This window comes from Schistocerca piceifrons, chromosome 8 (assembly GCF_021461385.2).
Source record: "Schistocerca piceifrons isolate TAMUIC-IGC-003096 chromosome 8, iqSchPice1.1, whole genome shotgun sequence".
Taxonomy (NCBI): Eukaryota; Metazoa; Arthropoda; class Insecta; order Orthoptera; family Acrididae; genus Schistocerca; species Schistocerca piceifrons.
In genome coordinates, this window is record NC_060145.1 from 261,589,401 (window position 1) to 261,877,758 (window position 288,358).

Below are 288,358 nucleotides of genomic sequence, written 5' to 3' on the forward strand. Positions count from 1 at the left end.
TGTCTCTGCACTGTGGTTGGTGATCGTGTCTCATGGTACCACAGGACACACTGTGCCTTCTCCTGATTGGTGAACATGGCTTCTTGGGCACTGCACCTCATCCACTACTTACGTACTGCGAGCCTAAAACAGAAAAAAACTTTGATAGCTGTAAACAATTCGACACAAGTTTCATATTTGTATCTTACTTCTAGCCTGAGTTATCAATTTATGTAATCAGGGAAAGTCTTTTCGGGCACCCTGTATACCGAGCTGGTACCGTACCTAGGCCATGGCGAGATGGGCCTCCGCCGAGGGCGCAGGCACAGAGGGAGGGCAGAAAGTGACCGACAACAAAAGACGGTTTCAGAATTAACCGGGACAAGTACGTGAGTTCTCCTGCCACACGTGTTGCTATGTTCTGCCTTCGAGAAGAAGCCTTTCTCTCAGCCTGCGGCTAAAAACATACGGTGTTGGCTCAAATGGCTCTGAGCACTATGGGACTTAACTTCTGAGGTCATCAGTCACCTAGAACTTAGAACTACTTAAACCTAACTAACCTAAGGACATCACACACATCCATGCCCGAGGCAGGATTCGAACCTGCGACCGTAGCGGTCGCGCGGTTCCAGACTGTAGCGCCTAGAACCACTCGGCCACTCCGGCCGGCTCATACGGTGTTGTCACAGTGTCATTTCGTCCAAATAGCATCGTAAAAAATTGACTACTATCGAGCAGGCGCCACTTTTGTTACGCGTCGACAATCAGGCCCGATGAGAGGGGGAGGGCCGAAGACTCTCAACGGTTTGGATCCCCCGGTGTGCAAGTTAGTAAAAATCAGACTGCTATTGTAAAATAATTTTTGTATCACGTAATAAATAAATGAACATTACCTAGCACCAGCATAACCAAACTAGCTCTTCCTTTTCACTTCAGTTTTATGAGTCATACAGGCCAATTTTACACAGTTCTATTTCGTGTTTAATCTTGAATACACAATATGTTCTTTAGACGTTGTGCACTAAAACCACTTTGTGATGGATTCTAAAACGCATTTTCTTTAGATGTTGTTGGAAATCCTACCAAAACATTCCCCCAATAATTGTACACGGCAGCAGCTGTGAAATGTCGTTATAATTTGGTAGGTCTGCCAATAAAATTCAAAGATAAAGCACTTCTGATTACATCACAAGGTGGTTTTACACGAACAACGAGTGTACGGAAAATATTTTGCATTCAAGAGTAAATACAACACAAGACATTTCCGTTTGTATACAGCTGTCCTGGAAGAACAGTAAAAGTGAAGAAATGAAATGTTGTGGAAGATGTACATTGGCCATGCTGATTCTCCTTTTGTTCATGCGTACACAATACCAACTTACATGGGTACTCTCGTGTGATTTGATGTTACATTATTTCTTGGTCAAGAAACTTGGCTTTCAGACTTTCAGTTTAAAAAGATGGAGATCCAAATAACTAAATTTTCCCCGGAATATTAGAGCTATTGAGTCACTATGATCCAGTCCTTGCAAAAAAAAAACTGAGCAAGGTCAGAGATCGACAAGGATCTGAAAATACAAGTGCTTTGATTGTGAAGTCATATTCAGAATGAATTTATTTCTAATTGTGCCCATCATGTCAGAAGTGCCATCCTGGATCCGAGAAAAAATGAGAAGTATTATTCAATTATTGTTGATCAAACTTATGATTCAAATCATACTGAACAAACGACATTCATCCTGCGCTATACTTACTTCAAGCAGGAAATTCATAGACATCAAATTAATGAAGGGTTTTTGAAATTCATTAACTGTAATCAGAAAACTAGAGTTACTATTGCGCATTTAATTCCATCACCCCTCGTGAAACACTTAATTGCTAACAGTGAATGTCGCAGACAATTTTATAATAACCGAAGTAGTACTGGAGGGTCTTATAAAGGAGCTCAGACACATTTTCTTCAGTGAAATCCGCTTGCAAAATTTTCTGTGTGTTTGTTATAGCCAAATGTAGAGTACTACAATCCAGATAGTTCTGGCTGTAATAGAACATTATACAAGGTGTGTTATAATAGCTGTTACTAGTTTGTCATCTCGTTGAAATCGGGTGATCTGCCGCCGGTCCACGTCTTCCCAACATGATATTTTGACTCTTTAAATCGACGTCTACATCAGACGTTGCCTGGGATTCAGGCTTTGAGCTACGGCGTCGAAATATTGTGTTGGGAAGACGCGGGCAACTGGCAGAACACCCGATCTCGACAGATGACAACGAGTCGGTGGCAATGTCTCAAAAATTGTATTACTAGTTTTCTGAAATAATAGAGGGCATGAAATTAAATATTTTCCTTGACGTACCTTTTTAAACTTGCACTGGGATGAAGGAAACCGTATGTTGTAATAAGTGCTGGAACAACTTCGTTGCAAAACGAGTGTGAATTTAAAGCGTCATCATAGAAAGGGGACATCACGCAGGTGTAATACTAGCTGCTTTCTTTCTATGATTTTTTTTTATTTGCAAATTGACCACTTAGGATCATGCTACAATTTCATTTCTTCTTTGTCTGAATTTTCCTCTTTCTCCAGTACTCCTTCATATGGACGCTGTGCTGTCGCTTCTGTTCATCCGTCCAGCCTCTTCCAGTCTTCTTAGTTCTTTCGAAATCCTTCCAAATTTTGAATCAAGGTCCGAAATGTATCCCTATTTAACATATGAACTCCTTGAATGTTGAACCTTTCCAGATCTTTACGAGCTTCCTTAATCCATGTCGATGTTGTTTTCTTTTTCCACAGGTAGTCGAATATCCTTTTGCTTCGTCTGATTTTGTCCATTCTGTACGGGTATCCTAAAAAGATAATCTTCTCTTTTGCATGGTCTCCGAGATTTTATCCATCTTTTTGTAGATTTCATAGTTGCTCCAAAGTTTCCAGGTGGTTTCAACTTGGGGTGGACCCATGATATTCCATAATATTCTTCTGTCTAGGATCTACAGAAAAGTAGTATCACACGAAAGTTGTGAACAAATGAAGGAGGATTTACAGAAAATAAATGCGTGGTGTAATGACCGGTAGTTATCTCTCAGTGTTAGTAAGTGTAGCCTACTGCGTATAACAAGCCGAAAATTCCCATTAATGTACGACTACAAAATAAATGCCCAGTCTTTGGAAGCGGTAACATCCGTCAACTACCTGGATGTGACTAATTGCGGTTTATTGGTAGAATCCTGAAGCGATGCAGTCCTTCGACAAAGGAAATAGCTTACAATACGTTAGTTTGTCCAGTCTTAGAGTATTGTTCGTCTGCATGGGACCCTTACCAGTTGGGTCTGATTCAAGAGATTGAGAAGGTCCAAAGAAGAGCGGCAAGATTCGTGACTGGTACATTCAGCCATCGCAAAAGCGTTACAAATCTCATAGAAAGTTTGAAGTGGGACACACTTGCAGATAGACGGCGCGTTAAGCGGAAGGGGCTGCTCACTAAATTCCGAAATCCGATCTTCGCCGAGGATGTAGAGCATATATTATTACCACCAACTTTCAGATATCTCAATGATCACCATTCAAAGATAAGGGAAATTAGAGCTCGTATTGAGGCGTTCAGACAGTCGTTTTTCCCTAGCGCGATCCGCGAGTGGAACAGACGGGGGGAAATATGAATTTGGCGCGAATTGTGCCCTCCACCACACACCGCTTGGTGGCTAGCTGAGTATAAATGTAAATGTAGATGTTATCTTGCTTTTACAAACTTTATCGTCACTACTGGAAAAGTACAAGTCCCGCTATAGATACTAATCTGGATGCAATGTATTGTCATAGCCTGTGACCCGCTCTGTGAAGATGCTGACAGACACCCAACTGAAAGAGTGCATCATTGAGCTCCTCCGGTCAGCAGCGGCGGGCTAAATACGTGCTGTCGAGAGGACGTTGGTGGCATGTTCCTTGTCAGTCTCTCTTTGGCATCTCTCCTGATAGGCGCACTTGCTCCAGCGCCTACTATCGATCTGCGAGCTACATATCTGCTGGTCGGTATGCTGACATCAACTTACGCCAGGACTGAAAGTTACTCTGATACACCTGTGTATAAACTTTCTGCTCTGTATTGGAAGACTTCGCGCTCTTTCTTCGTGGGCATCCGTTTTCTAAACCCAATGCAATGACATATCACAGTCTGTATAATTTCCTCGAATGTACACATGCTCTGTGTTGCAGGATAACCCAACATCTAACAGAAGTTAATGCTGTTAGCAGTGGCTCGATGATGCACTTGTGTATACTATTTCCCACTCTGATTCATCCTATTGCACCATGAACAACTGTTAATTCGATCGAATCCCGCCGGCAGTATTTCGTGCAGCGTATAATACAATAGTATAAACCAGCGGAAAAATGCCCCTGTCGGAGCATAAAAAGGCGAATATATTCCTCTTGAAAAGACCATGACAAGAAAGTGGGGAACCAGCTATCTCAGTCGTCATTCTGCCTTCCTCACCAAAAATTTCGGCTTGCAAATAAATTCGCGGTCTTTTAATACAGAAGACTCTAAATCCTGTTACCCAGTATCTCTTTGTAGATAAGCATTCAGTCCCAGCAACTACCTCTCACTGCTACTGCCTACACTCCTGGAAATGGAAAAAAGAACACATTGACACCGGTGTGTCAGACCCACCATACTTGCTCCGGACACTGCGAGAGGGCTGTGCAAGCAATGATCACACGCACGGCACAGCGGACACACCAGGAACCGCGGTGTTGGCCGTCGAATGGCGCTAGCTGCGCAGCATTTGTGCACCGCCGCCGTCAGTGTCAGCCAGTTTGCCGTGGCATACGGAGCTCCATCGCAGTCTTTAACACTGGTAGCATGCCGCGACAGCGTGGACGTGAACCGTATGTGCAGTTGACGGACTCTGAGCGAGGGTGTATAGTGGGCATGCGGGACGCCGGGTGGACGTACCGCCGAATTGCTCAACACGTGGGGCGTGAGGTCTCCACAGTACATCGATGTTGTCGCCAGTGGTCGGCGGAAGGTGCACGTGCCCGTCGACCAGGGACCGGACCACAGCGACGCACGGATGCACGCCAAGACCGTAGGATCCTACGCAGTGCCGTAGGGGACCGCACCGCCACTTCCCAGCAAATTAGGGTCACTGTTGCTCCTGGGGTATCGGCGAGGACCATTCGCAACCGTCTCCATGAAGCTGGGCTACGGTCCCGCACACCGTTAGGCCGTCTTCCGCTCACGCCCCAACATCGTGCAGCCCGCCTCCAATGGTGTCGCGACAGGCGTGAATGGAGGGACGAATGGAGACGTGTCGTCTTCAGCGATGAGAGTCGCTTCTGCCTTGGTGCCAATGATGGTCGTATGCGTGTTTGGCGCCGTGCAGGTGAGCGCCACAATCAGGACTGCATACGACCGAGGCACACAGGGCCAACACCCGGCATCATGGTGTGGGGAGCGATCTCCTACACTGGCCGTACACCACTGGTGATCGTCGAGGGGACACTGAATAGTGCACGGTACATCCAAACCGTCATCGAACCCATCGTTCTACCATTCCTAGACCGGCAAGGGAACTTGCTGTTCCAACAGGACAATGCACGTCCGCATGTATCCCGTGCCACCCAACGTGCTCTAGAAGGTGTAAGTCAACTACCCTGGCCAGCAAGATCTCCGGATCTGTCCCCCATTGAGCATGTTTGGGACTGGATGAAGCGTCGTCTCACGCGGTCTGCACATCCAGCACGAACGCTGGTCCAACTGAGGCGCCAGGTGGAAATGGCATGGCAAGCCGTTCCACAGGACTACATCCAGCATCTCTACGATCGTCTCCATGGGAGAATAGCAGCCTGCATTGCTGCGAAAGGTGGATATACACTGTACTAGTGCCGACATTGTGCATGCTCTGTTGCCTGTATCTATGTGCCTGTGGTTCTGTCAGTGTGATCATGTGATGTATCTGACCCCAAGAATGTGTCAATAAAGTTTCCCCTTCCTGGGATAATGAATTCACGGTGTTCTTATTTCAATTTCCAGGAGTGTATTTGTGTTCCTCCCCCACTCCCTCATTTTCCTCCCATTGACTTCCAGTATTTCCCACCGCCATTGTCTCCTCTCTCACTTACACTGCCCCTTTCTGTTTTTCTTTGCCAATGCCACCGTCTCCACCACACCAGCGCAAAAATTCTGGGCGCAGGTTGTTGAGAGGGGTGGGGGAGGAGGGGGGGGGACGCTGGGCTCCCACTGGTCTTTTCCCCTATACCCACGTGCTCAAAATTTCGATCCAAAGTGCACCCTCCCCTATAGCTAAGTGTTAAATTTCATCGGTCTAGGAGGATCCCTTCCGCCCCCCCCCCTCCCCACTTGTCATCAATGTCTCCTCCTCTCTCTGTCGGTCATTGCTATTGTCTTCGGCCATCTTTCTCTGCCACTGCCACTTTGTCTCTCCCGCCATTATTGTCTCCGCTCTCTTTCTTTCCCATACCATCGCCTCTCTCTTGCCCTTTTCCACTCATCCCTCTTTTTCATTTCTGTCCTCTCCTCTTTCTTTTTCCTTACACTCCTTCTATCTCCATGCATATCTCTTTCTCTCTTACTGTTGCTGTCTTTCACTGACCATCAATATCTCCTCCTCTCTCTGTCGGCCATTGCTATTGTCTTCGGCCATCTTTCTCTGCCACTACCACTTTGTCTCTCCCTCCATTATTGTCTCCGCACTCTTTCTTTCCCGTACCATCGCCTCTCTCTTCTAGTGTCACTGTCTCTCTACTACAGTCTTTTAGCTCAAAAAATAGCAAATATATTCGCATACCCAAATTTTTGATGAGGAAGGCAGAATGAGAAATTCGTCCCACTTTTCTGTCAGGGTCTTTTAAAGGGGAACATATTTGCCCTTTTCTGCTGTGGCAGGAACATTTTTCCACTTGTTCCCCTCTTTTCACTGCTACAGCAACTTACGAAGCTCATATAAAATGTATTCTTTAGTTCAGAAAAGTTTTGACTGTTTCTTTATATAGTGTGATGCGTTTGTATATTTTTACACATATAAACAACAAATAAGTGCACATAATAAAAGGCTCACACAGAATCATTTGCTTTGCGTTTTTCTCAGTACTTTGGTCATCGATTGCAGTTTATCGTAAATGTCCTACTTATTATTTGGGTAAAAAATGTTATTAGAAATATTTCACTGAATTTGCAGTATTTCCAGTTATACATAATTTTTGGCAGTCATTTTAAGTTCTTTTTAGGCATATTAAGACTCTATTTAGCCCTTTCTTTGTTACTGCAGAGCCACTTTAGGCATATCTGTATGCCATGAAGTGCCCATTATGCAGAGACAGTGCATCGTAAAGTTTTATTGATGAAAAAATACTGACGAAGGACATAGTTTCATAACTTCTGGACTCCTGCTATGACTTTAGAACCCTTCCTATGTGTCCACAACCTCAGTTAAAACAACATTTACTTCTCAGACCTTGCATGTTTTATCGGACAAGTACGACAAATTTGGGCCTCTGGATCTTCGTAACGGATAGTAATATCGAAAAAAGTTTCAAAGTTTCCAGAGAATATTATCTTATGGTAAAATTTTCGACGATCTGCCATGAACAGAAAATACAGAAGTGGCCGTCTCTACATCTATACTTTTCGCATCCGAAAATCGTGGTTTTTTGCGGGTTTTCGGGAATCGCCCATTAACAAATGGTAATTTTTTGAACCACCATACAGCTAACCAATTTCCTCACTTTGCCTGGGCTGGGGAAAGTGTGTAATGTTTAAATTGTAACTTTGAACTATAGGATAATTACAGTATGCCAATTCTTCCGATAGATCTACAAATGGTCACGAGATCGAGAGCTATCCAAAATCTTTGACCCGTTATCTATATGATCAATAGGAACCGAAATACGACCCCCTGAAAAGCTGTATTTCGCATACGGCTTTTTAGAACATATTGGTTCCAATTCCATTTGTGAGCATGTGCTTAGCGTTTGACAAGAAATTACACTGAAGAGCCAAAGAAATTGTTGCACCTGCCTAATATCGTGAAGGGCCCCCGCGAGCACGCAGAACTGCTGCAACACGACGTTGCATGGACTCGACTAATGTTTGAAGTAGTGCTGGAAGGAATTGAAATCATGAATCTTACAGGAGTGTCCATAAATCCTTAAGAGTACGAGGGGGTGGAGGGCTCTTCTGAACAGCAAGTTGCAAGGCATCCAAGATACGCTTAGTAATGTTCATGTCTGGGGAGTTTGGTGGGCAACAGAAGTGTTTAAATTCAGAAGAGTGTGGAGCCACTCTGTAGAAATTCTGGACGTGTGGGATGTCACATTTCCCTACTGAAATTTCCCAAGTCCGTCGGAATGCACAATGGACATGAATAGATGCAAGTGATCAGACAGGATGCTTACGTTCATGTCACATGTCAGAGACACACATATCTAGACGTATCAGGGGTCACATATCAGTCCAACTATACACACCCCACACCATTACAGAGCCTCCACCAATTTAAACATTCCTCTGCTGACATGCAGGGTCCATGGAGTCATGAGCTTGTCTCCATACCCACACACGTCCATCCGCTCGGAACAATTTGAAACGAGATTCGTCCGACCAGGCAACATGTTTCCAGTCATCAACAGTCCAATGTCAATGTTGACGGGCCCAGGTGAGGCGTAAAGCATTGTGTCGTGCAATCATCAAGGGCACACAAGTGGACCTTCGGCTCCAAAAGCCCATATCGATGATGTTTCGCTGACTGGTTCACACGCTGACACTTATTGATGGTCTAGCATTGAAATCTGCAGCAATTTGCGGTAGGGCTGCACTTCTGTCACGTTGAACGATTGTCTCCAGTCGTCGTTGGTCCCGTTATTGCAGGATCTTTTGCCAGCCGCAGTGATGTCGGAGATTTGATGTTTCACCAGATTCCTGATATTCACGGTAGTGAAACGGTCGTATGGGAAAATCTCCACTTCATCGCTACTTCGGAGACGATGTGTCCCATCAATCGTGCGCCGATTATTGCACCACGTTCAAACTCACTTAAATCTTGGTAAGCTGCCATTGTAGCACCAGTAACTGATCTAACAACTGCGCCAGACACTTGTCTTAAATAGGCGTTGCCGACCGCAGCGCTGTATTCCGCCAATTTACATAACTCTGTATTTGAATGAACATGCGTATTTCAGTTTCTTTGGCGCTTCAGTGTATACGTGTTCTATATTTGATCCCAACGAGTATTTTCGTGCGTCTCTAATACCCCAGACTTTGCATGACCTTCTGTAAAATAACAACAAATTGTTTTGCCATTTTTGGAGATAGGGCCCAATCACAGATCTTGCCCGAGCCCAGTCCTGGCTGTCAGCGGCCCTGTCAACACTGTGCTTGGTTGATACAGCTGCCTCCTACACAGTTAGATCATGTTCAGTAAGGAAGTATTTGCAGCTACTTCAGCAGGCATTGTAGCATATGAAGGGTTGGCGAGCGGGACTGAAGCAGATATGCTATTTGATGAAAGACTTCGATTTTTTTGCTATTTCTAGCAACTGAGGAATGCATTGAAACCTGTTTCAGCCAGAGTACTTCAAAGTATTTCATAAACTAGTAAATGAAATGGGACATAGGTCTCAAATACAATACATTTCAGTACATTTTGGTTATAAATATAGCAGAAATATCGATGCAGCTGATGTACATAACGCAATAGCGGCTTTAAAATTCCAGAAGAAAGAGCTCACGAAGCATAGCGCACACGCAGCTCGACATATTCACATTTTAAAGGATTTTTTTTTTTTGAGTATGTGGTACGAGGTAATTATCCCAACATCGAAATAGCTTTGAGGATATATCGGCAATTCAAGCAGAGTCTTGTCAACTAAGTTTCAGCAAATTAACTACTTGAGGTCAAATACAGGTGAAGTAGACGGTGAAATTCAGTTATATTATTGACAGAATACGACACAACTGCTAAATTTGACTTCAGCGCCATAATCACTGTGTTTACTTTGCTAAAGCAACGAATTGGAAAGTTAAATTATATTAAAAGGAAAGGAATGTGTTCTTAATTATGGCCCTTGTTTCTTATATTTCGAATAGATTTTTTTTAATTTTATAAAATTTGTAATTTATGAAAGACAAGTTGTAATTTATATACTACAATAATAGATAATATGTTATGTGTAATATTTTTCATTTATATAGCTCACTCAAATGATATTTTTCAGTAACACTTTATTTTTATTAGATCTATCTCGCAAATTACAAAATATTCTAAATTAATTTAGGAAAAAATTGCACAAAAGTGTTGCTGAGAGGGGTGGGGGGTGCGGGGCGCAGCTTTGATGATTCTGCCAAGGCCACAGGATCACTTTGGTACGGCTCTGTTTGCACTTCCCGCCTCATACATACAACATGCAAACATTTAGAAAACGGTCTCACACCTGAACATAGGCAGATTGGGTACACAAATTCCGTCCCAAAGGGAATGGGTGACGTCAGAAATGGCATTCGGTGACCCACTGCAACTAACATAGATTGAATTCACACAACAACCCAGGCCGCGTAATCGAAAGGGACAAGATAAGGCTGAAGTAGAACAAGAGGAAAAATATTGTCTATGCAGTTGAGGTCGGGTCATTTATTTAGCAACTCAAACTGTGATAGGATTCCTGAATGTTCGTCAAATCATGAAGGTATCTATGCAACCCTATGAACAAGGCAGTTGTCATTTTGGAAGATGGGAGTGACCACAGCAGACTCAGTATGAAGTTGTAAAACAGGGGGCAACGCTCGGTCACAGAGAAGAGTGAATTGAACATTCTCGTTCAAGTTCACGGTAACGTCAAAACATGGGCCAAAGTCATGGTACGAAAAACACCAAAAACTATCACAGAACCACCTCTGCTGATCTGAATTGCAATCTCCACATACCGTGGGTTAAGCACCTCATAGAACCTCACAGATTCGTAGTCTTTCACCCCTGCTGTTCAATCTATACATCGAAGAAGAAATAATGGAAATGAAAGAAAGGTGGAATTAAAATTGAAGTGAAAGGATATCAATCAGAAGCTTTGCTCATGACATTGCTGTCCTCAGTGAAAGTGAAGAAGTATTGGATCTGGTCAATGGAATGTAGTGTCCAATGAGTACAGAATATGAACTAAGTGTTAATAGAAGAAAGACGAAATGAATAAGAAGCAGCAGAAATGAGATCATCAATAAACTTAACAAAAAGGGCCTTCCTGACCAAGAAAAGTCTTCTAATATAAAACATAGGCCTTCATTTGAGTAAGAAATTTTGAGAATGTACGTTTGGAGTACAGTATTCCATGACAGTGAAACGTGGACAGTGGCAAAACCGGAAAAGAAGATAATGGAAGCACTGGAGATGTCGTTCTACAGAAAAATGTTGAAAATTAGGTGGACTGGTAAGGTACGGAATGAGGAAGTTCTCTACAAAATCGGTAAGAAAAGGAATATATGGAAAACACTGGCAAGAAGATGGGACAGGATGGTGGGACATTTGTTAAGACATCGTGGAACAACTTCCATGATTCCAGAGGGAGCTACCGTCCTAGTGTTTGAAAGAGTTTATCTGTAGTTGGAGTTCTTCCATCGTCGCAGACGAGTACGAGAACCATCACTTCGACGCACCGGACGCAGTACATACGGTGATATCGCAAATTGCTTCGGCTTGTTAGGGCTGTAAAGCTGAACAGCTGTGATCAGGTTAGTTTATTTCCACTGAGGTTCCACACCACCGAAGATCATCTTTGAAAGTAGTGTCTTCTAGTGTTTGGTACTTAGATGATGTCAGTCATTTCGCGTTATTGGTATTAGATCGCACAGTCATAATAAGCGGTGTTGTTGTTGTTGTTGTTGTCTTCAGTCCTGAGACTGGTTTGATGCAGCTCTCCATGCTACTCTATCCTGTGCAAGCTTCTTCATCTCCCATTACTTACTGCAACATACATCCTTCTGAATCTGCTTAGTGTATTCATCTCTTGGTCTCCCTCTATGATTTTTACCCTCCACGCTGCCCTCCAATGTTAAATTTGTGATCCCTTCATGCCTCAGAACATGTCCTACCAACCGGTCCCCTCTTCTTGTCAAGTTGTGCCACAAACTCCTCTTCTCCCCAATTCTAGCCAATACCTCCTCATTAGTTATGTGATCTATCCATCTAATCTTCAGCATTCTTCTGTAGCACCACATTTCGAAAGCTTCTATTCTCTTCTTGTCCAAACTATTTATCGTCCATGTTTCACTTCCATACATGGCTACACTCCATACAAATACTTTCAGAAACGACTCCCTGACACTTAAATCTATACTCGATGTTAACAAATTTCTCTTCTTCAGAAACGCTTTCCTTGCCATTGCCAGTCTACGTTTTATATCCTCTCTACTTCGACCATCATGTTATTTTGCTCCCCGAATAGCAAAACTCCTTTACTACTTTAAGTGTCTCATTTCCTAATCTAATTCCCTCAGCATCACTCGACTTAATTTGACTACATTCCATTATCCTCGTTTTGCTTTTGTTGATGTTCATCTTATATCCTCCTTTCAAGACACTGTCCATTCCGTTCAACTGCTCTTCCAAGTCTTTTGCTGTCTCTGACAGAATTACAATGTCATCGGCGAACCTCAACGTTTTTATTTCTTCTCCATGGACTTTAATACCTACTCCGAATTTTTCTTTTGTTTCCTTTATTGCTTAATCAATATACAGATTGAATAACATCGGGGAGAGGCTACAACCCTGTCTCACTCCCTTCCCAACCACTGCTTCCCTTTTGTGTCCCTCGACTCTTATAACTGCCATCTGGTTTCTGTACAATTTGTAAATGGCCTTTCGCACCCTGTATTTTACCCCTGCCAGCTTTAGAATTTGGAAGGGAGTATTCCAGTCAACATTGTCAAAAGCTTTCTCTAAGTCTACAAATGCTAGAAATGTAGGTTTGCCTTTCCTTAATCTATTTTCTAAGATACGTCGTAGGGTCAGCATTGCCTCACGTGTTCCAACATTTCTGCGGAGTCCAAACTGATCTTCGCCGAGGTCGGCTTCTACCAGTTTTTCCATTCGTCTGTAAAGAATTCGCGTTAGTATTTTGCAGCTGTGACTTATTAAACTGATAGTTCAGTAATTTTCACATCTGTCAACACCTGCTTTCTTTGGGATTGGAATTATTGTATTCTTCTTGAAGTCTGAGAGTATTTCACCTGTCTCATACATCTTGCTCACCAGATGGTAGTTTTGTCAGGACTGGCTCTCCCAAGGCCGTCAGTAGTTCCAATGGAATGTTGTCTACTCCTGGGGCCTTGTGTCGACTTAGGTCTTTCACTGCTCTGGCAAACTCTTCACGCAGTATCGTATCTACCATTTCATCTTCATCTACATCCTCTTCCATTTCCATAATATTGTCCTCAAGTACATCGCCCTTGTATAGACCCTCTATATACTCCTTCCACCTTTCTGCTTTCCCACTTTGCTTAGAACTGGGTTTCTATCTGAGCTCTTGATATTCATGCAAGTGGTTCTCTTTTCTCCAAAGGTCTCTTTAATTTTCCTGTAGGCTGTATCTATCTTACCTCTAGTGATATATACCTCTGCATCCTTACATTTGTCCTCTAGCCATCCCTGCATAGCCATTTTGCACTTCCTGTCGATCTCATTTTTCAGATGTTTGTATACCTTTTTGTCTGCTTCATTTACTGCATTTTTACATTTCCTCCTTTTTTGTCAATTCAATATATCTTCTGTTACCCAAGGTTTTCTACTAGCCCTTGTCTTTTTACCTACTTGATCCTCTGCTGCCTTAACTATTTCATCTCTCAAAGCTACGCATTCTTCTTCTACTGTATTTCTTGCCCTCATTCTTGTCAATCGTTCCCTAATGCTCTCTCTGAAACTCTCTACAACCTCTGGTTCTGTCAGTTTATCCAGGTCCCATGTCCTTAAATTCCCACCTTTTTGCAGTTTCTTCGGTTTTAATCTGCAGTTCATGACCAATAGATTGTGGTCAGAGTCCACATCTGCCCCTGGAAATGTCTTACAATTTTAAACCTGATTCCTAAATCTCTGTCTTTCCATTATATAATCTATCTGAAACCTTCCAGTATCTCCAGGCCTCTTCCATGTATACAACTTTCTTTCTTGAACCAAGTGTTTGCTATGATTAAGTGCAAAATTCTACCAGGCGGCTTCCTCTTTCATTTCTTACCCCCATTCCATATTCACCTACTACGTTTTCTTCTCTTCTTTTTTCTACAACCGAATTCCAGTCACCCATGACTATTAAATTTTCGTCTCCCTTCACTATCTGAATAATTTCTTTCATCTCATCATACATTTCTTCAATTTCTTCATCATCTGCAGAGCTAGTTGACATATAAACTTGTACTACTGTAGTAGGCGTGGGCTTCGTGTCTATCTTGGCCACAATAATGCGTTCACTATGCTGTTTGTAGTAGCTTACCCGCACTCCTATTATTTTATTCATTATTAAACCTACTCCTGCATTACCTCTATTTGATTTTGTATTTATAACCCTGTATTCACCTGACCAAAAGTCTTGTTCCTCCTGCCACTGAACTTCACTAATTCCCACTATATCTAACTTCAACCTATCCATTTCCCTTTTCAAATTTTCTAACCTACCTGCCCGAATAAGGGATCTGACATTCCACGCTCCGATCCGTAGAACGCCAGTTTTCTTTCTCCTGATAACGACGTCCTCCTGAGTAGTCCCCGCCCGAAGATCCGAATGGGGGACTATTTTACCTCCGGAATATTTTACCCAAGAGGATGCCATCATCATTAAACCATACAGTAAAGCTGCATGCCCTCGGAAAAAATTACGGCTGTAGTTTCCCCTTGCTTTCAGCCGTTCGCAGTACCAGAACAGCAAGGCCGTTTTGGTTAGTGTTGCAAGGCCAGATCAGTCAATCATCCAGACTGTTGCCCCTGCAACTACTGAAAAGGCTGCTGCCCCTCTTCAGGAACCACACGTTAGTCTGGCCTCTCAACAGATACCCCTCCGTTGTGGTTGCACCTACGGTACGGCCATCTGTATCGCTGAGGCACACAAGCCTCCCCAACAACGGCAAGGTCCATGGTTCATGTGGGTGGAATAAGGGGTAGGGTTTGGCAATTGATTAGTAGGAGTAGGGTTTGGCAATTGATTAGTAATTTTACTTAGGAGATGTAAAATTTGTAATATAATTTTTTTTTAAATCTACAATGAATATATAAGCAGTAACAACGTTTAACATATAGTAGTATTAGTTGCCTTAATCATTCATTTATGTTTAGGTTGTAATTTATATGTTAAAGTCCATTAAGTGATCCTAAGATTTGCTTCAGGAGGTAGTCAGGCAGGGCCAAATCATTTTAGCGTTAATTATTATCCGTTGTGCACATTCATTTTACACTCGCCAGGAGTAGCATCTTGGACATGACGTCCGTGGGTGAACACCACATACTACTCTCACTGCTCACTTTTGTGCAATCAGTACTTTCTTTCTAACTGGTGAGTTAACCCAGAAAATTATTTTTAAACAGTTTATTAGTTTTCACTTTTTTATTAGCAGGGCCTTGGTTGCTTGTCACGTGTATGCCGTTATATTTTACCTTTTTTCCATTGTTACCTTTTAGCCATATATTTACAGTCTAATCTTTATTTTATTGTTCTACGTTCAGAGTGACAATTATACAACTATATGAAATAAAATAACCGTAAGTTCTGAACGGTTTGCGCTAGGATGTTCAAACTGTGCGGCTGGCCGCGGTGCATGATCGGAATTAATATGCGTTGTGTGGTTCCATTTAGCTACGAAGCGGCCGGCCGATGTGACCGAGCGGTTCTAGGCGCTTCAGTCTGGAACCACCCGACCACTACTGTCGCAAATTTGAATCCTGCCTCGGGCATGAATGTGTGTGACGTCCTTAGGTTAGTTAGGTTTAAGTAGTTCTAAGTTCTAGGAGACTGATGACCTCAGATGTTAAGTCCCATAGTGCTCAGAGCCATTTTTGGGCTACGAAGCCCACTTTCATTTGGTTGGGTCGGTAAATAAGCAAATTTGGCGCATTTTGGGAACTGAGAACCCCCGCATTTCACGATCGAGAAATGTCATGACCCTCAACCGGTGACTGTGTGGTGTGCAGTGTCCAGTCACGGAATAATCGGTGCGATATTCCTTGATGGCACGGTGACCACCGAACGGTACGTGAAGGTTTTGGAAGATGATTTCGTCCCCATTATCCAGAGTGACCCCGATTTCGACAAGATGTGGTTCATTCAAGGCGGAGCTTGACCCCACCGAAGCAGGAAAGTGTTTAATGTCCTGGAGGAGTACTTTGGGGACCGCATTCTGGCTCTGGGGTACCCATGGCACCATATTCTCGGTGCATGTGAGATATATTAAAGGCAAGGTGCACAGCAATAACCCCAAAACTACTGCTGAGCTGAAAACAGCCATTCATATCATCGACAGCATCGATTTTCCGACACTTTAGCGGGTCACGCAGAATTTCGCTATTCGTCTGTGCCACATCATCGCGAATGATGGCAAGCATATCGAACATGTCATAACCTAAATCGGAATATCTGTCGTGGCGTTTACATTTTGAATAAAGTGTGTACACCCCGTAGTTCATAACAAACTTACATTTCTTGTCATATTGTTCAATAATTGTCACCCTGTATTTTATTTCATTATTCTTTTACACTGCATTTGAGCATAGGGGGTTTCCTATGTTTCTGTGCGTAGCTTTCCCTCTGGCATGATCTGCATTGTGTGTATTCCCATACGCTCTGTTATGTTTCATTTATTTCTTAATTTATTCATTACTATTTGAATTTTACGTCGTTGTCACACTGTACACCCGACAGCAGCGCCGCATAGCGACTGTCATTACTACTAGCCCAATATTTTGCATGAGTTCCTATCAATCACATGTATGTACTGTGTAAATACGGACGGGCCTCTGGAGCCGCTATAGTGTACGGCTGTTTACAGTTTGCGCGCGAGGTCGTGTTCTACGCTGTCATCGCCTCCATGAGGAATTACGTATTTTTCGGTTCCTCCTTCGCTCTATTCATGCCTGATCTCGGTGGTCCGCAGCTCGTGGTCTCGCGGTCGCGTTTTCGCTTCCCGAGCACGGGTCTCGGGTTCGATTCCCGGCAGGGTCAGGCTTTTCACCTGCCTCGAGATGACTGGGTGTTTGTGTTGTCCTCATTCTTTCGTCATCATTCATGGAAAGTGGCGAGATTGGACTGAGCAAAGGTTGGGAATTTGTACGGGTGCTGATACCCGCGCAGTTGAGCGCCCCACAAACAAAACATCATGGTCCCGGTGATTTAATTTCACTAATTTTCAACACTTCTTTCCTTACAGATCGCCATTTAGTACGTTTTATGCAGTATAATGCCTTCTTGACACATGCATTTTGGCCGAACGTTTCTGGTTTTTTAAGGTAAGTTACGTTACGTTTCTCTATATAATTTTATTCTAACAGGTTTCAAGCGTATTTTGCTTCCATAGTAGGCCAGGATAGGAATACGCCGGATTTATTGTAATGTCGTCGTCCCCTTATATTTTCAGATAACCTGATGAGCTTTATCCATGCGAAACTTGTCTTCCTTAAATCAGAATAGAACATTCTACAACCTACGACTGTCCGTTAAATAGCAGTCCTCAGGAATTGCAGATAAGACGTCTATGGCATTGGAATAGAATCTGGAGCCGGGCTGTGAAAGCAATGTAGGAGGGTCACCAATCTCCATGGTCTGACCATAAGGGACAGATGTACACTGAAGCGCCAAAGAAACTGAAGTAGGCTTGCGTATTCAAATACAGAGATATGTAAATTGGCAGAATACAGCGCTGCGGTCGGCAACGCCTATACAAGACAAGTGTCTGGAGCAGTTGTTAGATTGGTTACTGTTGCTACAATGGCAGGTTATCAAGATTTAAGTGAGTTGGAACGTGGTGTTATAGTCGGCGCACAATCGATAGGACACAACTTCTCCGAGGTAGCGAAGAAGTGAGGATTTTCCCGTACGACCATTTCGAGAGTGTACTGTGAATATCAGGAATCCGGTAAAGCATCAAATCGACATCACTGCGGCCGAAAAAAGATCCTGCAAGAACGGGACCAACAAAGACTTAAGAGAACCGCTCAACGTGACGTAAGTGCAACACTTTAGCAAACTGCTGCAGATTTCAATGTGTCAGCGTGCCAACCATTCAACGAAACATCATCTATATGGGCTTTCGGAGCCGAAGACCCTCTCGTGTACCCTTGATTACTGCACGGCACAAAGTTTTATGCCTCGGCCGGCCTTGGGGGCCGAGCGGTTCTAGGCGCTACAGTCTGGAACCGCTCGACCGCTACGGTAGCAGGTTCGAATCCTGCCTCGGGCATGGATGTGTGTGATGTCGTTAGGTTAGTTAGGTTGAAGTAATTCTAAGTTCTAGGGGACTGATGACCTCAGTCCCATAGTGCTCAAAGCCATTATTCAAAAATATATAGTCAAAAATTTATGCCTCGCCAGGGCCCGTCAACACAGACATTGGACTGTTGATGGCTGGAAAGATGTTGCCTGGCCGGACGAATCTCGTTTCAAATTGTATCGAGCGGTTGCACGTGTACGGGTATGGAGACAACCTCATGAATCCATGAACCCTGCATGTCAGCAGGGGACTGTTCAAGGTGGAAGGGACCCTGTAATGGTGTGGGGCGTGTGCAGTAGGAGTGATATGGGACCCATGATACGTCTAGATACGACTCTGACGCGTGACACGTACGTAAGCATCCTGTATGATCACCTGCATCCATTCATGCCCATTGTGCATATCGACGGACTTACGCAGTTCCAGAAGGACAATTCAACACCACACATTCAGAACTGCTACAGAGTAGCTCCAGGAACATTCTTCTGAGTTTAAAAACTTCCGCTGGCCGCCAAACTCCTCAGACATGAACATTATTGAGCATATCTGAGATGCCTTGCAACGTGCTGTTCAGAAGAGATCTCCACCCTCGTACTCTTACGGATTTGTGGACATCCCTGCAGGATTCACGGTGTTAATTCCATCTGACATTGCTTCAGAAATTAGTCGAAACCATTCCAAGTCGTATTGTGGCACTTCTGCATGCTCGCGGGAGTCCTACACCGTTATTAGGCAGATGTACCAGTTTCTTTGACTCTTCAGTGTACAATCAGCATGTGTATCGATTCGCCATAGTGACTCAGATAATATAGGAAATAGAGGCACTTTTTTGAAGACAGAGCTGACAAATGGGGATGACTACCAGACGTGGAACTTGCAAGTAATTGAAAAAAGGAACTCGCAATAACGAAGGAATACTTTCAGAGAAGAAGCATTCTTCTGTGAGTGGGAAAAAAGGGCACCGCACGTCAGCTACGAAAGTTGATGATAAATAATTGTATTGGCAAGAAGAAGAAACTGAGCTGAGCAGTCAGATGTACCTACACGCCCATGGTAAACTTTGTAGCTGTGGTCGTCAAACTCGTTTGCTCAAGAGCCAATACTGACATTCTGGAGCAGCACCTCGGGCCGCATATGTACCGATCTACTATTAATTGGTAATTACAGTAATTAGTATGTATGGGCCCGCAATACGCTAGCTATAGTAAGGTCGCGATAAGTTAGCCGCCATCTGCCAGATACTGATTCTGGAAAATTGGCACAATTCAAACACTTCGTGTCGGCTGTTCTCTGTTTCAGATTACCGCCACGATTAGCAACTCCAAAGCTGTGACACTGGAGTTGCCTAACGAAGTCTTGTTGTGTTGTCTTTGTGAGCCGATGAGTACCTGATTAATAACAGTAATTTATTGTGCTTCTATTTAAATGCGTTTTGCATTATGAAACACGATCGCAAATAATTACAAAATGTTTTAATACCATTTCTTCTTTTGTTCTTTGCGTTGCATTGCAATAGCCTTAATTTAATTACATATTCCTTGCCACAAACGTGTACCGCATTTAAAGATGATCGTCTCTGTAACATGTACACTCCTGGAAATGGAAAAAAGAACACATTGACACCGGTGTGTCAGACCCACCATACTTGCTCCGAACACTGCGAGAGGGCTGTACAAGCAATGATCACACGCACGGCACAGCGGACACACCAGGAACCGCGTTGTTGGCCGTCGAATGGCGTTGGCTGCGCAGCATTTGTGCACCGCCGCCGTCAGTGTCAGCCAGTTTGCCGTGGCATACGGAGCTCCATCGCAGTCTTTAACACTGGTAGCATGCCGCGACAGCGTGGACGTGAACCGTATGTGCAGTTGACGGACTTTGAGCGAGGGCGTATAGGGGGCATGCGGGAGGCCGGGTGGACGTACCGCCGAATTGCTCAACACGTGGGCCGTGAGGTCTCCACAATACATCGATGTTGTCGCCAGTGGTCGGCGGAAGGTGCACGTGCCCGTCGACCTGGGACCGGACCGCAGCGACGCACGGATGCGCGCCAAGACCGTAGGATCCTACGCAGTGCCGTAGGGGACCGCACCGGCACTTCCCAGCAAATTAGGGACACTGTTGCTCCTGGGGTATCGGCGAGGACCATTCGCAACCGTCTCCATGAAGCTGGGCTACGGTCCCGCACACCGTTACGCCGTCTTCCGCTCACGCCCCAACATCGTGCAGCCCGCCTCCAGTGGTGTCGCGACAGGCGTGAATGGAGGGACGAATGGAGACGTGTCGTCTTCAGCGATGAGAGTCGCTTCTGCCTTGGTGCCAATGATGGTCGTATGCGTGTTTGGCGCCATGCAGGTGAGCGCCACAATCAGGACTGCATACGACCGAGGCACACAGGGCCAACACCCGGCATCATGGTGTGGGGAGCGATCTCCTACACTGGCCGTACACCACTGGTGATCGTCGAGGGGACACTGAATAGTGCACGGTACATCCAAACCGTCATCGATCCCATCGTTCTACCATTCCTAGACCGGCAAGGGAACTTGCTGTTCCAACAGGACAATGCACGTCCGCATGTATCCCGTGCCACCCAACGTGCTCTAGAAGGTGTAAGTCAACTACCCTGGCCAGCAAGATCTCCGGATCTGTCCCCCATTGAGCATGTTTGGGACTGGATGAAGCGTCGTCTCACGCGGTCTGCACGTCCAGCACGAACGCTGGTCCAACTGAGGCGCCAGGTGGAAATGGCATGGCAAGCCGTTCCACAGGACTACATCCAGCATCTCTACGATCGTCTCCATGGGAGAATAGCAGCCTGCATTGCTGCGAAAGGTGGATATACACTGTACTAGTGCCGACATTGTGCATGCTCTGTTGCCTGTGTCTATGTGCCTGTGGTTCTGTCAGTGTGATCATGTGATGTATCTGACCCCAGGAATGTGTCAATAAAGTTTCCCCTTCCTGGGACAATGAATTCACGGTGTTCTTATTTGAATTTCCAGGAGTGTATTTACGAAATGTTTCTACTTCGTTTCGAAATTTGTATTATAGCAGCTGATCAGTACGAGTCGTGTACGCCCGTTGAGTTAGAAGGAAAACAACAAAATATTTCTCCTATCACATCCTCTAACGTCGCAGTGGCCGCCATAATTACCCCTCTCTCACTGAGGTAAGCGACCAACCTTTAGATAGCTAGTGGCCGAATTCACCAATCTAAATTAAAGTTAAGCATGCCGTAAAATAGCATTGCCCCTGAACTTTGTTTCTTCTTGAGGGGAAAATACAGCCTTAAGGAGATTCTTACGTTAGTCAACGTTTTTGGATTCAGCTGTTAGTTGCTAGATAGATATTATTATTATATACGGCTGAAAACCGCCGGCAATACTGATTCGGATCGCGCGAGGCTCGCCAGCCGCAGTTTGAAGACCATCGCTTTACAGAATACTGTAGGAGAGGTAGTCCTACTGTGGAACTGTATGTGGACTGTGACTCAAGCCTTCGCTATAGCTCGAAAGTCACGCAGTACTTTGGTTTCGAGCGGAATGGTCGTCTCTGGCTCCTAAACGTTTGCTTTCATTCAACTCCGTTACGACACTGCATCTCGGAGATGATGGTGATCAACTCTCTCTGACAGACTGGTCGCCAGCCGCTAAACGACGTTCACTTATGAGCTGCCATTACAGTCTGACTGTCAGTGTTCCATTTGTTATCTGAGTAGCGGTAACTGAACCTAGAAAGTGGGCCTGAGAGATTTCATTAACGCGCCGGCAAGTGTGACCGAGCGGTTCAAGGCGCTTCAGTCTGGAACTGCGCGATCGCGACGGTCGCAGGTTCGAATCCTGTCTCGGGAATGGATGTGTGTGATGTCCTCAGATTAGTTAGGTTTATGTACTAAGTTCTAGGGGACTGATGACCTCAAACGTTAAGTCCCATAGTGCTCAGAGCCATTTCATTAACATAAGGGGTACAGTACGGTAGTGTGGTGAAGATAGTATTTTGGAACTGCAGAACTTGTATATTGTAGTAAGGTTCCTGAGGACAGATGAAAGAACTTATATCTTCTTTCTTTTCTCCTTTTCTTTTTTCTCCTTTTCCCTTGAGACTGTTTACTTTCTCCTATGTCTTTCTCCGCTATTTCAGTTCCCCTCAAATCTGTCCCAACTTCTATGCACGTCACTGATGTTTTTCGCTTTGTCTAAAAAGTTAAAAATTGTTTTTGTTATTCTTTTATAGTCTATCTTTTCTGTGTGTACATAAAATACATTCCTCTCTGCCTCATAGTGTTTAATCGTCTATAGAGTCGGCTAAGATGGCAAGTTAGTCTGCAGAAGCCAATCAATCAATGATTTTTTTTTAAATTCCTTCTGCTCGTGTTGTTTTACTCTCTTCCACAATCACCTTTCTAGTACTCAATTGAACAGCAATGGGGACAATCCATCTCCTTGTCTGACACCAGTTTTGGAAAAGCCTTGGAGGTTTCAGCTAAGTGAAGGCTTTGATATTCATACAATGGCGTATCACATAGTAGGTGATAGTGGAAAAGTGAAAACCATATTTTGAACATAACAACGGCCGATATCCGCTGGTTTTCGACTCTGTAAGCGCAGAACAGGGAATTAAGTGATCATAAGGCCGTTGCAGCATCCCTGAATATGGAAGTAAATAGGAATATAAAAAAAGGTTCAAATAAATGGCTCTGAGCACTATGGGACTCAACGTCTGAGGTCATTAGTCCCCTAGAACTTAGAACTAGTTAAACCTAACTAACCTAAGGACATCACACACATCCATGCCCGAGGCAGGATTCGAACCTGCGATCGTAGCGGTCTCGCGGTTCCGGACTGCAGCGCCTAGAACCGCACGGCCACTCCGGCCGGCTATAAAAAAAGGGAGGAAGGTTTAGCTGTTTAGAAAGAGTAATAGAAGGCATATTTCAGACTACCTAACAGATAAAAACGAAAATTTCTGTTCCGGCACTGACAATGTTGAGTGTTTATGGAAAAAGTTCAAGGTAATCGTAAAATGCGTTTTAGACAGGTACATGCCGAGTAAAACTGTGAGGGACGGGAAAAACCCACCGTGGTTCAACAACAAAGTTAGGAAACTACTGCGAAAGCAAAGAGAGCTTCACTGCAAGTTTAAAAGCAGCCAAAACCTCTCAGACAAACAGAAGCTAAACGATGTCAAAGTTAGCGTAGGGAGGGCTATGCGTGAAGCGTTCAGTGAATTCGAAAGTACAGTTCTATGTACCGGCTTGACAGAAAATCCTAGAAAGTTCTGGTCTTACGTTAAATCAGTAAGTAGATCGAAACAGCATATCCAGACACTCCGTGATGATGATGGCATTGAAACAGAGGATGACATGCGTAAAGCTGAAATACTAAACACCTTTTTCCAAAGCTGTTTCACAGAGGAAGACCGCACTGCACGTCCTTCTCTAAATCATCGCACAAACGAAAAAATGGCTGACATCGAAATAAGTGTCCAACGAATAGAAAAGTAACTGGAATCACTCAACAGAGGAAAGTCCACTGGACCTGACGGGATTCCGATTCGATTCTACACAGAGTATGCTGCAACTTCTCTGTATACTAAAGCATCATCCACGAAAAGACGCATGGAACTTCCGACACTATCTACTAGGTCATTTATATACATTGTGAAACTGATAAACAAAGTAAGAGCCTACGGAATATCAGACCAGCTTTGTGGCTGGATTGAAGAGTTTTTAGCAAAAGAACACCCTTCTAACAGTCGTGTACCGCAAATCTCTAGAGGAACGGAAGGTTCCAAATGATTGGAAAAGAGCACAGGTAGTCCCAGTCTTCAAGAAGGGTCGTCGAGCAGATGCGCAAAACTATAGACCTATATCTCTGACGACGATCTGTGTAGAATTTTCGAACATGTTTTTTGCTCGCGTATCATGTCGTTTCTGGAAACCCAGAACGTACTCTGTAGGAATCAACATGGATTCCGGAAAAAGCGATCGTGTGAGACCCAACTCGCTTTATTTGTTCATGAGACCCAGAAAATATTAGATACAGGCTCCCAGGTAGATGCTATTTATCTTGTCTTCCGGAAGGCGTTCGATACAGTTCCGAACTGTCGCCTGATAAACAAAGTAAGAGCCTACGGAATATCAGACCAGCTTTGCGGCTGGATTGAAGAGTTTTTAGCAAAAGAACACAGCATGTTGTTATCAATGGAGAGACGTCTACAGACGTTAAAGTAACCTCTGGCGTGCCACAGGGGAGTGTTATGGGACCATTGCTTTTCACAATGTATATAAATGACCTAGTAGATAGTGTCGGAAGTTCCATGCGTCTTTTCGTGGATGATGCTTTAGTATACAGAGAAGTTGCAGCATTAGAAAATTGTAGCGAAATGCAGGAAGATCTGCAGTGGATAGGCACTTGGTGCAGGGAGTGGCAACTGACCCTTAACATAGATAAGTGTAATGTATTGCGAATACATAGAAAGAAGGATCCTTTATTGTATGATTATATGATAGCGGAACAAACACTGGTAGCAGTTACTTCTGTAAAATATCTGGGAGTATGCGTGCGGAACGATTTGAAGTGGAATGATCGCATAAAATTAATTGTTGGTAAGGCGGGTACCAGGTTGAGATTCATTGGGAGAGTCCTTAGAAAATGTAGTCCATCAACAAAGGAGGTGGCTTACAAAACACTCGTTCGACCTATACTTGAGTATTGCTCATCAGTGTGGGATCCGTACCAGATCGGGTTGACGGAGGAGATAGAGAAGATCCAAAGAAGAGCGGCGCGTTTCGTCGCAGGGTTATTTGGTAACCGTGATAGCGTTACGGAGATGTTTAGCAAACTCAAGTGGCAGACTCTGCACGAGAGGCGCTCTGCATCGCGGTGTAGCTTTCTCGCCAGGTTTCGAGAGGGTGCGTTTCTGGATGAGGTATCGAATATATTGCTTTCCCCTACTTATACCTCCCGAGGAGATCACGAATGTAAAATTAGAGGGATTCGAGGGCGCACGGAGGCTTTCCGACAGTCGTTCTTTCCGCGAACCAATCGCGACTGGAACTGGAAAGGGAGGTAACGACAGTGGCACGTAAAGTGCCCTCGACCACACACCGTTGGGTGGCTTGGGGAGTATAAATGTAGATGTAGATGTAGTAGTTCCGCGACTGCTCACACCCACTGAAAACGCTCGCCGTATCAAGACAGCAGCGGAAAGCTCCAAGTGTGTCAGGGCTGTTCACATGACTTCCTCAGTCGCCTAATCACCAATGACGAGTGCCGGGTGTTTCACCACGAACGTGAGAAAAGAAGCAGAAACAAGTGCATTTACCAGGGCTGAGAAAGGCTAAGACCCAGCCATCATCGGGTTAAGTTTCTGAGTGTTTTTTGGTCTGCCATTCTGTTTTTTGCTAAGAGATTATGCTCGTAAGGGGAAAACCAACATAGTAAAATGTGTTCAAATGTGTGTGAATTCCTAAGGAAACAAACTGCTGAGGTCGTCGGTTCCTAGAGTTACACACTACTGAAACTTATGCTAAGAACAACACACACACCCATGCCCGATGGAGGATTCGAGCCCCCGGCGAGAGGGGCCGCGCAATCCGTGTCATGGTGCCTCAAACCGCGCTTCCACACCGCGCGGTCCGACGTAGTAGCATTTGCATCCGCGCCAGTAGATATCGAGGTGGATGCAGATGAGCTGGCGTGGATATCGCAGCGGAATGGTACAGAACGCTGTCACGGATAGCTCACACAAGGTTTTGCATGGGCAGAGCCACTGATGTGTTTACCTGTCGGCGGCGATCAGCCTCGCCCCGTAGCTCTGACGCTGATTTCAAATGTCTCGGGCTAGTCCCTCGCCTCACACCGAGCTGTTTCCACGTGCTAGTGGTAGTGGTTCGCGTTTGCGTTTATCTCTGTGCTCGTCTCTACGCTCTGCTCCTCAGTAGATTAACCCGCGTTTCTTTCCCTCTTCCGCGGTTCAGCTTCCTGCTTTGCTGTCGAGTCACGGCCGGCTAGTATAGTTTACATTTGTGCCAACAGTAACGGCTCGCGGCGATGTCACGCCTTGTGTGGATATAAAAGAGCGTGCTACCAAAATCTCCCCCTCCGTTATGGGAGGCTGCCAAAATGAAGCGTCGCGCGTATCTGTCCAAGGGGCTGTATTTGTTCCACGATGATGCCTCAGCTCAGTCGCCATACGACTTAATCAAGCATGCTGTTTCTTTGGGCTATCAAATTTTGTTTCCCTCACACTTCCCTTATCCCCTTACATGGCACCCAGTGACTTCTTCCTCTTTCCTCTAATAGAGGTACCATTGCATGGCAGGAATTCCCAGAATGACGAAGAGGTAATTTTCAGGATGGAACATTTCCTAGACAGCCAAAATGCATACTTCTGCTTCAAATGGTTCAAATGGCTCTAATCACTATGGGACTTAACATCTGAGGTCATCAGTCCCCTGACTGGATGTTGTGTGCTGTCCTTAGGTTAGTTAGGTTTAAGTAGTTCTAAGTTCTAGGGGACTGATGACCATAGATGTTAAGTCCCATAGTGCTCAGAGCCATTTGAACCATCATCAGTCCCTTAGAGTTAGAACTACTTAAACTTAAGGACATCACACACATCCATGCCAGAGGCAGCATTCGAACCTGCGACCGTAGCAGCAGCGCAGTTCCGGACTGAAGCGCCTAGAACCGCTCGGCCACAGCAGCCGGCCATACTTCTGCGGCCAAGGTCTTCGCCAGGTCATCCATCGTTGGGAGACATATGTCGCATTCAAGGGTTAATAATCAGAGAGGGACTAATAGGATCATCAAAGTTTCATGTATGCAGCTTGATTTTTCCGGGATGAAATTAAAATTTATGACTGCCCACGTAAATCATTCCGATAGTCCAAATTTGTGTCAGCTATGACGACAAAGTTAGATGGAAGTGCTTGTTCATATATAGAAAGGAAGATCACAGAAATTTCGAATTCTTAAAGGTTCGAAAAGATATTGTCAGAGAGTTAAAATATTTCCGGGAATAAACTTATAGAAAGCTTCAGCGAAAGAAGGAACCAGCGAAAGAAATGATAAATAATGTTCTACGTGATTATAAAGAAGAAGTAAATACAGTAAATGGAATTGACAGTATAAAAGAGAGTAGAAGACACTAACAGAAAAGTGAGAGTGAAGCAGGAGATAATCAACAATGCAAGTCAAACCATTGAGACCTCCCTAGAGATACATGAGATTAAGCTGTCAAGAGAGCTGCAACAGGAGATTCTGCCACAAGAGATAGCTTTGCAGCTGAAATCAGGAATTGCCCTGGTTATAGACACACTCTTCTAGGCGTGCCACCAATTGTCATTCAGTTGCCAAGATACAGTCGTTCCTCGGACACCTCGTATCGAATTTAGAGAGTGGCTCCATCAAGCATCAGACAGCGAGGAAGGTACTTGGCCGGCCGCTGTGGCCGAGCAGTTCTAGGCGCTTGAGTCTGGAACCGCGCAACCGCTACGGTCGCAGGTTCGAATCCTGCCTCGGGCATGGATGTGTGTGATGTCCTTAGGTTAGTTAGGTTTAATTAGTTCTAAGTTCTATGGGACTGATGACCTCATATGTTAAGTCCCATAGTGCTCAAAGCCATTTGAACCATTTGAAGGTGCTTGCTGCTAGGCTTGCCTGCAGAGCGGACAAAATAACAAGATCTTAGGGAAAGTTCGTAGGAATTATTGTAGCATCTCAGCACAGACAGCAGTGAAACTTCCGTGAACAGTTTGCTGCACGTTCAAGGGATGTGGTGGTTTAGCTCTTTACAAGGTACAATGCTGGCCACCGTAAATGCAACACCCTGAAGGAAGCATCCGATTCAAGTGAATTTTACACCATGGGTTTGCAGCGATGAGATATGCAACTGATTAGAATTTCAGCGCAGACGCACATCACGCGCGCCTGTGGCGCCACCTCATAGCGCCATTTAAGGCTTGGCGATTTCGACGAGTGTACGTTCGGCACGTGTGTTTACCTTGTGGTTGTTTCACAAGACGATCAGTTATGCCTCGTAGACAACAGCGAACATCTTTTGATCAAGTATCTGAGTTCGACAGAGGAAGGATAGTGGCTTACCGAGATTGTGGATTATCATACAGAGAAATCGCTAGTCGTGTTGGGCGAAACCAAATAACTGTAATGCGGATATGTGACCGTTGGATGCAGGAGGGTACGACGGACCGACGTGGTCGATCGCATTCACCTCGGTGCACCACTGCGCGTGCTGATAGGCAAATTGTGCGCATGGCAGTGATGAATCGCTCAGTGACATCCCGAACCATAGCACAGCACATTGCGTCTCTAACGCATCATCCAGTGTCTGCGCGTACCATTCGACGCCGTTTACAGCAGAGTGGTCTGTCCGCAAGACGTCCATTGCTTCGTCTACCATTGGCGCAGAACCACAGACGTCTCCGTCGCCAATGGTGTGATGACAGACGGATGTGGACGGCAGAATGGAATGACGTTGTCTTTACTGACGAGGCAGGCTTCTGTCTGCAGCACCACGATGGTCGGATTCGAGTGTGCAGACACCGTGGAGAGAGGATGCTGGACAGCTGCATTATGCACCGCCACACTGGTCTTGCACCGGGTATTATGGTATGGGGCGGTATTGGATATTACTCTCGCACGCCTCTAGTACGCATTGCCGGTACTTTAAATAGCCGGCGCTACATATCCGAGGTGCTGGAGCCAGTTGTCCTTCCTTACCTTCAGGGCTCGGCCACAGCCATATTTTTACAGGATAATGCGCGACCACACGTGGCACGCATTGTCCAAAGGTTCTTCGTCAATAACCAGATTGAAGTGCTTCCCTGGCCGGCTCGCTCTCCGGATCTTTCGCCGATAGAAAACATGTGATCCATGGTTGCTCAACGAGTGACCCAGATTACATCCCCAGCTGCCACACCAGATGATCTTTGGCAACGTGTGGAAGCTGCTTGTGCTGCTGTACCCCAGGAACACATCCAACATCTCTTTGACTCAATGCCGAGACGTGTGGCAGCGGTGACCTCCAACAATGGCGGCTACTCTGGCTACTGATTCTGGCAGGAACCACATGTCACAGACGTCTGTAAACGTAATCATTTGATACTTGGTCAACATGTTATCTACAAAATAAATCTTGTTGTGCTACCTCTTGTCTTTCTTGGTGTTGCATTTACGGTGGCCAGCAGTGTATATTGAAAATTATTGAAGACAGTAATTTAGACATCCAAGCAAATGTATTATGATAAACAGTCACATCAGGTAACAAAGTAAAGGCTATGTAAGATACAGTGAAGAAGGAGGCTGACAGAACCAGAGCTGGGAAAGTGCAGTTAGCTTTAACAGTAAATGATATGATGGTAACAAGTGTGTGTAATGTTGCAAAGTTTGTAACAAGCATTTTATAACTGTCACTGAAAAGATGAGGTTCAAGTTGAATAGGTCCTGTCATGCACTATCTTAAACAATCCAGTACAAATACCTTGAGTAACATAAATAGCATTACTTCTATACCAGAAGAAGTCATGCCCACCATAAAATATTTGAAGATCAAAGAAATTACAAAATGTAAAAAATATCAACAAACTTAATTACAGTGAGATCTTTTGAGTTTAAAGAAATACTAAATTGTTTGTGTGACCAGTCATTTATCACTGAACATTTCAAGACTGGCTAAAATCGGCTGCAAAAAAAAAGAAGACATACTATTATAGTTCCTCCAGTTTCACTTTTGCTACCAGTCTCGAAAATTTTAGAAAAGGTAATCTTAACCATCTCGTCACAAACAACACACTGTCAAATTCACAGTTACAATATCTAAAGGCACCCGATAGTGAGAAAGCTACACTATGTGATCAAAAGTATCCGGAATCCGCCAAAAACATACGTTGTTCGTATTAGTTGCATTGTGGTGCCACCTATTACCAGGTACTCCATATCAGCGGCCTCAGTAGTCATAATGCATCGTGACAGAGCAGAATGGGGCGCTCCGCCGTACACACGGACCACGAATGTGGTCAGATGATTGGGTGTCACTTGTGTCATACGTCTGTACGCGAGATTTCCACACTCCTAAACATCCCTAGGTCCACTGTTTCCGATGTGATAGTGAAGTGCAAACTGGAAGGGACGCGTACAGCACAAAAGCGTACAAGCCGACCTCGTCTGTTGACTGACAGACACCACCGACAGTTGAAGAGGATCCTAATGTGTAATAGGCAGACATCTATCCAGACCATCACACAGGAATTCCCAACTGCGTCAGGATCCACTGCAGGTACTATGACAGTTAGATGGGAAGTGAGAAATCTTTGGATTTCATGGTCGAGCGGCTGCTCATGAGCCACTCATCACGCCGGTAAATGCCAAACGACGCCTCACTTGGTGTAAGAAGCGTAAACATTGGACGATTGAACAGTGGAAAAACTTTGTGTGGAGTGACGAATCACGGTACACAATTTGGCGATCCGATGGCAGGGTGTGGATAGGGCGAATGCGCGATGAAGGTCATCTGCCAGCGTGTGTAGTCCCAACAGTAAAATTTGTCGGCGGTGGTGTTATGGTGTGGTCGTGTTTTTCATGGAGGGGGATTGCAACCGTTGTTGTATTGCCTGCACGGTCACAGCACAGGCCTACATTGATATTTTAAGCACCTTCTTGCTTTCCACTGTTGAAGAGCAATTCAGGAAGGGCGATTGCGTTTTTCCACGATCGAGCACTTGTTCATAATGCACAGCCTGTGACAGAGTGGTTACAGGACAATAACATCCCTGTAATGGACTGGCCTGCACAGAGTCCTGACCTGAATCCTACAGAACACCTTTGGAATGTTTTGGAACGTCGACTTAGTGCCAGGCCTCACTGATCGATGTCAATACCTCTCCTCTGTGCTGCAAGCTGTGAAGAATGGGCTGCCATTCCCAAAAAAACCTTCCAGCACCTGATTGAACGTATGCCTGCGAGAGTGGAAGCTGTCAAAGCTAAGGGTGGGCCAACACCGTATTGAATTCCAGCATTACTGATGGAGGCCGCCACGAACTTGTAACTCATTTTCAGCCAGGTGTCTGCATACTTTTGATCACATAGTGTATTTACACATACGATGGGAATATAAATTTGAGCCTGCTGATATATTTTGTGTTATGTCACCGGTGTTTCTCAGGTAAATTACAATATCCTAATAAGAACGTTAGTATTTTATGGTATAACATAAAATTCTGCAAAATCGCTCAGACTGTATGTCTTTGTCAGGAAAAAGGGTTGTAAATAGTAAATAGCGCTGCATCAATCTATCAGTTATCATCAAAGTTGTAACTAATTGCTGTGGTCTCTCGCAGCGGTCGTTACTCTTCTTGTGTGTATGAATAACCTTTCATCATTAACATTACCAGATAACGAGATTATTTTGTTTGCAGATCGTACAAATATTGCAATTAATATCAAATCAAGTGTAGTTTTAGAAAGATAGATCAATGAAATTTTCATGGACGTTAGCAAATGAATTTAGCCAATTCTTTGTCATTAAACTTTGAAAAGAAGTACTAGACGCAGTTCAGAACTTATAACCGGTTTTCTTCCATATATGTCTAATGTACGACGACAAGCAGATAGAAGAAGTTGGCAGGTTTAAATTGTTGGGATTAAACTTCCACAATAAATTTAGTTCAGAGGAGAAAACCACAGAACTGCTGAAGTGCCTAAGAAAACCTTTATTAAATGCGGACGTTACAGTCCATAGGTAATAAACAAATAGGGAACCTAGCACACTTCGCTTACTTTCATTCTACAATCACGTACGGCGGTCACTTTTGGGGGTAACTCATGAAGCTATCCTACAGCTTTCCGAATCCAAATACGTGAAACATAAACTACTTGTGAACTCTGGAACGTCCTGTAGAGGCCCTTTCGAGGAATAATCATTTCATCTAATGTGACAGCGATTTTGGATATTTTTGTTGCTGAAATAAAGAGAGGAATATCAAAAAAATTCGCGCAAGAAATATAAAATCAGTTCCAGTATTTGGAGCCAAGAATAGAAGGTCGAGTTTGTGAGCTTTGATTAGATGGAGTTTAGTGATTGCTATATATGTGTCGCAGCATGAATGTTATGTATTCTTGCTGTGACGCAATATTATAAATGGTGGGGAGGAGGTAAAAATTGCGGAGGGAGTCCTAGCAGGCAGAAATGAATGCAGATAGCAGTAGTTAGAGATGAAGAGATGTGCTCGGGATAGGCCAGCGTGGAATGCTGCATCAAGTAGGTTTTTCGGACTGAAGACCGATTTCATAAAAGTAGACCGTCATAAAGCAAAACTAAGTAATGGGAAAATGTCGTCACTTTACAATGTCATACACATCATGGACCACAGTTCTAAGACGATACGAAATGCCATCAGAATTGATATTTCCTTTTACTGTCTTAATAAGTGACGAAGAGCTGTCTCATTTCACATTTTATGCCGAACCATATTCACTTCTTCTCTTCCTTTTCCATTTTGAATAAGAAAAAAAGGTTCAAATGGCTCTGAGTACTATGGGACTTAACATCTGAGGTCATCAGTCCCCTAGAACTTAGACCTACTTAAACCTAACTAACCTAAGGACATCACACACATCCATGCTCGAGGCAGGGTTCGAACCTGCGACCGTAGCGGTCGAGCGGTTCAAGGCTGTAGCGCCTAGAACCACGCGGCCACTCCAGCAGCTTGAATAAGAAATTCGACTTCAATTACCATCCTGTGGTATCTCATATTTCGTATTTTACTCATTAGTATGAACACCACTTACGTTCGACGTCAACGCGCGATAACCTCTCACAGACGGCAGATAGCAGCACTAGTTGTGGATGGTATATAAAGCGTGTCCGAGGGACGCGGAAAACGGTGTAGTCGTTACCGTAATTTGGAAACTGGGCACTCTATCTGACTTCCAAGAGGGCATGATCATTGGTTTTTAGTCCAAGTGTGGAAGGATTTCCGAAACGGCTAAATTTGTAAACTGTTCAGCTACCGCTGCGGTTAAAGTATACCGTGCGTGGCAAAATGGCTCTATCCAAAACCGGCACCGAGGCAACAGTGTTGCTCCATGGGCCATGGATGACGTATGCAGACGAATACATGTGCAACTGTTGAGCAACTGACCGTGCAGATGAACCAAGGGGTTACCAGTAGTGTCTCCTCAACGAATTTTCAGCGAACGTTTCCGAGTTTGGGCCTCTGCAGCAGGCGCGTGGTTCATTCACCCTTGCTGACTGCACTTCATTGACGATGAAGGTTGCAGTTTGCACGCCAGTGCCGCAACTTGACGTCCACTGGTGGCGAGAGGTGGCCATTTCAGATGAATCACATTTTATGCTCAATCAGCACGAAACAAGCAAACACCCTTCAACAATCGTCGGAAGTCTCGAGGGTAGAAGAGAGAGCGTTATGGTCTGGGGAATGTTTTCGTGTCTTTTCCTGGATGACCTTGTCATTTTGGAAGACACAGCGTATCGACACAATTAGGCATCTATCGTTGGGGACCATGACCTCCCCTATATGCAGTTTGCTTCTAGTCGGCAAAATGGTATCTAGCAACAGGACAGTGCATGTGTCTGACACAGCTCACAGTTCAAATGGTTCAAATGGCTTTGAGCACTATGGGACTTAACATCTGAGGTAATCAGTCCCCTAGAACTTAGAACTACTTAAACCTAACTAACCTAAGGACATCACACACATCCATGCCCGAGGCAGGATTCGAACCTGCGACCGTAGCGGTCGCGCGGTTCCAGACTGGATCGCCTAGAAACGCTCGGCCACACCACAGCTCACAGTGTACGTGTGTGGTTCGAAGAGCACCACAATGAGGTTACCGTACTCTCCCGACCACCAGACACCTCGGATTTAAACCTAATCTAGAATCTGTGGGACCATCTTGATCGGACTGTTCGCGCCATGGATTCTCAACTGAGAAACCTATAGCAGCTGGCCAAGGCAATGAAACTACTGTTTCCATGACCCTGTCGCTGTCTTCCGGAACCTCAGTCTCTTCCTGCGCGCATCGCAAGTGGTCCGCGTTGAAGAAGCTAGTTATTCACGCTTTTCACAGGTGATCACAATAATGTGACTGGGCAGTGTATTAATACTTTATCTCCTGAACCAGTTATTGCTTAAATAATGCCAACTGCAGACTGTTTGGTTAGGCTGCGTAGTCTTTGAAGCTTACGGTAAGTCACGTGTTTGGAGCACGGTTCAGTGAGCCAATTACATCGCTGCCCGCCGAGCGAGGAACACTGGGTTGACGTTCGAGTACAGGGGTGGACAAAAAGACGGAAAAACAGCGAGAAACGCGTGCCTGAACGTAACTGCAGGTGTTACGCAAGCCTGCAGATTGCGCTGTTGTATTTGGTGGTGGTGGTTAGTGTTTAACGTCCCGTCGACAACGAGGTCATTAGAGACGGAGCGCAAGCTCGGGTTAGGGAAGGATTGGGAAGGAAATCGGCCGTGGCCTTTCAAAGGAACCATCCCGGCATTTGCCTGAAACGATTTAGGGAAATCACGTAAAACCCAAATCAGGATGGCTGGAGACGGGATTGAACCGTCGTCCTCCCGAATGCGAGTCCAGTGTGCTAACCACTGCGCCACCTCGCTCGGTTGTTGTATTTGACTTGCTCAATTTGTGAAGCTCTTTCTCTCAAATAACTCATCCAATTTGTCTGAAATTGTGATCATTTGTTCATCTGTACATGTAAATCACATATACTGATTTCTGTCCCATTTGGGTATTTCCTTTGTGGTGTGTCTTTTCTTTATATTAGAGTGTGTTATGGCGTAACACAAAATGCCGGAAAGTGGTTCAAACCGTGTGCCGTCAACACAAAACAAAGACTGTCAATAGGAAACAGTTATGTTTTAGACTATCAGTCATCACACACTCGACAACTAATTACGTGCGGTGTCCCTCAAGGTTCCATCTTAGGGTCCTTGCCTTTTCTTGTGTGTAATAATGATCTTTCATTATTAACGTTATAAGATCTCGAGTTCGTTTTGTTTGTAGGTGGTACAAACAATGCATTAAATATTAAAGCAATTACATTTTTAGAAATGTCGATTAACGAAGTTTTCATGGACATCACTAAACGGTACCAACCAATTCTTTGCCATTAAACTTTGAAAAGACGCACTATTTGTAGTTCATAACCTGTAAGCGGTTTCCTCCCAATATACTTCTAAAATAGAGCGACAAACAGATAGAAGGGGTGGGCAGTTTTAAATGTTTGGGAATTCACACTTGGTATTTAACTCTGATAATAGTTCAGTTGAGAGGAGTATATCACAGAATTGCTGAAGTGGAGTTTGGTATTTAACTCTGATAATAGTTCAGTTGAGAGGAGTATATCTCAGAATTGCTGAAGTGCCTAAACGAATCTTTATTTGCAATGTTGATGTTGTCATACATAAGTTATATAGAAATAAAAAAGTTTGGTATTTAATTCTGATAATAGTTCAGTTGAGAGGAGACTATCACAGAATTGCTGAAGTGCCTAAACGAATCTTTACTTGCAATGTGGATGTTGTCATACATACGTTATATAGAAATAAAAAAGTTAGCATAGTTCTTTTAATTTCATTCTACACTCTCATACAGAATCATTTTTGGGGGAAACTCATCAAGCCAAACTGAAGTTTTCCGAAATCAAAAGCCTGTAACACAAATTATTGGTAATGTGAAATCTACAACTTCCTGCAGAGGCCCTTTCGAGAACCAGTCATTTGATCTAAAGCGAAAGCGTATCGAATGGTTTTTTTCTCCAAGATTAAAGAGAAATATCAAAAAACGAGAATATCACACAAATTCGCGCAAGAGGTATTAATTTAGTTCCTGGACTTACAGCCAAGAACAGAAGATTGAGCCTGCAAGCTTCGATCAGATGGAGTTGATGCTTCGTCTCTAATGACCTCTATGTCATCGTGACGTTAAATCCTAATCCACCCTCCTTTTTTTCAAGCTGTCTCATGACAGATTTTATGCAAGTTTCGATTAGACGGAGTTAATTCTTCGTCTGTAATAACTTCAATCAACGTGACGTTAAATCCTAATCTTCCCTCCTTTTGTTCGAGCTGTCTCGCGTCAGATTTTATGCAGGTCGACGTTTTCTCTTCTGAATAAGATATCTGAGCTTAAATTATCATCCTGTCATATCTCGTATTCCATGCTTTACTCACAGTAGTAATATTTCAAAATCCAACTACATTCTTTTCTCTTCCTTTTCTCCACTATTAACTTTATAATGATAACAGTAAACCGGCGTAATTCTTCATGGACACTTTTTCTGTTATCGCTTTCTGCACTTAACTTACAAAGTGACGCCGAGGGCCATTTTTGGCTCGAAGTACGTGTACCGTGCCATCTGACCAGAACTTAATAATCTACCTACAATGTTTCCACACTTGAATTTATTGAGTAATGTCTGAGAACTGCAGCTAGTGTATCTGTGTCGGGAGTTCTCAGTAAAGACTGCAACAGCGAAACGAACTGCTAACAAAGGCTGGCATTTTGCGTTGTCCTACTGTGAAATGTTACGTCTCGCGGAAGCGTTGAGCAGCTTAATTACGTTCTGCAGCGGTATCATCACACCATCTTGCTCCCAAGTGAAAAGATGTTCTCCAGTGCGATGAAAAAGGAGAACTCTGGGCGTCTTGTGACAGGCAGAATATACTGCATAACACGTATATATAGTTAGGTAGGTAGCTTACTACTACAGCTCATTGTTCTTATCCGAGGCCCATATTACTCGCTAACAATATCATGTTCCAGTTGGAGGTTGCTATCTAACGGCAGCTGGGAACAACAAATATTTGATTTTCAGTATTCTGTTTCATGTAATTATTGACCTAAATTAAAAATTTAAAGTTCTCTTACATCTACTCATTTATGGTCATAATTTTACATTAAAGACTTGACACAATTAAGTCAAGTATTACATTTAGAAACTATGTAAATATCTTGAGTCCACTTATCTCACAGTACGGAAATTACTCAGAATATAATCATCCAGTATTTGAGAATGAAAAAACTTAGCGACTTCCACATTTTACAGATAATTTCAAATATTTTCGAAACTTCTTCTCGCTGACACCATCCATGAAATAACGAAAGTAAAAATGTTAATCCGGAATGAAATTGTCACGCTGCAGTGGAGTGTGCGGTGCTATGAAACTTCCTAGCAGATTAAAACTGTGTGCCGGACCGAGACTCGAACTCGGGACCTCTGCCTTTCGCCGGCAAGTGCTCTATCGACCTTCTTATTTATCTCATTTTGTTCATTCTGTTTGTTCAGGGTGGACGTCCCATGACGCTTGTTCAAGTTCATCGTTGATACATTAACTCAGGCTTTTTTTTTTTTTTTTTTTTTTACTACAGAGCGGAGTGAAACATCTGTCGAACACGCTGAGCTATCGTCCCTGACGGACTGAGCTACCCTACCACGACTGACGATCCGTCCTCACAGCTTCACTTGTCCGCGAAAGGCAAAGGTTCCGGGTTCGAGTCTTGGTCCGGCTCACAGTTTTAATATGCTAGGAAGTTTGAAAAAGTTTATCGTTTACTGCATAATCGCTGTCCATAAAGTAAAACTTCAGCATCAACTATGACGTACTAATTTATTACTTCTTTACCATTAATTCTATTCATAACATATTTTGCGAACATTACGTACAGTGAGGTGACAGGAAGTCATGGGATAGCGATAGCCACATATACAGACAGCCGTAGAATCGCGTACACATGGTATTAAAGAGAGTGGCGATAATACGAAATTTCAGGCATTACTACGGACAACGCAGTGGCCGACGGCCTTAAACGACCGAGAGCAGCGGCGTTTGCATAGAGTTGTCGGTACTAACAGACAAGCAACACTGCTTGAACTAACCGCAGATATCGCTGTGGGACGTACGATGAACGTATCCGTTACTACAATGTGGTGAAATTTGGCGTTAATGGACTATGGCAGCAGACAACCGACACGAGTGCCTTCACCAACAGTACGACATCGCATGCAGCACCTCTCCTGGGCTCGTAACCATATCGGTTGGAACTTAGACGCCTCGAAAACTATGGCCTAGTCAGATGAGACCCGATATCATTTGGTAACAGCTGTTGGTAGGATTAGAGTGCGAGCAGACCGCACGAAACCGTTGACCAAAGTTGTCAACAAGGCACTGTGCAAGCTGGTGGTGGCTATGTTGACATGGAATGGACTGGGTCCTCTAGTCCAGCTGAACCAATCATTGACTGAAATGCTTATGTTCGGCCACTTGGAGACCCTTTGCAGCCATTCGTTGACTTCATGTTCCCAAATAACAATGGAATTTTTGTGGACGGCAATGCGCCGTGTAACCGGGCCACAATTGCTCACCATTGGTTTGAAGAACATTCTGGACAATTCGAGAGAATGATTTGGCCGACATGAATCCCGTCGATCATTTATGAGACGTAATCGAGAGGTCAGTTCGTGCCAAAATCCTGCAACGGAAACTCTTTCGCAATTAGGGATGGCTATCGAGGCCACATGTCCCAGTATTTCTGCAGGGTATTTCCAGCGACTTGTTGAGTCCATGCTACGTCGAGTTGCTCCACTACGCCGGGCAATTAGAGATCGGCCACGATATTAGGAGGTAGCCCATGGCTTTTGTAATCTCAGTGTATACCACTCACTGTACCTGCAAAATTACAGCATTGTACGACACGTTGTTCAAGAGATTGACATTATAATCAATGAGACGCGTGAAAACTTACTTGTAAAATAATCAGACGTTTGAAGCTGTTTCATATTTGAGAATTCTATTCTTTAAAGAATAGGGGGTACGAGGTGGGGAGCTGGAGGGGGAGGTGTTACTCGTACAACCTAAGCCAATAGACGTCTTCTTCGAGGGTCATCGTTGTGCTATCCAAGGGTAGAATGTAACAGCGCCACGCTTCTGTAGCATGAACGTGCACCATGCAATTCTCACACATTTCTCAAAGGTTCATGACCTAGCAAATCAGTATTCCTGCATGTGGTTCTTACATGATTCTCTGCGACTTTTCAAGCAAATGTTTCTGGTGACAACTTCTCTATACGATCTTTCGCAAGCTCTTTAAGACTGTAGAGAGCGACACCCGGGTTAGTGTCAACGCCCGCGACTTTCAAAGAATCTTGTACAGGCTTCTGCACTGTCAACTAGCTAGCAAAAGACATGCTGACAGAACATGCCGGAACGGAACGGTTGAGCAAATAATCTGTAAACTTACTATTGAACAGAGCCATTGAGTTTAAAAAGCCAGTATCAAAAGTAGTAGCCAGCAAGCACTGAGAAGGTATTGAAACTTTAATACCTGCCCCCCCCCCCCCCGGCTACGGATACAATCACCCTTCTTAAGTGTTAATGTTTAAGAGCACAACTTTTTAATGCGATACCGATGCATACCAATGACTGTGTGACAATTTGAAAATGATTGTTTTCATCACATTTATTACAATTTTTCGCGATACATTACAAAAGAACACAATTCTGTTACAGTGTTTCTTCTGGCCGTAACCACAAGCGCCGGAACGAAGATGAGGAACGGAAGAGAAGAGAAGGCGGTGAAACGACGCTGGCCAATGGTGTTCTGATTAGGACCGCACCACGAGAGGAGCGTCCTCTACAAGAGGAGGATATAAGCGCAGCTCCTGCCAGCCTCGACCGCTTACTATTCGTTCAGTATTAAGACAGTAATCGCAGAGTATTAGCGAGCCCTAGCGGAGAACACCACAATAGCAGTTATTAGTGATCCACAAACTATGTGTCAAACTTGTATGAACATTGTATACATCAAAGGACTCGCATTTATGTTGCATGTCGCCCGTCGCTTGCGGCACTTGTAAGGACAAAGTATAGTCAACCTGCTTTACTGAAATCTATGAGAAAGTGTCTGCCCTACGGGGCACTGTCCATGGGCTACGCCACATTGGGACTACACATCCACGCCGCTGGCATCGCCATCCTGTTCCGCTGACCATCCTCGAGGAATCGGCTTCCCAACAGGAGTAGCGCTGGGCCTGGCACGCCCACCACGACTGCCTCCTCTGCCAGGACCAGCCCTCCATTCCACGTCCACTACTTTCCAATCCTACCTGCCCATGTCGGACTAAGTTTTTATGCCGGACAGAAGAGTACTGTCACCGTTGAAGGTTGGTATGGGAGTCCAAGCCCCACCGCCACACCTCCAAAGTGTATTGCAGTGACGCAGTGTCACTGCCCTATCGTTTATACTTACTGGCTCACCAACACAGACCGCAGAAGGCTGGTGATGCTGTAGCGTACCGTGTCACACAATTAAAAAAAATATTGAAATAAAACTATTAATTTTATTTGCTTGAATTGCATAGCATTCCGAGAACGCAGCATCCTTTAGGCACTTTAAACATAATGAGTGGGCAGGACACCACAATGATCTGTGTCATTAAAAAACTTAATTCCAAGTACACTCATCACAATGCTCCAGCATAAGTTATTTCTAATACGAGCTCGTATAAGCATAAAGTTATCACGAATCCTGCGAGTGGTAGCAAGTGCGTACTGTAGAGCACGCCTAAACTCGAGTCATTTTTGTAGTCTCTTCGAGAACTATCGTACTTCTAAAAAAATCCAGGCGTCTGAACATCTCCTTATAAACTGACTGATAGGACAATAAAATAAAATCAGTGTGGGATATCGATTAATGAAAGACAGAAAAAGAAGCTACAGAAGGTGGTATTATTATTGTTAATGAGATTGGGAGAATATTAAAGGACAGTTGATGTGCATCAAATATCATTAATAATGACTTTTTAAAAGCAGATGAGGAAATTGGAGTGATTAGTTCAGTGGAGGATGCAAACAGCAGGCTACACTACAAAGGACATTTGTTGAAACAAAACTTAATCTCACATCCCCACACGAATGAGGAAAACCATCACTACTCTAAAACGAAAAAGGTCACACGAAGTGAGTAATATCAATGTTACTAAACGGCTAAAATGGTCAACCAGTCCCAGTTGCAGTTTGCCTGTCTAATGGCTTCCAAGGGCAACAACATTCTTGATGATTACTATTGAGACGTGTGTGTTGTGATATAAACAGTTAACTGCTCCCAGAACCGACAATAGTTAAGCCCTGAACTCTTAAGCTATACAACAGGTGCATTTCGTATACACCAGAATACAATTTGGAAGCGCAATCTAACTCGTAAAGCTTAATAAATCAGTCTCACGCACACACTCATAATCCAGTGCAACTGAACAATGGACTTGTGTGGCAACTACCTGAATACTAAGCAATGAGTAATGATTCAGAGAGAATGTGATTAAGAACTGAAGGAGTGCTAGGTGTGCTAATGAGGATGTATACTCATTTTAGTTGTTGTTTAAGTTCAGAGGAATAACAAACCCATCGGAACCAGCATATAACTTACCAACATAATTGCCGCCTAATATCACAACAATATACGTGATCACCTCGTAGCACATTTAGCAAGCAGCGAACTTCGAATCAGCGTTCGTCGACCTACCTTGTATGTATCTGTAATCTGACAGCATGCAAAGAGAAGCTATTTATTAGAAATGTTTTCCAACTGGAACTCAATATGTGGTTTCCGATGTATGAGATTTATCATGGGCTATGAGTCGAATGCACAATACACACCACGTTGGCGGCCCTGCATTGTGGTACTAATCGTAGATAAGTAACAAACACTAATTCAGGAATAGGCATGGCAGTCTTTTGCCAAAACACAAAAGAAAATACACGACGCATATTTCATACAGGCAAAAATAAAAAAATAAATATTCTCAATGACCAAAAGAGCAACAAAAGAAGATCGATATCAAATTAATTCACAGCCTATCAAGACAAAATATTTAAAAAATTAAAATATATAAATAAATAAAATACACACACACACACACACACACAGTGCCCCACCACCCATCCTTCCTCCATCGCCACCCTAACACCCCACTCCACTCTCCCAGTAACCCTGAGTCAGTTTCCATGATCCCTCAGTCAGCTCCCATGGTGCCTCCATAATATGCGACCAAGAGCAGTGCAAGCATGTGCAGTTTTCTACACTATAGGTTACATGCAAAGAAGAATTTATTGAAAGAAGCCTATACCTTGTGCATTTAGTGCACATACAAGGGGTTCGGAAATTCCCGTCGCAAATCTCTAGAACTTGTAGAGGGCAGTGAGTACATACTATCTTGAATATGAAGCCATGCGCGAAATCTTAACGTTTCCGTTTTACAACGGTTTCAGTTCAAATATTTAACTCATTCACTTCTGCTTGAGGAATTCAGAACACAGTCCCTAGTGAACTTACATTCATCTGTGAAAACAGCTCTATGTGGAAACAGGGGTGTGCAGGAAACACGTGCAGTAGGCAACGCGTTGTAGAAAATCGGCTGGACGCACAACGTGTGCCTATTGTGATACAGATGTACAGGGGATAGGGAAGATAATATGAACACCTGTACTTACTTGGGAATGGTTTATTAATAAGCAGTTGGGCCCCCATTTTCTCATTTGCTCGTAATACAGCTGAGATTCTTCTGGGAATACAGGCATATAATGATTGTATAGTCTCCAGTGGAATGTTATGCCACTCTTCCATCAGAACCTCTTCTAACTCCTCTAGGGGCGAGGGAGGCGGAAACGTACTCCGGAGTCTGTGCTCTAAAACCACCCACAAGAGTTCGATAATGTTCAAGTCCGGGGACTGTGCTGGCCAGGGAACACGCTGCAGTTCAGCTGCAAGCTCCTCATACCACGATTGTACTGTCCTGGCTGTGTGAATGGGTGCATTATCGTCCTGAAACATGGCATCATTGCTGGGGAACGACATCTGAATCTTGGGGTGCACCTGATCACCTAAAATGTTCACGTAATCGTTGGCTGTAGCGCGGCCTTTGAGGGTAATGATGGGACCATGATCTGGCTGCCCACACCATAACACTTTCACCTCCATGCTTAACCGCTGTAACTGTTGGAATCAAGCAATCAGGATTGTAGGCTTCTTTTGGCGTTCTCCAGGCGTAAACCTGACCCAGTTGACGTTGACTCGTCGGACCATATGACATGTTTCCACTGATCAGCCGTCTAGGATTTATGCTCCTGACACCATGTTTTACGCTTCCTTGCGTTGGTTGTCATCACTAATGGTTTCGGTAGAAGAGCTCGTCCATGAATATTCGCTTTATGGAGTTCTCGGCGGACAGTGGCGATAGATACGGGGTCTCAAAAATGGCTATTGAGCTCTGCAGTCAATTTAGCCGCCGTAGGTTTGTGTTGTTTTGACACAATTCATGTTAGCGTGCGACAATCTCTGTCATTTAGTTTTGATTTGCACCCACTATTACGTTTACACGATTATGCTTTTTCCATGTTTTGTAGACGCTGTCATGACTGTTGAAACAGTTGCTCTTGAATCATACAATAAGTTTGCTGTCTTGATTACTGATGTTCCAGCTAATCCAGCCCCCACAATCTGCCCTCTTTGGATCTCTGTTAGGTCTTACATTGCACGTCGATCTCTGCCTCTGGCTGCAAATACGAAGTATGCACTGCTCGTAAACAACCTGCACTGATGCCTAGTCCGTACTGAACACGAACAGTCCAGCGCGACACGTGCCTTACCTGCGTTGTTGACCGTCAAACACAACCATCCCATTACTACCACTATCCTCATTATTTTGCCTATACACTGTAATTGTTGCTCAAGCAGAGCGTCTCAGACAATACTGTGACTAACACTCATTCCCAGCGCAATTGTTTTAGTACTCGTTGACGGGTTCTCTACGACGTGACGCAGTACATCGTCAAATTCGGGCGTGCGGCGTTGCAATGGAGCACCACAATCCCGCCTCCTCACGGTGAAGATACCTGTTTCTCGGAGCAGCTGCGTAAACTTGGGCAAAAAGTTTGTGCGGTGGCGTGCTACGCTGGGGAAAACGTTCGTGATATAGCCGACTAGCAGCTCCCCCGTTACCTCGAGCCTCGCCATACACAAGCATCGTGTCTGTGCATTCCGGTAAGGTGTAGCGTACCATGTTTACTGTGTCGGAGACGCACAGGCATTGAATAGGTGTCCCGGCAAAACCGGCCGCTGTGAGCGAGCGGTTCTAGGGCTTCAGTCCGGAACCGCGCTGCTGCTACGGTCGCAGGTTCGAATCCTGCCTCGGGCATGCATGTGTGTGATGTCCTTAGGTTAGTTAGGTTTAAGTAGTTCTAAGTCTAGGTGACTGATGACCTCAGATGTTAAGTCCTATAGTGCTTAGAGCCATTTGAACCATTTGAACTATCTCCGGACAAGGCAGCCATTAAGTGACATCAGGTGACCGTCTGACGTACTACGTATCATCCTGTTTATCCTACTGCATATCAGTACAAGCAACTCAGCGACTTTTGCCTTTCCCTCAGCAGACGTGGATGCGTTACACATCTGAATTAAATCCGTCGTAGAACGGAAACGGTACTTTTCCGGACATGGGTTCCTATCCACAGTATTATGTACTCACTCCCCTCTACAAGTCCTACAAGTTTGTAACGGGAATTTCCGAACACTCTCTAGAACAACAAATAGCGGGATGAACATGACACAATAATGGATGTCAGTAAAAAAACACAAATATATAACTGTAAATAGAAATGGACTTGCACCCTGTATACCCAAGGTGCTATACAGACACGTCGATGATACCTTCGTCGTGTAGAGCCATGGTGAAGAACAACTCGGTGACTTCCTGAGACACTTGAACAGTCTCCATGCCAACATAAAATTTACCACCGAAGAACAAAAGGATAAAAAACTACCATATCTAGACGTGCTGGTCATAAGGGATGGTGAAAGCCTGGGACACAGCGTGTATAGAAAACCGACACACAGGTACCGATACCTACACAAACTTTCGAATCATCACCCGAGCCAGAAAAGAGGCAAGATTAATAAGGTCGTATCGCGAGCAAGACGAATATGTGAGCCGCATCACCTCAGACGCGAAATACAACACTTGGAAAGTGTTCTGAGGAGCAACGGGTAATTCACAAGTTATATTAGAAGTATAAGAGAGCCAATCACTTGGCGAAATGACAAATCGGAAAAAGAAATGTCGGCTCCGGCCTTTCTACCATACATTCTCCGAGTGATGGACAGAATCGGCCGTATATTGCGCAAATATGGCTTAAAGACTATTTACAAAAATTTGGAAATTTGTGGTAAGGTCTTATGGAACCAAACTGCTGAGGTCATCAGTTCCTGAGTTTACGCACAACTTAATCTAACTTAAACTAACTTACGCTAAGGACAACATTAACACCCATGCCCGAGGGAGGATCCGAACCTCCGACAGGGGAAGCCACCCGGGTCATGAATGACGTCCTAGACCACGCGGCTACCGCGCGCGATCGACTATTTACAAACGGACAAATAAGATTAAAGAGTGTCTCAGAACGGCAAAGAAGAAAAGGGACCCACTTACAATGTCGTGAATACCTGTATACCGCATATCAAATGGCTCTGAGCACTATGCGACTTAAATTCTGAGGTCATCAGTCGCCTAGAACTTATAACTGTAGCGCCTAGAACCGCACGGCCGCTCAGGCCGGAAACCGCATATCATGGAAAAGTTTATTATGGAATGATTGGACGATCATTCAACACCAGGATCGAAGAACATAAGCGACATTGAAGGCTGGGGCAGATGGAGAAATAGGCTGTGGCAGAGCACGCGCTGTATGAAACGGACCACGTAGTAAAATTCGCCGACACGTAAGTTCTGACTGTGGAGAAGAACTATCACACCTGCTTCTTCAGAGAAGCTATAGAAATAGATAAACACGAGAATAGCTTCAAGAAGAAAGAAAAAGCCTCAAAGTGAATGGATCCTGACTTCCTGTGCTGCAGCGAACGACCGTCGCACGTAGCAAGACAACCGCACTGGAAATAACCGCGGAGGGGCCCTTGGACGTTGGCGCGCCAGGTACAGTCGTACTCAAAAGTATCCGAACGACCTGAATTGCATTTCGCCTGATTCGTATGCAACCCACATAACGCAGCTGTCTAGCAGGTCCTCTAATCGCTCCATGGTAAAGTCGTTTGACTATTGGAAATGGTTCCAACAAGTCACAACTAGAAAACACTGCTCTGTATCGCAATAACTCAAGATGTAAAGTAATACTACGATACTACAAATATCAGGGACCACCTTATCACAGGTAAGACTGTCCTTAAGGCTTGTAAGGTCACATTTATTACAATAAATGACATACCTGAAATGTTACAACTCTCATTATTACGTCAGATAGGTAATGCACGTAGTAAGTTCGTCGTATTCATGATTTCCTCTTCAAAGTAACATACCATACTTATTATTTAACACAAAATGACATTACAAATTTAAGTTATTCACGAGCAGCTAGATGAGAATATGTATGGACTTCAAATGACACGACGAACCGTCTCGTTCTGCATATGGATTCAAAACCAGTTCATGCATGCTAAGCAAAGATTTCGTGACTGACGGAAACTAACAGTCATTCCTGATTAGGCATACAGAGAGTGATATACCTCGATTTTAGACAGTATCAGTTAGCAAATACCAACTTTAAATTACGTAACGCAAACATTTTTAACGGACGCGAATTCCTACCCAGCACCCATTGTCCCTCTTAACGAACTACGAGAGATGTTAAATATTGCTTCTTAACAAGTAACTTACTTGAAATTCCGTGAGGTAAAGCTTTGTGTTGGACAGGGATTCGAACCCAGAACCTAATCGGATAGATATCGAATCACAATCAAGTGTGACATATCGGATTTTCTCGGCAGTAGCTACATGTTTTAACTGAAATAACGAGACGAAACATTAATTTTTTCCTTCCCAGGACTCCAACCCGCTTCCTATCGCTGTTATAATCTAGAGAAAACGAACGTTAAATATGGGTTTGTTGCACCAGCAGCGACATGTGAGCATCTTTGACCTAGAAATAATATGACAAAGAGTTCAGTGCTGACTGGGATTAGAGCTCCACACATATCGTTGTTGACTACACACAGAGAGACGTCAGCTACCGAATTTTCCTCCACCAGCAGCTCGGAATAACATCTTGAACTTACAGTGATCTCGCAAATAGTTCTGTGTCTCACTGGGAGTCAAAAACGTCAAATATCGTTAGTGTTGACAACGAATGAATATACATTAAAAATCGAAATTATTATCCACCAGCAGACAGGTGTTCTCATGCTAGAACTTGTCAATACATAATGAAATCTTTGGTGCCGGGCCAGGATTCAAACCTAATCACGCACAGTACGTGGAGATGTTGAGGAATCTGCAGTTTTGAAAAAACAACAAATTGTAACCGAGCTGTATTGTCACTAAGGGATCAAAGTGCGCTTTAAGGACGCTCTGAGTTGCATTCCCAGTTCAAAACCAATTTTATCGACATACAGTAGATAAAAGATGGAATAAGTGTCCTGTGAGCCTACATAACGTTTATTCCGTCACTAGAAATAAATAACTAGTATAAGAAAGGTTACTGGTGATAGAGTTTCTACATGTCGCCACTCCAGATTTTATAGTGGCTCAACGTAACGTCTGCTTGGTAGAGAAGGAATTTCATTTTTAATGTGAATTTCAGACCACAATGCCGTTATATCTTCTTCACTTGGTGTAGCCAGAAGAGAATGGAATCTGTCTCTCCCTATCTAAAATCATTGACCGAAGCTGGAATCGATCGCATACCATAGATATACGACCCTATCATCATCCCAACAGACCACCAAATCCTATTCTCTGTGACGCATTTTTCTATCCAACGCCGTTGTGCCACACTACCTTAGAATTCTGACACACAGACTCCCTGTATCAATTTGCAGCATGTTCAGTAAATTCATTTTCTTGGTTGACCGAATCACCATGAACTAGCTGCCTTGGCTACCCAGTGCATACATTCAACTTTATTTTGTCATCACCAAAATAAAATCACGTAACTGCCACCAACACAGAACTGCCAAAACTGTAGGATGCAGACATTTAAATAAGAAGTATTCCTTTCCACTTGAGCTACTCTATTGCGCTATCTGTTTGTTGAAAACGTCGTGCAGTGCAAAAGAAAAGGTATAACTGTTTGTCTCTCATAAGTATTCACCTGGCCATATGCATTATCCCTCAACGCTGTGGAATGTGGAAGGTCTCGAGGAATTGTTGTTGACTTCTGGAGCTGTTGTAGCTATGTGTCAGCTAGTAGCGTAACGAAAAGTATCGCGCACGGTAGATTAGATGACGCGAGTTCGAGTACATTCAGTGCTATATTTATTTAAAACGCAATACTGCTGTCTGCTAAAGTTATCAGTCTAATGGAACTTGTAACATAATTTCCTTCACTTCTCAACCCAAAACAGTCGCATGTGGGGAAAGGGCTAACTTCTGCGACATTTTTGATTAAGTATTTTGTTATATCATCGCGAGTCTCACGGAACTCTTCTGAACTCTACATGTCATGTGTGGTCTGGCGTCTCCTTACCAGCAACAGGTCCCAGGTTCAAACTAGTCAATTCCCTGAAAAAAACACGCTTAGAGCGTCGTTGCGCAAAAGTGGTAGGGAGACACGACATAGAACAACAGACACCACGCAGAATGTTAGACAGTGCTATATTTTTTAAAACGCAATTTTGCTGTCTGCTAAAGTTATCAATCTAATGGAGCTTGTAACATAATTTCCTTCACTGCTCAACCCAAAATAGTCGCATGTGGGGAAAGGGCTAACTTCTGTGACATTTTGTTCATTTCAGGTTTAATAGACAGCCAGAGAGTAGATGCATCTCGAAAGTTTTGTATTATGTATGGGTAGAGCGCATCGTACCAAATTACGTCGGAAAAGTATTTTCTACATTAGCTGTCGTCTGGTAGTGGCATTTTATTCTTCTTCAAACCTTGTTTGACAACTTTAATTCAGAACAAGTTTTCTTCATGCATGTAATCAATAAACCGCATGTGAATTTTCAGACTGTGGTAGATAACATCAGAGAATTCGCATATATCGTTGATGATTAATTTCTCTCTCATGTTTACTATTGTTTTAACAAGATTAAAGGAAACCTTACGAAAATTGTGAACTGTATTATAAAAAGTGAAATAAAACTACCCACGATAACCTTACGACGAAAGTCTGTATTAACAAAACTGAGTATCTCTACACAAGCATGCCTCTATCGTCACGAATTAGTAAAATACTACTCACTCAAGTTTTAATTGGGTCAGTGTCTAATTGGTACGCTGTGTCATACTCAAGAGGAATGCAAATGTGGCATTTTATAAATAAAGTTATGTATTCCTAGAAACCCAAAATTTGCTTGTCAGCAGCGGAAAGAGGCGTTACCTGTTGTGCAGTATTGTAAGTTTTTCACCATTGCACTATGAGATGAAAGTATTTTCTTGCCCTTTCATTATAGATGTTTGATCTGACTGTTTGTAGCTCTTTCACAGAAGGGATAAAACCGCTACACTCAGTGAGACTGGAACTGCGAAACATAACAGACGCTTTTTCACAGGTCACCACTTTACCACAGAACTGGTGAAGAATTATGTGTCTTAGCTTCCTCTTACGAGACCAATAGTGGCTAGAACTCGTAAACCGCTATTTGAAGGACGAGATTAGATGCGATTTCCACGTGTAATGACTTTCCTGGGCTGAAAACCGTAAATTTACAATCTTTTGTTACACCTCAAGCGATAATAACTCAGATTATTGAATGAAAATGACAGGTAAAATCAAGTGAATTTTGAGGCTTAATTCCGTGCACTCCAGGAAGTAACTCGTCGATCACAGAGTTGCCAAACATACCTTGCCTTGTTGCCAAATCTCAGTTACAATACCAGCAGGAAGAAGACGAACCGATGTGATCCTACAGCAGGCTGGGAAGTGACCATAGCAGGTGTCTCCAAGTCACAGTTACTGCTACCTGGAATACGTAATGCGTCTGATTAGCATTTCTGTAACTAGGTTTAGGGACTGGAGCGTAGTTACTAATAATACTCAGAACTGACTGCAAACTAACCATCATGAATCAGTAACTCTCATAGTTTTTTTATATTTCTTTCGTAAGTGTACTCAAAACTAAGAAACTCATTCAAAGACGTTTTCGTGCCTCGCCGATAGTCGAGCACAACAAACAAATAAAAATAAAAAAGGAATGTGTGTGTGTGTGTGTGTGTGTGTGTGTGTGTGTGTGTGTGTGTGTGTGTGACAGAGAGAGAGAGATAGATAAAAATCAAAAAGAATGATAGAGAGAGAGAGAGAGAGAGAAAAAAATTGTAATGAAATTGAATCATGGTATGTAAAGAAATCTTTCATTAAAATGACACATTCCACATCATTAAGAAATATCGTATTCATGATCTATGAAACAAGAATTAATCTAAAGTAATCTAATCATATCATATTGATGACTAGCCATGAATAGTCATGAATTACCGAAATTGTTGCCAATACCAGTAACCAAATCTAAACTTGAAAATAAAAGTCAACAATTTTTGTAATAAAACGGGACTTCTGTCAAGACCCTTTCGTCGCTGTTAATTAACCACGAAAGATGTCTGATATACCTCTATTCTGAAGTAACAAAGTGTGCATTCATTTAAAGATGAAGTGCATGATGTAAAGTTCTGTGACGGAGATACGAACCCAACACGGTTCTTTCCATGTCTACGGAATCCTTTTAATGTTAATATCAAACATCAGCAATTACTCGTAGATTGCGTTAAAACTAAAGCAATTGATGAAGACGTTACTTGATAACGAAAACGCACTGCCTTTCTTCATTTACTTGCGCCTAGATATGGCTATCGAGTACTGCCAAAGCAAAAGGCAAGAGATCTTACTGCCTTGCGATATACGTCGCTGTCAGATCTTCCATATGATTTGGTCGACATGACCTGTTTCAAGTTGTGTATGACAGACAATGTTTTCGAAAATCAATTGTTTTCCTTTGCAAATAAACAGAAAGATTTTCATTCTAAGCTGTCGAAGTACAAAATTTTCGCAATATTAGTTCAAATTTAATATTCGCTTCTATAATGTAGGAAAATATTTCACAGTTGCAAAACTCGCATCCGACTCATTGACCTTACACTTAGTCGCTGACCATAAATTCTAGCTCAGAGTGACACCATATTAAGTAACCTAATGTGGCGAAGACAGTCTGCCAGTGCTCTTTCTCACTGGAAAATACGCAGTTCACTCATTTGACTCCATAAGTACACTGTAACAGTAATTTCTGTGTGTATGCAATGCATACGGATTAGAATTTAGTGGTGCTCTCTCTTCCACTTCTGTAAGCAATATGCCTGAGCTAAACGGGCCCTTTATCATTACAGGCCCTGGGCAGTGCAACATCATACTGACAACAGTGTAGTGCTTATACTGACAGCCTTAATGTGCGTTTTACCTCATTTTGTAATCATTTAAATAAAACAACATGACCTTCCAGTGGGAGACATTTCGTCCCTCTTTTCCTTCTGTGAAATTTGTCAGTAAGCTTTTTGCCTTCCAGCCAGCGAAATGCTGCTGAGTAATACCAGTAAACGATGATTTGCCACGATTTGGTGCCGTTAAGACGATTTCTTTAAACATTGTCTTAGCTGAAGGAGTTTAGTTTCGTCTTAAATCGCCTCAAACAGCAACGTTCATAGACATCTCAAATAGGAAAAAGCTCATTATCCAGGTAGGAAGATTGTAAAACAAACTTTCCACAGTTTGTGTCAGGTTGATCTTTTCGTCTGATAGCACTGCGTAAGTATTTTGTCTATGAAGTGTCACAAATAGTGTTCCTGTAGCTGTGGGAATCATTGGTTGAAAACGTGTTTAACACCAATGGGTACAGTAATGCTAAGTATTCAAAATGATTATCAACCTAAGTCTGAGTTCATCCGCAAACTGAGGCGAATTTATAATATTGAAGCTAGACTGTGTATCCTTGTCTTCCTTGAGTGGGCATTGGAAGGCGTTTACACACACGTACACATTACTATGAATACTTCGAACGCAATAGTTAACTTTGCTTTTATAAACTACTTTTGTTTTTTTTAATTCTTGTGGGTCTTCAGCGTGCAATATGTGTTGTAGATACAGTCTTAGAGCAAAAAATTGACCGCCGAGTCGTTCACGTAAGATGGGCAATACAGTCGTGCTCCTCTCAGAATCCTATGTCCGGCAATATGCTCGATCTGGCATCATTGTAGACTGTGACACTTCCCAGAGGAAGTTTTGACTTCAGTCTTAGTACATTATTCTTGACCACGACCGTAGTCTCGAGGTAAAACGCGAGACTAGCTAGTTCGACGTCTAGTAACTAAAAGCACACGTCGACAAAGTTTTTATCGCCCCTTTGCTTTCGGTGCTGAAGCTATGAGTGTAATTCAAGCGAATCTACAATAGATTTCGCTTTCTGTCACACTGGTAATAATAGTGTGGTCTAACAATGTTTTGGCGAAAGATTTCTTTGCCGACCATCTGCCTCTGAACACCGCATGCGTCTGAGTTCTCTGGGACCCGTTTACTGCCTACCGGCGGGGGCTGACGCACTGCATTGTCTCGCCTTCTGCCGACAACGTCTGCTCCACTCCGCACTCTCGACCATGTAAATACATCAATGTGGCACAGAATTAATTTCATTGTTTCGGATCCAGTGCACTACAATTAAAGCGTCACATTCTGTTCTTTTTCCTTTCACGGGAGGTTCTTCAAATAATTTTTTATTGTCATGGATTCATATGTGTTAGTCAAGGTACAGAGAGCAAATGCAATGTAATGTATTTGGTTTCTTTCTTTGATTCTCTATGGTAAATGGATGCAAAAGATTGTGTCAATACCGACCAGAACCTGCTCTATAGCTACTCAGGCAAATTGCTTGTTTTGAGGTCTATACCTTAATTAATGGAGAAGTTGTAAGTAGGCTGTTTAAGTTTTATGTTGGTAACGCCACGTAGCGCTCTGTATGTGCTGTGTGCAGTCTGTGGCTGGTTTGCATTGTTGTTGGAATATCTGCCATTGTAGTGTTGGGCAGCTGGATGTTAACAGCGCGTAGCGTTGCGCAGTTGGAGGTGAGCCGCCAGCAGTGGTGGATGTGGGGAGAGAAATGGCGGAGTTTTGAAATTTGTAAGACTGGATGTCATGAACTGCTATATATATTATGACTATTAAGGTAAATACATTGTTTGTTCTCTATTAAAATCTTTCATTTGCTATCTATGCCTGTCAGTAGTTAGTGCCTTCCGTAGTTTGAATCTTTTATTTTGCTGGCAGTAGTGGCGCTCGCTGTATTGCAGTAGTTCGAGTAATGAAGATTTTTGTGAGGTAAGTGATTTGTGAAAGGTATAGGTTAATGTTAGTCAGGGTCATTCTTTTGTAGGGATTATTGAAAGTCAGACTGCGTTGCGCTAAAAAAAGTATTGTGTGTCAGTTTAAGCACAGTCATGTATAATTGTTCAAAGGGAACGTTCCAAAGTGAACGCTGTTCACAAGTCATATTTAAAATATTCAATTGGATTTAAGGCAACAAAATTGCCCATATTTAAAGCTACCCAGAGAAAAAGTAAGTTGCTAGAGCCACTGTTAGCAAATGTCTGCAGGGAGTTCCTAATTGCTACTGTGGAAATTTAGCATAGAGGCCCTATAGTAATCAAGAGGTTCATTTATTTCATACTTATCACCATGGCATGTGAGTCTTAAGTGAAGAACAATATTGAAATTCGTATTGCTGATGGTCGATTCGAATTTCTTCAGAAACGCTGGTTTTGCGAAGCAGCTTGGCAGTCAGAAAGCCAAGATCTATGACCACTAACACAACTTACTGAGTCGAGCTACCAAGGGGATTTGATGGTTTTCTTCCGATTTCGATATAGTTTTTTTCTGGAAATTCGCAGCTCCTTAAAATATACCAGAAAAAAAAGCTCGCACACGCTGGCTCCTACCACGGTTAGAACTGACGACTGATTGAGCCGTTCTGAAACGAGACACGAGTGGTACCACCGGGCTACGGACACACTGCTGCCTGTACGCCACTCTAATCATGGTATTGGTCGCTCAGCCGCATAACGCATCGTGAAAGATAATAAAAGTTGTCACTTATGTGAAGAATAGTATTTCTTTAGCCAAAAAATTGAATTTTCTGTCTCAGTGTCTTAGTTTACAAGAGGATTATATAGCACAAGTCATTCAAATGGAAAGGGAATATCAAGTGAATCTAGGGAGTCAATTCACTACCACACGCGGAAGTGATTGCACTGTCACAGTGTTGCCTAATGTTTGTGACGATGCTGCCAGTTCTCAGCTGTGCTAGGAAGAGATCTGTAGCGGTATGCGAGGAGAATCCCGTGCTCGTGTCACAGGAGGATCTGGAGAGGAGGCGCGGGATTTTGTTAATATGCAGCGTTTTCTCCTACCAGTTGCATCAAACATTCAGGTGTATAATCTTCCATCAAGATTACAGTTTCCTACAAAAAATATACGAATACAACACTTCCCTTGTTACTTTGTGACAAAAGATTATTTCAGTACAATAAAAAGTCTTTGGAAATCTCTTATGCCCACCTGTCACAAAAGTAAGATAACAAACACTATGCACCTCGAAATCGATTGCACCTATATTCAGTCTTGTGACGTTTAAATAAATCGTCTTAACGGCACTAAATCGTGGTTTGTGAATCATTTACCGGCTGTACTCTACCGCATTTCACTGGTTGGAAGGCAAAAAGCTTACTGACAAATTTCACAGAAGGAAAAGAGGGACGAAATGTCTCCCACTGGAAAGTCATGTTGTTTTATTTAAATGATTACAAAATCAGGTAAAACGCACATTCAGGCTGTCAGTATAAGCACTATACTGTTGTCAGTATGATGTTGCACTACCCAGGGCCTGTAATGATAAAGGGCCCGTTTAGGTCAGGCATATGGCTTACAGAAGTGGAAGAGAGAGCACCACTAAATTCTAATCCGTATGCATTGCATACACACAGAAATTACTGTTACAGTGTACTTATGGAGTCAAATGAGTGAACTGCGTATTTTCCAGTGAGAAAGAGCACTGGCAGACTGTCTTCGCCACATTAGGTTACTTAATATGGTGTCACTCTGAGCTAGAATTTATGGTCAGCGACTAAGTGTAAGGTCAATGAGTCGGATGCGAGTTTTGCAACTGTGAAATATTTTCCTACATTATAGAAGCGAATATTAAATTTGAACTAATATTGCGAAAATTTTGTACTTCGACAGCTTAGAATGAAAATCTTTCTGTTTATTTGCAAAGGAAAACAATTGATTTTCGAAAACATTGTCTGCCATACACAACTTGAAACAGGTCATGTCGACCAAATCATATGGAAGATCTGACAGCGACGTATATCGCAAGGCAGTAAGATCTCTTGCCTTTTGCTTTGGCAGTACTCGATAGCCATATCTAGGCGCAAGTAAATGAAGAAAGGCAGTGCGTTTTCGTTATCAAGTAACGTCTTCATCAATTGCTTTAGTTTTAACGCAATCTACGAGTAATTGCTGATGTTTGATATTAACATTAAAAGGATTCCGTAGACATGGAAAGAACCGTGTTGGGTTCGTATCTCCGTCACAGAACTTTACATCATGCACTTCATCTTTAAATGAATGCACACTTTGTTACTTCAGAATAGAGGTATATCAGACATCTTTCGTGGTTAATTAACAGCGACGAAAGGGTCTTGACAGAAGTCCCGTTTTATTACAAAAATTGTTGACTTTTATTTTCAAGTTTAGATTTGGTTACTGGTATTGGCAACAATTTCGGTAATTCATGACTATTCATGGCTAGTCATCAATATGATATGATTAGATTACTTTAGATTAATTCTTGTTTCATAGATCATGAATACGATATTTCTTAATGATGTGGAATGTGTCATTTTAATGAAAGATTTCTTTACATACCATGATTCAATTTCATTACAATTTTTTTCTCTCTCTCTCTCTCTCTCTATCATTCTTTTTGATTTTCATCTATCTCTCTCTCTCTGTCACACACACACACACACACACACACACACATTCCTTTTTTATTTTTATTTGTTTGTTGTGCTCGACTATCGGCGAGGCACGAAAACGTCTTTGAATGAGTTTCTTAGTTTTGAGTACACTTACGAAAGAAATATAAAAAAAACTATGAGAGTTACCGATTCATGATGGTTAGTTTGCAGTCAGTTCTGAGTATTATTAGTAACTACGCTCCAGTCCCTAAACCTAGTTACAGAAATGCTAATCAGACGCATTACGTATTCCAGGTAGCAGTAACCGTGACTTGGAGACACCTGCTATGGTCACTTCCCAGCCTGCTGTAGGATCACATCGGTTCGTCTTCTTCCTGCTGGTATTGTAACTGAGATTTGGCAACAAGGCAAGGTATGTTTGGCAACTCTGTGGTCGACGAGTTACTTCCTGGAGTGCACGGAATTAAGCCTCAAAATTCACTTGATTTTACCTGTCATTTTCATTCAATAATCTGAGTTATTATCGCTTGAGGTGTAACAAAAGATTGTAAATTTACGGTTTTCAGCCCAGGAAAGTCATTACACGTGGAAATCGCATCTAATCTCGTCCTTCAAATAGCGGTTTACGAGTTCTAGCCACTATTGGTCTCGTAAGAGGAAGCTAAGACACATAATTCTTCACCAGTTCTGTGGTAAAGTGGTGACCTGTGAAAAAGCGTCTGTTATGTTTCGCAGTTCCAGTCTCACTGAGTGTAGCGGTTTTATCCCTTCTGTGAAAGAGCTACAAACAGTCAGATCAAACATCTATAATGAAAGGGCAAGAAAATACTTTCATCTCATAGTGCAATGGTGAAAAACTTACAATACTGCACAACAGGTAACGCCTCTTTCCGCTGCTGACAAGCAAATTTTGGGTTTCTAGGAATACATAACTTTATTTATAAAATGCCACATTTGCATTCCTCTTGAGTATGACACAGCGTACCAATTAGACACTGACCCAATTAAAACTTGAGTGAGTAGTATTTTACTAATTCGTGACGATAGAGGCATGCTTGTGTAGAGATACTCAGTTTTGTTAATACAGACTTTCGTCGTAAGGTTATCGTGGGTAGTTTTATTTCACTTTTTATAATACAGTTCACAATTTTCGTAAGGTTTCCTTTAATCTTGTTAAAACAATAGTAAACATGAGAGAGAAATTAATCATCAACGATATATGCGAATTCTCTGATGTTATCTACCACAGTCTGAAAATTCACATGCAGTTTATTGATTACATGCATGAAGAAAACTTGTTCTGAATTAAAGTTGTCAAACAAGGTTTGAAGAAGAATAAAATGCCACTACCAGACGACAGCTAATGTAGAAAATACTTTTCCGACGTAATTTGGTACGATGCGCTCTACCCATACATAATACAAAACTTTCGAGATGCATCTACTCTCTGGCTGTCTATTAAACCTGAAATGAACAAAATGTCACAGAAGTTAGCCCTTTCCCCACATGTGACTATTTTGGGTTGAGCGGTGAAGGAAATTATGTTACAAGCTCCATTAGATTGATAACTTTAGCAGACAGCAAAATTGCGTTTTAAAAAATATAGCACTGTCTAACATTCTGCGTGGTGTCTGTTGTTCTATGTCGTGTCTCCCTACCACTTTTGCGCAACGACGCTCTAAGCGTGTTTTTTTCAGGGAATTGACTAGTTTGAACCTGGGACCTGTTGCTGGTAAGGAGACGCCAGACCACACATGACATGTAGAGTTCAGAAGAGTTCCGTGAGACTAGCGATGATATAACAAAATACTTAATCATTTCAGCATCAGATCCACTGCACTCTCTGCAAAAGAATCTTAATACTAACTAAATTTAGTGGAAGGGGTTCAAATCTTTACTATTTTTAGTTAGCTGGTAAAATAACGTCGAAAAAGCAGTTGGTTTACCATTGGAAATTTTATTCTACTCACAAAACATTGTTTATAAATTGCATCTTACAACTGAATGTACTCGAACTCGCGACATCTTATCTACCGTGCGCGATACTTAACATTACGCTACTAGCTGACACATAGCTACAACAGCTCCAGAAGTCAACCACAATTCCTCCAGAGCATCTGCATTCCACAGCGCTGTGGGATAATGCAAATAGCCAGGTGAATACTTATGAGAGACAAACAGTTATACCTTTTCTTTTGCACTGCACGACGTTTTCAACAAACAGATAGCGCAGTAGAGTAGCTCAAGTGGAAAGGAACACTTCCTATTTAAATGTCTGCATCCTACAGTTTTGGCAGTTCTGTGTTGGTGGCAATTACGTGATTTTATTTTGGTGATGACAAAATTAAGTTGAATGTATGCACTCGGTAGCCGAGGCAGCTAGTTCATGGTGATTCGGTCAACCAAGTAAATGAATTTACTGAACATGCTGCAAATTGATACAGGGGAGTCTGTGTGTCAGAATTCTAAGCCAGTGTGGCACAACGGTGTTAGATAGAAAAATGAGTCACTGAAAACAGGATTTGGTGGTCTGTTGGGATGATGATAGGTTCATATATCTATGGTTCAAATGGTTCAAATGGCTCTGAGCACTATGGGACTTAACATCTGTGGTCATCAGCCCCCTAGAACTTAGAACCTCTTAAACCTAACTAACCTAAGGACATCACACAACACCCAGTCATCACGAGGCAGAGAAAATCCTTGACCCGCCGGGAATCGAACCCGGGAACCCGGGCACGGGAAGCGAGAACGCTACCACATGACCACGAGCTGCGGAGGCAGAAACCATCACCAGTAACCTTTCTTATACTAGTTATTTATTTCTAGTGACGGAACAAACGCTATGTAGGCTCACAGGACACTTATTCCATCTTTTATCTTGTGCTACTGTATGTCGATAAAATTGGTTCTGAACTGGGAATGCAACTCAGACTGCCCTTAACGCGCAATTTGATCCCTTAGAGACAATACAGCTCGGCCACAATTTGTTGGTTTTTGAAAACTGCAGAGTCCTCAACATCTCCACATACTGTGCGTGATTAGATTTGAATCCTGGCCCGGCACTAAAGAGTTCATTATGTATTGTCAAGCTATAGCATGAGAACACCTATCTGCTGGTGGATAATAATTTCGATTTTTAATGTATTTTCATTCGTTGTCAACACTAACGATATTTGACGTTTTTGACTCCCAGTGAGACACAGAACTATTTGCGAGATCACTGTAAGTTCAAGATGTTATTCCGAGCTGCTGGTGGAGAAAAATTCGGTAGCTGACGTCTCTTTGTGAGTAGTCAACAACGATATGTGTGGAGCTCTATTCCCAGTCAGCACTGAACTCCTCGTCATATTATTTCTAGTTCAAACATGCTCACATGTCGCTGCTGGTGCAACAAACCCATATTTAACGTTCGTTTTCTCTAGATTATAACAGCGATAGGAACCGGGTTGGAGTCCTGGGAAGGAAAAAATTAATGTTTCGTCTCGTTATTTCAGATAAAACATGTAGCTACTGCCGAGAAAATCCGATATGTCACACTTGATTGTGATTCGATATCTATCCGATTAGGTTCTGGGTTCGAATCCCTGTCCAACACAAAGCTTTACCTCACGGAATTTCAAGTAAGTTACTTGTTAAGAAGCAATATTTAACATCTCTCGTAGTTCGTTAACAGGGAAAATGGGTGCTGGGTAGGAATTCGCGTCCGTTAAAAATATTTACGTTATCTACTTTAAAGTTGATATTTGCTAACTGATACTGTCTAAATCGAGGTATATCACTCTCTGTGTGCCTAATCAGGAATGACTGTTAGTTTCCGTCAGTCACGAAATCTCTGCTTAGTCTGCATGACCTGGGTTTGAATCAATATGCAGAACGAGACGGTTCGTCGTGTCATTTGAAGTTCATACATATTCTTAACTACCTGCTCGTGAATAATTTAAATTTGTAATGTCATTTTGTGTTAAATAATAAGTTTGGTATGTTACTTTGAGGAAGAAATTATGAATACGACGAACTTACTACGTGCATTACCTATCTGACGTAATAATGAGAGTTGTAACATTTCATTTATTGTAATAAATGTGACCTTACAAGCCTTAAGGACAGTCTTACCTGTGGTAAGGTGTTCCCTGATATTTGTAGAATCGTAGTATTACTTTACATCATGAGTTATTGCCATACAGAGCAGTGTTTTCTAGTTGTGACTTGTTGGAACCATTTTCAATAGTCAAGCGACTGTACCAAGGGGCGATTAGAGGACCTGCTAGACAGGTGCGTTATGTGGGTTGCATGCGAATCGGGAGAAATGCAATTCAGGTCGTTCTGATACTTTTGAGCACGACTGTACATATACACAGATCAAAAAAGTTTTTCATCACCTCGGTTCCGAGAGTTCTGGAACCTGTACAGAAAATTGGAATAGAGATCAACATAAACATTATTTACGCCCTTTTTATTGTTCATGAAAACCACACATTGCATGCTGCACCACCATACAGCGAGACCTTCAGAGATGCCAAAAGGCAGTTTGTCAACAAGTGGCCATGAAAGTCTTAGACCACGAAAGCCTTAACAGTTTTGTTAATAGAAATAGTTAGATCTAAACAGGCTCACACTAAAATATGGATAATTAAACAATTTTATATGTATTATGCAGCACTGAAGATGTCTAATATGATTAAACGAAAAACGTCTGGCACTCAACAATACATTTCGGTTACAAAAGACGGAAAATTTCTTATCTTTACGATAAAAGAAAGAAGTTTGTTGCTATCAAAGAAAAGTAATTAATTTACAGGCCTACATAAGTTCTCAAGGTAAATGACATAAATTTCAGGTTCACAATGAACGATCTAAATATACGCCTCTCATACACAACTTTAAACAAGCCAATAACTCTTTCATAATTTTGGAGAGAATTATAACTTTAAATCTTGAGCACGGCGCCTCGAAAAGATAATATACGTCGCTATAAACAGCTTCCACTCAATCAAGCTTAAGCGACCTACGAGTTTCAATTTTACCATGCGAAAGGATACTGCCGCATCTCTAATCGTGTAGTAATCGTGAGCAAGCAGTGCTGAAATAACATAATCAGTTCACGTAAGCTTCACCACGGCAGTGAGGTGAAATGATCTGACATGGATCTTTCATCGGTGAAGCTAAATTTTTAAATTAGGTCAGTAATTATATGAAAGACTGATATTTGCCTATTTATCCGACAGTCTCCTTTCCTCCCATTATATTTTGCTTTCAGTAGATTGCGACATTTAACTTTTCTACCCGTTGTCTGTCGAATTTCTGTGATTGCCATGTTTAGATGTCTACTCGTCTCCAGCTGAAGTGCCTACCGCGGTATTCGTTATCTCAGTATCTACAGTCTCATGGAAAATCAAACGCACATCAAATTTCCTCAGTACTACTGTGCTGCACTTCTTAGTCTATCTGTGTTTCTTTTAAGGTAAAAAATTACTAAATGCTTTTAAACTTAAGGTTCAGCGCGAACTATATATCACAAACTTGCACTACTTTATTACTTCCGAAAGTAATACAGTCACGGAAGATACACTGCAAACAATGGATAAAATTAAGTAATAGTTTATTATCGGAAAATCTATTTCAATTAAACCCTTTCAAATTAAGAAAAGAATGAACATTAACAGCAACACCTTCTTCTCAATGATATTAAATTATGAGGTTTGCGCAGAAAGTAATGCACCGCATTTTTTTTTCCTTCAATAATTCTTTATTGAACATAATGAGAATTACACACACGAAAGAATGGTGTTTTCTACATAATCTCCATCCCGTTGTATGGTCTGCCTCCAGCACGAAACAAGGGCGTGTATGCCGCGTCGGTACCAACCCTTGTTCACTGTGTGAATCAGCTACTCATCATCCTCAAAATGTCTTCCACGAATGTCGTAACGCGTCTGTCCTCGCGAATGACATCAGTTCGCTGCAACATGTCAGGTGTGACAGCCGTGGATGGTGTCCCCGACCGCTGCAAATCGTGGAGCTCCGTCGAAATGCCTTCTGATGACTTCAGTCTCCGTGCCAGCGGCTAACTTTATAGTTTTGATGTAGAAACGCCTTCATTAACGGTTTCTGAAAAACTGTGGTGTCTCTGTTACGATTTCAGGGAAGACTTTCTCAAACTCATGTGCGATTTTTCACTGTAAGTACAAGATACGTTTGTACTAAGCACAGCTATGGTCTGTCAGCTTAAATACAGTGTATCTTAGACATTACCTCGCATACGGCCAAAATTCTTCTTATTCGCAACCAAAAAGTAGCAACAACTCATTTATCATGTAGTGATACCTGAACCTTTAACAATACTCCACACAAGAATACAGATACGAGTCCACAATCACAAATTAGCAAATCATCGTAATCATTAACACTTGTTCCTTGTGGCCCTCAAGCATACTATTATAACAATAAATAATAACTTGGGACCATTAAACATTACCTCATTACAGAAGCTCTCCCTTTACCAACACGAATCGTTAGGTGAATCCTAACTCTGTTAACGTCGAAAGTAGAAACCTATTCCTTCAAAACTTATGTTTGAACGATGTTTGAAGCGATGAATGCCGTCGGTATTTTCTTCCTGTTGTGCACGCTGCCGGCAATAACCTTTGCCAAGACTATCTCTGTTCAAAATGGAAGTTTGTGGTAAGGACTACGGGACCAAACTGCTGAGGTCGTCGGTCCCAGCCTTACGCACTACTTATTCTAACGTAAACTAACTTACGCAAAGGACATGGCACACACCCATGCCCGAGAGAGGACTCGAACCCCCCACGGGGTAGCCGCGCGAACCGTGACAAGACGCCTTTAGACCGCACGGTCACCCCTTGCAACTATCTCCGTCCATAACTCGAACGGACTACTAGTTCTGCTGAAACGTTATTGCCTGTCCGAACGGTGCTGGCAAGGGGAGGCCGCCAATTGTGAAATTCAGATTCGATTCATACTGCGCATAATAAAAGCTCATGGCCAGAGGTGTAATGTGGCAAAGCACCAAGATGCACTTCTCAGCCGTTGTCGAGAAAATCGACAGTTAAAATAAACCGTTGCGGTGAAATACTCTCTACGATTAATGATATTGTACAGCGTCGTGGCGCAGCGGTAAGTGCTGGGGTTCGTAATTCGAAGGTCGCCGGATCGAATCTCGCGCCATGCAACATTTTTTTATTATTAGTTTTTTGTAATTCAAATATATATATATATATATATATATATATATAAGCTATTAATGAATTGCTTATGCATGTTGGTGAAGGCCGGTCGCTCTCCAATTGTACCGCCTCCATTTTTCCGTTTGTTTAACACGGTGTACCAAAGCTCTCACGTCCGCACTGATTTTCGACGATGTTATAAGTTGCGCTAGGGACCGCATCTACCTTCTTTCGAAGTTAGCAGGCAACTACGCTGTTAAGCGGCGGCTCGTTTCGGCCCATTCAACATCTGTCCTTCAGTGTAACGAGCGAGTAACGGAGATTATGTTTCATACCTGCCACAGCAAATTTGTGTTCGTGGGGTTTCTATTCTAATTCGAACGTTTGACTTACACTATACGTATTCGTTTCGGAATATCGTTTCTACGTCTTCCGTTAATTATACGAGGTTAACATTATGAAGACAATTAATAACATTTGTGAAACACAACTTTTTTTGCAGAAAACATAATGATGTTCGAAGTCGCCAGTTTTTCCACGACAAACGACTTTCAACAACTTGTTACATTGTTACATGCATAGTTGTTGCAACAATTGATTGCCGAGAAATATATATATATATATATATATATATATATATATATATATATATATGTGTGTGTGTGTGTGTGTGTGTGTGTGTGTATACACACACTTGAATTACAAAAAACAAATACTAAAAAAAAAAAAAAAAAAAAAGTTGCATGGCGCGAGATTCGATGCGGCGACCTTCGGATTACGAACTCCAGCGCTTACCGCTGCGCCACGACGCTGTAGAAAATTTGTAATCGTAGAGAGTATTTCACAGCAACGGTTTATTTTAACTGTCGATTTTCTCGACAACGGCTGAGAAGTGCATCTTGGTGTTTTGCCACATTACACCTCTGGCCATGAGCTTTTATTATGCGCAGTATGCATCGAATCCGAATTTCACAATTGGCGGCCTCCCCTTGTGAAACTGATTGGAACAATTAATTTGGATAACTGTACAGCGCCACTATTCCTCTTAATAATTTTAATATTGCTGATGACGGCCGTCGGCTGCATTCTCATCGCCCAGCTCTTGATGGTAGGCTGTAAACAGACGTATGAGAAACTTCTACAAACATTTTTACATTTTCTTGGATACGAAACATGTTTCCACATACTGCATCAGTAAGTAAAGACGACACAAAAGAGTGTGACTTGAAACAGCACAACCTCCATTAAGATGTGATCCCGATAGTTGGTTGCTACAGGTTGACCGTGCATGCAAGTGCTGTAGTGGTAAGAGGACAACATTAGACACTTCTAGCAATAATTCTATTTTCTCCTGGCAGCATATAGAGATAATAGATTTCGATGTCCCCTTCACTGCAGAATGTAATCTCCGGTCATTGCTTCGTTCACGATGTGGCGAAGCTAATTTAAAATCGTCGGAAAATAAAGACCTACTTTGCAATAAAGTGTACTTTGGTGTTATTTAAGGGATGCTGTAAGAATTGCCGCACAAGTTGGATGTCTTATACCAGTCGCGCGAAGATCCTGGTATCAGTGGTCACGTGAACTTTCTCACACCTGCAGATGTGGTTCTGAACGTCTACGCAGCACAGACCCCCCCCCGCCCCAGGGTCATCGAACTCTAAAGGCAGCAGTGGCAGATCGTATAGCTACCACAGCACAGATGGCAAGACGTGTCATGACGAACTATTGCTAACCAGTTATTAGCAGTGGAACTATGGGCTTACACACCTCTAGGCTTCCTTCCACTCACGCCGCAGTATCGAAGTGCGTGGCTCGACTGGTGTCAAAGGACCACTCGGAAGATGAAACAGCGCCAGGGATCTTCAGCTATAAAAGCGGATTCTGCCTGCATGCAAGTGATTGTAATTTGTGCGTACGATGTAGACCTTGAGCACTGTCTCGTAGAATGTATTCGTCCATGAGATACTTTCCTACCATTGGCCTTATGGTCCGGGGTGCAATAAGCTACAATCTCACTCATCATTGGTGTTTAAGCAGGGGACGAAAACCAGCACTCAGTAAGTGCAGAATTTTTTTAGACCCATTCTCTTTCCATTCTGGTAACAGGAAGTTGATGTGTTCCTCCAACTGGATAATGCCCCCCCCCCCCCCCCCACACACACACACATATATGTAGTGGCCATGATACTCTAGCCAGCATGATGTCTGGACTTGTCTCCAATCGAGCACGTGTGTTATATGACAGGATGAGAAGTGACTTGTGCAACTCGACAACGAACAACTTTTACAGAGCTACGTGAACAGGTCGAGAAGGCGTGCCATAACGAATCCAGAAAAATATTCCCCATCTGCATGATCGACTGGATGCCACAGTGAGCGCTTGCATTGTCACCCATGCACGGTACGCCACGTACTAGCATGGGGGTTTCAGCAAGGCTCGATAGTAAATCTAACAACAGGCGTGGAACATGGCTCACCGATTTGGCTCGAAATATGCAAGTAGGAGAAGGTAGATGCCCCTATCAAATTTCTAGAATATTCCGGCTGGTTGGGCCACAGGAAAAGTAAAACGCTCTCTAAAGATTCACACAAAAAGTATGAGGGAATTCTGAGCAGCAGTTCGTGTATTGGGACACCAGCCCAGTGGTCAAGGGTAGCATTCGGCAATTCGTTGGCTCGGTTCGATTTCCGCTACTACATTTTTTTTTTAAATTTTATGTCATTCCTCGAAATGTTAAATGATTAACTACAAAATTTAAATACATTTAAATAGTTCAATTGATATAAGTATAACTAACATATTAGATTTAGTTACAGTAATACCCTCATAAAACAAAGGGCTGTTGGCCACCACAGTGTAGAAAATTGGAGTTTATGCCTTAATCCTCAGATGCGTTTTGAGGCCATAACTTGCCACCAGGACACCATTACCTTGTATAAGGCTTCCGAAACAGTAGGGCTTGCTACCTGTTGCACAATATTGTACTTGGATCGAAGATAAGTTGCCATAAATGTTACATATCGCCCCCACATTCTTTTTTCAAAATGATAAATTCACACTGACAGTAAAAATTTTGAAAAGTAACAAGCCAGGAACACTGTTGCAAACTCCTTCATTCGAACTCATGATGTTTTTCCTCATTTAATAATGACATTAAAAATTAGTGTTGACCTTATACCTTCATTCTGAGGTCTTGTACTTCATTCTGTTAACTATTTAATCATGCTCATGTATTGTGTCTGATAAAGGTGCTTGTTCATTTAGCTTTAGAGTTTGTCTCTATACTCATCATAATGCTTACCACAATAGGTCGGTATTTTTTTCACAATGAGTGAAGATATTTGCCAATGACTCAGTATCCGTACTATCTACTCTGTAAATTGTTCCAAAGATTGCCTGGTGATATATAAAACGGGTAACGCGGGATGTTGAAGTCATCAGCTACGTCTTTTATAAAATACAATCTCCCTGAGGTTTTATTGTGGACTACTACAATCTGTTTTGAAGTCGATAATGTTGTAAATACCTTCGCTTTGATTTATTCTAGTTGTTACACCCACTCGCATTAAGGCGAGCAATACCAATGGCTTTATAGGCTCCTTCATATATCTCGTAGAACTTTTGATCTTAGAGAATTAGTGTCTAATCTTAACCAACATCTAAGTTGAACGGTACCTGTCTATTTTCTTTGTGGTTCATTACCTTTCTTTATTCTGCCTTTTCTTTCTTCTTTCTAATGGCAGACTTTTTTTTCCTCATTAATTATAAGATCCCGATATGGGGGGGGGGGGGGAGGAGATAGGGATCTGTAATTAAATTAGTTGGTTTTTTTCCCATTAATACTTCCACAGCAGACATTCATGTATTTGAATGGGGTAACTCATCCATCATCTCCTCAGAGTCTTTAATATACCCATGCCAGCTGTTCGGGCAATATGTTCTGCGCAGTCTCTTTGGTCCTCTCACAGTTCCTTTGGAAGGATTCAAGGAGAGATAATAGAAATATACATGGGTTTTAGTCCTAAATCCTCCAATGCAGATTTTCAACTTGTGGAATGCAACTGTTTCATTATCACTTATAATACGTACCTGCTATCTATAAACAGTCACTTTTTATCTTACTTACATACGCCTTCCCTGAGCTTTTCCTCGAAGGGTACAGTTTCACAAATTTGGAACGAATACCTAAAACTGATTATTTTTCTTTCTTATCCTATAATCTGAAACAATATTGCACCAACCCCTCATTCAGATTCACCTGCCTCTAACCAAAACTCTGTGTTGGATTAGAATGTGACGGTGTGATTATGCTACCTGATTAATCCTTAATTTCCTCAAATATTTTCCTGCATTCATTTGTCAACACCAAAACCACATTGTGCTTACTTAAGTCCAACTATTGACTCAAATCTGCAATAAAATCCACAGAGACCAAGAAGCCCTTTTATTTGCCTCAGGCTCAGGATAGTTCCTAATAGCTTCAATTTCCTCGGGATTTGGTCTTATTCCAGAAGCTGACATAATATTTCCTAGTAATTTAATTTCTTTTCTCCCAAACTCTGATTTTTTCCAAGTTTACTGCAGCCCCTTGTCTGCAAATGCCAACAAGATTTCTTCCATTATCTAACAGTGCTCAAGCCAACCTTTTGTGGCTATTAGTATTCATCTACGTAGACAGTTACCTTTCCCAGTAAATCGTCACCTATCGCAGTTTCCAGCATGCAAATAGATACTGTGGTCGTCATTTTCAGATCGAATGGTAGTACCTTCAATTGGTATCTTCGTCCCCCATACACAATAGCTACCGAGCGGGGTGGCGCAGTGGTTAGACACTGGACTCGCATTCGGGAGGACGACGGTTCAATCCTGCGTCCGGCCATCCTGATTTAGGTTTTCCGTGATTTCCCTAAATCACTCCAGGCAAATGCCGGGATGGTTCCTCTGAAAGGGCACGGCCGATTTCCTTCCCAATCCTTCCCTAATCCGATGAGACCGATGACCACGCTGTCTGGTCTCCTTCCCCAAATCAACCAACCAACCACAATAGCTGTGCATTTCCTGATTCCTCAGCTAAAATTAATTGGCAAAAACTAGCTGTTAAATCTATACTGGACATTACTTTCGCCGGCCGCTTTGGCCGAGCGGTTTCAGGCGCTTCAGTCCGGAACCGCACTGCTGCTACGGTCGCAGGTTCGAATCCTGCCTCGGGCATGGATACGTGTGATGTCCTTAGGCTAGTTAGGTTTAGGTAGTTCTAAGTCTATGGGACTGATGACCTCAGATGTTAAGTCCCATAGTGCTTAGAGCCATTTGAACCATTTGAAAATTACTTTCGTTTCATCAAATTTCTGTAGAAGTTCCTCTGGAACTTCTTGTCTATGTATTTGCGCGCTGTAATCTCGTTAATTGTTTTTGAATCTAATGTAATTTTTACTGATCTGTCTTTTTTCAGAACCGTCGCAATTAAACTGGAATAGTTAGTTTGAGGCCGTTCAGCAATTCCCACTCTATCCTCTCTTTTAGAGATAGGGATAGGATGCAGTCTTAAATTACCAAAAGGCAGTCTTAAAGTATCAAGAGGCACGACCTTAAATTTATACACATAGTTTTTCATCAAACCTGATTCTGGAAAATACCTTACCGTATGTACATTAAATATCTTTCACGCCTTTGCCACTGTAGCATTCAATTCTTCTATTTCTACAAATACTTGATGTATCTGGTTGTAATCTCTGCACATCTCCCGTTATCATATGTTAGTGTTCAATCATAGATTCGGGTTGTTTTTCTTGTTTCCACAAGAAACGTTCCCTCACATGTAACGTTTTTTTTTAAATAACAACTTTTTGGATACTTATTAAAATTATTCAGCTTTGTATGGTCCGCCTGCCCAGCTGAGTGGTTATGTGCTTGCCTCCCATGCAGCGGGCGCGGGTTCGATTCCCGGCCAGGTTGGTCATTTTCTCCGCTCGTGGAATGGGTGCTGTGTTGTCCCCATTATCATTTTATCCTCGTCACTGGCACGCGAGTAGCTCAATGTGGCGTCGGCGGAAATAAGACTCGCACTCGGCGGCCGAATTTCCCCCGATGGGGCCTCCCAGCCGGCAATGCCATACGATCATTTCATTTTTTGCCTTGTACGGAAGACATTGAATGATGGCGAGTGAATACAAAACTGGATACCATAATTCGAATTATTGTGAATGTGTTGTAAGTGCAAGTGATGTGCCTACTCAGGGCTATTGTTAACAAAAACTTTATATGTACAGTTTGGACAAATAAACTCCCAATATCAAGAAAGAAATACAGTCACTGCAAAATACATTCAGCCTCTTAGGTACTGAATCCTTTGGCCCTGTTCCAAACTGATAACTTTGGTCCCTGTGCATTTAAGAAATAAATTGCATTGTCTTACCTCTAATGCAGCAATGTTGGGACGCGATATATTCTGGTCTCTCATAAGAAAATAAAGTATGCCAGCTACAGGCTTAGCGGTGTGCAGTGCTGGCTGTACTACTTTGAAATGCACATGAAATTGTTTTGGCTAATAAATGAAACCATTTATGAAAAACCCAACTCATTTAAAAAATATATGGCCTGGACCGGGAGGTGGTACTGATTATGGTGATTTACCAACACTGAGATTTTTTTAGCAAAATTATATAGCTAGTTAAGTTTGGCTCTTCAAAAAAACATTTGGCAATTAAAGTGGGTCACAAAAATACATCATATTTACTAAATGATTCACGAACAATGGGACTTATACAGCAAATATTACCTAACCTCACTAAACCAGCATAAATGTAAATCATCAGATTACATATAGCTCTGTTAACAAATCTTAGAGACATCACGAAAGTGAAATACCTCACCAGCCTTTTTGTCAAATCAGTTTACGTACATTCTGGTGTTACTCAACAGTTACAAATTATCAGCCAACTCATCTATACCAATGCACTGACGCCGGCCGCTGTGGCCGAGCGGTTCTAGGCGCTGCAGTCCGGAACCGCGCCACAGGTTCGAATCCTGCCTCGGGCATGGATGTGTGTGATGTCCTTAGGTTAGTTAGGTTTAAGTAGTTCTAAGTTCTAGGGGACTGATGACCTCAGATGTAAAGTCCCATAGTGATCAGAGCCATTTGAACCAATGCACTGACAAAACGAAAATCATAATTATTTAACATCATTACCTTGCTTGCGTGAAGTCTTCTGCTTCCATGTTCAACAATACTGACATACCTACATTAACCTAACACTTGATGGCTTCACACAGCACACTACAAAAACTGTCTACTCCATCGTCTTTCGCTCACAGACAGCTACCTACAATTATGCGCCCAGCGCTAACTCCAACACTACAGTCTCCGACCTAAAACAGTATCTTCGGCTCTGCTGTCGTGCCAGTCAGCGATCCGCTTTTTGAAGCCTATCGGAGACATACGTCGTTTATAAAATCATGTTTTCAGTTTAGTTTACATTAATATTCTTATTATATTCGGGTGCCACATACAAGTGTGTCCCAGTAGACTCCTTTCAATTATTGTTTCTCTTATATGTGTTTTCCTTACCGAACGGATTTGACATCCTTTCAGTGTACCTACTAGTTCTTTCATGTTTACATTTTTTTTACCAGTACCAAAGTCTGTTTTAACTCGATTATTAATTAATTACTTCATACTAAGAGTTATCTCTGCACTCAGTCCTAGTGCCGCCATCATATAACTATATGTTTTATCTCATTTACCTGAAGTCTAACAGAAACCATCTTTTTAGTTTACTTTCAGCCCCTTAACCTGTGACTATTCTTACTCTTTCTACATCTACATACATACATCGCAAGCTTCTGTACGGCGTGTGGCGGAGGAAACAACGTACCACTACTAATCATTCGCTTTCCTGTCCCACTCGCAAATAGAGCTAGGGACAAGCGACTGTCTGTATACCTCCGTACGACCCCTAATTTCTCGTATCTTATCGTCATGGTCCTTAAGTAAAACGTATGTTGCTGGCACTGGCAGTAGCATCGTGCTGTAGTCAACTTCAAATGCTGGTTTTCTCATTTTTCTCAATAGTGTTTCTCGAAAAGAACGTCGCCTTCCCTCCAGGGATTCCCATTTGAGTTCTTGAAGCACGTCCGTAACACTTGTGTGTTGTTCAAACTTACCGGTAACAAATCTAGCAGCCCGCCACTGAATTGCTTCGACGTCTTCCTTTCATCCCAAACACTCGAGCAGTACTTAATAACAGGTCGCACTAAAGCATCTTATATGTGGTCTTCCTAACAGATGCACCAAACTTTCCCAAAATTCCTCCAATAAACAGAAGGTGGCCATTGCCTTCCCTACCACAATCTACACATGCTCATATTGCTTTGCAACATTTCGGCCAGATATTTAAGGGACATGATTATGTCAAGCAGGACACTACTAATGCTGTAAACGAACATTACGGATATAGTATTCCGACTCATCCGCATAACTTACATTTTTGTACATTTAGAGCTAGCTGCCATTCATCACGTCGATCACAAATAGTCTAAGTTATCTTATATCCTCCTACAGTCACTCAAATTCGACGCCTTATCATACGCCACAGCATCATCAGTAAACAACCGTAGATCGCCGCTCACCCTATGCGTTAGATCATTTACATACATAGTAAATAGTAAGTGTTCTGTCACAGTCCCGGGGGGCACTCCTGACGATACCCTTGCCTGTGACGGACACTCGCCGTGGAGAATAAAACACTAGGCTCTGTTACTTAAGAAGTCTTAAGCCACTCACATATCTCGGACTCTACTCAGTATGCTCGTAGCTTCGCTAACGGTCTACAATGGGACACTGTGCCAAATGCTTTCCTGAAATCTAGAACTACGGAATCTTCCTGTTGCATTTGTAACTCTGGGATCTCTTTAGTTACATTAATTTTGTCATACAGATTTTGTGCTATGGCACTTGCTCAAATCTTAAATCCATCAAGGCTGTTATATTCAAGTTATACATCTGTATACTAATTTTCGGTTGAACTGCCTCAAAAACTACTCGCTCATCCTTTTACATCAATGCACCTTTGACACTGTATCTGGTATTATATCCTAGAAAAATGATCTTTGGTACTTCTGTGCTTACAGGTCGTGATTGGACCTTACCCGAAAAACCTTTGAGCTACCCTGAGGTAAAGCTTCCAGTTAACGATTTCCGTTATCACGACTATGGTAACCTCTGAATTCCCCATCATAATTTCCTCTTCCTCTGCCTTCATAACGTCCAGCCCTTCCTCTGCAGTGAGGACTGTAATATTCAGTACACAGACGCAGCGCAACATACCGCGACCTCTCTTCCTTTCGTTTAATCAACGGGCAGTAAGTCTTCTGAAATTTGTACATCATTCTGCTTGTTACCTTTCCATCTGTTTCCGCGTTGACCTTTCAAATTCTAACCATTAACTGCCAACGAATCTAACTGATCTAAAACCTGCACAGTAGCATTGATGATTGTTTTTGGAATTCCAATTAACTTCTCCTTCATTGACACTGTGTAACCGCTCTTTAGAGAGTGGGTATTCAGAAACAAATACTAGGTTAAATTCTGTAATACGAAATGACCCAAGAGCCAAAAAACGGTAGTTGTATTTCGAAGTAATAGTTAGTTAAAATTTTACAAAGAGTAGATATTTGAAATAGAGTAACGCAAAGTAGTACAAAGGGAATCCAAAGAAGACATAACAGAGCTACGTTTTGTTTTTAATATAATATATAAACCAACACACAGCGTTGTTAGCTCTCTTGAGTCTTCGTTTTCAATGGTGCATGTTCGCAGTCTTCCGTGGTAGTCGGAAGTTAGGAATTATAAGCCTAATTTTAAACATCATTCTGATAACTGGATTAGACATTGGAGTGGTGGATAATAGATTATTTTGAGATATTGGGACAGAAAATAGTTGGACCTTATCATACTAATATCTTTGCCGATCGTTGTCAAGGCGATTCTGCTAATAAACGAGACGTGAGATACAGTTCCCGTGAAAAGACTAAATTTGTGCTGAACAGACATTGAAAGAACTCGAACTTATAATTAGTATGGTGTCGTGAGAATTAATAAGCTTAGACATTGTAAAGCCAGAGACATACTTACGATTTGTCAGATGTTAATGGTAAAGGACAGTTTCATGGGAAATCATATCTTTGGTGATAGGAACCTGAAGGAGTGTGGTACGGAGTGACTGTTATTATACCGAAACGATAACACACTAGCATCAACTCCTTCTTCATTGTTTCCCCAGTGCCATCTCTCGTTAATTTAAGGAGTGAACTGAGTCAGTAAAACAGAATATGTACGTGACTTTCTCCGTGTTTTCTAAATCCCAAAATTCAGCTAGTACATAGACAATTATATCTGTGAATATTCAATCGTTATTGAGAAAAGCTGATCAACTTGTTACAAATAGACAATAGGATTTAACGAAGGCATATTGACTATGAATGTAACTAAATCAAATTATTTGGGAAACAAAAATTAGAAAAAATAGACTAGAACTCGATTGCTATGTTATTTGTGAGTAATAAATAAAATCACTGTCTTTCGATCCATCGTGGTTGAAAGTGTATGAAATATCTCTTGAAATAGAAAACGAGATCAATTTTCAACTGCTAGTTCACACAATTAGATGCACAACGTGATTCAGAGATGTTTTATGCCCGACCCACACGGCAGGGAATGCTTCTTAAGTAGCTGGGACAGTGTATACACAAACTTTTGAGATCAGCTCCGCTGCCGGGGAGAAACTGTTAAAATGGTTCAAAAGGCTCTGAGCACTACGGGACTTAACTTCTGAAGTGATAAGTCCCCTAGAACTTAGAACTACTTAAACCTAACTAACCTAAGGACATCACACACATCCATACCCGAGGCAGGATTCGAACCTGCGACCGTAGCAGTAGCGCGGTTCCAGACTGAAGCGCCTAGAACCGCTCGGCCACAACGACCGGCGGGGGAAACGGCAAAGCGATATCTGCGCAGTCGCGACGACGGTTGATGTGCGGGCATAACTGGTAACTTAAATATTATAATTTGAATTGAATCCGACAGTTTAATTAGATCTTTTCAAATTGTGCCTGAAGGAACTACTATCAAATTTAGGACCTTAAAAAAGGCCTGTCCTTACGCAATTTTGTGAGCTGTTAGAGCATTATTGTTTAATAAAGTCTTATAAATTGGTCGCTTGTGCCGCATTGTGATCCTATTTGCAGTCTCCGCTTCTAGTCTAGTAAATACGCAGGCAATCTTCTCAGTATCATCCCATTGTTCCGGAAATATTCCTTCGAACTGTTGTTTGAACCGACAGCTGTATACTGCATCGGGCAGAGAAATTATGAAACTTACACACTCGCAAGCACTCATCATCAGACGTTACGTAATTTTTTTCTTTTTACCCTTCCGTTTTTGCCACTCATACCAATCCTCACACCTTTGCTTTATTTCACACTACACCTGAATAGCATACTGAACCACTGACTCTTAATTCTGCCTCAGATCAATTGTCAATTCTTTAGCGAATTTCTTTCAGTTCTGACTGAAGTTTCCCTGCATTCACAGCAAGACTCTTTTTGACAACGCCGATTCTCTTAAATAAATCGACAAGAATCTTTTCTACTTTTATATCCTGCTGATTGGGAGTCATTTCACAAATCTCGTAAATTTCTTTTTGCTCGCTCAGTAATTGTACAGCATTAGATTCTAAAAACGATAGTAGAGGCTCTTGTGCTTCAATCCAGCCTTTCTCTTTGACACAGTACTTCTTCCGATAATTCTTTAATTGCTTTTTTCCTTTCTTCATACTCCTTACGTAAGGTAGAGGCTTCCGCGCATGTATCGCCCTTCATTTCATCAAGTTTTTAGCTTCCTTTAAAAAAAAAAGTTCCATAGCCTCCCTATTAATTTTTTGTTTGTCTTTTTTTCACTAGAAATTTTAAATGCTTTTCCAAGATATCCCCGGTATATCTGAGATTCAGTTGTTTGACCTTTAATGGAATTTTTAATTTCTTCAAATGTTTTCTGAGGTTCTGTTATATACTTCAACAACATATCGTTTTTTTGGGCAACATGTACTGCAGTATCTTCACTAGAAAATTCATCATCACTGTCAACAGGCACAGTGTCTGCCGGTACAGTGTGGTGACTTCCACACGGTACACTAAAGTCTGACCCATGATCACCTCAATGTGTTTGTGCTATGTGCGGCTGAGCAATGTCTTCGATGGTACCTGAAATGTCTTGCATTGGCGACGTCCCATCATGTGAATTGTCATGTGATTCCGACGAAAGATGATCATCGTCCACTCATCCATGAAAAGAATAACCTATTTCCCTATTCCGTAATAACACATTTTTGTTATTGTCACTTATTGTCCAAATGTTACTAATATTTGTAGCTAAAAGCCTATGTACTATTCGATAACCTAATGGTGCATGCTGCTTTATTGCACTGCGATGTGGCACAGTATGACGTTATGCTCTGGGTATTTATAGCCTACCATATTTTTTGATGTCTATCCGTCTGTTGCTATTATTACCAAAAGTCACATACATTCTCCTCAGGATACTGTTCACCGAAGTACCGTCTCAGGCCACTGCTATTCCATGTTCACTGTGACTTTCCCCACAATGTTTCACCGTTCTCTCTTGTGGTCTTCAGTCCTGAGACTGGTTTGATGCAGCTCTCCATGCTACTCTATCCTGTGCAAGCTTTTTCATCTCCCAGTACCTACTGCAACCTACATCCTTCTGAATCTGCTTAGTGTATTCATCTCTTGGTCTCCCTCTACGATTTTTACCCTCCACGCTGCCCTCCAATACTAAATTGGTGATCCCTTGATGCCTCAGAACATGTCCTACCAACTGATCCCTTCTTCTGGTCAAGTTGTGCCACAAACTTCTCTTCTCCCCAATCCTATTCAATACTTCCTCATTAGTTATGTGATCTACCCATCTAATCTTCAGCATTCTTCTGTAGCACCACATTTCGAAAGCTTCTATTCTCTTCTTGTCCAAACTATTTATCGTCCATGTTTCACTTCCATACATGGCTACACTCCATACGAATACTTTCAGAAATGACTTCCTGACACTTAAATCAATACTGGATGTTAACAAATTTCTCTTCTTCAGAAACGCTTTCCTTGCCATTGCCAGTCTACATTTTATATCCTCTCTACTTCGACCATCATCAGTTATTTTGCTCCCCAAATAGCAAAACTCCTTTACTACTTTAAGTGCCTCATTTCCTAATCTAATTCCCTCAGCATCACCCATTCCATTATCCTTGTTTTGCTTTTGTTGATGTTCATCTTATATCCTCCTTTCAAGACACTGTCCATTCCATTCAACTGCTCTTCCAAGTCCTTTGCTGTCTCTGACAGAATTACAGTGTCATCGGCGAACCTCAAAGTTTTTATTTCGTCTCCATGAATTTTAATACCTACTCCTAATTTTTCTTTTGTTTCCTTTACTGCTTGCTCAATATACAGATTGAACCATACATGTGAATGCTAGTAGCTGTAGGTGTACATCAGGTACACCTAGCAGTGATTATATTCTCACCTGGCGTCTTCCTAAGATGATAAATTTCTATGCCCTGTTCAATGCAGAAGACAGCACCTGGCTGGTTCTTCACATATGTTGGGGCGTTGCTAGTCAAGCCTGTAGGAAACTGAGGAGCTACTTTGCAGTATAGGACACGTCATTGTAATATAAGGGGTGCCTTGTTTTACTACGGGCGGTAAGTCTTGCCACAGCACCGTCAACACACGAAATGATTACATGAAGAATTGCACAATCTATCACTCGTGTAACTCACTGTCACACAAATGCGTTGATGCTTATAATAATATAATACTTCTTAAGACAGTCGCTCTCGACTCTAATAATACAGTATTTCTTAACAGTTATCTAAAGTTGTCTCATACACTACCGCTCACTTTGTCCATCGCCTCTTGACTGCAGTAATCACCGAGCCAAAAGATTCCTTGCTACCGATTAAGTACCTGCCTGTTTCAGCCAACAGAAAGGAACTATGTTGTCTCCAGGTGAGTCTTTACGCCATAACTTACCACCAGTACAAGGCTTCCTCAACAGTAGGGCTTGATATTTATTGCATAATATTATTCTTAGGTTGATACTAATTTGCCGTAAATGTTCTAATCATCAGCAAACAGTCTAAGAGGGTGGCCCAGATTTTCTCTTAAATCCTTTATATACGAAGGTTGGAACTTAAATAGTGGCAACTATTTATTCCGAAGATGAAGGAATCACTTCGTGGCATTCGCTTCAGAACTGTTCCAGAGACTCAACAGGCAGTAGACCGCTCCATTCGCACCATCAACAGAACAGGCTCTGGTAACGGTATACTACGCCTTCCACATCGCTGGCAACGAGTTCTACACAACGCTGGTGACTACTTTGAAGGACAATAACAGGTGCAAACATGTAACTCTTTTCTATCGGTTGTGAATAAATAGTTGCCACTAATTAAGTTCCAACCCTCGTAGATTAGGAATAGCAGAGTACGGAGTTGAGGAATGTCAGATAACGCTTTCGTTTTTCTCGATGGGTTTCCGTCGGTTACTGCGAACTGTGAGATTTCTGACAGGAAATGACGAATCCAGTCGCATAACTGAGACGATAGTCCATAAGCAAATAGTTTGATTAGAAGCCGCTTGTGACGAAATCTATAAATATGAAATAACTTGAGTTCCCCTGTCGGCAGTATTCTAAAACTTTATAGTATTTGTGTAAACTCTTTATTTAGGGTTCAAGATTCCACCAAAATAGGAATTAAATGAGAGTTCCAATAGTTTAATTACGTTATCAAACGTAGCATGAAATGTTTTTATTAACTGCGAGAGCGCGCTAAACACTCTGCGACTGTAGCGCTTCTTCTTGGAGAAAAATTTCGAAACAGCGTAACGGATTGATTTTGGTTAATTTGGTCCGGAGATTCAGCTAGTGCGGACGCATATAGGTATCGCAATCAGTTTTGTGAAACGTGTATTCTGTTTTCCGTCACTATCACTGCTGGTGGTAATTTCAAGCATTTCCACGTACAAATAAGTTCTCGATCAATGTTCCTTCATTTCTTCTGCCGAGTGTATTGCTTTCAAGAGAATATAATTTCTGAATTTCAAGGTATATAATATTTTTATTTATGCAAAAGTGACTTATATGAGGTTGTGCCGATTGAATAGTGCCATAGGATTTTCTGGCATTGATTTCTAGATGTTTCCCGGCGAATCTGCTACCGCGAGCAACTCATCGAGAGACTTAGTAACCCTTTGTTATCACTGTGAAAATCTAAGTCTCCAGCTAGGGCATCCATGAGTCATATAAGTGATGTAATTGCACTTGTACAGCCTCCGAGGATTTTAAGTGTAAAACTAAACCAAAGATCAAGTTTTCAGGCGACCAAATATTACTTAGCGCAGTTGCAGCTGACTGACGAGATCTTCCGACAATAACGCAGCGACGTCTTGCAGTTCTCTGTATTTTTGTGAGCTCTTCGAAAATTATTCTGAACTCATGACATCACCGAATAATTATCTGGGCATAAACTAAATAAAAAGATATTTAATCAATAACACATAAAAGACAACGTTCTGAATTTTTTACTAAATCCTACAGTCATCTGTCGGAATAATAATAAAAAACAGTTTTTTGTTCTTTTAATATCTTGATAGCACTTATTACTTCGCTTGAATAAGGAGATAATTGTGTTTCACAGGAACGATGTTTCGTGAACCCGTGCTATGCGCACATAGATTGTTTTCGTCGAGGTAATTCATATTACGTAAATTGAAGGTGGAGGGTGGAGGAAGGAAAGGGAAGGGACTATCGATATCAGCTGCATCGGGACTTTATGCGATATCAGCAGCGACGAGTCGAAATGTGTGCCGGACTGGGATTCAAACCCGGGATCTCCTGCCTACTAGACAATTGGTTAACCACTGCGCCATCCGGACACTGTGTTAACGCACTTGCGTGGACTATCTCAGCACGCCCCACACTGAAACCCATCGCCATCTATTCTCAGACCCCGTCCATGTCCTCTATGCCTGCTACTTTGAGATTCCCGCTAGAGGTCCAACTTAATTGTGCATCCACACTGAAAGTAATGGATTCAGTGCCCATTAGGGTGAATCAGTTATACCAATGGGCGGTGTCTGTTCTTTTGGACATGTTAGGAATTACAGATACCACGCATCCATTGCCGCTTCATAATGTTCAAACACAGTATTGCAAATCGACGTCAGTGATATGGGTCTACTACACCCTCCTTGTGTTTGGAGTGACTTGTGCAACCTTAGAACCTAAAGTACGGGTCTCTTGCAGAGCAAGCAATTGTATGTGATTGCCTAGTATGGAGCTATTAATATCAGCATACTCTGAAAGTAAACTATTTGGTATAGAATCTGGACTGCAGGACGCCTCCTTAAGTATTTAAGTTGTTTCGAAGCACCAAGGATATCTACTTCTAAGTTTCTCATGTTGGAAGCTGTTCTTGATTCCAGTACTGGAATATTTAGTGCATCTTCTTTAGTGATTGTATTTCGAAATATCGTGTTCAGCACGTAACTTCACTTTAGTGGCACTTTACCTTTGCTGTCACATAGTGAAAGTACTGGTTTTATTTTTTTGCAGGTATACTTTACATAACGACCAGAACCTCTTTTCATCTTTTGCCAGATTTCGAGACTGAGTTTCTTTGTGTAAACTACTCAAAACAGTTTGCATTGCAGTCTGCGCTGAATTTCGACCTTCAGTAAAACATTGCTAACTTTGGAGATCTTGCTAGGAGAGTCTGCAGGGGAAAAAAATCAAAATTTTAGACAGTCTACAAAACAATTGCAACAATATTCTTCACTCTTTCTTGTACAAAGTGGTATATTACTTATCTGCGTATAACGTTTAGAGGTATTTTATTTTTAATTTTATTATATTACTTGCGTATCTCCATAACTACCGAATTTCGATCATGCACCTCTGTATATACGACTCCAGAGCACGTAAGTGTTTAGTTGAAACAAATCCATATGAAAATGCGATGATAAAGAAACTGGAATGTGTTGGACATGTGCAAAAGAGGATGGGCACACTCCTCAGAAAATTAAAACAAACTCTCCACACTACCACGTTGTCAGGTGGAAAGCCACAGACGGGTCGACTGCAGCTTCAGCACTATTATGAAATGGCCATCAGGAGTGACGTAAATAATTCAGAAAGTCTGAAGAACGCGGTCTTGGCCTCATAATTTCACAGAGTCTCGACTAACAGAAAACTGATACATTCACTTTGCCCTCCGTGACCTGAATCATGGTGTACATTTCAAAAAAGCTGAAGTTTCAGAAGTGTATTTTGAACACAAGAACTCTATTTCTCAATCTGTTATGGAAGGAATCAAACGAATTTAAAGGAACCTAATTCACCCACACCTCCTCCGAAAGTGTCTGCATGGGCGGACACAGAATCCCAATGAGTCTTTTAATAATATTGTCTGGAGTGCCAAAAATGTGTTTGTAGGTTTGAATATACTCAAACGGGAAGTTACTGAGACTGTATTAACATTTAATGATGGAAACATTGGGAGAATAAGAGTTATAGCCCATCTTAACATCACCCCAAGCTGTCGTATTGTACAAAGGTTGAAACTGTTAGACAAGTGGAGACCTGCTGAGGTATAGCGCGCAGCCGAGTTCACCACCAAAGAAGTAAGGTCAACAAGGAAGAAATAGCTGGTAAAGATGACGCTGACTATTCTTTTGGGTGCTTTTGAGCCGTAAGTAAAGCACTTCACTTACAACTCCGTTTTTTTTTACTTTCTGAGTGTAATACACTTTATAATCGCTTTTTGAAAACTATGCTGTAACACCGTTTCAATACTGGAACATAGTTAATTTACATTTTTGGCTAAACAATGTGTATACTGGCCACCCAGATCAACTTCAATGTAACTATATTTTCGCTGACTTTCTCCTTTTTCTGCTTTCGCAGTATTCCAGATAGCTTTCCTTTTATTTTTCTTATCATATATGGTTTTGTTATATTTTATTGTAATCGTGTATCTTACATTTTTGTTTGTAATTATACACGTAATGGCTAGTTTTTGTATAGAACGGAAATTTTTAAATCATGTTGCCGTGTCCATGATAAGTCACACATTTTTCGTCTATCATCATTGGGAAATGACTTTTCGATGGATATCTTTAAAATTTAGTGAACTTAACGATCTCGGCAAAACTGTATTTTCTCTTACGTCTCTTCATAATTTTGGTTAGTCAATGTGCTTGGGATGTAGTACAAATCGTACCTTGTGCTGTTCCAAATACTAGTTCAGCTTCTTGATTTGACAGAAATTTTCTGTGGCGCTAAATACACTATATGATGAAAAAATCCGGACACCCCGAAAAACATTCGTTTTTCATATTAGGTGCATTGTGCTACCACCTACTGCCAGGTACCCCATATCAGTGACCTCAGTAGTCATTAGACATCGTGAAAGAGCAGAACGGGGCGCTCCACGGAACTCGTGGACTTCGAACGTGGTCAGGTGATTGGGTGTCACTCGTGTCATACGTCTGTACGTGAGATTTATACACTCCTAAATATCTCTAGGTTGATTGTTTCCGATGTGATAGTGAAGTGAAAACGTGAAGGGACACGTACAGCACAAAAGCGTACAGGCCGACCTCGTCTGTTGACTGACAGAGACCGCCGACGCCAGCCTTGGTGGCCGAGCGGTTCTAGGCGCTTCAGTCTGGAACCGCGTGACCGCCACGGTCGCAGGTTCGAATCCTGCCTCGGGCATGGATGTGTGTGATGTCCTTAGGTTAGTTAGGTTTAAGTAGTTCTAAGTTGTAGGGGACTGACGACCTCTGAAGTGAAGTCCCATAGTGCTCAGACCCATTTGAAGACCGCCGACAGTTGAAGAGGGTCATGATGTGTAATTGGTAGACATCTATCCAGACCATCAGATAAAATTCCAAACTGCATCAGGATCCACTGCAAGTACTATGAGAGTTAGGTGGCAGATGAGAAAACTTGGATTTCATGGTCGAGCGGCTGCTCATAAGCCACACGTCACTCCGGTAAATGCCAAACGACGCCTCGCTTGGTGTAAGGAGCGTAAACATTGGACGACTGAACAGCGGGAAAACTTTGTGTGGAGTGACGAATCACGGTACACAATCTGGCGATCCGATGGCAGATGTGGGTATGGCGAATGCCCGGTGAATGTCATCTGCCAGCGTGTGTAGTGCCAACAGTAAAATTCGGAGGCGGTGGTGTTATGGTGTGGTTGTGTTTTTCATGGAGGGGGCTTGCACTCCTTGTTGTTTTGCGTGGCACTATCACAGCGACAGGCCAACATTGACGTTTTAAGCACCTTCTTGCTTCCCACTGTTGAAGAGCAATTCGTGGATAACGACTGCATCTTTCAACACGATCTAGCACTCGTTCATAATGCACGGCTTATGATGGAGTGGTTGCACGACAATAACATCCCTGTAATGGACTGTCCTGCACAGAGTCCTGACCTGAATCCTGTAGAACACATTTGGTATGTTTCAGAACGTCGACTTCGTGCCAGGCCTCACCGACCGACATCGATACCTTTCCTCAGTGCAGCACTCCGTGAAGAATGGGCTGCCATTCGCCAAGAAACCTTCCAGCACCTGATTGAAAGTATGCCTGCGAGAGTGGAAGCTGTCATCAAGCCTAGGATGGGCCAACACCATACTGAATTCCAGCATTACCGATGGAGTGCGCCACGAACTTGTAAGTCATTTTCACCCAGGTGTCCGGATACGTTTGATCACATAGTGTATACGTTCACAGTTACTTGTTTCTGTATATTTGTTATACATTTTGATGATGTGGATGCGTTTACCCTTGTTTCACTGCCGACTAATGACGATCTGTCACTGTAATATTATTTCGACGAACTGCTGTAAGACTATCACATTTCCGAAGTATAAATACATAAGCAGCAGTATTCCTTTGGTTAGTTTAGCTTTTTATTTCGTTTCTGGATCTGTCTCGTAATGATTAAATGCCAAAAAATTTTAACAAAGGATGAAGAGAAACAATTCAGTTTTTTTGCTGAGAAAAATTTATTCAGGCATAGGTGTTAGTAGCAACACAGGTTCCGCTCAAGAAAGTGATGTTACAGAGAGTTTTGATGTTTGTGGACGCTGCTGTGATGTTGTGATGTACTGTTGAGGCGGTGGGTGGTGGTATGATGCCAGTCAGTTGTTGAGCAGCTCCCTGCAAACACAAACTATAGGTCATGTTCCTGCATCAGATGCACACTATTAGATGAGGTTCATATAGCATTTTATCGTTATACGTTACTGATTGGCATCTAATACAAGACACTTAACTGTGTATCCTAATTCAGAGGGCTTTTTCATTAGCATATAGCTTACTGCTGGCACTTAGTTTTTATTTGTGTACTAATATTTGAGTCTGTTTACAGTCTTGCACAATTTCTCGCAACAAACTCTCAAGGTCAAGATTGCAAGAACTTCCATATATGCAATTATCTGCTTGAGAGTTTGACGTTGCCTCATCACTATACTGTCTACGAATAGTATTTATATTCAATGCCTTTTATTGACTAGACATGTATCTTCGCCAAATGTTTGTGAAGATTTATATTACGCTAGTGCAGTTGACCTTTTCCTATGCAGATCATAAAGAAACTAAAGCTACATTAAAACGCCTCAAAAGTCAGTATTTAGTTCTAGAATGAACCATTTGTCAATATACTGTCTGGCTGAGCTATGATATAGTGCTGGGTATTAGAAATATCCAACGGCGAAAATGCTACACAAACTGTGCATTAGACTAGTTCCTATTATATCATCAAAATTATATTTTTGGAACAACATTCGAAGCCTTGTTATCAATTTTTAACTGTTCATCAGTTGATCCTTAGCGATACCCTTTGGAATCGACAATGTTAATCCAGTGACTTAAATATTGGATTCGTTTTCGATAGGGAAATGGTTACCCCTATGTTTTAGTGAATCACTCGACTGAGAGAAGTTCGTAAGCCACCGAGTTTGTACTCGGAAGAAACGGGAGTCAAATTCAGATTTACAATTTCCATGGTTTCCTTAAATTTCTTCAGCAAAGTGGCAGTAAAATTCCTTCGAAAAGGACAAAGCCAATTTCCTTCCCCATCCTTCCCCACTCCAAGGTTGTGTTCTGCCTCCAACGACCGCATCGTCGACGGAATATTAAACTCTAGTCTTCCTTTCTTCATGAATCACCTCAGTTGGATAATAAGATAGTTTCTTTAACAGGATCCAGGTTTCTTTCTTCCCATATTCTTCTACAACCGAGTGTGTACTACACTGTACCACGACTTGTGATTAAATGTCAAATCCTATTTAAAAAGAAACGTCACTGGGAAAAAGTCTCACCTGATCTAGTAGGGGGAAGGCAACTTTCGCACAGTCTGGGCAGTACCTGGCGGTGATATAGACAGCAGGAATGATGTCTCAGATATTGTGAACTACTAGAAAATTGAAGCTACATTGTTGTAGCTCCAGATCTCCGTTTATTCTGCTGAAGCAGTGCCTCAAACCCCAGTCCATCCATCTAGATTTAGTTTTTCCATGGTTTCCCAAAATCACTTAAGGTAAATGTCAGGATGGTTCCTTTGAAAAGACACAGTGCATTTCCATCGCCATCATTACCCAGTCTGAGCTTTGGCTCCAAAGATTTCACTGTCGAAAAGACGTCCAAGCCTAATCTTTCTTCCTCCCTTCAGTGGAGCCTTTAATAGATTTGAAGACTTTCCTGAGAGTGTCTTTTGGGCAGTTTTTCTCCAGCAATGCCACAGAATCTAAATCTAATCCGTCACTTGCTGACCAATCTAGATACAAAATTGGAGCTTGACAGGCAAGCAAGTGGGCCAGTGATCAGAGACTGTGAGCATTGAGAACTTCGGCGGCAGTTTACCTTAGTGGGGTCCGTGTCCGTGGTAGGTGGTCTCGCCCGCTCGCTCCACGACGGCCTTGAAGCCGTTGTAGGGGTCGGCGGTGTAGTGGACGGTCCTGAGCGTGCCGTCAGGTTCGACCAGGCTGTAGGTGCCCACCACTTCGCCCCCTTTGCTCACTTCGCGCTGCTCCTTCACGTCGCCAGAGTGCGGGTCCGTCACGCCGTACTCGAACTGGTAGTCCTTAGGCGCGTTGTAGCCACCGTAGCCGCCCTGCTGGAAAGTCACACACTGTTAGCTACCACTCACTACTTCGCACAGTTACCGCATACAGGCGTAACTGGTAGGTAGAAAAGTGCTTATCTACAGTCAAGTATGCTGTTCCTGTTTAGAAAACATCGTTCCTGTGAAACACAACTAGCTCTTTATTCACATGAAGTGCTGAGTGCTATTGGCAAGGGATTTCAGATCGATTCCGCATTTCTGGATTTCCAGAAGGCTTTTGACACTGTACACACAAGCGGCTCGCAGTGAAATTGCGTGCTTATGTAATATCGCCTCAGTTATGTGACTGGATCTGTGATTTCCTGTCAGAGAGGTCACAGTTCGTTGTCATTGACGGAAAGTCATCGAGTAAAACAGAAGTGGTTTCTGGCGTTCCCTAAGGTAGTGTTAGAGCCCCATTGCTGTTCCTTATCTATATAAACGATTTAGGAGACAATCTGAGCAGACGTCTTCGGTTGTTTGCAGATGACGCTGTCGTTTATCGACTAATAAAGTCATCAGAAGATCAAAACTAACTGCAAAACGATTTAGAAGAAATATCGGAATGGTGCGAAAAGTGGCAGTTGACCTTAAATAACGAAAAGTGTGAGGTCATCCACATGAGTGCTCATTAAACTTCGGTTGCACGATAAATCAGTCTAATCTAAAAGCCGTAAATTCAACTAAATACCTAGCTATTACAATTACGAACAATTTAAATTGGAAGGAACACACAGAAAATGTTGTGGGGAAGACTACCCAAACACTGCGTTTTATTGGCAGGACACTTAGAAAATGTAGCAGACCTACTAAGGAGACTGCCTACACTACGCTTGTCCGTCCACTTTTAGAATACTGTTGCGCGGTGTGCGATCCTTACCAGATAGGACTGGACTGAGTACATCGCAAAAGTTCAAAGAAAGGCAGCACGTTTTGTATTATCGCGAAACATGGGAGAGAGTGTCACAGAAATGATACAGGATTTGGGATGGACATCATTAAAAGAAAGGCGTTTTTCGTGTGACGGAATCTTCTCACGAAATTTCGATCACCAATTTTCTCCTCCGAATGCGAAAATATTTTATTTACACCGACTTACATAGGGAGGAACGATCACCAAGATAAAATAAGGGAAATCAGAGGTCGTACGGAAAGATATAGGTGTTCATTCTTCCTGCGCGCTATACGAGACTGGAATAATAGAGAATTGTGAAGGTGGTTCGATGAACCCTCTGCCAGGCACTTGAATGTGATTTGCAGAGTATCCATGTAGATGTAGATACGTGTGGTGCATCATTCCACACAAAGCATGTTGGTTTAATCTGAACCAAATGTTACACCTGGCTACTGGATGTCTCAAGTAAGCACTCATCCATCTCCCAAACCTTGTATCTGGCACCTCATCACATAATATCGTTTCCTTCAGAGGTAGGAAGAAAGGAACAAATTACTGGAACAAGACATCTTCTACATTGTGTACCTCCTAAGAGTCGTCAGGCGCATGTTCATTTGTCAATTTGTTTTTGCATTGTCTAGCTGGAGTCAACCCAAACAAGTATTGCTCTTCACATCTCATGCGGTGCTCAGTGTCAATGGTAATCATCGGTTCGTTTTGCGTTACAAACAAATTTATTTTTAAAGCGAAACGTTACTTGCCTATTCAATACAGCGGCCCCCCCCAGATTAGACTAGTACGATATTTGCGTTATCGATATGTGTTAACAAGGAACTTTAAAACATGAAGAATAACCAGTATTCCAGCAGCGACTGAGCAGCGCTGCTGCATGGCTGGGGCATATAGGTTCCATTAGGAACTGGTGAAAAATTACTCGAATTGCCAAAGAAATAGAGTCTTTTCCGTTGGGACAATACTTTCTCTCATATGTATGCATGGTAAACTTGCGAATCTGTGGGGGAAATGAAGTTCAAATGAAGAGTTTATAATCGAAATAAACTTTTATTTTTCTCAGCTAGAGAAATGTCCGTTTTGAAAGCCTTCCAAAAAATGGCTCTGAGCACTATGGGACTTAACATCTGAGGTCATCAGTCCTCTAGAACTTAGAACTACTTAAACCTAACTAACCTAAGGACATCACACACATCCATGCCCGAGGCAGGATTCGAACCTGCGACCGTAGCGGTCGCGCGGCTCCAGACTGAAGCGCCTAGAACCGCTCAGCCACACTGGCCGGCTTGAAAGCCTTCGGTGGAAATTAAAATCTGATGTAAATTCTAGCGAGAGGAGAAGTTTATGCTGGTAAACACATTATGTTCAAGAAAAAAGGTTCGTTAAACAAACACTGACTTTTCAGTCACGTATGTTTGTACATACGACGCCATTATTTCTTCATGGCGTCCATGCTTCTTCATGGTCTGAAACACTGTGCTCGATACTTTACGGTTGTTTGTTCTTTTTTTATAAAGCGTCCACAAGAAAAACAAGCAGCACTGTTAGATTTATCTACGGTGTTCCTCTAATGTGATGAACAAACTGATCACATGACTAGTACCAACAAATCTTGTGAATAAATTAAAATTTGTTACTGTAACATAAAATTATGAAACTATCTGCTACGTAACACATTGAAAAAGAAAGTGCAGTGCATTTCAGTGTTATGCTCATTCCGTAGCAAGTTTCTTTGTTACAACGCAACCATTTCTTCCAGAAACAGTAGGAAAAGTAATAGGCCTACGCAACAGGCGATCAGTGTTGCATACGTTATTCGGTGCACTGTCTCATACTTACGTCGTATCCTGCATAGCCGATGTCTCCAGCCAACGCTTGCGCCACCAGCAGTCCTACGGCGACTGCGAGAACTACGCTGGTCTGTAAACAAAGTCAGTGTTTCAGTGTCGAGCAATACAAGGAGGCAGAGGGGAATTGTGCTACGGTATAAGGTAATTTTCCCGTTTGCTTAACACCGTAACAACAGCCAAGCGTTTAGGATCGTTGCCTCTGGAGGCGAACATATTGGAATGTCAACACCTGATGCTGGAAATATTGTAATATGCGACGAATTCATTTCTTACCTGAGTTTTAGTTTATGATTCACTAAGAGATTAAAAGTTTGCTATGTGGTTTCCGGTCTGGTTCGTGTAGTGAAAGGTTTAGTTGTTTACTTTCAATCAAATATAGGAAACCAAGACGTTTAATGTTTTAGTATTATGTGAAAGGCTTCAAATAATTAATTGGGAAACTATTATATTTTTCCGTCGGCTATTTTGTTCGGGAGTAATATTTTCCATTGTAACTCCCATGAAAGACCCGAACAACAGTTTTACTTCTGAATATTGTATCGCGTAGCACGAACAGATTGGTGATGGGGAATTGCTTCGCGCTGTTTAACGAATGGCATTCTAAATGTACCAGCTCCTTGTGTATTCTTTCTCAGAGTGCCGTAATATTTAACACAACTTTAAAAAAAAACCGTTACAGTATTAGGGAGGAACAATTTGCAATTGAAACGTGTTATATTTTTAAAATAGCGTTCAGTCCAGAAATCGTTTAAGGTTGTACTAGATCTAATTTCCACTTATGAAGTTGAAAGTCCAGGATTACGATGGAGAACAACTGGATCCTAGATGAGATTCGCTTGTCGAAGACTTATTATAACGACGTATTAATTAAAACGTACTTTAGATCCTACCAGTCATAAGAGGAACTGGTAGTAAAAATATAAACATAAGGGGTCAGTCAAATTTAGTTTATTTTCTAGTCTTGCTAATGACAATATGTGCTTGAATTACGTGGTCACAGAACAAGTCACTGAATAAAGGAACCTCTGGACTGTGAATAGTGTTTTGAGACGTGGAGATCTGTTATTTATTACTCGCTTTTCCCGGTTCTGCTGGACACTTATCGAAAATAAATCCCACAAAATTCCACACATCTTAGTATGTCGCTGTTAAGGAAGTGTTGTTCAAACAGAAATATTTTTTTTCTGATTGCTGATCAATTAGGTCTGTGATCCGCAATGTTAACTACAAATGTGTAAAGGTTAAGTCCTTCGTCTTTCGTGTTCCTTTCTGGCAGTGATGCGTATTATAAAAATCCATAGTGGTTCGTATCCTACGTTTAACGGCAGAAATTGCGGGATGAGCGGATTCTGATGTCGAAGGAAGACGAGACATGTAACATCTTAGTTGAAACATGTCCAGTAAACCACTGCGTGTTACTAGCAAACTTCGACTATTGATAGCTATTGTATTTTGTCGAGTTTTATTCTTACTGATTACCCAAGACAGTAAAATGAACAAAGTCACATGGGAAAATGGCAGCAGAAAGGTCATTTATTTGTATGAAATCACGGTGTAACACTGCATTGACTGTTAACTTCATAACTGACGTTCTTGTTACTTCATTTGGTCAGTCACTCACTCTTGCTTGACATGAAAAGACTCATGCCAGATACGTGTCACTTACAAGCTGTGGGTATCAGACCCAAGTAAAAGCCGTAGACGTAACGGAACGGCCATCAGTTTTCACTCTGAGAGAGATCAACATGAAATTACATGTCATAGATTCTACAAATGTTAGCCGCGAGACGTATCTGAAACAGAACGCACTTCATGCCTATATTTCTTTCCATTCTCGGGTACGGTAGCTACATAATGCAGTCAGCCCATTGTTTTTTGGTACATTTGGTTCAAATGGCTCTGAGCACTATGGTACTTAACATCTGAGGTCATCAGTCCCCTAGAACTTAGAACTACGTAAACCTAACGAACCTAAGGACACCACACACATCCAAGTCTGAGGCAGGATTCGAACCTGCGACCGTAGCAGTTGTGCTGTTCAGGACTGAAGCGCCTAGAACCGTTCGGCCACCGCGGCCGGCTCTTACGTTTTGACTGGCAGCTTACTGGAAGTACGAGAAACAGAAGTGCATCGTGTAGATGTATTATTACAAGCCCTTCCACTATCCGGAAATTCATTTGTAAACTAGTCCCAGTATAAAAAACGTTCATGTGGTCTGTAAGCCCTATATAACTTTATTAAGTTACGTTACTACGGGTATATTAATAAAAGTGCATCTAATGAAGAGCGAACTGCCAGTGTGAATGCAACGATCGCGGACTGAAACTTCGAGCATGTTTCGAAGTCCACAAGCAGAGGACTGAATGATAATGAATTATTTCGCCGTTGGCGTATGAGCAGACTACTCTGTTCTGTGCTTGAAGAACGATAATATTCAAATTTTCAACCATTTTTTAATGACATGATGCGGATAGCCTCTGGGAGCATTTTCTTTTTCATAGTTTTGGCTCCGTCAATCAATGTGTAAAGGGCAAATCGGTATTTCTTCTCGTAAGCTCTGAAGATACGACAAACTGTGAAATCCTGACAGTTTTTACTATCAAATAATGATAACTGGTTGAGTTACAAAAAAGAAATAAAATTATTGGTTTCTAAATTAAATCCTTTTATCTCTGCCCACTGTAATGTAATAGGACAAAAGTTGAAATTTTGTTCCGTGTAGACACTTCCAAGCAAGCTAGAAAGCAGAAGAGCGAGAAGCACGCGTTCCGCTTTGTGCCACCCTGAGGGAAAGCACACGGAAATCCCAACCAAGTGAGGACTGCTACTTATATGTCGCGCATGGTTTCCCACGAGAAAACACACATTTGCGGAAATAATGGAGGGAAACTGTCGGCAAAAGGTGGAAAATAAATGTGCATTATAATGAGTACGGTAAAGTGAGAACGCAACCAGCCAAGCGACCAGTGCAATATGCCAGCGATTCAGGTCAAAATAGTGATACCTACAAGGAAATCCCTAGTAAAACGCCACAGTCTTGTGCAGGTAAATAGGAACATACATATATGAAATGTTCAGAGTGATTTACAACATAAAGAACAGTAACGATTGGATAAGACTTTTACTCGTTTCAGCCACTTGTCTTCATCCGCAGCAAAGTTCGAGCCGATCGTGCATAAATTATGACCTCTATTTCGAATCAGTCGATTCCGAATTATTTATTGTCACAAACGATTCTTAAAGAAAGGTGCCATGAAAATACTGAAATGAGCTGTGTCCAGATATTGTGAATTTGTCGGTTGCCATAGTTATGCAGAGGTTATGACGCTTGCGAATGGTATACTAATGTGGAGAGCAGCATCAAACCAGTCTTCGGACTGAAGACAACAGTAATGCACATTACGGCGTTACAACGATCATATATATTTGATGCAGCTCTCCACATTGGTATACCATTCGCAAGCGTCGTCACCTCTGCATAACTATGGCAACCGACATCCTTTTTAACATGGTTACACTAACTTCAATCTATCCATTAGTCTTTTTAATTTCTTGGACCTACCCATTCGACTGAGGGATATAACATTCCACGCTCCGAAGCCTATAGCATCAGATTTATTTTTTCCGATGACAACATCCACCTGAGAAGTCTAAACGCGAAAATCCAAATGGGGGATTATTTTTTCTCCAGAATACATAAACCAAGAGGATTCCATTATTATTGAACCATACAGTAGGTTATGTCTTCTCAAAACATAACGGCTTTAGTTTTCTCTTGCTTTCAATGGATATCCCTGCGGGCTCGAACTAAGAATATTCTTGCATGGAAGGACAAGTCAAAGGGAAGCAGTTCTAAGCATCGTAAACTACTCGTGCGTGTGAGATATAGAAAAGCAGAAGTTACGACGGCTCTGCTCCATACTGGAAGAAAATGGGAACCAAAGAGTTTTTCCTTTATGAATCTTGAAGACGGGGTGAGAAATACTTTCGTAATTTTATTTCCTCTACGTAGAGAGAATGGTGCCTCTGTTATTAAGAAAGTAGTCTCACATTCGGAAGGAGCGGGATTCAAATCACCGTCTTATCATGATTTATGTTCCCTTAAAAACGCTTAACGCAAATACGGGGACTATTGCTTTGGAAAAGATACGGCCAGTTTCCTTCATCCTTCTTCTTCAATTCCAGCTTGAGATTCGCCTCTAATGACGGCTTCCACTGGACGATAAAGCGTAACCCACCTTCCTTCCTTGTTTTGTGTAGGCTAAGGACCACGACATTCAACTATTGTTTTTCGAGTAGGTTTTGATATTTGCCCAGGAGTGGCTGTGTTGTTCCTTACTTTTCTTTTTCCAGAGGGCACCGGTCTCCTTTCTTTGTGGTTTGTCCTGGAACCTCATTTTGCTTAAGTTTTCTCCTGAGAGATGTCCAGTATCAGTCTGTACCTCTCAGTTCCATCAACCGTCGTGAGGTGATCTTTCTCTTTCGCTAACATGCGAGACTCTGGCTGGTCAAACCGCCGGGATGCATTTTGTGTATCTCCATACAAGGCCAGACATCTCTGATTTTATTTTTTCACAGTGTCTGTAGAGTTCTTGGTTTGGTCGCCTTTTAAATACGTTACCATTCTTGACTGATCCCAGTATCTTCCTCTCCCGGATTTCACACATGTGTACGATACTTTTGCTGGCGGTACTAGCCACTCTGAAGAGTACGAGGCTTCAGGGTGGTTAACTACTTTGTAACGTTTTCTTTGTCTTACGGGAGACACTTTTTGCTATAGGTGCTATTGTTCACATGGTAAGGCAGTTCCAACATATTTACTCCAGTTGGTAACGCTATTTTTTGGAAAAGGACTGGGTACCATCCATTCTCCTAGCTATTAAAACCTTTTGATTTTCTTGATTTATTCCTGCTCCAAGTGCAGTGTACAAGGAGAATCACTGATGTTCGTGACGCACTGTGTTTTTTTCAAGCGACACATTTAGCGCTACCTTTGCTGCTTGTTGTCTGAGAACAACGAGTTGATACACTGAAGTTTCTACTGAACTAGGTAGGTCGTCGACAAATACGAGAGAACCCGCTTGTGCCCCAGAGAGTTGCCATTTGGAAGTTCCTGTCTAGCTTTTTTCGCCACTCTTATTACTTTTTCCATTGCACAATTAAAGAGGAGAGGGGAGAGACCATATCTCTGTCTTAGTCTCACCTTGGCTTCACAACTTTACTCGCGATCTGGTGTTGTAAAGTCTTCTGGATAATATTATGGATCTTTTCGTCCAGTCATGGTTCCTCCAGGATCTTAATTTATATGACACGCATTTTTACACTCGTAAAAAGTCAGTCCATCAATACTATGATTCTATTTCATGGTGTCCGGAGTGGTGGCGAGGTGGTTAAGACAATAGATTCCTATACGATAGACGCTGGGTGCAAATCCCGTGGGACAGCTAGATTCACATTTTCGTAATATCCCTAAATGAATTAGAGAGATTGTCGGAATATCTGGGCTTTCCATTCAGTCAACTTTTCATTCCCTCTGGAACTATTCCGTCTGTAACAACCTCATCCTGTCACTTCGTACTCTTCTGCGGCATTCGCTGTCGATATGCGCCCTCTCCCACTCCACCCTCAGTAACTCACACCATATACAACATGCGAGGTTTGTCATAAGTGAAGGTCTCGCCCAGTGCCCTTCAAATTCTCGCCATTCACCGGGATTCGAACGGACGCCTTTCACCCGCGGCGCGGAAACTTTTGTCTCGTGCAAGAGCAGTGACGTAACACACCAAGAACAGTAACAACCAGGAAACCCACAATCCTGTACTACAAGTGAAATTAGTGGGGAAGAAACGTAACTCCCAGTGACATATTTGCTCTCAAAATCGGCTTACTCTGCCACCATCTAATCAACATACTCTCAGCGTGGAAGATCTAGATTCATTATCGTGCCACGAACCCTGATGTCAAGTAGAACGGAGACGTATCCTTGGCTGTAAAATAAAAAAACAAAGTTCCACCTTCTAGTCCTAGACGGGTCGATCGTGTCCGACCGACCCCCGTGCCATCCTCTGCCAATGGCATCATGCTGTATGGACTGTCATGCGATCATCACTCCCCTCTCCCGGTCGTTGGCTTTCTTGACCTTACAACCGCTACTAATCTGTCGAGTAGCTGCTGAGTTGGCCTCACGAGACTAAGCGCAACCCCTATCAGTCCTCCAACCCTGGAAAAATACTGGGGATCGAAACTGGATCCCCCGCACTGACCACTAAGCTACGGAGGTGGACTCTGCTGTAGAGGACGTTAGATTGTCACGTAACGCCAGCAACTGTTCACTGCAATTCTAGTAGTGTTGCAACAGAAAATTTGAGTACAGCAGCACTTAGAAATAACGCCAACATTGTTAGATCAAAGCTATTTCATATAATTAACATTAGCATCTGGCATTCTTCGTTACAAAAATAAACGTAATTGGAATTAAGTAATAAACGGGTCATAATGGATCAGATTAAGCTTTTATGTGACGTATTAGATCCTGTAAATTATGGGTTATACAAAAGTGAATCCAGCAGAAAAACTTAAAATGTAAGCCAGGGCTAATAACACTATTTCTTATTAATGTTTAAATTGAAAATCTTCATTACTATATGGTGTTTTCAGTCCTTATACAACAAACTGTCTAATTTTGATATCAAATCACAGTTAAGAAAGATTCATCGGCTAGTCTTGATAAACTTTGTGTTGAAAGAACAGATTAGTGAAAAAATATTGTATAAACTTGTTCTCATTTCTGAAAACCGTCTGGTAGTAGTAAATAACATCTGGCAATACATTTTTCGAGAAAACTCAGTTACAAAATACCAACAGGGTCAATTATAGTATTACTACGCTTTGAAAAGAAGTTGCACCGCACACTGGAAGAGGCGTTGCTAACAGCTATATATGTAACAGGGATGTTCAGACAAATTTTATGGCATCTACAGAGGAAGATAAATGAAACGTGTTAAAGGACTTAATCCTTGAAATGATCTGGGCTTAGTTGGGTAAGAAAACCACGAGATTCAGTTTTCAGACTCCCATCAATCTAATGTTTAATTGCATAATACAGGTTAAAAGATGATAGAACACATTGCTAGAAGTCAGATTCAAAGTGCCAAAATCATCTTTAAAGGTGGTGTAGAAATATAATGAACGAAAATTCTGCTTGAGTGCTGTAATAAATGGTATTTGACGATACAACGTGAAGTAGAATGAGGTGCAGACATTACTCTGATGACGTTAAAACCATACTGAAGATGATTAGCAGACGAAAGGCTGATTTTTTAAATAAATATGGTTTTTCCACAAGGCACTATGCTTGTTCCGCTACTTTTTAACGGCAAGTGATTATATCCTTCCGGAGATTCCATGTGTAAAAGTTGAAAGAAGTGAAATGTGCTTCTACCACAAGGCGCTAAGCTTGGTCCGCTACTTTTTAACTGATCTTCCAAAGTTCGCAAGTGTACAAGTTGAAGTGATATTACGATGTCAGAGCTAACTGTACGGCATGTATTCAGACAGAGAGAACTTACAGAAGAGTCGTAGACACAAGAGAGTTGAGAGTGCGCATGCGTACCTGCTGCATGTTGGAGGAGTGGTGTGTTGCTGGCGGCTCGGTGTCCTGGGAGGAGTCGGAGGAGCGGAGTGGCCGACACACGGCGGCGGCGGCGTTATATACTGCTCGACGTTCACGCTCCCGCGCCCAATTAAGAAGAGCCTAATTACCGGCCAGTCTGCGGAAGCTCGCCTGCCCCCGTGGTGTGCACCAGTCCGAGGAGCACGCGTTTGCGTCAGTCGGCCGCGAACGACGCCTCCACCTCCGCTGCCGCACACGTACACAGCCGGGCTGCTACCAATTCACAGTTCTCCTGTAAACGAGACATCTGTACTGCCTGTCTCTGAGTAGTTTCTTCTAATTAGTGTCCACTACTTGCACAAAGTAAAGTCATCGTTCTTTTATTGGGTGTATCAATTGGACAGATGTTACACGTCATGCTGTGCCAATTGATTTCGGCCACAATGTTAATGTTCCACACCTTGTATCTGCATGTACCCCCGACAGTCCAAAAAATTTGGAGACTGGATCAATAAATTCCCGGCTGGTTTGGGGATTTTCTCTGCCTGGGGACTGGATGTTTGTGTTGTCCTCATCATTTCATCATCATCATTCGTGACAATGGCTAGATTGGACTGTGTAAAAAATTGGACTGTGTAAAAAATTGGACTGTGTAAAAAATTGGACTGTGTAAAAAATTGGACTGTGTAAAAAATTGGACTGTGTAAAAATTTGGACTGTGTAAAAATTTGGACTGTGTAAAAATTTGGACTGTGTAAAAAATTTGGACTGTGTAAAAAATTGGACTGTGTAAAAATTTTGTGCTTTGTACAGGCTCTGATGACTACACAGTTGAGCGCCCCACAACCAAACCATCATCATCATAATCATCACCATCATCATCATGGATCAACAAAAACAGAAACGTTAAGATGCTGGTTTTAATGCTTCAGGAGTTCCACATAGTGCCCGCCTCACCTTGGATACAACTCGCAGAACGTTCATACAACCATGCGAAGCTGTCAAAAAAGTTCTTCTTTGGGGTGTTGTTAAACTCGCGCATCTCGTTGTCTTGAACGTCGGTTATGTTGCCAAAGCGTTGACTTCTCATGTGGAGTTACGTGTTTTGTTTTCTAGTGGGTTCGTACCGATAACACCAAATCTCGTCATAAGTGATGACTTTTTCCTGAAACAATTGCCCGCGTTTTGCATTTCAATCATGTCGCTGCTGGGGTCCTTGCGTCGTTATTTTCGATTCTAAAGTCAAGATGTGCGGGACAAACATGGCACACACTTTCCTCCAAAACATACAGGAGAATGTCTTAAACATATGATTTCAAGATGTTGCTCCATTCAGATTTGTGGCCCAACGACGTTAGTCGCTACGGTTGCAAATCGACTGCTTAACACTGCCCGCTCACAACTGACTGTCGAACGCAAATCTGTTGCTAATAGTCGTTAGGTCAAGCTGCTGCCGTAGTTACACTCCAGGAATAAAATCAGCCTTTGAATTTTTTGGGAGGACGGTGTACACTACGTACGCTATAGTGCACTGCACGTCAGAGGACAATAAAATATCGCCAGTTGGCGTATTTGGTGATCTCTTCAAGTGTTTGATTGTATAGATCATGTCACACTCTTCGAAAAACTCAAGTTTATGTAACTGATGGCTTTACGCCCAGCTGCTTTGATCACACTTAACAAACCGTATGAAAAGGTTGTGCTGAATAATTCAAACACCATCAGGAGGATAGAAAATTTTAGTAACTGCACAGAAGTCACACAGGGAGCCCCACAGAGTTCAATTTTGCGTCAATTCCTATTCCTTATATACATGAATAGCCTTCCACTTAACATTCTAACCGAAAAATTGGTACTTTTGCAGACGATATTAGTGTTATGTATATTAGTGTTATACAACCCATAGGAGAGAAAGCAACAGAAGACATAGCAAACGACATTTTCCAAAGAATTACAAAGCGGTTCTCAGAAAACGAACTCTCCCTAAATTTTGAAAAAACACACTGTATTTAGTTTTGTACGAGTATCAGTCACACCAACAATTGATGTAGCACATGACCAGGAGTCAGTAAATAGGGTAGTGTGTTCCAAGTCTATGGGTGTACATATTGATGAAAAATTGAACTGGAAGAAGTATATTAGTGAGCCTCTCAGACAAGTTGCAACTTTTGTTTTTCGTCTAATTGCTAATCTTGCAAACAAACGAATCAACCTCCTGACATATTATACACATTTCCTCTCAACAATGTCTTTTGGAATAATTTTCTAGGGTAACTCATCACTTAGAAAGAAAGTATTGATTGCACAAAGAGAGCAGTATGAGTAATATATGGTGTTCGCCCAGGGACGTCATGTAAGTACCTGTACAACGAACTAGCCATTCTAAATGTGCCGTCACAATACATACACTGTATTCGCTTACGAAATTCGTCACAAATAATCCATTACAATTTGAGAACAGTGATGTCCATACCTACAACACTAGAGGGAAAAATGACCTTTATAACGCGCTATTAAAGCAGTCACTGGCTCAGAAAGGTGTTCAATATGCAGTAAAAAAAAGTTTGACCATTTGCCTAATAACATAAAACATCCGACAGGTTGCAATGTAGTTTTTAAATGTAACGTAAAATCATTTCTTGGGGACATCTCTTTCTGTTCCATTGATGAATTCCTGCTCAAAACAGATTTGATAGTCAGAAAAAAAGTTTTTAAGTGTAGTTGAATGAGTACGACTAAAAAATGTGTTAATGTTAACACTAATCATGAACGGATATCCTGTAAACTGACAGTCCAGCTGATGTAGATTACGCTTTTAGCGTTCTCACTTTCTAACGTGCTTACGATGTTCACCGCTTATCTTTCAACCGGACGCTGTCGGATTCTTTATATTGGTTACATGCATTATGGAACATTTATCCATATTTAATTGGACCCGCTGTTCATTGCACCATGTGGAAATTTTGTCAAATTCTTTTTGCATTTTCGTACGATCACCCAACGATCATAATTCCCTGTAGAAAACAAATTATTCCGTGAACAATTTTATTGCGCTGTTGATATATATAAAATAAATCGTTCATGTATATTGAAAATGTTAGAGGCCATATTACGCTTCTTTATTGTACACCCGATATTATTTTAGTTTCCATTGAACACACGCCATACAGTACGCAATGGGTTTTACTAATTAAATGATCAGTATGTGCACATTATTACGATATGCGCATGACATCCAAACTTCGTTCGCATCTGCTTGCAGTTGTATGTGCTTTTCCGCATATATTCTATGGAAATGGAAATGAAGTCCGATGCTTCTTGACAGAGGGTAGGGGAACGATGCGGGAGACCCGCACCGCCGTACTTGACAAGGTCCTAGTGGAGGTGGTTTTCAGTTGCCTTCCTCCGACCGTAATGGGGATGAATGATGATGATGAAGACACAACAACACCCAATCATCTCGGGGCAAGTCAAAATCCCTGACCCGCCGGGAATCGAACCCGGGACCCCGTGCTCTGGGAGTGAGAACGCTATCGCGAGACCACGAGCTGCGGACCATATATTCTACGGTAATAATTATTTATTTTACGTGTCCAGGACACAAAATTATTGCAATACAAGTACAGCAAACAGTCACACAAAGATTTTTAAATCAAAGAATAAATTAAAGAGGAAATTAAGTAAAATCCAGACGGGGTAAAAAACAGACAGGATGATAAAAACAAAACGAACAGTAAAAGATAATTCTCTTCATATTGAGTGGAGATCCCAGTCATCGGCTATTCTGACTGCTATTTTGTTAGCTGCTATTTTGTTAACTGCATCTGGTAGTAGATGTATCCGGCAGGTTCCTGTAGACCAGCAGATGTTGGTCCTGTAGATCAAAACACTGTCAGATTTCATCATCATTGCTGAAGTCCTATTTGTGAGGCTGACTTTGCATCGTGACACCCCATTTCTCAGCTTGTTCAGCGTCTTCCAATCCATATAAGGGACGTGTGGATCTGCGGCGTCTTCTTTGACATTCGTTCAGTGCGCTTCAGGCAGAGAATCGCTCGGCGAGTTTCGGGAGGTGAAACTTCTGTAGTTGTCTGCATGAAGCTCTTTCCTGATCTGAGCCTTGATCGGTGAGGTTCGTGTCCAAACAAGGAATGCCTGGGATGAGTGTCCTTTTTCTTCTTTTCCACTTCTAAAACTGCATTCCTGCAAATACTTGATACCCATAATTTGGTATAGTTTACTGAAAAGAGTTGGTTGCGCAGTCACGTTCATTCTGTTTGGAGTGTCCAGAGCTTTGCCAGACTGAAGGCTATGGAGAAATAGTCCCATGACAGATGTTCGAAGTACATTTGGTTGAGCGCCTCAAATGGTTCCTGTAAGTTTGCGGGTGGTTATGGTTCGTTGAGATATTCTGAGCCTTGTTTCTTCGAAGGGGACTTTGAATGTAAGAGAACCGTCCGTCTGTATTCCAATGTACGTGAGAGTATCGCAGCAAAATAGTTGTCCCGCTCTCCAAGCGATGTTCAGTGTACTTCCGTGTTCCCTGTTTTTAGACGTAATGCGCAAAGTTAGGTCTTCCAGTCATTTGGCTCCAGATGTATTATAGTATTTGGACATGTCTTCAGCAGCTCTTGTTAGCTACATCTGCACCTCTTCAAAAGGTTCTACCTTGGACAGCAATCACTGTACTATCAGCATAAATAAATGCTTTAATTCCGGAACTACTTGAATTGGTCATTTATGTAGATGTTATACAAGGCAGGAGCATCCATTAAGATCGTGCACGGATTATTATTGCCAATGACGATCGAGCGGACCCTTGGTTACGTTAAGAGAATACTTGTGGCAGATTTTTCCACCAACAGGACTAAGAAGGACGACGACTTTTTTTAAAGCCAGTCCTTAGAATGCTACAGTATTCTATGGTTAATTTAGAGGTAAACTGCACCCATCGGCACTCAATCGCTGTAGACCACCAACCGCACATTTGTCGGATAACGACTAGTCGTCATTTAAGTTCCGCCTGTTCAACGAATGTAAAACAGAATGGTATTGAGATACTACCAGAAGATACACAAAAGTGAGACTTGTAACAGCTGTAGTGACGTTTGGGACTTTAGAGACGACAAACGAACAATTGGTGCCAAATGGCCCGATGGATGTCTTGCTAGACACAGTTCATTGATGAAAAAATCTAGCTTAAGGGGAGGTTTACTATCTTTTGGTTCAAAAAATCGATTTTTTTAAATTGCATTTTTGGATTCATAAAAGTGTTTAGAATCCCCCCCTGAAACGGTTTTTCGGAATACGGAACGGAAATGTTTGTTATTAGCGGTTGAACAAAAAAAAATGCACCTGCCTGAAATCGGCCTTTCTCACGCACCAGACTTTTTTCTTTCGGAGGACGAGTTATTGTACCGGTGCTTGGGAGGAAACACACAAAATACAAATGAAAGTTTGAACGCGTGTGTTTGGAAGTTAGCCCCCAAGCATTTGCATTCTGGTGCGAAGACGGTGGAGTTTGCTACTTTCCTGGCAGTGAGCAGCTTCAGCGAAAGGTATTCAGTAATTCTGAAGACCGTGACAACGGTGGACGTCACCCTGGGACTCTATTCGACGCAGTTCGCCGAGCATTCTGACGACCACCGGATTCAAGCGGCCGAAAACAGCTTGTCACCAGCCATACGAGCGGCTCTGGAGCAGCGCAGGATGGCCCAGATCGGGCAGAACGCCCTCTGTGAGGAAGAGGAAGGACTTGTTTATGGACCCGGATTAGCAGATTTAACGTATGTTGCATAATATTGCAGCCAGCCGGAGTGGCCGAGTGGTTGTAGGCGCTACAGTCTGGAACCGCGCGACTGCTACGGTCGCAGGTTCGAATCCTGCCTCGGGCATGGATGTGTGTGATGTCCTTAGGTTAGTTAAGTTTAAGTAGTTTTAAGTTCTAGGGGACTGATGACCTCAGAAGTATAGTCCCATTGTGCTCAGAGCCATTTGAACCAAGCCATAATGATGCATTTATATGTCGTCAAAACTTCAAACGCGTTTTTCTCGAAATGACTTTTTTTATCGCACTGTAACTTAAAATCTATTGAATCGATTGGCATGATTCTTTGTTTCCGACGAAGCTGGCTAAATTGCCTAGTAGTTGTACCACTTTTATTCCGATCCATCAACTATAAATATTTTTACTTGGCCGACGAAGTCGAAAAATCGATGAGAAAAACCCTATTTCTTTGAATGGCCGCCATTTTGTTTCCTATGGTTCGAATAACGTAAGCGAGGTACAACTCCTAAAGTATCTAATATACTTCGCTAACGTCAACTCAATTTTGATTTCAGACGAGCCGGCTGACCTGTGAGATACCGCGCGTGGAGGTCTACACCGAAATTTTGTTTCGTTCCGTCGGCACTTCCGTCTTTGCTCTTCGACATTTCCGATCGAAAAAATTCTAGTTTGTAGAGGAAATACCAATAAATATTTTGACGAAATTTGACATTGATATCTATAACACATCCCGAGAAAAAAATTCTCAAAGAACATACTTTTTCGGCCCATAGATAGTAAACCATCCCATAAACGAAAAAAGATTGTCGTAGCCCTTAGATAATCGCCTAAGGACAATGATGCTATTGGTAATGTAGCGGTTCCGATTAATAGACGCGTTGTTCTCACAACCACAACCGACTCTCCGTAGAGACATAATCTCATCCACAGGAGACAGTGATTTTCTTGGAGGTGACGATATAGTAGTTTTTCCTGCGCGAGCAGTTAAGTTCTGGCACTCGTATCCTCCTTCAGCAGTGTAGCGCTTCTTAGCTAGAGTGTATTCAGAGTTACCATGTTCGTCCAGACCTGTAATGCAAAAACAGTAGTGTTGCTGAAGTTATTTCTTAATTGGTGCCCTTCTGTAGTAGCCTAACAGTGTAGGTGTTGCTTATTATTTCCTCGTCGACACTGAATAGACCCATGCATTGTAAATAGTTTTTACAAGTTTCTGCGTGTCTGCTAGCCTCAGTACTACTTTTCATTAATTACAGTTAACGATGACGGCTCTGTAAGTATGTCCAGAAAATAATAATTTCAAACAGTTTCCCTGAGAAACAAATCTGTTTTAGTCGAATTCATTAGATTTTCAGTCCAATTTCAACTGAGGGACATTACTCTTTAATTTTAAGAAATCAGTGTTCTTGGACCTCATCTTCGATGAGAAACTACACATGCTACACACAGTGGTAAGACTTCAAGACAACACTCCCAAAGGCTCTAAACAGTTCTTTAGCGGTAGATCCTGAGAAGCCAGAAATGTGATTAACTCATTTTTATTAGGTCACTCTCTGGTCTCTGGTAGGAACAAATTTTAAACTAACTTCCGAATAAACTTTCTATACAGCTCAGCATTGAATTACAATGCGGTATTATTTCGCTTCCTTATGTGGTGCACGCCATGACAAGTAGAGCTTGAGTAATGCGAGAAGTCTCGTTTCCATTTTATCTATAAGTTGAGGTCTGCACGATAATTTTAACCAAAGATCATAGTTTCCGTCCACACGGAATTTTCGACTAGAAGGGCCCTATAAAACGTATCCCATCCCCAATCCTTCCGTCGAAAGTCAGCAACCATTATTAACTTGGTGCCTGCGGGAATGAAATGAAATACACCGACAAACGTCATGCCATACCTCCTAATATCGTGTCGGACGTCACTTTGCCCGGCATAGTGCAGCAGCACGACTTGACATGAACTCAACAAGTAGTTACAAGTCCTCTGCAGAAATATCGAGCCATGCTGCCTCTATAACCGTCCATACGAGTCACTACGAAAGGGTTGCCGCTGTAGAATTTTGTGCACGATCTGATCTCTCGATTATGTCTCACAGATGTTCGATGGGATTCCTGTCAGGGGAACTGGGTGGCCAAATCATTAGCTCGAATTGTCCAGAATGTTTTCAAACCAGTCGCAAACAGTTGTGTGCCGGTGACACCATCCATAAGTTCCATCGTTGTTTGGGTACATGAAGTCCAGGAATGGCTGTAAATGGTCTCCAAGTAGACGAACGTAACCATTTACAGTCAACGATCGGTTCAGTTGGACCAGAGGATCAAGTCCATTCCATATACAGGGTTATTACAAATGATTGAAGCGATTTCATAGCTCTACAATAACTTTATTATTTGAGATATTTTCACAATGCTTTGCACACACATACAAAAACTCAAAAAGTTTTTTTAGGCATTCACAAATGTTCGATATGTGCTCCTTTAGTGATTCGGCAGACATCAAGCCGATAATCAAGTTCCTCCCACACTCGGCGCAGCATGTCCCCATCAATGAGTTCGAAAGTATCGTTGATGCGAGCTCGCAGTTCTGGCACGTTTCTTGGTAGAGGAGGTTTAAACACTGAATCTTTCACATAACCCCACAGAAAGAAATCGCATGGGGTTAAGTCGGGAGAGCGTGGAGGCCATTACACGAATTGCTGATCATGATCTCCACCACGACCGATCCATCGGTTTTCCAATCGCCTGTTTAAGAAATGCCGAACATCATGATGGAATTGCGGTGGAGCACCATCCTGTTGAAAGATGAAGTCGGCGCTGTCGGTCTCCAGTTGCGGCATGAGCCAATTTTCCATCATGTCCAGATACACGTGTCCTGTAACGTTTTTTTCGCAGAAGAAAAAGGGGCCGTAAACTTTAAACCGTGAGATTGCACAAAACACGTTAACTTTTGGTGAATTGCGAAATTGCTGCACGAATGCGTGAGGAGTCTCTACCGCCCAGATTCGTACATTGTGTCTGTTCACTTCACCATTAAGAAAAAATGTTGCTTCATCACTGAAAACAAGTTTCGCACTGAACGCATCCTCTTCCATGAGCTGTTGCAACCGCGCCAAAAATTCAAAGCGTTTGACTTTGTCATCGTGTGTCAGGGTTTGTAGCAATTGTAAACGGTAAGGCTTCTGCTTTAGCCTTTTCCGTAAGATTTTCCAAACCGTCGGCTGTGGTACGTTTAGCTCCCTGCTTGCTTTATTCGTCGACTTCCGCGGGCTACACGTGAAACTTGCTCGGACGCATTCAACCGTTTCTTCGCTCACTGCAGGCCGACCCGTTGATTTCCCCTTACAGAGGCATCCAGAAGCTTTAAACTGCGCATACCATCGCCGAATGGAGTTAGCAGTTGGTGGATCTTTGTTGAACTTCGTCCTGAAGTGTCGTTGCACTGTTATGACTGACTGATGTGAGTGCATTTCAAGCACGTCATACGCTTTCTCGGCTCCTGTCGCCATTTTGTCTCACTGCGCTCTCGAGCGCTCTGGCGGCAGAAACCTGAAGTGCGGCTTCAGCCGAACAAAACTTTATGAGTTTTTCTAGGTATCTGTAGTGTGTCGTGACCATATGTCAATGAATGGAGCTACAGTGAATTTATGAAATCGCTTCAATCATTTGTAATAGCCCTGTACATACATCCCACACCGTATGGAGCCACTTCCAGCCTTGTTTTGACGACTTCCGTCCATGGTTTCATGGAGTCTGCACCACACTTGAACCCTGCCATCAGCTCTTACCAACTGAATTTGGGACTCATCTGACCAATTCAAGGTCTTCAAGTCAGGTTGGGTCTAGCCGATACGGTCACGAGACCAGGAGAGGCGCTGCAGGCGGTGGCGTGTCGTTAGTAAAGGCCATCGCGTCGGTAGTCTGATGGTATACCCCAGTAACGCCAAATTTCGACACTGTCCTAACGGATACGTCCGTCGTACGTAACTCATTGATTCCTGCGTTTATTTTACGCCGTGTTGCTTGTCTGTTAGCACTGACGACTCCATAAAAATGCAGCTAATCTCGGTCGTTGTCCATGGTCATTTACCATTCTCTGCACGGTCGTGAAGCTGTGGACCTAGCAGTATTGAATTCCCTGACGATTCTCGAAACGGAATGTCCCATGCGTCTAGGTTCAACAACTATTTCGTGTTCAGTCTGTTAATTCCCGACGTGTGGGCATAATCATGTTGGAAACACACGTGCATCGCCAGAGTGAAAATGAGAGCTTCGCCAACGCATTGTCCTCTTATATCTTACGTACGCAATAGTACCGCTATCTGTATATGTGCATATCGATATCCTATGACTTCGGTCCCTCAGTGTACATAGATACCAACATAGTTGTGCAAGCACTGAACTTCTGGAGAGGCAATGGAGATCTCGATGGAAATCGTATTGGTCCCCGACGATCAGCGTTTAAGGAGTGCACTTGGAGCGGAGTACTGTTGTTGACACATGCAAACAATCACCGTTCTAAAGGAGCATCAACTACACCACAAACTCGTAAATTTGGAGGTCTCAGTTTCGCCGAAAGAACTGGATGACCGTATCACTTGTAAGTTAAACTGCTGATCACAGTAACAGTTTCCAATTGTATACTGTGTCGACAGGCACTGTTCAATAAAACTTGATTTATTTTCGATAGAATTCCAGAGCGTTTCGTGAAGTGGCAAATAAATGGCCATTGTTCATTTTCCGCTCAGTGCAAAGACACTAGCATAGGAAGAGTACATGGAGCGTTGCACGTGTCGGCTAAGAAAGATAGTTAACTGACAGATCACACACTTAAAGAGCGCGTTCTCTGCTTACATAGCAGGCCAAACTCAATACATGCTGTACCGTGCCAGTAAGTTAGGCTACTCCATAGTCTCCAATACATATCAGTTTATCGCTAATTTTATTTCTGCCACTACTAATTATTTTCTTCTTATGCTTACCCTTAATCTGTGGTAATTGCTCATTAGACAGTTCATTCCCTTAAACAGGTCCTATGATCATTGTTTACTTTCAATCATCACTGTTATCAGCGAATCTTATCACTGATACCTCTTCACACAAAACTTAATCCCTTGCCTGAACCTTTCTTTCATTTCTGTCATTGCTTCTTCGACGTACAGCTTGAAAATTAGGTGCGAAAGACTACATATCTGCCGGCCGGTGTGGCGGAGCGGTTCTAGGTGCTTCAGTCTGGAACCGCGCGACCGCTACGGTCGCAGGTTCGAATCCTGCCTCGGGCATGGATGTGTGTGACGTCCTTAGGTTAGTTAGGTTTAAGTAGTTCTAAGTTCTAGGGGACTGATGACCTCAGATGGTAAGTCCCATAGTGCTCAGAGTCATTTGAACCATTTGAACTACACATCTGCCTAACAGACATTTTAATCATAGCACTTCCTTCTTGCTCTTCCATTCTTATTTTTCCCTGTTACTTCTCGTACGTATTGTATGTTACCCGTTTTCCCCTATAGCTTATACCTATGTTTCTTAGAATTTCGAACATTTTGAAGGATTTGTCATTGTCGAACGCAATTTCTAGGCCGATAAATCGTATGAAGGTGTCATTATCAAGCTCACCGTCAGAAACGCTTCTCTGGTGCCTTCACGTTTCCAGAAGCCAAACTGATCGTCGTGTAACAGATCTTGAATTTTCTTTTACATTCTTCTGTATATTATTCTTAGCTCCTGCTCTGCATGGGAAATTAAACTGATTGCACGAAAGTCCTCGTATTTAGCTGCCCAAGCTGCCTTCGGGATTATATATGTTTTTCCGAAAGTCTGGCGTTATGTTTCCTGACTAATAGATTCTACAAACCAACTTCCTTAGTCGTTTATTCTGCCACTGTCATAAGCCTCCTTGGCATGCTATCCGAGTTGTCTGTTCAAAGTTTACAGGTCACTAACATCAGTTGAATAAGTGGTTTTGAAAAGGGCACGAGTCCACAAGAAGCAATTTTCGGGAAATCGATTAAAACTGCTTTTTAAAAAAAATTATATTTTATAAGAATTTTTCATTAATGTACATATTTATTCTATTGTGTTCCTAAACTGTAAGTGATTATCTTTTTCTTGCTTTCGCAAAAGAAGTTTAAAGTAAGTGGACTTATGCCCTTTTCAAAAAGAGAAGGAAATTTGAATAATAGCACTTTCTAAGAAAACGTGTTTTTATTTAATGTTGAATTTGAATATGTTAATAATGTATCAAAAATCATTACTTGTTTGGATTATCTATAAAAATAAGAAAATATGTGCATTTTAAGGTTATATTTTATATTCAGTCATCATTGAGTTCTTCGTCTTGTGACGGCCATTCACATATTTCTTCAAAAAAGGTGAGATGCTCCAATGGAATGAACTTTACCAACTCTTTAATAACTTCAACTTTCTTATGGTTGATTGGACACTTGCTATGGTAAGCCTCCTCTGTTGGTAGGGAAATGTTTTCCGCCTTAGCCAGAGTAAAGTGGTGTACTGTTAACCCATCAGTATGTTCATAAGCTTTTAACACCCCAGGATTATATTTTTCACACTGCAACATGAAATACTTTGATATATTAAAATCAATTTTGTCCTTTTTTGTCTCCCTATTTCCCAGAGATTCAGTCGACTTGGTTGTCTTTTTGTAAAATTTTGCCCACCAACTTTTATAATCAATACTGAACGATTTTTCATGCAGTACGCTAGTAAATTTACATTTTCAATTCGATTCAGCTACTTTCATTGTAGGCGAGTACACAAGATCGTCCGCTTTATACATATTTTAATTACCCCAAAGTCACGGTCACAGGGGAGCAAAAAGTGCACCAGTGTAGGATAATATTGTACAATTTTGTCGAATCTTCCTGTTGCAACCAGACTCATGATAAATTGTGTGACTGTGTGAATTCGGTTTTGACCACCACAGGAATCTGAAAATAAATGAAGCTCCTTGGTGCTGTCAGGTATGTTATTACATATGTAATGATTAAGAAGTGAGCACACCTCATTGAGTCCTTTTCTGCCCAAGCCCTCATGATATAAGTGATGTATTGAGGTTCCCTTTTTCATATCATGGATGCAAAACAAGTACAGTCATAGTAAAATACCTCTTGCACTGGAATGTGCGGAAAGGGCAAATTCTGCATGTAATCAAAATAAATACATGCGATGTCATCTCGTTCAACACTACTTTAGTGATCTACGCTTATGTACCAACAGCTGTGCGGGTGCAACACGCTTAGCGTTGTCATTTAGAAAATTACTTTTAAGTTTTTGGCCGAGCTCCTCACAAGTAGCACACAAGTCTTTTTGTGGCCTTACAAATGCATAACCGAAGTTCTCCTTGTAATACCTCAAATAAAATTAACAAGTAACTTTAATGTCTGGATACTTTTCGCAAGAGTGCATACTGTTAGCTAGGCATTCAAATACTTGATATTTCGATTTGCATAATGTGTATCCTTTGCTGGGACAGAGGAAATATGCTCATTTATTTTTTCGCAAACTGCTCGTGCTACAGCTTTGTTCCTACAGTTTTCTGATTTTCCTCGATTTTCTTTTGGAGATTCCCCTGCAGCCCGCAAGTCAACAAGTCTTCTCACTCTCTTTTCGGATACTCCATACAAACGGATGAACGCTTTTTCCAAATAGAATGTCTGTTACCTGCAAGAGTAATGCTGTACAAAACATTGTGGAGTCTGCCCTTTGGAGTATCCTTCCGTGGTCTACAGCGATGAACATCAGAAAAAGTCAGCTGGCCTTTTAGGAAAATAGCTTGCTCCGTTTTAGTTTCAAATTCATGGAAATTTTTCAAATTTGTTATCTTGTCTACGTCACTGAATTTTGTAAAACACCTCGTACTGTATCTGAAATTAAACAAAGACTATTAGTTTTGGCTTTAGTGTTTTGTAATGGATATATATATATATATATATCTGCATAAATCGTGGAAATATAAATTTAGTGCTGTAGATTTTTAATTTATTTGAGTCTAAATACAGATGAGACTGTATTTATGCTATGCGGTTAAAGATTAATAATTATCGCAAAATTCATTGATTGATCCTAATAAAATTTTATTATAATTTGATTTTGTCGCCTACTCCCCATGTTACGGGGTAACCTGGCTCGGTTGTCTGTGTACGGAAGGCCGCGCTTTCTCTCAATTTTTTTTCTGTGCAGTCGACTGTAAACTACCTTTCCAGCATATCCCTTATATAGCGCTCGCCAGCCTTGTTTTATTCATTGATGTTTTATATTTTGTTAGAATAGTGTTTAATTCCGGTAATGTGTGTTACGAGGCAAATTAATCATTACTTAAAGTCTTATTTATTGAGTACAGGAAAGAACCCAGAAAAGGGCTTCACTGTATGCCAGGGGTGGCCTTGTGGCATTCATCGAATCATTATGTAATGTAAATACTTCATACAGTTTATCTGTGGAAAACTTCTCTCGTTTGGTAAGAGAGCTGGCCGGCTGATCACAGTAAACCCACATTACTTATAATTAGCTGTTTTCTGAACTAGTCGCTTGCGGTCGGCACCCATGTAGACGAGATTTGCTGTTGGTGAAGGTGCATAGGATTTAGATGAAATTTGGTTAAAATACCAGAAATTCATTAGTAACCATTTGCGAGGGACCTTAAGCTTACGCCGGAACATGCCTCTGCGGGCAGCCAGGTTATCACGCTTATACACACAGGGAGCTTTGTGGCGCTGTGGCCGATCGAAAACTGGGTACAAGGGTCGAAGCTCGTGTGGGCTTAACGACGAATTATCTAGAGCATACAGGGTGCCGCAAATGGCTGAGCCGAATTTGTACTAGGGACCACCTCTAGACGGTGTAGCTTAGATTTACACGAGCGCGATTTGAAAGAAATCAATAGCATTAAATCGTAAGGAGAATAAATTATAAATATAAAGGTTCCCTTATCGGCACTGTACACAGTTGAAATATACAACTCCAAAATAAGGAAAACGGTTAATGTTGGGGGTTACAGAAACGACGAAAAATACAGAAGGAATCGGCCAAGTCCGGTGAGCAGAAACTGCGAACAAACAAATCACGAGATAATTATTACACAATCGGCTAGTTCAGAGGAGGAGGAGGAGATTAGTGTTTAACGTCCCGTCGACAACGAGGTCATTAGAGACGGAGCACAAGCTCGGATTAGGGAAGGATGGGGAAGGAAATCGGCCGTGCCCTTTCTAAGGAACCATCTCGGCATTTGCCTGAAGCGATTTAGGGAAATCACGGAAAACCTAAATCAGGATGGCCGGACGCGGGATTGAACCGTTGTCCTCCCGAATGCGAGTCCAGTGTGGGCTAGTTCAGAAAACAGCTAATTATAAGTAATGTGGGTTTACTGTAATCAGCTAGCCAGCTCGCGTACCAAACGAGAGAAGTTTTCCACAGATAAACTGTATGAAGTATTTACATTACATAATGATTTGGTGAATGCCACAAGACCACCCCTGGCATACAGTGAAGCCCTTTTCTGGGTTCTTTCCTGTACTCAATAAATAAGACTAAGTAATGATTAATTTGCCTTTTAACACACATTAGCAGAATTAAACACTATTCAAACAAAATATAAAACACCAGTGAATAAAACAAGGTTGGCGAGCGCTAAATAAGGAATACGCTTGAAAGGTAGTTTACAGTCGACTTCACAGAAAAAAAAATTGAGTGAAAGCGCGGCCTTCCGTACACAGACAACCAAGCCATGCAACCCCATAACACGGGGAGTACGCAACAAAATCAAGTTATAATCCATTTTAGTGAATGTGTGTCATGAAAATCGGCTAAACGCAGCCTAGCAGAAAATAAGAACATCCTCACTCATGAAAGAATATCAATGGAACGACCTCAAATACCAGCTGGACCCAGAAGAAACCACACGCTGCGAGTCACACACCAGCTAAGCGCAAAATTACTGCCCAGTGCAAAAGACGTCTTTATGTAGTCCACAATAGGGCTACACAACAGTTCCAAAACTAGCTCGCTTCTTCCAATGGTAGAGGAGCTGACAGTTAAACTCCAGCCAGCATGATGGTATTAATAACACCACATGCCAGGCCACAGCATACCAGATATGATCGGCCCAACTAAGCGTTCACACGTCCTAGACAAAACCGAACCTCCAACTCGCCACACCGCTATCAGCAGGTCATTTCCTCACTGCTTACCGAGCACACCCCTATATAACTGCCCACTGCCGCTTACACTTCCTCTTGCCAACAGGCATCCTCTGGTATCCTAGCAACGGAGCACATCCAGTACAATCGACTACTGAACGCCAAGGACGTCACACGTGCACAGCACATTTCCTTCGACAATCTGCTCGAAAAATATTTAGCACGTCCTGTATATCTGAGAACATGTATAGCCTTAGGACGTAAGCAAAGAAAACTAAACCTTACGAAACAAAAAATACAACGTTATAGTTAATTATAAACAACATGGAAAGCTGTGGTATTGTGGTAGCGCCCTTGACTAGTAATCAAAACGCTCTTTATCTTGGGTTTGATCCCAGTCAGTGCTTCTTCAAAATGGTTCAAATGGCTCTGAGCACTATGGGACTTAACTGCTGTGGTCATCAGTCCCCTAGAACTTAGAACCACTTAAACCTAACTAACCTAAGGACATCACACACATCCATGCCCGAGGCAGGATTCGAACCTGCGACCGTAGCGGTCACGCGGCTCCAGGCTGTAGCGCCTAGAACCGCACGGCCACTCCGGCCGGCTCAGTGCTTCTTCAGTTTCGACTAAAGAACACCAGTGGTTACCGAAGTTTCCCAACATAAGGAGAACTACCGTCTTTCTGCTAATGGCCTTGTCTTAGAAGGTGGAAGAGCAGACAGTGTTTCAGGGCAACTTATTACCCTTTTTGTAGGAAACTGCCCCAAAAATTTGAGAGTATCATTAGTAGTCAACACGATCAGAATGCAGAATGCTTTAAAAACACAACGTATTCACAAGAAATGTGACCTGTAAATGAAACAGTATCTCCCCATTGGCAAAATATTCTGCATTTTCCATTCTACGGGACGTGGCTTCCAAGGGGAAGGCAATGACGGGAAAAAGATTGGACAACCAACGAAAGGGTAACGCTGGAAGTGTGGAATATCACAAGTTTGAACATTGTAGGCAAGCTAGAAAATCTGAAAAGCGAAATGCAAAGGCTCAATCTGGATGCAGAGGGAGTCAGTGAAGTGTAGGGAAAAGACGTTTCCTGGCAGAAGAATATATAGTAATATCAACTGCAGCAGGAAATGGTATAGCGGGCGTAGGATTCGTTATGAATTGAAAAGTAGGACAGAAAATGAGGTACCTCCACAATTCAGTGACAGAAATATACTAATCAGACTGGACAGCAGACAAATGCCAAGAACAGTAGTTCAGGTATACGTGCCGAAGTCACTAGCAGAAGATGAAGAGGTGAAGTGTACATGGATATTGAATATGTTGTGCAGTATGCAAAGGGAGATGTAAGTCTAACAGTCATGGGTGAAGATGTCATAGGGGAAGGAACAGAAGAGAGTTAGGGGAGAACATGGGCTTGGAAGTAGGAACGAGAGAGAAGAAAGAGTAATTGGATTTTGCAATACATTTTAACTAGTAACGGCGAATACACTGTTCAATAATCTCTAGGGGAAGAGACGTACTTGGAAAAGGCTTGGAAACTCAGGAAGATACTTGCTGGATTACATCACACTGAGAGCTATTGGACTGGAACGTACACTGCTGGCCACCGTAAATGCAACACCCTGAAGGAAGCATCCGAATCAAGTGAAATTTACACCATGGGTTTGCAGCGATGAGATATGCAACTGATTAGAATTTCAGCGCAGACGCACATCACGCACGCCTATGGCGGCACCTCATAGCGCCATTTAAGGCTTGGCGATTTCGACGAGTGTACGTTCGGCACGCGTGTTTACCTTGTGGTTGTTTCACAAGACGATCAGTTATGCCTCGTAGACAACAGCGAACATCTTTTGATCAAGTATCCGAGTTCGACAGAGGAAGGATAGTGGCTTATCGAGATTGTGGATTATCGTACAGAGAAGTCGCTAGTCGTGTTGGACGAAACCAAACAACTGTAATGCGGATATGTGACCGTTGGATGCAGGAGGGTACGACGGACCGACGTGGTCGATCGCATTCACCTCGGTGCACCACTGCACGTGCTGATAGGCAAATTGTGCGCATGGCAGTGACGGATCAAAGGGGGGGTTCAAAGGGCTCTGAGCACTATGGGACTCAACTGCTGTGGTCATAAGTCCCCTAGAACTTAGAACTACTTAAACCTAACTAACCTAAGGACAGCACACAACACCCAGCCATCACGAGGCAGAGAAAATCCCTGACCCCGCCGGGAATCGAACCCGGGAACCCGGGCGTGGGAAGCGAGAACGCTACCGCACGACCACGAGATGCGGGCAGTGACGGATCGCTCAGTGACATCCCGAACCATAGCACAGCACATTGCGTCTGTAACGCATCATCCAGTGTCTGCGCGTACCATTCGACGCCGTTTACAGCAGAGTGGTCTGTCCGCAAGACGTCCATTGCTTCGTCTACCATTGACGCAGAACCACAGACGTCTCCGTCGCCAATGGTGTGATGACCGACGGATGTGGACGGCAGAATGGAATGACGTTGTCTTTACTGACGAGGCACGCTTCTGTCTGCAGCACCACGATGGTCGGATTCGAGTGTGGAGACACCGTGGAGAGAGGATGCTGGACGGCTGCATTATGCACCGCCACACTGGTCTTGCACCGGGTATTATGGTATGGGGCGGTATTGGGTATTGGATATTACTCTCGCACGCCTCTAGTACGCATTGCCGGTACTTTAAATAGCCGGCGCTACATATCCGAGGTTCTGGAGCCAGTTGTGCTTCCTTACCTTCAGGGCTCGGCCGCAGCCATATTTCAACAGGATAATGCGCGACCACACGTGGCACGCATTGTCCAAAGGTTCTTCGTCAATAACCAGATTGAATTGCTTCCCTAGCCGGCTCGCTCTCCGGATCTTTCGCCGATAGAAAACATGTGGTCCATGGTTGCTCAACGAGTGACCCAGATTACATCCCCAGCTGCCACACCAGATGATCTTTGGCAACGTGTGGAAGCTGCTTGGGCTGCTGTACCCCAGGAACACATCCAACGTCTCTTTGACTCAATGCCGAGACGTGTGGCAGCGGTGATCTCCAACAATGGCGGCTACTCTGGCTACTGATTCTGGCAGGTACCACATGTCACAGACGTCTGTAAACGTAATCATTTGATACTTGGTCAACATGTTATCTACAAAATAAATTTTGTTGTGCTACCTCTTGTCTTTCTTAGTGTTGCATTTACGGTGGCCAGCAGTGTATATAGACGAGCGTACATAGACAACAAGTTGTTAATGAAAAAGAGTAGTTTTAAATGCGAAAATTTTAGGATAGGCTTTGCCGTGACTGTTACTGACATTAAATGAAACGATAGGTTTACTGTTACCAGTCACAGTGACTGGTAACAGCAAACTTGTTGCTTCATTTAATGAAAATGAGTAGGCTGAAATATAGGAAAATCATCCAGAAGAAACAATGTGTAAATGAGTGGAGTACTGAGGAACTTCCTCCACCAGCGGCTAACATTTCCTTTGTAAGTAGTAAGTGCTTGGCCACCACAAGGCCCTTGCATTTGCTGCACTGCTTCACTGTCCGTGTTACAAGTCGAGTCTTCTACTATTTTTTTTTCTCCTCTACCTTTCCAATGAATGGTCTTCTTGGTGCCGATCATCATTTGGTTCAAGATATTGGACCCTCGTTTTTCTTCTGTTTCAGCGCTTCGTACAACTTTCCATCCTTCGCTACATGATCCCATTGTTGGGTTTGAACTAAAATTCCTCTTCCACATTTTACAGATGGGCATTTTGTGCAAAGCAGGTCGCCCAACTCGGTGTACATCCCACCTTTTGTGCCTTTTTACCTTTGTGTCCTTACATTCTAGTAAAAGTAATACAACCAAAACCCAGCATGGTAGCCACCCCATTGTGGAGAGGAATGTCGTAAAGTATCTGCCTGTTGGCAGCTCCCAGACAAAGAAGGGATCGCACTGTTGGTGGTGAGCTGGAAACGCTCTGAGTATGTCAAACTCCCTGCAGCCAGGTTGCTGTTGCTGTGGCTAGGTGGCGCCTGTGGTGAGAGATCCCATTCAGATTGGGTGGCACCAAATGAAGAAGCTCAAACTTTCTTCCACAGGTGGCCGCATGGCCCCAGCAATATCTTCAGAAGTAAAGGATTATTATAGTGCGGAGAGATGCGACCCTACAATACGTCCTACTCTGACTACTCTGTGGCAGAAACAAGTGGAGGATTACACTACCAGTCAAACATTTTCGAACACCCATGATAAAAACTATACACTTTAAATCAATGTAAGAACACACCTACTAGATACTAAATAGAGCAACAAAATAAATATTTGCGCTCTGTCAACACGGTGCAGGTTTTAGCCTCTTCAACGTAGCACTCGGAACAACTGCTCAAATTTTCGGCATTCTCAAGATATGATTATTTTTTTCCAGATGTTGCAACCCAACACATCTGTGAATTATTCTTTAGATCTTTCAACATTCGATGACCGCGGTTTTCTAATCTCTTTATCATCCCATAAGAGTTCAGTGAGATTTAAGCCAGGTGACTGACTTTGCCAAATCATATTCTTCGCTTCCCAACATTTCTCGTTTCTACTGACATACCCTCTGCACAGTTACGAACCATGTTTGGGATCACTGTCCTGCTGCAGAACAAAACCATGGCCAATATGTCGCTTGCCATATGGAACCGCATTGTCTATCATTGTTCCACTGGCATAAGTTCGTTTGAACCGCTGCAATGTTTACACCACTGTAGATTGAGCTAGGCCAATTTTTGTTCAAATGGCTCTGAGCACTATGCGACTCAACTGCTGAGGTTATCAGTCGCCTAGAACTTAGAACTAATTAAACCTAACTAACCTAAGGACAGAACACAACACCCAGCCATCACGAGACAGAGAAAATCCCTGACCCCGCCGGGAATCGAACCCGGGAACCCGGGCGTGGGAAGCGAGAACGCTACCGCACGACCACGAGATGCGGGCCCAATTTTTGTTGCTGTTGTCCCACTAGAGTAGCCTTCCTGACGTTAGACAATTCCAGCCTCCTGCTTCCGTCCCATTGCGAGGTAACAAGATTCGAACCCGATCAGGTATACAGACACGTTGCTAGATGGGTACGAAGTGTACTGTAAACTAATGTGAACTGATTTCTATAACATCAGCTGAAGGAATAGTGCCTATCTAAATGGAACTGTTTTAGTTAAAGAAACGTTAGTGTTGTTGTGGGTACTAGGAGCGTTCCCCTTTACGAAGTCAGTCAAAAACACAACAGAGTCGCTTAGTCTTCACGTGTTTATGCTTGTCTTATTATCAAAACAGGGATGTGATAGAATGTTCAAAACGAAACCCCTGTCCTAACCAGTTGTGATAAATCATCGAAACTTTCGCCTGTAGTGTACTCCTCATAATACTTAGTTTTGCTCTAGAACAGACAGCAATTCCTTTTTGACCACGAAGCCATTATTCCTTGTCGGACATCTTGAAGAAAGGTTTGGAAAAGTAACAGGGATTTCAAATATTAGAAGTGGTTCAGCCCTGATTAAAACTACATCCTTCGCTCAGTCGTGGGCGCTGTGCCTGTGATACAATATCCATAGTCAACGTCTGTCTTCAGGAGTTCTGTTAACCGGGGTGAGGCAAGACTCTTTTTGATTTGTGTATTACGAACTGACAGGAGACACTGCACTAACTGAGCACTACACGCATGGAAAACAGATAGCCGTGCCAGCCGTAACGTAGTTATTGGTAGGGTCTCCCAACACAACTAATGAAATAGACGTACGTCCCAAAATAAGTTTGTCATTATTATGTCCCCTTCAGATTACCGTCCCTGTAAACTGGAGCTCTAAGTCTCTGGCTACTGAAATAAAAGGCCTACCTTCAATGCAAACCACTGCTGAAATTAGGTACAAAAATCACGTGCTGTCGAGGCCACTAAGTTCCAGTAAACGAAACTGATCTCTATCAAGGACCTTTTCAGATTAATGCAGGTAGAAGTTTACAGAATCCTCACGCTCTTACCTATATGAAGTACAACAGAATCTAGTATTTCTGCGATCTTTCTTATTAATAGTGGCAGAAAAAGTATATCATTTCAGTGAAGTGCCAAAGCAGACTTCGATCACAGAATAGGTCCATCATTCTTTTGCACATAAAAGAACCCTTCTGTTTGAAAACGAGAAAGGACTCTAATCAAACATTGGCTAGTTAGTAAGCTGTGCATTGAATGACATTATTATACACAGACGCGATAAAAGTCATGGGATAGAGATATGCACACATTCAGACGGCGATAGTATCGCGTACAAAAGGCACGAAAGGGCAGTGAATTGGCGGAGCTGTCATTTGTACTCAGGTGATTCACGTGAAAAACTTTCCGATGAGGCCGGCCGATGCGGCCGAGCGGTTCTAGGCGCTTCAGTTTGGAAACGCGCGACCGCTACGGTCGCAGGTTCGAATCCTGCCTCGGGCATGGATGTGTGTGATGTCCTTAGGTTAGTTAGGTTTAAGTAGTTCTAGGGGACTGATGACCTTAGATGTTAAGTCCCATAGTGCTCAGAGCCTTTCCGATGAGATTATGGCCGCACGACGGAAATTAAGACTTCGAACACGGAGTGGTAGTTGGAGCTAGACACATGGGACATTCCAGGTGGGAAACCTTAGCGAATTCAGTATTCCGATATCCGCAGTGTCAAGAGTGTGCCGAGAATACCAAATTTCAGGCATTACCTCTCACCACGTACAACGCAGTGACCGACGGCCTTCGGTTAACGACCGAGAGCAGCGGCGTTTGTGTAGACTTGTCAGTGCTAACAGATAAGCAACATTGCGTGAAACAGCCGCAGAGGTCAACGTGGGATGTAAAACGAACGTATCCGTTAAGACACTGCGATGAAATTTGGCGTTAAGGGGTATGGCAGCAGACGACCGATGAGAGTGCCTTCGCTAACAGCACGACATCGCCGGCGGAGTCTTTCCTGGGCTCGTGACCATATCTGTTAGACCCTAGACGAATGGAAATCGTGACCTGGTCAGATGACTCCAGATTTCAGTTGGTAAGAGTTGATGGCATGGTTCAAGTGTGGCGCAGATTCCACGAAACGATAGACCCAAACTGCCAACAAGTCACTGTACAAGCTGGTGGTGTCTCCATAACGGTGCTGGCAGTGTTGACATGGAATGTACTGGGTCCTCTGGTCCAACTGTACCGATCATTGACTGGAAATGGCTATATTCGGCTACTTGGAGACCATTTTCACCCATTCAAGGACTTCATGTTCACAAAAGACAATGTCACGTTAGCGTAGCGGTAGCGTTACTGCCTACCACACAGGGGGCCTGGGTTCGATTCCTGGCAGGGGCCTGGTGTTGTGTGTCCCTCATCATTATCATCATCATCATCGACTCACAAGTCGCCGATGTGGGTTCAACTAAAGAGGACTTGCACTATGGTGGCCGAACTCCCCCGCATGGGGCCTCCCGGCCAACAATGCCATACGATCATTTCATATCACGTTACTGGCCACAGTTGTTCGCGATTGGTTTGACGAACATTCTGGACAATTAGAGGGAATTATTTAACCACGTAGATGTCCTGACATGAATCCCATCGAAAATTTATGGGACATAATCGAGTGGTCAGTTCGTGCATAACATCCTGCACCAACAACGCTTTCGAAATTATGGACAACTATAGATGCAACATGGCTCAGTATTTCTGCAGGGGACTTGCAAGAACTTGTTGCGTCCATTACATATAGAGTTGGTGCACTACACTGGGCAAAAAGGAGGGCCGACACGATATCCCATGACTTTTGTCACCTCAGTATAAATTGCTTGCAACTTTAATTTGTGTAAAATCGAATGCATAAATGGGAAACATCGTCAGACAGCACTCCCTTGGCCAGAAGTTACGTACTCATAATTCATAGTAAGCTTACTTTATGTATCATTATAAGAAAACGAGTGTCCTTTTATTTGTGTCTTTGTCCAGATATAATAAGAGAACCACGTATACGTCACCAGACATTGTGTTGCTAAAATGTGGCATGCGGTGTAGGCTGAAGAAGGGGACATTACATTAGCTTTTGAAACCATCCTAGTGTAGTGATTGATGTTCAGATTTTTCCCAACTCCAAAGATTGGACGTCACATGTTTAAATGTAAATCAATGCAGATGATTAGGAAAAAGAATCCCGTAATGTTTGAATACTCCATTAGTAGTGTAGCGCTTGACACAGTCACGTCGATTAAATATTTAGGCGTAACATAGCAGAGCGATATGAAGTGGGACAAGCATGTAATGGCAGTTGTGGGGAAGGCGGATAGTCGTCTTCGGTTCATTGGTAGAATTTTGGGAAGATGTAGTTCATCTGTAAAGGGGACGGCTTATAAAACACTAACGCGACCTATTCTTGAGTACTGCTCGAGCGTTTGGGATCCCTATCAGGTAGGACTGAGGGAGGACATAGATGCAATTCAGAGGCGGGCTGCTACATTTGTTACTGGTAGGTTTGATCATCACGCGAGTGTTACGGAAATGAGATGCAATTCAGAGGCGGGCTGCTACATTTGTTACTGGTAGGTTTGATCATCACGCGAGTGTTACGGAAATGCTTCAGGAACTGGGGTGGGACTCTCTGGAGGAAAGGAGGCGTTCTTTTCGTGAATCGCTACTGAGGAAATTTAGAGAACCAGCATTTGAGGCTGACTGCAGTACAATTTTACTGCCGCCAACTTATATTTCGCGGAAAGACCACAAAGATAAAATAAGAGAGATTGGGGCTCGTACAGAGGCATATAGGCAGTCCATTTTTCCCTCGTTCTGTCTGGGAGTGGAACAGGGAGAGAAGATGCTAGTTGTGGACGAGGTACCCTCCGCCACGCATCGTTTGGTGGATTGCGGAGTGTGTATGTAGATGTAGATGTTGATGTTGGATTCAATGACGCCATGAAGTACACTTCGCACCTGTCCACTATTCCTCTCAGTACTCCATACTTTATATTACAGTGTCTGCTGGTTCCAACATGAATGGCACCATCAGTGTAGTCTGAACCTGGACTCGCTACAGTTTTGTGATCAACAAAAATCATTATACGAGTCCGTCATCATTATGTCACTAATTAACATTAGTGATAAAGACGTAAAATTACATTAATTATACACTACAGTTTGCCACTTATTGCAATATAGACAGCATTTAATTGTTCATTGATATCTGGGGCATCTTTGACTTCTGAACAAAGGAAATTTACACAATGACATGCATGCCAGCAGTCCAACCAATACAGGCGGCTCTGAAACCGTTGATCGACACCAGCATCGAGCCAACACTGTGGACTGAGCTACACAGTCCATTAGGGCCTCGCGGAACAACTTGGCGGTCACCCTGTACTATGGCCCAATGGGCGCTTGTCGATGATTGCGATATTCCATCAGTTGGTTCCTTAAATGCGTCAGTATCGTAGCAGCGTGCCCTGAACAAACCAAAATGTCATATTATGTGAAACTCGTCTGCCAAAACCCATTCTGCCCTGTTCTCACTTTCTCGCGTGTTTATTTTGCGCTCTTCTACAATGGCTAGACATACTGGAAGTGTTTTCATGTCCACCCCTTTTGGCAGGACGTATTTGGGACGACGGCTGTTTACTATGGTGAGAAAATAAAACGCCTACAGCCATCCCTTACGATTTTATTTGTTTTGTTGTAACCAGTTTCGGCGCATCAGTGCGCCATCTTCAGGCCTGTATGCATAAAACAGTAATGTCACCTTATCAATCAAGCTACATAGAAACATATTAAAAACAGAATGAGAAACAAGGACAAGACCCTACAAGTGAACTTTGAGGTTGTTCAAAGACCTAGGTGTGTACTGTTTAAACTATGTTTACTCATAAGCATATCCAATTTAAATTTTATTGCATTTTTACGTATTTACTTACGTTTCATGCATATGAGTACTTTTCGAGTAGATTGCTGGTCAGGAAGCTAGCTGACGTGAACTTTGCTGCCATTGGCCTCTAGTTAGGTGCCTGGTGATAGAACTGTGTGTGTTTGCCCTAGAACTGTATCTAGATATCTTTAAATACCTCCTTCCTCCTTAACATGCATTTACTTTAGTCATATGTGACACCCTTAGTGATAATGTGCCTGTCTTCAATTTTATGTGGCTTTACATTACCTTAAGTTCCGTTAGATCCGACTCGTGACATTGCCATTGTTTTTGTTGTAATAGCGTACATGTTGCCAACTTATAGTTTGCTGTGACATGTTCACAGTTTCACATTTGACAGACATATCACAATTACTTACAGTTTAATTACTGGCATGTTGTGTGGCCTCCTCACTGGTCAATTAATAATGTAGCTTCACTTTTACACGATTTCCATTTTTTTTAAATGCTTGGAGGTAATGGCTTTTGGTTTTAGTGTCATCTAAACACCTAGGTGTCTACTGGCTACAGTACATTTATTCATAACTATACAGGGTGATTCAAAAAGAATACCACAACTTTAAAAATGTGTATTTAATGAAAGAAACATAATATAACCTTCTGTTATACATCATTACAAAGAGTATTTAAAAAGGTTTTTTTTCACTCAAAAACAAGTTCAGAGATGTTCAATATGGCCCCCTCCAGACACTTGAGCAATATCAACCCGATACTCCAACTCGTTCCACACTCTCTGTAGCATATCAGGCGTAACAGTTTGGATAGCTGCAGTTATTACTCGTTTCAAATCATCAATGGTGGCTGGGAGAGGTGGCCGAAACACCATATCCTTAACATACCCCCATAAGAAAAAATCGCAGGGGGTAAGATCAGGGCTTCTTGGAGGCCAGTGATGAAGTGCTCTGTCGCGGGCTGCCTGGCGGCCGATCCATCGCCTCGGGTAGTTGACGTTCAGGTAGTTACGGACAGATAAGTGCCAATGTGGTGGCGCTCCATCCTGCTGAAATATGAATTGTTGTGCTTCTTGTTCGAGCTGAGGGAACAGCCAATTCTCTAACATCTCCAGATACTGTAGTCCAGTTACAGTAGCACCTTCGAAGAAAAAGGGACCAAAAACTTTATTGGCTGAAATGGCACAGAAAACGTTCACCTTAGGCGATTCACGTTCATACTGAGTTGTTTCCCGCGGATTCTCAGTGCCCCATATACAGACATTGTGACGGTTGACTTTCCCATTGAGCGGTCGCCATCTTAGCATCAACTGACGCTGACGCCTAGTCAACAGCGCCTCAAGCGAACAAATGTACAACGAAATGAAACTTTATAGCTCCCTTAATTCGCCGACAGATAGTGCTTAGCTCTGCCTTTTGTCGTTGCAGAGTTTTAAATTCCTAAATTTGTGGTATTCTTTTTGAATCACCCTGTATATTATTTTAGATCTCATTTATTTCTTCGTAATCACTTATGTTTAACACGCATGAGTACTTTTTGAGCGGTGTGCCAGTCAGAGAGCTTTTCTAATTTTTCATGTGCACATATACACTCCTGGAAATTGAAATAAGAACACCGTGAATTCATTGTCCCAGGAAGGGGAAACTTTATTGACACATTCCTGGGGTCAGATACATGACATTATCACACTGACAGAACCACAGGCACATAGACACAGGCAACAGAGCATGCACAATGTCGGCACTAGTACAGTGTATATCCACCTTTCGCAGCAATGCAGGCTGCTATTCTCCCATGGAGACGATCGTAGAGATGCTGGATGTAGTCCTGTGGAACAGCTTGCAATGCCATTTCCACCTGGCGCCTCAGTTGGACCAGCGTTCGTGCTGGACGTGCAGACCGCGTGAGACGACGCTTCATCCAGTCCCAAACATGCTCAATGGGGGATAGATCCGGAGATCTTGCTGGCCAGGGTAGTTGACTTACACCTTCTAGAGCACGTTGGGTGGCACGGGATACATGCGGACGTGCATTGTCCTGTTGGAACAGCAAGTTCCCTTGCCGGTCTAGCAATGGTAGAACGATGGGTTCGATGACGGTTTGGATGTACCGTGCACTATTCAGTGTCCCCTCGACGATCACCAGTGGTGTACGGCCAGTGTAGGAGATCGCTCCCCACACCATGATGCCGGGTGGTGGCCCTGTGTGCCTCGGTCGTATGCAATCCTGATTGTGGCGCTCACCTGCACGGCGCCAAACACGCATACGACCATCATTGGCACCAAGGCAGAAGCGACTCTCATCGCTGAAGACGACACGTCTCCATTCGTCCCTCCATTCACGCCTGTCGCGACACCACTGGAGGCGGGCTGCACGATGTTGGGGCGTGAGCGGAAGACGGCCTAACGGTGTGCGGGACCGTAGCCCAGCTTCATGGAGACGGTTGCGAATGGTCCTCGCCGATACCCCAGGAGCAACAGTGTCCCTAATTTGCTGGGAAGTGGCGGTGCGGTCCCCTACGGCACTGCGTAGGATCCTACGGTCTTGGCGTGCATCCGTGCGTCGCTGCGGTCCGGTCCCAGGTCGACGGGCACGTGCACCTTCCGCCGACCACTGGCGACAACATCGATGTACTGTGGAGACCTCACGCCCCACGTGTTGAGCAATTCGGCGTTACGTCCACCCGGCCTCCCGCATGCCCACTATACGCCCTCGCTCAAAGTCCGTCAACTGCACATACGGTTCACGTCCACGCTGTCGCGGCATGCTACAAGTGTTAAAGACTGCGATGGAGCTCAGTATGCCACGGCAAACTGGCTGACACTGACGGCGGCGGTGCACAAATGCTGCGCAGCTAGCGCCATTCGACGGCCAACACCGCGGTTCCTGGTGTGTCCGCTGTGCCGTGCGTATGATCATTGATTGTACAGCCCTCTCACAGTGTCCGGAGCAAGTATGGTGGGTCTGACACACCGGTGTCAATGTGTTCTTTTTTCCATTTCCAGGAGTGTATATAGTTGAGTCATCCTTTACGATGCACTGCATCCTTGCAGGCCACCTAGTGTCCCTGTTGTGTAATTGGTTCATTACAGTTTATGATATGTAGATGCATTCGCACATGAATGTTTTTCAACATGAACAGTTTCTTGTGGGCGTTTTTCATATGTTCTACATGTTATGACGCCTCGCTTGGTGTAAGGAGCGTAAACATTGGACGATTGAACAGTGGAAAAACGTTGTATGGAGCGACGAATCACGGTACACAATGTGGCGATTCGATGGCGAATGTCTGGTGAACGTCATCTGTCAGCATAGGTAGTGCCAACGGTACAATTCAGAGGCGTTGGTAGTATACTGCGGTCGTGTTTTTCATGGAGGGGGCGTGCAGCCTTTGTTGTTTTGCGTGGCACTATCACAGCACAGGCCGACATTGATGTGCACCTTCTTGCTTCCCACTGTTGAAGAACAATTCGGGGATGGCGACTGCATCTTTCAACACAATCGAGCACCTGTTCATAGTGCACGGCCTGTGGCGGATTGGTTATACAACAATACCATCCATGTAATTGACTGGCCTGTACAGAGTCGTGACCTGGATCCTACAGAACACCTTTGGGATGTTTTGGAACGCCGACTTCGTGCCAGGCTTCACCGACCGACATCGGTACCTCTCCTCAGTGCAGCACTCTGTGAAGAATGGGCTGCTTCTCCCCAAGAAACTCTCCAGCACTTGATTGAGCGTATGCCTGAGAGAGTGGAAACTGTCATCAAGGCTAAGTGTAGGCCAACACTATACTGAATTCCAGCATCACCGATAGAGGGCGCCACGAACTTGTAATTCATTTCCTGTCTGGCGTCCGGATACTTTTGATCACATAATGTATGTGCTGACCTTATTGTTAATTGGTAACATACATACACAAGTATATTATGAGCTCCCAACACTCTAATTACAATACGTGTGCAGCAACAGCAACGCTACCAGCTGTCTGTATCAATTTTATTTAATTGCAACCGGTTTCTGGGGTACAATACGTCATATTCAGGCTCCTCTGCAAAATAGGGCTGTGACGCTTTCAGCGGGAATCACCACCATATCTCTAATAAAAGGAGCAGAAACCACTGACGTCCGCGGAACGTCTCGTTTATGGTGCGTCTGGACGCAGTATAAATGAAAAGTCCAGCGGTCGCCAGTGGTTTCTGCTCCTTTTATTGGAGATATGGTGGTGATACCCGCTGAAAACCTCATTGCTCTACATTGCAGGGGTGCCTCAAGACAGTGGTTTGTATCCCCGAAACCGGTTGCAGTTAAATAAAACTGATACAAACAGCTGATAGTGTTGTTGCAGTAGTTGTAGTTGTCGTTGCACGTGAATAAAACAGCTGCTGTCCCATTATCCATTTGAAGATAGATTTTTTTTTTTTGTCATCAGTCTACTGACTGGTTTGATGCGGCCCGCCACGAATTCCTTTCCTGTGCTAACCTCTTCATCTCAGAGTAGCACTTGCAACCTACGTCCTCAATTATTTCCTTGACGTATTCCAATCTCTGTCTTCCTCTACAGTTTTTGCCCTCTACAGCTCCCTCTAGTACCATGGAAGTCATTCCCTCATGTCTTAGCAGATGTCCTATCATCCTGTCCCTTCTCCTTATCAGTATTTTCCACATATTCCTTTCCTCTCCGATTCTACGTAGAACCTCCTCATTCCTTACCTTATCAGTCCACCTAATTTTCAACATTCGTCTATAGACCACATCTCAAATGCTTCGATTCTCTTCTGTTCCGGTTTTCCCACAGTCCATGTTTCACTACCATACAATGCTGTACTCCAGACGTACATCCTCAGAAATTTCTTCCTCAAATTAAGGCCGGTATTTGATATTAGTAGACTTCTCTTGGCCAGAAATGCCTTTTTTGCCATAGCGAGTCTGCTTTTGATGTCCTCCTTGCTCCGTCCGTCATTTCTTATTTTACTGCCTAGGTAGCAGAATTCCTTAACTTCATTGACTTCGTGACCATCAATCCTGATGTTAAGTTTCTCGCTGTTCTCATTTCTACTACTTCTCATTACCTTCGTCTTTCTCCGATTTACTCTCAAACCATATTGTGTACTCATTAGACTGTTCATTCCGTTCAGCAGATCATTTAATTCTTCTTCACTTTCACTCAGGATAGCAATGTCATCAGCGAATCGTATCATTGATATCCTTTCACCTTGTATTTTAATTCCACTGAACCTTTCTTTTATTTCCATCATTGCTTCCTCGATGTACAGATTGAAGAGTAGGGGCGAAAGGCTACAGCCTTGTCTTACACCCTTCTTAATACGAGCACTTCGTTCTTGATCGTCCACTCTTATTATTCCCTCTTGGTTGTTGTACATATTGTGTATGACCCGTCTCTCCCTATAGCTTACCCCTACTTTTTTCAGAATCTCGAACAGCTTGCACCATTTTATATTGTCGAACGCTTTTCTCAGGTCGACAAATCCTATGAAAGTGTCTTGATTTTTCTTTAGCCTTGCTTCCATTATTAGCCGTAACGTCAGAATTGCCTCTCTCGTCCCTTTACTTTTCCTAAAGCCAAACTGATCGTCACCTAGCGCATTCTCAATTTTCTTTTCCATTCTACTGTATATTATTCTTGTAAGCAGCTTCGATGCATGAGCTGTTAAGCTGATTGTGCTATAGATGTACGGATATTAATTATAGTAAGGGCGCGGTAATTTTGCCGCCGGCGTCCAAGTACTGATCCTTACAAGTCAGCACTATTCGGAACACATCGTGTCGAATGTGGTCTGTTTCAGACTGCCGCCAACCTCAGCGGTCTAACAGTTGAGACAATACAGTTGCGTGTGAAGCGTTGTCGTTTTCACTGTGCGTGCCAGTGATACTGATATATAATAGTATTCGTACGTACTTAAATTTAAATGCACTACTGAATATGCGACGCCATCACCGATATTCTGATAGACGTTTTAAAAACCTGTTTTCATATGCACACTGCATTTCATTACAACATCCTTAATTAATTCAATGTTGCTTACCACACACAAGTACCGCATTTGAAGCTGCGCTTTCACTTCTGCTTCAGTGTCAAAATTGTACCGAAGCAGCTGATGGGTACGAGTCACGCACGCCCGTGAGTTGTAAGTACTGGAAGACAAACCAGGAAACATCCACCTTTCACATCTTCTAAACCCGCAGTGGCCGCGCTGCTTACTCCTCTGACCCTGAGGTAAGTGGTCAGATTTATTTACCTCTCAGCCAAATCCACCACCATCAACTGAAACTAAGAACATTTTAAAATATTACTGTCTCTGTAAGAATTTCTGTTTGTTAGTGAGCAGGAAAACTACACCATTAAGAAGCTCTTAACGATGGTTGAAGGTTTAGAATTTTAAAAAAAAATGGTTCAAATGGCTCTGAGCACTATGGGACTTAACATCGGAGGTCATCAGTCCCCTAGAACTTAGAACTACTTAAACCTAACTAACCTAAGGACATCACACACATCCATGCCCGAGGCAGGATTCGAACCTGTGACCGCAGCAGTCGCGCGGCTCCGGACTGAAGCGCCTAGACCGCTCGGCTACCGCGGCCGGCGTTTAGAATTAGTCAGTTAGGAATTTTGCTATGTTGACTGTGTTGTACCTAACGGAGGTGGCTTATCGGAAATGAAAGTCAGAATTACGTAAATATTTGAACAGTAACAAACAAAATTTTGCCTATCTGCACTGTTTAACGTATAAAGAAAACGGTCGCCAGCCTAACTAGGCAAGAGAATGATTAACATTCTCGTTCAAGAAAATAGTTATTAGTAATTTTAACGGATAAACACAACCTATACTTTGTCACACGCGATTGCAATGAACTCTGACACACACATTTGTTTACGGTAAGATTGAAACTAACAGAGCAGCACAAACTATTTGCAAAATTATAACAGATACCGAAACACACTATTACTTTCAGGGCTTACACAAACTGAATGGTCTTTATAACGTTATTATTACTATTTACTGCAGAATCAATAATTGGATATAGGTTAAGTCTCTCTCAGTTAAATATTTTACTATTTAAAACGAAAGTTAGTTGGAATTCACTAATAGGTTGCTTCTCACTATCATTTGAATAAAGATATTATGGTTTTCCTAATTAATGGTCTTTCCGTTACTTGTTACCGAGCACTAACACAATAGACAAACTGTGGATCCTGTTATACTATTAATATGCTACATGCGACGTTATAAAATAGTGCTGAGAACCGTGAAACGCACGAACCCTTGATTAGGGCAGCAGTTCGACAACCATTGCTTTAGTACATATAAGTGCAAATGAGACGTTTATTCTCATTGCGGGATACAACCAGTATCAGGTGCCTCCGTTTAGGAGTGGGTATGAAAAAGAGCGGAATGGAGACTTGCAGGGCGACCAGCGGCGCAGCTCTCTCAACGATGTTTCGTGACGTTGCAAGTTTCCTGTTCACAGCGTAACTTTCACCCAGAAGCACTGCATTATGACTCCGTCGAGCGTGCATTTGCGCCAGATGGGCCGATATGGAGTGCAGTTACTACGCTACCTGTGAAGCGCTTCACCAGCAGAATACTGCGCGTTTGCATCTAAGCAGACTTGTCCAGTGCAAGTGTTTCGACTTTCAGCGCCATCTTAAGCTACAGCAATTGTCTGAAATCCTGAGATTCATTCGAGGGAAAACGCCACCACGCACACCCATACGCACGCACACACACGGGCATTAATTTTTGTCCGTGGCAGTCGACAGCATTGTCGCAGAAATAATAATAGTTCCAAAGTCCGACCAATGTTTTCGGGATGTTTCCCTTGATCGTCAGGCAAATACCGGAAATTTAAATCCCTCCTAGAGATCCTCAATTGGGATTGCTTCTAATTCCCATCCCAGTTGTCGGAAAACGGCAGCTCGCGAGGCACATGCGGCTGTTTGGCCCTTAGAGTGTGGTTGTTCCACAAATTACCACATCATTTGGGTACAAACGTGACAAAAAAAGATAAAACGTCAACACATTTCGGCAAATCGTCACTTTGCATCGCGTTCTACAATATATTATTTCCGAGCGGGTGTCTCCACAAGGAAGACTAGAAAAGTAGTTCCCAACAGCTGCATTTATCATAGATCACTTGAACGGTTGTTTGATCGAAATTATGTGGGACGAGTCAGTTCGCAAGATGTGTATAAATGGTTAGTATCATTATTAATGAACACATTATTTTAGTCCTTCTCATGCAACTACATTTAAAAGCAAGTTTATCTTTTTTTTTTTTTTTTTTTTTTTTTTTTTTTTTTTTTTTTTTTTTTTTTTTAGGGTTCCCTACCTCTTCGGTAAAAACCTTTACAGGATCACTTTTTTGTCTGTTTGTCTGTCTGTCTAACTAAACGACGTTGTCTCAGGAACGGGTAGACGAATCGAGATAGAATTTATGTCACTTACTCACGTCTATAGTCCCTTGACGGTATAATAAGCGTTAGCTTCTAAGTCAATGCAATCAAAAGATACGGCCATTAAGCAATATACACACATCAAAAGAAGTTTCACATCACCTCGGTTCCGACAGTTCCAAAACCTATACAGGAAATTGGAAAAGAGATCAATATAAACATTATTTCCGCCCTTTTTATAGCTCATGAAAACCACACATTGGATGTTGTACCATCATACAGCGAGACCTTCAGAGATGGTGGTCTACAGTGCTCTACACACCGGTAACTCTAATAACCAGAAGCACGCCCTCTTGCATTGATTCACGCCCACATTCGTCGTGGTATACTATCCACAAGTTCATCAAGGCACTGTTGGTCCAGATTGTCCCACTCCTCAACGGCGATTCGGCGTAGATCCCTCAGAGTGGTTTGTGGGTCACGTCGTCCATAAACAGCCCTTTTCAATATATCCGAGGCATGTTCGATAGGGTTCATGTCTGGAGAACATGCTGGCCACTCTAGTCGAGCTATGTCGTTAACCTGAAGCAAGTCATTCACAAGATGTGTACGATGGGAGGCGCGAACTGTCGTCCATGAAGACGAATGCCTCACTAATATGCTGCCGATGTGGTTGCACTATCGGTCCGAGGATGGCATTCACGTATCGTACAGCCGTTACGGCTCCTTCCATGACCACCAGCGGCGTACGTCGGCCCCACATAATGCCACCCCAGAACAGCAGGGAACCTCCACCTTGCTGCACTCGCTGGACAGTGTGTCTAAGGCGTTCAGCCTGACCGGGTTGCCTCCAAACGCGTCTCTGGCGATTGTCTGGTTGAAGGTATATGCGACACTCATCGGTGAAGAGAACTTGATGCCAATCCTGAGCGGTCCATTCGACATGTTGTTGGGCCCATCTTTACGCGCTGCATGGTGTCGTGGTTGCAAATATGGATATCGCCATGGACATCGAGAGTGAAGTTGCGCATCATGCAGCCTATTTCGCACAGTTTGAGTTGTAACACCCCGTCCTGTGGCTGCACGAAAAGCATTATTCAACGTGGTGGCGTTGCTGACAGGGTTCCTCCGAGACATAATGCGTAGGTAGCGGTCATCCACTGCAGTAGTAGCCCTTGGGTGGCCTGAGGGAGGCATGTCATCGACATTTCCTGTCTCTCTGTATCTCCTCCATTTCGAACAACGTATCTTTGGTTCACTCCGAGACATCTGGACACTTCCCTTGTTGAGAGCCCTTCCTGGCACAAAGTAATAATGCGGACGCGATCGAACTTCGGTACTGATCATCTAGGCATGGTTGAACTACAGACAACACGAGCTGTATACCTCCTTCCTGGTGGAATGACTGGAACTGATCCGCTGTTGGACACCTTCCATCTAACAGGCGCTGGTCATGCATGGTTGTTTACATCTTTGGCCGGGTTTAGTGACATCCCTGAACAGTCAAAGAGACTGTGTGTGTGATACAATATCCATAGTCAAAGTCTATCTTCAGCAGTTCTGCGAACTGGGGTGATGCAAAACGTTTTTTGAAGTGTGTATTTTGATACTCACAAACTGTCATCAAAGCCCACAGGGTACTTCCCGTGGACCTAGAACCCATTACATTTGGCAAGAAGGAAGGTTTCACACTACAACCAAAGAAAAAAAATCCGAAAGTTGTTTATTTGTAATTACATTACACGAAAAACTATTACTTTTTTACTTTTGAATACATTGTGGGAGCATATAGTGATCAATGTTATTACAAATATTTACTATAAAGAACAGTCTTGATCACAAATGATTTATTCCGGTTTCAGCCACAACTGTGGTCATCTTCAGACCAATGAGTAAGAACCTCCTCCTGCACATGTACGGTAGTGATTTACCACCAGAAGGAGGTTCTTACTCATTCGTCTGAAGATGACCACAGTTATGGTCGAAACCGGTAACCGGAATAAATAATTTTTGATCAAGATGTTTTTGATAGTAAATATTTCTTTTTTAATTTGTTATCCGAATTCAGAATGAAATTAAAACATTCTCGAAAGTTACGGAATCCCTGAAACCGATATTTTGTCAGTAGCAATGTCGATAACAGGCAAAAATTGTAGAGATCCTAGGTTCCCAGACTAGATGAACTGTCTACATACGGAATGAAACTTGTACGGAGCCTCCAGTGCGCGGGCCCTACTCGCACCTGGGTATTTTTTTGCCATTCGTCAGTGAAATAAGAACTGTCCAGGAGAAACGATTTGAAGTTAGATTTAAAGCTTGCTTTGCTACATGACAGACATTTTACGTTATTGCGCAAATGATCACTACCTTTTGTAACTGCCTATTGAGCTCCTTTCTGAGCCACTGACAGCTTTAATACTGGAGAATAAAGGAGAGACGGGTAATATACAATACAGACAAGAGCCAAGAGGGAATAATAAGAGTAGACGACCAAGAACTACGTGCTCGGATTAAAAGATAGGGATGTAGTCTTTCCCCCTGCTGTTCAGTCTATACATCGAAGAAACAATGATGGAAATAAAAGAAAGGTTCTGGAGTGGAAATAAAATTCAAGGTGAAAGGATATTATCTATTCGATTTACTGGTGACATCGCTATCCCGAGTGAAAGTGAAGAACTATGTGATCTGAATGGAATGAACAATCTGATGAGTACAGAATATGACTTGAGAGTAAATCGAAGAAAGACGAAAGTAATGAGAAGTTTCAGCAATGAGAACAGCGAGAAACTGGACATCAGGATTGAAGGTCACGAAGTAGATTTAAGGAATTCTGCTACCTAGGCAGTAAAATAATCAATGACGGACGGAGCAAGGAGGAGATGAAAAGCACAATAGCACTGGCCAAAGGGGCATTCCTGAGCAAAACAAGTCTACTAGTATCAAACATAGGCCTTAATTTGAGGAAGCAATTTCTGAGAATGTGAGTCTGAAGCACAGCATTGCATGGTAGTGAAACATGGAATGTGAGAAAACCGGAACAGAAGAGAATTGACACATTTGATATGTGGTGCTACAGACGAATGTTGAGAATTAGGTGAACTGATAAGGTAAGGAATGAGTAAGTTCTGCGCAGAATTGGAGAGGAAAGGAATATGTGGAAAACACTGATAAGTAGAAGGAACAGGATGAGAGGACCTCTGTTAAGATGTCAGGGAATGATTTCCATGGTACTAGAGGGACCTGTAGAGAGCAGAAATTGTAGAGGAAGACGGAGATTGGAATACATCCAGCAGATAATTGAGAATATAGGTTGCAAGTGTTACTCTGAGATGAAGAGATGGCACAGGAGAGAAATTAGTGACGGGCCACACCAAACCAGTCAGAAGACTTATGACCCGAAAAGTAAAGGACATTTTACCCGATAGTGTTGTATGTATGGACTTCGCTGTCCTCCTCATATTGTGACTGATTATTTACGACGAATTTTATTGTAGAATATATGTCTTGTGACTGTGCAGTTCAAATGCCTAGCTCCTTGAAGAACTACCTAAAACACGTCCGTGGGTGAAAGCCGCATAGCATTCTTAATGCTCGCATTTGTGCAATCGACGTTTTCTTGCGCGATTCCTTACGCCAAAAAATTATTTTGTTTCTTAAGACATTACTGACTTGGAATATGCAAAATATGTCAGGAGGTTGATTCATTTGTCTCCAAGTTTAGCAATTATGCGAAGAGAAAAAGCGACTGAATTCAGTTGTTTGAGAAGTTCACTAATACCCTTCTCCCAGTTCAAGTTTTCATCTATATGTACACCTAAAAATTTGTAGCATTATGCTCTATTTACTGATTCCTGCTCATGTGCTACATGCACCCTCTGCCCGAAGCGTTCTGCGTCCCCTCCAGGGTTCGCCTGCCATCGCTACTTCACGTTCCACTCGTTGGCGTTCTACGCACTGAGTGCCCACCAAGCGTCCAGTCGGCCTCAACGTACGGGGAAGGTTCGAAGTATGAACGTCTATGTGCTGCTACAGATATATTAGAGAAAAACGAATGTGAACTTTGTTCACAGCGCAAATCATCTGCTTTGAAAGACCTAGAGAAGGAAGAGTGCTGATTTTTTTAACACTTTGAGTAGTATTCCTGACATACATAATCATCTGAAAAAATTAGCTTTTACTGTTCTTTCCTCATTTGGACCTACATATTTAAGGGCACAATCATTTTCAAGCACAAATCTTATCAAGGATAAATTGAGAAGACGTCTTATTGATGAGAACCTGAAATCGTGCACAAAATTAAAAACAATAACGTAAAAACTTCTCTTACCAATTTTCGTAAGAGATGGAACGTCATTGTTCACGTTAGTGTTTGTCAGTCATTGTTATGTTTTAATTTGAAGGATAACGTTTAGTTTAATCAATAAATAATATCAATTTTTATTCAGGGTACCTAGAGTTTAACTAAGACTTAAAACTTCATATAGTTTATTACGTTAATTTTAGAGTGCATTGTGGAGTGTAAGATGGTTCAAACGGCTCTGAGCACTATGGGACTTAACTTCTGAGGTCATCAGTCCCCTAGAACTTAGAACTACTTAAACCTAACTAACCTAAGGACATCGCACACATCCATGCAGGATTCGAACCTGCGACCGCAGCGGTCGCGCGGTTCCAGACTGTAGCGCCTAGAACTGCTCGGCCACCCCGGCCGGCGGAGTGTAAGATGATGTAGTGTTGAGTACTGAGGAAGGTATTTTGAGATGTTTTGGGCATAAACAGAGGATAAACGAAACGAGATAGAGGAAACTATACATGACGATTGTGGATGGAAGAATTTGAAGGGGTCGACCACAGCGAACATATCTCAATATTACTGACGACGTCTTCTTATCAAAGGCCAGATTAACAGAGAGCTTGTGAAGTTAATAACAATTTACCTTCTTATAAAGTTAAAAATTAAAAAATTTGGATCTCAAAAGAAATTTCAGTCGTTGTACTGTTGATATTTGGCTGTGTTTACTAATGATGTTGCTGACCACTGTCCTAGATCGTTGGGATACTTGGCGAAGAAAGGCGAAGTCCTACAACGACATAACCAGCTCTCACGAGTTTGCGACGAAAGATATTTAAGAAATGTACGTCTACTTCAAGATCTACATGTTTATAACATACCAGTGAACCACGCACTCGGGCGCCATGGCACGATTCCTTACATACTGCCAGTGCAAAAATATGTCTAACAAAATTTCTTTCAGTGCATTTTTTTCTTTGGGAAATGGAAGTCACGAAACGACATTTTGACAACACGGTAATCATATGTACAAGTCTCTCTGTTGTGTGCTTTTTAACTGTATGCCCAGTTACCACAGTGGCTACAATTTTGCACAAGAATAGTACAGTTCGAAAGTTCAATTTCGCGACTAGATGCAATTTTTTATATTCTAATTTTAGAATGTATGATATGGTACCTGGCTGCTTTATCGTTGCATAGCAATTACAGCAAATTCTACTATTTAACATTAACACAGAAATGAGGGTATAGTCTTTATTCTCATACAAAATATCTGCAACTAGTTAACACTAATACAGAAATGATAGTATAATCATTTTTATTATTCCACATGTAAAGTTATATTTTGCTTTCGAACGTTTGCACTGTTCTCTTCCACGCATTACATCCTTCCTTGCTTCCCCCGCCCACTGTCAGCGTTGCTTCCCTTTAAAACTTATCTCACGTGTGTTGCATATGACCTGCTGTATTCCTGTTCAATAATTAAGAAGGCAAAGATCATATCATGCAGTAACAAAATAGAAAATTAAAAAGCTACAGTTAGACCCTAAACATAAATCAGGAACTAGAGTATTCTGACACAAACCTGTATCCACAGCACTATCTGGGCAACAAAACTACATAGTATAAATTGTAGATACTTACAGTGGTGCCAGATTGCCGTTCTCTGACGTCCATTTTCTGTCGAAACATGCTCAGGACGAAATTTTGGTACAGATGTTAACGTACTGTTAATATGCAGGAATCATAGAGCGCGAATTTTGGTAAAAAAAAGAAAGAAAGAAAGAAAACCTTCCGAACTGGCCTTGTAGGCCCAACAGTACCAACCATCCTCCATGTCATTCGCAGTCCTTAGCCTACACCAGATGCTGATACACATGGGCATGTGGTCAACACACAGCTTTCCCAGCCGTTGTCAGTTTCCAACACTGGTGCCACTACTTCTCAGACAAGTAGCTTCTCAATTGACCTGACTGGGGCTGAGTGCATCTCGCGTGCCAAGAGCACTCTGCAGGCCCGGACAGTGACCCATCCAAGTGCTAGTCAAACCTGACAGCGTTAACTTCGGTGATGTGACAAGGACCGATGTTACCACTGCGACAAGGCCGTTAGCGAATTTTGGATCACTCTGTATACGAAATCATCTGTCATTCTTCTACCTTCAACAGGAGCGGAATTGCGGGAGGACATAAATCTCTTATAAGGATTCCAGAAAAATGTTGTGTAGCTGTAAAGGAGAGCACAGTAAGACTCTCATTAAACTTAATTTCTTATACTACTCCAGCCAAGTGGGCATGAAAGACATCACAGAATCACAAAGTCGCTATGTCGACATCTTGAGTCCATCCGAAAATGCTGTGGAGTTGCTGAGTGCATTTAAAAGGAGCGCGATACACAAAGTCGACTGACGATATTTGTCTCACTGTGTTCTGTTTCATAAATGTAGAGAACTCTGAACTAATGTAAAGATCAAAACGATAACCAAAGGACAAGCCTCCTTACAACTTTGCAGTTCCATTCAAATCTGATAGTAAGTCGTACTTTGAAAGAGCTTTTGGAAGATTTGCGATTAAAAAAGGCAGAAGAGATAAATGACAAACCTTTCAAATTTCCGAAATTATTTGGGGGGAAGAGCAAACAAACTACACTGAAGAGCCAAATAAACCGGTACACTTGCCTAATATAGCATAGGGCCCCGCGAGCACGCAGGACGTGGCATGAGCTCGACTAATGTCTGAAGTAGTGCTAGAGGGAACTGACACCATGACTCCTGCAGGGCTGTCCATAAATCCGTAGGAGTACCAGGGGGTGGAGATCTCTTCTGAACAGCACGTTGCAAGGCATCCCAAATATGCTCAATAATGTTCATTTCTGTGGAGTTTGGTGGTCAGCGGAAGTGTTTAAACTCAGAAGAGTACTCCTGGAGCCACTCTGTAGCCATTCTGGACGTGTGGGGTGTCGCATTGTCCTGCTGGAATTGACCTAGTCCGTCGGAATGCACAATGGACATGACTGGATGCAGGTGATCTGACAGGACGCATATGTACGTGTCACCTATCAGAGTTGTATCTACAGATATCACAGGGTCCCATATCACTCCAATTGCACACGCCCCACACCATTAAAGAGCCTCCACCAGCTTGAACAGTCTCCAGCCGACAAGCAGGGTCCATGGATTCATGAGGTTGTCTCCGTACCAGTACACGTCCGTCCGCTCGACACAATCTGAAACGAGACTCGTCCGATCAGGCAACATTTTTCCAGTCATCAGTAGTCCATTGGCGGTGTTGACGGGCCCAGGTGAGGCGTAAAGCTTTGTGTCGTGCAGTCATCAAGGGTACCCGAGTGGGCCTTCGGCTCTGAAAGCCCATATCGTTGAATGGTTACCACGCAGACACTTGTTGATGGTCCAGAATTGAAATCGGTAGCAATTTGCGGAAGGGTTGCATTTCTGTCACGTTGAACGATTCTCTTCAGTCGTCTTTGGTCCTGTTCTTGCAGGATCTTTTTCCGGCCGCAGCGATGTCGGAGATTTGATGTTTACCTAATTACTGATATTCACGGTACACTCGTGAAATGGTCGTATGGAAAAATCCCCACTTCATCGCTACCTCGGACATGTTACGCCTCAACGCTCGTGCGCCGGCTGTAACGCCACGTTCAAACTCACCAAAATCTCGATAACCTTTCATTGTAGCAAAAGTAACCGATCTGACAACTGCGCAAGACACTTGTCTTATATAGATGTTGCCGACCGCAGCGCCGTATTTGAATATGCATGCCAATATCAGTTTCTTACGCGCTTCAGTGTATATTCGAATTAGTTTGTGAAATCTATGAGACGGAGATAAACAGACGGACTTAGTGAAAAATATTGTCCACCCATCACTAAGACAGTAAGAGCTGTCGAACAATTAGCTTGACAATCAGTTTCCGTTATTGCTATTTAGGTTAATATAGAGAATAATGGAAAAGAAAATTATCTGTTACACAATGATCAGTATGGCTTCAGGAAAGGTAAAAGTGTCAGAAAACCGGTTCTAAAGTTTTTTGTTGTTAATGGAAACATGATCTGAGAAAAATCAACAAACTCTCATTAAATTTATCAACATACAAAAGGAGTTCGACAGGGTTAAGTGGTGCAAGATGGTTGAAGTCTCATGAAAATAAGCGTACGGTATACTGAAAGCTGAGTACTAACAGTATGTACATGGGTCACGAGGGAACAATGAGAATGTAAGACCAAGTTAAAAGTACTTGAATTGACAAGGGCGTATGGCAGGCATGCAGTCTCTGTGCTGTACTGTTCAACTCGTTAATCGAAGGTGCAACAAAGAGGTAAGAGATATGTTCAAACGAGACATTTATTTATTTAGCGTGTAGAGCTACTCGTGGAAATAAACTAACACGTAAGAAGAAAACACAAATACAGATGATAAATTAACTAACAAACGGTTGTTACATGCTAATGTCCAGGCTCCTTATCCAATTTGAGGCTTGATGACATAGCCATGAAAAAGTCGTTCGGATCATCCAGGAAGGCTCTCAATTTAGTCTCCTCGACAATGTACCGGTGCTTCACAATCACAGCTTGGACTAGGTTGCTTCCCCCATTCGTGCGGGTTGTATGCACACACTCGGTGTTCTGTTCGGAAGCGATTTATATTCTTCCACTTATGCCGTGGAAAGTCAAAGTCCTTGGGTCTCTGTAGCGGGTCGATAAGAAGTCTCACTTCAGATGGAGCAGTCGTTGTCCAGGTGTCACGCCATTTGCTGTCAATGGTAAAGCTATAATCACAAAGCCATTACGCCCACCTCAGGGGCAGATTTCTGAAAGTCGATTTGTTGCCAATCCAGTAATATCTTCATTGATGGGACGTTGAAGGGTTGTCATTATCTTGGATTTTTTTTTTTTTTCAGTAGGGCTTCTTGTATTCTTAACAGAGGAGGGGCCAAATAACTGAGTGTTGATAGCCAGTACAGTGAGGTAGTTTTTATGCACCCAGGGCTGATTCTCATGGTTGTACTGAGCTGAGTGTCTCTTATTAATGAGAGGATTGTTCAACCGTACTGGAGCACACTATTCGCCTGTAGGAAACATAGCTGGGCACAGAAGCTCGAAGCATATGTGCTGATGCACAAAAGTTAGTACTGAGAAATTAATGAATAAGGTTGTTCTGTGTGTTTATTTCCTAAGTAGTTTTTTCGAGTTGCTCCTAGTCCACTCAGTGTGAAATCCTGAGAGAACTCTGTATCAACAGGTGTTATTTCCCGAATGTTACTAAGCTCCTTTTTTAATTTTCGAGTCTGCTTTTCGTCTCGTGGGGCTTTTGAGAGTGAAACAGTTTGTCAGCTATTTGTCTAGTGTCAGTGGCTAATATACCCACATCGGTGGGCTGCTTCGACCCAAATTCGTCAGTAAACTCCTGGGCTGACGATATGATTTCTAAAAATACAACTCGGTTACAGTTTTGCTCTGTTTCTCTAGCCGTCCGTGATTCAACCAGATTTTGCACTAGTTTACAAAAGCTTCACCTCGCTGGAGTGATCTGTCCGGGTGTCTGGTTATAAGACTGCCGTCTACGACGGCGTTGTTGCTGATGTATCACATCAGATACATCTCGCAGGTGCTTTTAGTTCTCTTGCCTGACGTCTTCTAAAGATGTCCCTTTCACAAAATGACGCTCAGCTGTATCTCCGTTGATGATGTGATGCTATAATTGTGAGAAGTGTTGGAAAATGTGGTACTCCGTCTCATAAAAGACCATTGAAACTTTGTTTCAGTGGATATCATTTATTCAATGCTGTACTTCTTACACTTCACAAAGCTGGTATTATACAACATGCATTGTGATACTTGTGAATAAATAATAATAATAATAATAATAATAACCTACAAAAAACGATCTCTCTCAATAAATGCTAAATTTCGACATTACTCCTCCGTCGTTAAATCGGAAGCAACAAATGCAAGTGGAACACTATTCAGACTAAATACTCAAGCAACAACTGACAAATTGCATACAGTTGATAGAAGAATACTCCGAACAATTATCAGTAAGAAACATCAAGTTAATGGGCAGTGGAGACTTTTGCCCAGTTCAGCAGTGTATAAAGAAAGTGAATCCATTATTGGTACAATACGGAAAAGAAGGACTGCATTTTCGGCCACATATCTCGCCTACCAAATACTAGAATCCTGAAGCAACTTTTTGACTACTTCTGGAACAGTAAAACCAAAAACATCTGGTTTGAAGAAATACAAAGTGATCTGGATGAACTGAATATCACCACACACCAAATTCAAGACAGAGAAGAGAAACTGCTCCTGAAGAACAAACACGGCAGACATTCAAACCATCAGAACGGAAGAAGTATGTCATGTCTTCAGAAGAACGAGCAGCCAGATCACAGCGAATGAAGAAGTTTTGGGGAACGAAAAAACTGCTAACAGCTAAGACCTAATCTTAATCATTGTAGACTCTGTTGTATTACGTTTGATTTTAGTGCTCCAATGTGGGCGTAAACTAAGTAAATAAATAAATAAATAATAATTTTTACTCTCCTGCTACTCATACGCAACCGCACATAGCTGAGTGTAATAATGCAGTATTTCTTAACAGCTGGCTACAACCATAATCGGTGGCGACTGGACACTGTGGCTGCCGCCACCCTATTCCAATGATGTACATTCGTGATGCGATTAACACTTAGAATGAAAGAATTAGCACATTTACAGAACATATTTAGGATGACCTTATGGGCACGACCACTTACTGTGGCAACAAACTACGGCTGTTTTCAGCAATGATACCACAATTTCTGCCAAACAGTGGACAGCACGTTCCTTAATACGAAATAATGGCCGTCTTCTCTCAGGCAATAAGTGTCTTCAACTGCGTCTGTGACGCCTTGACACACAACGATGACGACACCATCGACTGTAGGGCTTCTTACCTATTGTATCATATTACACTTGGATTGATTCGAATTTCCCATAAATGTTACGAATTCATTAGCCAGCTCAAATATCACCAACCACCATGTACACTCTAAGACAACAAAAACACAAGAAACCGACGAATCACGAAGCATGTAAAAAGCTTCACAAACTGAGCAAGCCAGTAACCTGTTGGTACTCCTCTGGCCCTTATGCAAGCAGTTGGCATTGACTGACAGGAGCGTTAGATCGTCAAAATCCCGACTTGGTTGAAGGGCCCTGCGCATAATGCTCCAATCATTCTCAATTGGGGAGAGATTCGGTGACATTGCTGGCCAAGGTATAGTTTGGCAAGCACGAAGTAAAGCAGTAGAAACTCTCGCCGTGTGCGGATGGACATTATCTTGCTGAAATGGAAGCCCAGGATGCCTTGCTCTGAAGGGCAACAAAACGGGGTATAGAACGTCGTCGAGTTACCGCTTAGCTGTAGGTGTGCCATGTATGAAAACCAAAGGGGCCCTCCTGTGAAACGGAATGACACCCCAGACCATCACTCATGATTCCAGAATGAGATCTTCACTCTGCAGTGGAGTGTGCGCTGGTATGAAACTTCCTGGAAGATTAAAACTGTGTGCCGGACCGAGACTCGAACTCAGGACCTTTGCTTTAGCGCTATATGGCGGGCTACAGTCAGGTTGGTATCCCACCACTGTCCGTGGCATCTTCAGACTCGTCTACGACCTCGAATCTCGTTGGTGAGATCAGAATTGTCTTCAGCGATAAGTCCCATGTACCACAACTGTCTGTGGCGTCTTCAGACACGTCTTCGACCTCGAATCTCGTTGGCGAGAGCAGAATTGTTTTCAGCGATAAGTCCCACTTCGAACTGAGCCCCAATGACCGGCGAAGATATGTCTCGAGACGCCCCAGACAGCGGTAGGCTACCAACTCGACTGTCGCCCGCCGTACTGCCCAATAACCAGGAATTACGGTCTGGGGCGCCATTTGTTTTCGTAGCAGGACCCATTTGGTTGCCATCCACGGCACTCTTACATCACAGCGGCAAGTCGACGATATTCTACGCTATGTTTTGTGCCCATCATTGCAAGCTATCCTGGGCTTACATTTCAGCAAGATAATGCACGCCTGCACAAAGCGAGAGTTTCTACTGCTTGTCTTTGTGCTTGCCAAACCCTACGTTGCCCAGCAACGTAGCCAGATCTCTCCCCAACTGAGAACTTGTAGAGTGTTATGGTCGGGATCCCTCAACTACGTCGGGATTTTGAGGAGCTCAGTGCCAATTCGAGAGAATTTTGCAAGAGGATCTCTAGCAACTCGGTCGATGAATGCCAAGCCGGATAACAGTTTGCATATGTGCCAGAGGTGGACCAACGAGTTATTGACTTAATCAATTTGCAGATCACTTTCTTATGAATAATTCATCCACTTTTTGTGAAACTGTAATCACTTGTTTGTACATGTACATCACATGTACCAATTCCATACCATTCGGATAATTCCGCCCTGATGCTTCGTTTCCTTTTTTAACTTAGGATGTGTGATCCACAAAGTTTTCCGCATTCATGGCTGCATACTGGAATATATTCCTTACTGTATCCCCTTGGTGCACATTTCTTTGCTGTCGAAATTACAGCACCAACAAATCTGTCAATTTTCATTGCAGCTGGTATCCATCTGATTACTTTATTAAATTTCTCAGAGGACGTTCCCAGTTTGCCCTCTGACAGTTTCGCCTTAGTCTAGGAATGAATCAAATAATCGGAATCTGAGAGAGAGGATATCAGTGATACGATTTGCTGATTAATTTGCTGTAAAAGTGAGGAATAATTACAGGAACTGTTGAATCGAATGACCGTCTGCTGCGAACAATATATTATATGAGAATACATCAAAAGTATCGCGTGTATATTGTAAAACAGCAGAAATGGAATCACCGATAAACTTAGCATAAAAATTGGGTATTGAGCAGTAGACAAACTGGAGGAATTGTACTATTTTCGACGGAAAAGAACGTGTGATAGACGAAGCGAGAAAGACGTAAGAAGCAGACTAGAACAGGCAAAAAAATTATTAAATTTCCTTTACTTCGTCTATGGTCACAAATTTTTTGTCATCAGACTACCAGTTCCGGTCTATAATGACCATCTTCAGATCTGTTTTATAAACTGTGTCTCCAGTACTTTAGGATAGCCCGATGACTAAAGATTTGTGACGATAGACGTGAAGTAAAGGAAATTTATTCTACAATCGGGTCACTATGTCGCAGATTGTGAAACAAAATTATTGTTGCGCTCCAGAATAATGATCCTGGGGGATATTAAAAATATGTTGCAGTTCTTCCCTGGTAACGGCAGAGAGCAGAGCAGAATATGTCAGTGTATAACACTTCCGTCCGCTACTGTTATACCATAATCTCAAAGCTGGAGGCAAATTGTATCACGAAATTATTAGTCAAAGCAATTATAGTATAAAGAAGCAGAGCAGTGTTACCCTCTGGAAGTAATTTTGTTATGTTGGCCGTGATGTACCTAACGGAAGTGGCTTATCGGAAGGGGAAGTCAGAATTACGTAAATGTTTAAATGGCAACAAACAAGATTTACCTATCCACATTGTACAAATGATAAAGAAAACGTTCGACAGCCTAATTAGACATAAGAATGAGTACCATTCCTATTCAAGAAAATGGATATGAGTAACTTTAATGGACAAACACAACCTATACTTTGCCACACGAGAGTGTGATGAACTCTAACACAAGTATATGTTAACATTAAGGTTGGAGCTGACAGTCAGAGAAGAACACTATTTGCCTAAGTACAACAGATATTGGCACACACTATTGTCTTCAGTGCTTAGTCAAACAGGCTGTCTCAACAATATTACTATTAATATTCACCATAGAATCATAAACTGGACATAGGTTCTGCCTTTTCAAACATTTTCCTATCTAACAAAAGAATGTAAACATATTTCACTATAAAATTATGAATTGGGCATAGGTTAAGTCTCTCGCAGCTAAATACCTTTCTACTTGGAATAAAATTTAAATGAAATGCACCGACAATTACTATCTCACTGATCTATTATTGAAATAATTTACTGTAATCATAACAACCCGTGTGGGGTTGCTAGTCCCCCATCGGGCGCCTCCCCAGGTGGCGGATAGGGGAAAGCCTCTTAGATATGGATGGCACTGGGGTAATGAAATACCTGGGGTAGACCAAAACTAGCAGTGTGGTGGCGTATGAACTCTAGTGGAGCGGCTTACCAAAGGCGACTGTACCCCATGTCAGGGGGCGGCCTGGAAATTATATCGCCAATCCGTTCTGAAACAAGCGTGGCGATTATGCTTCTCACCTTCGAGTTATGTTGCGTGACATTAATGTTAAATTTTCCGGAGTAATAGCCCCACAGTCGGATCTCCGGGTGGGAGCAACACCAAGTGGTGCTGAGAGGAAGATACAGACTCTTCAAGTCTGTACATATAACTGTCGCTCTCTAATAGGCAACGACAGACTAGAAGAGATCGAGAAAGAGCTTACAAAAATCAACTGGAGTATTGTTGGTTTAAGCGAAGTACGCCGAAAAGGGGAAGGCTGTCTCCGTTTGCAGTCTGGCAACTTGTTTTACTTTTGTGGCGACCCAGAAGGAAAACTCAATGGAGTTGGGTTCTTAATCAACAAGAATATTGCTGATAGAGTATCTGTCTTAGAAGGAACTTCCAGCAGGACAGCTCGAATGGTCCTGAAGGTGTCGAATAGGTACAAAATACAGATTGTTCAGGTGTACGCTCCCACCTCAAGTCACCCTGACGAAGAAATTGAATCCTTTTATGAACGTCTGGATAGCACCTGTAAAAAAGGTAGCGATTGTCACTTCCAGATGGTCATTGGCGATTTCAATGCAAAAGTTGGCACCAACAAACAAGGTGACAGTGGTGGGCAACTATGGGATTGACGACCGAAACGATAGCGGTGAGAGATTAGTCCAGTTAGCTGAGTACACCAGTATGTCCATTATGAACACGTTCTTTAAGAAGGACCCTGACCGAAAATGGACTTGGAGGAGCCCAAATTTCAGTGTCAAAAATGAGATAGACTTCATTCTGTCAAACATTCGCCGGCCGAAGTGGCCGTGCGGTTAAAGGCGCTGCAGTCTGGAACCGCAAGACCGCTACGGTCGCAGGTTCGAATCCTGCCTCGGGCATGGATGTTTGTGATGTCCTTAGGTTAGTTAGGTTTAACTAGTTCTAAGTTCTAGGGGACTAATGACCTCAGCAGTTGAGTCCCATAGTGCTCAGAGCCATTTGAACCTTTTTTTTTGTCAAACATTCCGCAGATTGTAAAAGACGTATCAGTGCTAAATCAGTTCAACACTGGCAGTGATCACCGTCTTGTGAGAACAAGGGTAGAACTCAATGTAAGAAATGAAAGGGAAGAGAAGGGTAATCAACCTCAAAAATCTGGAAGAACGTTCCTCGAAATTCCAAGAAGTCCTCGAAAGCAAGTTCCACGTAACTAAAGATGGTGATTTGGCGTAAATGACTGTTTCAAGTGCACAAGAAGTCGGTGGCCTATGGCAAAGAAATAAACAACCAAAGAAAATCAGTGCCAAAACTGAAACCCTTTTACAACAGAGGAGAGAAATGAAAATCCAAACCGAACGTGACATGGTAGCTTATTCTGAACTATGTAAGGCAGTGCGAAGAGAAATGAAAACTGACATACAGAAATTCACTGAAGACATCTTACGAGCAAGCTTGGAGAACAAGACAAGTTTAAAGTCAGCCAAACGCAAACTCACAATCGGTAAAAAGCAGATTATCGCACTCGATGGAAATGACAGTCGAATCACTGAAAAGGAGGAGGTTTTGAAGTTCATCAGAGACTTTTATAGCAATTTGTATAGCAATCCAAGGGAAAATTTGAGTGTATCTAAATTAAATGATGTACCTAGTGTCCCAGATATACTCCCATCGGAAGTCAAGTGTGCTCTAGATACCATGAAGAAGGGAACAGTGCCGGGTGATGATGAGCTCAACGTTGACATCCTCAAACTGGCAGGAGAGGTAACAATAAACCACTTGGCAAAAGTATTTACTTCCTGCCTGCACTATGCTTCAATCCCATTATCGTGGAACAAGGCTAAGATTATATTGATACACAAGAAAGGAAGTATTCACAATATTAAAAACTACCGTCCTATCAGCTTGCCCTCAATTTTGTACAAAATTTTCACAAAGATCTTGTTAAACCGAATTAGTTCCACCCTAGGCTCAGCCTAACCTATAGAACAAGCAGGATTGCGAAGCAATTTTAGCACTATTGACCACATTCTGACCGTTAGTGAAGTGATAAGCAGAGCGAATGAATACCAACTGCCTCTCTGTATTGCCTTTGTTGACTTTGAAAAGGCATTTGACTCCGTTAGCCATGTAGCTGTCCTCCAAGCTTTGAGTGAGCAAGGAGTGGTAGCAGTATACACTGAAGCGCTCAGGAAAATCTACGAGAATTCTTCAGCTTATGTTAACATCGGCGAATCAACTAAGGAATTCCGCATCATGAGGGGTGTCAAGCAAGGCGATCCCATCTCCCAAAAACTGTTCTCTGCTGTATTGGAAATGGCTATGTCAAAGCTGAGCTGGGAAGGTAAGGGAATTAGACTTAATGGAAGAAGGCTTACCAACCTGAGATTTGCTGATGATATTGCCTTACTGGCCAAAGACTTCGCAGAGCTCCAAAACTTAGTTACAGATCTTGCATCGGAATGTCAGCTGGTTGGCTTGAACATGAACCTTTCCAAAACAAAAGTAATGTCCAACAAATGGGTCCCAGCTGGAGATGTGAAAGTCAAGGACAGTCTACTAGAAGAGGTCAGTGGATATGTCTACCTCGGCCAGATTATAAATATGAAGGGAGACACAAGGCCAGAAATCTATCGACGCATCAAGCTCGGCTGGCAAGCATTTGGGAAGAATTCAAAAGTATTCAGATCAAAAATGCCAGTAAATTTGAAGAAATCAGTATTTGGTCAATGCATTCTTCCTGTGATGACGTATGGCTGCAAAACATGGACACTGAACTCATTTACAAAAGGGAAACTTAGGACAGCACAGAGAGCCATGGAGAGATCAATGTTGGGCTATACAAGAAAGGACAGGAAAAGGGCAGATGACATCCGGTCTGTGACGAAGGCTAATGACATCTTAGAGACAGTAGGTTCCTTGAAATGGCAGTGGGCTGGCCACGTCGCAAGAAGAAAAGACAACAGATGGACGAAACTAGTACTGGAGTGGAGTCCGAGAGAGCACCGGAGGCCTAGAGGAAGACCACCAGACAGATGGGACAAAGACATCAAGAAGATCGCTGGTAACACCTGGCAGAGAACTGCCCAAGACCGTCCCACTTGGAGACGACTGCTGAAAGCCTACCTGAATCCACGACTCGAAGAGGCCACATCATTTAATGATTGAATTGACTGATGATGATGATGATGATGATGAATCATAACAAATGATCTATCTACTAGTGAGCACAATAAACAAACTGCAGGTCCTATTACACTAATGATATGCACTTTCCTATACACATGGGATCCTTATTTTAGCAAACATAACCATGAAACTTTATCAGTAATTTGACCTGTTACTGCAGTAAGACACAAGTTAACATCAGGCATTGACCCACCTGGTACAATGGACAACAAGCTGTATTAAACATGTACTGAACAAAATTTTGTAGCCTCAAGATGATTAAGTATTCTATTAGCTTTGAAATAACAGCAAATTGTTGTAAGACCTAATTGAATTTTTCTGCTTCTATATTTTCGATAATTCTTTGAAAACCCATAGATTTTTAAGCAACATCTTTGATTGCAAAATTTACTTCAAGAAACAGTTACCATGGAACATTCTTTATCCACATTAATTTTAACCATAACTTTTAATGTTTTAAAGGGGCCTTTTAATAAAACACACTGGGCTTTGATATTCTTTTAATTAGGATACAAGGTAAGCACTTTAACATGGGATGACCCTGATTGGATAAGTGACTGAGGATAAAAATTCAGGATAGGTACAAGAGTTCAGATCTAATTTACCTTATATTTGAGCACACTGAAATATCCAATGAGCTGATCCTTCACTGTACAATTCCACTATTTCCTGGTCCCTTTTCAGTGATTGCGCAATGTGGTGGCGAGTACATGTTGTTGGATGGAGATGCAGATAGACAAGCTGGACTCTGTCATTTCTTGGTGGTAAAGATAGATATTAATTTCAGAGTATTGCCAGCATATTACTCCGTTCATCCGAGGCTTTGACGTGTATTAAAACGGCACTAAAAGCCCCTCTCGGCACCAGCACAAATCACAATCTTTACATGAGCTGTTAACGGTTCAGTAGCTCGTCTCCAAAAAAATGTTCAAATGTGTGTGAAATCTTATGGGACTTAACTGCTAAGGTCATCAGTCCCTAAGCTTACACACTACTTAACCTAAATTATCATAAGGACAAACAAACACACACCCATGCCCAAGGGAGGACTCGAACCTCCGCCGGGACCAGCCGCACAGTCCATGACTGCAGCGCCCAGACCGCTCGGCTAATCCCGCGCGGCAGCTCGTCTCCGACTGACTCTTTCTTCCACCTTTCTATCCATGCCAGCCACATTTTGCGCGCGCTACACAGTTCCGTTCCCGGGGGGAACCACACCACCTTTTACATACAAAATAACTAAGAACCCTAAGTGAGGATCAGTAATTACATAACAGCAACCAAACATTAAATAAAATAGATCAGTTACACATATTGGTATTTCTACAAAAAAAATTATTCGCACAGAAATTAGAATTTTATGCAGTAAGTTTTGTCCGCTCCAAATGAGGCAAAGAATTTAAATAATAAAGACAATACTTTACATATGATTAAAACAGGACAGTAAGTTTCTACAAAGAATAAAGTACACATTTTTATACTGAACCGAATTAATCATAGAATAATTACAGAAGCTCAACGATGGAATGTTGAACAAAACAGAAAACAAAATGAATCAACAAAAGGTATGTAGTGTCTAATCTATGGTGTTACAAGTGGCCAGGCAGAATTTCAGCGAGAGAGATGCCGATGGAGTAGCAGCAAACACCGAACCTATTGCAACACCCTGGATGGCTGAGCACTGAAGCAAGCAACACAGCATATTGATGACATGGCGATAGAGGAATATCGTCATAATGATGACTGCACAAAGTGTCGCAATAAAGCTCAAACTGAATGCAAGAGTAATTATTCAGTTACTGAAACGACAGAAAAGAGCACCTGAAAGGTGAAGCTGTGTCATTCTGAAGCGACCAAGAGAGCTGACCAGCTCCGAAAACTGGGGCTCATTTGGTCATCCCCGCAGAAGGATAACGTCATCAGTGTAGCCTGACAAGTACTAATTCCCTGATTTCAGTTGCAGCTCAGTTTCTAGCTCTGTGTTGCAGCTAACTAGTACCGAGGCGAAACTTGTGATGCTCCATCTGCAGTCTACTCAGATCACTACGATCTATGACGCCACTGCCAAATAGATCTGATGAATTCTGCTGCTGCCTCACGCTTGCGTTCCATCATCAGGCCTCGCTATTGGTCCTTGGCGAGCTGATCAATCATCATCGTTCTGGGGTAGCACAGTAAATTCTGACCTCCGCCCCCCGATCCCCCCCCCCCCTTCCCCGACTCGTCGCTACAAGCACACTCCAATACCGCAAGCTGGTCACACACAGAGAGCCGGTGAAGTTAAGTCTCCACAACTACACTCCTGGAAATTGAAATAAGAACACCGTGAATTCATTGTCCCAGGAAGGGGAAACTTTATTGACACATTCCTGGGGTCAGATACATCACATGATCACACTGACAGAACCACAGGCACATAGACACAGGCAACAGAGCATGCACAATGTCGGCACTAGTACAGTGTATATCCACCTTTCGCAGCAATGCAGGCTGCTATTCTCCCATAGAGACGATCGTAGAGATGCTGGATGTAGTCCTGTGGAACGGCTTGCCATGCCATTTCCACCTGGCGCCTCAGTTGGACCAGCGTTCGTGCTGGACGTGCAGACCGCGTGAAACGACGCTTCATCCAGTCCCAAACACGCTCAATGGGGGACAGATCCGGAGATCTTGCTGGCCAGGGTAGTTGACTTACACCTTCTAGAGCACGTTGGGTGGCACGGGATACATGCGGACGTGCATTGTCCTGTTGGAACAGCAAGTTCCCTTGCCGGTCTAGGAATGGTAGAACGATGGGTTCGATGACGGTTTGGATGTACCGTGCACTATTCAGTGTCCCCTCGACGATCACCAGTGGTGTACGGCCAGTGTAGGAGATCGCTCCCCACACCATGATGCCGGGTGTTGGCCCTGTGTGCCTCGGTCGTATGCAGTCCTGATTGTGGCGCTCACCTGCACGTCGCCAAACACGCATACGACCATCATTGGCACCAAGGCAGAAGCGACTCTCATCGCTGAAGACGACACGTCTCCATTCGTCCCTCCATTCACGCCTGTCGCGACACCACTGGAGGCGGGCTGCACGATGTTGGGGCGTGAGCGGAAGACGGCCTAACGGTGTGCGGGACCGTAGTCCAGCTTCGTGGAGACGGTTGTGAATGGTCCTCGCCGAGACCCCAGGAGCAACAGTGTCCCTAATTTGCTGGGAAGTGGCGGTGCGGTCCCCTACGGCACTGCGTAGGATCCTACGGTCTTGGCGTGCATCCGTGCGTCGCTGCGGTCCGGTCCCAGGTCGACGGGCACGTGCACCTTCCGCCGACCACTGGCGACAACATCGATGTACTGTGGAGACCTCACGCCCCACGTGTTGAGCAATTCGGCGGTACGTCCACCGGCCTCCCGCATGCCCACTATACGCCCTCGCTCAAAGTCCGTCAACTGCACATACGGTTCACGTCCACGCTGTCGCGGCATGCTACCAGTGTTAAAAACTGCGATGGAGCTCTGTATGCCACGGCAAACTGGCTGACACTGACGGCGGCGGCGCAAAAATGCTGCGCAGCTAGCGCCATTCGACGGCTAACACCGCGGTTCCTGGTGTGTCCGCTGTGCCGTGCGTGTGATCATTGCTTGTACAGCCCTCTCGCAGTGTCCGGAGCAAGTATGGTGGGTCTGACACACCGGTGTCAATGTGTTCTTTTTTCCATTTCCAGGAGTGTATTACAGTCACATCGTGCAGATAGAGATGGGGCCGCTCCACGCCCGCACAAACGTGGTGACCAGACCAAACGTTCTACTGTCACCTCCGTCAATATGTTAGTTATCTAGTAAGTGGATCACAGGATGCTCGGCTGTGATGTTATCGGTGCGTCTGGGTAAGACTACGCATTAACACGGTCCATCAGTTGATAGATAGTGGACGAAACGCGAGTGAGGGTAGCGATTTGAAGAGCAGAGGGAAAAAAGTGCCAAGGCTCGTGCCGTGGGAAAAAAAACCTCTGCGACAGTGGGATGGGTAGTAAGAGCAGTAGTGGCTTACTAGCTGCGATAGTTCATGCAAGGTTGGATTTGTTAGTATGGGTATCATGCATAATTACCGTGGCAAGCGATGGCGATGTATCCCAGTTGCTACAGCCGCTACATTCCTGGAACAATCATGATCGTTAAATAGTAGTGGGAGATCGGCCATAGATCATCTCACTGTGTGGGGGATGTGTGTAGCTTGTCTGCATGCAGTGTACGGTAGGGCTTCCCTGCGTGGTGCCAGTTATTCGGCAGTGTATTCCAGCTGGATATCCAGTAATGGCGTCTGATTAAAAGGGGCTCACCTCTACCGTTGTGTTTGCGTGTGCTTGGCCATAGATGTTAGGTCCTTACAAGTATGTCTTTTGGTCTTTTATGTTTCCATCTATGGTTGTGGTAGTAGTTCCCCAGATTCAGAATAAACGGGTTCTGCGAATGTCTGGAGTTTCTGTATAATCTTGTGGTGAGTTTGTGGATTACCTCCGTGAGAGTCTCAAGTCGGTATTCCCGGTGAAGGTCCGCGATGCGTGTGTATCGTGGACCATTGCTTATGATTTTGAGTACTTTGTTTTGTATGAGCTGCAGACGGCGCAGGCGTGTAGGCGCAGCGTATCCCCAGACAGTAGCTGCGTACGTCATCAGGGGTCGAATAAGTGTCATGTACATGGACCTCGACACCCTTCTGTTCAGCATGCTACGCCTGTTGAGCATAGGGTAGAGCTGTTTGAGCCTCGCGCTAGCTCGGTTCGTCATGTGTTGTATGTGGTCCCCCCAGAGTAATTTCCGGTCCAGCCAGACACCGAGGTATTTGACTTTCTCACGGAAACGTATTGGGCGTGCATGTAGAGTTATTGATCTGCAGTACCGGTGTTTGCGCAGTGGCTTCGGTCTTCTAGTAAACAAAAGGGCTTCGCACTTGTCGACGTTTACTCTAACACGACATTTCTCCAACCAACGTAAGCGTGACGTAATGTTTGATGGTTTCCAATCTTGCGCGAGGATGGCTGTGTCATCCGCGTAGATCGCCATCGTTGTGTTGTGTGTGGTTGGGAGATCGTTTATGTAGAGGTTAAACAGTAGGGGCCCTAGGATGCTTCCCTGGGGTACTCCCGCATGTATACCGTGTCGTGTTGATTGGTTTTTCCTGCACGTCAGTGTTGAAACACATGTCTGTGAGGTATGAGTGTATTAGACGCACCAGCCCGTCGGGGAATCCCGCGTCGCTGAGTTTGCGAATGAGGCCGTTGTTCCATAGAGGGTCGAAAGCCTTTTCGATGTCCAGGAACACCGCCCCTGTTGCTTTGTTTGTGTTGAAGCCATGTGTTATATGTTCAACGACCTGTAAGAGCTACTGGCTGTCTTACCGGGGCGCAATCATGACGTTGACGAGAGCGCTCTGGTAAGCCGCTGGCGCTGATACTGGCTGTCGAGGTAGCGCGGCCAGCACCTTGACAGCTGCGGCTAGCTGGCTGTGACGTCACGAGGCACTGAGTACACGATTGCCTCTCCGTGGCAGCCGAGACTGGAAGATGTGTTGGCGTCAGCGCACACCAACGTGGCTGGCACACGTCTGCCCACTGCACCGCTGGCAGATGTGAACGACAACTGTATACGTCTGATTAAGTGTGTTTTCCGATAACGATTTGTAGCGCCTTCGTTTGTTAGACAAATCCTCACCATGGCACCCCATAAGACACTATCCTGACGACTCAAAAGCCAATACCTTGCCCCCTATAGCATTCCTCGCCAAAGAATTCTACTAGTATCAAACACAGGTGGGTATTTGAGAGAGAAATTTCTGAGTAAATGTATCTGGAGGATGTCATTGTACGGACGTCAGTCATGGACTGTGAGAAAACCGGAAAGAAATCAAAGTGTTTGAGATGTGTTAGAGACATACGGTGAAAATTATGTTGTGAGGTAAGAATTACATTGAAAACACTGAGTAAAAGAAAGGCCAAGATGTTACGGCAAGCCGGCCGGGGTGGCCCAGCGGTTCTAGGCGCTACAGTCTGGAACCGTGCGACCGCTACGGTCGCAGGTTCGAATCCTGTCTCGGGCATGGACGTGTGTGATGTCCTTAGGTTAGTTAGGTTTAAGTAGTTCTAAGTTCTAGGGGACTGATGACCTCAGCAGTTAAGTCCCATAGTGCTCAGAGCCATTTGAACCATTTTTGTTACGGCAACGCACAATTAAAGATTTTAAGGAAAGTGAATGTCTTACTGTAAAATGCTTAAGTAAACTGTCGGCCAAAGCATCACCTGCAAAATATACATTGTCCTTGCTACACTGTGTTAAAGTTCAAATACCTAAATACTCTTCTCATAAATATTTTCCTTACCCACCTCCCAGGGATTTGGCTGAAATCTACAAAGATTTACGGAGGCCAGCCCTACCCATTTGCAGTGGACGAGAGAAAAGCGCTATTAATACTGGTACGAGGATATATCTGCCATCAACTATAGTGTATGACTGAAATAAATACTCCATTTGGAACAGTTTTGTTCCTGGCATGGTGATGGGATAGATCTAAACCTCTGTGTATCATCCTGAATTAAAATAATTTCTTTAATGGTATTGTTTGTGAGCATCATTTTCCAAATCACCACTGCTATTATTTTCAGGCGGGTGTTCACTTATTACTGTAGTCCATTTCGTTGCAGAGTATGGCAATTGATGCTCAGAATAAGTAGGGTGAGGGGCAGAAATCAGATCCCACGTAAAGTATAAAACTGCCACTGAGCGAGGTGATGCAGCGATTAAGATAGCAGACCGAGCAATTCACATCCCCACCCACTCATCGAGATAGAGATTTTTGACGTTCCTCTACATCGTTTAAGGCGAACGCGGTATGGATACTGTGTAAATGGCACAGTCTGTCTCTAACCCACTCTTTTCTTTTCCGAACTTGGGCTGTATCTAATGACCTCTGTCCCTCTCGCCTCTCTCTCTGAGCAGGCACACACACACAAACCTTACATCTGTTCTTTATATTCCGTGTTTCATTCGAGTTTGAAATCAGATCTACGTTTCTCTCGGCCCTACCCACACTCTACGTCTGTTTACTTATCATTGTAGTTTCGGTATATAGTTCAGTTCTATACAGATCTGATTGTCATATGGGCAGCAGTAACTACTTAAATTGTTTTTCCTAAAACACCTTACACAGAGTTTTGTAATATTTTCTCAAAGGTGAAGTCGAATGGTAACAGCGGACTTTCTAATACAGCCACAGCTATGCATTCTTGATAAATAAACCGCAAACGTCTGCTGTATGATCCTTTAATAGTACTATCGGCTTCATAACGTTAATGTTGGGTCTTCAAGTACATCTGATAAAGAATAATAGCACACGAGCAAATTAAAATTGTTAAAAAAAATGACAGCAAGTATCTAGGAAGAAGAATGGTAACCCGGTGTACTAAACACGTAACTGACAAACGCAAATTTGAATATAGTAGTCAACTTATTTATTTTCAGATTATTTACAGGCAAAATTGTGCACATTGGATGTGCCAGCATTCACAGACAGATTGTTATAAATTCGTCGAATAGTGACGAAAGTCGTAATTTAAAAGAGGCGAAATGAAGAAGACGGCTCTAAAAGGTTAGCTGTAAAAAGAACAATAAACTTGAAAAACCAGGAAAAGGTTCTTTAAAGATGAACAGCAGTATTAAATAGTAGTCGCGGTCCAAAGACAAGGTATAGTGAAAAGCTTCAAAAAGGCTATAGAATAAAATTAGAGAGAGTAAGAGAATGGTAAATGGTAACAAAGTATATAAAACATCTCTCCGGAACGGATCTGATGCATGTCAGTCATTTCATCTGTTTTAAATGCCAGGCAGCTGAGTCGAGGGGTAAGCCTAATCGTTAGTTTGTAAAATAAATATTGTAACAAAACAGTCACCAATATTTTCCAGTGAATCTGTATTACAAAACGGCTAATTCTGTGCACTACAGAACCTACCCTGCACTACAGAGCCTACCCTGCACTACTCCTGTTGTAGGTCCCAAGCAAGCGGCTTTCAAGGCAACAAAAATTTGGGTTACAATATTTTATGCAATTAATGAGAGAATTTAAAAATGTAAAATGCTGTCATAATCGAGCCACTGAGGGCCATGATTTTCAGTTAAAAGTTTAGTACAGTAAGGCAAGTACTACAGTTAGAAACTGTATGTCCCGAAACAGCGTTACTCGTGGCGCGTAAATTACCCAAACTGTATTGATCCAATATTTGACCTGGAACAAGGCTTACATATTGTTTCAAACCTTTGTAAAACTTTTTCTCTGACAACCTCCACAAAGTGATGAAAAGAAAAAAATGTCGTTTGCTAAATTTTCGCTGTTCATGCAGTAAAAGTTGAGCACCAGGCCTGACGTTTGATTTTCACTTCACTACTACCTCTTATCGAAACACATTTTGTAGACGGTATCCACATATGCTACTGAATGAACTTCCAGAATTATATGAATATACAGCACACAATTCGGGGGATATGACGTCATAAACATCGAGTTGCGTGATAAACTAGCTTTTGCTAAAAATGGAGTTCAAATTAGCCAATTTACACTCAGCAAGTATTTCACAATGCGAGCACTTAGTGACTTCCAACAAACGTCAAGTATAATTTCAAACATTTCCTAAACTTTTTCTCGCTCACATGATTAAAGGCAACTGTTCAAAACATTAACTAATTCGTAAAATAATCATACCCCTTTGAAGTTGTTTTATACATGGGAGTTCGATCCTTTAAAGAATCGGGGGGGGGGGGGGGGAGGGGAGGAGGAGGAGGAGGAGGAGGAGGAGGAGGAGGAGGAGGGGGGGTTACTTAGCTTGACTTCTTTATATTCCTTCCATAGTCACACAAGACCTTATTACGCACGGATTACGAGCGATGCAAAGCGTTTCATTCAGCACTCAGTCTTTCCGTTCGTCGGTAGCAACCGCTGCTGGCCATTAAAATTGCTACACCAAGAAGAAATGCAGATGATAAACGGATATTCATTGGACCAATATATTATACTAGAACTGACATGCGATTACATTTTCACACAATCTGGGTGCATAGAACAACCACCTCTGGCCGTAATAACGGCCTTGATACGCCTGGGCATTGAGTCAAACAGAGCTTGGATGGCGTATACAGGTAAAGCTGCCCATGCAGCTTCAACATTACACCACAGTTCATCGAGAGTAGTGACTGGCGTATTGAGACGAGCCAGTTGCTCGGCCACCATTGACTAGACGTTTTCAATTGGTGAGAGATCTGGAGAATGTGCTGGCCAGGGCAGCAGTCGAACATTTTCTGTATCCTGAAAGGCCCGCACAGGACCTGCAATATGTGGTCGTGCATTATCCTGCTGAAATGTAGGGTTTCTCAGGGATCGAATGAAGGGTAGAGCCACGGGTAGTAACACATCTGAAATGTAACGTCCACTGTTCAAAGTGCCGTCAATGCGAACAAGAGGTGACCGAGACGTGTAACCAATGGCACTCCATACCATCACACCGGGTGATACGCCAGTTTGGCGATGACGAATACACGCTTCCAATGTGCGTTCACCGCGATGTCAGCAAACACGGATGCGACCATCATGATGCTGTAAACAGAACCTGGATTCATCCGAAAAAATGACGTTTTGCCATTCGTGCACCCAGGTTCGTCGTTGAGTACGCCATCGCAGGCGCACCTGCCTGTGATGCAGCGTCAAGGGTAACTGCAGTCATTGTCTTCGAGCTGCTACAAACGTCGTCGAACTGTTGGTGCAGATGGTTGTTGTCTTGCAAACGTCCCGAACTGTTGACTCAGGGATCGAGACGTGGCTGCACGATCCGTTACAGCCATACGGATAAGATGCCTGTCATCTCGACTGCTAGTGATACGAGACCGTTGGAATCCAGCACGGCGTTCTGTATTACCCTCCTGAACCCACCGATTCCATATTCTGCTAACAGTCATTGGATCTCGACCAACGCGAGCGGCAATGTCGCGATACGATAAACCGCAATCGCGATAGGCTACAATCCGACCTTTATCAAAGTCGGAAACGTGATGGTACGCATTTCTCCTCCTTAAACAAGGCATCACAACAACGTTTTACCAGGCAACGCCGGTGAACTGCCGTTTGTATATGAGAAATCGGTTGGAAACTTTCCTCATGTCAGCACGTTGTAGGTGTCTCCACCGGCGCCAACCTTGTGTGAATGCTCTGAAAAGCTAACCATTTGCATATCACAGCATCTTCTTTCTGTCGGTTAAATTTCGCGTCTGTATCACGTTATCTTCGTGGTGTAGCAATTTTAATGGCCAGTAGTGTACTACAGATTTGCAAGTCTGCCTCGTTGAAAACGTTTGTCTGCTGCAGAACCCCGTTATACGATGGCCATCGGTCGTTGTTTGACTGTTACCTAATTTATTTTTTAGTTATAGTTTCTCCTATCTTCTCGAGACTCGTGCAGTGATGTAGTTCTAGAAAGAACAGCATGCTCTGGCAGCTGCGGAAACGAATATCAGTTATCTGAAAGAGACGCAAGGATAATCTAGTGTACCTGCACACTGTGAAGAAGATAAGCGACTTCTGAGAACTGCGGCAGAGCCGTCTCTGCGTCGTCTCGCTAACGCCAACTACAGGGGAAAGAAATGGTTGCAGTCTGCCTTGCAACTATCACCACTCCTTAGAGGCTTTTAAGATATCGTCAGAGATGTCTGTAGCTGCAGAAGCCGCTAGTGGAATGGTACCAGACATTGGCATACGTACAACGCTGTTCGACCAGATTGTGCTCACACAGCAGATCTAATGAAGATCCCGAGCCGGAACAGCCGAAACGTGTCCAATTAGAAGTGCCTGCTACTTGTGTATGCCAGTTCCAGGGATGCCGGCTCCAACAGCCAGTGGCAGAAAAGAACAACGTTCCGCATGCCAGCGTTTTGCCAAAAAGATAAAGAGGAAAAACACGTTAAGGACGAGCACTATGAAGGACCAGCCGCCTCGTAAATGCAGTAAGTTTCTGCCTCTAACGTGCGTTTATAATGTAGCACGGCTGCCTTCCTCTGGTACGATTACTTTCTATGTTAATAAAACGTTTATTTTAAAGGTTCTGTATGTTCAGATTCCTCCAGCGCTCTCCAGAGACCTTGTGCGCTTTTTGTCCGTATGGCATTTATTGGCCGGGATATCCCCTTCGGGGTTCGGCCGCCGTATTGCAAGTCTTTTTAGTTGACGCCACCCCTGCAACTTGCGTGTCAATATTGATGAAGAAAATGATGATGATGGACATACAACACCCAGTCCCCTGCCGGGAATCGAACCCGGACCCCCTTTCATGGTAGACGGTAACGCTACCGCTGCTCTACGTAGGCCGACCGTGCGCTGAGCATGTACCACTCTTTTAGTACAGCGTATCTAGTAATGCCTTCACTCCATCGCCGACGCTGGCACCAATGTGCTATTCATACGGGTTCCTGGGCACGTCAACGTACACGAGTATGAGGTTGCTGATTATGCTGCTAAGGCTGCAACTGTATCATCCAGGCCTTGAAACTATTCTATCCCCTCAGACGATTTCATCATTGCTATCTCTAGGAACACTATCACTCTGGCACAAACACTGGCCGTTGCTCCCTGGAAACAGACTCAGGGGTATTACAGCCCGCCGACGGCCTTCCCGCAGTGGTAACACCGGTTCCCGTCAGATCCGTCAGATCATCGAAGTTAAGCGCTGTCGGGCTGTGCTAGCACTTGGGTGGGTGACCATACGGTCTGCCGAGCGCTGTTGGCAAGTCGGGTGCACTCAGCCCATGTGAGCAAACTGAGGAGCTACTTGATTGAGATGTAGCGGCTCCAGTCTCGTAAACTGACATACGGCCGGGAGAGCGGTGTGCTGACCACATGCCCCTCCATATCCGCACCAAGTTACGCCTGTGGTCTGAGGATGAGACGACGGCCGCTCGGTACCGCTGGACCTTCCAAGGCCTGTTCGGACGTTTAGTTTAGTATTAAAGTCCTTTCTATAGCTTGGACAACTTCGTCCGTCTTTATAGCCGCGAGGAGCTGACAGTATTGGCACTGTCTTTTCAGCGATTTTCACCAAGACGTATTAAGCTACAACCCCTCCACTTTCTAACACAGAGACATTTTTAACCTCTTTCCTTTTAAACACCCATGGGATAGTGGAAGCGTCCTTCACTAGTAATCAAAACATATTGGGTCACTAGTAGGATCCCAGCCATTGTTTAAGGGGACCACACCTTGCCTATCTAACCCATGTTAATTTAGGCAAGTATTTGACCCATTTCTGAAAAACTATTTGATGCAGGACCTTAATATTTTTACTGTATGTTACATGATGCTAATAGAGACAACTGTACTATGTGGCCGAGCGCTTGTAGCTGTGTTCATTCTTGAAATTTGAGCATTTACAATTCTCGCAAAGATCGGCTTGAATTGACCCTTGTTTAACAGATCTTGGCTGCACTCGTCAACATTTCTTTTGGGAACGGGCGCTGATAACCTCACTGTTGTGCGCCCTAAAACACTAATCATCATCATCATCATCATCATCATCATCATCAACAACCGAGCGGTTCTAGGCGCTACACAGCCGCGCGACCGCTACGGTCGCAGATTCGAATCCTGCCTCGGGCATGGATGTGAGTGATGTCCTTAGGTTAGTTAGGTTTAAGTAGTTCTAAGTTCTAGGGGACTTATGACCTTAGAAGTTAAGTCCCATAGTGCTCAGAGCCATTTGAACCATTGTACTAAAATCTGCTTTATCCATTTTATAGTTTTTAAGAAATACCTTTTTAAATTTATTAACAAAAAATATTAAGTTTTTTCTGCAGAAAATATTTTTTGTGGACTTCCTAAAGGGGGAATATTAATGAATGTAGTATCAGAGGTGGCTTTTTATGTTATGCATAATCTCTGAAGATTTCATTCATTTATCTACAATAGTTTCTGATATAATGGGGCATATGTACTGAAAATTTTAGTTTGCGGGAAATTGACATTAAAGAGAAAACTTTTGAAATTTGTTACTTACAGTTAATTAAAACTGTCCTGCTGCATATGATGGCTCTTCTTTGGCCTCTAGCTGGTCTTCCATCTTCCTGGATGTTTGTCTTGCTTTCTTGGCCATATTAGATGCAGACCTGTCTGCATCGGCTATCCTCATTTTATCGCAATGTTGCAGCCCAGTGATCATATTTTCACCAGGATTATTTCCAGCTTTTTCAGTACCCAACACTTTCCAACATTACCACAACTGAATGTAATAACAGCATCATGAACTCCTAGTTTCATTGTATGCATGCCTACAAATACAGTTTTAGGAAGGCGGTTCCAAATTATGATGTTGAAACATTCATTCGGGTTCTGTGTCTGCCCATGCAGATATTTCCTTAGAAGGTCAGGATGAGCCAAGTCTCTGAAAACAGGTTTAATTGCTGTAATAACAGCAGCAGGAAGAGAATGCTGGTGAGAATAAGTTTCTCCAGGTGCCTGAGCCCTATTGTATTTGCATCATTAATTTTCTCCTGATGGACACAATCCATGACATGGCTTATCATCAGTAGAGGACTTATGGAAGAATATGGCCCAAACATCTCTCTTCATTGCCTCCAGATTCTCTTTATTTCTCCTAATGGCCTGCCCATAGTATACCTGCAAATTTTCTATTTCAGTTTTAGTTAACCAACCCTGTCCGGTCAACAATTTCCCATCTACTTTTTTTCCTCATATCAACAGTTAGTTTTCTCAGCCTTGTTCCCAAACGTTTTTGAACATGGCCTACACTTCCTATTTTGCTGATAATGGCATCTCCATATGGCTTAGAGTTGCCAGTGGGTGTGTTGCCAGTGGGTGACAGAAAAGTAGGCGTGGCACATAAACACACGTGATAGGAAAATGCTCTTTAAATGCTCGAAAAAAAAGTTTCAGCAAAATCCTTTTCAGAGTATTTAAATAAAACCTTAATCTATCGAAATATGATTCAGAGTTAACAGAAGAAAGAGTAGCAAGAAGAAGGTTAACAGTAAAGTTAACATCAAATTTGTTGAGCACGAATTGAAGGAGCTGTGCTACCTTGGAAGCAAAATTGTACATGACAGACGAAAAAAAGACGACATGCAAAGTACACTATCACAGCCAATAAGGTATTCCTGACCGAAAGAAGTCTATCAGTATCAAACATAAGCCTTTATTTGAGGAAGAAATTACTGTTTGGCGAACAGCATTGCGAGGAAAACTGGAAAGAAGGGAATCAAAGCGTTTGAGTTGTGATGCCATAGAAGAATATTGAAAACTAGGTAAACTGATAAGGAATGAAAAAGACGTTTGCTGTATCGACGAAGTACGGAACATAGGGAAAACATCGACAAGGAATAACTTCCATTCTACTAGAGGAAGCTGCAGAGAGTGAAAACTGTATAAGACAGAGCTTGGACCACAACCAGTAAATAACTGAGGATGTAGGCTGCAACTGCTACTCTGAGATGAAGAGTTTGGTACTTGAGAGGAATTTGTGGTGGGCCGCAGCAAACCAGTCAGAAGACTGAACACTAAAAAAAACTTTTAATGTGTGTTTGTCATTTACAAGGTTCTAGCAGAGACAGTTAAGTCTCTAGAACGCAGTTTACTCCTCGCTCACAATAGCAGAATGGTAAAGACGATTTAATTTTTGGTTGTGGAAGCCGGATGTCTTATAAACTTTCACTGAGCAGTCCGTTAAAGAGATGGCTCGCTCTAACTCCTTATTTCACTTCTCCATTTTGTTCGTTGCCTTTTAACTAGTTTCCAAGTCCACCTTCATTAGTCCTTACAGTTTTCCGCGCTTGGTAATGTGATTTGGGCTGTGTTACATAGCTTCAGCAAACACAGACTGTTTTACTTAGAAACCTGCCTTTTTAAGATGTATTTTGGACTCCTATAACTTGAGCCGTTTTGCGCTCTATAGCTAAACAAAGCATTCATTAGTATGAAATGAGCGTTTGTCTTACACTCGCATCTTAAGAAAAACTACATATCCCTTTCCTTCCTCCTTCATCTAATTTTTGGTAACACAGGGTTGTTCACAAGTACCCTCAGTGTTGTAGAAGATGACTGCGTGAAAACTACAAAACATACCGAAATACACTACTGGCCATTCAAACTGCTACACCACGAAGACGACATGCTACAGAGGCGAAATTTAACCGACAGGAAGAAGATGCTGTGATATGCAAATGATTAGCTTTTCAGAGCATTCACACAAGGTTGGCGCCGGTGGAGACACCTACAACGTGCTGACATGAGGAAAGTTTCCAACCGATTTCTCATACACAAACGGCAGTTCACCGGAGTTGCCTAGTGAAACGTTGTTGTGATGCCTTGTGTAAGGATGAGAAATGCGTACCATCACGTTTCCGACTTTGATAAAGGTCGGATTGTAGCCTATCGCGATTGCAGTTCGTCGTATCGCGACATTGCTCTCGCGTTGGTCGATATCCAATGACTGTTAGCAGAATATGGAATCGGTGGGTAATACGAAACGCCGTGCTGGATCCCAACGGCCTCGTATCACTAGCAGTCGAGATGACAGGCATCTTATCCGTATGGCTATAACGGAACGTGCAGCCACGTTTCGATCCCTGAGTCAACAGATGGGGACGTTTGCAAGACAACAACCATCTGCACGAACAGTTCGGCGACGTTTGCAGCAGCACGGACTATCAGCTCGGAAACCATGGCAGCATCATGATGGTCGCATCCGTGTTTGGCGACATCGCGGTGAACGCACATTGGAAGCGTGATGGTACGGGTTGCCGTTGGTTACACGTCTCGGTCACCTCTTGTTGGCATTGACGGCACTTTGAACAGTGGACGTTACATTTCAGATGTGTTACGACCAGTGGCTCTACCCTTCATTCGATCACTGCGAAACACTACATTTCTACAGGATAATGCACGACCTCATGTTGCAGGTCCGGTACGCGCCTTTCTGGATACAGAAAATGTTTGACTGCCGCCCTGGCCAGCACATTCTCCAGATCTATCACCAACTGAAAACGTCTTATCAATGGCCGAGAAACTGGCTCGTCACAATACGCCAGTCACTACTCTTGATGAACTGTGGTATCCTGTTGAAGCTGCATGGGCAGCTTTACCTGTACACGCCATCCAAGCTCTGTTTGACTCAATGCCCAGGCGTATCAAGGCCGTTATTACGACCAGAGGTGGTTGTTCTGGGTACTGGTTTCTCAGGCTCTATGCACCCAAATTGCGTGAAAATGTAATCACATGTCAGTTCTAGTATAATATATTTGTCCAATGAATACCCGTTTATCAACTGCATTTCTTCTTGGTGTAGCAATTTTAATGGCCAGTAGTGTAAATACCCTGTGGCCTACCCGAGTGGCCGAGCGGTTATAGGCGCTACAGACTGGAACCGCGAGACCGCTACGGTCGCAGGTTCGAATCCTGCCTCGGGCATGGATGTATGTGATGTCCTTAGTTAGGTTTAAGTAGTTCTAAGTTCTAGGGGACTGATGACCTCAGCAGTTACGTCCCATAGTGGTCAGAGCCATTTGAACCATTTGAAATACCCTGTGGTTATAATTAAAGTGCCGCTAGTCACAGAAGAGTGTGGGCTGAAATAGTCGTATGGCAGCGAAATGTGGCAGATTTTCTAAAGCGTCAATACAGAACCGATTTACGCTACAAAAAAAATTAGTTGCAATTTTGGCCACCAGGTGCAAATCTGGCACTGTAAATGCAATACGACGTAGAGAAATGTGTCCATATGTAATGGATTAAGAACGGGGCATGGACAGAAAAACTCAAACAAGTGAAAAAGCCATAATGTTGATTTTATTATTAACTACCTCTTACATAGTTTGTTCAGTATGTGCACTGGAGTCGTCGGCGAGACGCCGTTCAGCACCATATTTGTACCTGGTGACCAAAACTAACAATTTTCCAGTGTAAATCGGTTCCACATTAACGCATTAGCATGTCCACCAAATTCCGCTGCCGTACGATAATTACAGCCCGCACTGGAGTTCTGTGAGAAGCTGCACTTTAATTATAACCACCCGGTACATGTCAGTGGGTAGAGTAACTCCCCAAATTTTTAGCTCGCAAAACAGTTCCTCAAAAGGGCCCTGTTTGTGACACGGCAATGTCAATAAGGGCGGGAAAAAAATCTGTGTGCAACACATTGAAATAGCTGCTGCTGCGTGGGAAGGCGCAGCGACAGCAGCCTGCTTTTGAAATGTGGAGGCACGAACTAATTTGATGTAACAATAGGCATCGAATGTTCTAACACCCCTGTCACCTAGTGATGCACTCTAAAAGTGCACAGGGTGCTTATTACGTATCATTTATGTGATGAGTCATTTATGTCTTGTGGTTTCACGCAGTCGTCTTCTGAAACCATGGATGCACTTAACAACACTTTATTAGTGTAACCGCCAGAGGGATGTATATTTTAAGGCACTTCACTTGTATTTGCAAGAAATGAAGTTCGACCTAGCAGATTTAGTTCTCCTATTTCCTTACCTGTCCTCTTCCAAATGAGCTTGTGTGCCGTAGATAATCGCGATGTAGGGAATAAGTAACTGTGCAAAGTGTAGGGATAATTGGTTTTTAAAGCTGTCGGGCAAGCAGATGACGTTGAGAGTGACTGCGGCTGTACGGGAAGATAAAACTTATGAGACGAAACAATATGCCCACAATGAGACTTAGTGCCATCTGGTAGTACTGCGGGTACGTAACACCCTAAGAAAAGTAAGTGCTGCAGAGACGAATTGGAAATCATTCTACTGACGATATGGGCCACAAATGAGGAAATCCCTTGACATATGCTGCTTCAACAAAGGGCAGATTGTTGTGGCCTGGATCCCACGAACGAGTATCTTGGAAACGGCAAAACGTCTGCATTATTTTTAGCAAGCCACCGAACGGTGCATGGCGAAGGGTACTTCTGGCACCACTAACTGATGGGCCTCCTACCTTGTTCCACTCTCGAATGACGCGTGGGAAGAATGATCGTTGGTAAGCCTGTGTGTTACCTTGTAAGTGAGTAGCCTTTACTTAAGCTTGCATTATCTTAAGTACAAACCTGGGAACGTGAAAACCTAAGTGTGCAACTGAGCTCAAAACCACACCACTTATATGAAATTGAAAAGAATCCTGTGCGTGTGTAAACCGATCTCATTCATAAGCAAAGAAATAAGCAACTCAATAGCTTCACGCTCAGGATACTTGGTCAGTGCGAACTGTTTGAAAAAAAAAGTAACTGTACACAAAAAAGTAATGTCGACCTATACAAGAATATAACCTGAAACACACGAAAATTTTTGAACTGGCATATGGCCTTGGTAAAATAAACTAACTGACAGAACGTACATTGCACAAAGGAAACGAAACAATCGCGTTTTGTGAATCTCACCTGCAAAATGAAGTACACGCAGAAATAGCAACACAACAATACTCCGCAACAGCTAAAAAAATACTATTAAAAACAGACTACAGTTTGTCCGGGGAAATTGGGTTCATAATCTTGACACAGAATTTCAATGAAACACATGACAATCTTGAAGTTCTGAAATTTCAGTTAGGAAGGAACTTACCAAAGAAAACAATTATAGACTCTAATATGAAAATACGTTTAATCTAATAACTTCCATTGTACAGTAAATTAACTCAGAAGATCAAGCAACAGAATAATTATCAAAAACTCGACTGCGACTAGGGCGAAGTGAATCAACAATACAGGTCTACAAAAATAAAGATAAACTTTTTACATCATCAAATAATACCTCGTTCTTCATTTCAAAACCTTTTCAATGTCCTCTGTAAGGAGTGTGTCAGAACTATTCCATTACTTTGATTAAATATTACACTGAGTATCGAAAACAATAAAGCCAACTTAAGGCTATTTTTTGCATTGTGTAAGATTGGAAATAAATAAGCACTCAGATATCGATAGTAACAGTCTGAGGGCGAAACATGGGAGCGCGATTCTAAGCACTGTTTTAAGACGAGGTCTGTCTGCGGATTAAAATTTCAGTATAGTTGGGTGAGTACTCGGAGACACAAGACGTGTTACGCTGGCTGTGCGAGTACATCGGTGATGGCAGATCTTACCACAGTCAAGGCCTGATTTCATGTATATGGCCAGGAGAGATTTAGATGGCTTAACTACGCTTGAAGATGGAATTCAAGGTAAAATTCGCAAGCATAGCACAACAGCAATTGCAGGGTTAGGCTCGTGATTCATAGTCCGAATTTGCAATAATACCATGTTTTGCTTGTCAGTTAAAGAAACCTCCTTATCCTCCAAATAATAATAATTATTCTTCGCATCCAATTCATACATATGCTGTGGTTATTAAATGTTAATGTAACTTTGAAATTGAAATAATTTGTTAACATGGCACTCAGCCATTATTGATATTTATGAGATCATTGTCAGGTATTTCGCTATTATTAATACTTGTCAAACTATTATTGGTCATGGTGATTTCTGAAGTTTTTAAATAGACTTAATTTATGAAATCCCTTCTTACAAGTTATTTAGTGGTTGATAAGACCCAAGCAAACTCCTTTTTATCAAATTCATTCTTAGTAACAATAAGCTTAGCCGCTGCTGCTGCGTGCTGCTGCGAATTACTGTAAACCACTTGGAAAAGGCAGTCCTCTAAAGAGGTGAGTGCAAAACTTAGGGCCAAAACAGACACATTGACTCACCACAACATGTCATGCGCTCTAATCCAGTAAATTCCGTTGCACACGTCAAGTTCTGTACCACTCGTAAATTCTAATTCAAATACGCAGTCAGATAGCTTATCCGAATGTTAGTTTTAAGTTTTTCATGTAATGATTTGTTGAGGGCTAAATGACAGTGAAACTGACACTCATACAACACGCACACAGTGTTATGCAGGTTAGATTCCGATTACTGATAGCTCAGGTTGCTTATCGATTCCATTTTCACAAACGAACATAGGCTTCATTTGTTGTAGTTAAGTTACACTGTATTCTATCCACCCCTTTTTCTGAGTCGTCATGCCTCCTCATAATAAATCTGCAAGTCACAAAGTTCCAAAACTGTACACTCAAAGAAAAACTCGCTTCCTGCACACCACAGCTATCCACTGCTGACTGCCGAAGATTCTATGACTCCACAGTGCTGCCATCACAGACACAGATCCCGTTGCCTAACAACTATTTCTCTGACAACAATTCGTCAACTATATCATTTTCCTTTAGAAATATTAACACATCCAATAATACCATCAACAAAATAGCCATCTTACAACCTCTAATTTCGCAAATTTTGTCGTCATGGTCTTTTCGCGAGACGCATTTGGGAGGAAGTAATATGTTGTCCGACTCTTCTCGGAAATTGCTGTCTCCAAAATTTCAATAGTATACCTCTCCGTGATTCACAACGCATCTCCTGTAGCGTCTGCCAATGGAGTTTGTTGAGCATCTCCGTAACACTCTCGCCCCAACTATATGAACCCATGACAAAACGCGACGCTCTTTGTTGGAGCTTCTCTATCACTTCTATCAGCCCTCCTTGTCAAGGATCCCAGACAGGTAAACAGTACTCAAGAATCGATCGAACAATCGCCTTATATGCCACTTCACTAATTGATGAATTACATTTCCTTAAGATTCTTTCGAAGAGCTCTCGGTGGCGTCGTGTTGACCCAAAGACATCGTTAGTCATATTTGCAGTGGGGGCGAGAGCCTCGAGATCGGGCCTTGGATCAGCGGAAAAGTCGCTTGGTAGGATGAGTCGCGTTTCTTGTTACACTAGGCCGATAACGATAATAGTGTCTGGGTATGCCGTCATTCAGGCGAACAGATGCCCAAAACCTTCATCGTGTCATGGATGCGGGGCAGTGTTACGGTGTGGGAAACAATAGCCTGGGCTTCTGTAGGACCTGTCCGCCCCCGGGTTCGAATCCCGGCTGGGTCGGGGAATTTTCTCCGCCCAGGAACTGAGTGTTGTGCTGTCCTCATCATCATCCTTTCATCCTCATCGACTACAGGTCGCCGAAGTGACGTCAAATTGAAAGACCCGCACCCGGCGAACGGTCTGCCCGACGATAAAGTGGAACCTGAGTCAATAGTCGATGGCACTATGACAGCTAAGGACAGCGTGAATATTGTTGTGGACCACCTGCCTCCCATCATGATTGATGTCTTCCCCGACGGCAATGGCATCTTTCATCAGGATAACTATCCGTGTCCCAAGGCCAGAACCGTGCTACAGTGTTTGGAAGAGTATGATAGTGAACTCACGATGGTTCCTTAGTCGCTAAATTCGCCTGATCTGATCCCGGTGGAACATATCTGGGACACTGTTGGCTGCCAGGTCTGCACTCACAAACCAGCGGGCAATAAAATGCGGGAATTCCGTGACATGTACGTAGAAATCTGGTGCCACATATCTCTAGGAACGTATAGAGAAATGTCGAATCGGCGTCATGTACGCAGAATCTCTGCTGTATTGTGTTCAGAAGGTGGTTCAAATGGCTCTGAGCACTATGGGACTTAACATCTGAGGTCATCAGTCCCCTAGAACTTAAAACTACTTAAACCTAACTAACCTAAGGACATCACACACATCCATTCCTGGGGCAGGATTCGAACCTGCGACCGTAGCAGTCGCGCGGTTCCGGACTGAAGCGCCTAGAAACGCTCGACCACCGCGGCCGACTCAAAAGGTGACCCACATACTATTAAGCAGGGGAACAAAATGTTTTTGCTCTTCATTGTAGATAATGGCTAACTGACGAGCAGGTGCTAAACTGGTGAAACATTTAAACAATATTGTTGTGCGCTCATTTTCTGGTTTCTAATACTGTTCGTCTTCTGGAGGCAGCAGCACATTTGTGAAAGGCATCACTGATGGACTGTTGACCTATTTTTAGTGTCATAGTGTCACTCAATAGAAGCTGAAATGTTATTCATTAGATGTGAAAGTGAAACTCCGTAATATTTTAATCAATCAGGCTGTATCTGGTAGTGAGGTTATTCGATGGTGCTTCGCACCAGTTTCCATGTGTAGCCAAGACAGTGTATTGGCCAAGACATCGTATATTGAATGCATCTATCGTTTAGTGTGTGCTGCTATAAGGTGAATGTATGATGGAAATGTGCGTGGGCACACCACCTCTGTATAGAACAATGCAGCCGTTGATCCTTATTAGCTCTGGTCACCTCTAGGAGCTGCTAAATGTCATTACTGAGAGGGAACTAAGGTAACTGAAAACAGATTGGACATCCAGATTTTCTTTTAAATATAGTTGCGCACATTTTGTTACAAGAAAAATTGCATAATTCAGTTGTTTTATGAGAGATTTTTTGGAGTATTTTGGTTTATATAAAAACGTTAGTATAACATCCATGGAAAAAAACTTGGTAAGACATTTGCACTTAACTGCGTACTAAAGTTTAGAAGTAATAACCGCCGGGAATGTGGAGACTAATTTGATGCTAAGTGCTTCAGTATTGTTAGTTACGTGATGTGAACTCAAGCTGTTTATTGTCGTTTGATGGAAGTTTAGAGGTAATTTGGAAGAAATCTTTCGACCATACAAAGATACAGTTCATAAGAGCTCTAATCATTAAAATAAAAATCACTAATGAAGGACAACTTGGGCGTGTACTCCACTCCATACTAAGTGAAAGGCTCGCCAGTTGCGCAACAATCGAAAACTTTTATCTGAACGTAAATGTATCAGTAGTGACTGACTTTAAAAGCTCTCCTATCTCAAAAACGATATCGAAAGAATTGTAACAAATGTTATCTAAGTGAAGCTGTCGGCAGTACATTTACAGTACGTTATTGTAACTATATCAGCATTTTAATGAATAAAAATGGGCTTTGTTATTACATTGTAACTGGTGGAATGATATGTTTGGAGTGAAACTAATTTTGAAATATTTAAAACTATAGCTAAAAGCTGTGGCTGTTGTACTTATTTAAAGTGATACAGTTGTGACATGCTGGTAGGTGTCCTTAATTACTATATCGATTTCGAAAGATAATTTACAGGCAAAATAGGCGTGGCGCTAAGATCCATGTCTGTTCCAATGAAAGGTGGTCCTGCTCTTATCAAATTACATTACAAAATGCAAAACTGCTATTGATATCTTTTCGTCAAACGAAGATAAAAATGGTTCAAATGGCTCTGAGCACTATGGGACTCAACTGCTTAGGTCATTAGTCCCCTAGAACTTAGAACTAGTTAAACCTAACTAACCTAAGGACATCACACACATCCATGCCCGATGCAGGATTCGAACCTGCGACCGTAGCGGTCTCGCTGTTCCGGACTGCAGCGCCCAGAACCGCACGGCCACTTCGGCCGGCGAAGCGAAGATAGTGAACGAAGAAGTGATTAAGTAAGACTAGTTTTTTACTGTTTTATGTTTCGTTCAACTAACAATACACATGATGATCATAAAACCATACAGACAAATGTTCTTTGTTCCACCATTAACTGGTGCCAATCTGCAGTATTAATAGAATAATATGTGATTTGTACATTTGATAAAAAACTTGGAACTATTCAGTTACTGTGATTTTGAAGTCAAGTGCTAGTAGGTGATGCATTCTGTGGATTTCTTTGCTAAAAACGGTATTTATACATTTGCTCATTGTGTTATGGATTGTATAAGTGACATGGTTAAGGCTACAAATTACACGAGTATTTACTTATATCCGTGATTGAAGTAGTGTGTAGTGGAGTAACACCTACGCTTACTTATCGAAACAACTGGATGAAAAACTTCAGAGAGGATTCTAAAACAGTTGAACCAATGGAAAATAATTCTGACCCATCAGGGTAGGATGGGACCATCTATAGGAAGACGGTGGAAGATCATAAATAGACTGACATCAGGATATTCACAAATACGTGTAGCGCGCGGAACTCTGTTCTTACAGAATCTACATATAACTTCGGTTTGTAAATATCAGTCCCTGTCTCAGCTAATCGCAATGAACTCAAAACCTTGGCTTCATATATAAGATCTGAACACAGAGTTAGGAGGTTATCAAATCAACAGATTTATGTGTTTTCCACAAGATGGCGTCTTTTGTGTTGTAGCACTCATCATTAGACTCTGGAACTTTAATGCATTGTATTTTTTCCAGAAGGAAAACTTAGTCCGCATTACGCTTAGAAGATGTATAATTTTTTGTCCATACACCTGGCGAGACATAGCAGAGAAGGGACGCTCTCAGACGTCCAGTGACACAAATTGTGCAAGCATAGTTGGTTGCAGAAAATGCGTCATAAACTGCTAGCGCATTAAATACATTGACTTGTGGAAGAACACCAGTGAAGATTAATAGTGTGTGAGAATCAATCCTCAGCGATCGGAGATGCTCTCAAGAGGATATATGGCACATATTTGATGAGTGTCTCGAGCTGGTCAGGTATCAATTTTCGATTCTCTGACGCGCACCAAGAACGTATTATCATAGGGCAATTTTTGTTGAAATTTTGCTTCACTCGCCAAAGATGAGCTTTAAACAATAATGTGGTATTACCTCTAGTCTCATATTCTGTTAATATTCGCTCACACCATAAACTTGCCCATAGGACCATCAGTATCGTACATTTTAACATGACTATTGCCCTGTAACTAGATGGGCTGCAGTTGGCTTCATCGATTGCTCTTTTTCTATCTAAAGGTTGAATTACGACCAAAAGTTGTTCGTAAATCTCAGATAAGTTCCTCCTTGGTCGGCATCAACAAAATCATCATCTTCTGAGAAGACGGTACTGTGGTCCATAGATGTGAGTTGACAAGTGTGCAGACCGCTCATTGGCAAGCCAAATCATCTAACACTGTCGTTGATATCCACTTCTGGATAAAGACCTATAGGCTTTCCACGCATTATAGTCTTGCTAGACATATTCTTGTTGCTTCTGTATGCTCTAACTTTAGTGCCGGGCTGGAGGGTTTGCCTGCTTCAGTCACACTGAGGGCTATGCCGGCGGTAGCATAGCCACTGGCAGGACCACCCACCCTGAACATTGTTCACGTGTGTGGCCTGACAAAGAGCGTCCCACAAATTAGGGACGGGAGGCCTTGGTTTTTTCCAGGGAGCTCCCTCAGCAATGGTTCAGTAAGGTTATGATATTAGATTTCCTGAGCTGGGTGCTGGTCAGCGCTCCAGACCTCTTCTACCAAAAACTCTGGGCATACTTCAGGGACCATCGTTACTCGCGGTGATTGGACGTTGTGTTGCGGAGAACGGGGGCCCTGGCTTTACCGCTTGGACCACGAGGAAGGCAGACGCCTCTAGAAGAAGAAGAAGAAGGAAAAAGAAGATGTGCTACGTGCTGATGATGTGAATGGATGTTGAGGTAAAAAAACAATCTGTAGTTGGCACCTCTGATGTACTTGCCGCCCCCCCCCCCCATCCCCCACTCCAGTTGTTTGGTCAGGCAACTGGGGCTCTGCTCTATCCGGGGCGACATTTGTTTCCCCAGCGGCTCATGAATTCCTGTGAAGTGACCTCAAATCACGTGTACTCCTGATGGGACAGGAGTATTGTCCACTCAACAAAAAGAGCTCAATTGGTCAGTCGGCCCGAGAAGTAGTCTCAGAATTATAGAAACGGCCACTAGTCTGCCACTGACACTTTCATTGTAATCAAGAGGGCAGAGGGAAACTTTGAGAAGGTTTCGCCTTTCTGTATCCAAAAGCCATTGGAGGGTATTGCTGGTCCTTATAAAGTGTTAGACAGTTGGTTAATGGTACAGTTAAAGTTGAAACTGCGACGTAAAGCCAAGTATCTTAGTTGACTATCTTGTTGTGGCTGAGTTGCATAACACCCTTGACTTCTATAAAGTCGTGGTTACCTAGTCCTATGGAGATGGAGCCTGAGGAGTTACTTGAAGAGTGAAAAAAAATGTGGGTGTTACAGAAGTGCAGAATTATATGAGGAGAGACTATGGCACATTGCAAATAATGCAACATTTATTCTAGTGTTAAACACTCCGGAATTACCTGAACATATTCATGCAGGGTTAGACCGTTTGTTTCCAACCCAAATCGATGCTTCAAATGTCAGAGATTTGATCATACCACTGTGGTATGTAATGGGAGGGCTACATGTGGAAATTGTGGAGAATTAGCTCAAGAATCAGGTGACTCGTGACTCTTGTACACTTTCTCCGAATTGTATAAACTGCTCTGCAGATCACCCAGTATAGAGCAGGAAGTGCGGGGTTTATAACGAAGAAACGAAAATTCAGGAGTTGAAAGTTATGAGATACGTACCTATGTCGAGCTAACAAAGGTTTCAGAGCTCCAGCATTTGATACTTCTTTCGCGTTGGCCCTTAAGAAGCCAGTCGTCTAGTGTGCTGCCTCCACACAAACCGACAGATTGTACGAGTACATGCGGTTGTCAGTGTACCTGAAAAGCTACACTTGAACCAGAAATCTTTCGGAAGCCGTCAAAAACAGACTTGAAACACCAAACACATACCACTGCAAACCATCAGAAGGCCGCTAACCGTTCTATCTACCCACGTAAGCATCTCCTCCCGTTAAGTAAGGAAAAACGTCACACAAATAGTCGTTCGCAATTGAAGAAAGCGGCAGATAGATCTTCGGATCGGCGAGCACTCTCATTTCTGATAGTTGTATTACTATCGAGGATATTGACATCCACTTGGAGGAAATAAAGAGCCGGCGCTGTCAAGCGTTCCCCCTTACCTCTGGGGTAAATTACCACTCCGAGGGAGGAGGATAAGTACAACCATGACTAATCAATGGCTTCCACAGGGACTTCTGTGTTGCAGAGGAAATGAAATAGATAATCATCGCATTTGGAACAATTACAGCTGGCCCAGGAGAGACTGTTCTGCATCTGCTTACAAGAAAGTCAGCGACAGACATGCATTAAGGGTTGCCACCTCTACAGAAAGGACGATATTACTGGAGACAGGGCTAAGGGTGGAGTGGCTTTTTTTGTCGATAACCTATGCCACTTCTCTCCTGTCCCTCTTGACACGACCATACCAGCAGCTGCATCGGAATTTCCAACATCATTTAAAAATCACAATGTGTTCTTTATACCTTCCCCCTCAGCATCCGCTGAATGTAGGTACACTGTTGGAACTTCCACAAGTCCTCTCCCGCACGTTCCGCCTCGAGGGTGATTCCAGCGCACACAGTGTGCTTTGGGGCTCGGCACCACTTCATCCAACGATCAAATTATTGAACGTTTCGTCCATTCATAGAATATCTTCCTTCTGAACTCTGATGAGGTACACTTTCCCACAGCTACAGAGTCCTCTTCAGCCACTGATCTTTGGTTTTGCTCCCCACGTATTACAGACTGAGTTCAGTGGAACGTGGCTACAGATATGCATTCCAGTGACCACTTTCTGGGATGGATTCATCTGCTGGCTCGGACGATGATCGACAGGAGACCCCAAAAATAAATGATTCAAAGGGAAAATTGGTTGTGATACAGCGTGGTTTAAGGATCAGCTCGTATTTACCACCTCAAAATGGTTGCCACTGTCCGCCATGAGAGCATTCGGATGTCAACTAGAGCCTTCCGAACTAGCAGTTCAGTCTGTGTGCAGAGACTTGTGAATCATCACTCCGGGTTCGGTGGCGTCTCCTTCTGGCTTTACAGGCTCTCGAAATCTCAGCACTGCCTCGGTCGTTGGCATTTAGTACGTCGGTCCACCCCAACTTTAAACAGGTGTTCAGGAGTCAGCCCCATGCGGCAAAGCCATTTGAGATATGTGCTACTGACTTTCTCAAGGATCTGGATATATCTGAACTCTGAAAACACAGCCAGGGATGGAGCAAATTACCACCCTGGCCTCTTCAGAGCCCAAAGCGATTTTAAGCTTGTCGCAATACTAGAAAACTTGTACTACAGATTACATTCTTACAACTCTCTTTTCTTCGATTTTAAGTACTTACAACAGTTTTAGCATTGTTTATACGGATGGATCACAGTAAGAGAGTGTTCTCGCTTGTTCAGCTATGTTACCTGATAGAGCTTTCAAAGTGCACCTTCTGGAACACTTTACAAATTAGAATGCGGGACTAATTTGTGCCAACATTAAACAAAATTAAAAAGGAACAAAATTCGTTAATTTTTGTAGACTTATATCAACAGCATATTTTTAAATAGTCAATGAATTAAGGGCCCAGAACCTGAAAATAACTTTTAGCACTCTCTTAGCAATAACAGTGCACTTTCAACAAAGTGTGCTACCAAGGGGAGAGGGGGGGGGGCGTTACTCTGTGATCAACACAAAAATAATTTTAAAAATGTAGATTTCGTTAATTGTTGTTGAATATTACTTACAATATACTTCTTAAAATCACGTTTACTATTGACAAGTAAACACGCATTTGACATATTGTACGAAAAGAAAAGCACAATTCTAAGATGTCAGCCTCAGCAGTTGATCCTGTGCGAAAATTTGGGCCATAACTCTGAAAGTACGCAGTTGTGTCCTTCTGAACTTACAGCGTTTAAAATACGTGCTCCTCGCTAATTAGCGTAACGCTATTCTATCATTAACATCGCTGTAGTGTGTTACTTTTTTCGAAATGAAAAGGTGGCACTGTTAAAGTGAAGTACATTTGCAGGAGTTGTGCTATTCTTCAACTTGATTGCCATGATTAAATTGTAAATCGAAAAATCAGTAACTCTATTTCACAGTAATTCTTCAGTAGCTCAGGTTTATTCATTTTGGTTTTGAGACATACATACAGCAATGTTGAACGTGTATGTACGTGCGGTTAACATACTAGGTACTCTCTTCGCAAACAAAGTGTTCTGGAACAAGATTCGAAAACACGTTCGGCAGAAGAGACCCCCCTCCTCTTCCCGTCTACATCCCTGCCCTGTAGTTGTCACTCCGCTGCACAATACTTGGCGCTCAGGCATTAGGCGGCTGCAGTGGGGCGGAGTTTAAAATCTGTACAGTCAGAGGATCGTAACTGCTTACTATCAGCACTGTGGCCCAGATGTTCCCGTAGAATCGATCGCTGGGCCTGATACCTTGCAAGTGTATAGCTTTCCCCTTACAATATGAGGTCGAGTTGGTGATGGTTCCTTGTAAGACTTAAATTTTTGGGTTAACTTTAATTGAAAAATTTAGAACATTTGAGGAATCTCGTAGAAGACTTCTTTAGAAACAATAAATATTTCATCGAAATTTTAAAATATAAAGTACGTGACCTGCTTACAATACTTTCAACAGGTAGGCATAAAATAATCCCACCAACCCCCTTCCTCCACCTCCTCCCCCCCCCCCCCCGCCCACGCACACACACACACACACACACACACACACACACACACACACACAATAATGAAAGTAATGTTTCATTTACTACCTTTTCACTGTTCATACAGTAAAACTTCAGCATGAGGCATCGTGTTTTAATTTATTACTTCTTATTAACACTATTTGCAAGTGTTTTAATTTATTACTTCTTTATTATTAACTCTATTTGCAACACTTTTTGCAGACAGTATCCACATATACCACTCAACGCACCTGCAAAATTATACAGGGTGAGTCACTAACTATTGTCACCAAGAATAGCTCCGAAAGTATGATAGGAGCTGAGTTTGTGGGACAAAAGTTGCATAGGACAACAGGGGCGGTAATATGACGTTTGTTTTTTGTTGCTAGCTGGGGCCGCGTCAGAGATATTAAGGTCGACTTTGTTTTGTTTTAATTGGGATGGTACAGTTTAGTATTTAATTTCTGATTGCAGCTGTCGAGACGAATCCAATGATGTGTAACAGTAAGGTCTTTGAAGGTCAACGAAGGTCACAAAGGTGGCATGAACGTCCATTTACAGAAGGTGTTCGAAGTAATGACCATTGGTAACAATGCAGTGGTGCAGTTTTCTTATCATGGATTGCGTGGTATTCCTTATCACTTCAGCACTCTTCGAAGCACATGCTCTGACAATTCTCTCTCGCATATTTTCAGGTGTAGTTGGAACATCTTTATAAACAATGTCTTTTACGAATCCCCACAAGAAAAACTCCAGAGGCTTCAAGTCTGGCGAACGAGCCGGCCAAGACACATCTCCTCCGCGTCCAGTCCAAGAATTTGGGAATTGTCTCTGTAACTGTACCGGATACCCATCGTGTTGATACCAAATTCCGTTGCTTGTTCCTGAAGGTATTTCGTGCAATAACAGACGTAATGTTTCTTGCAGGAATGTGGTGTACTTCCTACCATTAAGATTTCCTTCGATGAAGTAGGGGCCTGTAATTCTGTCCTCCAGAACCCACATCATACATTCACCGACCACGTTTTTTGGTGTACAACTTTCCGCAACCAACGTGGATTTTCAGTTGCCCAATAATGCATGTTATACAAATTGACATTTCCATGGTTCGTGAATGTAGCCTCGTCAGTAAATAAAATCAAATTAATAAATGTGTCATCCTTCTCAATCTGAAGTTGAGCCCATCGGCAGAATTCAATGCGACGCATACAATCCGTACCAGTTAATTCATGGTGGAGACTGATGTGGTGAGTATGATATTTGTGGCGATGAGGAACACGAACAACACTACTCTGGCTCATTCCAGATTCCCTTGCTATTTGACACGAACTAACACAAGGATCTCGAACCACAGTGGCAAGAGTACCAATTTCCGTTTCCTGCGTAGTAACTTTCCTTTGCCGGATACATTTCCGATGCGTTAAAGATCTAGTTGTTCTCAATTTATCATACACATCTTTAAATGTACGACGTGTAGGGTGAGGACGTTGAGTATATCTTCCAGCGTATAAGTCTCTAGCTCTCACTGAATTTCGTTGGTAATCTCCGCATATCGACTTGTTCTTCGAAGGAATACATCATTCACATTCGCTTTATTCGACGATACTAGTCTTATCGTTCCTATTAGTGTTGTATTGCGAAACAGTCGAATGGTGTTTACATGTCAATGGCACGTTAGATGGATACGCCGTATTCGGCGAATATTTACTATTTGCACGATATACGAGAGAGAATTGTCAGAGCATGTGCTTCGATAAGTGCTGATGTGATAAGGAATACCACTTAATCCATGATAAGAAGACTGGAGCACTGCATTGATACCAATGGTCATCACTTGGAACACCTTCTGTAAATGTACGTTCATACCACCTTTTTGACCTTCATTGACCTCCAAAGACTTTACTGTTACACACCATTGGATTCGTCTCGATAGCCGCTATCAGAAAATAAGTACCAAAGTATAACATCCCATTTAAAGAAACAAGGTTACCTTCATAAGTCTGATGCGACCCCACCTACCAACATAAAACCAACTCATACATATTATGGCCCCCGTTGTCCCACGCAACATTTGTCCCACAAACGTTTCAGCTGCTATCATACTTTCGGAGTTATTATAGGTGGCAATGGTTAGGGACTCATCCTGTATATTGTACGACACATACTTCAGAAGATATGACGTAATAAACATTGAGTTGCGTGAAAAAGCTAGCTTTCCTTAAAACGGATTCCAAATTTCCCCCACTATTCGAAACTAATGAAACAATGTAATCTTTTGGGTCAGCGAGCGCGGTATTGTGAGGGGGAAAAGAAAGGAGCGAGTACTGTAGCTTCAGTGTCACGGATCTCTTGGAAGTTCGCTGAAAGCTATGGAGCCGAAATATCAGGTGAAGAAATAGTTTCTGCAGCTGCACACTCGAAATCTAATGGATCATTCATTGCGCCGCGAAATCATGAAGAGGCAAATCTGAGAATACTTTGCCATCTAAAAAAATCCGCGAAAAGCATATACTCGCACTCTGTGTACTATTTCCATAGACTTTCTCACTTTTTTATCTCCGTCTTCAGGCCACAAGAGGCCCATCGACCCACCATCCGAGTGCCGCGTCATCCTCAGTTGAGGATGTGGATAGGAGGGGCGTGTGGTCAGCACACCGCTCTCCCGGTCGTTATGATGGTTTTCCGTGACCGGAACCGCTACTATTCGGTCGAGTAGCTTCTCAATTGGCATCACGAGGCTGAGTGCACCCCGAAAAATGGCAACAGCGCTTGGCAGCCTGGATGGTCACCCATCCAAGAGCCGGCCACGCCCGACAGCGCTTAACTTCGGTGATCGCACGGGAACCGGTGTATCCACTGCGGCAAGGCCATTGCCAGACTTTTTCACTAACACTTCATAAATAATTGATATGATCAAGGACATGGCTATGCCTATGAAACCGTCTTGTAAATACGTTAGATCCCCAGGATGCCCATTAGAATAGTCTGCACTGCAAACTTTTAATACAACGCGTAGCAGCAGTGGACGTGACTGGATCAGTGCGTTTCGCTGTGTGGTGGCCGAGCCGTGCCCTGCCTAATAACGGGTGTGCAGTCAGCGCCGCTCTCCATCCCACACCACTCAGCTCAAAAGGACACGGCTGGCGAGCAGCTTTCGCACCTCAGATACCATCTCTACTCGCCGGGCATTACAGCACTGCTGGCCCGCCTCTTACATTAAGTCGCCATCGGCTAGCTGCTGCTCCTGCATCACAAAATATACGAATGACTGTCTGAGCATCGGATGGTCGACAGTGATCTCCCCCAAGCAGTCATACTAACTGCCTCCTCCTTGGGAAATGTCGCTCGCCACCTGCTTAATAGTGGTAGTCCATCTTTAGAACGCAATAAAGGGTGTTTCAATATTAATAAACGGGTGTTAAGACATTCTGACATTCATTACATTCAACTTACAATTATAAATACGAGGCTTGTTTTGTAAGTAAGGTCCGTTTTGTTTGTTGACACTAGTAGTTCGCGCGCATACCGCAACGAGCACATGCGTCGTGTACCGGCATGCCTCGGGAACAAAATGGTTCAAATGGCTCTGAGCACTATGGGACTTAACTGCTGTGGTCATCAGTCCTCTAGAACTTAGAACTACTTAAACCTAACTAACCTAAGGATAACACACACATCCATGCCCGAGGCAGGATTCGAACCTGCGACCGTAGCGGTCGCGCGGCTTCAGACTGTAGCGCCTAGAACCGCTCGGCCACCCCGGCCGGCTTCGGGAACAACTGTGCTCAGTTTCAGCTCTGTAGCTAACCTGTACAGTTCTGCTCTGTGCTTTCAAAATTTTCAAGACTATCAACTCGCCCACCGCGTGTGAGGTTCGCTCAGAGATACGGTTTTTGTCAGTAAGGAACCTGTCTGCTGCAGAAATTCATCGATAGTGTATGGTGATACTGTTATGAGTGAAAGCAAAAAGTGCGTAAGTGAGTACGAGAATTCAAAGATGGCCGTGAGAACGTCCATGATGAGGACCGCTCCGATCGCCTTTCTTTGATTACAGACGATTTGATGGCTTCAGTTGAAGCGAGACTTGTCGAGATCAGTGCTTTACAACATAGTTTCTGAACACCTAAAGTTTAGGAAACTGTGCTCCCGTTGGGTTCCGAAACTCCTAACAGAGAACCACAAAAACCAAAGACTTTAGTGCACGATGAAGCTCTTGACTCGTTATCACGAAGAAGGTAACGGCTTCTTGAGTCAGATTGTAACTGGAGACGAAACATGGGTTTCGTATATCACGCCCGAATCGAAGCAACAGAGCATGGAATGGAGAAACACACACTCGCCTGTAAAGGTGAAGGCTAGCTCACAATCATGGCGTCGGTGTTTTGGGATAGGCATGGTGTTTTGTTGGTCTTCCTCATGCAACGAGAAACCACTATCAATGCAGAAGCATACTGCCAGACCCTGAGAAAGATACGCACAACGATTCAAAACAAAAGACGCGGCATGCTGACAATTGTACAAAATTGTTAAGGCTTTCGTGGCCACTTGTTGACGAACTGTCTATTTGCTTCTGTCTCGGGCTCTTCGGCCGACGTTCGTTTGATGATTTTACTGACCTCGACTGCATGGATTACCTAAGATCCATAAGAACAATGTTCCACTAAGACCGATTATTAGCGCTCCTGGCTCACCGACGTATAAACTCGCAAAACACTTGACCTCTCAGCCCCAGCCGTACGTGGGGAAGACCGACACATACATAAATGACTCAGGACATTTCATTGAGAAACTGAAGAAACTAAAACTTGCACCAAACGACATCCTGGTCAGCTTTGATATTATTTCTTTGTTTACGAATAGTGCCACTCAGTGACACTCTGGAGCACATCGGTTCCATTTTCCCGCAAGACATCACAAAGCTCTTCTATGCATCTCTCACCACGAGCTATTTCTCGTGGAATGGCAATTTCTACGAACAGCTGGAAGGCGTTGCCATGGGTAGTCCCCTTAGTCCAGTGGTGGCCAACTTCTTCATGGAGCATTTCGAATCACAGGCACTGGACTAGGCCACTTGTAAACCTAAGGTGTGGTGCAAATACGTCGATGGTACTTTCGTTGTGTGGAGCCATGGTGAAGAACAGCTCGGTGACTTCCTAAGACACTTGAACAGCCTCCACGCCAACATAAAATTTACCATGGAAGTAGAGAAGGACAAAAAACTACCATTTCTACATGTGCTGGTCACAAGGGACGGCGAAAACCTGGGACATAGCGTGTACCGAAAACCGACACACACGGACCGATACCTGCACAAACTGTCAAACCACCACCCGAGCCAGAAAAGAGGATCAAAGAACATAAGCGACATTGCAGGTTGAGACAGGTGGAGAAATGGGCCGTGGCAGAGCATGCACTGAATGAGACCGACCACGTAATGAAATTCGCCGACACGGAAGTTCTGGCTGTAGAGAAGCACTATCACACCCGCTTGTTTAGAGAAGCTGTAGAAATACACAAATACGGGAACAGCTTCAACAAGAAAGAGGAAAGCCTTAAGGTAAACGGACCCTGGCTTCCTGTACTGCAGCGAACGACCGTCGCAGGTAGCAAGAGGAGAACCGCAACGGAAATGACCTCGGAGAAGCCCTCGGACATTGGCGCGCCAGGTACATATAGTCTGCGGCCGCGAGCTCGGCTCCAGTTCACCACCGGCAAGGGAGGGTGAAGCTTTGACAATACCAGCCACTCGTGCTGGCGAAACGTCAGTAAAATCATCAGACGAACGTCGGCCGAAGAACCTGAGACAGAAGCAAATAGGCAGTTTGTCAAAGGGAATTGTCCTTCTCCATGACAATGTAAGACCTCATACTGTAGGTCAGACCCGCGATTTATTGGACAGTTTTGGCTGCGAAGTTTTAGACCACCCACCCTACAGTCCTGATCTTGCGCCGAGCGATTACCATCTGTTCCTCCACCTCAAACAACACCTCAGTGGCAACCGTTACAATGTGATGACGACGACGTGACAACGGCAGTGAACTCTTGGTTATCGGAGCAGACGGCAAGTTTTTATGAAGAAGGTATTTTAAAACTAGTTGAGAGGTATGATACGTGTTTCAACAAACTTGGCAACCATGTCAGAAAATAGAATGAAGTATGTACTTTCTGAAGATAAATTTACTTTTTTTAAAGTAACCTTTCGTTGTGTACTTATGTTCAAACGGACCTTACTTAAAAAACACGCCTCGTAATACATCAAATGAAAGAGCAACTCAAATAGTTTTACTAGAGGTTGAAAATACCGCTTCAGTTGTAAATTTCTTTTATTATCATGACCGGTATATGGACGTGTACGAGGCTAGTACACCTCCACCGCCTAGTAAATGTCCACCGCGACGCTCGGGGGCCACAGCATAGTTTCGACACCTGAGGATGGGCTTATGAGAGCCCGAAACCGGTCGTGATAAGAAAAGAAATTTACAACTGAAGCGGTATTTTCAACCTCTAGTACAATGCTCAGTTGCGGATGTTCTTCCAACAGGATTGTTGGTTTCAAATAGTTTTGTATACCTGTGGGCATGGAGAAGAGTATGGAACGACCAAGAGTGACTCCAGAACGTGTTGAACGAGTGAGCGTCTTCCACGCTTTGCACCAAGCAATCAGTTGGGAAAGCCAGTCGTTTATTAGCATTTCCAGTGGCGTCTGCCTGGGGACTTTTAAGGAGACGCTTACAACTACGTCCTCTTCGGTTGCAGTTGTTGCAAGCTCTAATGCCTACAGACTACGGTTTCCATGCCGACTTTGCAAAAATCCCCACGAGATGCACAGTTGCCAACGACATTCCCCTAAATTGAATATCTTTTGTGCCATAACCCAGCAGGAAGCTTACGGACCCTTTTTTTCGGAGAAGCAACTGTAACTGGTGTTTCTTATCTTGATGCGTTAGAACTATGGCTCTTTCCTCAGTCGGAAGGATCTGAACCATAGAATTTTATTTGGCAGTGAAATGCTGCGCGCCTCAGTGGCATTACTCAGTATGCGACTAGTTAAACGACTACGTACCCGACCGCTGGATTCGCCCCAAGAGGCCAGATGACAGACAGATGACCACGTTCTCACACGATCTGATGTATCCGATTTTTACCTTTGGCGTTCATAAAGGACTAGACGTGCCAACGCTACCAGCTGATCTACATGACTTTGCTGCAACAATAACTTCAGATATACCGATCAAGGTTTCGGGTGAAGTCACCTATCGACTCGATGGGTGACGAATGGTGTTCACATTGAACACTTGGAAGAAAAACTGAGTTGCTCTTTCATTTGATGTATTATATATAATTGTAAGTTCAGTGTAATAAGTTCTACATAGCCTTGAAACCCATATATTCATTTTGAAACAGCCTGTGCAACAGCATTTTTGCGTGCAAAGGATTCAGCAAGGCCTTTATAAGCTTCCGTAAATACGAGGCACCAGACTCCTACGTTCAGGTCGCGTAGATCCTGTAAGTGACGGGCCTATAGTCTGTAGTCGTATCCGGACATGGTTATCGCCCTGACGTAACAAGAAATGAGATTCACTCCACCAGGCAAAACGTTTCCATTGATCCACAGTGGAATCTCAGTAACTCAGTACACACTGAAATCGTAACTGACGACGATGTCGGGTCAACATGGGTACACGTGGCAGTCGTCTGGAGACCAACAACTTACGCTAAACGGTGTGCTCCAAACACTTGTACAAGCACCAGCATTTTGCTCTGTCGTCAGAAGTGCCACAGAAAGTGTAACTCTTACGTCGTTTATATTATGCAACTGTGTAGCTGCACTTGCGGAGTGTGTATCCTGTGTCATTGATTTGTGACAGGACATTTAGAGTTTTGTAATGTATATATGAAAAAAGCAAATGATTTGTTAAAATAATAAATTTTTATATGTGTATGTTTATAAGAAAGACAGTGCTTATTGAAAGCTGGTTCATGCTTAGGGAACTTGTATTGTAAAATGTAAAAGATGTAGTGAGGTCCCTCCGCAAAGGAAGTGGCATGGCGCGATGTAAAAGGTGGTTTTGGCGGTCGAACTGAGCGGCTCCTTGGTGGGAACGGTACGCAGTAAGTGGCCATCCGCGGCACGGTACACTTCGACGGTGCCTAGAGAGGAAATTGGAAGCTGCTTTGCAAGGAATTTTTCCTCGGATGTGGATCTGGCTGGGTGTTCTCGGCAAAAAGGAATGGCTGTAATATGTTGAAAATTCGACACCAAGAAGAGATTTTATAGAGCATTCGAACATCAAGAGCCGTGAGTACAGTCAACCGCCATGTCGCTTGCCACCAAAACTTCGACACTGCTTCACAAGCTTCATACATCCTGATACGTATATGGGCTTGGAACAATTAATCTGTGTGAGTGGTTTTAATAATAATCCAAATGCTATAAATCTGTGTTCGGAACCGTATCTTCTATCCTGATCACAAACCTGTGCAGGGCCCTCTCCTAAGTGCTACTAAAACCGAGTATCCTGTTTTAAATGGACTATTATTGCTTTCAAGTGTTCTAAAGTGGTTTCTTTTTGTTTATCAAGTGTGAAAGGAGTAGCAAAAGTTAAAGCTAAAACCACAAAAGTGAAGTAAGATAGGATTTTGCTGAAGTACTCTCAGTTTATTGCAAACTATAGTTTTGCAAGAATACAGTGCCAAATTGTGTAAATGTTGTTCTGTAAAATACCTGCTTCACAGGTGGTACAAAGGGACAAATAAGTTAAGCTTGTTTTAAAATTATTGGTGTCTTGATCCCTATCATGAATGGTCCCTTTTTTTTAAGTTAATTGAGCTCAGTGTTGAATTTTTTACCTTGCAAAGTAGAATATAAACTATTCCAAGTGAAGCTAAGGAGAAACTTTGTTTGAATTAGTCTTTTCTACTGAAATAATCATAGAGACTGACTAGTGACATTATACTAGATCATGGGGCCCCATCACATTCTTCTCATATTAGAAAAATAACTAAACTATTATTGCTGCTAAGGAAATTTGATATATAAATCAATACTGAAATGTTACTGCATGAAGCGCCGAACTAATAATATATATATAGTTCGGCGCTTCATGCAGTAACATTTCAGAATTGATTTAAGTAAAGATCTGTTATTAGTATGAGTTTAGTGTAAAATTGCTTTTCATAATTACGGGTGTGTGCGTTATTGATAACTGCTGCTACACATAGCTCAGAGTACCCTATGTCAGTTAGTATCCTGTGCGCTATTCAAATGGAAATATTAATGAAAGTAACTTTAATAACCATTATCCAATTTTCTTAAACATATATTTCCAAATTTATGTGCCCAATTGGGCTGGCGACTGTTCATTTTTTTCATTCACATATGAATTTTATCACTGTTATTAACTCCCAAGGTTAAGGTCTGTTTAGTTTTTCTGTTAAGTTTACCATATTCAAAATTATAGTTCGATACCTTTATCCATTAGACACACCCGCGGTCAAAATTTAAAATCCTCGCAGAGGGTAACATTAGTTTGTTCCACGGCAAGTTAGTGTTTACGCGGCTTTTCCCAGGACAAGAATAACAGGCTAGGTTGTTAGGGAAGAGTGACGTATGAACGACAGGCTAATGTTATAAATGCCTCCTATATTTGCTTACTCCTTTAACTCCCAATAACAAGAAAAAGAAATTTAAAGTTTTCACATAATAATAAATTGGCAAAAAGTAAACACAGTTAGCCGGCCGCGCTGGTCTAGCGGTACTAGGCGCTCAGCCCGGAGCCGCGCGACTGCTACGGTCGCAGGTTCGAATCCTGCCTCGGGCATGGATGTGTGTGATGTCCTTAGGTTAGTTAGGTTTAACTAGTTCTAAGTTTAGGGGACTGATGACCACAGATGTTAAGTCCCATAGTGCTCAGAGCCATTTGAACCATTTTGAAGTAAACACAGTTGTGTTAGAGAGGTAGTTGTTCTTTGGAATATCAATGTAAAATTTTTCTCAATATTCATCTTTACGATCATATCAAGCAATGAATATAAGATGAAATTGACAAACGGTAAATAATCGGTTGTTTTAAGGAGGTGGTATCACTTTGAAACCTCTGGGACATACGGTTGGCAATAACCCATCATCTCAGGTGATATATTCGAAAACAAATCCGCATTTTTCTGTGATAAAATTCCACATCTCGAAACTCCCATGAACTCATAATGCCCAAAATAAATATGAGCTTCAAATTTAATTTTGTTTGATAACTATATATGTTCCCAGTGGTTCATTTCGATGATACTCATAAAAGTAGTGGTACATGATCAAATTTACGTTACAATAGCTTAGAGAAACTTATCTGCACTATCAGTGATCCCAATATATCCACTATAAAAAGAAACCTCACGTCAGAATCTCCTAAAATCACGTAGCACAATCTCCGCTCCGACTGCTGCTTTGCGCGCTGTAAATGACTGCTACAATACACTACATTCTAGGACTGCCAATATTTTTGAAAGTATCGGGAATCCGGTATATCGACGTACGGGCCTATAAAAATATCGACCGCACATTGTAAATACACTGCCGATTTTAGAGCTGCATGTTTAAGTACTGATTTATTATTAGATATTCCGTACATCAACAAGCCAACAGCCTGCTTATCCCCCTTCGAACAAGAACTGAAAGCAAAACGATGCACGTTCACGCTTGGCGATAACCGCTTTGCTAACAACGATAACAGCAAGTGAGAGGCACAATAAAAGGTGTCCGATGGGTTCGTCGTTCGGTTTCGCCACATAACGGATTTGCCGGGAACGCTTCATGTCGACTTCCCTGTTTTGATCATTTCTGCAAACGCCAGTGACCTGGCAATCACAGTGTTAAAATTACATGATGAAGTTAAACGTGTAGTTTCTGTTGGTAGCGCCGATTGCATCACCATTTCCCTCACACCTCTCCGTCCACCGCAAAGACCAATCTTGTCAGTTAGATTTTTGTTCATCGTTTTCAGCAACTGTATCTGAGGTGTGCCGATGTGAAGAAATAGCACACTAATTGCCTTAAAAATTGTTTTTTTCCTTTTTTAACGCAACTGGTGTGCTATTTCCTTACATCGGAAATTTTATTATTCAATTCTTCACACCGCCATCCCCCCCCCCCCCCTTTCTCTTCCCCCGCCGCAGTGCAATCGGAGTTCTCTTTTTTGTGCCACCTATACTTGCTTCACATAGTCAAAGAGAAAGACTGGAGATGATGAAAGTTCAAAAACTAGTATGACTCCGTCACACAGTGAAAGTAAAATTATGTTCTACTAAAATTTCAAAAGCAATTTTCAAATATTTATCGAAAATAGCGAAAAAATGTAATAAAAAATAAAAATAGCGGCACTACGTACCGCCATTTCGATATCGATGTATTGAGGATAAAATAACGACGTATAGAGACATTTTACGAAAAGACATCGAGGCATACCGAGCGAGGTGGCGCAGTGGCTAGCACACTGGACTCGCATTCGGGAGGACGACGGTTCAATCCCGCGTCCGGCCATCCTGATTTAGGTTTTCCGTGATTTCCCTAAATCACTCCAGGCAAATGCCGGGATGGTTCCTTTGAAAGGGCACGGCCGACTTCCTTCTCCGTCCTTCCCTAATCCGATGAGACCGATGACCTCGCTGTTTGGTCTCTTCCCCCAAACCAACCAACCAACCATCGAGGCATCGACATTTTATCAACAGCCCTACGACATTCCTAGAAGTACCTCAGCGTACCACTGGAAGAGTCTGTCTTGCAATAGCATCGGTCTCTCCATTCGAAAGGCATTGGTACTTCCAAAAAAGTTAATCAAATGGTGGTTTCAGGCAGAAAGTCACGAGCCGTAACAATCTACCGTTTGTCAAAGTCGTTTTAAGTTTGTTGATTTTCCCATTCATGGGCCGTATCATCACTAGAGTGATTCCCCATTCGTTTCTGCTCCGCTAACATACTTTCCTTACGCGACAGCAACAGGTGGCAAATGTCAAAATTTTTCCGTTCATCAGTGTAATGCAGTGCGGAAAGACACGTTCAGTATTAATCCCAACGCTAATAAGGTCTCTTATTTTACGTCAAAGCCAATCTTTGCTCCTAATCTTAACCGACTGATGAGTTCAACGCCTAAGTGTAGACAGTTAACCTCTTCGTTTCCTCGGTCCACACATGTGAACTTTCATTATTTTTGTCTCTGTAAATATGCGCATTTTTCTGCTTATAGACCGACGGTCCGTGGGCGTGGGCTTTCAGAGTTTTAAAACCAGAGCGCTGCACCTAGCAACGAACGATACGTATGTCAGTTTACAGCTGATCATACGCAGGGAATGGTTACTTCTACAACTCGAAAAGGTATGTAAATAATTGATATGTCTAACTATTAGATTGAGAATATGTGTTTTTCACCTAATGTTTGCTAACTACTCTAGATGTTGAGAATTAGTTCAGACTTGTATAAACTTACTTCGTTACTATGAAATTACCTATTTTCTAAAGGCCCTCGAACGAGGACTTCAGGACATAATACGTATTTGCTCATTTACATTTTGTCTGCGATAACGGAATACTGAAGTAACCATTATTTCTACACTTTACAGAAATGCATGAAATATTAAGTGATGAACAATTAGGGGCTCTTATTAACGACAGTCCTCCCGCCGGAGGTTCGAGTCCTCCCTCGGGCATGGGTGTGTGTGTGTTAGTTTAAGTAGTGTGTGAGTCTAGGGACCGATGACCTCAGCAGTTTGGTCCGTTAGGAATTCACACACAGCAGTGCGGAATTACGCATTTGAGAAGACGGAAAATTTTCGTTTTTGGCTGAATATTGCTCTGCTGAGCTTGATGAAACTGACTGGTAAATAATAAGAACGTAAAGATGTCGTGCCAGTAGCTAGGAGAGAAGGAAGTCCTTGTACAGTGAATTCCTCTGACAGTGAAGATGATGTACAAAATGGTAATAAAAAGCCAAGAACAGCTGCGTTGCGACTACTTTCAGAAGTTATGTTTTACAGTCTTTGCCAAATATCAAAATTTTTTGAGGCAAGAAATGTCCCAAAATCCAGGACACGTAGCTAGAATTATAAGATAAGATATACGTGCGTTAAATGTGTAATGCATATATGTAGAGTGAAACATATTTTTTATTACAAAATGTGCCGTGACGATATATTTATTACCAGTACCAAATTATTGCTTGCCAGATATTATTGTATGGTTATTTTTAAGTTCTATTAGTGCCTCAATAAAAACCTGTATTGGAAATTAAGTAATTCAAAAATAATATTCTTATTGAAGAAATGGGAAAGCAAATACAAAACAAAGACTAATAAGTTTTCTCGATATGTGAGACATGAGGTCCACACATTTGGACCTCCATTTATGCCTTAGTGAATTATAAAAAAATTCGTTTGCATTTGTGTCTTGCTTCTTTATTAGTTTGTTGGAAAATATGAAAAGAAGAACATCCTACGAAGTTCTTTTAGCTCATGAGTGAAGAGGTTAAATACATTAATTTTTTAGTATTAAGCTACTAAACACTTTCGAATAAAACTAAAAACAAAGAGCATTGTAACTACGATTACAAACCAAACAACGCCTTATTTCGTAAACAATTCAATCACTTTGCTGTTTTTTTTTTTTAAAAAAAAAGAGACGTACTATCACAAAAGTTTCGATACACTTATACCATATTCATATGCATACGAGTAAACATATATCATTTAAGACAATACTGCAGACAAAACAGCGTTGTAAGTTACGACTGTGCAATGTAGCTATCTCAACAGACTGTAATATTCATGATATACTTAGCCCTACGCAGAGTATCGAAGTATCACATTCTGAAAAATCCATTCGGGAAATTTTCCATGTCGTTTGAATAAGGGCATTAGAAAGAGAAATATGAAAATACTTTTCAAAATGAGTACTGAGCGATCCAATTGTTAGTGAGGTTGCTAAAACACAAATGCATTATTAGCCGCTTTAGGAACAAGACGTTCATTGCCGTGCTCCACGATTTTCACATTTGTAGTGGGATAAACTGAAAACATTCGTCATTGAGAACACTTGTCTTTGGCACACTGATGTACATTCGTGCTCAAAAGTACCCGAACGACCTGAATTGCATTTCGCCTGATTCGCATACAACCCTAATAACGCAGCTGTCTAGCAGGTTCTCTAATCGCTCCTCGGTACAGTCGTTTGACTATTGAAAATAGTTCCAACAAATCACCACTAGAAAACACTGCTCTTTATCGCAACAACTCAAGATGTAAGGTAGTAACATGATACTAGAAATATTAGGGATCACCTTATCACAGATAAGACTGCCCTTAAGGCTTGTAAGCTCACATTTATTACAATAAATGACGTACCTGAAATGTTACCACACACATTATTATATCAGATAGGTAATGCACGTAATACGTTCGTCATATTCATGATTTCTTCTTCAGAGTAACATACCGTACTTGTTATTTAACACAAAATGACATCAAAAATTTAAGTTTTTCACGAGCTGCTAGTTGAGAATATGTATGAACTTCAAATGACACGACGAACCGTCTCGTTCTGCGTATGGATTCAAACCCAGGTCATGCAGACTAAGCAAAGATTGCGTGACTGACGGAAACCAACAGTCATTCCTGACTAGGCATACAGAGAGTGATATACCTCGATTTTAGACAGTATCAGTTAGGAAATATCAACTATAAATTACATAACGTAAACACTTTTAACGGACGCGAATTCTTACCCAGCATCAGTTGTCCCTGTTAACGGACTACGAGAGTTGTTAAATATTGCTTCTTCACAAGTAACTTACATGAAATGACGTGAGGTAAAGTTTTGTGTTAGATAGGGATTCGAACCCAGAACATAATCGGATTGTTATCGAAGCACAATCAACTGTGACATATCGGATTTTCTCGGCAATAGCAAGATGTTTTAACTGAAATGACGAGACGAAACATTAATTTTTTCCTGCCCAGGACTCCAACCCGGCACCTATCGCTGTTATATTATAGAGAAAACGAACGTTAAATATGGGTTTGTTACACCAGCAGCAACATGTAAACATGTTTGAACTAGAAATAATATGACGAAGAGTTCAGTGCTGACTGGTAATCGAACCCCACACATATCGTTGTTGACTGCACACAAAGAGACGTCAGCTAGAGAATTTTTCTCCACCAGAAGCCCAGAATAACAGCCCTGAACTTACAGTGATCTCGCAAATATTGTGTGTCTCACTGGGAGTCAAAAACGTCAGATACCGTTAGTGTTGACAACGAATGAAAATACATTAAAAATCAAAATTATTGTCCACCAGCAAATATGTGTTCTCATGCTAGAGCTTGATAATACATAATGAAAACTTTAGTGCCGGGCCAGGATTCGAACCCATTCAGGCGCAATATGTGGAGATGTAAAGGAATCTGCAGTTTTCAGAAAACAACAAATTGTAGTCGAGCTGTATTCTACATCTACATCTACATTTACATCTACATTGATACTCCGCAAGCCACCCAACGGTGTGTGGCGTAGGGCACTTTACGTGCCACTGTCATTACCTCCCTTTCCTGTTCCAGTCGCGTATGGTTCGCGGGAAGAACGACTGTCTGAAAGCCTCCGTGCGCGCTCTAATCTCTCTAATTTTACATTCGTGATCTCCTCGGGAAGTATAAGTAGGGGGAAGCAATATATTCGATACCTCATCCAGAAACGCACCCTCTCGAAACCTGGCGAGCAAGCTACACCGCGATGCAGAGCGCCTCTCTTGCAGAGTCTGCCACTTGAGTTTATTAAACATCTCCGTAACGCTATCACGGTTACCAAATAACCCAGTGACGAAACGCGCCGCTCTTCTTTGGATCTTCTCTATCTCCTCCGTCAACCCGACCTGGTACGGATCCCACACTGATGAGCAATACTCAAGTATAGGTCGAACGAGTGTTTTGTAAGCCACCTCCTTTGTTGATGGACTACATTTTCTAAGCACTCTCCCAATGAATCTCAACCTGGTACCCGCCTTACCAACAATTAGTTTTATATGATCATTCCACTTCAAATCGTTCCGTACGCATACTCCCAGATATTTTACAGAAGTAACTGCTACCAGTGTTTGTTCCGCTATCATATAATCACACAATAAAGGATCCTTCTTTCTATGTATTCGCAATACATTACATTTGTCTATGTTAAGGGTCAGTTGCCACTCCCTGCACCAAGTGCCTATCCGCTGCAGATCTTCCTGTATTTCGCTACAATTTTCTAATGCAGCAACTTCTCTGTATACTACAGCATCATCCGCGAAAAGCCGCATGGAACTTCCGACACTATCTACTAAGTCATTTATATATATTGTGAAAAGCAATGGTCCCATAACACTCCCCTGTGGCACGCCAGAGGTTACTTTAACGTCTGTAGATGTCTCTCCATTGATAACAACATGCTGTGTTCTGTTTGCTAAAAACTCTTCAATCCAGCCACACAGCTGGTCTGATATTCCGTAGGCTCTTACTTTGTTTATCAGGCGACAGTGCGGAACTGTATCGAACGCCTTCCAGAAGTCAAGAAAAATAGCATCTACCTGGGAGCCTGTATCTAATATTTTCTGGGTCTCATGAACAAATAAGGCGAGTTGGGTCTCACACGATCGCTGTTTCCGGAATCCATGTTGATTCCTACATAGTAGATTCTGGGTTTCCAGAAATGACATGATACGCGAGCAAAAAACATGTTCTAAAATTCTACAAGAGATCGACGTAAGAGATATAGGTCTATAGTTTTGCGCATCTGCTCGACGACCCTTCTTGAAGACTGGGACTATCTGTGCTCTTTTCCAATCATTTGGAACCCTCCGTTCCTCTAGAGACTTGCGGTACACGGCTGTTAGAAGGGGGGCAAGTTCTTTCGCGTACTCTGTGTAGAATCGAATTGGTATCCCGTCAGGTCCAGTGGACTTTCCTCTATTGAGTGATTCCAGTTGCTTTTCTATTCCTTGGACACTTATTTCGATGTCAGCCATTTTTTCGTTTGTGCGAGGATTTAGAGAAGGAACTGCAGTGCGGTCTTCCTCTGTGAAACAGCTTTGGAAAAAGGTGTTTAGTATTTCAGCTTTACGCGTGTCATCCTCTGTTTCAATGCCATCATCATCCTGTAGTGTCTGGATATGCTGTTTCGAGCCACTTACTGATTTAACGTAAGACCAGAACTTCCTAGGATTTTCTGCCAAGTCGGTACATAGAATTTTACTTTCGAATTCAATGAACGCTTCACGCATAGCCCTCCTTACGCTAACTTTGACATCGTTTAGCTTCTGTTTGTCTGAGAGGTTTTGGCTGCGTTTAAACTTGGAGTGGAGCTCTCTTTGCTTTCGCAGTAGTTTCCTAACTTTGTTGTTGTACCACGGTGGGTTTTTCCCGTCCCTCACAGTTTTACTCGGCACGTACCTGTCTAAAACGCATTTTACGATTGCCTTGAACTTTTTCCATAAACACTCAACATTGTCAGTGTCGGAACAGAAATTTTCGTTTTGATCTGTTAGGTAGTCTGAAATCTGCCTTCTATTACTCTTGCTAAACAGATAAACCTTCCTCCCTTTTTTTATATTCCTATTAACTTCCATATTCAGGGATGCTGCAACGGCCTTATGATCACTGATTCCCTGTTCTGTACATACAGATTCGAAAAGTTCGGGTCTGTTTGTTATCAGTAGGTCCAATATGTTATCTCCACGAGTCGGTCACGAAGGGATCAAATTCCGAGTTAAGGGCGGTCTGAGTTGCATTCCCAATTCAGAACCAATTTTATCGACATACAGAAGCTCAAATAAAAGATGGAATAAGTGTCCTGTGACCCTACAAAGCGTTTGTTTCGTCACTAGAAATAAATAACTAGTATAAGAAAGGCTACTGGTGATAGAGTTTCTACATGTCGCCACTCCTGACTTTATTGTGGTTCAACCTAATGTCTACTTGATAGAGAAGGAATATCATGTTTAATGTGAATTTCAGACCACAATGCCATTATAGCTTCTTCACTTGGCGTAGCCGGAAGAGAATAAAATCTGTCTCTCCGTATCAAAAATCATCGGCAGAAGTTGGAATCGAACCCAGACCATGAGTATATGAACCTCTAAGCAATCCAACAGACCACCAGATACGCTTCTCTGTGGCTCATTTTTCTATTGTAACGCCGTTGCGCCAAACTGGATGAGAATTCTGACACAGAGGCTCCCTGTAGTGGTTTGCAGCATGTTCAGTACATTCATTAACTTGGTTGACCGAATCGCCATGAACTAGCTGCCTCGGCTACCCAGTGCATACATTCGACTCTATTTTTTAATCACCGAAATAAATTCACGTAACTGCTACCTACACAGAACTGCCAACAGTGTAGGATGCAGAAATTGAAATAGGAAGTGTACCTTTCCACTTGAGCTACTCTATTGCGCTATCTGGTTGTTGACAACGTCATGCAGTGCAAAAGAAAAGCTGTAACTGTTTATTTCTCACAAGTCTACATCCGCCCATATCCATTATCTCACAACACTGTGGAATCCGGAAGTTCTGTAGGATTTGTTGTTGACTTGTAGAGCAGGTGTAGCTACGGTTCAGCTAGTAGTGTAACGGTAAGTGTAGTGCACTGTAGACAAAATGTCGGAGTTGAAGTACATTCACTGCTACATTTTTTTAAACGCAATTCTGCTGTCTGCTGAAGTTATCAGTCTAATGGAACTTCGAACATAATTCCCTTAACTCCTCAACTCAAAATAGTTGCATGTGGGATAAGGGCCAACTACTGCGACATTTTGTTGTTTTCAGGTTTAATAGACAGCCAAGCAGCAGATGCATCTCGAAACTTTTGTATAATGTATGGGGAGAGCGCATCGTGCCAAAATACGTCAGAGAAGTATTTTCTCATTCTGGAAATATTTAACATCTCTCGTAGTTCGTTAACAGGGACAATTGATGCTGGGTAAGAATTCGTGTCCGTTAAAAGTGTTTACGTTATGTAATTTATAGTTGGTATTTCCTAACTAATACTGTCTAAAATCGAGGTATATCACTCTCTGTATGCCTAGTCAGGAATGACTGTTGGTTTCCGTCAGTCACGCAATCTTTGCTTAGTCTGCATGACCTGGGTTTGAATCCATACGCAGAACGAGACGGTTCGTCGTGTCATTTGAAGTTCATACATATTCTCAACTAGCAGCTCGTGAAAAACTTAAATTTTTGATGTCATTTTGTGTTAAATAATGAGTACAGTATGTTACTTTGAAGAGGAAATCATGAATATGACGAACGTATTACGCGCATTACCTATCTGATATAATAATGAGTGTGGTAACATTTCAGGTACGTCATTTATTGTAATAAATGTGAGCTTACAAGCCTTAAGGGCAGTCTTATCTGTGATAAGGTGATCCCTAATATTTCTAGTATCATGTTACTACTTTACATCTTGAGTTGTTGCGATACAGAACAGTGTTTGCTAGTGGTGATTTGTTGAGACCATTTTCAATAGTCAAACGACTGTACCGAGGAGTGGTTAGTGAACCTACTAGACAGCTGCGTTATTAGGGTTGTATGCGAATCAGGCGAAATGCAATTCAGGTCGTTCGGGTACTTTTGAGCACGACTGTACCTACAAAATGTCACGAAACCAGGTAAGAGCGTTTCGTAAATTTATATTCGTATATGGTTTTTCTTTGTTAATGAGGTCATGTTTGTCGCTTTTTCGGTTCACAAATTTAGATTTTAATGTTATACCTAGTCTAATCATGTTGGTGTCCTTTCCCCATTACCTTTCATTGATTGTATCATTGTGCATGTGGTGCAATATTCTTGTTTTTTCAGTTTCCTAACGTCAAGTACAACCAAAAACGTAATTCTTATTGTATCATCATTTTGTAGCCTACATTTGTGCTTTCTACAAATTTTCGTAGTAGTGTCTACGTTAGACAATCTTTCTGTCCCATTTTAGAATATACACTCCTGGAAATGGAAAAAAGAACACATTGACACCGGTGTGTCAGACCCACCATACTTGCTCCGGACACTGCGAGAGGGCTGTACAAGCAATGATCACACGCACGGCACAGCGGACACACCAGGAACCGCGGTGTTGGCCGTCGAATGGCGCTAGCTGCGCAGCATTTGTGCACCGCCGCCGTCAGTGTCAGCCAGTTTGCCGTGGCATACGGAGCTCCATCGCAGTCTTTAACACTGGTAGCATGCCGCGACAGCGTGGACGTGAACCGTATGTGCAGTTGACGGACTTTGAGCGAGGGCGTATAGTGGGCATGCGGGAGGCCGGGTGGACGTACCGCCGAATTGCTCAACACGTGGGGCGTGAGGTCTCCACAGTACATCGATGTTGTCGCCAGTGGTCGGCGGAAGGTGCACGTGCCCGTCGACCTGGGACCGGACCGCAGCGACGCACGGATGCACGCCGGGACCGTAGGATCCTACGCAGTGCCGTAGGGGACCGCACCGCCACTTCCCAGCAAATTAGGGACACTGTTGCTCCTGGGGTATCGGCGAGGACCATTCGCAACCGTCTCCATGAAGCTGGGCTACGGTCCCGCACACCGTTAGGCCGTCTTCCGCTCACGCCCCAACATCGTGCAGCCCGCCTCCAGTGGTGTCGCGACAGGCGTGAATGGAGGGACGAATGGAGACGTGTCGTCTTCAGCGATGAGAGTCGCTTCTGCCTTGGTGCCAATGATGGTCGTATGCGTGTTTGGCGCCGTGCAGGTGAGCGCCACAATCAGGACTGCATACGACCGAGGCACGCAGGGCCAACACCCGGCATCATGGTGTGGGGAGCGATCTCCTACACTGGCCGTACACCACTGGTGATCGTCGAGGGGACACTGAATAGTGCGCGGTACATCCAAACCGTCATCGAACCCATAGTTCTACCATTCCTAGACCGGCAAGGGAACTTGCTATTCCAACAGGACAATGCACGTCCGCATGTATCCCGTGCCACCCAACGTGCTCTAGAAGGTGCAAGTCAACTACCCTGGCCAGCAATATCTCCGGATCTGTCCCCCATTGAGCATGTTTGGGACTGGATGAAGCGTCGTCTCACGCGGTCTGCACGTCCAGCACGAACGCTGGTCCAACTGAGGCGCCGTTCCACAGGACTACATCCAGCATTTCTACGATCGTCTCCATGGGAGAATAGCAGCCTGCATTGCTGCGAAAGGTGGATATACACTGTACTGGTGCCGACATTTTGCATGCTCTGTAGCCTGTGTCTATGTGCCTGTGGTTCTGTCAGTGTGATCATGTGATGTATCTGACCCCAGGAATGTGTCAATAAAGTTTCCCCTTCCTGGGACAATGAATTCACGGTGTTCTTATTTCAATTTCCAGGAGTGTAGTTTTGGAAATGTGTCATACATAAACTTATTCCCCAATAAATGGGCGAATTTGATCTACAGGGTTATTATAAGTAAACTTTCGCTACCTGATGAGGGCCCACACGTAAAATGTGTGATTGTAGGACAATGAAATTTAGGGGAAACGTTTTTAAGGATATGCGGAAGAGAAATGACGAATAAAGTAATGAAAGAAACACATTTTAATTTCCACATTAAAAGGTAACGCTGTTAATTGCGATCCATATTTACGTTTCAGGATCTGCATCCACGATAGATAGAAGTTGCTCTAATGCTACCCGAAAAACGGAGGACCATGGAACCTTCAGCTGTCGTGACTCAACTAGTACACTTTTTGAAGATCACACGTTGCCGCCAGCATTCCCAGCTATGGCAACTGTAACTACTTCTAAAATATGTGGCGCAGTTGACCGTCGCCTCACCCAGCAGCATTTCTCCAATTACTAGCTAATTGGAACTTTCGAAGCTTGTTCTTCAGACTATGCGGAAAGAGGCGCTCTCCGTATTCCTCTTAATGCGTCGACACACTGCTGTTCCTGTTTCAGTCCTACGTCGGCCTACCATTGCCGGCGACTAACGGCAAGTCATGACACTAAACATTACTAACAACCCAAATCCTCCAGCGCATAGTCTGAACATCGTTCCTATAATGTTGGTTACATATACGGTAAGTAGCTTTCGGTGTACATTAGTTCAAGAGGCGAAAGTTTCATTATAATCACCCTGTACATTTTGGCAGCGATATGTGGTTTGGAGTAACGGTTTTTATTCATTTCAGCGCATATAATCATGTAATTAACGAAAAATTTCTACTTCCAGCTCGTTAACCATTTCATTCTAAAGAAGTGACTGAAAGTTAATGCTCACGATATAAATATGATCTTATGGAACCAACTGCTGTGGCGTTATAGTATCTCCTGTTCGTGTTGTTTCTGGTTCAAGAAAGAGAGACAGAGAGAGAACACAGAAATGTATTTCAAATATCAAATGGCTCTGAGCACTATGGGACTTAACATCTGTCAGTCCCCTAGAACTTAGAACTACTTAAACCTAACTAACCTAAGGACGGCACACACATCCATGCCCGAGGCAGGATTCGAACCTGCGATCGTAGCGGCCACGCGGTTCCACACTGAAGCGCCTAGAACCGCCCGGCCACACCGGCCGGCTGTTGATTCTGCCAAACATGTTCGATTTAAGCTCCCCCTATTATAGGAATTTATTGAGTTTGTTAGTGAGCAAAATCTCGAAATTAAAAAGTTCGACACTCAGTTCCAACTAGCCTTAGGGAATGCAACAGTAATGACGGAGGCTTCATTGTGTGCGGTCATCACACAGTAGCGGAGGAGCAGTTTGTCAGCTGAAGCCCAACCACAAATGCATAGTTTGTAGATTTAGTGAGCAACAGCTAGCGAATCTGCAAACGATCATATTAACAGATTATGTCAGTTCGGCCAACAATTCGACCATTATGAACGTTCAGATTCAATATCTTTTCACTTCTGAAACAGACATGGTTACATAAACTGAGGATCAATGAAAGCATAACAAGACCACAGAGTGGCAGAAGGAAATACCATAAAACAAAAATAGGTAAGAAATATAGTTTGTACACAAAATCGCTTATTACGATACTGGCAATGTGAAATAAAGAGCATGTCACTTGGAAATTGTGTGTCAGTCATCTGACATCCTGTTTATCAATATTATCTAAAAATATTGTTTTTCACATTCTTCCACGTCTTTCCTCATGTAGTAACGTTTTACAAAGCTGTTGTAACCATATTTTCCCCCTACTCCTTTATTCTCGTCGTTGTGAGGTTGTAAAAACTAACAGTTCCTATAGCACCCTCAAGCGCACTTTTTAATGACATTTTTGTTTCCTCGTGTACTTCTTCCGATAAATTTAAAGGGCATTTTGGTAGAGAGGACGTAGCTTGTTAATTTTGGATGGAGAGTCATCGTAAGATGTAGAAGTAACTTAGGTGTGCCCAGGGAAGTGTGTTAGGAACCTTGTTGTTCGTGATGTATGTTAATGACCTTGCAGACAATATTAATAGTAATCTCAGACTTATTGTAGATGATGCCCAGACATGTACATTTTTGCGTTCCACAAAACGAAAAAACGTAGTATCGTTCGACAATAATATCAATGAGTCACTGTTAAAATCATACAACTCATACAAATACCTGGGTGTAACACTTTGTAGTGATGTGAAATGGAATGATCACATTGGCTCAGTCGTGAGTAAAGCAGGAGGAAGACTTCGGTTTATTGGTAGAATACTGGGTAAGTGAAATCCGTCTACAAAAGAGGTTGTTTACAAATCATTTGTGCGACCAGTTCTATAATACTGCTGAAGTATGTGGAACTCGTACCAAATAGGACTAACAGGGTATACAGAGAGGGGCAGCACGAATGGTCACAGGTTTGTTTGATCCGTGGAACAGTGTCACAGAAATAGTGAAGGAACTGACGTAGAAGACTTTTGAAGATAGATGTAAACTATCCCGAGAAAGTCTGTTAACAAAGTTTCAAGAATCAGCTCATGACTCTACGAATATACAACAACCCCTACATATCGCTCATACACGGATCGTGGGGATAAGATCAGAATAATTACTGCATGCACAGAGACATTCTATCATTCTTCCCACAATCCGTACGTGAATGGAACGGGAAGAAACCCTAATAACTGGTACAATGGGACATATTCTCTGCCATGCACTTCGCGGTTGTTTGCAAAGTATAGATGTAGATGAATGAAATCTTCTCCATTTTCATAACCATGTCTTTTAGAATTAATCACTCGAATTTTCGATGGCTATTTCCGTCATCATCGTCAGGAGTAAAAACCACTGACTGCCGGGGATGGCACGGGTCTTCCGCTTACATTGGCGCAACTGCTGGCACCAATCAGAGAGGACCGAGGTGACGCATGAGCGGAAGGCGAGTTGCGCAGCTCACACCAGCTCCAGTCAGCCGTAGGACTGGTGACGTCACGAGGCGTGAGGGGCCGACGCCATGTTTGAAACTGCTACTTCCGCCTCCCGACAAGCGCCAAGCATTCGTTTTTGCTTTCTTTCTACATCCAGGCCTTACCAAGTGTGTACCCCTGATCTCTGTTAAAACCGTTGTGCCTATTCTAATCTCGGACGCCCAACACACTGATGCTTAAGCCAAAACTTCGGTCTTTTCAGATGGTATTCTCTGTCCATTTTGCAGGCAATGCTCAGCTATGGCCGACTTGGCATACTCGCTGTCGTTTGTGCTCAGTACAATGCTCCACAACATTACGAATTGTTCGACTTAAAAAGATGCTGCTACATTCGCGAGGGACACCATACACACCCGGCACATGAAGAGCTATGTCATCGTTAACAGGGCGCAGCATATCTCATATCTTGGGGCCAACTGGTACACTGGTCTCATTGTCAGTCCATGTGTCTGCAGCACACATCCTAACTCGCTGCTCGTTGCCCCTGGGTATGTCAAGAAAGCAGTCAGCGCAGCCTCTTCCTGCCGATTCACAAGGCGTTCTTCGTCGGTGGCAGCTGTAAACGTTTGCAGTGTCTCCCTTGCTGTAATCATATTTTAAATGTGCGGCTTGCAAACCGATACGATATTTGTTCCTACATGGCGCCGCGAAAGACTCGGGGGATATAAATTTACGGGCCTGACTGTGCGCCTATGGTGCAAGAAGAATGCAGTGACCCGCTATGTAGTAAAGAGATACCAACGAGAACATTCTAAGTGCGCAGGTCGCCAAGTGACAGTCAACAGAGGCGGCTGTCCCTTAGGAGCAAGGTGACTGACTCACGAAGCACTCGGGACAAAAATGCTTTCTTGCGCAGGGGTCAGGCGATTTTGTGTGAGCTCATATGTGTGAACGCCTTTCGCGGTCGCTCACCATATTCCAACTCTGTATTGCCCTCTGGTATTCTAGTGATAGGAAGTACAAAGAACCTAAATTGAAATTTACGCAGTTAGAAAGTGAAGAAATCTGAGTGGTAAGGATTGTCACAAAGCTAAAATCAGAGAAGTGTAAGCTGAAACAATGAACTAAAATTTGTATCATGTTCAGGACTTGAACCGAGGTCTCCCGCTAATTAGGCAGATGTGCTAACCACTACGCCACCGTAACACTGTGGCTATCACAACTGCACAAACTACTCTAGGCCAGTGCCACCCCAACATAAACTTCAATCCACACGTTCAGCCCATTTTCCCCTCCTTAAATCATCATTATTGCCGAGGTTTTTTGACACTGGAACAGCAGCCCGGTTTTTTACATAGTGGTGAAATCCTGCCTGTACCTCAGTTGTATGTCATATATTGATCTGACGGAATAAGGAGGACACCCAGTTTCAAGTCCTGGCCATGACACAAATTTTAATTATTTCCTTCAACTTCTATCCTTATCAAGGATAAAGCTCAAATGTCTCCAGGAAAGTGTAATTCCATCAGATCAACTTCAGGAGAATTTAAAAGCGGACGGGAAGTGGATTTCAGTATCCAACACAAAGGAAAAAGAGAGAGAAAATATGCAAATAGAATATTTAGTGCCCTTCCAGTTGTTACTGTCTAATAACATGCAAGATAATGGAATCGGTGTCTCTATGGAAGGCATTGGTGATCGACTGCTTGTTGGGCATTGACAAAACTTTAAAAGACTTGTTTTAAAAACGAGGCAGAATAGATAGCTAACATTCCTGTGGAATTTCTGAAGTTCTTGGCACAAGTGTCAACTAAACGATTACTCAAGCTTTTGTGTAGATTGTGTCGCTGTCAACATACTACCCGACCTCCAGAACAATATCATCTTCACGATCTCCAAGATTTCATGGGCAGATAAATGTGATAATTCTCATACAGTCAGTTTGAAACCTCATGGATCCAAACAGCTGTCCAAAATAATATAGAGAGGAATAGAAAGGAATATTGAGGAACTTTCGTATGATGATCAGTTTGATTAAATACAGTAGAGAGGCAGTTACGACGTTGCACTTGATAACAACGCAGACAACTACATCAGAAAAATTGGAATCTTTTCATAAGATTTGTCAACACATTAAAAAGCATTTGAAAATGTAAAGTCCGCAGCTCGTGGTCGTGCAGTAGCGTTCTCGCTTCCCACGTGCGGGTTCCCGGGTTCGATTCCCGGCGGCGTCAGGGATTTTCTCTGCCTCGTGATGACTGGGTGTTGTGTGATGTCCTTAGGTTAGTTATATTTAAGTAGTTCTAAGTTCTAGGGGACTGATGACCATAGATGTTAAGTCCCATAGTGCTCAGAGCCATTTGAACCATTTTTGAAAATGTAAAATGGTGCAATCTGTTAGAAATACTCAGAAAATAGGTGTAAGCTATAGGGAAATACGGATAATATACAATACGTAAAAGAACCAAGATGGAACAATAACAGTCTAAGACTAAGAACGAAGTGCCGCAATTAAAAAAGTAGTAGAACTGTCTGCCGCCTCTGCTGCTCAATCTGTACATTGAAGAATAAAAGGAGGCGATAAAACTTAGATTCAGCAGTAGGACTAAAATTCAGTATAAAAGGATATCAATTACAATATTCGGTGTTGACATTGCTACGTTTTTGCGAAAGTGAGAAAGAATTATGGGAACCTTTCAGAGGAATGAACAGTCTAATGAGCACAGAATATGAACCGAAAATAAAACAGAGCAAGATAAAATTATGGAAGGGTTACGAATATGAGTTTACCTATAAATTTAATATAATTACATACCTCATAGTAAAGAAGGAAAAGGAATTCTGCTATCACAGAAGCACGATGGTCGAAGCAAGTAGGATCACAGAAGCAGAGAGCACGTGCATAGAGAGCATTCTCCACCAAAATAACACACCTAAAATTAAACACGTTTTCAGGTTGAAACCTCCCCTTAGAAAAATTAATGAATTACTGTGCTGATAAACCTCTTACGTTACTTGATTTTCAAACAGCTGAGCAAAACTGAACCTACTCAGACATTTCTCTCTTTACTTATTCTGATCAACACTAAACTGACACACAATATTTTTTGCGCAACACAATCTGACTTTCAATAATCCCTCCAAAAGAATGGCCCTGACTAACAATAACCTATACCTTTCATGAATCGCTTACCTCACAAAAATATTCGTTACTCGAACTACTGAAATACAGCGAGCGCCAATACGGCCAGCTAAACAAAAGATTCTAACTACTGAAGGCACTAACTACTGATGGGCATAGTTAGCAAATGAAAGATTTTTATAGAGAAGAAACAATGTATTTACCTTAATAATATTCAAAAGTCTTCATATAAAATCTATTATAAATTTACTCTTTCTGATGGACACATGTCCAGATCGTCCGCTCTCAAAATTCTGCCATCTCTCTCTCTCCTCCCCACGTCCACCACAGCTGGCGGCTCACCTCCAACTGCGCAACGCTACGCGCAGTTCACATCCAACTGCCCAACACTACAATAGCAAATATTCCAACAATGCAAACCAGCCGCAGACTGCACGCAGCACAGTCAGTGATTTTCATACAGAGCGTTACGTGGCGTTACCAACGTAAAAACCTAAACGGGCTACTTACAACGTAGAAATAAATTTCTGAGAATGTACGTTGTGGACACAGTATTGTACGGAAATAAATGACTGACAGTCGAAAAACTGAGAAAGAAGAGAACTGAAGCATTAGCAATGTGTTAACGAAGCATGCTGTAAATTAAATGGGCTGATCATAATGAGATTCTCCGTCAAATCAGCAAGGGCAGAAACATGTGGAAAATACAATCTGCAAGAAAGAACAAGATAGTAGGACATTACGAAATCGGATGATATTTTCCTTGGTACTACTGGGAACAACAGGAGACAAACGTGATAGGCGAAGGCAGAGATCGGAATATAAGTAGAAAATAAATGAGGACGCTAGGTGTAAGTGCTGCTGTGAGAAAGTAAGAGATTTGGCAACAGAAAGGGATTCGTGGTTATTCACATCGAACCAGTCAGTGGGCTGACACTGTTGTTGTTGTTGTGGTCTTCAGTCCTGAGACTGGTTTGATGCAACTCTCCATGCTACTCTATCCTGTGCAAACTTCTTCATCTCCCAGTACCTACTGCAACCTACATCCTTCTGAATCTGCTTAGTGAATTCATATCTACGTCTCCCTCTACGATTTTTACCCTCCACGCTGCCCTCCAATACTAAACTGGTGATCCCCTGATGCCTCAGAACATGTCCTACCAACCGATCCCTTCTTCTAGTCAAGTTTTGCCACAAACTCCTCTTCTCCCCAATTCTATTCAATACCTCCTCATTAGTTATGTGGTCTACCCATCTAATCTTCATCATTTTTTGTAGCACAACATTTCGAAAGCTTCTATTCTCTTCTTGTCCAAACTATTTATCGTTCATCTTTCACTTCCATACATGGCTACACTCTATATAAATACTTTTTGAAACAACTTCCTGGCACTTTATACTCGATGTTAACAAAATTTCTCTTCTTCAGAAACGCTTTCCTTGCCATTGCCAGTCTACATTTTATATCCTCTCTATTTCGGCCATCATCAGTTATTTTGCTCCCCAAATAGCAAAACTCCTTTACTACTTCAACTGTCTCATTTGCCTAATCTAATTCCCTCAGCATCACCCGACTTAATTCGACTACATTCCATTATCCTCGTTTTGCTTTTGTTCATGTTAATCTTATATCCTCCTTTCAAGACACTGTCCATTCCATTCAACTGCTCTTCCAAGTTCTTTGCTGTCTCTGACAGAATGACAATGTCATCGGCGAACCTCAAAGGGCTGACATAAAAGCAAACAAAACAAAAAGAAAGCACTAGTTGCGATTGTCTAGTATTATCACCGACGGCCGGTGACCGTGTCTGGAAGGTTCAGTTTTCCGTATGGTGATCTTTTCTGTCCTATATTCCAGTGCCGTGTATGAAACTGGCAGTAAATAACTTTCCCCTGCCATCCCACATACTTGACTATCACCAGACTGACAACCGACTGCCAAAAAAACTTTTACTGCTGGCTCTGTAACTTCTGGTACAGTTCCCTGAAAATGAAAACCACGACTAAAATGTGCACTGTACTTGCAAGTGGGAAACGAGTGCGCTGTTGCAGTACCGTAGATGTAACCCATAGGTGTGAGAACAAAGAGCAGCAGGCGCGGTAGAGAAAGTTTCGCCCATGATCTTGTGATATGTGTTTTATAACGGCCATGAGTTGCGGGTGTGTAAGCTGCACCGTGTTGTCACCTTGGAAGGAATGTGGTCCTTACCTGTGCTAAGGGAGAACTTGACCCATCTTCTCGGGTTCCTTGTACGCAAGGGATATAAAAACAGGCACGCGGGAGCAATACGTTACAGCAGTACCGAACTGTGAGGCTGCCAACGTGTCGAACACTGTGGCGACAACGTCGTCTCAAAGTACTTTGCCTGTTTGAACAGCGGCTGTTACACTACCTGTTGACTGCCTGATCTACTCGGCACAAGAAGATAAGAGCAACAGTCAAACGTCAGGTGTCAGCCCTAAAACAACCTAGAAGATAAAGACATGTAAAGATCACTAGTCTACATCGTGTCTATAACAGGGAAGGTTACAACCCTGCGAAAGTCAAAGTGGAATTCAAGGGAACCTCGTCTCTATTACGCCACATTTGTTAGTTGGAAATGTGATGGATCGTTACATCATCAGAGTGTTCTAGCTACTTTCTCTGGTAGAATTTTCTGAGGCAATTTTATGTTAGTTTCATTCAATCAGACTTTCTTTTGTTAGATGATACGTCTACATCTAGGTCACTAGGGGCAAATACATATTGGCTCAGTTGGACAACAGTACAACAGTAGAGAATGACATCGAGCGCGATATTTTTGAAGAAAGCATCGCTACTGGCTTAGAAAAGCCATGGAAAAGCTAAATCAGGACGTCCGGACTGAGATTTGACCCCCACTGCTCCAGACTGAGTCTAGTGTCTCAAACTCTGTGCTACCCATTACACTTAAATCCTTAGGCAGATTCAGTCCAGTGCACGGTTTCATTGGTAGCTATAGTTATTTGGGTTACTGACAATTCCCTTAATCGCTTAGCTACTTTATTTCTGCCATAGTTCTCAATGAATAAATATAAATTAATGAAAGAGAAACGACAAATGAGGAAATCAGTCAAGGGGAAACACTGTGATGTTCCTTCGTCTGCCCTTACTAACGTTTAAACTTACAATTTTGTTAAAAATTGTAACTCAGATAATTATCCAGCAATTAAGTTTGATAAATACGCCAAAATGAAGGCGTTACTATTCGCAAATGATAAAATAATAATGCAAGAAAACGAAGGGCCGGCCAGAGTGGCCGAGCGGTTCTAGGCGCTACAGTCTGCAACCGCGCAACCGCTATTGTCACAGGTTCGAATCCTGCCTCGGGCATGGATGTGTGTGATGTCCTTAGGTTAGTTAGGTTTAAGTAGTTCTAAGCTCTAGGGGACTGATGACCTCAGAAGTTAAGTCCCATAGTGCTCAGAGCCGTTTGAACCATTTTTGAAAACGAAGGCGACATGTTGCCCACTTGTTGCCAAAGGTTTTTTGGAGTACGCTGCAGACCTTTCACTGGGAAGCCCTTACATATCCTGCGCCTGTCCCCAGTAGCTGAGTGGTCAGCGCGACAGAATATCAATCCTAAGTGCCCGTGTTCGATTTTCGGCTGGGTAGGAGATTTTGTCCGCTCAGTGACTGGGTGTAGTGTTTTCCTAATCATCATCATCATTTCATTCCCATCGACGCGCAAGTCGCCGAAGTGGCGTCAAATCGAAAGACCTACACCCGGCGAACGGTCTACCCAACGGGAGGACCTAGTCACACGACACACATCCTCCATACAGTCCCGATCTCTTCCTATGGGGTGTCCATATTGTAAGTTCTGAAGAAACACATTCTTAGCTGTAGATCTGCTTCAGACGAAGAGGTATAAGCCTGGGTACAATCATGGTTCCGTTGGCAACAGCACACATTTTTCCACGAGGGCATTGACCACCTTGCCTTACGACGACGATTTTTGAAGCAATAAGCAGTTTACTAGCGTTTTATCCCTCTGTCTCGTTTTCATTTGCCTGTCCCTTAAATCTAGGCACGGAGCGGCTACAGGTTATATGTGCGTAAGTATGGATGTTTTGAAGAAAGATGTGTCGAAACTAGATTTCAGTAACATTCTCCCCGTAGATGACACAAAATAATAGTACCAGCCATACGTACACCCGTGCACCTCTATACAAAGGGGATATAAAGGGGAAGGAGGATAGAAAAGATTATCATGATGATCAAGAACAAGGGGAAGCAGGAATTGTCTTTTATTACGTCCACAAAACTCAAATATTTTTTACCAGAATAATATCCAAATAATTAATTGTTGGTGTTGTTGCTGCTTAGAGATTACGTTTTAAGCTTGTTCCGTTTTGACAGATAGTCGTACCTTTCACTGCTGTATTAACTTATTGTACGTTCATCTTGTTGTGCTTCCACACCCTGGCGCACTGTTTCCTTCGTTACGTGGTCTGCCCTGATAAGCCTTTGTTTTTCACAAAAATTTCGTTTTTGCACTTTTTCCCTACGTTTCCCGTTGTAGACGTCCCCGATTTTCCACCATGAGCATTCATAGTCATAAAGGTTGCAGTAATAGTGAGTTACAGATAACAAATGGTAAAGTTACGTAATAAAGCATTATTGTGGTAAAGAACGAAAGCGGTATGATGATATGAATCGGTGTGGTATCATTTCTCTGAGACAAAGAGTTAAGTTTGACTCCCGGTATCTCTGATCTGCATTGTCTAGTTTAAACGGAACACTTGAATACTCGTTAGTCACTGTCGGCACTGTTCAACGATGTACTGCAAGTACATCGTAGCACCTTTATCGCTAAGTTGGAACATTAGGATGGCGCTTGCATGCTTGGTGTTTGCAAAGTTATTAAAATTTTAAAAAATTTTTAAACCTTCAGGATAACCAAAGCTGTGAAGGCAACTTATTGCCCGATAAGGTAAAGAATATTTGTTACGTTGTTGTCAGGGATCGCTATCTGCTCTCTAAATATCGGCGTGCTGCAGACACTGAAGCCGAAAGCTTCGTGCGAAAGTCGTCGAAGATAAGCGATAGAAACAAGCTTTCAGTGAACCTTTATTTATCAGCATACTGTGCCTGTGAGATTGCGTTAGGAGGGAATGAAGAGGGAACAAAACATCATGACGGCCGAAGTGGATACTTGTTTGAATATGCTTCCGGAATAAGCTGCCAAATTCCTCAACGACCGCAATCGCTTCCCCAGTTTTTTTCAAGCAGGCAACAGAATCTCAGCAACGTACTGTCATCGAGGAACTACATACATACAGACGTAAGATTTTAAAAATTATAATTAAGTTTTGATCATTTAATCAGGGATTCATCTACCAAGAAATTCTACTGCGTGTCAGTATAACACGATTGCTTGTTACAGTCTTCCTTTGGAAATCGAGAGTTGCGAAGGATTAAAAAAATGTCCATTCCAGGGGTGCAGAAAACTTTGTTATGTAACAGCTGCACCCGTGATTGCGTTACGTTTACAGTAGTATCTTTCGGAAATAGAGGGATTCTGATTAAGTATGCGTTTGCCATAAGGCCGGAACAGTGTTCAGGCACGCTTACGTTCAAGAATTCCTACTCTTATCCAGACTTGTGAAGTCTGCACTGCTGTCTTTCATATTAAGAACACCCCAGTATCATACGTTGAATGTCTGCGATCAACTGGGCATTCTTCGCAGTACGGGGATGGCAGAACTTTCATACTTGGAATATACTTACAGCGGGACCCAGCTAGATGCTACTATAATTTAACTTCTCTGGTCATTATAGTTATTCATTTACTGAACGGCGAAACATTAAAATTTATTTTCTCAACGCGTTCAACAGCGCTCCATGACGATGTGTTGGAGTGGTCTAGGGTGTATCACGCCAACTGCAAGATGATGTACTCGTAAGTTAGATTAGCTGTGTATCACCGCAACTGGAAGAAGATGTAAGTTGGGTTGCCTATCTTAACGCGCATGAAATATTTTCCGTGTCAGTTTTATTCTGCCCATACTGCAGATGCGAAACACTGCAGTGAATGGAATCATATACACTGGAAGGATGAATTGGGAGCAAAAACATCATTATGCAACTAAAGCGTCGCGAGGACCCACCTCAGTGTCGCTGTGGCTCCCAAATAACAGTCGTCCACCTCTTGCTGGACTGCCCACTTTTAGCCGCTCTGCGGCAGACTTTTAACTTTCCCAGCACCTTGCCTCGGTGTTGGGCGACAATGCCTCCGCAGCAACTACAGTTTTACGTTTTATCCGTGAGAGTGGGTATTATACTTCTATGTATGTTTTATCGCATATCCTTTGTCCCTCTGCGTCCTCCACCCTAGTGCTTTTAGGGTGGAAGTTTTAATGTGTTGCAGAGTGGCTGGCTTTCCCTTTTTATTCTCGTGGATGGCCAGCCACTGTAATCTGCTTTCATGTTTTACTCTCTTCTGTTTCTAGCGTCTCTCTGTTGTTTTCTTGTCCTCTTTTGTTCGTTTTAGTGTTCGTTGCCTTCCCTTCGTTCTTTTGGCTTTTCCTTTCTTTCCGTTTTGTGTTATACGTTTCGTCCGTTTCATTCTCAAACTTGCGGCGTTGTTTTATTAGGAACAAGGGACCGATGACCTCGTAGTTTGGTCCCTTCTCCCGCCTTTAAGGGGGGTAGGACGTCAAACGGGCCGACTTGGAGCAGGAGAGGCATCACATGACATGTTAATTTCCACTGTCTATACTTTTACAAATAAATTCATAAAACTTTGTCAGCATCACCAGGAAGGATTCAGGATTCACACTCATTACAGTGGAAGATCGAAAACATAACAAAATAAATTTTTTTACATGTGAAATTTCATCATTCTTTCACTTACTAATGGCTGCATTTGTTGCTATAGGTACACTTTTCTTCATAAGTTAGAGAGATTCTTCGATGAATTTTGCACAGCATACAAACCATACTTACAGGTGTATGAAACTTATTTAATGAAATTTATTTAATTTATGAAAAACGAATGAGCTGTTATATTTTAAACTTCATGTTTAGAAAAAACACAAATTTTCTAGTTAATTACCCCAATTTTTACCGCAGTTTTTAATAGATTCGTAAAATTGTACAGTTTAATACACCTTTGAGTATGGTTTGTATGCTGTGCAAAATTCATCGAAGAATCTCTCTTACTTATGAAGAAAAGTGTACCTATAGCAACAAATGCAGCCATTAGTAAGTGAAAAAACTGATGAAATTTCACATGTAAAAAAATTATTTTGTTATGTTTTCGAACTTCCACTGCTGTGAGTGTAAATTCTGAATCCTTCCTGGTCATGCTGACAAAGTTTTATGAATTTATTTGTAAAAGTATAGGCAGTGGAAATTAAAATGTCCTGTGATGCCTCTCCTGATCCAAGTCAGCCCGTTTGACGTCCTACCCCCCTTAAACCATAAAAACAACCAAAACATTGTGACCCACTGCCCTCTGCCACGATTGATGCCACTTGGTGGCGTTCGGGCACTTGACGTGGTAACAAAAGTATGAGGTGCATTCAATTTCTAAGGCCTCCGATTTGTTTTCTCCGGACTGGAAAGAGATAGAAACATGTGCATTGTTTTAAAATGAGGCCGCGTTCATTGTCAATACGTCCCAGAGATGGCAGCACCGTACGGCAGATGGAATTTTACCGCCAGCGGCGAGAATGAGAACTGTTTTAAATACTTAAAATGGCGACGTTTTCCTTACTTGAACAGCGTGCAATCATTCGTTTGCTGAATTTGCGTGGTGTGAAACCAATTGAAATTCATCGACAGTTGAAGGAGACATGTGGTAATGGAGTTATGGATGTGTCGAAAGTGCGTTCGTGGGTGCAACAGTTTAATGAAGGCAGAACATTGTGTGACAACAAACCGAAACAACCTCGGGCTCGCACAAGCCGGTCTGACGACATGATCGAGATGGTGGAGAGAATTGTTTTGGGGGATCGCTGAATGACTGTTGAACAGATCGCCTCCAGAGTTGGCATTTCTGTGGGTTGTGTGCACACAATCCTGCATGACGACCCGAAAATGCGAAAAGTGTCATCCAGGTGGGTGCCACGAATGCTGACGGACGACCACACGGCTGCCCGTGTGGCATGTTGCCAAGCAATGTTGACGCGCAATGACAGCATGAATGGGACTTTCTTTTCGTCGGTTGTGACAATGGATGAGACATGGATGCCATTTTTCAATCCAGAAACAAAGCGCCAGTCAGCTCAATGGAAGCACACAGATTCACCGCCACCAAAAAAATTTCGGGTAACCGCCAGTGTTGAAAAAATGATGGTGTCCATGTTCTGGGACAGGGAGGGCGTAATCCTTACCCATTGCGTTCCACAGGGCACTACGGTAACAGGTGCATCCTACGAAAATGTTTTGAAGAACTAATTCCTTCCTGCACTGCAATAAAAACGTCCGGGAAGGGCTGCGCGTGTGCTGTTTCACCAAGACAACGCACTCGCACATCGAGCTAACGTTACGCAACAGTTTCTTCGTGATAACAACTTTGAAGTGATTCCTCATGCTCCCTACTCACCTGACCTGGCTCCTAGTGACTTTTGGCTTTTTCCAACACTGAAAGACACTCTTCGTGGCCGCACATTCACCAGCCGTGCTGCTATTGCCTCAGCGATTTTCCAGTGGTCAAAACAGACTCCTAAAGAAGCCTTCGCCGCTGCCATGGAATCATGGCGTCAGCGTTGTGAAAAATGTGTACGTCTGCAGGGCGATTACGTCGAGAAGTAACGCCAGTTTCATCGATTTCGGGTGAGTAGTTAATTAGAAAAAAAAATCGGAGGCCTTAGAACTTGAATGCACCTCGTATATAAGCGGAGCAAACACGGATGGGGTTGACACAAACGATGGTATGGGCTGAAAATAGGAAAATCAATTGAGATTACTGACTTTGACAAAGAACAGATTATTATGAAGCATAGTCTGTGAATGAGTATCTCGAAAACGGTGGAGCTGGTCGAATGTTCATGTGCTACTGCTGCTAGCATCTACGGAAAGAGCTAGGACAGTGATACTACCACTGGGCGCTAAATGGTTGGACGTTCACGACTCTTCACAGAACATGGGATTCGGAGACTTGTCTGCTCTGTATAGTAGGATAGATGGCGATCTGTGGCATCTCTGCCGAAAGACCACAATGCTGGTGCACGCACAAGTGTTTCGGAGCACATAGTTCGTCGTACATTGTTGAACATGGGGCTCCGCAACAGACCACACCTACGTGTTCACATGTTGACCCAACGACATCGTCAATTACTACTGCAGTGGTAGCGGGACCATGGGGATTCGACCATTGGTCAATGGTAATGTGTGGCTCTTCGTGTGAACCACATTTTTGCTACACTAGATCGATGGTCGTTTCCACAAACTCCGTCACCGAGGTGAACGGCGGCTCGAAACGGGCAGCGCGCCACGGACGAAGGCTGGTGGGAGTATAACCTCCCCCGTCACTTATCGACCTTAATGACAGTGAAAAATTAAACCGCTTGTACCTAATGGAAATTTTGGAAAAGCAATCATCATCGAAGTTAATCTGTCTGTAAAGAGGGAGGAAGGGTTACATCTAAATGAAAGGAAAAATGCAAATGAAATTGGTGGAAATTAATTTTGAAAAAGGGTAAAGTTAATAAAGAAAGTAAATGTGCGGTCGTTACGTTAACAATTAACTGGCGTTAATTAGATATTTGAGATTTGGGGGAAATTACGGTCGCCAGTCCCACGGACAACTACTATAATAACTGAAAAAGAAGGGTTAATGCACATATAATTAGTACTAAAAGCGTGGCAACTGAAGGTTGTACGTGTTGTGTGAAAACTGAATGTTTATCAGAAGTAATAAATTTCGCTACACTCCGACTTAATTTAGCAAAAGAATTAATAAAACCGGAAAATTGAAAGTTAATTTAGTGACTGAAATTAATAGTGAACTTTGTTTCTGAAGCACTACGAAATTCAATAAAATAAGGTTAGTCTTGGGCTTCCTCAACAATCATCTCCAAAGCAACTTGAATCTACGCAATTTAGAAATAAGAGATTTAACTCAGAACTTGAATTAAATGATTTTGAACAATTAACAATAGTAAAATTTAGTACGTACCAAGCTGAGCTCCAGTCACAGGTAAGCTAAAAATTGGTAACAAAACTCGCACTCTTAATTTGTGCTTTGTAGTTCTGTTTGGTTATTGTAGCCAGCTATGAATACTTAAACTGAACTTTGAAATTAAAGCAGCGAAATGGAATGATATTACTTTAATGCTGGCGTTTGAATTTCAACGACACTTGGGTTCATTTCGGAAAAGGAAGGGACCCTGCTTGGTAATGCAATTGGGACAATGAGCAACAAAGGTTCATGCTAAGTTGCTGTATTTTAGTGATGCAAATGGAACAGTTTGAAAAGCTGAGGTCTGCCATACAGTTCTAAAACTTTTCGAGCTTTCAGTCTTCCTTGTTGGTTGATTGAAGGTTTGAAGTCGTCGATCGTGGAGGTGGCGACAGTCACTTATTGTCGGCCGTCGCTGTTGCAGAAGCTGGATGTTGACGCGCCTTCTTCTCGACAAGGTCACCAGGCGAAACGGGCTCTTGATGTGTGCCAGCTAATGTTTCCCGTCCGCAACACCGTCCCAGAAACTATCATAGCAAGTCGAGCGTAATTACATGCTGCCAAACCCCGAAAGCGCGGCAATATATATATATATATATATATATATATATATATATACAAATTGTAAAACAATTACAATATATAAAGACACAGAAATGTCATATCTTCAGGTAACAAGATAAGGAAAAAATTTATAGTACAATAGATGGAAATAGAAGGATAAGCATTTCAGGCGTTACAGGAGCAAATATTCTCCTGCTCTTGCATAGGACCTGTGGTAGTAATCGAAGACACGCTGACGGCATCGAACCACCTGCTTCGCTTCATGCTTCATGTCTTCCCCGACGGTTGTGTCGTCTTTCAGCAATGTAACTGTCGGTATCTCGGAGCCAAAAACGTGCTTCAGTGGTCTGAGGAGCGCTATAGTACACTCACGTCGATGTACACTCGCGTGATGTAAATCCCGTGGAACCCATCTGGGTCGCTATCGGGTGGCATCACCGCGTATGCAGCTCAGCGGTCCGTTATTTACGTAAATTACATGACCTTTTCGTAGACATCTGACGCCACATACCTCCGAAAACCTACCAACAAACTGTCGGATCCCTGATACGCAGAATTAGTGATGTATTTCGTTCCAAAGTCGGACAAACTATTAAGCAGATGGTCATAATGTTTTGGCTCATCACGGTACTTTTTCAGTGTGCGTCTTGCCAATCAAGTATTGTATTGTGTATTGTGTGTGTATTAAACTGGGGACCCAGAAACGACCGAGAGGCTTCGTCCCGCCGTAGCCCTCAGTGATTCACAACCCCACAATAGGCCACAGCAGTACACCCACCCAGCTACCGCCGCCCCACACCGAACCCAGGGAACCCTGGGAACGTTTTATACCAGACGAGTGTAACCCCAAATGTTTGTGTGCTAATTATGATGTACTCGTATGTGGAGACAGTATTTGCGCAGCAATCGCCGACACTGATGCGGAATAAGGGGAACCAGCCCGCATTCGGCGAGGTAGATGGAAAACCGCCTTAAAAACCATCCACAGGCTGGCCGGCACACCGGACCTCAACACAAATCCGCCGGGAGGATTCACGCCGGGGACAGGCACGCCTCCCTACTCGGGAAGCAGCGCGTTAGATCGCGCGGCTAGCTGGGCGGGCAATCGAGTATAACAAAATTGAATAGCCACTGTTGAACGAATGAAGCTGAAAAGATTGCTGTTCTTACGATAATGAAAATTAACAAGTTCAACTTTCCAGTGTACTGACATGTGTGAAGAAATGAGACCGATAAACTAAGCACGAAAAGTGAATAAGACAGTGAATAGGTTGATGATTCCACAGAGGGCTGTCCATCTGCAGTCCCTGAGATGAACAACAAACCAAGACAAAGAAGGGTGTAGACACTCTTGACCAAGTGAATGGTAATTATACTATCAAACACCAACTAAATGATGGCTATGAGTTGTAAACTTCAACAAATTGGTTGAGGGCTGCCTGAACGGCTTCCACTTTTTTAATTTCAACATCCAAATGTGGCCTGACACCTGAATTGGAAATCAAGGATTTTTTAACGGATAACAGTGGATAGGAGTAACACGATCAACATGAGAAAAGAGTCAAAAGTCGATGATCTTGTGTGGTATGCGATTTAGCAAGCATAAGCTTCCCGGGACACCTGACAAAGGCAGAAAGCTTGAAAGATGCTCCAAGCGTCCCCAAACAAAGAGAGAAAACAGTATGGACTGCGCAAAGAAGCCAAAAATCAGGTTTTGGAGATCGCAGTATGTAGTTTACAATGATTGTATCTAAATGGCTACCATTCCAAAAATCTGTTATATAACTTCGTTGTATTTGTAAAAAGTACATTAAATGACAAATTATACTCTTAATCAGATTACAGTGATGGTACGACAGTGCACATACCGATACGTGCTGCTGCTGCCACTCATGGGCAAGTAAGGCAGGAAGTTAGTGATGCGACTAAATGGAATAAGAAAACGAGGTGGGACTACCGTAGTCGAAGATGACAAACAATTAATGGGATGAACACGAGCCGTGCACAGCTCAGGCGTGAAACCTCCAACTCTGGAAAATCCCCTCCGTGACCACAACTACAGTCCAATTTATAGTAGTTGGCATTTGACAGCCAGCTGCCTGGGAGCTATATTACTTGTTCATTTTATGTAAAGTTACGGTGCAGTGACTTAATGGGAGTAGCTTCCAACTGACTTCTCTCCTTCTACAAAATCCTGCAGTTATCTGCCCCCTCATGTATCCTTAGATGATATCATCTACCAAGCCAACTTCAAACTGCATCATCTTGGCAAACTTCACCTCCGAAAGCTGTCCCATCTTCTCTTAAGCTACGTGAACAGTGGTGCTTCCCTTCCTGTCCCTCTGCAGTTTCCTAAACAGTCACACCATCAGCCACTACTCCTCTCCTACAAACTGAGGTTTGCCAATATCCTTAACATCCCACAGCCTTCACCACTGCCTCCTAAACCAAGAATAATCCCTAATCACAAGAACCAGTCACAACAGTACAGTGTCCTCAACCTCTCGCGTAAGCATTTCTCCCCTCCTGTATTATCTGTACTGTCTAAGGGTCTCCCTTTCAGCCCTAAACCTGCAGTTTATCATGCTGCTTTGGTGAAGGGTCTACTTTCCTTCACATGTGATGTCAACTGTAAATATCACTTTGCAACCCAAAATCTTTCCAATAGCAAACCTGACACTGAATCCTGCCTTGAACAGTTCCAACCACAATCCCCATTCGATCCACCACCTCTACCTGAAAATTATCCCTTGCAAGCCTTCCAAGAATTCCTCACATCCAGCATTGCTTCACAAGCCTTCCTCAGGTCCCTAAAACATGACCCTAACCTGTCCTCTGCAGAACTCCAGACTCTACATTCCCTAAAAGCTGATGTCTTTATCATTATCTTCCAGTCAGACAAAGGATCTACCACTGTGGTACTTGACTAAAAGGAGTATGTCATTGAAGCTCCATGCCAGCTGTCTGACACCTCTCCATACAGCATCTGCCATCAAGATCCCATCCCTGTGATTCAAACTGACCTGCAGTTCCTCCTTAAAACGTCAGGCCCCTCACAAGGACTAACACCTCAATTCACAGAACTTTTCACCTAGAAACCAAACCACACCCACACACCTTCTACCTTCTTCCTAACAACCACAAACGCAATCATCCTGGTTGTCCTATAGTTTTTGGCTTCAAAGCAGCCACTAAAGGTATATCTGCCTTAGTTGATCAGCACCTGCAACCTATAGTACAAACTTTCCTTCTATATCAAAGACACCAACCATTTCCTAGACAATCTGAAATCCATGCTCTTCCCACTCTCACCACACACTTTGTTTGTCACCATTGATGCCACCTCCCTCTATACCAACATCCCCCATGTACATGGTCTGTCTGCTGCTGAACATTTCCTCAGTCATCACCCATGTGATTCCAAACCTATGACATCCTTCCTACTCACCTTAAACAACCTTATACTTGTCAACAACTACTTCATCTTTGAGGAGCAGACATACAGACAGATCAGGGGCACAGCCATGGGAACCAGACTGGCTCCTTCCTATGCTAACCTTTTCAGGGTCACTTGGAGGGGACTTCCCTGGGATCCATAAATCTTTAGCCCCTAGTTTGGTTTAGATACAATGAAGACATCTGTGAGACTCATGGTGAGGATGACCTGTTAAAATTTGTGGAATCTCTAAATACTTTCTCCCAATTAAATTTCACATGATCCTTTTCTGAATCCCATGTCACTTTCCTTGATTTTAGTCTCGTCATCACTAAGGTCAGCTACACACTTCTGTCCACATTAAACCTACTAACAAACATCAGTATCTACTTTTTGACAGTAGCCATCATTCCTATGTCAAACATTCACTCCCATACAACCTTGGCATTGGAGGCAAACATATTTTTTCAGATGCAGACTCTTTACAGCAATACGCAACCATTGTCACCTGAGCTTTCACTGGATGTAATTATCACACCAGCCTAGCTCAAAAGCAGATTTCCTGGGGGTATCACATCCAATCCTGGTACTGCTGATCCCTCCAAAAAAACAACCTTGGAGCACACCGCTGGTCACACAGTGTTATTCCAGTCTGGAATGTATTAGTCAGCTATTTCGACAAGGCCATGACTGCCTAAAATCATGCCCTGAAATGATATCCTTTCTGACTGAGATTTTGCCCACTACACCTTTTCATCGCCCTCCCAATCTCCACAATATTCTTGTCAGACCCTATGCTCCTTCCACATACACCTCCCTACCCTATGGCTCCTACCCCTGTGACTGTCTCCACTGCTAGACTTGCCCCATCCACTCTCCTGCCACCACCTATACCAGGCCAGTAACTGGCAAAACATATACTATCAAAGGGAGAGCCACCTGTGAAATGACACATCATATACCAGTTGTTATGTAACCACCGTTTGTCCATTTACATCAGCATATTACAGAGTGTGCTCTACAACATGACAATCATGACCTTGGTGCCTGTTTCACCACATGTGCCATCTGGTTCTTCCCCTAGACACCAGTTTGTCAGAACTTCCCAGGTGGGAACTAGCGCCACAACATGTCCTTGGTTCTCACCACCAACATGGCCTGAATTTACATTAATTCCTTCCACCTCTGCATTTCTTCACAGTAATTACTCTTTTCATTTTGTTTTAGTTTTTTCATTGCAGCTACATCAAAGACTTTCATTGTGTATTGCAAACACTCTTGATGCACTGCTTTGAAGAAGAATTAACAGAAGAAACTGTGGCCAATCTGCTTTCATCAAATGTGCACACAGCAAGAACTGTCTAGACATTGACTGTGCCATTATTGTTGACTTTCATATTTTTTGCCTCCAATAGTCCACACAAATATGTAAACTCTATAACAGAATGTATCAAGTCATATTATTGATTATTTGTTTCAAATAATCCATTTGTGTAATAAACAATTCATACTTACAGCATGCTCATCATAAATTTGGTGACTGATATCTGTTAGAGACTGGGGCAGGGCAGCCATCTCTTGCACTGAGTTCACCCTGTGGGACTCTGTTCCACAGCACCACTAACTTGCCATGTGCACCTACCAGCACCACATTCCTGCCAGGTGGGCAGTGGTCATATCCCCAGCATGGAATTCTACCCTCATAATCACAGTGGACACGAGTCAGGCCAGAGTTGCCCGGGCACAGACATTCTGCAGTGAAACACAGTCATAGCATGAGAAGGAGAAAGCCACTGATATCAGGGTCTTAACTGACTGATGGAGTGCTGCTGGCCATACGCCAAGATCGAAGGGCACTGACACATGTACTGCACACCCTATGGAGTGGCATCTGAAATCAGTGCACCCAACACATTACACAAATCCCAATAGTGTTGAGCAGTGATTCCACATAGAGAATGCTTGATAATCAAGTCCACACATTTATACATCCATTTTGCAAGTGTCTTCATGTCTCAAAATGTCCAAGGTCACAGACAACACCCCTAGTATCAACATACCTATTACAATTTGACTTCTTTACACAAATGGATATCCAAAAACAATATTAGTACTAAATTTGAATTACTTGAGAAGCCATGCCAGCCTGTGTATCATACAACATGTTACAGAAGGAGAAACAGCACACACTCTTGCCGTGAACCTCTTGTTAGTTCCAGTAAATGCTTCTACACCATCCGTTCACATACTAACACAATTTATCCATGACACATTGTTGTTAATAAAAATGGATTCACAAGAAAGAAAATATCTTCACCTTAATCCTCCCTTCCAGATACTTACAAAATAGAAAGTCCTCAAGAATTTAATTCTCATAACAGTAGTATACAAAAACAAGAAGTTAGGGAAGATTTCTGATATCAGTACCCTCACCAAGATGCATGGCGAATTTTGGGATACCACGAACACATTGTAGCAATTGATTTTTTATATCAATATGACATGCTATTGTTTCAACAGAGAGTAGTATTGACTTCAGAGTCTCACCAAATCTTTCTCCATACGTGATTTCACACATATTGATGGCTGCAGAAAGAGTATTTTCACACCAATAATATATGATGATTTTGATTTTGCAATTAAGTAGGATACCTCTGGGGATGCTCTTTGAGCTTTCATAGGAACTGATATCTGTTTTTGAAGAATCTAATATTTCCTTTTAGTTGTTGCTCATAGCACTTAAAAACATTTTATGGGTTTACTTACACTATCTGGGTATGTTGTGTCCACGTCTCTCTTTAGTTTTATAGGCTTCAAGCTAGTGTTGGCTAAAATCTCTCAACAAAGAACACATTTTGGTCATTCCTCCTTCCAAAAAAAAATGCTGGTAAAGCCTAATGTCAGATAATTGACTGATATTTTATGCACTTAACCGTGGTTTTGTGTTTAGAACTGATGTTGCTGATAGGAACAGAGGAAGATGCAAAAGAAGAATGCACGCTGATTAAACTCAGTTTTTTTTCCTTATTAGTGTTGCATACTTTTGAAGGAGAACAGATGTTTGGTGAATCACTTCTGTGGGATCTCTTGTTATAACTGCTAAGCAGCCACTTATCCACAGTCACAATAGCTGTGATTAACAATTTATTCTAGTAACCATTGTTCAGAGGAAGCCGTGGCCACATTTTCGATCTACTCATCTACTCATCTAATCTTTAGCATTCTTCTGTAGCATCACGTTTCAAAAGCTTCTATTCTCTTCTTGTCCAAACTACTTATTGTCCATGTTACACTTCCATACATGGCTACACTCCATACAAATACTTTCAGAAATGACTTCCTGACACTTAAACCTATGCTCAATGTTAAAAAATTTCTCTTCTTCAGAAATGTTTTTCTTGCCATTGCCAGTCTACATTTTATATCCTCTCTACTTTGACCATCATCAGTTATTTTGCTCCCCAAATAGCAAAACTCATTTACTGCTTTAAGTGTCTCATTTCCTAATCTAATTCCCTCAGCATCACTCAAATTAACTCAAATACATTTCATTATCCTCGTTTTGCTTTTGCTTTTGCTGATGTTCATCTTATATCCCCCTTTCAAGACACTGTCCATTGCATTCAACTGCTCTTCCAGGTCCTTTGGCATCTCTGACAGAATTACAATGTCATCGGCAAACCTCAAAGTTTTTATTTCTTCTCCATAGATTTTAATTCCTACTTCAAATTTTTCTTTTGTTTCCTTTACTGCTTGCTCAATACACAGATTGAATAACATCAGGGATAAGCTACAACCCTGTCTCATTCCCTTCCCAACCACTGCTTCCCTTTCATGCCCCTCGACTCTTATAAAACTGCCATCTGGTTTCTGCACAAATTGCAAATAGCCTTTTGCTCCCTGTATTTTACCCCTGACACCTTCAGAATTTGAAAGAGAGCATTCCAGTCAACATTGTCAAAAGCTTTCTCTAAGTCTACAAATGCTAGAAACGTAGGTTTGCCTTTCCTTAATCTATATTCTAAGATAAGTCTTAGGGTCAGTATTGTCTCATGTGTTCCAACATTTCTATGGAATCCAAACTGAGCTTCCCCAAGGCCAGCTTCTACCAGCTTTTCCATTCATCTGTAAAGAATTTGTGTTAGTATTTTACAGCCATGACTTACGAAAATTACCGAACTATTAGTTTAATATCTGTCAACACCTGCTTTCTTTGGGATTGGAATTACTACATTCTTCTGGAAGTCTGAGGGTATTTCGCCTGTCTCACACATCTTGCTCACCAGATGGTAGAGTTTTGTCAGGGCTGGCTCGCCCAAGGCTATCAGTAGTTCTAATAGAATGTTGTCTACTCCCAGGGCCTTATTTTGACTTAGGTCTTTCAGTGCTCTGTCAAACTCTTCGCGCAGCATCATATCTCCCATTTCATCTTCATCTATATCCTCTTCCATTTCCATAATATTGTCCTCAAGAACATCACCCTTGTATAGACCCTCTGTATACTCCTTCCACCTTTCTGCTTTCCCTTCTTTGCTTAGAACTGGGTTTCTATCTGAGCTCTTGATATTCATGCAAGTGGTTCTCTTTTCTCCAAATGTCTCTTTAATTTTCCTGTAGGCTGTATCTATCTTACCTCTAGTGATATATACCTCTACATCCTTACATTTGTCCTCTAGCCATCCCTGCATAGCCATTTTGCACTTCCTGTCGATCTCATTTTTGAGATGTTTGTATACCTTTTTGTCTGCTTCATTTACTGCATTTTTACATCTCCTCCTTTTTTATCAATTAAATTCAATATATCTTCTGTTACCCAAGGATTTCTACTAGCCCTTGTCTTTTTACCTACTTGATCCTCTGCTGCCTTCACTATTTCATCTCTCAAAGCTACCCATTCTTCTTCTACTGTATTTCTTGCCCTCATTCTTGTCAATCGTTCCCTAATGCTCTCTCTGAAACTCTCTACAATCTCTGGTTCTGTCAGTTTATCCATGTCCCATGCCCTTAAATTCCCACCTTTTTGCAGTTTCTTCGGTTTTAATCTGCAGTTTATGACCAATAGATTGTGGTCAGAGTCCACATCTGCCCCTGGAAATGTCTTACAATTTAAAACCTGGTTCCTAAATCTCTGTCTTACCATTATATAATCTATCTGAAACCTTCCAGTATCTCCAGGCCTCTTCCATGTATACAACTTTCTTTCACAATTCTTGAACCATGCTGTTTGTAGTAGCTTACCCGCACTCCTATTTTTCTATTCATTATTAAACCTACTCCTACATTCAATCTCTTCATCAGCTGCTGAGATAGTTGGCGTATAAACCTGCACTACTGTGGTAGGCATGGGCTTTGTATCTATCTTGGTGATAATAATGCGTTCACTATGCTGTTTGTAGTAGCTTACCCACATTTCTATTTTTTATTCATTATTAAACCTAGACTGGCAATGGCAAGGAAAGCGTTTCTGAAGAAGAAAAATTTGTTAACATCGAGTATAGATTTAAGTGTCAGGAAGTCGTTTCTGAAAGTATTTGTATGGGGCGTAGCCATGTATGGAAGTGAAACATGGACGATAACTAGTTGGGACAAGAATAGAATAGAAGCTTTCAAAATGTGGTGCTACAGAAGAATGCTGAAGATCAGATGGGTTAATCATATAACTAATGAGGAGGTATTGAATAGGATTGGGGAGAAGAGAAGTTTGTGGCACAACTTGACTAGAAGAAGGGATCGGTTGGTAGGACATGTTCTGAGGCATCAAGGGATCACCAATTTAGTATTGGAGGGCAGCATGGAGGGTAAAAATTGTAGAGGGAGACCAAGAGATTAATACACTAAACAGATTCAGAAGGATGTAGGTTGCAGTAGGTACTGGGAGATGAAGGAGCTTGCACAGGATAGAGTAGCATGGAGAGCTGCATCAAACCAGTCTCAGGACTGAAGACCACAACAACAACATTAAACCTACTCCTGCATTACCCCTATTTGATTTTGTATTTATAATCCTATATTCGCTTGACCAGAAGTCTTGTTCCTCCTGCCACCGAACTTCACTAATTCCCACTATATCCAACTTTAACCCATCCATTTCCCTTTTTAAATTTTCTAACCTACCTGCTTGATTAAGGGATCTGACACTCCACGCCCCGATCTGTAGAATGCCAGTTTTCTTTCTCCTGATAACAACGTCCTCGTGTGTAGTCCTCACCCAGAGATCCAAACGGGAGACTATTTTACCTCCAGAATATTTTACCCAAGAGGACGCCATCATCATCTAACCATACAGTAAAGCTGCATGACCTCAGGAAAAATTACGGCTGTAGTTTCCCCTTGCTTTCAGCCATTCACAGTATCAGCACAGCAAGGCTGTTTTGGTTAGTGTTACAAGGCCAGATCAGTCAATCATCCAGACTGTTACCCCTGCAACTACTGAAATGGCTGCCGCCCCTCTTCAGGAACCACACGTTTGTCTGACCTCTCAACAGATACCCTTCCATTGTGGTTACACCTACAGTACAGCTACCTGTATCGCTGAGACACACAAGCCTCCCCAGCAATGGCAAGGTCCATGGTTCATGGGGGTGGGCTCTCATGAAATAAGGCAGCAAATTAATGATGAGGAAGCATTATAACTTGGTTCATGGGCTTGAGAGTCTGATGCTGGTAATATTTGTTCACCCACCATATTTTTCTTATATAATGTGAAATATAAATATTTCAAAGAAAACCAGTGCCCTCTATTACTTTCTGTGCCCCAACCCCCCTTTCACAGGATGGTGGGGGGGGGGGGGGGGGGGGCCACAACATCAAACTTCAAGAATGGCCGGCTTACATAATGACAATGCTAAATTAAAAGGTAAGTTGCAATTACTTTCAGCCAATTCAAGTATATATCAGAAAGGTACATGCTATATGGGAATAAAACTATTCAATAACTTGCAAAATGATGTAAAATGTATACTAAATACTAATGGTCTTGAAAGATTTGTTAGGGAGTATCTACAGTACCACTGTTTATATTCACTAAGTGAATACCCGAACTACAATAAATGTATACATCTGTAACTTTTGTAGTACGAGGGCTATTCAGAAAGTAGGGAAGTTTTGGCATTAAAAAAACTAAGTACAAGAAATTATTTTATTATATGAGGTCTATGCCAAAAGTTTTTAGCAGAATGTGTGAAAAAAAATTTATTTGCAAAAAAAGTTTACAACTTTTGAAAATACTCTCCATTAGCATGTATACATTTTTCCATTCTCTGAAACCACTTAGAAAATGTGTCATTCCAAGCTTCTTTTGTGATGTCACTTAGTGCACTCTCATACGCTGCAATGGCCTCTTCATCTGATGAAAACGGCTGCCCTCGAATTTTTTCCTTAGTCTTAGGGAACAGAAAGAAGTCACAGGGGGCCAGGTCAGGTGAATAGAGGGGATAGGGTAACACTCACACTTTTTCCTTCTCCATAAAGTCCATCGTTCTGGCAGCCCTGTGTGCAGATGCATTGTTGTGATGGACTTTGGATGCTGTGACTTCCATGTGGCAATGACTTTTGGAAGACAATTGTTCACGTACCATTCAACATTGGCTGTACGACGTGTGTCCAATCTCACAGAGGTGAGATGCCCGATCTTTGTGAAAAAAGTTGCCACCATCTTTTTTCCAGAGCTCCGACTTCGTCGAACTTTTGTGGGTGGTTCCTCCTCTGGAAAGCACTACATAGGAGACTGTCCCTTCATTTCAGTGTCATAATGGTAGACCCACGTTTCATCACCTGTGACGATATTGGGGGTGTCTTGGGACTTCCCTCCATTGAATTTTTCGAGCATGAAATGACACGAGTCCATTCTCGCCTCCTTTTGGCTTTCTGTCAGGGAATGTGGCACCCGACGGGCACATCTCTTAGTAAGGCCTAAGTGACTATGAACGATGGTCTGTGCGGCTGTTGATCCAATATTTAGCGTCCCTTCAATGTCGCAAAATGTAAGATGTGGATCTTCTTTGATCATTTTCCTCACAGCATCAATGTTTTCAGGAGTCACAGCTGTTGCTGGCCGACCGGGACGAGGTTCATCTTTAATTGACTGCTGACCCATCGAAAACTCGCGACACCAATTTCCAACTGTGGCCGTAGAAGGGGAAGCTTCACCAAAAACAAGCAGCAAAGATGAATGGCATTCTTCGGCACTTAAACACTTTTTATAACCGTAGAAAATCATGGAGCAAAAGTCGCGGTGCAACAGCTCCATCCTGCACCGTCTCTGACTCAGCACTGCCTGTGCTTTCTTGCCGCGCTGTGGGGGGATCACCGCCAGCCAGGGGCTGCGCGCGCACGTCCCAAAGTCGAAAAACATCGCTCTTTCGAATGAAAACAACCCCATTGTCCTCCACCTTAAGGTTTACGGGCTGCTAAAAACTTTCGGCATAGCCCTCGTATACATCTGAAAGAGCAACTGACATACTACTTTTCCAAATACTCACCAAACACATTGAGGCACTTATCATAGTGGTGGACAAGCTTTGAAAGACCTTCGTTGTTAAATTCTGCTGCCTGAGACTTCACCCAGCGAGTCACGCCCTTCTGGAGTTCCATATCGTCATCAAAGCACTGAGTTGCAAGCCAGTTCTTCATCTTGGGAAACAAGTGGAAGTCGCTTGGTGCCAGATCAGGGTTGTAGGGTGGATTAGGGAAAATTTCCCATTTGAATGAATTAAGGAGTTCTTTAGTGTGGTTTGCTGCGTGAGGTTGGGCATTGTTGTGCAAAAACAAAATTTTGGACATCAGCTTTCCTCAGTGTATGTTTCTAACTGCTCTTCTAAGGCTGTGCAAAAGTTTGACAGTACTGGGCAGAATTAATGGTTGCTCCACGTTCAAAAATAAACAATAAGAAGCACACCTTGCATATCCCAAAACACTGTCTCTGGTGACACCTTGATGGATGCTGCAGACAGTCTGCCCTGCCCTCCCCCAGAGGTCCCTCCAGACGTCTCACAACCCGTGCCCTCGTTCCGACCGCCTCAGCATCGTCCGGGACATTTCCGCCCCTATGCACCAATTTCGGGGGGGAAGGATCTAGTACCTTCCGCCGCGGAAGTCGAACACGCACGAGAACAGATGGACGTGGTCAGCCCATAGAGGGCTCCACCTCCACGGCGGCTATTCCGCGCAGTGGCTCTCGCGCAGTGAGGGCGCCCCCGCTACGCCACGTGCAGACAGCTGCCAATAGTCACTCCCTCCGGTTTCGTATATAGGGACCCCCTCTGCCCTAGTCCAGTCAGTCTGGTACTCGCTCTGGATTTCGTTTCTATCTCGGCGGTACTGCGTTCTGGTCGTTGCTCGTTGATGACATTTGCCTGGCTCTGGTTCTGAGTGAATTTACTGTTAGTGTTTGGTGTTGCGGTTTCCACAAGCCTCCTTGTTTACCTCTTCCTTGTTGTGTCGGTCATAGTCAGTCGTGGTCGGTTGTTGTCAGTTGTTGTTGGTCTGTCGCCCGACTCGTCCTATGTTTACCTGGTGGTGCGTGCTCCAACGCTGGCAGCTTCCCCACCTGGCGACTCCAATCCCGCAGTTGGTTTTGGTTCCTACATTGGTGACGAAGTAAACGGAACATAGGAGTATGGAAGAGAAATTGCTCACTCTCTTAGAGCAACAGCAACAACTCATGCGACAGCAGCAGCAGCAGCAGCAGCAGTTGGAGGTCTTACAGACGTCACTGTGGTTGCTCTTGGACAGGGTCAATAAGCGGGATTCCCTCCCACCTCTTCTTCCAGGTGCCCCACTTTCAAACGCGTTCCAACGTCCGCCGTCGTTCCCACCGTTCAACGACGCAAAAGAGGATTGGGAAACGTACCTTCATCGTCTGAAGCAACATTTCACGGCCTTTCAGGTGTCGGATTACTCTCTGCAGCGGTCGTTATTCTTGTCTTGGGCCTCACCGGACACGTTTTTCTTGCTCCGCAAGTTGGCACTGTTGGCAGACCCCGTGGCTCTCTCCTTTCACAAGATCTGTGTGTTGCTAACTAACTATTATTCCCAGCCATACCACGTGGTTACGTCTCGCTTGGAATGCCATCAAAACCACAAGCAGCTGGATCAGTCGTACCGTTCCTGGGTGACGGATTTGCAAGGCCTCAGCCGCAAATGCAACTTCACGTGCACCAATCAGCAGTGCAAGGTGTCATATGCAGATTCGTTAATTCAGGATGTGGTCGTTCAACTGGCGCCCGATCCAGAGCTCCGCACTGTGGCGTTAAAGTTGGACAACCCCTCGTTGGAAGACATTCTGCGTATTGCCCATTCCTTCGAAATTGCTCAGACCGCGAACGAATGTCTCATGGCGCGGCCCCGGGTGGCAGCAGCCGAGTCCACTTCCCGATCCACTCCTTCCAGCCGTCGACGGGGCGCAGTCTCCAGAAAGCACCGCCGTCGAAATTCCTTGCTGTCTGACGTCTCTATGGCGTCCGAACTGCCGGTCGCCCCTCGACGTCGGCCGCGTGGCCCCCTCCCGTCGTGCCCCCAGTGCTTCTCGGCCCACACTCGAGCTGATTGTCCCCATCGCCGAAAGACCTGTTCGCTCTGTGAGAAAGAAGGCCACCTTCGATCAGTCTGTCGTAACCGCTCGACCCGCCCCCGTCCCGCCCCTGCAGGCCAACAGGAAGCCGTCCATGCTTTACACGCAGTCGCCCCTCGGACCGACACATTGGCTCAAAAGTTATTCCTCACCCTACGCATCTTTAACGAGGACGTCCGTTTCCTGGTCGATACGGGGGCCACAGTTTCTTCGGTCAATCTGATGACGTATGCACGTCTCGGGTCTCCAGAATTGTCCCCACCCTCTTGGAGGTTGGTCGCCTACGTCGACGGTTCCATCCCTCTCCGTGGGCAGTTTTCTGTTATGGCCATCTACAAAAACGTTCCCCGGCCCCTTACCCTATTTGTGGTGGACCACCCGTCGGCTTCGGACATTTTTGGACTAAATGCGTTTACACGGTTTGGCTTTTCCATTCAAGACGACGTGCAGTTCGTTTCAACTACGGTTCCATTTCAGGACCTAGACGATCTGTGCACGTCCTTTTCCTCCCTGTTTTCGGCAGACCTGGGCTGCGCTTCCGATTTCCAGGCACACATCACTTTATTGCCAAACGCACGGCCTCGCTTTTGTCAGGCTCGGCCTATTCCAGTAGCTTTGCGTGCGGACGTCAAGCAGGAACTCGATCGGCTCCAGGCTGCGGGGGTTATCGAGCTAGTACAATCGAGTGCCTGGGCAACGCCCTTAGTGGTCATCAAGAAACCCAATGGATCGCTTCGTCTTTGTGGGGATTTTGGGGCTACGGTCAACGCTCAGTCTTTGGTCGAAACTTATCCCATTCCTTGACAGGAAGAACTTCTCGCTAAACTAGCAGTTGGCGAGTACTTTTCTAAGATTGATCTGGCAGAAGCCTATCACCAGTTGCCGTTGGATGAGGAATCGCAGGCCATCGTCGTCATCAACACGCCTTTTGGTCTCTATAAATACAAGCGTCTTCCGTTTGGCATTTCCTCTGCCCCTGCGATTTTCCAGCGGTATCTCGAGCAACTTACGCAACCAATACCGGCTTGTGTCAATTACCTCGATGATATCTTAGTCACGGGGCGCACGCGCCAGGAACATCTGGGCAACCTCAGTACCTTATTTCACGCCCTGCAGGCTGCGGGTTTACGTTGTCGGCTGGAGAAGTGCAGTTTCTTTCAACCGGAAGTGGAGTACTTAGGACATTGGCTCAGTAAAGATGGCCTTCGCCCTTCAGACCGCAATGTCGCAGCCATCGATGCCCTTCCACGTCCACAAAACTTATCCAAACTCCAGATATTTTTGGGGAAAGTCAATTATTACTTAAAGTTCTTACCCCAAGCTGCCCACGTCGCACATCCCCTAAATTGCCTGCATCGCAAAGGGGTACCTTACATGTGGACTTCTGCCTGCGATCAGGCTTTCACCCGCCTGAAGACGATGCTGAAATCTGCCCCTTGCCTTACGCCTTTCTCTCCGGATCATCCCTTGGTGGTGGCGGCCGATGCCTCAGCGTACGGGATTGGGGCAGTCCTGGGACACAGGAATGAGGATGGGTTGGAACAATCTGTGGCATATGCATTCAAGATGCTAACCCCTGCACAAAGGAATTACTCTCAGATCGAAAAGGAGGCTCTTGCCATTATTTTTGCAGTTCAGAAATTTCATATTTACTTGTTTGGGGCGCAGTTCACCCTCCTCACGGATCACAAGCCCTTAGTGTCGCTTTTCGGGCCCCATTCGCACCTCCCAGAATGGATGGCTCAGCGTCTTCAGCACTGGGCGTTGTTCTTGCGTAATTACACATACACCATCTGCTATAAGCCCACCAGTCAACACACTAATGCAGATGCCTTGTCACGTCTCCCAGCAGGACCCGATCCGGAGTTCAACCAGCAGGAAGTCCTGTGCTTCCACATCGACTCTGCCCGCCGAGAGACTCTCGATGGATTTCCTCTGACAGCTACGCAAATCGCCGCTTCCACGCGCAGGGACCCCATTCTGCGGCAAGTCCTCCACTATGTGACCCATGGTTGGCCTCCCTACCTTACCCGACGTTTGAAAACTGACTTCAGCCCGTGGCGTCACGTCTCGCACAGACTTTCGGTGATGGAGGACGTCCTCCTGTTGTCCCCGGACTCGGACGCCCATTGGGTGGTCATCCCTCCAGACTTACGCTATCGCGTCCTGCACTTATTACACCACGGACACTGGGGGATGTCTCGCATGAAGGCGTTGGCTCGGTGACATGTCTATTGGCCAGGGATCGATGGAGACATTGAGCACCTTGTCGGTGGTTGCACAGTGTGTGCGCGTCATCAGGCTAGTCCTCCACAATCTTTCGCGCCCTGGCCAACACCCAGCCAACCCTGGGACAGGATCCATCTCGATTTTGCAGGCCCCTTCTTAGGCTCCATGTGGCTCCTCATCATTGATGCCTATTCCAAATACCCATATGTGGTCCGCATGGCGTCCACCACCACTGACGCCACCCTCACTGCCTTGGCCCAGGTGTTGGCCATTGAAGGCCTTCCTCAGACGTTGGTCACAGATAACGGGCCCCAATTCACGGCGTCCTCGTTCCAGAGCTTCTGCTCTGTTAACGGTATCAAACACATTTGCTGTCCCCCCTTCCATCCTTCATCCAATGGCGCAGCGGAACGCCTGGTCCGCATTTTCAAACAGCAGCTGATGAAATCATTGAAGCCATCGGCCACCACCTCGGCCCTCACCTTGTTTCTCAGCACCTACCGCACTACGCCGGTGGCCGGTCATAGTCCTGCCGAACACCTTCACGGCCGACAACCTTGGACCCTCCTCCACCTGCTGACACCATCCCCTTCTGGGCCTCGCTCTCGCCCCTCCCGGCGCTACACCCCTGGCATGGGCGTGTGGGCCCACTCCTATGGCAGCACACCTGCATGGATGCCCGCTACGGTGACGGCGGCTCATGGGCGGCGAGTGACGACCATACAGACACACAGAGGGCTCGAGCGTCGTCACCATAACCAACTCCGCCCTTGGGCCCCTGCCTTGATTCCTCCTCCACCGCCTTCCCTGCTTCCTGGTGCGGACACGTCCCTCGAGGTGGAGCCCTTCCCTTCAACCTCCATCTCCTCGCCGGCTCTGCAGACACCCCTTCCACCTCGCCAGGGTATAGAGACGCCCTCTGACCCCCTGCCCTCTGGTGACACCTTGATGGACGCCTCAGACAGTCTGCCCTCCCCTCCCCCAGTGGTCCCTCCGGACGTCTCACAACCCATGCTCTCGTTCCGCCCACCTCGGCATCGTCCGGGGCATTTCCAGTATGCACCAATTTCGGTGGGAGGGATGTAGTACCTTCCGCCACGGAAGTCGAACACGCACCAGAACAAATGGACGTGGTCAGCCCATAGAGGGCTCCGCCTACGCGGTGGCTATTCCGCGCAGCGGCTCTCGCGCAGTGAGGGCGCCATCGCTACGCCATGTGCAGACAGCGGCCAATAGCCACTCCCTCCAGTTTCGTATATAGGTACCCACTCTGCCCTAGACCAGTCAGTCTGTTACTCACTCTGGATTTCGTTTCTATCTCGGTGGTTCTCCGTTCTGGTCATTGCTCGTTGTTGACATTTGCCTGGCTCTGGTTCTGAGTGAATTTACTGTTGGTGTTTGGTGTTGTGATTTCCACAAGCCTCCTGTTTATCTCCTCCTTGTTGTGTCGGTCATAGTCAGTCGTGGTCGGTTGTTGTCAGTTGTTGTTGGTCTGTCACCCGACTCGTCCTGTGTTTACCCGGTGGTGCGTGCTCCACCGCCGGCGGCTTCCCACCTGGCGGCTCCGATCCGCAGCCCAAGGCGTTCCCGTAGTTGGTTTTGGTTACTAAAAACTTCCTTGCTGACAAGGTTTGCAAACATTTTCTTGGTTGTTTGGGGGACCTTGTGTGCCCCTAATCCATGGACTGCAATTTTGTCTTTCAATTGACGTGTTTCACCCGAGTATCATCACCGGTTATGACTTGATCCAGTAATGAATCACCAGAAATGTTAATGTTGCCTCCATTTGCTGTTCTTTATGGTGCTCTGTAAGAATTTTGGGCATCCATCATGCACAAAATTTGTGGTAGCCTAGCTTTTGAGTGACAATTTCAAACAACAAAGTATGTGAAACTAGTGAAAAAGAAAGCGAAAGTTCCGTTATTCTGAAGTGATGGTTTTCACGAATTGTTTCACAATGCTCGGGCATCCCCTCTACTCTTCACCATGATCGTTGGTTCGTTTATTTTTAAACCAAATGCACCATTTCACTCATTACAGTGTTTCTGTATACTTCACACAGTTCACGACAAATTTCTATAGGTTTTAGGTTTTTTGCCATCAAAAACTGCATAATCATCTGCACCTCACAACGGGCAGGATTTTCTATTACAGTGCACATTTCAAATTCGAAAATTAAAAAAAAAAGAAAAGAAAAACCAGACATGCAGAGATGTTCTTGCTGTCACAGATGGCTGCCGACTGAGCTGCCCAGCACACACATACCAAAATATACGCCATTGGTTTGCACCTAGCATCATCAGATGGAAATGTTCCGTACTTTCTGAATAGCCCTCGCATACAGGGTAAGTCAGAATGGACTTTACGACTTTGTAATGATACAGAAACTTATTGAGATAACTTACAGAATCAGTAGATGTGTCATTCTGTAGAAAACAATGTCAAGTTTTATGTAAAAGCGTCAAGAGTCACTTTGGTTTGATGTGACTACCATTTGTGATATGGAAAACATCCGACTGGTAATCAATTTTTTCCTATACCCATTGCAGAAAATTGACAATAACTTGTGCAATGGCTGCATATATTTAATTTTTCAGGTCAGCTAAATTGTTTTGTAGGGGAGTAACACACAGACAATCTTTAATCAAACCCCAGACGAAGAAATCCAGTGGTGTCAAGTCTGGGGAGCAATGTGACCATTCGACTGGCCCTTCACATCCGATCCACTGAGACCTGTCACAGTGGACAACGGGGCTCAGCAAAGTTCTTGTGCCAAGAGGAAATTGTCGGCCTGCATGGAGGTTCTTCGGCATATTTGGTGTGAAATTTCTACTGAACAATTTTTGCAGAGTTTGTTTCATGAAACCAAAACACACAGTGAGCACAGCTCCACACCAGTGAAAGTACCCATTTCTTTGTGCTATGCTGGTACTCCTGGTGGCAGAATGGGGTGCTGATGCACTTTGTGAATTAAACTGAAGGCTTATTGCTACAAAATGACACATCTACCATTTCTGTAAGTTATCTCAATAAATTTCTGTATCATTCCAAAGTTTTAAAGTCCTTTTTGACTCGCCTTGTATAACATGTAGAACTGTATACAGTCATGAAAACTGTTCTCTGTAATGGCTAGATTTAAGTCCAGTATTGTTTTGTGCATTGTACTACATATCATCAGAGGACTAAATAAATATTTAAACTAGCTATTTAACTAACTAACTTACTCACACACCGAGCAAGGTGGCGCAGTGGTTAGACACTGGACTCGCATTCGGGAGGACGACGGTTCAATCCCGCGTCCGGCCATCCTGATTTAGATTTTCCGTGATTTCCCTACATCGCTCCAGGCAAATGCCGGAATGGTTCCTTTCAAAGGGCATGGCCAACTTCCTTCCCCATCCTTCCCTAATCTGATGAGACCGATGACCTCGCTCTCTGGTCTCCTTCCCCACACAACCGAACTGAACTAAGTCACTCACTGTGCATAACTGAATGTAGACAATCCCTACTCGTACTCTGTCAATCAGTGTAAACTGCCAACTGAATGTTGACTTTCAACATATGGTAGAATGTAAATAACATCAAATTGATTAATTAATAATCTGGCAATCTTTTACACATCAATAATTAATACACTTGTGGTGTCACCGCAAGACACCACACTTGCTAGGTGGTAGCCTTTCAATCGGCCGCGGTCCGTTAGTATACGCCGGAACCGCATGTCGCCACTATCAGTGATTGCAGACCGAGCGCCGCCACACGGCAGGTCTAGAGAGACTTCCTAGCACTCGCCCCTGTTGTACAACCGACTTTGCTAGTGATGGTTCACTGACAAAATACGCTCTCACTTGCCAAGGCGATAGTTAACATAGCCTTCAGCTATGTCACTTGCTATGACCTAGCAAGGCGCCATGTTCAGTTACTATTGATATTGTGAATAATGTACAGTCAAGAGCGATGTTCACCATTAATTGATTAAAGTTAAGTATTCCACCAGCTACGTCCGTTTTTTTCTAAATTCTAATTTCCTTGTCCTGTTCCAGACCTCACGCCAGCCTGCGTGAGCTAAAACGCATGCCTTTCGGCTTCCTCTAATAACAAGGTGTTGGCTCTCCTGCCAACCCACAACATTGGTGACGAGGCAACACTGCGTTTGTAACTATACTGCCCTGATTTACTTGTGTAATGGCTTCGCCACCATCTCCAGATGTACTGTCCGAATTTTGTTGCTTACAGAATCAGCAGACGCAGGCCTTACTGGATGCCCTTGGACAGCTCGTCCAGGGTCAATGTGCGAACCAAAACGACGCGGCAGCTGCCGCTCCACCGCTAATGCAGCCACAACACGCAGTTGCACCAACTTTTCGTCCTTTTGATGCTGCACTGGAAAGCTGGACAGAGTGGTCATGCCAATTTGGATTCCATCTCACCGCCTACAGAATTCAAGGTAATGAGTGGCAGCCTTTCTTGTTGTCCTCCGTAGGGGTGCACACGTACCATGTGATAGTCAAATTATTTCCCCGACGCGACGTAGCAACTCTGTCCTATGATGAAATTTTGTCTGCATTAGATGCATATTTCAAAGAATCAGTCAATGTAGTTGCCAAACGGTATACCTTCTTTCGTGCAAAACGTACGGCAGGTCAGACTAATAGGGAGTGGGTTGCAACCTTGCAAGGCCTTATTTGGGATTGTGCTTTTGAGTGGCAATGTGGACTCCCTTATTCAGATACTATGGTACGTGATGCAATTGCACAGAACGTTTCTGATGTTCGTATACGGGAACAGATTTTGAAACTAGTCAATCCCTCCCTTCAACAAGTGATGTACATATTGGATCGGCAGGACACACTTGACTTTGCTCAGGAATCATTTGAAACTTTGCCACCCGTGTGTCAGGTTAACCGGCCCGCCGGGCAAGCTGCACGGAACAGTAAACAGTCCTCGCGCCCGGCCGCGCCACTGGTGTCAGGCTCTCAGCCACGTGTACCGTGCCGGCAAGCAAATGCAATGCTAAAATCATGCCCGCGGTGTGCTACTAGACATTCACGAGAGAATTGCCCGTCACGCCAAGCTATTTGCTTTTACTGTAATAAAAAAGGACATGTTCAAAGTGTTTGCCAGAAAAAGCTCAGATCGGAAGCTCAAAACCATTCCAGGCCCTTTGCTTCACGCCAGAATCGGAATCGAACCAAGGATACTCAGGCTCGCGAACCTTCGCCCATGGAAATTCATATAGTTCATTCCACTCCGCCCAGTGCCACTCTCTCTCACAGTGAGTGTGTTCGTCCCACAAATAGTGTGCGTCGACATTGCAGGAACTCCCGTCAAGTCGCAAGTGATTTTGTACCAGTGCCAGTTCACGTTGCACGAGACAGTCGCTCTTGTCGTCAGCAGGACAATAAACTTTTTGTGGACTTGGACATTAATGGCAAAGTGATACTGTTCCAGCTCGATACCGGGGCTGCAGTTTCCCTGATCAATCAAGACACTTACAAACTGCTGTGCACACCTCCGTGGCATGCCGCAACTGTTAACTACCTATTCAGCTCACAAGATCCCTGTGTTAGGACAGTGCAGCCTTCTTGCAACATACAAGGGACAAACAAAACTTGTGTCATTTTACGTTCTTCATTCTTCTTCTGCAGTGAACTTGTTTGGCTTCGATTTATTTCAGTTGTTTAACTTGTCTATAGTAAATCAGGTCCTATCAGTGAACCAGACTGTGCCTTCCGACAGTGTTTCTCGTCTATGTGAAGAATTTGCAGACATTTTTGCACCGGGCCTCGGTTGCGCTAAGAACTATAAAGCACATTTGGAACTGAAAGTAAATGAACAACCGAAATTTTTCAGAGCGCGCAATGTTCCCCACGCATTGCGTGATGAGGTCGCAAAAACATTACACAATTTGGAATCTCAAGGTGTAATTGAACGTGTGCAGGCTGCTCTCTGGGCATCACCGTTAGTAATTTTGCCAAAACCTTCCAGAAAATTGAGACTTTGTGTGGACTTCAAGGCAACAGTGAATCCACAACTAGTGACTGCAACTTTTCCTTTACCCCACCCAGAAGATCTTTTTGACAAACTGTGCCCGGGTAAATATTTTTCGAAGTTGGACCTAGCAGATGCGTACTTGCAAATACCGGTGGATGAAGAATCCCAGCGCGTTTTGGTGGTTAACACGCATCTTGGTTTGTATCGATTCAAACGACTACCATTCGGGTGTGCATCCGCCCCTGCATTGTTTCAGCAATATCTACAAACTGTTTGTGCATCAGTCCCTACTGCAGCAAACTATCTGGACGATATTGTGATCTCTGGAAAGACGGATGAAGATCATTTAGCCAATCTCAGAACATTATTTCAGGTCTTGCGACAAAATGGTCTTCGCTTGCGGAAGGACAAATGTGTGTTTTTTGCTCGTGACTTACCCTACCTGGGACATGTACTCAATGCCCAAGGCATACATCCCAGTCCCGAGCACCTCCGTGCCATACAAGACTTGCCTTCGCCGCAGAATTTGAAGCAGCTACAGAGTGTGCTGGGAAAACTGAACCATTATCATCGCTATGTTCCACAGGCCTCTTCCATTTCAGCTCCGCTTCATCGCTTACGCCGTAAAGGTGTTCCATTCGTCTGGACGACGGAATGCGAACGCGCCTTTCGCCAGTTGGAATCGGCGTTGCTTTCCAATACTTGCCTTACGCCATTCGATCCCCGGAAGCCCCTTTTGTTGATGGTGGATGCATCGGATTTCAGGATCGGTGCTGTGCTTGCACACAAAGATGGATCACACGATCGCCCTATTGTCTTTGCGTCCAAATTGCTCTCGTCTGCGCAAAGAACTTATTCACGGATCGAGAAAGAAGTATTGGCTCTCGTATTTGGTGTTACAAAGTTTCATGATTTCTTGTATGGTCGTCACTTTACCATCATCACAGACCACAAACCTTTGACATCACTTTTTCATCCGACCAAGCCTGTACCTCCACGTACAGCGCAGAAATTCATTCGCTGGTCTATTTTCCTCTCGCAGTACCGCTATGATATCTTGTATCGGTCCACTACTAATCACAGAAACGCCGATGCATTGTCCCGTTTGCCTGTTGCTGAGGATAGAGCATTCGATTCCTCCGAACTAGCTTGCATATTCATTGATTTGGAAACCGATGACGTGGTCGATTCGTTTCCGATTGATTTTCGTCGTGTAGCTACAGCCACAGCTGCCGACCCTGTCCTTGCTACCGTTCTGCATTTTGTTGCTACGCAATGGCCCTTGTCAAAGTCACGGATCGGGGATCCGTTGGTTCGCCGATTTTTTGCTCACCAGGAGAGACTTTTTGTACGACGTGGTGTTTTGCTGTTGCGTTCTGATAATGATCAGTCCAGGGTCGTGGTCCCACGTTCGTTACAGTCCTCTGTCTTACAGCTTCTCCACCAAGGACATTGGGGTATAGTGAGAACTAAACAACTTGCTCGTCAGCATTGTACTTGGATCGGAATCGATGCCGCGATTACAAATATGTGCTCTTCTTGCATGGTGTGTGCCGAACAACAATCAGCACCACTGCGGAAATTCTTTGCATGGCCAAAACCCACTTCCCCTTGGCAACACTTACACATCGATTTTGCTGGTCCATTCTGGAATGCTCGATGGTTGGTTGTGGTGGATTCATTCAGTAATTTTCCTTTTGTTGTCCGGATGTCTTCCACGACGTCATCTGCCACCATCCAAGCGTTATCTGTTATCTTTCGCATTGAAGGTCTTCCACAGACTATTGTTTCCGACAATGGCCCACAATTCATGTCCACAGAATTTCAGTCATTCTGCAAGGCCAATGGTATTCAACATCTGACGTCCGCGCCATTTTCGCCACAGTCAAACGGTGCCACTGAACGATTGGTCGGGACTTCCAGGTCACAGATGTTGAAGTTGAAAGAGTCGCATTCTCTGGAGGACGCGTTACTGCTCTTTTTGACCTCGTATCGCTCTCAGCCCCGATATGGTCGCTCGCCGGCTGAGTTGCTCCACGGTCTCCCTCATCGAACCTTGATGTCTTTGCTATATCCGCCGCATCAGGTTCCTGTGCAGCGGCAGACACCTGCTTTTGCTCCAGGCGACATTGTCTACTACCACCACTATCGAGGTTCACGGCGTTGGCTTGAAGGGTGCATTCTTCGCTGCCTCGGCCGCGCTGTGTATTTGGTTTTGGGGGCCTCTGATGAGGTGCGACAGCATCTCAATCAGCTGCACCTCTGTCGTCGCACGGGATCTGCCGCTCCCTGTCTGCTTTCAGCGATGGTGCCATCCGGTCAGCGCCCTGGGGACCCATCTACTGGCTTGCCTCGGCCCCAGGTGTTACCGACGCTGCCTTCCATTTTGCCCAATGGCGACGCACCACCGCCGCCTGTTCTCCCACCGGCGACACCCGCAGTGGACGCGTCGCTGCAACCGCCGGGCACCTCCCTGGGTCATGCGCCGCCGATCGCTTCCCGTGACCAGTTGTCCCCCGCCATGGAACTCTTGCCCGCTCCGGACCATATGTTGTCTTCACCTGTCGGGTGCCCCGGCCCGATGCAGGTCGACCCTTCGGCCCCTCCTGTCTCTTTGCGGGCGCTTACACCGCATGTTGTCATGCACCCTGGAGCAGGTTTTCAGGCATTTCCTAGCTCCCAGCGGTCCGAATGGCAGGGTGCGGGTGGCACAGCCTCGCCTGTTCTTAGGCTCCCCACCTCGTCGCATACGTCAACATGGGGTCCTCCCCACGGTGGGCGGAAGCCTTATGCCACAACCGTACACTGATTTGCGGGGGAGGAATGTGATGTCACCGCAAGACACCACACTTGCTAGGTGGTAGCCTTTCAATCGGCCGCGGTCCGTTAGTATACGTCGGACCCACGTGTCGCCACTATCAGTGATTGCAGACCGAGCGCCGCCACACGGCAGGTCTAGAGAGACTTCCTAGCACTCGCCCCTGTTCTACAACTGACTTTGCTAGCGATGGTTCACTGACAAAATACGCTCTCATTTGCCGAGACAATAGTTAGCTTAGCCTTCAGCTACGTCATTTGCTACGACCTAGCACGGTGCAATGTTCAGTTACTATTGATATTGTGAATAATGTACAGTCAAGAGCGATGTTCACCATTAATTGATTAAAGTTAAGTATTCCACCAGCTACATCTGTTTTTTCTAAATTCTAATTTCCTTGTCCTGTTCCAGACCTCACGCCAGCCTGCGTGAGCTAAAACGCGTGCCTTTCGGCTTCCTCTAATATCAAGGTGTTGGCTCTCCTGCCAACCCACAACAACATTTATCTCCTTTTTGTGTTTAGAATAAGTTTGGATAAGTCAGTTTTTCTCCACTTGTTTTCATAATGTAGCCTCACCACATATGGGTTCTTCAACTATAATCCACAAGTTTGTACACTTTCAACTATATGTGTGTTCATGTTGTGATGCTATTGCAGATTTAATTTAAGCCTTCATGATACACATTAAAATACCAACAATGCTCACAATAATATGATCTAATGATCAATAATGCCAATAATTTCCCCACTAATAAACTCTCAGATATGACATAATTCTGTACAGGTTGTAAAAGGTATTGTCTGTACACATGTAGTGCTCTGACAAGCTTCTCATTGGACTACAAATTTGACTTCAGACCTTTATGTTTCAATTTTTTTATCATTTTTAACTTTTTCCCTTATTTCACTCTTATGGCAGGCCAATACGGATATTTCTTTTGTCCCGTCACACTTATGTATCAGATGAATAGAGAACAAACAATATTTGTGTTTTTTCTTGGATTGTGGAGCAAATGAATAGTATTTTACTACTTGTTCTGCATCTCTGTGGTACAGGAGTGAAGAATGAGATCACTGTTGGCATTGGTGGCATTTCTCATAGCTTTTGCTTGGGTGCAGCCATTATCCACCACTGAGCATCATGCTAAACTAGTAACTGCTCTGAGCCCAAAGTCCCACGATGGGTGTGTGCTAATTGCTGCTGGAAGTCACCCAGGTATGACAAACTGTTCCCTTTGTAAACCAATTATATTACCTTTGATCACAGTTCATCAAAATCTCTGTGGCATGCGCAGTAAACTGGAAGGAGAAAACAGTTGTAATATTATTGTATTTAGATATAGAAAAGAATAAATATACCATGTTGGAAATAGATTTAATAATTATTACAAGGTATGTTGATATTCTAATCTGGAGTTTCCATAGTTTTATTACAGAATTTGATTATAAGACAGTAGGGACAGTAGAACATCATCAAAGTGACTTAGTTATGGGAGATCAAGAAACAACAATACTTGGCTGATCTTCAGCTACTATGTTAGTGACCAGTAGTTTTATTCCCACCACTTTTATTTCCAAGTCTACATCAGTAGTAACAATTTAGATGCAAAAATGATGATATTTTGCTGGGAGTATGGCAGAAGCACTTGAGGGCTCTTTCAAAGTTCTGTATCCTTGCAATACATAGTGTATGGCAAATATGGTGAATATCTATGTGTTTGTTTGGGGAAAAGAGGGGAGGCAACAGCCAGTGGAACACAGACATTTTGCTATAACCCATGAATTTGTATATGAAGCACTGATGTACTAATCACTAAATTACTGCAAAAATTTCTAAAAGCAGAATCTTCTGTGATCTTGAACAAACTGTAACATACATTTGCATTTTGGTGTCTAAAAGGATTGACTGACTTAAGTACCATGCATTTCTCAAATGTTTTACTGCTAGTGGAGTATGTGACAAAATATGTGTGTAATGTTGTCCAAAAATACTTCAGTGTATCAATGATACAGTGCAGATTTGGTATGAATGCTGTTTTATTTTCTTCCACCCAGCACTATAGTGTGTCCCATAATGAGGAGGCTGCAAAACATGTGCAAGGTACTGAACAACATAAAAAAAGAATGTTACTATTATACATCATCATTTACTGCAAAATACTAAGTACAGCTATAAAACTGTGGTGTTTAAATTTTAAAAAATCAGCAAATTGCCTACTTTTTCCTTCGTGTTACCAAATGAGATGGTGCGTTAAGACATGTGACTCATATTTGACAAGAGCAGCATTGAAATACCTATCTGGCCATCTTTTCCTAAATCACTTGAGGCAAATGTCAGGATGGTTCCTTTAAACAGAACATTGTCAGTTATGGTCCCCCCACTTGTCCAGTTCAAGTTCCATCACTAATGTCATTATCATCAGTGGGACATTAAACAATAAGTTTTTTTCTGCATACTGCTGCCATTAACACATCCTTGTTGTTTTATAGGTTCACCTATAAGGTCCAGGGGGGGCGGGGGGGGGGGGACAGGCAAGTCATTTTTTTTTAAAAAATTGAGTTATGTCTGCAGCTTGATTCAGTCTGATCATGGGCATCTGTTGAAAGGCTAAAACTAGGGAGAAAAAGCAAGTTGAGACATATTAGCGTTCAAATTAATGTTGTTAAAGGAAAAAAATCAAATAAGTCAATTTTCAAGGGGAAAGAAGCAGCCAAATCAGTGGTGACCTATCTGACCACAAGAGGTCAGAGCAAACAGAACTTGATGCAAGCCCTCCCCCCACTAAATTGGAGGCAAGAAAACACAAAAATTATATGGCCATCTGCACACTCTGTGCAAAAAATACAGGGTGTTACAAAAAGGTATGGCCAAACTTTCAGGAAACATTCCTCACACACAAATAAAGAAAAGATGTTATGTGGACATGTGTCCGGAAATGCTTAATTTCCATGTTAGAGCTCATTTTAGTTTCATCAGTATGTTCTTCCACCTATGCTCAATGGAGCACGTTATCATGATTTTATACGGGATACTCTACCTGTGCTGCTAGAACATGTGCCTTTACAGGTACGACACAACATCTGGTTCATGCACGATGGAGCTCCTGCACATTTCAGTCGAAGTGTTCGTACGCTTCTCAACAACAGATTCGGTGACCGATGGATTGGTAGAGGCGGACCAATTCCATGGCCTCCATGCTCTCCTGACCTTGACTTTCATTTATGGGGGCATTTGAAAGCTCTTGTCTACGCAACCCCGGTACCAAATGTAGAGACTCTTCGTACTCGTATTGTGGATGGCTGTGATGCAATACGCCATTCTCCAGGGCTGCATCAGGGCATCAGGGATTCCATGCGACAGAGGGTGGATGCGTGTATCCTCACTAATGGAGGATATTTTGAACATTTCCTGTAACAAAGTGTTTGAAGTCATGCTCGTACGCTCTGTTGCTGTGTGTTTCCATTCCATGATTAACGTGATTTGAAGAGAAGTAATAAAATGAGCTCTAACATGGAAAGTAAGTGTTTCCGGACACATGTCCACATAACATATTTTCTTTCTTTGTGTGTGAGGAATGTTTCCTGAAAGTTTGGCCGTACCTTTTTGTAACACCCTGTATATCCCTGCCAAATATTGTTCTTACAACAGGAAAGTCCTTTTTTATGTTTATCCTGACTGAGTTCTGAAAAAGGGTACAAATTCTTGTCGTTCCTTTTTCATTTCATGACTCATGCCTTGGATGAGGACATTGGAGTGCTCTATAGAGTGTGCACCAGGAGGAGTGGTCAACATTCAGAGCTGTGACAGAAAAGATCATTGAAAGCAAAAACATGTGCTCTGTATAGCATACCTGAAGGGTTACAAGCACTCGTTCAGTAGATGGGAAGTGTTCCACAGTATGGAAGATGAAGTGTTCATAGCTCTTATGGTATGCATTTGAGGGCCAATGTTTTCTAGATGTTTTTGCTTAGCATAATCATTCTTGTCTCATACCTGAATATTGGCCATTCCTCCTGGGTCAGCCTGTATATCTTGTGATTCTTCTAGTGGTCAAAATAAAAACTTCACCGTCTTCCCTTTCATTGACTGAACCAATTAAATTAGTGAGCTGAAGCAGATAAAAATTATATTCTCTGTTTATGTGGGCATACTTTCATTAAGCAATAAAAATGTTGGGTTATGGAATGCAGAGGCTCTGATGGAAACACCTAAATATTTCAAGGAAATGATTGAAGCATCCAGATGTAAGCTATATTCTTTGATTACGGGCAGTTATAATCAAAAAATGGAAATCACTGTTGGACTCAATTACAGCGAAAAATGTCCTTTCAAAACACACCCTGTTAAGATATCATTTGAATTCAACCGCTGTTGTATGGTGAAATATCAGCTGACTTATCATGGAGGAATGCAAAGTGGCACCATGAGGACATGATAATGTCAACCAATGGATGAGCTGTTTGAACTGCCCATATCTGATGTACTTTAACTTCAGAATTCCTTACTTATCTAATGCACGATAGCTGCAAAGCCTGTTTCCAGTAAACTAAAATTCTTGATCCTAGATCTCCTACCAATTTCCAGGATAAAATATAAAGACTTGCAAAATCTGGTTAAATTTTTCCATCCTGGTGCTGTGAAGTTCTTCAGACAGCTGCCCCATGGGTAGATATACATAATATGAGAACTTTTTCTGGATTATCACAATGAGAATTTCATTTAGTCTCAGTTATTATGGAATTCTTGCATCTGTTTTGTTTGACTTATCTGTTCTTTTCCCTTGCAAAGTGATATTTCTCACTGCATGATGGGAAATTACTTGACTCTGGGAACACTTGAGTGCCAATAACTCTAGTTCGACATTCAGTGCACTCAAGAAGTTCAATTTATAAAATATAAAGTATTGTTTGTTCTTATATATTGATATAATCACAGCTGAAACATTAAAATTACTTTTTCTTGAGTTTCATAAAAAAATCCTTCAAATATGATATGACTGTTTCTGTAAGCCTTATGATATAAGAAAATCTAAGGATCATGGCCATTTGTTCCATATGACTAACATAATTACTAACTGCAATGTCCTTTGTGCTTGAGATATGAAAATCATTTTACCTGGGGTAATTCATTGCGACTAATTTTGCCCAAATGATAAACATGTCTAGTATCATCCTTATTAATTCTCTGATGAGGGTTAATATTTAACATTTTTAAGAAAATTACAATTATTGTTCGTACAACATACTGTTAAATTCTGGACACTTGGTCCACATACAGAGTTTATTAAAGTGTTGCACAGTTCCATTTTATTTCAGATTTTCACAGAGAGACTTCTTTAAAAGGATAAATGATATTTTGTGCCAGTCATTTATTCAAGTGCAACAGATAGAAATGTATATCTTCACCAAAATATTACAAAAAAGGTTAATATGAAATCTGAATTAATTACTAAAATGTTTATCTTTCCAATGTTTTGCTTTTTTCTTCTCTCATCTCATCTTCTTCAGGCTCAATACTGATAAACATTGAAACATGTTTGTCTTGCCTGGTCACACTACTGGCACAGGCTTCAGTATTTACATGTAAGCATGTGATTCTGCAAATGGTCTTTCAAAAATCACAGCTTGTGCTGCAGCCTCTGGACAGCTTTATCGATGACAAAGAAGTTTATGAAGAATTTTTTCAGTATGGCTAATTGTCCCCACCCTGCTTTCTGTCTTTTGCTTACAATTTTGAGCACTGGATATTTTTTTCACTGTGGCCACCTCTAATGCATTTTATCCAAAAATGTAAGCATATGTTCCATGACAATGTCTGCTGTCGTATTTTGTGGCTATCTCAAACTAGGCACTCAGAAATAATTAAAGAAAGCTTCCTCCCACATTGTCTACATCTACATCTACATCTACATGATTAATGTTCACAATAAAGTGCCTGGCAGAGGGTTCAATGAACCACCTTCAAGCTGTCTCTCTCTACTGTTCCACTCTCGAACAGCGCTTGGGAAAAACGAGCACTTACATTTTTCTGTGCGGACCCTGATTTCTCTTATTTTATTGTGATGATCCTTTTTGCCTATGTAGGTGAGTGCCAACAGAGTTTTTTTGCAATCAGAGGAGAAAACTGGTGATTGAAATTTCATGAGAAGATCCAGTCGCAACGAAAAACGCCTTTGTTTTAATTACTGCCACTCCAATTCATGTATCATGTCTGTGGCAACATCTCCCCTAGTTCAAGATAATACAAAATGAGCTGCCCTTCTTTGTACTTTTTTGATGTCAACTGTCAGTCCCATCTGATGTGGATCCCACACCACACAGCAATACTCCAGAATAGAGCGGAAAAGCGTGGTGCAGGCAGTCTCTTTAGTAGATCTGTTGCACCTTCTAAGTGTTCTGCCAATGAATTGCAGTCTTTAGTTGGCTCTATGCACAACATTATCTATGTGATCATTCCAATTTAGTGTATTTCTTATTGTAATCCCTAAGTATGTAGTTAAATTTAAGCCTTCAGATTTGCATGACTTATCACATAATTGAAATTTAGCAGATTTCTTTTAGTACTCATGTGAATAACTTCATAATTTTCTTTATTCATGGTCAACTACCACTTTTAGCACCATACAGATATCTTATCTAAATCATTTTGCATTTTTTTCTGGTCATCTAATGACTTTACAAGACGGTAAATGATAGCATCATCTGCAAACAATCTAAGACTGCTTCTGAGATTGCCTCCTATGTTGTTAATATAGATCAGGAACAATAGGGGACCTATAACACTTCCATGGGGAATGCCGGATATTATTTCTGTTTTTCTCAATGACTTTCCATCTATTACCATGCACTGTAACCTGATGAATATCAACAAAAGCAAAACGAGGATCATGGAATGTAGTCAAATTAAGTCGGGTGATGCTGAGGGAATTAGATTAGGGAATGAGACACTTAAAGTAGTAAAGGAGTTTTGCTATTTGGGGAGCAAAATAACTGATGATGGTCGAAGTAGAGAGGATATCAAATCTAGACTGGCAATGGCAAGGAAAGCGTTTCTGAAGAAGAGAAATTTGTTAACATCGAGCAAAATAACTGATGACGGTCGAAGTAGAGAGGATATCAAATCTAGACTGGCAATGGCAAGAAAGCGTTTCTGAAGAAGAGAAATTAGTTAACATCGAGTATAGATTTAAGTGTCAGGAAGTCGTTTCTGAAGGTATTTGTATGGAGTGTAGCCATGTATGGAAGTGAAACATGGACGATAAATAGTTTGGACAAGAAGAAAATAGAAGCTTTTGAAATGTGGTGCTATAGAAGAATGCTGAAGATTAGATGGGTAGATCACATAGCTAATGAGGAGGTATTGAATAGAAATGGGGAGAAGAGAAGTTTGTGGCACAACTTGACTAGAAGAAGGGACTGGTTGGTTGGACATGTACTGAGGCATCAAGGGATCACAAATTTAGCATTGGAGGGCAGTGTGGAGGGTAAAAATCATAGAGGGAGACCTAGAGATGAATACACTAAACAGATTCAGAAGGACGTAGGTTGCAGTAAGTTCTGGGAGATGAAGAACCTTGCACAGGATAGAGTAGCATGGAGAGCTGGATCAAACCAGTCTCAGGACTGAAGACCACAACAACAACAACGTAACCTTTCTGACAGGAAATCACGAATCCAGTTGCACAACTGAGGCGATATTCCATAGGCACACAGTTTGGTTAGAAGATGCTTGTGAGGAGTGGTGTCGAAAGCCTTCTGGAAATCTAAAAATATGGAAACAATTTGACATCCCCTGTCGATAGCACTCATCACTTCATGAGTATAAAGAACTAGTTGTATTTCATAAGAACGATATTTTCTGAATCCGTGCTGACTACATGTCAATAAATCATTTTCTTCAAGGTACTTCATAATGTTCGAATACAGTATATGTTCCAAAGCCCTACTGAAAATTGATGTTAGTGATCTAGGCCTGTAATTCAATGGATTACTCCTACTTCCCTTTTAGGGTATTGGTGTGACTTGAGCAATTTTCCAGTCTTTAGGCACAGATCTTTCTGTGAGCGAGCAGTTATATATAATTGCTAAATATGGAGCTATTGTATCAGCATACTCTGAGAGGAACCTGACTGGTATGCCATCTGGACCTGAAGCCTTGCTTTTATTAAGTGATTTAAGCAGCTTTGTGACACCGAGGATATTTATTTCTATGTTTCTCATCTTGGCAGTTGTTCTTGATTGCAATCCAGGAACATTTACTTCATCTTCTTTGGTGAAGGAGTTTCAGAAAATCGTTTTTAATAACTCTGCTTTAGTGGCACTGTCATCAGTGACTTCACTGTTGTTATCACGTAGCGAAGGTATTGATTGCGTCTTGCCACTGGTGTACTTTATGTATGACCAGAATCTCTTTAGGTTTTCTGCTGGATTTCAAGACAGGGTTTCATTGTGGAAATTATTTAAAGCATGTTGCATTGAAGTATGCACTATACGAGGTGCATTCAAGTTCTAAGGCCTCCGATTTTTTTTCTAATTAACTACTCACCCGAAATCAATGAAACTGGCGTTACTTCTTGACGTAATCACCCTGCAGACGTACACATTTTTCACAACGCTGACGCCATGATTCCATGGCAGTGGCGAAGGCTTCTTTAGGAGTCTGTTTTGACCACTGGAAAATCGCTGAGGCAATAGCAGCACGGCTGGTGAATGTGTGGCCATGTAGAGTGTCTTTTGTTGTTGGAAAAAGCCAAAAGTCACTAGGAGCCAGGTCAGGTGAGTAGGGAGCATGAGGAATCACTTCAAAGTTGTTATCACAAAGAAACTGTTGCGTAACATTATCTCGATGTGCGGGTGCGTTGTCTTGGTGAAACAGCACACGCGCAGCCCTTCCCAGACGTTTTTGTTGCAGTGCAGGAAGGAATTAGTTCTTCAAAACATTTTCGTAGGATGCACCTGTTACCGTAGTGCCCTGTGGAACGCAATGGGTAAGGATTACGCCCTCCCTGTCCCAGAACATGGACACCATCATTTTTTCAGCACTGGGGGTTACCCGAAATTTTTTTGGTGGCGGTGAATCTGTGTGCTTCCATTGAGCTGACTGGCGCTTTGTTTCTGGATTGAAAAATGGCATCCACGTCTCATCCATTGTCACAACTGATGAAAAGAAAGTCCCATTCATGCTGTTGTTGCGCGTCAACATTGCTTGGCAACATGCCACACGGGCAGCCATGTGGTCGTCCGTCAGCATTCGTGGCACCCACCTGGATGACACTTTTCGCATTTTCAGGTCGTCATGCAGGATTGTGTGCACAGAACCCACAGAAATGCCGACTCTGGAGGCAATCTGTTCAACAGTCATTCGGCGATCCCCCAAAACAATTCTCTCCACTTTCTCGATCATGTCATCAGACCAGCTTGTGCGAGCCCGAGGTTGTTTCGGTTTGTTGTCACACGATGTTCTGCCTTCATTAAACTGTCGCACCCACGAACACACTTTCGACACATCCATAACTCCATCACCACATGTCTCCTTCAACTGTTGATGAATTTCAATTGATTTCACACCACACAAATTCAGAAAACGAATGATTGCACGCTGTTCAAGTAAGGAAAACGTCGCCATTTTAAGTATTTAAAACAGTTCTCATTCTCGCCGCTGGCGGTAAAATTCCATCTGCTGTACGGTGCTGCAATCTCTGGGACGTATTGACAATGAACGCGGCCTCATTTTAAAACAATGCGCATGTTTCTATCTCTTTCCAGTCCGGAGAAAAAAAATCGGAGGCCTTAGAACTTGAATGCACCTCGTATTTCGAACTTCTGCAAAACTTTGCCAATCTCGGGAATTTTGCATTGTTTTAAATTCAGCATGCTTTTCTTGCTGCTTCTGCAACAGCGATCTGGCCTGTTTTGTGTGCCATGGGGGATCAGTACCATCACTTATTAATTTATGTGGTATATATCTCTCAATTGCTGTCGATACTATCTCTTTGAAATCATTCCACATCTTCTCCATGCTTACATGATCAGATCAGAAGGAGTGCAGACTGTCTCTTAAGAAGATGTTAAGAGCATTTTTATCAGCTTTTTTAAATAGATATACTTTGCATTTCTTTTTGATGGTTGTAGGGAATTTTCAAAATCATTTTTTAGAAAGCAATCAGTACAATTTCGGATGACGTTTTATGCCTGCCGCCGGCTTTAAATGTATAATTTTTCCAGTACATTGAGGGTAGATTAAAGTCACCACAGACTATAATTGTATGAATGGGGTACCTATTTGAAATGAGACTCAAGTTTTCTTTGAACTGTTCAGCAACTATATCTCCTGAGTCGGGGGTCATGTTTAGTAACTTACAATTGCAGTTGGAAGCAAAATGTAAAGTCTTCTTGGTATATTATGTGTGGTTACAGTGAATACAGGATGTAATTTTTCTTCCATTTTGGCTTTCATTAGCAGTTGAAAAGAATGCAATGTGTGTCGGTTAGTGACGTATATCATTATTGGCTGAGCACGAATGTTGTCATAAGACATTTATTTGATTTTATAAAGTTCTACCTCTTCAGAGATTATTAATTTGAGCATTCCCATATTTGACAGCATGTCTGATGACAATCACATTTCTTCCCTCTATGCCAAGCAGTTAAAAAAATGAATAAAATTCAAAATTTTATAATATTGGTACAAAGAGGCATACCACAAGTCTTATAGATTGCACATGTAGATGTGTAGATTGAGCATAAAAAACGTGAGCATATAACAAAATGTGGCAAATATTTCATTGCCTTTGAATATGACACATGGAAAATAATAGTCTATACTATCTCACTTGCTAGGTGCCACCCTAGGAGAAATTTTATAAGGGTGAGTCAATAAATAACTCACAAATGCCAGAATACCTCACACTGTTTTAAATTTCTCACCGATACATATTGTGAATGTGGTAGCACATGTAGCATAAAATGTAGCTGACACACAGTATTTTGTAGCCAATACTTAATGGTCTGCAGTCAGATCAAGATGGTTGTTGTGCTACAAGTGTGTATTGACTAGGACAGTGCAATTTTTGTAAGCCAAGGAACTGTCCATAGAGGATGTTCATAGCAGAATTTATCTCTTATATGGTTAGAACCATATTCTTTGAAATTTGTGTTCAGTTGTATATGGGAATTCAGCAAAGAACAAGAAAAAGTTACAAACAAGGAGTGTGCCGTCTGCCCTGGTTGTCCAGCGATGTCACACTGTCTCCATGTCTAGGGGTATTTCACTAAGCCCATTGTTGTAGCCCATGAGGTCACTCATTAGATGTGACCACTATCACAAGAATTCTATGTTGCAGGCTTTTAATGCCTTGTCAAACAATGGGATAGCTGTTTAAGTTTACAGGAGTAATATGTTGAAAACTAAAGCAAATTTCAGGTTGGTACATGCAGCACCGTTGTCTCTACCCCAGACAGTGACTTATTTATTGACTCACCCTTGTACTTTATATAAAATCTTTCATCTGACTTACCCAAGTTACAAGGGAATGGTCAAATAAGACATGTTGAGACCTACCCTGAAATTTTTTACACAGGAGGAAGACAACAAAAGAAATGCACTTCCAAAATTGTAGCTGCTAAGAGGCACTGCAAGTATTTTGTAAAAAATATTGGAGGTACACATTTTTGTCATTGCGAAGAACAGCTTATAACAGGGGTTTCTACAGCCCTGCCCACATAGCGCGCGATTCAGTGAATCACTCTTTCACCGCCGCATAGCAGAATTATCCGGAGTTCACAGACACCAATTTTTAAGCATCTAAAGCCTTGTTTACAATAGAGTGAATGGAAGCAAACATGTGCGAATGAGCATTTGCAGAAAATTCACCACCATTTGCTAGTATATGGGTAGAACTGTTTATACTAGAGGGAATGGATGAGAACATGAGGCAGCGGACATTGCCTACAAACGCAGTGTTATTAGCTTTTAGTTTTTGGAGTGAATATTCGACATACATGATACAACTCTATCTTGTTTGCTATTCAGTGAGGATTATTTTGCAAGGTGAGCACACTGTTCTTCAGAGAGTAGGCAAAATGACATAGGGAAGGAAGAATTTAAGAGTTTCAATTTGTATGAAAGTGTGATGTGTGGAGATCATGCAATTTACACAGAATTGCGTCTCCATCTCTACTTAGCATTGGTTCAAAATTTTCCTTGCATGTCAGCTGCCATTTTTCCCTGGCTTCTCATTATCATTGAGGAGAAGTTTTGTAAACAGAACACCATTTACCGACGTCGACCATAATCTCCATAGATGACACAGCTAGCGTTTCCACTATGTGTGTAAGGTCAATTGGTCACTTTTATTTTTTTTATCTAAAACAAAAATGGTCTAGTGACAAAACATACACTTCATGATCCAGAAGCATAGGATCAAATCCCGTTCAGACCACAACTTTTTCTCTGTGATTTTTAACAGAGCATTCACTTCTCACAGATGTTGGAGTAACCAAGAAAGACATGTGGTTTGGATTCCATGTTAAACTGCAGGTCTCTATTTTCCGGTTAGGTAACTGGGTAAGGTTAGGGACACACAAGTAGCTGCAGTGGTGTCCAGTTGGAAGACCTCCAAGAGGCCTACCGGGCACACCAGACAGAATTCTCTTTTGCTCATGCTTCTTAGCTTGTTTGCTCCAGTGAAAACCTGGCTTAAACTATACAAACATTTTTTTGAATAACTTTGTATCAACAGTTCAATTCTTGCACATGTAATTCTGATAAAAGTGACTAGCAGAGAAAATAAAATCCTGACAGTGTTTGATGTCACAGATGACTTCCATCAATGAGGACTTGTAATTTGTTGAAATGAAATGTGTCTTGCAGTACTACATTTTATAACAATTCCTGTAGCCCATTCCTCATAATAATGTTCGAGTGTTGAACATTTGACTATCAGTGAAACAGTTCTTTGTTTATTCCCTGCAGTCATCACAAAAATACAAAGTGTCTATTAAGTGACAAAAACAAACATTTGTTTTGCACAAGGCACACGGGACAAAGGAAAAATTGATGCAGTCAGGCACTTCACAGTGATCACTAGTTTTATTTAGACAGAACTGGGATGGAGTCAGAAATGGTCTCAACCATTGTTCTGCATATTGCACTGCATACCAGGCATACTTGATCAAATTCATAAAGCGTGGCGAAGAAAACTGGTAATGCACAAATTGCTGGAGCTTAAGAATACTGTTTTGCTGATAAACCAGAAATGAGAGAGAGGTATCTAAACTTATGTTGTCTGATAATTTCCTGAAAAATGCTTTCCACTGTTGAAAAATTCTTTATCAAGAGGTTGAATCGCACTAGTATCTCCACACACAATCCACATTACATCTACAGATTTTTTGTCATCCTCCACAAAAACAGAGGTGTCATTATGTCCAGGCCATGTATCCAACAGAAGCAATGAATTAGTTTCTGCAGCCAGTAGGAATACATTTTGAATGAAATTTTGTAAATAATTCTTTCCCATTTTTCCAGATTCTGATACATTGATTACAAAATTTTTGCAACTAAACAGTTCATTTTCTTTATTTTTTTATCCTAATTTGCCTTGCATGTCTTGAAGACGGATATACAGCTGCGGAAACAGTAAACCACTCATAATTATCACTGACATTCTCATATATGAATTCATTGATTGATTGCATTCATTGATTGGGCAACCTACTCAATCTTTGTTTCACCCCAAAATGATAAAGTGCGGTGTGCATGCAGTTCTTTTATGAAACCTGACTGATCAGTATTATAAAAAGCAGTTGCAGGGATAACAGCAAGTTTTGTCTTTATATCAGCTATGAATTTCTCGATAGCATTGTCTGTCAGCCACTTTACGCATTTACATGACGTAAACTTGGTAATTTTGTGGCTTCCTATTCTGTACGATTTCTTGAACCTGTATAGCCAGTCAAAGAAGCCTGGAAATTAGCAGCGTTCTTGTCAGATGCAATTTGGAGGGCTCAGCCTTGTAGATCTCTATCGATAATGGTGCATAGCATCTCACTAGCAGTTCTAAATCTTTTGAACAGTTTTTCATTCAGATAGTTTCGGGTTTCCATTTGGCACATATTTCTTACTTCATGTAATTCATTCTTCCATTTTTACTGTTCATGCCCTGATTTTATGAAATGAAAATGCCTTTGCATGTGTAACTTCAAGTGTTTTTTTCCCTCCTTCATTTAGCAAATATTTAACTCCCTTTTTTTTTTTTGTCGCTGAAAGCTGTTGCAATATGTGCTTTTTTTTAGGCTTAGAAGGTATTCTTCTTCAGATCTTCAGAACTGTTATTGGCATAACTGACATCATCAAAATCACAGTTCATGGAATTGTCACAGTTATTTCCTATTTCTTCTAACATAACCACAATTTCAAATGAAATATCGATATCATTCAAACGAATGTCAAGGAAACCAACTAACAAATGACACATGTGTACATCCTCAGGGCAAGTAGGTGATTTTGGCTGGAAACCGCATTCTTCATATTTCATCATTGCTAAATTGAGGTTAATTGGATTCCAACTGGAAGGGAAACTGGAAGGGAAAAATAGATACTATTAGGAGGCATGCCTTATGAAAACACAATAAATATTAATTCAGCTTTATCTGTATTGTCAATACTTACCAAATACACAAAAAGCAACTGATAATTTGTAAGAGATTTCATTTGAGTGGTTAATTCCAGAGAATAGTAACTGTGTATGATAGTATCAGAGAAACCATCAATGAATGGTAGGCTGAAATGCCCTTCACAAATTATGATTGGGTTGTGTCATGTTTCCTGTTTACAAATGTACCGCCAACCTCAGCTGTGTGTGTGCCTAGTTGAGCATGCAAGTTGCTACAGTGATGTATACATTCCTACTGCCACCTGGCACACTACAAATTTGTCAATTTTCAACTATTTTTTTTAAAACGTTCCCAGAATATGTATTCTCTCTTCTCTCTCTCTCTCTCTCTCTCTCTCTCTCTCTCTCTCTCTCTCTCTCTCTCTGTTCCACAGCTCCTGCCATCACTGGAAACAATGATGAAAGTCATGTTTGGTGGTATCTACCAAAGCTCAGCCATCACATAGGTTCTGATGTCCTCTATGATTGCAAAACAGTTGCCTTTGAGACCCTTTTTGATATTGAGAAAGAACTAAAAATCCACAGGTGCTAAATCCAGTGAGTAGGGAGGTGAGTAAAGGAGTGGCATATTCATTTTTGTGAGCCATGTCCCCACAACAAGCAATGAGTAGAAAGGAGCATTATCATGATGCAGTGCCCATCCTTCTTGCCATTTTGTGGATCCTTTTCTTTTTATTGTCTCCATTATTTGTTTCAAAACTTACACATAAAAGGGTTGTTAATAGTTCAGCTGGTATGAATTAATGGTGCACTATACCTTTATTACCAAAAAACACAATGTACATCACTTTTGTCTGGGATTGAACATGACTTGCTTTCTTTGTTTGAGGAGAGGATTTAATGTGCAATTCTGAAGACTTTTTTGCTCTGGGCTGTACATTTACACCCAGGTCTTATCACCAGTAATTATTGTCTCACAAAATGTCAAGCATTCTGTGCATTTTTCAAAACATTTGCCTGCAGTCAGCAAATGCATTTCCCTTTGATCTGGAGTCAGCATCTATGGGATAAACTTTGCACTTACATGTTTCATCTTCAAATCGTATGACAGGACTACTTGAATGGATCAATGAGAGATTCACAATTCTTGTGCTGAGTTGTTGATGGTCGGTCATTGGTCAGATCCAATTAGCTCTTCACTTGCTCAACCATTTCTTAATTTTTAGAGATTGAAGGTACCAAGTGAGGTGGTGCAGTGATTAGCACAATGGACTCGCATACGGGAGGATGACAGCTCAAATCCACGTCCAACCATCCTGATTCTTTCAGGCTGATGCTGTGGCAGTTCCTTTGGAAAGGCACAACCCACTACCCTTCCCACCCTTCCTTAATATGATGTGACCAATGACCTCACTGTTTGTTGTTTGGCTTCGTCCCCCAAATCAACCAGACATCTTAGGGATTGATGGTCTTTTTCTGTGGTACTCATCTTCCAGTGATATCTGTCCATCTCAGAATCTTGGAAATTACCCGTAAGGAGCTGTTTTCTGTATATACAGGGCTATTACAAATGATTGAAGCAATTTCATAAATTCACTGTATCTCCATTCATTGACATATGGTCACGACGCATTACAGATATGTAGAAAAACTCATAAAGTTTTGTTCGGCTGAAGCCGCACTTCAGGTTTCTGCCGCCAGAGAGCTCGAGAGCGCAGTGAGACAAAATGGCGACAGGAGACGAGAAAGCGTATGTCGTGCTTGAAATGCAATCACATCAGTCAGTCATAACAGTGCAACGACACTTCAGGACGAAGTTCAACAAAGATCCACCAACTGCTAACTCCATTCGGCGATGGTATGCACAGTTTAAAGCTTCTGGATGCCTCTGTAAGGGGAAATCAACGGGTCGGCCTGCAGTGAGCGAAGAAACGGTTGAACGCGTGCGGGCAAGTTTCACACGTAGCCCGCGGAAGTCGACGAATAAAGCAAGCAGGGAGCTAAACGTACCACAGCCGACGGTTTGGAAAATCTTACGGAAAAGGCTAAAGCAGAAGCCTTACCGTTTACAATTGCTACAAGCCCTGACACCCGATGACAAAGTCAAACGCTTTGAATTTTCGGAGCGGTTGCAACAGCTCATGGAAGAGGATGCGTTCAGTGCGAAACTTGTTTTCAGTGATGAAGCAACATTTTTTCTTAATGATGAAGTGAACAGACACAATGTGCGAATCTGGGCAGTAGAGAATCCTCACGCATTCGTGCAGCAAATTTGCAATTCACCAAAAGTTAACGTGTTTTGTGCCATCTCACGGTTTAAAGTTTACGGCCCCATTTTCTTCTGCGAAAAAAAAACATTACATGGCACGTGTACATGGACTAGCAACCAACGGTTGCTTCGTCAGGAAAGAGGGAAGGAGAGGGAAAGACGAAAGGATGTGGGTTTTAAGGGAGAGGGTAAGGAGTCATTCCAATCCCGGGAGCGGAAAGACTTACCTTAGGGGAAAAAAGGACGGGTATGCACTTGCACACACACACATATCCATCCACACATATACAGACACAAGCAGACATATTCAAAGGCAAACAGTTTGGGCAGAGATGTCAGTTGAGGTGGAACTGCCGATGCAAAGATGTTGTTGAATGACAGGTGAGGTATGAGTGGCGGCAACTTGAAATTAGCGGAGATTGAGGCCTGGTGCATAACGGGAAGAGAGGATATATTGGAGAGCAAGTTCCCATCTCCAGAGTTCGGATAGGTTGGTGTTAGTGGGAAGTATCCAGATAACCTGGACGGTGTAACACTGTGCCAAGATGTGGTGGCCGTGCACCAAGGCATGTTTAGCCACAGGGTGATCCTCATTACCAACAAACACTGTCTGCCTGTGTCCATTCATGCGAATGGACAGTTTGTTGCTGGTCATTCCCACATAGAATGCGTCACAGTGTAGGCAGGTCAGTTGGTAAATCACGTGGGTGCTTTCACACGTGGCTCTGCCTTTGATCGTGTACACCTTCCGGGTTACAGGACTGGAGTAGGTGGTGGTGGTGGGAGGGTGCATGGGACAGGTTTTACACCGGGGGCAGTTACAAGGGTAGGAGCCAGAGGGTAGGGAAGGTGGTTTGGGGATTTCATAGGGATGAACTAAGAGGTTATGAAGGTTAGGTGGATGGCAGAAAGACACTCTTGGTGGAGTGGGGAGGATTTCATGAAGGATGGATCTCATTTCAGGGCAGGATTTGAGGAAGTCGTATCCCTGCTGGAGAGCCACATTTAGAGTCTGATCCAGTCCCGGAAAGTATCCTGTCACAAGTGGGGCACCTTTGTGTTTCTTCTGTGGGGGGTTCTGGGTTTGAGAGGATGAGGAAGTGGCTATGATTATTTGCTTCTGTACCAGGTCGGGAGGCTAGTTGCGGGATGCGAAAGCTGTTGTCAGGTTGTTGGTGTAATGGTTCAGGGATTCCGGACTGGAGCAGATTCGTTTGCCATGAAGACCTAGGCTGTAGGGAAGGGACCGTTTGATGTGGAATGGGTGGCAGCTGTCATAATGGAGGTACTGTTGCTTGTTGGTGGGTTTGATGTGGATGGACGTGTGAAGCTGGCCATTGGACAGGTGGAGGTCAACATCAAGGAAAGTGGCATGGGATTTGGAGTAGGACCAGGTGAATCTGATGGAACCAAAGGAGTTGAGGTTGGAGCGGAAATTCTGGAGTTCTTCTTCACTGTGAGTCCAGATCATGAAGATGTCATCAATAAATCTGTACCAAACTTTGGGTTGGCAGGCTTGGGTAACCAAGAAGACTTCCTCTAAGCGACCCATGAATAGGTTGGCGTATGAGGGGGCCGTCCTGGTACCCATGGCTGTTCCCTTCAATTGTTGGTATGTCTGGCCTTCAAAAGCGAAGAAGTTGTGGGTCAGGATGAAGCTGGCTAAGGTAATGAGGAAAGAGGTTTTAGGTAGGGTGGCAGGTGATTGGCGTGAAAGGAAGTGCTCCATTGCAGCGAGGCCCTGGACGTGCGGGATATTTGTGTATAAGGAAGTGGGATCAATGGTTACAAGCATGGTTTCTGGAGGTAACGGATTGGGTAAGGATTCCAGGCGTTCAAGGAAGTGGTTGGTGTCTTTGATGAAGGATGGGAGACTGCATGTGTGTGTGTGTTGGGGTTTATGGGCGCTCAACAGCGAGGTCATCAGCGCCCGGGAGACTGCATGTAATGGGTTGAAGGTGTTGATCTACGTGGGCGGAGATACGTTCTGTGGGGGCTTGGTAACCAGCTACAATGGGGCGGCCGGGATGATTGGATTTGTGAATTTTAGGAAGAAGGTAGAAGGTAGGGGTGCGGGGTGTCGGTGGGGTCAGGAGGTTGATAGAGTCAGGTGAAAGGTTTTGTAGGGGGCCTAAGGTTCTGAGGATTCCTTGAAGCTCCGCCTGGACATCAGGAATGGGATTACCTTGGCAAACTTTGTATGTGGTTACCAACACCAACGACCAGACAACAGCTTTCGCATCCCGCAACTACCCTCCCGACCTGGTCCGTTTTCAACACTGCCGCTGCTATAAAATCCACCGTTTCTAGTCCACAAACAGTTCATTTCACCTATTAAACAACCTTTTCGTCTAGTTCTGATAACTTTCGCTTTATTTCCATTTCCGTTCTTCCCACATCACTGATAATTTTTAGCCGCTTCCCACAGGTTTTAACGTCATTATTTCTTCGCCAGACAATTGTTAGCCTCATTTTCATAATCTGCCACCACAAAACCACTCTTTTTAATACATTTACACGCCGTTTTTTCGAAATTTTCCCGAATCTCTCCATCCTTTAACGTGTTTTGGTGGCAACACAACCACCTAACCTATGTGCACGTCATTGTCTACCAACCCAAGTTCACCACAGGATCAACATAGCCCAGTTTTAACCAACACTTTTTCGCCTTTTCTCACAACAGATCTCTAGTTACTTTCTCCAGTTATTTTCATTTTCATCTCAACCTCATGTTACACTTTCCACCTTCTAATACCATGTCACCCTCACAACACCCCCACAACGACCCCATTAAGTTTTATTTACATTCCCTCCGCAAACATGCCTGCACCCTAGCCAGATTACGCTCGCATATTTTATTTTCTCAGGCTTGTCTGACATTTGGCATTACCCCCAAAGGCCTCACACTTAAAGTTCCCATCTCTGGCTGCAACCCTTCTTTCCATCAGTCCCTATACCAGTTCCAAACTGAACAATCCATTGCCCTCACCCACCTAATCCTTCACCTACACATCAACTCAGCCAATGAACACACCCGTCAACTCCTATCCTTAATAAAAGTTCTCAATCTTTCCTCTCCCACATCCACACCAGCTGATCAGAGCATCCTCCTACAGGCCAACCGCAAATTAGAACAGCATGCCACCCTTCACCTCAAAAAACTATCCAATCTCCTGGTTTCCCACCTCCGGAAAGGCAACTCACTCACCCTTCACAACCTTTCCAGCAAACCTCAACCTCCTCTCATTGCACACAAACCCAGTCTCTCCCATCTACTCAACCTCCCACTTCCAGCTCCACTCCCTCCAAAACCTCAAAATTCCAATCAACACAATCTGGAACCACAACACCCTAATTCAGTAGTTAACCTTTCCTCCAAACCTCTCTCCCAATCCGAAACCTCTGTCCTATCCAAAGGCCTCACCTTCAGCCCCACTCCCAGATTCAACCAAACAGCCCTCGTCAAAGATTTACTGTCCTACACTCGTACTCTCTGCTGGAAGTGTCACTTTGCCACGAAGAAAAATGATCCTAATCCTACTCCTAATGATCCAACTCCCCAAGACACTATTCAAATTGAACCCTGCCTGGAACAGTTCCATCCTCTGTCACAGCGGAACCCACCTCCTCTTCCTCAAAATCACCCTCTCCAAACCTTCCAGGAATTTCTGACTTCCAGCCTTGCCTCTCAATCCTTCTTAAAAAACCTTAATCCTACTCCCAACATCACCACTGCTGAAGCCCAGGCTATCTGTGATCTGAAGGCTGACCGGTCCATCGTTATCCTTCTGGCGGACAAGGGTTCTACGACCGTGGTACTTGATCGTCGGGAGTATGTGGCTGACGGACTGCGTCAGCTTTCAGACAACACCACATACAAAGTTTGCCAAGGTAATCCCATTCCTGATGTCCAGGCGGAGCTTCAAGGAATCCTCAGAACCTTAGGCCCCCTACAAAACCTTTCACCTGACTCCATCAACCTCCTGACCCCACCGACACCCCGCACCCCTACCTTCTACCTTCTTCCTAAAATTCACAAACCCAATCATCCCGGCCACCCCATTGTAGCTGGTTACCAAGCCCCCACAGAACGTATCTCCGCCTACGTAGATCAACACCTTCAACCCATTACATGCAGTCTCCCATCCTTCATCAAAGACACCAACCACTTCCTCGAACGCCTGGAATCCTTACCCAATCCGTTACCTCCGGAAACTATCCTTGTAACCATCGATGCCACTTCCTTATACACAAATATCCCACACGTCCAGAGCCTCGCTGCGATGGAGCACTTCCTTTCACGCCGATCACCTGCCACCCTACCTAAAACCTCTTTCCTCATTACCTTAGCCAGCTTCATCCTGACCCACAACTTCTTCGCTTTTGAAGGCCAGACATACCAACAATTGAAGGGAACAGCCATGGGTACCAGGATGGCCCCCTCGTACGCCAACCTATTCATGGGTCGCTTAGAGGAAGCCTTCTTGGTTACCCAGGCCTGCCAACCCAAAGTTTGGTACAGATTTATTGATGACATCTTCATGATCTGGACTCACAGTGAAGAAGAACTCCAGAATTTCCGCTCCAACCTCAACTCCTTTGGTTCCATCAGATTCACCTGGTCCTACTCCAAATCCCATGCCACTTTCCTTGATGTTGACCTCCACCTGTCCAATGGCCAGCTTCACACATCCGTCCACATCAAACCCACCAACAAGCAACAGTACCTCCATTATGACAGCTGCCATCCATTCCACATCAAACGGTCCCTTCCCTACAGCCTAGGTCTTCATGGCAAACGAATCTGCTCCAGTCCGGAATCCCTGAACCATTACACCAACAACCTGACAACAGCTTTCGCATCCCGCAACTAGCCTCCCGACCTGGTACAGAAGCAAACAACCATAGCCACTTCCTCATCCTCTCAAACCCAGAACCCCCCACAGAAGAAACACAAAAGTGCCCCACTTGTGACAGGATACCTTCCGGGACTGGATCAGACTCTAAATGTGGCTCTCCAGCAGGGATACAACTTCCTCAAATCCTGCCCTGAAATGAGATCCATCCTTCATGAAATCCTCCCCACTCCACCAAGAGTGTCTTTCCGCCGTCCACCTAACCTTCGTAACCTCTTAGTTCATCCCTATGAAATCCCCAAACCACCTTCCCTACCCTCTGGCTCCTACCCTTGTAACCGCCCCCGGTGTAAAACCTGTCCCATGCACCCTCCCACCACCACCTACTCCAGTCCTGTAACCCGGAAGGTGTACACGATCAAAGGCAGAGCCACGTGTGAAAGCACCCACGTGATTTACCAACTGACCTGCCTACACTGTGAAGCATTCTATGTGGGAATGACCAGCAACAAACTGACCATTTGCATGAATGGACACAGGCAGACAGTGTTTGTTGATAATGAGGATCACCCTGTGGCTAAACATGCCTTGGTGCACGGCCACCACATCTTGGCACAGTGTTACACTGTCTGGGTTATCTGGATACTTCCCACTAACACCAACCTATCCGAACTCCGGAGATGGGAACTTGCTCTTCAATATATCCTCTCTTCCCGTTATCCACCAGGCCTCAATCTCCGCTAATTTCAAGTTGCCGCCACTCATACTTCACCTGTCATTCAACAACGTCTTTGCCTCTGCACTTGTGTGTGTGTGTGAAAATTCAAGCTTTCGCAAGGATGTGGGTTTTAAGGGAGAGGGTAAGGAGTCATTCCAATCCCGGGAGCGGAAAGACTTACCTTAGGGGGAAAAAAGGACGGGTATACACTCGCACACACACACATATCCATCCACACACATATATATCCTTAATTTGCACATGAATTTAGAATTTTATATTCACTCTTTGCTCAAAATGCAACTTCGTACCAACAGATCACCACACACTCTTACCTGTAAATAAACAAAAAACATTACACAAATTATTGAAGAGTAATCAAGAATAATTAGTTAAATCAGAGTAAGCAATTCGTACTAATATGAGGGGCAGCAAAACAGTTGCAATGAAATTCCAGGATCTTTCCGAGTGCCCTTGTAGTACAATACATCCTCACTGCAATGAAAAGTATTTCAAATTTACATATGGATGGCGAAAATAGTTACGATTTCATGTATAACGGGTACTTAAATCAGATAGTTACATGAAATGAAGTGAATTACAGTTAGTGTTCAGTTTGACAACATTCTGCAGTCAGGAACCATTCTTCAGCACAAATGAAACTGAATCATTACTGCTCTGTGGCTCCCATAACACTACTCTATATTCTGGAAAAATTAAATAAGTCATTCTTTCATGTAGTCACTGTGCATGTGCTTATTAAGGAAACATCGACATATGGTACACTTATTTTTCTTCAGAAACAATGAAAGTGGCTTGGTTCCATTCAGCACTCTGGTCAGCAAACTCTAATCAATCACTGAAGGAAGCTCAGCTCTGTTGTTTTCTATAAACAGCAGTTTTATCACTCAAAACAAGCAGATGTGGCTACTTACTTCTTGTCAGCTCCTGTTTAAGCAGAGAACCTGCAGGACACAAAGGAGATCGTGGGTATGAGTAAGGATACTGCTGCATTTGGAAGGAAGATAGGTGGTCAGGTGGTGGTGGTGGAGGTGGTGGTGGTGGTGGTGGTGGTGGTGGTGGTGTTGGTGGTAGTAGTAAAAGAATTCCAAATATGTCACAGTATTATAGATAAATAACAAAAAATGTAATTCATATATACAGGCTTTTATATACTTACAGCTAAGTTTCTTAAAAATGGAGCAGGTAGGTGGCCATGGCATTATAGTAGGAATCATTTTGGCATTTGCCTTAAGTAATTTAATGGAATCAATGAAAATGTAAAATGTGATGGCCAGGTGAGGTTCGGAGCAAACACCTCCCAAATACAAGGCCAGTCTGTTAACAGCACAACCTCATTCGGCATTTCCATAGTGTACAATCAGCTTAAACAACCTCTCCAAAAAGTTTGTTTTAAGAATCTCTTTCATCACCTGAGTCAATTTATTGTACCAATGTATTCCTCAAAAGAAAGTGCTATTTTTAATTTTTTGTTTATTATTATTGGCATATGTAAGTTCAGGATGGATCTTATTCCATAGTTACTGATGTATCTATTTGTGCAGTGATTACCAGTGTTTTATTTCTGTGCATAACTGATTAGTCGATATATTCACAAGTGCAGTTAAACCACACAATGTTTTGAATGGATCCTTACAGTGTACATATTGGTAATTACTGTGTTGTTGTTCTTACTCCACTAGTCTATAGTTTAAAAACTGTTTCTGTATGCTGTGCATTTGTTCCCCCAGAAAAAATTCCATAGATAAGAAGTGTTGGTTGGTTGTTTTGGGGGAAGGGACCAAACAGTGAGATCATTGCTCCCATCAGATTAGGGAAGGATAGAGATGAAAGTTGGCATTCATCTTTCAAAGGAAGTATCCCAGCATTTGCCTGAAGTGATTTAGGGAAATCATGGAGAACCTATGTCAGGATGGCCAAACGTGGGATTGAACCATCGTACTCCCGAAAACAAGTCCAGTGTACTAACCACTGTGCCACCTTACTCAGTAGCTAAGAAGAGTGAAATTTTGTGTTTGTTATGCAATCCTTAGAAATACCATGTACAGGAGCATAGCATTCCAAAGGATTGGAAAAGGGCACAGGTCATCCCCGTTTTCAAGAAGGAACGTCGAACAGATGTGCAAAACTATAGACCTATATCTCTAATGTCGATCAGTTGTAGAATTTTGGAACATGTATTATGTTAGAGTATAATGACTTTTCTGGAGACTAGAAATCTACTCTGTTGGAATCAGCATAGGTTTTGAAAAAGACGGTCATGTGAAACCCAGCTTGCACTATTCGTCCACGAGACTCAGAGGGACATAGACATGGGTTCACAGGTAGATGCCGTGTTTCTTGACTTCCGCAAGGCGTTCGATACAGTTACCCACAGTCATTTAATGAACAAAGTAAGAGCATATGGACTGTCAGACCAATTGTGTGATTGGATTGAAGAGTTCCTAGATAACAGAACGCAGCATGTCATTCTCAATGGAGAGAAGTCTTCCGAAGTAAGAGTGATTTCAGGTGTGCCGCAGGGGAGTGTCGTAGGACCTTTGCCATTCCCAATATACATATGCGACCTTGTGGATGACATAGGAAGTTCACTGAGGCTTTTTGCGGATGATGCTGTGGTATATCGAGAGGTTGTAAGAATGGAAAATTGTACTGAAATGCAGGAGGATCTGCAACAAATTGACGCATGGTGCAGGGAATGGCAATTGAATCTCAATGTAGACAAGTGTAATGTGCTGCGAATACATAGAAAGATAGATCCCTTATCATTTAGCTACAAAATAGCAGGTCAGCAACTGGAAGGCGTTAATTCCATAAATTATCTGGGAGTACACATTAGGAGTGATTTAAAATGGAATGATCATATAAAGTTGATCGTTGGTAAAGCAGATGCCAGACTGAGATTCATTGGAAGAATCCTAAGGAAATACAATTTGAAAACAAAGGAAGTAGATTACAGTACGCTTGTTTGCCCACTCCTTGAATACTGCTCAGCAGTGTGGGATCAGTACCAGATAGGGTTGATAGAAGAGATAAAGAAGATCCAATGGAGAGCAGCACGCTTCGTTACAGGATCATCTAGTAATTGTGAAAGCGTTACGAAGATGATAGATAAACTTCAGTGGAAGACTCTGCAGGAGAGACACTCGGTAGCTCGGTACGGGCTTTTGTTGAAGTTGCGAGAACTTACCTTCACCGAAGAGTCAAGCAGTATATTGCTCCCTCCTACGTATATCTCGTGAAGAGACCATGAGGATAAAATCAGAGAGATTAGAGCCCATACAAAAGCATACCGACAATCCTTCTTTCCACGAACAATACGAGACTGGAATAGAAGGGAGAACCAATAGAGGTACTCAAGGTACCCTCTGCCACACACCGTCAGGTGGCTTGCGGAGTATGGATGTAGATGTAGATGTAGATTTAATATACTGTTAAGATTTGCAACAGGTTCTCTTCAATTATTTTTATATTGTAGATGAGAATAACTATTATCCATCTTCTGCAACCGAATTTTCATTATTGTCTTTAAACCTTCAACAGTGGTGATAGCCTCTTGGTGTGGCTTCACATGGTATGGAATCATCCATTCAAGCAAGCTTTGCTTTACAATGATATTAAGGATATAATCTGGAAATGAGTGGATGCATGTCACGAGATTAGATGAGACAAAATGAAGTACATCTTTCTTAAATTTCTAATACCGTTGCACAGTTTTTCAAATAGATTTTATAAGTGTTGACATGTTCAAACTTGTGGAGAACATGATCGTACTACTCAATACAAAATTAGTCTTGACCATGCAATCAAGACAAGTAACTATGATATTGAAATAGATTTCATCACACTTAAGGATCATGACCGATCTGACCACTGCTCCCAATAACTCAGTGCAGTCAAGAGTACACTTCAGTTCCTCAACCATTGTCTTTGTTTTGTGGCCAGTTCTTTTTTCTATCCAGTAATTTCACTATGGTAAAACTTGTCAGGATCCATACTCCTCTTATGAGATCATTTGACTCCTGATAAAATGTTAGACAACCTGAATTGATCTTCTCCTTTCTTCACCTGTTCTTCCAATTTTGCTGAATTACATCTGGTTTTGTGAAAAGTATCACATACATGTCTATCTCTGTAATAAAACCATGTAAATAATGATGACCCAGGTACCAATTATTTGTGTAGTATGCCCTTCTGAAGGTACAGTTGGAGAAATGTTGCAACTGTACTCCTTGATTTCCCCAAGCCATATTGTTTTATGTTCTGGTGGGTTTCATATGAAATTCAGTTCATAATCAGTCTTACAATCACATAATTTGAACAATTTTAGTCGACTGTGCTCTTTTTATATGGAGTGTATTGCTTGAAGAATTATCTTCCTCTGAACAGAAGCAAACTTTCATTTGTACATGATTTATTAAAAAGGAAAAACACACTGCTGAAAGTTTGATGTATTTTATCAATAGTCTCTTTTACTTTGAAAAGTTGGCCTCCACCAGTAGCCAAGTTGTTGCCAGCAAAATGCGGTATACAGTGAAGCAAATTAAATCAGTCTCTTGAAACCACTCCAAAAATGGCCAAAAAGAGATCAAACTAAGTATGTCTAACATCTCCTACTAAGAAATACAAAGTTTTTGCAGCATTGTTTAGAATGTTGCTAAATAAATCCAAATGTATGTTTATAACGAAGTCACCACATATAACATCTTGAGTATTGCAAATATTGCAAGAACAATCTGTTACATTACTGTCTATAAATGAACAAAGAGTATTAGTGGCCATTATCTAACAGGTCACATAGGGGTGTGTGTGTGTGTGTGTGTGTGTGTGTGTGTGTGTGTGTGTGTGTGTGTGTGTGTGTGTGTGTGTGTGTGTGAGAGAGAGAGAGAGAGAGAGAGAGAGAGAGAGAGAGAGAGAGAGGCAGGCCTTATAGTGATAGCACATACTCATTGTTCATCACACTATGGGATTCATTTTTAAACAGTTAACTGAGTATGTTTCACCTAATTATATTAGAAATCTTCAGTGGCCTGCAGAGTAATACCAGAGTTAATGAGTTGCTTCATAATTTTTTGAGATGCATACTGATTCATGCCAACAGCTTTAAATTCTTTGTATTTTTATATTACTAAGGGTGAAAGTCGAAATCCTGTAGTTTCAGACTTTCCATTTCACTTTTGACTCAAATAAAGTATCAACTTTAGCACATTTTTTATTTAGCTGAGTTGTTGATTCGGATGAAATGTTGTTGTTATCAAAATTCATTCTGTTGTTTCCTTTTTTTCTGTTCAGTTTATTTCTGAAGCAATTACTTTATTTAGCTGGGTTTTTATATTATAAACCATTTTCTGAAACCTATTTTATCAGGACAGTTACACCACAAATTCTAATATAAGTACTAAGCTAAGCTAGCCTAACAAATGCCACATAAAAATATGAAAAGTATTTATATCAAGCAAATAAGTAAGTATTGTAATGTTAGGTTAATGATACATGACATATACCTGAATTTTTTAATGAAAATTTTCCTCTTAAAATGAAAAATTCAAGGCTTTATGTTCAGTGTTACTTTATTACATAATGATCAATAGTAAACTTCCTTGAGTGAGTCATTTGTTTTTGTGGCAATGAGTGCTTTTGTTTCTCAGTGGCTGTAAGGTTGCAATCATCAGTAAGGAGAGAATCTTTTTTTACACTACTTAGAAAGTTGTTGATATGTATGAGAAAAAATATTGGTCGTAATATGCTGTTGTGAGAAACTCCTTTGTTAATGTATTATGATTTATTTAAGATAATCTTAATTTTTCTTGTCAACACCATCTTTAGTGGAAGCAGGACTCTTGCCTGTTGTAGATAATGTGGGAAGTTCCTTGGTCCAAACAACTCATTTGTTATGTATGTTAAGGTAGTTGTATGCTCTGTATGCACTGCAGTTTTCCTGCACTACTTGAGAAACATTCATTCACAGAGTTCATTAGCTGGTGAGTTTCATTTATTGCTTCATCCCTTATCTGTGTGGTTGCACTTCAGTTTGTCATTCCCCATTTAATGTTACAGCCTCCAAGTGTACTGAAAATATTATCATCACTATGTGATGACAGGAGCCAAGAAGTACTTGATGTGATGAGTTAATATTGGAATATACCAAGGTTAACTTGTCTTTGCCAGTAATATACAATATCACAAATTTCTCAAACAGTGGTTTCATGAGAAAAAAGTGACACAAATATTGATAATAACTCATAGGTTTAATACTGCATGTATTTGCACATCTAATAATAATTTGTTAGTAGTTCCCATGAAAGAAATATGCTATGTGAGATTCATTTTCATAATATTTAGCATACAAGTGACTATGACTTTTACTGTCATCTAGCATCTCATATATTACACCAATTTTTAAAATTTTATTCTCTCTACAAATTTGAAGAGGATTGTTGTGGGAACCAAAACCAGTAACAAAGCTTAGTAATTGTGTGACTTCACTAACTGAACAAACTATAAAAAACATGAAGTTTTTTCATCCGCAGCTGTGCACATGATGCTATCTGCCTACAGTTGTCATGTTTCCAAATCTCAGTATACTCCAACAAAACAGGGAAGTAAGAAATTTTGTTTTATAATTTATTCTCATACAAAATATTCTAAATATTCACTGTAATTCTACACCTGCTAAGAGATACTTGCTGTAGCAGGCATGAATGTGTGCATTCATCCATGGCAGCTTTACCTGGAATATGTTATCTTCATGTTTCAGATCTAAGTACAGAACTCTTGTTGCTCAAATATAGGAAACATCTTAAAGATTACTACTTACCCATTGGGACTCCTTACCTATTGGATATTAAGAAGCATGTTTTAGATAATCAAACATCACGTAAGGATATTCTTACAGTGATCCCATCTATAGACTACAGTATAATGACAGAAATGAAACAGGTTAGTGAAATTGTCAGCAAGTTAACTTAGTATAGATTTCACCTTCAAGTTGTTATATGCTTTAAGACCATATATTTATGGATTAATTAAAGTCTTTTAGGTAATAACATATAAAATGTACTCATAAAAAATAAAATAATCAAATGTTCATCTTCTGGTGCCAAATAAAAGAAACTGCATAGCACTTTACTTTCTATTAGATTAATTACATTGTGAAATTGAAAGTTTCTACTCACCATGTAGCAGAGATACAGAGCCGCAAACAGGCACAACAAACACACTGCCACAAATATAGCTGAGTGTGGCCTCAGATTCCTGAGACTGCAGTCATGTGTGTGTGAGTTGTGTTTGCATGAGAGTGTATGTGTGTGTTTGCCATCTAATTCTGACGAACGCCTTCTGGTCAAAAGCTATATTTGTGACAGTCTGTTTGTTGTGCCTATCTGCAACTCAGCATCTCTGTTATATGGTAAGTAGCAACTTTCCTTTTCACAATATTGTTACATTCCATCCTGGATGTTCCATTATTAGATTAATTAAGTACAGAGAAGTACTAGAGGTGAGAAATTAGTTCCATATACTTGCTTTAAACTCACCTTCTTCGTGTGCCTATATACTCAACCCGTGAGTTTTCATTGCAGCCTGCTCATCACCTGAGTCTCTTGTCTGGTACAAGTGGACCTACCTCACACAGAAATGTGGGCAAGTTCGTGAGTTCACAAGTACAACTGTGGACTCACAGCATTCCCACTACATACACAAACATTTTGAAAGACATTTCCACCATTAAACTGTAAATTACTACTCATCTATTTCACATAATCATGATTTTGGCTTTATAGCCATTCTCAGGTGCAGACAGAAATGCCACAAAATGTCCAAATTGCCTAAATGACAGAACATAGTTATATACTAATAAAATTACTGATATTGGTTAGCAGTGAATCTTGTTCTGTTTGTTTATATATATAATAGAAAGAAACATTCCACATGGGAAGAATATATTAAAAATGCTGTGACTTACCAAATGAGAAAGCGCTGGTAGATAGACACAATAAAAAACACAAACACACACACAAATTTCAAGCTTTCGCAACCCCTGGTTGAAAGCAACAAGGGGTTGCGAAAGCTTGAAATTTGTGTGTGTGTTTGTGTTTTTATTGTGTCTATCTACACAAACATACATACAAAATTCAAGCTTTCGCAACCAACAGTTGCTTCATCACGAAAGAGGGAAAGATGAAAGGATGTGGGTTTTAAGGGAGAGGGTAAGGAATCATTCCAATCCCGGGAGCGGAAAGACTTACCTTAGGGGGAAAAAAGGACAGGTATACATTCACACACACACACACACACACACACACACACACACACACACACACACACACACACACACACACACACACACACGAACACATATCCATCCACACATACACAGACACAAGCAGACATATAATTTTTTTGAAGACTGCTGTTAATTGATTTTAATATTTAATATCTAGTCAGAGAATTTGTAACAATTACATTGACATATACACACACATTTGAGGCAATACGAAGTGTGTAGTGATAGTATCGTAAAATGACATGAGGATGAACTGCAATCTCTAAACAGTGATTAATTATTAAAATAAATTACAGAAATGAATACTAAGCTACACAACTCGTATTTAGCTCATAAAGACAAGTTGCAATGACCAAATGAATATAGAAATAGCTCACTTTTTTGTCAAACAATGGAAAATCCAGGATGGAATGTAACAATACCAGAGAAGGAAAGTTGCTACTCACCATATAGCGGAGATGCTGAGTTGCGATAGGCACAACAAAAAGATTCACACAATTATAGCTTTCGGCCATTAAGGCCTTTGTCAGCAGTAGACACACACACACACACACACACACACACACACACACACACACACACACACACACACACAAATGCAACTTGCACACATGTCTGCCTGCAGTTTCAGAGAGCTGAAACTACACTGCGAGCAACAGCACCAGTGCATGATGGGAGTGGCGACTGGATGGGGGTAAGGAGGAGGGTGGAGCAGGGAGGGGGAGGGATAGTATGGTGGGAGTGGCAGACAGTGAAGTGTTGCAGTTTAGATGGAGGTCAGGAGAGTTAGTCACTGTCCTCACCCATCCAGCCCCCTCCCTGTTGCCATTCCAGCACTATACAGCCGTCATTTCACTGCCACACCCAGTCTTTTATATTTTTTTTATTTCTCTCCTTTCCGCTACTTACCCCCTCCCCCCTCTGCACCTTCTCTCCTGCCCTGATGACAAGCCTTCCACCCCTGCACACTTCAATTAGAGACAATGAGTAGGAAGCAAGTGCATCACCACAATTCTCAGATTTGCTGCAGAACTATAGTGGGTATGAAGGAAGCCCGCTGGCACTGATGTAGCAACAGCACTGTGATTCGTGAAGAAGCATGCTACCTGAACATTAGACTCATATTCAGTCTGTTTCTGATCTCTAAGAAGTACACACACATTGGACAATTTAGCAAATATAATACATAACTCAGTGAGAAATATCAAGTGTGCAGAATTAATTTAATTTGTAAGTAACTTGAATCAATCTTAGAAATTAGGCACTAATTGCAGATAGCAATAACTGGGAGAAATGTTCAAAACAAGACATACCGCAAACATAATAGTGTTCCACAAAATTCCTACTTGCAAACCAGCTACAGTCTGCTTGCGTCAGCTGTCAATTTTTCATAGCAGATAACTACATGTCTGATGGCACAATGGCTGTTGGCACTTTGAGAGAAAACACAGAGAGGTAACCATCTTAATCTAATAGCACTGAGGCATAATTTGCGGAATAAAATATGGTGAAAGTTTTCACATATTAATCTCCCCTGCTCATACATGATGGGCATGTGGTTAAATGTTGTGCATGGAATATAGTACCAACTTCCAACCCCCAGTTTGGCACCGAGAAAGTCCAGCAAAGACAGCCATAGGCTACGCCCAAAGTCTATCTTTAGAGCTAACTACTGCAAACAATATTTTGTTCTGGGACTGCATCTCAATTGGGATGAGGACCTTTATGGCCACAGAAATTTATCTGAGTTTTGCTAAAATTGTCATTTTTTTAATATAAATGAGCTGGTCAGTTGCAAGAAACCGTAGTATTGCTTCAGTGTGATGAGCTGCTTGTTGTTAGAATTGGCTAAATAAGTAGTTTAGTGGAATGATGGGAAATCACTTGTGAAAGTAGATGAGTATTATGTAATGGATAAGAACTCTGTGCTCCAGATTCTTGTGTGTGTGTGTGGGGGGGGGGGGGGAGGGGGGGGGGGGAGTGTAGGTGACCCCTTTTGTCCTGCAGGCACAGTGTGAAGTGTTACAACATAAAACAGCACAGGAACAATGCAGGAGTTTGCATGTTATACGCAAGCTGCTACCCAGGGTCTTTTCAACACACAAAAGCTGAAATTTTGGGACCTCGCAGGAAGAGTGGAAGATGTGGCTACTGAGAGCTGACCATTTGTTAGACAAGATTGCAGATTGTAGGCTGATAAGGACAAAGATGAAATGACATGAAATTCAGTGCTCCTGAGGACAGCTTGGGGAAAAATGTGAGTGAGTGAGTGAACAAGTGAGAAAAATTATCAAGCAGGGGCAGACGAGGAACTGATCAACAAGAGGAGGGCCCAGAGAGGTCTGAAAAGAAGTGTTTCATGTACTGCTCTGCAGAAAGCATTCTAACTTTGCCTTCTGAAGCCATGTCAGCCTATTGTCAATTTAATTTTCAGACTTTGAGTGTGATTCCTGGATTCATTCTGATTTCTATCACTTAAAGACATCCATTTTTTCCATTCCTTGTCAAATGGACTTTCCTACAGTCCAGTGCTTGGATCTTTAAGCATTTGACTGTGTATTTGTTATCTGATCTCAGTCTTGAAATATTACACTGATGCTGCCCCCGCGGGCTAATCACTGCAGGTAATAGACTTCATGTGCACAGATATTTACACCTTGTGCACAGACATCTACATCATGTTGGCCACCAGTACACCTATACCTGGAGGAATTAGGCAAGATTAGTTGTCAACCAGTGGATAGGGAAGAAGTTAAGGTACAGTGTGTGCTTCCTCGGAGCTGCAGGTCATGGAAGATGAAGATTTCCGGTTGTCATATGGTAGACACATTACACCAAGCGAGATCAACAGGTCATGCCAATGTCATGTCAACCATGCACACCTGCATGTCTCACCTACTCAATCAAATGGTAAAAAATGTCGTGTGACTAGGGCCTCCCGCTGGATAGACCATTCGCCAGGTGCAAGTCTTTCAATGTGACGCCACTGTGGCGACTCGCGAGTCAATGGGGATGAGATGATGATGATTAGGACAACACAACACCCAGTCTCTGAGCGGAGAAAAACTCCAACCCAGTCGGGAATCTAACCCAGGCCCTTAGGATTGACATTCTGTCATGCTGACCAGTCAGCTACCAGAGGCAAACAATCAAATGGTGACATGACATGGCTGCCCACCTCTCCTGCTCCTCCTGCCTTTTACTTGCCCAATTACTGAGTCATCCAGTCAAATCAGCCCTGAGATTACATCTGTAACTAATCTATGAATGAATAATAATAATAATAACAGGAATAATAATTATTGTTGTTACAAGTGTAGCTATTTTTCTTGCATTTATACTCAATCAATTTCATTTACTACATTTTTTCACCCAGTTTGGAATGACCTCATTAGCAGTTAAATTTCTGAGTTTATTTTACTACATTTTGACACCCAGCTTGAGGCCATTTGGATATCAATGCTTCAGTCAGTTAATTTACTGCAAGTTGGTCCCTCTATAGCTTACTTTTCAAAAACTTTCTCTACAATCAGGAATTTCAGGTGTTCCAGACTGGCGCATGTCATCCCTTTATCAACAAAGACACCATTTCCACCATGACAAAATGGATTCCTGCTCTAGTGTGTTGCTAGTTCATAATCTGTTATATTTTGGACTTCCAAAGCATTTGCTATTAACCAGTGTCAACTTTCACAAGGAACTGTAGCATCTTTGTGCTTATTTAAAAGAAAAAAAAACTTTATTTCTGCTAATTTTTTAGAAAGTACCTGATCATTTTGATGAAGTAATACAAAATTAGAACTGTTTGGCACTGTCTCTGGCTTAATAGGTGTACGTTTAACTCTGACAAGGAACCCCTTGAGCATTGACTGCGAGGTCACAGGTTCAATTTTTAGTGAGGCTCATTTGAAAGTGTTGTGTTAACAATTACGGCAGAAAAAATATTAGCTGCTAATGACTTGCCATCTACATCAGGAGGGCAACAGAAAATGAGTGTCTGGGAGGTGCAGAAATCAGTTTTCTATGGGATGTATGTATTACACTCCACAAACGTGGACATAGTTGACATTCAAGAAATGATAAAAATAAACCATTATCCTGGACCATGAACATAATGAAAAATGGTGTGCCACCGTGATCATGTAGGACATTCAGCTAGGTATCCACTGTTAAGGAATGTATATAAAATCATATTGGTGAAATGGGGTGACAATAACTTATGAAATGTGATGGCATACAACAAATGCAAAACAGTCTGTCATGAAGCTTATGATGAAATTGATTATTCTTTAAGGCATAGCTGCAGATAGTGCAATAACATGTTTTATAGGCATGGAAAAAACTAACATCCATAGGCTGAATTTGTCCATTGACCCCAAGTGGTATGAACTGCAATGTCACACATTTTTCAGGAGGGATAGTTTGCTATAAAGGAGTATGCTTTTTATATGCAGACCAGGAATTATGTTATTTTGACCAGCAAGTCACTTTGACTAGCAAGTTATTTTGGCAAAGAGCAGTGCTCATACCATAGTTGTAGCTCTCTTACACCCATTTCCCCACTCTTGTTTGTTGTGACATAAATATTTCCTACTGTTCTTGCAAGATTACAAGCATGAGAAAGGATCTCAGAGGGCAGAGCACCTCCAACTTCTCACAGCACAACAGATAACTTTCCAGTCAATTTACCATCCAAATTAACATGTGGCATAATTGTAAACAAAAGCATTAAGGCTTTGATGTTAGTTAATCTTGACACAACTCTCATGGTACTTCTGATTTCCACAGTTCCTTTCATATGCATTTCCTCTTGAAATCTCAGTTGGATGGAGTTGAAAACACATTCCATACTGAACAATAGAATAAGTTTATTTATCTTCGCTACAAATTTTCAGGCCGATTCCACTGTTTGCTGTGCATCGTCAAGTTCATGCTTTGTTTGAAATTTCTTTATCTTAAGTCTTCCAGTTCTGTAGCACTGTTTGAAGTTATGCCACCATCCACTGCTTCCTTGGGAATCTCTGTAATCCATATCACACGCAGTTTGATGTGCATAACATAGTAGGTCATTATCATCCATATGCTATAAATTCTATTGAGCATCCCTGAAAAGTGCAAACACCAGTTTTGTAACAATTGCATCTTGCTCTCTCTTGAATATCCATAGTTTTTTATGCACTAGAGAGTCATAATGCTGTGGACTTATTCAGCATACATTCATAATTGATTTTTACAGTGTTGTGGATGAGCTTCCTTGTACGTAGTTATGTTTAGTATCCACTACTCTGACGACGATTGTCCTTTACTACTTTTCACTGGAGACAGGATTTGTGGCTCCCTGGCTGACAAAGATGATGAACTACATGGCTCATCACCTGTTTCAAAATAACTTTCACTTGTTAAGCACATATTGTGATCATTATACTACTCATGTACACTGTCCGCACAGTTGGGCCATAGCTCTGCTTTGTATCAATACCATTAGCACTTTTGTGAGTTACACTTTGACTAAACAGTTCAACTATGCTCCATAGTCTCATGCTGTGCTCACTGTTGGATACCTTGTCTCCCCTCCTGGTTGCCATTAGCAACCAATAATGTGGTTGCATGGTAGACAAATGTGGGGTATCAAATGCTGTAAACATTATTGGTCTTTTGAGACCTCTTCCTCAAGAGGTTCCTTGTGTATTCACATTCTTGGAGACCCTTTTGCTTCCTTCATTGGAATGGTCTGTTTTGGTTGGATAAAACTTTCATTGTCCTAGATTTAGTGTCTTGTTAAGGGTTAATAGGAAAAATCCAAGAACTGTAGATTTTTCTGAGTCTCTTGACCTCCCGGGTGGCTTATAATTACTGTGTGATGAATACATGCATAGCAATGATGCAAGCTATTGGAATACTTACTCCTTCCTGTGCTACAGCCTTACTCGAGCTGACTATATCTTCTTTCAGACTTTGTTCTGAAGGACAGATTTTCTGATGACATCTTGCTTGCTCATAGGACATTAGTTATGGGTTTTCCCATTTTGTTTCTTTATTTTACACCATCTATTTTGGTTAACTCATGATTGGTCCCAAAATTGGATATGACCACCCTCACATGTTTTTTTACGGAAGTACAGCCATATCGGGTAGGTCACTGAAGATCCAGTTTGATAGTCACCCCATGTAGATGGGGTCATCAAGTACCCATATAGTGACAGCCCTTTGGCTACATAGGGAACGCACTATTAATTTCCAAGCTGTTATCTCCCTGTGCATCCCAAGCTATACATGTCAATATGTTTGGGGGCACCAAGCCTTTGGGCAATGGCCATCAAGCAAGTTGCCCATTGCTGTGGTTGAGTGGTGCCCATGGGCAGAGCCCTCATTCAGAGTAGGCAGCATCATTTCAGATATCTGACACTGTGAAAAGACCAAAGCTGTCACCTAGGGTCCATGAGGCCCTAGCAGTCTCTACAGACAGAAAGCAATTTTTCTGTGCAGATCATTGAGGTTACCATGAATTCTTTCAAAGCCACACTGCCCCAAGACAGCACCTAGTGAGATCTGTAAGTTGGTTCACATAGATATTATCAGTGAGTGCATTCCCCCAAACCACATTGAAAACAATAGCAGTTAAAGTGACAATGACCCCAGTGACCACAATTTACAAAATCTTATTTACCTCCAGACAGAGCAGGTACTTACCTTGACCTGGCAGTCTTAATCACACCTTAGTCTGATAACTCTCCCCTCTTTTCTCCTACTTAGGAATTCCAATGTTGAACTACCCCTTGTGGGGGAGTACCACATCATCTGGTAGCAGCCTTCAATTGACCAACTCCTTTCTGATCTTGATCCATTCCTCCTCAAATATGGTACTCCTGCCCACTCCAGTGCCACCCATGAATACCTTTTCAGCTATTGACCTTACAAACTCTTCCCTAAATATTGTGGTTTTGCTACAATGGCCACTACACGATGATCTTTGTGACAGTGACCAATTTCCAGTGATCCTGTCACTCCTGTGTCACCACCCAATGGACCAGTTACCATACTGTGCTCTGCAAAGAATCAAATGGCAGTTGTAAACCTTTGCTGTCACTTTAATCAACTCTCCATCACTTTCATGCACCCTCCATCAGGTTGCATCAGTGAAATGTGGGAGACATCACCAGTGTCATTGTAGCTGTTTTCTACTGCCCTCCCTCATCCAGCAGCCAATACCATGGTGGACCAAAGAGATTGCAACAGCTATTCAGAACCAGCTAAAGTTATATCCTTCATGAATTGTCCTCAGCACATTCAAGCAGCTCTGTGCAAAGGCTCACTATCTAATTAAATGCAGTAATAAGGAATGCTGGTGTCAATATGCCTCCTCATTGCGAACATATAATTCTTCATTCCAGTGTGGTCATGCTCCATAGGCTACTGAGGTGACAGAGATCAACAAAAGTTCCAGGTCTCTTTCTTCAAGATGGTATTTCTCCCACTGCATCAGTTCTTGCTGAACACCATGTGTGGCTCATTTTGTGACAGCATCAGTGGTCTCTTCTTATATGGTTACATTCTAAAGACATAAAAGACACATTGAAGATGTCTCCTACCCCCCCCCCCCCTGTCTTATCCCCCTCCCCCTCCCTCCTCCATTGTCCAGATTTGTGTAATGAATATGGCTCCTCATTAGATATTTACCGGGGCCTGATCTGAAGCTGAATGAGATTGGTTGCCATGTTTATTGTTGAGGAACGTCTTAGATTTTGAAATTAGTGGCTACTTTTACCTTCACCTTCCAAATTAGTCTCTTCACCAAAGTGGCTATCTCATCTCTTCAGGTCTTGTGATACCAACTCTTGCCCACTTACGCAATCTTCATATGACAGTTTCTTAATTATTTGACTTGTCAAATGAATTTTTCATACAAGAGTCACCAACCCCCTGACCCTCAGACTTCGGAGGGATTAATAGTTGGACTGTGCCATAAGACCTTCTATCAAGACCTCCACCTACCCCTCTTGGAATATGTGTATTTCTGCACACTCCTCCTTGGTTGGTATGCAGACCATGCATTATGACAGATGTATCTAAAGGACATAAAGTTTTAGTCATCTCCATGACCTTTTGTCATCTGTTCCTCTCTCTTCTTCAGGAGTGTCAGGGTGCTTCTGTCATTATTTAGACTGACTACTTTAAAATCATGGGTAGTACTGAATATTCTTTTACATCTACCATTGGTGTTTGAATGATGACTGTAGCAATATACTATAATCCCTTACATATCACTCACATAGGAGTTGTGAGGATTTGCTCTGTTCTGCAGTTATCTATATTCTTGTAAAGTTCATGCATTGAATTTCACTGGAATCTTCTCTGTGAATAATATTTAAACATTACATAAATTTAAGAATGTAGGAAAGTACAGATTGCTACTTATCGTAAAGAAGACACGTTAAGCTGTGAACGGGTACAATTAAAAGAACTTGCACAGGTCTTTTGGTCCAGTCTTCATCAGCAAAAGAGAAATGCACACCATTCATACACACAAGCAAGCACATCTTGTGCACACATGACCGCCACCTCCCACATTTCAGGTCAGATGGAGAGTTGACAATCATGTGTGCATGAGGTGTGCATACTTGTGTGTATGAATGGTGTGTGTTTCTCTTGTTGATGAAGGCTGTGGCCAAAACCTCTTCATAAATGTCTTTTAATAAGGCCTGTTTGCAGCTTAACATGTCCCCCTTATGGTAAGTAGCAATCTATATTTTTCTACATTATTGGTATCCCTACCTTGAGTTTCCATTCTTTGATTTTTATATAAATTTAAGTGAGCCTCTCGTATTGCACTTTAATGAAGTGTATATTTTTTTTACTTCTTACTAGATTTCAATGACTTTATTCTAATGGAGCCATAAATCATATAATGAAAAGGTATGTAATCAGTATAACAAATGTAGTTTCACTCTTTTAGTAGAAACTGAATTTCATCTTCCTCCTTAAACATTGTCATTTTATGTGTAGCCATTTTTGCTAACACGGAAGTTATACCTAGTGTGCTGAATATGTCTTGACAGTCTCCCCCCACCCCACAATACTTTTCATAAGCTCTTAGAAGGTTAAAACTTCTAATAAATTGACCTCATCATGATGCATAAGCACTAAATTGCTGCTTTAGTCAACCATACTCAGGGTCAGTGCACAGTGTGCTTGGACTGCCGTGGTGACCTACCAGTGTGCTATGTATTTTAACTGATACTGAATGAGTGTTAGACATGTTTTAAAATTTTATGTGATATCTGAATACCTACCTAAATAATAAGCATTTTTAAGGTATTGTTGACAGGCTTTAGCATCAATTTTTTCATTTATTGAGTAATCAGCAACACATTTTTGTTAAATGTATGTCATGTAATGATTTCACTCTATCTGATATTCCCACAGCTATCAGAACAAAATGTTCTGCCCTTCAGTAAGTGGCTGCTGTTTCTTCCCAAGTTTGCCAGTGTCGATGTTCTGCTTGATGGGTTAGATATCTTTCTGAACTGTGAATTAATTGTGGCAAATGCAAGCAGCATAATGGAAGTGTACAGAATGAGACATTGTTATGCACTCCATAAAATTACATACTGGACATATGATGCAAATGATAGTCATCTGAACGTACCTAATGTGCCACTTGTTAGACGGAGAACAAATTTCCATGGTGTGATGCTGAAGGTTGCTGTTGGAAAGGTAAGTAGAAGTGCACTAGAGCTAAACGTATATAGAAAAAAAGTGAAAAACAGATTTAATATAGTAAGATGTGACTATTATTTGTAGGGAATAAATTATGCTGTATCTCAGGTATTTCAGTTTCTCTATAGCTGTTTCCTTTTCACTCTTTTGTAACTACAGATGAATTATAAAGTGGTGAAGTAGCTACATTCATGAAACTGATTATTACTGATAACAGTATTAGCAGATGGTTTATATGTGCACATTTTTATTATTTGTGAATTCCTGAGACAAAAATGACACTACTTCATCAACTTTCAACTGAATCTGTACTTTCAACCAAGTGTTTGCCAACAGATTTCACAGTGTTATCATGTTAATGTTGCCTCTCTGGTTTTTTTTATATCATCCTCATTATTAGTTGGTTCAATCACATGATGGTGTGGTCACCTTGAGTCACTGTGCAACATAGGATTGCAGTAGGTTCTTCAGATTCCTGTTGCCAACTGAATTCAGGTTTCTTTCATTAATCCCTGTCCCATCTGTCCAGTGGTCATGGCCTCAATCTTCTTTTGGTAAATTGGGCTGTAATCTAATATTTGTTTTGATCAGCTGCCTTTCTTGTCCAATTCAGTTTACTTTTTTTTTCTAGGAGTGCAGAAAATAGTTTTGGACTTACAGGGGCACCTTCTTTTACATTGTAGGTAGTGGGGAGAAGGCATGGTAATTACAGTGTTAAATAATCACTCACACTCCTGTCACTTACTATGAATACTTCTATTCTCCCAGCATATGCACAATGCGTGTAGCATAGGGCACTTACTGCAGAGAACTGATCTGGCATAGATACAGTTGTTCTCGCTACCTCCCCACAAGTGTGGGACACAGTGACTGGTGTACGTCGTGACGTGTTGTGCCACTGGCGATGGCAAGGGGCGACATATCGTAGCCCGCCAGGTGCCTGGGCAGCTGTAAATGGCGGCCCTTGGCATCAGAAACAGTGCCGATGGGGCAGTAGCAGTGTCCATTGAGGTGTTGGTAGGTGCTGGTGTGTTGTCCATTGTTGGTGAGGCTGTTGGTCTGCCGGCAGTAGTGTTCAGGGTGGACAATTGTCGTTATTAAGTGCTTGGGCCAACACAAGCAGGTAGCCATCTGAAGAAAGAGTGGATATCAGACCTGCTGTGTTGATCATAGGCATAATGGGCGGGGAGTGCTCTAATGACCTCAAGATCTTGCAGTAGCCCAACTGTCTATCTGTCTATTGTCAAATTTAGCCATAAGCACAAGTAGTGAGTCCTGCAGTGTTACGGAAATGTCTTGTAAATTGACTTGAGGGGCCTGGTGGAGGGTAAACACTGGGTGTGTCCACTAAAGTCAACGCACATTTTAGGCGGTTCAGTGACTCTGTTGCCATTTTTCCAGCTTGCAAGATATCAAAAGAATTTGGCCCTCATTTCAACAGCTTGTACAGGCCACTGTACATGGGCTGGAGGGCAGGTTTGATGGTGTCAGTCCTGACCATGATGTGTGTACACATTTGGAGATCCTTGTCCACAAAGATAGTCAGTTAGGCATCTTGGAATGGCAGTGGGATGCGGACGTGGCAGATGTGATTCCTGACATGTTTTACTTCATCTGGCAGGTTGATGTCCATGGAGTCGGTGGTTTGTGATATGAACTCTGCTGGTAAGATGATCAGTTCTCCATAGAGCACCTCTGCCAGTGAGCCATCCAGATCTTCTATGTAGGCAGCTCGTATGCCCACCAGCACCCAGGGGAGGGTCTCCGTCCACTCTGTGTCATGGCATACGAGTGCTTTCTTGAGGGTACTGTGCCACCATTCCACAAATCCACCAGATTGTGGATGGTAGGCCATTGTGTGGAACCCGTTGCACCCACAGAGGCAGCAGAGTTTGGACAACAGGGCTGGCTCAGACTGCTGGCCCTGGTCAGTTGTCAGGGACCCTGGGCAGCAAAAGTGTGCAATCCATAGTGTGACAAAAGCTCAGGTGGCGATGTCGGCCGAGATGCCAGTCAGCTTTGTGGCCTCCACCCATCGAGTCGTCCTTTGGGAGTGGGCCCACCATGTCTACATGGACATGTTTGAAACAACCCTTCGGGATGGGGAATTTCCTGGAGAGCGGTTGGGTGTGACATCCCTTCCTGGCCCTTTGGCATTGGATGCAGGCTCCCATCCATGCAGTGCAGTCACATTTAATGTCAGTCCAAACAAAACATTACGAGTTCCATTGTCGGGCGTACTCCAGGGTGAGGTAAGTTGTGGAGGAGGTCGAAAATTATCTTCCTGAAGTTCTATGGGATGACTGGTCATTGTCTACTATAGGGATACATTGCACCAAACTAGTTTGGTTGTGCCTGCAATGGAGCACTGCTTGAGCTGGAGGCCCATTGTATGTCCACATAGAAGATTTTGAAGGTTGGTGTCAGTTGCTCGTGCCTCCATTAGTTGGTCAAAGTCAAGGTGTGCTGATTAGCAAGTCAAGAGAGGTAGTCGGCCACCATGTTTTCTGCTCTCCGTACATGGTGGACGTCCATACTATATCGTGAAATCAAGTCTAGACGGCAGAATTGTTGAGGGGATGTATTGGCTGGTGGGTTTTTAATAGCGTCTGCCAGAGGATGGTGGTCTATGCAGATAGTAAGTGGCTGGCCTTTACGTCATCTCGGAAGTACTGAACTGCCTCTTATATCACCAAAAGCTCATGGTTGAAGGTTAACAACATTTTCTGGGAATTGGAAAGTTTCTGCAAGAAAAACCGTAGGGGTTGGGTTCCACTGCAGTCTTCCTGTTGTAGCTCTGCCACACTGTCGGGTCGCTTGCATCAGTCGTTATAACCATATGGGCATCCAGTGATTGGAGTGTCAGGGTGGTGGTCTGAGTGAGCTCGGTTCTGATGTTCTCAAAAGCTGCTTGTGTGTCAGGAGTCCAAGTGAGCTTAAGTTTTCCTGACATGTTCTTGTCATGGAGTGATTCTGTGAGTGGCAGAAGTGTTTCTGAGGCATGGCGGTGGTGTCAGTAAAAATTAATTACCCCTAAAAATGGTGCAACTCTTGATAGCCCACCGGGGGTGACAGGTTCCAGATATAATCTATCTTTTCCGGGCTGGGGTAGATGCCCGATGCGTCAAAGAGGTGGCCTACAAATGTAGGAGTTGCCGGAGTTGGTACTGTCCTGATTGACCACAACACCATGCTCTGCTAGTTTGTTGTATACCAAAAAAAAAAAAAAAAAAAGCACTGGGTAACTACTAATGATGGCGCATGCATTCAAATGTCTACAGTTCCCACACAGACGCCATGTTTTATCTTTTTTCATTCTTATAGCAATCAGCAAGTCCTGCACACTCTTTGATGACCTGATGGTGCCCTCGCATAAGAGTCCCTTGATCGTGGCCTTGGCTGCCTTTAGTTTGTGAGGGGCAAGGTGGTGGGGCAGCATCAAACCAGTGGATCAGGGCTAGTATTAATTCTGTGTTCAGTACCATCATGTATGATGTTAATCTTTTTATGGGGCTGATGTGGAGTAGCACAAGAGGCACGCAATCTGCCCACAGAGGCGATATTACTGTTTACACTTGACCTCACTCGCGAGAACAATATCACTGTTTTCACGCAGCTCACTCATGGGAGCATCATCACCAGAAGTAAGAGCCACGGGACTGACCTGTAGTTCTGAAGGCTTGGCAGCAACATGGGCAGACAGCTCTCATTGTTGCTGGTGCAATGACAGCTGTTGCTGTGTGATGTGCAGTTGTGCTGTAGACTCAGAGCAGTGGTTGTGGAAGTGTTCGTTAGCTGCCTGTGAGCTGGCACTGGTTGCAGTGGTGGTTGGTGTATGCAGTAGTCATGGTTTTAAGCCCCTTGAACAATGCCTGGCACTTTAGCACAGGGTCCAGTACTGTTTCAGAGGTAGGAGGAGAAGGCGGCAGAGTCTTGTCCGTCGGTAGGTGGTCACTGCTTCCTCCACTGATTAGTATGCAGCTGTCATGATGTGGTAGTAAGGCCCTACCCAGGTCTGTCAAAAGAATATAATGGCTTAAAAAATCTGTGCCCTACATGGACACTATGATGTTGGGCATGGAAAACGTTCATGGGAGAGGGGTGTGGTTGTCCAGTTGAACTGTGATAGAGGCCATGCCTATCACAGGAATCACTGAATCGTTCATGGCATGTAGTTGCATAGCAGATGGTGTACGTTTTCCAGGTACCAGCTGAGATGGCAGCATGCTAACTTTGGTGCCTGTTTCGACTAGGAAGTTCGCTCTAAGCTGGTTGTCGTAGACGAAGAGCTGTGTGCTGTTAGAATGTAGACACAAGATATGATGAGTGTTCTCATGTTTTGTAGTGAGGATGTTTGGAGCAGGGGAGCAACCTGATGCTCCTGTGTCAGGTCATTGTACTAGTTTGGGTAGCTGCAGGGTGGATGACTGTGGCATGAGTCGGCACTGAAGCATGCATGGAACCAGCAGGGTCGGTGCGGCCGAGTAGGTACAGAATCCTGACTAGGTAAGTTATTGTGAGAGTTAGGCATGGGCCAACAGCCAGTCATGAATGTGGCAGGTGGTTGTTTACATTCCACTACAAATGTAGTGCCTGTGTCCATCATGGTATCTGGTTGTTTGTGCCCTGCTGCTGCAGGGTCTTGCAAGGCTGCTTCAGGCATGGTGTGGAAGAGCTCGGCTGAAGTCGGGGCAGCTCGGCAACTGTCAGATGGCTGGGCACTGCGCAGTGAGCATTGTGCAGTAGTCTCCATGGGTGCAGCCAGTGTGCAGGCTAGCACAGGCTGGCTGTAGATGCAACCAGTGTTGACATCAGTGCCAGAGACGATATGAGCATTTATCGAGGCATGATGTTGCATGAGGGCAAGCATCTGGTTGACGAGGCATAACCATGTTTCCAGCGGTTTTTCCTCGTGCATCATCATGGTAATCTGCACATTTTCAGGGAGCTTGAGAAGCCGTAGTGACCAGAGAGCATGATATGGTAAGACGTTTGTGTTTATTTGGAGGTGTAACTTGCACTGTAGTGGTGACATGGTATTGTGGCCCAGCAACGTCTCAGTGATGGCTAGGTGGGGTTGTTGTTCAGGTGAATGTGACAGGTGTTGTAGTATGAGTGTCTTCACTGTCTTGTATTTGTCAGTGGTTTGTGTGTGCAACAGGAGGTTGGTGATGAGGTCGGTGTTGGCGTGGAGGTGGTTCAAAAGCACCAAAAACTAGTTGCAGTTGTCTGTGTCCCAGTGACCGCATAATGCCCTCTGAGTGCGCACCATGCATGCAGAGAATCAAATTATAGTGGCGGCAGATGTAACTTGGTGCATGGCCAGTGATAATTTGCCTGGTGGCAAGGGCCTGGGACCAGTATGTGGTTGTTGTAACCATGCAAAGTACATGGTGTGTGTTCTGGTGGTGCTGATAGAGGCAGCAGCTAGCATCACAGTGTGGTAGTAACAGTAGGTGTGTTGGTAATGCAGGTGCAGTTACTGATTATAATGGGATGCAGTGCAGTTGTCATGCCTAGTGCTTCAGCTTTGTGGAAGATGGCATCATAGTGGGATACCGAGGAATGTGGCATGGTGGACAGGTCCTGGTTGGTGGCAATCATGGCAGATGACACATCAGTGTAGATCACCCAACACGGCACCTATTGTAGGTGCTCCTCATGTTCCCACGATGCGTGGGTGATAGTTGAGGTCAGGCTCACTGTATTGATGTGCTGTGGTTGTGAGGTGTGAAAACTCTGCGTGGTTGCAGGTACACACAGTGTTCCAGCTTGTTGAGTGGCATCATGTGGCAGGGGTGACCTGGAGTGCAGTGTGGCCGTTGTCAGTGCGATGTTGTCATGGTGAAGTGACATGGGTTGCAGAGCAGCCATAATAAGTGTGACATCACCCAGCTCCAGCAGTGCACCATTGCTGGCACAACCAAATTAATTTGGTGCAATGTATCTCATAGTAGGCAATGACTAGTCATCCCACAGAACTTCAAGAAGACAGTACGGTATCATGCAGAACGTAAAGTTCAGGTCTGGCACAGGAAGTTCACTTGTAGGACAGTTTTGTCCACAATAACCCATAAATACCAGTTCTGTGCAATGGGAGGCAGTCTTATATAGTGATGATTGTTTGTCAACAATTGTGGTTCTCTGGAGGGTACCCATAATCTGGTATGTTGGACACAGGATGTTGATATGAGCTGAGTCATTAGAATGAAAAGGAGTGTAATGTAGTTCATGAACACTGTCGTTAGTAGCAGTGTTTAAGCGGGAGGTGGAGATGGCGGCAGGCAGCCGTTGTTCACTGTGTATGGTCACTGTTGATATAATCTAATTAAGGGCGTGGCAGCCTTTGTCTCACCGCCTTTACTGATAAGATTATACTTGATTTGTAATTTAGTGTGTTCATCTGTTTGGCAAGAGATAACAATGTCCTGGTTCAGTGGTTGTTGAAACAATGGGAACATTGTTGACTGTTAGAGAGCCACAGTTGCACTGGTTATATCATCTGGGAATCGGTGAGAATACCAAATAGATGCATAAATAAATCATCTGTAGTGATGCCAGGTGGTGAAGCACTGTTGTGGGGCATATTCTTCATGGCATGAAGTTTGTATCCCATTGTGATTGTTTTTTCATCTATTAAATATTTGCCAGTACTTGAATCACTTTCCTTGTTTGTTTCAGTTCTGGCATTAGTCACCAATTACAAGTTTATAGAAAACAACATCCAAACAGGTCTCAGAAGGTCCAACAGCAGAAACCAACCACCGTGTCATCCTCAGCCAGTAGGCATCACTAGATGAGGATATGGAGGGACATACGGTCTGCACACTACTCTCCCAACCATGGTCAGATTTCATGACTAGATTTGCTATTTCTCAGTGAAGTAGCTTCTCAACTGGCCTCA

The 288,358-nt window shown here is 42.8% G+C and overlaps 1 protein-coding gene across 1 annotated transcript; it reads right to left on the minus strand.

Moving 5' to 3' along the window:
* Positions 1-83,855: 83,855 nt before the first annotated feature.
* On the minus strand, positions 83,856-233,174 carry LOC124712254. Its single transcript, XM_047242549.1, has 6 exons — positions 232,925-233,174; positions 103,033-103,199; positions 96,344-96,484; positions 88,720-88,800; positions 85,733-85,982; positions 83,856-84,028 (listed from the first exon to the last, which is right to left on the minus strand). The coding sequence occupies exons 1-5, from the start codon at positions 233,172-233,174 to the stop codon at positions 85,734-85,736; spliced, it is 888 nt and encodes a 295-aa protein (XP_047098505.1). The 3' UTR covers positions 83,856-84,028; position 85,733.
* Between the last annotated feature and the right edge of the window lie 55,184 nt (positions 233,175-288,358).

Excerpts from the sequence above, each read along its gene's own strand:
- LOC124712254 (XM_047242549.1), bottom strand. The coding sequence starts at position 233,174 with ATGGGTTGTGAGACGTCCGGAGGGACCACTGGGGGAGGGGAGGGCAGA. Across the intron at positions 96,485-103,032 it reads AGATTATGTCTCTACGGAGA|GCTCTTCTTAATTGGGCGCG; the intron begins GTCGGTTGTGGT and ends GCCGGTAATTAG. Across the intron at positions 88,801-96,343 it reads ACTCCTCCAACATGCAGCAG|ACCAGCGTAGTTCTCGCAGT; the intron begins GTACGCATGCGC and ends CTTTGTTTACAG.